At 32.2% G+C, this 243,510-nt stretch overlaps 2 protein-coding genes and 1 long non-coding RNA gene across 3 annotated transcripts in view; 1 reads left to right on the top strand and 2 right to left on the bottom strand.

Annotated features, from left to right (window-relative positions):
* The window catches only part of LOC129002402 (uncharacterized), a 4,691-nt gene extending 3,895 nt beyond the window's left edge, over nt 1-796 (top strand). Inside the window, exon 3 of the mRNA XM_054430182.1 lies at nt 509-796. Coding sequence (XP_054286157.1) covers nt 509-720 — 212 coding nt within the window. The 3' untranslated portion in view covers nt 721-796. The remainder of the gene's footprint in view (nt 1-508) is intronic.
* Nucleotides 797-4,400: 3,604 nt separating this feature from the next.
* On the bottom strand, nt 4,401-12,039 carry LOC129002403 (uncharacterized). Its single transcript, XR_008491579.1, has 4 exons — nt 11,809-12,039; nt 9,609-9,653; nt 7,091-7,247; nt 4,401-4,624 (listed from the first exon to the last, which is right to left on the bottom strand). It is a non-coding gene; the product is annotated as an uncharacterized LOC129002403 (long non-coding RNA).
* A 4,511-nt stretch (nt 12,040-16,550) lies between these two features.
* On the bottom strand, nt 16,551-240,114 carry LOC129003559 (BAI1-associated protein 3-like). The gene is made up of 10 exons (XM_054431856.1): nt 240,033-240,114; nt 155,766-155,795; nt 119,714-119,875; nt 118,714-118,915; nt 93,474-93,642; nt 74,248-74,415; nt 62,402-62,468; nt 27,583-27,760; nt 24,744-24,881; nt 16,551-16,596 (listed from the first exon to the last, which is right to left on the bottom strand). Exons 3-10 carry the CDS (start codon nt 119,841-119,843, stop codon nt 16,551-16,553), a joined length of 1,098 nt encoding a protein of 365 aa, XP_054287831.1. The 5' UTR covers nt 119,844-119,875; nt 155,766-155,795; nt 240,033-240,114.
* Nucleotides 240,115-243,510: the final 3,396 nt, after the last annotated feature.

Raw genomic sequence — 243,510 nt, forward strand, 5'->3', positions numbered from 1 at the left:
AAAAAGTAAATCAATCCCAGGTCTAGGTCTTACCATGAGACCTACGGTACAGTAAAAGGCTTATTCCCAATATGGGAGAATGGCAATAACCAAGTTGTTAGGGAATTAGTCCCTATTGTCCGCAATTGCCTGCTTTAATGATGTGTCGACAATTTTCAATGTCTGCAATCGACCGGACACCAACTGAAGGGCCAGAAAATGCCAACAATCCCCCCCTCCCACCCCACCGGTCCAAGACATTTAACGGAAGAAGAAAGATTTCCCACCGTGACTCACACACACTCAGACACACTTCAAAATCAAATTTTTGGGTTCAGGGCTACCCATAACTCAAACTCGTTGGACGAAAACAATACTTTCTCCACCATATACAATGAAAATGGGGAGAAAGTAAAAACTTGAGGGCTTACCTCGTGTGGACTTTATAAAAACACATAAATAGTGCTTGAATGTATCAGTGGAAGGGATATTGATGACATTAAATCATTATTTTGTATTTTGGTTTCAGAAGAAAAACAGGGAGTCAAGGAAGGTGCGGTAATCGTTGCGGGGTCTATCGCGACAGCGATGTTATTTCCGTACCTAGCTGTAGGGGCGGCTGGCTACTACGCGGTTAATAAAGCTACAACCGCAGTTACGGATTACGCAGTAGGAAAAGCTAAGGAGGTTGTCACATCTTCAGTCGAAAATGTCATACAAAAGTCATTAACAGGTGAATGAATAGTGCAACCTATTCAGGTTTATTAGTTAGGTTTATTGTGAAAACCTGGCATTAAATTGTGTTTATCCAATTAAATGTGTTTATTATTTCAGTTCCTGTCTTTATTGCACATGACTTTCAGGTTTTTTTTACTCATGGAGCAAGATTATGTCAAGCCCTTCCATTGTTTTCCAACTAATGTGATGTGATTGTGATGTTTAAGTAGGTGATGATCCCTTATGAGTTATGAGTTGTACCCTTATCACTCTAATTATATCCTTACTATACAGGGTGGTGCGAAGTTAGTGTAACAAATGTTTATATGTTAAGCTACAAACAAAGTATTATCAGTGAAAAAATGGCACAAATTTACGTTTTCATACCTTCACAGGTAGGCATAACAAACAAAACTTTGGTATTTGGGACAGTTGCTGAAGGTCTAAATCCCGGAAGGTCTAATTAGACCTTTGGCACACATTTTGCATTTTGTAATTGTTGCTTTAAGAGTCAAACCGGGAATTGGGCAGTCTAGTATTGTTATTTTAATTAACAACACGAGTAGCTGACCAATGAGGTTCAAGTATTGAGAGAAAAGAAGTACAATTATAATGCTTTGAACGTCAGCAAATCAGCTGTTCAGACCAATTTAATTATTGATCCGACTACTTGGACTCGTTGCATCACTATCAGCATAGCCTCCTCTAATGCAAGGCCGCAGCGAGAAAAAGTGGCAACATTGCAGTCCCGTCAAACCCATCCAGCAGCTGTTGCACTAGATCATATCAACAATGTTGCGCGTACAGGTTTTGTAGCGTAAAATTTGTAGGTTGTAAGTAACTGATTTTGCACACTAACTGGTATACAGTACTAGCTAAGCTAATGCGAGAACACTGCCACCACCATAGGTTGATTTCACCATTGATCGATTTCACCATAGGTTGATTCCATTGTATTAAAAATCTCATTTATAACTATCGACTTTCAAAAAAACAACATGTACATAAGACGAGTAAAGTTAAATTAACATGTGATTGGATTGGGATTAGATTTAAGGAATTTTGGTTTTCATTTTGTTAATAACATAATGTAGGTTAGTCGTACTGTTTTACTCTAACTCAGATTTTTGTGTGTAGGTGCTTTTGGCGTAGGTACACTTCCTTTTATATAAGATAGGCCAACTGGTTGATAAAAGAACAATGTTAAATCTAGATTATAATGAGTACCTATGTTATTATTATTCAAACATATGTTAATTTATAAACAAACATTATAAATCATAGTCTATTTACTTGATATGTTGTTACCAGAGGCTGGAGATGAGTTTTGATGTAAACTCGTAATATACTTCCACATTTTTTAGTAAATTGTATATAATTTTATTTATGTGATGATTAGCCAACAAACCAAGATTAACATTGATAATGCCATCATGAAAAATACATATCGGAATGAATTACCAATAATGAGTATGTAAAGCAAAATTTGAAAATATTGACGGTGTTTAGTTTGTATGTACTAGACTAGAATGTATCGCACATAACCAGGATGAATTTAAAAATATATTTTAAGACCCGTAAATGAAATAGCAGAAACAAAAGAAAAAAATTCTTACCAAAACACAACCTAAACATTACTGCAAGATCTAAAACAGTATCAGTGGATGAGTTTTCTACATTGACTGTACTTTTAGACCTTCCGGGATTTAGACCTTCAGCTTCGTTTAGACGCTCAGAAACAAGTCTAAAATGTAAATTGTATGCGGAATGAGACCTTCAGCAAAACTCCCCTTGCACTGCACTCTGGGGTCTACACTAGGTTGTGTCCCGACTGTACGCCAACCACCGCACTGCTGCCAACTGTAGTTCAAATATGTCTACTTGTATTGCATGCTGGTGTAAAATACTCAGGGCTGCCAACAAACAAACTGACTGAACAGGAGATGTGGACAGTTGTAACGAAGCAAAGCATAGTTAAAAGAAAACCTAGAAAATTTGTGTCAATGCAAATCAAAAAAGGAAAATATAAAAGGGAGAAATAGTAGTAGAACTCAAATTATCTGAATCAATTGACACCGTACCACATTCGATACGACAAGTGTCGTCCCATCTTAATGATTGATAATTGATAATTGAATTGAATTCAGATAAAACATTTAGGTGGTTGGATTTTTACCGAAATGAACCCGATTGTCCAAAAATACATTACAAATACTAGCCTATGTACTAATGTATGTAAGTATTAATGGACAACCCGACTGGCAAATGTAGCATAGGTCAAAATCGGCATCATTAGCCCCACGGATTTTAAGGCTATCACTCTAATCACTCGGCTTAGGCTCTTATTAGACGAGGCAGCCAAGTTGCGCAACCAGCCGGGCAGCCAGTCGCCTGTCTGGCTGCCTAGCGTAGCAACCAGTAGAGCAGCCAGTAGAGCAGCCACAGGGCAGCCACAAAATTACCAACTAGGCCAGTCTCTTGTTAACAGTGGAACAGTGTTGGTGGAACAGTTCTGTTGGGGAGAGACGCTTTTTTGGTGCAGTGGTTTTAGAGTCACCTCCCTGTTCCTTCTTTTTAGATTTATTGCAACTTCCATTCCAACCACACTCACTTCACTATTCTAGTTGTTTGCTACAACATTCACTCTCACTTTACAATCAGAAGACATTGTTCGCCAAAAGAATACTGAGGAAAACAACACACAATGATGTGACCGACATAGATGAACGCACTTCCACGAGTGATGATCTACTACTGATGTGTGGCCGTGGCAGTGGGCGACTGGCTGCCCAGTGTAATAAGATCCGTAAGCTACACAGGGGCGCGACCAGACCGTGCAGCCAGTGGTTGCCTGTGCGGTCGCCGGGCTCGGCAACCAGCCGGCAGCCAAACAGTGGCTGCGCAACTGGCTGCCCTCGTGTAATAAGCTCCATAAGAACCAATGCCCAGTGACTAACTGGCCGACTGGCTGCCCGGCTGGCTGCGCAACTTGGCTGCCTCGTCTAATAAGGGCCTTACCAGACATATAAAACTATGTCTCAATAAACTCAGGCAGAAAATGGAACTTTAACAGTATCACATACTAATTACAATATGTTCTATCTGAATTAAAATTGGAAACAGCTGAAGCACGTACTTTTATTAGTTGTAACGGTACTGGGCTCATAAGGATCATTGAGGCTCAATGAAATCAATTTGCTGGTGTGTGCGACATTCTAATGTGAATAATATAAAACCTAAATTAATTACCGAGCCAAACCACATCCCTATCACAGCCATTTCGATCTGATATTTCTAATACATCTGGTTTTAAATTTATTATAAGTTAAGAATAGTAAAATCTTACACTTGCACCATAAGAGTACGAGTGTGCTGAAATGTTCAGTTTACATATACCAAGCAGATAGAATATAGTTCCATAAACCCTTTGATCTCCCCCCCCCCTTTCCTTTCAAGAAATAGAACATTATATTAATCTTAATAACTATGGTAAAACTTATCAATCAGTAGACCGGCTTCAAGCATGGGTCCGATCGGGTAGACTCCTAACTGGTGTCTCGTGGCCCTTCCTAACCCCTCCCCTAGTTTCCAGATCTCAGCTGATTTACCGGTATGACGTGGATCAGCTGTGACGTGAGCATCACATAGCTGATTCAAATGGCTGGGATATCTACTCTCTAACTTTTGACTCACCGACATGAGGCAGGTCTCCATTCCACTGTCCCTGCGCCAGAGCCGTCTCGTGGTCAATAAACACTGCATGTAGCCGATGTGAGCTGCGCATCGCAGACCAGTTGTCTTCCTCACTAGCGCCCCGGTCCTCCCGCGTAGACAGCCATAGCTTCAACCTGATCCGGCCTTGGATATTTGACCGGTTCGTCCGCGCCTCCAACTGGTACCAGCGATCGAGTCCAGTTGATGGGATATCCTACAAGCAAAATAGAAAGTTGAATGTATTTCCCAGTTACAAGAGTTATACGATATTGCAATTATTGGTTACCTTGTCTGAGTTCTTGAGGAAGTTGAATTCTACTTGAATCCAAAAAAAATCTAATCTCGAATCTTTGAATCTCGAGTCCCAAAAATAATTACAAATGGGCTTATGGTGATTAAAAAGGCAAGAATGGAATAGGAACCATTTGGCATTTAACACTAACTAGCTGTTACCCACGGGGCTTCAACCCGTTTGACTTCATAAGTATTAATAAAACCAAGCAATATCTATTCTGCGTAGCATATGTAATCTTTGATAAAACTATTGATTGGTTGCTGAAATAAACAAAACAGATTAGGCCTACAGCATTACAAATAAATAATCACACGAGATTTTAATGAGGTAATAAAAAGAAAGGATAACATACAAATAAGAACAGCTGAGGTATTTTTAACATTAAGTAGGCTATATGGAAAGTTCCCTCTGGAAAGCAATTATGACTTTAAAGGGCAATTTATGAAAAAATTCATAGTTTTGTGCAAGGTTCCTTGTCATGACGAACATTTTAAGTATATTGTTTATGGGGGTGTGACTTGTAGTTTTTTCAAAAGTTCATGGGTACTTTTGGCTTTATATATAGATAACCACAACGACAATAACCTCAGGTTAGGCAATGTCATAGGACTGTATATTACGACATCAATAACCTCTATGATTTGGCAATGTCACAGTATAGTGCACATGCCTTCTATTGTAAAATACCCCCGCCGCAGCAAACCTGCCGACTAAGCGAATTTCCATTTCTCTGAATGATTTTCAATTGAATCTATTTAGGTTTAACGAGTACCTAGGTTTGCTGCCACAAGGAAACTGAAACTAATAAAGTGTGTTTTAGTAAAATATTAATAGCTTAGTATAAAAAAAATAAATTTGTCTAGTTTGATCAAAATATATCCATAAACAAACAAACTACAACATTTTCAATATTCTCCATAAGAATAACATGGGAATTTTTAATTTACAATTTTTTGAATTTTCTCCGTTACTAATAACCGTACAAAGACACTTTGACATACTAAATTATTTGTTTTTTTAAGCTCTTTAATATGGTCTAGAGATAAATTGGAAAATTTTGTGTTTTGGGGGTCAAAAATGAGAAAAACCAATTTTTGGCCCACAAAACCCACCGGGAAACCCCTTTCCCATGGTCCGATCATGCTGGTTCGCGAACTCATTCAAGTTTATCCCGCCTTACACCTTTAAACCAAATTTCATCAAAATCGGACAAAAATTACTAAAGTTATCGCGTTCATGGACACATATATATATAAATCTATATATATATATATATATACATATATAAAAATTTGAACGAATGGTGTTTTTGGCCTCTGGGGACATAAAAATGAAAAAGTAAATCGGTCCCGGGCTTAGGTTTTACCGTGCCACCTACGGTAATAGCTACTTCCCTTTAGGGAAATTCGCTAAATAGCTACTTCCCTTTAGGGAAATTCGCTAAAAAAGAATTTTTTAAATCCTTAAATCTTGTTAACTAATCTTGAATCTGAATCTTTTCTTAGGACCTTCTTTTCTTTCTTTACTTTTCCAGGGACCGGAAGCCATTTCTGTTGTCTCCGTGTTTCTGATTGGTCGGCCATGCTGCTTCAGTCTCATTGGTGGAGTCATTGCGAACGGTGCAATTAGTGTTCCATTGTGTGAGCTTTTTCCGTTACACCTTTTGTAGATTATAGTGTTTTGTGATTGGTTATTATTTGCATGTTGTATCATGACTTGACTGCTATACAGTGCATATTTTTTGACTGCTACCCTCTGTAGTGTATTCCAACTTAGGTTGGGTGTTGGTGTTTAGTTGTAATGTGTTAGTTCAGATTTTTTCACCTGAGGACGGGATCAGATTCCAGATCCCGAAACGTTGTGTATTGTTTTTTACATTCGTGATGAAAAATTTATACAATAAACCTTTGAACAACATCATTTCTTAGGATTCGGTAGATTAGAGATTCGGATTGGACACATCTCTAGTGAAAACAAACATATGTCCCTCTTCATTCTAAAGTGACTTGATAGGGGCCAATCAGTCAGGTGTTGTAAATAGGTATCTATAAGTGGAAACAAGACGACTCTAGAAAGAGACGTTAGAAGCTTAGAAGCTTAATTTTGGTAAATAATGTCGTAAAAGACTTTTAATGCTATTCGTTGATTTGTAAGTGTTTGTAACTAATTTGATAGGAATATTTATCAACCTTTCATAATACATCCAGTTAGTCCGGCCATTTTGTAGTCCGGCCAGTGGTCCCATCACGAGGTGGCCGAACTAGAGTGAGTCTACTGTACTTCACACCACATTTCCAAACTCTTTTGTATAGAGAGGCCTTAAGTACATAAACCTATTTGTAGCCAACCACAGACACAAAACTGACAAACTCTAACGGTACTTACTTGTACAGGCACATTAACACAGCCGAGGAAGTCATCCGTACTGCCAGTGCGAGCACTCTGAGCGATTTGTTTGAAGAATCGACCCAGACCTTTCACACCCCGTACTTCATTGAGCTTGCTCACCGCGTCTAGCACGCTAGACTCGTCATCGTGATCCCTGGAATTCCACATGATCGTTGTCATTATCATTGGCTATGGACACAATGCTGGGTAATTTAATTTGAATGAAGTTTGCTTTTAAATTAGTGGAGAACGGATTGTTATCAGTGATGTAGTCGTAAATTTTTCAGTGAGAGGACGTTCACCATGTGGTGGGAAAATGCAGGTTGATTACCAATATAGGTTCTTAGGAATAAGCACAGGGAACGCCGTTACTACGCGATCACTCCTCACTACACCAAAGAACGTAGGTATTGCACTTTGTAGTTGTTTTTTATTGTTTATGTTCTGATGTTTCTTTAGCCTAGAGAATTATTGATAAAATAAAAGGATTACCTTATCCAACCACAGTTGCTGGTATGACAACTATTTTCGTTCCTTAGAACTTGGTCAGGTCATTGTATGCAAACACATCATCAATGTATTAATACATTGTGGTATGTCAAAAGATTCTTTAAAACACTGTCACAATCACAATAGTAAAATAAAATTATTAAAATCGAATAGAAAGTGATAAAACTGGTTAAAACTGTAAAGGCTGGCCAGCACTGTCTTCTCACTGTCACTGACTAAACAAAACTGACTGAATCCATAAGGTGTCTTCTTCTCTCCAGTGCCACCTGTATTTCAGTTTGTTTTGTTTTTCTTATTTAATACTTCTTTGATTTGTAGCTTGTCAAATGTATAAAATATAATATTTGACTGGAAAGAAGTCTGATACTTTAAAATGTTAAATGGCTCGAGTTTTTTAGCTATGTAGATGGTGAATTCTTCTTTAGCATCAAGCTTAAGACTTGTTGGCAATACTTCTTCTTATCAATAGATGTGTAGTTGTGTGATTCCGATATTAAATGTTTGGCATAACTGGATTGCTGATGTTGTGATCTTTTAGGTAGGTACCATATATGTTCTTTAAATCTTTGTCTGAAAGATCTTCCAGTTTAGCCGATGTAGTACTTTGGACAGTTGTCACAGTTAATTTTATAGATGCCTGATTTTTCATAGTTGTTTGTGGCAACAGGTTTGGCGTGGAAAAACTTTTGAACTTTGTTAGTTGTCATAACAGCAACTGTGGTTGGATAAGGTAGGCCTAATCCTTTTATTTTATCAATAATATATTCCAACCAAGGGTCACAATGAATATCCTAGAGAATTGCTGCATAGTCACATTCCTAATTTAATGATAAAATCCCTAATATAAGTTTTACTCAGTACACTAATAATTATTAGGCCTATTATTTAAATAACATAGCATTTTTGGTCTTAAGGTTTGTAACTTACCAAAAGACTACACAGCCTTTGAAAATGTACAGGAGGCTCAAAAGCTAACTCATTTAAACACACGGAAAGAGATATTTTGTCCAGGTATTAATAATTGTACTTGTACGTACATGAACACATTAAACATTTAATCAATATTAATCGTTTACCAAAGTAAATGTCACAATTTATTTGAGAAAACACTAATAATTAAAAACCATAAAAGATCAGCGCAAACTCAAACTTGTTTGTTCAACGGCTCAAACAATATTGGCTGACAAAACATTGTTCATTACGGATTTGGCTGAGCAGATTGAAGTAGCCATTAAACCTCATTCAGTTGCTGCTATTATAATGAATTTATGAATAAAGTATGCAATCGCTTGTTAATTTTTTGAGCGGAAATCTCTTTGTTTGGAAACTCATTATAATCTGATTCACATCCACTTCAAAGCCTGTTAGGGGGTTTTAATTAATTTCTGAAACAGTTGATGGTCCCATTGAATCAGCAACTTATCAAAACTTGGTTAGAATAGTTTATCAACTCATTAGGAGTAAGAAAAGTTCATAAAATTGGTAGAAAAGTGTGTTGTTAAGTTTATAAGGAAACTAGGTATTAAAAGTTATATTTCAATTACAAAATTAAAGGACCATAGAGTAACCAACTTTTTTACTCATAAATCCTAGCTCATTGTTGAAAAATATTATGAAGCTTCCAAATAAAATTTATCATATAACAGTTCTGGTGAAATACAGAACAGATACTATACATCAGAAGGTATGCTAACGTAATTTGCAACACTACTATTGAAGTTTTGGTCAAAATCTACAATGTGACTCCAGACAAGCAGCAAAGTCATGGCAGGAGGTCTTTCTTCATCTTTTTTAATTTCTTGCACTAGAGAAGCGTTTAATAACCCAACCGCAATACTAGTGACGGCAGGTGCGTAAATATTTTAACAATTAATATCCACATTAAGATAGTAGCAACACCCACCTTTAAAATATTATTCAAACTTACAAATACAAACTGTTTAAGTTACCTACTTACTAAAAAAAACGGTTAACAATAATTTTTTAATAACTAGCATCAACTTACCAAATATCTAGATGGAGAATGTCTGTAGCCACATCATCAATATCGCTGAAATGAAAACAATTACATAACTTATTATGTGAGAAGATAATTCTAGAAATAAATTGGAGCCAAGATATGCAGTTTTATGATTGCATTTCTAGAATTGCATTTTCTCTGTGGCTATAAAATGTTTGCAGTAATTAAGAGTTTATTTTGTATCAAAGTGGTTACAAAACCTTTTCACTCAAGAGTATTATGTCCTAATTCAATATCATCAGTGGGTATTCAATTGATTGTATGGTTTGCTCGTCTCTCTTAACTTATTCGCTTGTTTGAGATTTCTTGAAACGTCATGAACTTTTCATAATTTCCTAGTAGATAGAAGAGAATTAGATGGACATCTATAATTACAAATTCAATGCACAAAAATGAATTTGTTGAATTTCCTGACAATAAGAAAGGCTCGTCTTTGTCTGCAAGTTTATGGATTTAACTTAAATTCCATTAAGTTAAGTTAGCTTTAAAACTGGATAAGGTTAATAATAATTTTTATGGTAAAGTAGCCTAATGTAGTTGATCACATTGTTACGGTACCAAGTTCGTCAATGAGTTAGGCCTATCTACAATTTTCACAATGGGGTTAAGTAGGCCTACTTACTGGAAATACTCATTACGGTAATTCAGAATTTGTTTGATTAGGGCAGCTATGAAGAGCTATGAGAGCAGTTTATGAAAACTTTATGAATCCAAGTAAAGAGAGTCTCACGGTAAGATATGCAGCTACAGTATAGCGCATAGATAAGTTACTGTTTGTGAGCCCATTTATATTGAGTATACTCGATTAAATTACTCGTCTTAAGTAAATATGTAATATACTCGGCATAAATTTTCTTAATAACAAATAACCAAATATGGTTATTCGTTATTAAGAAAATTTAACCAAATTACCTTGGAATAACACTGCCATAGTAAGATGAATTCCTTTAAAACCGAATATCATTCACAACCAGACAACTTTGGACCCCAATTAGACTGGTTTGATGAAGGTAAACTGTAATACTATCATCCCTGATCTAGTGAGATTATAAGAACATGGTAGGCATAATCATGGAAGGTCATATATTGTTTGCAAGTTAGCAAACAGTGAACGGTTGTTACATTGGTTAAGTTAGGCCAACATAACTTTAACACATATTTCGTTTCTGCCTTAGTTTGTCGTTCATGCTCACACATTTAACTTAACTTACTGTGTAAGCCAACCTACACCAAATCAATGTCGTTTTCAAATTGCACCATATGCCTAACCCCATCGTAGATAATTTTCTCACTTGATACAGCATTATTGAAGTATTCTATTTTGTTCTCTAACAAATTTTGTTAAGATTCTTTAATCAAAATTTACTTTTTGATCGCTTAGTGAAAACGTTCAGTAGCTTAATAGACCTAATTAATAGACATAGTCTAATTATATAGACCTAATTATACAGGAATTATAGACTACATCTTGTAATCTTCATAAATTAAGTGGCCGAGTTGACATGGCATTCAAGAACTCTTTTGTGTGTACGCAGAAGGCTTTACCTTACCTATGTTACGTGTACGGTATGTTATGTAATTTATTACCCTGAAGCCGTAGTATTCACCTAAACGATTTTGGGAAGATGTGTGATTTGAACAGCCCTCTAAGATAGTGAACATTTTGCTTAGCCTCAAACCGATAGCTGAAGTAACAGGCACTAACTTATTGGCTAAATACTATACAGGGCTACCCAGTAGTATCTCCAACTTTTGTCTAGGCCTATTTTAATAAGCTATAATGAATAGCCTAACAATATGTTAAGTTACCTATGGAGTAAGAATAGTAAGATAGTCAAGTTTGACTGGATGGAATAAAATTAGCTACCCTACCTTGGTCATAAAGGAAAAGTTAAATAAAACATAAATTCGGAAAACATATACGTGCGTCGTTTGTATAAGACCAACACTAAGCCTCTATAGAGGCCCTTATAACAATAAGCTCTATTGCCCTATTACGGAACAGACTAAGTTATGAGGATTATCAGGATGGAGAAGATGTTTAACCTGAAGATTTTGCGAAAGGTAAAGTTCAGATAAGGTAACCTAAGTAGCAGTAGGCGTACTGTTTAGTTTAACTTAACATATAAACTGTCCAGGAAAATTAGCGGTTAATGTAAAGGCAATGCTAGGTAAATCAACTTACATAATTCAGAATTCACAACCTGGTGTGCAGGAATTGTTTTTGGTCTTGAGCTAAATGGTCTAGCTAGGACTGAACTAGGCCTATTGAAGAATATGTCAAATTTCTTATTTCCATCCATGGTACGATGATAAGAGTCACACATTTACAGACCTGTCTTGTATAGAACTGTGGTTAGGCCAAATAGTCAAAACTATTAGGTTGCTTTGACAGGATAGACCTAGTAATCAAATTATTCTCTACTGCCTGAGTCAGTTGATAAATAAATAGTTAAATTTGGTTTTTTAGTAAAATAATAAATGTCTACAATTGCAAAACTCCTATCGTTATCGACCGTCGTGAAGTTAGCGGCTCTTTTCATCGGCGCTTTTTCGGTTTGTAATAGATGTGGGTTGGTACTCCTGCGGACGCCACAAACGTGTTTTGCAGGGATGTCGGAAACACAATTCAATGACAATACGGTGCGAAATGATGTTTTTATATTTATATAATGTCAATTATACATTGATAAAACGTGTATACAAGTTAAAACTAATTAATTGACGCATTTTAAAAGGCCAATTTGAGACCGTAGTGTACATTATACGTAGCAATGGCTTAACATAACGCGATCAATTAAAACTCCGAACATAAAAGTGCATAATCTTTTTTTCCCAAGCCCATCACATCAACTTTGATCTATTCTAATGGTAATATACAATGTGTAGAATACTCAGTATAAATATGATTGAGGCAGTCCAGTAAATTACGAAGTTATCTGGCAAAATGTATATGGTTGACCTAACTATTCACAATCTTTTTCCTAAGCCCATCACATCAACATTGAGGTATTCTAATGGTAATGTACAATGTGTGGAATACTCAGTATAAATATGATTGAGGCAGTCCAGTGAATTACGAAGCTATAAGGCAAAATCTATAAGTTATGGTTGATAGGAACTCGCATCAGGAAAAAGTGCACAATCTTTTTCCTTAGTCCATCACTTCAACCTTGATGTATTCTAATGGTAATATACAATGTGTAGAATACTCAGTATATATATGATTGAGGCAGTCCAGTGAATTACGAAGCTATAAGGCAAAATCTATATGGTTGATAGGAATTTGCGTCAGAAAAAGTGCACAATCTTTTTCCTAAGCCCATCACATCAACTTTGAGGTATTCTAATGGTAATATACAATGTGTAGAATAATCAGTATGAGTATGATTGCGACAGTCCAGTAAATTACGAAGTTATATGGCAAAATGTATATGGTTGATAGGAACTCGCATCAGGAAAAGTGCACAATCTTTTTCCTGAGCCCATCACATCAACTTTGAGGTATTCTAATGGTAATATACAATGTGTAGAATAATCAGTATGAGTATGATTGCGGCAGTCCAGTAAATTACGAAGTTATATGGCAAAATGTATATAGTTGATAGGAACTCGCATCAGGAAAAGTGCACAATCTTTTTCCTAAGCCCATCACATCAACTTTGAGATATTCTAATGGTAATATACAATGTGTAGAATAATCAGTATGAGTATGATTGCGGCAGTCCAGTAAATTACGAAGTTATATGGCAAAATGTATATGGTTGATAGGAACTCGCATCAGGAAAAGTGCACAATCTTTTTCCTGAGCCCATCACATCAACTTTGAGGTATTCTAATGGTAATATACAATGTGTAGAATAATCAGTATGAGTATGATTGAGGCAGTCCTGTGAATTACGAAGCTATAAGGCAAAATCTATATGGTTGATAGAAATTTGCGTCAGGAAAAGTGCACAATCTTTTTCCTAAGCCCATCACATCAACTTTGAGGTATTCTAATGGTAATATACAATGTGTAGAATAATCAGTATGAGTATGATTGCGGCAGTCCAGTAAATTACGAAGTTATATGGCAAAATGTATATAGTTGATAGGAACTCGCATCAGGAAAAGTGCATAATCTTTTTCCTGAGCCCATCACATAAACTTTGAGGTATTATAATGGTAATATACAATGTGTAGAATAATCAGTATGAGTATGATTGCGGCAGTCCAGTATATTACGAAGTTATATGGCAAAATGTATATGGTTGATAGGAACTCGCATCAGGAAAAGTGCACAATCTTTTTCCTCAGCCCATCACATCAACTTTGAGGTATTTTAATGGTAATATACAATGTGTAGAATACTCAGTATAAATATGATTGAGGCAGTCCAGTGATTTACGAAGCTATAAGGCAAAGTGTATATGGTTGATAGGAACTCGCATTAGGAAAAGTGCACAATCTTTTTCCTGAGCCCATCACATAAACTTTGAGGTATTATAATGGTAATATACAATGTGTAGAATAATCAGTATGAGTATGATTGCGGCAGTCCAGTATATTACGAAGTTATATGGCAAAATGTATATGGTTGATAGGAACTCGCATCAGGAAAAGTGCACAATCTTTTTCCTCAGCCCATCACATCAACTTTGAGGTATTTTAATGGTAATATACAATGTGTAGAATACTCAGTATAAATATGATTGAGGCAGTCCAGTGATTTACGAAGCTATAAGGCAAAGTGTATATGGTTGATAGGAACTCGCATCAGGAAAAGTGCACAATCTTTTTCCTAAGCCCATCACATCAACTTTGAGGTATTCTAATGCTAATATACAATGTATAGAATAATCAGTATGAGTATGATTGCGGCAGTCCAGTGAATTACGAAGCTATAAGGCAAAATCTATATGGTTTATAGAATTTGCGTCAGGAAAAGTTTCGGTTTGTAATAGATGTGGGTTGGTACGCCTGCGGACGCCACAAACGTGTTTTGCAGGGATGTCGGAAACACAATTCAATGACAATACGGTGCGAAATGATGTTTTTATATTTATATAATGTCAATTATACATTGATAAAACGTGTATACAAGTTAAAACTAATTAATTGACGTATTTTAAAAGGCCAATTCGAGACCGTAGTGTACATTATACGTAGCAATGGCTTAACATAACGCGATCAATTAAAACTCCGAACATAAAAGTGCATAATCTTTTTTTCCCAAGCCCATCACATCAACTTTGAGCTATTCTAATGGTAATATACAATGTGTAGAATACTCAGTATAAATATGATTGAGGCAGTCCAGTAAATTACGAAGTTATCTGGCAAAATGTATATGGTTGACCTAACTATTCAATAATCATGCTCTAACCACACGATCACAGGCGATAGGATAGATGAATACCCATACATCTATCCTCTTGCCTGTGATCGTGTGGTTCATTGAGGTAAGTAAGTGAGTTTACTTTACTCAAGGAAGCCTTAAATGTCTAATGGTAGTCCATCATAATATTATTATGGTATAACGTCTTATTCGTCTGTTGTTTATAACATATTACCATAAACTAACAAACTTAGCGTAGGGAAAAAAGATTTAATTCAACCAAGGTCAGGGGCTTCATAAGGAAGTGTTGAAATTGAAAACGGCGCCACGCCCGGCTTGGAATTTCTCCCCGAGACTACAAAAAAAGTATGAAATACATGGGCTGACGGGGCCGTCTCACAGCTTTGATCTAGCGCTGACCGACATGGTTTCGCTCCCGTCCCTACTTTCTCTCCCTATAGTGTCACCGTGCGAACACCTGTTAACAACCAACCCTTAAGGAAAACCCGAGACAGCGGCATCTCTTTGACGTTCGTTGACCTTCGTAGCTGCTAGCCAAGAATTTACAACCCCAGACATATTTCGGCGTTTTTCAAAGACGACCTCCTTAGCTCTCAGTCCATCAGAAGAGGTCGGTAACAAGGTTATAAATATAAATTCACATTGATTTATTCGTCACTACAGTTTTTGCAATCATGACAAAATAATAGAATATTTGTCGGATTTCCCAATTTGAATACATTTGTCCAGTCTCTGTACGATCAAACTCGTATTTAACTGTAATCAAATAAAAACAAAACTAATTCATTTATTTAAATTCAATCAAGTCGTTTTATTTAGGTTAGTGAACACCAACATCACTTCGTATATAAACCACGTTTAGGGCTCAGGATTCAGAATAGTAATTAATATATAAACTAACTTAAAAGGTTTTGACGAAAACAATGCCAACGTAACTTTTGCCGGTAGCAATAGGCTGCGTTTGGAAATATTGATATATATGGAATAAGTTACTGAAATATAATTCAATGTACTATGTGTAAACTTCAGTATTGATACTACTGTATATGAAAAATCAAAATCAAGTAGTTTATCAAGAATTGAACTTATCTCAAAGTAGTTCAATACATCATAAACAACACGGTGACTGACCAATTTTATGTTTAATTTTTATTTTAATATCTTTTATTGGTAAGGACATATTTTGTATCCCATATCACTGGAAACGGGATACAAAATATATCCTTACCAATCATTACAAGCAATACATGCTTTTAAGGCGACAACATACGGTTCAATAATGAAATTGTTGTCTACCATTTTTGGGTGAAGGTTGAATGTTGAATGCTGCGATAGCACCCTGGCCAACGTTAGTGATCAATTCAGTGATTCTGTTTGTTGTTTTTTACTTACAATGTATTGTAATATTGTTTTTTATTTTATGGAATAAATAATTTTGACTTTGATTCAGTCACCCACAATGGAACATTAGAACAAGAACACAACAGATCGCTCTGAAACGACCGTTGGATAATATTTTTAAATATTGCCATTGCCATGCCACTGACTGACTGATCTGGGCCGCGCTCTACTGGTTCATGTTTGAACTACTGTACGTCCACGTGGCTCGTGGCGGTTGGCATGGCAACATACCTACACAGCCATATACAGTCACAGTCACCACACACACAACGAGAAACTCGCAATCAGCCTGGACCCGGCTTCCTGTTCCTACCAAAATTCCGATATAACTCAGTTTTCTAGATACTTACTACGCCTTGTTAATGTTAACTAGTGTATCTGTTTCTTGAATTCGAGCAATTGCTAAGTATTACAGCACAGGCGTTATTTTAAAACAAATAATAGTTATAATTTATGACTTTAAAAAAAGATTCGACTTAAAGATTATGTAAATACTCAAGATGTACAAAACAGATCAATATAATCAACATTTCTTTTATATATCTTATAATTTTTTAAAAGCTGATCTTGTTTTTTAGTGTTTTCTACAAATAGCCTTACTTATAGCCGCATTAGGTCGTCCAAAACATAGATAAAACATACTCCCTTAGTTAGTTGGTTAGTCTATGTCCAAAATAACGATTATAAATTCAAAACAAAAAAATATTTCTATTTCTTCTCCTTGGTGGTGATCTATGACTTTCCTATGTTTCCATAGTTTGCAAATCGGCTCTTCCAATGATAACTTAGAAATGCAGCATAGTGTTGATTCAGTTTTCTTTTAGCGAATTTCCCATATAGGGAATAAGCTATTACCGTAGTACTCATGGTAAGACCTGGACGCGGGACCGATTTTTTTTTTTCGTTTTGAGGTCCCTAGAGGCCAAAAACACCATCAGTTCAAATTCATATATATATATATATATATATATATATATGTGTGTGTGTGTGTCCGTCAGCACGAGAACTCGAGCAAAAATGATCCGATTTTGATGAAATTTGGTACAAACGTGTAAACCTACGTTTATTCGAACGAGTTCGCGATCCAGCATGATCGGACCATGGGAACGGGTGTTTACGGGGGGTTTTATGGGGTAAAATAGGTTTTTCCCATTTTTGACCCAAAAAACATAAAATTTAGCAATTTATTTCCAAACCATTTTTTAGAGCTTCAAAAAACAAATAATTTAGTATATTGAAGCGTTATTATGCTCCTAATGGTTACGGAGAAAATTCAAAAAAATTGTAAATTTAAAATTCCCATGTTATTCTTATGGAGAATGAGTAAACTGTTGTAGTTTGCTTGTTTATGAACATATTTTGATCAAATTTGGAAAATGTTTTTATTTCTTACTAACTATTAACATTTTACAAAAAAAAACAGTTTTACCCTCCCTGATGCAGCAAACCTAAGTACTTGTTAAACTAATTCTATTTAAATCGGGAATAAATGTTATATTTTTAAGTAGACATTTCAGTGTAAATCCAAACAGTCAAATGGAAATTCGCTTAGTCTGCAGGTTTGCTGCGGCGGGGGTATTTAGTATATCAAATTATCCAGGCCCTATCGCTTTTGACCATTTTAATATTTACGCCAACCCAAATTCAAATACTTAGTAAATATTTAATTTTAACCAAGTAAGTAAATGTTTGTAGCAAACTGTCAAATTAGCAAACCTATTGACTGTTTACAATTAACATTATTATGTTCTTCTTCTCACTTTTCATATCTGACAACAGCTGGAGTTTCATAACAATGTTTGTTTCCCATGTTAATCTTATGGAGGAATACGAAACTTTAAAGGACCTCAGGGCCTCACTATCTAATTATTTTCCTAAAAAGAAAGTTTCCTGCACAACTTCACGTTACGCTCTTTCCAATGACACCAAAAACATGTCAATCGGTTTAGTAGTTTCGGAGGAGTAATTGTCACAAAAATCCTGCTTGCGTATTAAATAAGTACTAGTGTACCTGTTGCTCGAATTCGAGCAATTACAGCATTACAGGCAATTAAAACAGGCGTTATTTTAAAACGAATTACGGTCATAATTTCTGATTACTTTAAACGATTCAACTCAAAGATGATGGAAACACTCAAGATGTACATAACAGATTGATATAATCAAAATGTCTAGTAAATATATTGTTTTTCAAAAGCTGACCATATTTTTTGTGTTTTTTACAAATTCTCCTTGTTGGCGTTCTATGACTTTCCTATGTTTCCATACTATAAAAGGTATAAAATTACCTGAGTACTGCCAGAGTGATCCTCAGGTAATTTTATACCTTTTATAGTTTGTTCTGTGATCCAGAGACAAAAACAACTCAAATTATGTTTCCATAGTTTGCAAATCGGCTCTTTCAATGATTACTAAGAAATACAGAACAGTGTTAATTCTTTTTAGTATATCTAATTATCCAGGCTCTCTCATTTTTTTCCATTATAATATTTACGCCTACAAAAATTAAAATAGTAAATATTTCATTTAAACCAAGTTAGTAAATGTTTGTAGTAAACTGTTATATTAGCAAACTTATTTACTGTATACAATTAACATCTTCTTCTCACTTTTAATTTCTGACAACAGCTGGAGTTTAATAACAATTTGTGTTTCCCATGCTAATCTTATGGAGAAATACGAAACTTTATAGGGCCACAGGGCCTCACTCTCTAATCGTTTCCATAAAAAGAAGGTTTCCTGCACAACTTCACGTTACGCTCTTTCCAATGACACCAAATCATGTCAATCGGTTCAGTAGTTTCGGAGGAGTAATTGTCACAAAAAACCCGCTTGCGTATTAAATAAGTATATAGATAGATAGAAAAAGTTACTTGGCTTGGTGCTTTCATAACTGCAAACTCAAAATACACCCACAAGTAAAAAAGAATCAAGGTTTAAAAAAAAACTATGTTTGTGTAGTAAAATTATTCACATGAAGTAGACGATTTGTTTGATTTGTCGATCAGCTGTTTAGTTTCAAATGAATTAATAATGTCAAAGATTTGTGATTTAAATACATAAATTATTATAGTAAAGTTTTCTAAATCATGGTAACTTATTCTCCACTAAATTTTACTATTCCCAGCATTAAAATAAAGTAGTAAGATCCATTATGGGTAAACTTTAAGGTACACAATCCTTGATTGAAATGTAGTAGGTATACATTAAGAGTCATAATACACAGAAATTATTATGTAGTAGACTTTGACTATTTAACAAACATATGTTTCTGTAAATAAAAATTATCTCCCATGTTATCCTTATGGAGAAATACGAAACTTTAAAGGGCTCCAGGGCCTCAATCTCTCATTATTTCCCTAAAATGAAAGTTTCCTGCACAACTTCACGTTACCCTCTTTCCAATGACACCAAAAACATGTCAATCGGTTCAGTAGTTTCAGAGGAGTAATTGTCACAAAAAACCTGCTTGCGTATTAAATAAGTAATAGATAGATTGTTTTGTGTGTGCATTAGATCCATTATCATGGCTATGGAATAATCAATAATCAGTATCCTATTAACTGTTTTCCAGTAATTTATTGAGATCTTCCACTAGTATAAGGTTTGTTAGCTTGTTCAGTTAGTAGATTTTATGACCTGTTTATGTCAGTCGTAAAACTCCAAAGAACATTTCCTGTCCAATACAGTGTTCATAGTATTAGGTATTGGTTTTTCTTGAATATTTTAGTCTCCTTTTGTGTTAGTCGTGTGTTCATCAGAGCCGGCCTTAGGTACAATGCCCACACATTGGGTATAAAATACAGAATAATTTAAAAGTATTAAAATTTTACAATATTTATGTTAATTATAAAAAATTAAAAGGGGGAATTATTTTATCATCAATTTTTTTGTTTGCACCATCCAAGGCCGGCTATGGTGTTTACAGTTGAAATCTATTTAAACTTCGATATCTATCTCCACTGATTTGACAGAATTTTTTAAAAAAAGAATCGTCTTTATTACCTTATATAACGTATCTATTAAATTTTGAAGTAATACAAATTTTATATAAAATTCTTTTCAACCCATTTTTAATGTCTTAAAAACAAATCATTTATTATGTTGAATAGTTGCTAAGGCTTAAAGTTAAAAAAAAAACATTTATAAAAAACATGCAAAATTTAAATTTCCATGTTATTTATACATTACCTACATACAATAATTAAACCGTTGCAGTTTGCTTATTTATGAACACATTTGTATAAAATTTGGCAAATAAATTTATTTAGTAATAATCTATTAACATTTTACAAAAAAAATTACCCTTCGTTGTAGCAACTCGCGTGATAACTCATTAAACTTAGGTTATTATTTAACTTCGGAATAAACATGACTATTTAAGGAGATATTTTGATGAAAATCCAATCGAGCAAATAGAAATTCACTTATTCCGCTGGTTTTCTGTGGCTGGGGTATCTTGTTACTTCAGTTATACTACTTAAAACATTGATTAAGAAAAATAAAACTCACACAGAAAAATAAAATAATACATTGTCGACTTAAGCGTACAGTGACACTAACGTCTTGAAACAAACATAAAAAAATCGTTTTACAATAGGATGAAAAGTCTATAAGCTAATCGGCACAATAAATTCGGACACCTAGACTAAAATCTAAAACTACAAATGAAATTATTTGATCCAGAGGAATCATGGATCAGAGTTTCGGTAAAACATTACAGTATAATGGAACAAATTAGATATTATTCTAGTTAGTTGTTTTTTATCATTATGTTTTCCAACATGTTTTGCTTACGATTATAGTTTAAGGTTGTGTAAATAGATTATTTTCATACACGATATGTTTATAAAGTAAATAAAATAGCTTATTTAAATTTTTATCTTTTTGAAAAAGCAGTTTCATTTTGTTTCCCTTTCGTTAAGGTTACCTCTCCTCAGATTATACCTCAGATTTCTCCACAGATAATTGACTTGATTGCCTCAATCATATTCATAAATATTATATATACGATTTATTTTACAATTGGAATAGCTCAAAGTTGTTGTGATGTGCATAGAAAAAATATAATGCATTCTTATTTGTTGCAAGTTCCTATCAACCATATACATTTTGCCATATAACTTGGTAATTTAGGGGACTGCCTCAATCACACTCATACTGATTATTCTACACATTGTATATTAACATTAAAATACCTCAAAGTTGATGTGATGGACTTAGGAAAAAGGTTGTGCACTTTTTCCTGATGCGAGTTCCTATCAACCATATACATTTTGCCATATAACTTCGTAATTCACTGGACTGCCGCAATCATACTCATACTGATTATTCTAAACATTGTATATTACCATTAGAATACCTCAAAGTTGATGTGATGGGCTTAGGAAAAAGATTGTGCACTTTTCCAGACGCAAATTCCTATCAAACATATAGATTTTTCCTTATAGCTTCGTAATTCACTGGACTGCCGCAATCATACTCATACTGATTATTCTATACATTGTATATTAGCATTAGAATACCTCAAAGTTGATGTGATGGGCTTAGGAAAAAGATTGTGCACTTTTCCTGATGCGAGTTCCTATCAACCATATACATTTTGCCATATAACTTCGTAATTCACTGGACTGCCGCAATCATACTCATACTGATTATTCTAAACATTGTATATTACTATTAGAATACCTCAAAGTTGATGTGATGGGCTTAGGAAAAAGATTGTGCACTTTTCCTGACGCAAATTCTTATCAACCATATAGATTTTGCCTTATAGCTTCGTAATTCACTGGACTGCCGCAATCATACTCATACTGATTATTCTATACATTGTATATTAGCATTAGAATACATCAAAGTTGATGTGATGGGCTTAGGAAAAAGATTGTGCACTTTTCCTGATGCGAGTTCCTATCAACCATATACATTTTGCCATATAACTTCGTAATTTACGGGACTGCCGCAATCATACTCATAATGATTATTCTAAACATTGTATATTACCATTAGAATACCTCAAAGTTGATGTGATGGGCTTAGGAAAAAGATTGTGCACTTTTCCTGACGCAAATTCCTATAAACCATATAGATTTTGCCTTATATCTTCGTAATTCACAGGACTGCCGCAATTATACTCATACTGATTATTCTATACATTGTATATTAGCATTAGAATACCTCAAAGTTGATGTGATGGGCTTAGGAAAAAGATTGTGCACTTTTCCTGACGCAAATTCCTATCAACCATATAGATTTTGCCATATAACTTCATAATTGACTGGACTGCCGCATTCATACTCATACTGATTATTCTAAACATTGTATATTACCATTAGAATACCTCAAAGTTGATGTGATGGGCTTAGGAAAAAGATTGTGCACTTTTCCTGACGCAAATTTCTATCAACCATATAGATTTTGCCTTATAGCTTCGTAATTCACTGGACTGCCGCAATAATACTCATACTGATTATTCTATACATTGTATATTAGCATTAGAATACCTCAAAGTTGATGTGATGGGCTTAGGAAAAAGATTGTGCACTTTTCCTGATGCGAGTTCCTATCAACCATATACATTTTGCCATATAACTTCGTAATTCACTGGACTGCCGCAATCATACTCATACTGATTATTCTAAACATTGTATATTACCATTAGAATACCTCAAAGTTTATGTGAAGGGCTTAGGAAAAAGATTGTGCACTTTTCCTGACGCAAATTCCTATCAACCATATAGATTTTGCCTTATAGCTTCGTAATTCACTGGACTGCCGCAATCATACTCATACTGATTATTCTAAACATTGTATATTAGCATTAGAATACCTCAAAGTTGATGTGATGGGCTTAGGAAAAAGATTGTGCACTTTTCCTTACGCAAATTCCTATCAACCATATAGATTTTGCCATATAACTTCGTAATTCACTGGACTGCCGCAATCATACTCATACTCATTATTCTAAACATTGTATATTACCATTAGAATACCTCAAAGTTGATGTGATGGGCTTAGGAAAAAGATTGTGCACTTTTCCTGACGCAAATTCTTATCAACCATATAGATTTTGTCTTATAGCTTCGTAATTCACTGGACTGCCTCAATCATATTTATACTGAGTATTCTACATATTGTATATTACCAATAGAATACATCAAAGTTGATGTGATGGGCTTAGGAAAATTATTGTGCACTTTTCCTGATGCGAGTTCCTATCAACCATATACATTTTGCCATATAGCTTCGTAATTCACTGGACTGCCTCTATCATATGTATACTAAGTATTCTACACATTGTATATTACCATTAGAATACATCAAAGTTGATGTGATGGGCTTAGGAAAAAGATTGTGCACTTTTTCCTGATGCGAGTTCCTATCAACCATATAGATTTTGCCTTATAGCTTCGTAATTCACTGGACTGCCTCAATCATATTTATACTGAGTATTCTACACATTGTGTATTACCATTAGAATAGCTCAAAGTTGATGTGATGGGCTTGGGAAAAAAGATTATGCACTTTTTATGTTCGGAGTTTTAATTGTTCGCGTTATGTTAAGCCTTAGCTACGTATAATGTACAGTACGGTCTTAAATATGCCTTTTAAAATACGTCAATTAATTAGTTTTAACTTGTATACACGTTTTATCAATGTATTATTGACATTATATAAATATAAAAACATCATTTCGCATCGTATTGTCATTGATTTGTGTTTCCGACATCCCTGCAAAACACGTTTGTGGCGTCCGCAGGCGTACCAACCCACATCTATTACAAACCGAAAAAGCGCCGATGAAAAGAGCCGCTAACTTCACGACGGTTCGTTATCGTCCCGGCTTGTCGGATGTCGTCTGCTGTTAGTGCTGTTGCTGTTTAGTGTTTTTGTTTATCGTACGTCAGCTCCAGCTGTTCAAGTCATTAGGTACAGGCATAAATAAAACATAGTCCACAGGTATCAAGAATGACAAGAATCTGGATGATTAAAGAGTATCTTGGCATTGATCATGTACATCTCTCGTTGTGCTATATTATGATTTTTAAACAAATATGTAAACCTGATGATTTCACAACGGTATACCATACAGACCGTGACTATAGACTTTGGAAAATGCAAGTACAATCATAATTTTTTTTTAAACCTGAAGCCTGTTTTGATGTGTGTATTTTGATGTTTAAGTGTCCGGCTTGAGTGCGTTGGTGCATTACCAGGTAAGAAAACTTTAAAACAAATTATCATTTTGCGTCCCAATACTTTATACCAGAGATTTTTCACGCTCAAATACTACTCTGCTTATTGTAAAATTTAGCTCAGAAACACTACTTGGACGAATTCTTGATTGTAAAGTTTATAATTAGGCCTATTGAACTTACAATCTGAATTTTTCATTCCATCGTGGGTTAAGTGTCTGGGGTCGGACAGTGGTGGCTCTGATAAATTTGGCAGGCACAGCTTGCGATATGCTGTCTCGATGTTCTCTTCGCTCTTTCCTTTTAAAACTCAGACGAAAGCTGTAATAATCCGTTGCAAATCATACACTCATTTTACATGATTTTAATAATACTAGTCGTTTTAATTTATTATATTTTGTTGTAATAAGGGTGTACAGTGATATACAAGTTAAGAATGATAACAATTGGATGAATATGCTTCCCCAGACAGCACACTTTATCCCAGGGACATCCCATAGTAGTCCCATATGTCCTGAGAATGTCTTGGGATATGTGCGCTATCCTCAGGATATCCCGCAAAATCCCGGGACGAGTACGAAATCCACAGGATATCCTACAATATACCATAATGTCCCGGGATTTGTAAGTTAACCTCAGGATATCCTGTAAAGTCCCGGGATATGTACGAATGCCATAGGATATCCCAGAATGTCCCATGACATCCCGGGACATGTACAAAATCCACTGGATATCCTGTAATGTACCGTAATGTCCCGGGAACAAACTGAAGAAAAAAAATACTACCACTGATGAAATGTACAGTATATCTAAATTGAAATGTTCAACAAGGCCAATATATAATAATTTGTTTTTTTCACTGGTGCTTTCAGAAACTTGGTTTCCATCTTCAGGCTGTGCGTTTACACTAGTACAAAAAGTAAATATTTACTTAATAAATTAATTTTAAACAAAGTTAAAACAGATAATTTAAAGGATATTGGAAAAATAAAAAATAATATTAGAAAAATTAATCTTTTGAATTTTGGATATGTTACGGTGTTGTTCTTGATGTAATTATTTTCAGTAATTCCGAATTTATAATTGGGCCGTCTTCATTATTTAACAAATAATTTTGGTCTGTTTTTTTTTTTTTTTAAATAAGATTCCCACGCATTAAGATGTTGAGGTTTTATAATTTATTTTAAAAGTTTAAGGTTTCCCAGATTGAAAATATGTCTTGTTAATATTATGGCTAGCAAGGGTTGACTTTACTTTACTGACATATTACTACCACTGAGTTCAGGAAAACTAGAGTTCTATCATAGTTGTGTGAAATGTGAATTTAATTATAACTTTAAATTAATAAAACAACAAAAAACTAATTTTAATCATATAACAATCAATTATTACAGTGCTAATCTAATGGTGATTAAATAATCTATATTCAAATACCAGTATCCTCTCCAACTACCAGAAAAACAATTCAACTACTTGAGGTCTAAACAGATTAACAGAACCATATATAGCCTATACTGTAGTATCAAAAATATTTTAAGTATTGCGACCATTGCAACTGTCGGCTACTCTTTAACCACTTGAAAACACCGATAATCAACAAGCGCAGATAGCTCAGGAGGTAAGGTAAGAGGCTCACAAGGCGAAGGTACCAGGTTCAAAACCCGTCTGGGCCAAAAACTTTTTTCTCGTTTTTTTCTTCAAAATTTGTGTTTATTAACTATTTAATCAATTTACTAAACTTATAATTAAGCTTTTCATACTAAATCTATATTATTTTGTGTTTTTTATGTTCAGGCCCAGACCACACTTTATCCCAGGGACATCCCATAGTAGTCCCATATGTCCTGAGAATGTCCTGAGGACTACCCTGGGATGACCTCGGATGTCCCATGGATATGCGTGTGAGCTTATCCGTAGGACATCCCCGGGCGGGGACATTAGGCATTCCTGTGGATATCCTGTGATATCCCAAGTTGACCATAGGACCACTATGGGATATCTTGCATATCCTGTCGCAATATCCGTGGGATGTCCTGAGGAGAAAGTGTGCTGTCTGGGTCCTAAACAGGAAAAGATTTTCACCGAAACTTATTTGATATGTAGGCCCATATAATAAGAATATTGTATGAAACAATTAATTAATTAATTAATTATTTTACTGAAAAAGGGGTAAAAGTGTACAGAACTAATCTGTGTTGTATCATAAAATAATAATAATCGATGGTCAATTTTATCTTGTGAATAACACAATTTATTTTCATACTTGCAAACAGTTCATGATATTTAATCTTGATAACGAGTAAACGGTTGAAGCTCGGTTACCAAAAGTTTGGTAATGAGTGCCCTCAAACTTCCGTTAGTTCCAAAACTCACTTTTCCATTTTCATAATGAACATTGGATTACTTCTACTGTATTTAAACTTTTTTCCGAACAACTTGTACGATGCGAAATTGATGTGGTTGGTTTTAATTTCGGTTGCTCATGTGAGAAAACAAATCTATTTTAGGTTACCGTACAACAATATATCTTAACTTTTACTGTATTTTTTATCCCTGTACACATTTAGGTAGATGCATTTTATTTTTCATTGATGATACATATATTCTGTGACTTTTATATACGCTAGTTATTTTAGATACGTAATAATCAATAAATATACAGTTGAGTTAACAAAATACTTAGAACAAGCTTTTTTCAATAAAAAAGTCATACTCTTGGAGGAATTATTTAGATGAGCATATATCGAGTGATTTAGTGATTTATTTCTGGTAAAGTGTATTTCCAATTTAGGAAAGATTCTATTGATTCTGCAGACCTTGGTAGTCGTAGCGTTTTAGTGACTTAATGAAACCTAAAAATCTTAATTTTCTCAGAAACTGTAGCTTTTAATATAATATATCGAAAATTCCGAATGGAAAAGCTGTATGGACAAATTATTTGTTAAATAGTTTATGAAAAGTTGTGTCTGGCAGGGAATTATAGGACAATACACTGCATAGATTTATGGATTTTACTTCATACCTGTGATGCTTCCGTAGTTTTTCATGGTGGCCCTCATGTTTTTCCGATGGTTCCAGGCCGCTCTCCGAGAGAGCACGAGAGTTTGTTCCTCTTGGACTAGGAGAGCCGGGGGAAGACGGTTGTGGTGACGCCATCATGCCAGGCTGGATACCCAGCATGCAGTAGGGATCACTGAAACCTGTAACAAACGGTGTTAATTTTGAGTGAAGATAATTTATGATTATAGCCATAGTGTTTGGCTGTAGCAGTTACTCTACATTCTAGATGAAACTGTCTTCTAAAAGGTCCATGTCACAATATAAGTGTAGAGACTGAGTAAGGCACAGAAGAAACGCACCTAATAGGGCGACCGTGTTAGTTTAACTCTCTTATGTTGTGCCAGAAATATACTTTTGACGACTGGACGTGCAAGGAAGAGCTCGAGCGGTGAGCATTTTAGGGCAATTTCCTCGAACAGGACATGGAGTCTTCCTCCACCGTGAGCGCTGTAGTACACATGAGGGCGAAGGAGGGTGGTGCTGGACTTTGTCCTAGACACCAGTAACTATGCTAGACATCACTTAACTGTACCATTGAGTTTTTCCTCTGTCCCTAAATTTTCTTTTACGTTCATAACCTGTTCAATTGTCACGTGTTGTTGCTAATTTAAGACATACCGTTTGGCTGCACCACTGCAGTATACCAGGTGGACATCTTACCACACCTTACAAGAGAAAAGCATAGTTTTATGCCCAAAAATAATTAAGGGCCGATGCCCAATATTGGAGTTAGGTATTGAATTTAGGTATCTACTTATTAAGGACGTATTTGTGAATCCACGCGAATCCCTTGAAACCGTCTCATACCTCGTATATAAACTTAAAAAATGAGAAAAAATGCCTCGACCATGTCAAGACTGTATTTCCTTAAACGTTTGTGATTTGTAAATTATATTGACTCATGACATAATGTATAAAAAACACTGAAAATATAACGATTTTTTTAGAGTTTGGCCAAGAGGGTAAAAATGATGGAAGGATCAAAATAAATATGAGTTTATAACTTTTTTACTTAATGCAGGGTTGGCAATTTCACATAAAAGATAAACATTTACGAATACACAAATGAATAAATTTTGCTAAAAAATCTAATTAATAATTTGCTTTTTTAATGTGATGTTTCATATCTTTTGGTATGTTCATTGTGCCGATACAAGTATACAGTAAATAAAATATTTATGCAATAGTTTTTGATAACCATAATCAAGAAAAACTTGTGTTGAAATTGAATATAAACAAAAAGAACAGCTTAAACCGCATCATAAAAAATTTTTCAGTAACATTTATATCATGTGTGAAAACAATGGCAGACGACGGCCAAGCACTCTTTGAAGCTGACGAAGGTTTTAAGCCGCCAGTGACAAATCCAACCACCCTCGTTAAAGTTACAAGTACAAACCTAACCACCGACCCAACTTGTAACCAGCTTCGACAAGGCCTTCTGGATAATTAGTTTCGTTACATGTGGTGAAACTTTAATGGCTGTGAATTGACATGACGAACGAGTTTCGTTATTACCACAAGGGCGACAAGTTAAGCGAGGCATAATTAGTTATTAACAATCTTATGATATTCGAGTTGGATCTCTTATGTTTCGCAGCTTTGACTATCGACACAAAGTTCAATACCCATTTTAAAGCGGTTGAATATTTAAAAAATAAAAATCGTGGTGATCCACCAACAGATTTTGTTGATACCGATAAACACTGAATAAACGAACTTTTTGCCAAGTCAAACTGGTGAAAGGACGTTTTATTAGCTATATAAACTCAATTTAACTAAGTTATACTAATACCGCATAATACATCAATAATTTGTTTATAATTTGACCCATCAAATTGGTCAGCATAAAAAATAAGGTAGAAAATCGAGTTTTAGCGGATTCTACAGGGTGTTTCCAAATTTCCTGGACATATTTTGTGAACTTGTTCCTTGGGCTAAGACAAACATAAAATGTCATAAAAATATGGGTCTAAAATGCCTAGATTTCTGTTTGTGATTTCTAAGGATTATTTTATATCTGGGGCATTTTTCAAGATAGAAATTTCAAAATTGGTATAAATGTGTATTTTAGTAGATAAAAAGAGCTTACAAAGTTTCGTTTCAATATCTCAAGCAGTTTCAATAAGGCGGTCATTTAAAATTTGTTATGCCAAATTTAATGAAAACCATAAATATTAGGAAAATTGTTTTTTCTTTAAAATATAGAGAATTTAAATCCAAATCAAATGAGACTTTGTTTGTTAAAATCTGATAACAAATAACGGAGTTATCAGTTTTCTTCTACATTCGGTTTCGAAATTTAATAGGACTTCCATATTGTTTATTATTTGTTATTTTACAGAGCAGTATAATAGTCCTATTAAATTACGTAACCGAATGTAGAAAAAACTGATAAATAAAGTAGACAGTAGTAGTGCTATCATAAAGTAGAAACGTTTTAAAATCCTTACAAGGGTAATATATTAAATTCTGGATTAAGAATATCTTATCAGCTTATTGGGATTGGTAGCCCCCGTGGCGCGATTGGCTAGCGCGTGCGGCTGTTAACCGAAAGGATGGTGGTTCAAGCCCACCCGGGGGTGAAAATTAATTGTATACATCTGAATGTAAACTACGTATAATATATAAAATATAAGGCACAATCTATTTAATGTATTTTGTTTAACTCCTTGGAACAGTTTGAATTACTTTTGTGATTTTTAACTATAAAATATCATATTTATTCTCGTCGCTTACCCATAATAAAGGGAACAAGCTTATGGGAGAAAGTATGCGTCAGATTGCTGAAACCGTTTATTTTTAAATCCAACGTTTAATTAATTAACTAAAATTTCATTTATTACGGGACTATGTATTTGATTGTAAATCTGGACTATAGCTACACATTATTGAGCATTGTAATCTGTAACTTTGTATATTGAACATTGTATTGTAATGTGTCCTCCACCCTCAAATTAAGATATTTTCAAAAATGTGCCAAGATATTACAGAATAAAAAGCAGATTTTATACTATAATAATATCAATAAGCGCACTTTGCCACAGTTAAGAATGAATCAACAAAATAAATTGCCAAACTTTAACTCGAATGTAGCTACGACTGTCTAGACAATACCTTGTCCATTGTTGACCTGAATACCACGATGTTCAGACAATGTTGTTTCAACAACAACATCTGAAGCGACCCTTATATAATCCGATCAGCCTCCACAACATTGTTGTGACCTATGGCCCCAGTGCTGGATTAAACGCTAACAATTGTTTGTTAAATTTATTAATTTTCCCTCTACCTTGTAATGTGAAGGTTTAGCTGCATTAACTTTTTAATTTAGGAAAACTTAAATATTAATCTGATATATCAAGTGGATAAAATATCATGTGGAGAAATTATATTGAGTTTTAATTTATAATACCTTACTCCTTGGAGTTTTAAAAGGAATGTATACATCCAAAATGTTCGGATTCAACAAAACAAATTAGAATGTTTGACTCTGTAGGAAATCCATTCAATCTTACATATATAAATTTAGATAAATTTATCGCACTTTTATTGTTTTTTTTTTCATGATTCAGAACCTATGGCACATTATTTAGTTCCATTTGCTAACTAGCTTAGCTAATATTTCAAAATTATCAAATTCTCAGTCTATTTAACGTACAACTAAATCATATAAAATATGTGATTTACTCTACTACATAAGGTTATATTATTGGTACCGGTACACTCTACTCTAAGTTTAAACCCTATTTTAGCTAATAGTAGTTTCTAACCAACATAACATAACTATTCTCTGTTCAACATTTCATAAATGTACACAGCAGTTCAGAGCAATGTGTCAAATCAACGGCGAAGGTCAATGACACTAAGGTTCAATTTCGCAAATCACGCTGGGAAAACGCACCACACGCGGCTTGCGGAGATTCAATTTCGTTGATGACGTTAGCGCACACGATTGTCGACCATGTGGCTGACTCGGACCACTTTCATTACGAGGTGTATTCTAGGTTGACACAATGGTTGACATTTGTGAAATATAAAGGGTGTGGAATAAAAATATTCTATTTATGGTGGTAAGTTTCATAACGGTAAATAAAACAGGAGTTCTTTAAATAAAATGGTTTTTATAAGAAAATATAAAAAATATATTCCCGTTTTTAAACTCAACATTGTCTATGATGAATTATAAAAACTGCTTGGCTTTAAATAATAATAATAAAAATAAATAAATAAGTAGTGTATCAAGATGTGAAAATTTTATTATACGTTAGGAATACATGTAAATACTGAATATACATAATATTGGATCTTTTTTTTGTAAATTGTTATTTACCGTTGGAATGATAAATAAATAAATAGCTGTACTACACAATACACATACATGTATGCGCTCTTAAATTCAACAATAATCTATATAAATAAAATTAGAGTTTTGTCTGTACATTGCTTAGAATAATGAACTTTTTGGTTATTTTTACATTTCATAGGTCAGAGAAACCGAATCAAACCTTATCTCAATTTCTGTCTGTCTGTCTGTCTGTCTGTCTATCTGTCATTCTCTTGGTAACGCTAAAATACGCACTTTATTACAACTACTCCTCAATAACTATAGCACTGTCCCGCCTGAAACTTATTTTCCAAATACTATACATATATGAGATGGTTTTAGACGTATTTCATCGAATATGAGACAGTTAGATATTTAACAGTAAACCCTTGAAAATCAAGTTTTTGTCGATTTTTGACGTGGAATTTCTGGAAGCCCATGTTAACCTTATGAGAAATGAAATTATTGAATCTTAACAGCTGTTTCAATTAAACAAGTTGGTTCTGTTCTGTGATGTTCAATAGCATTAAAGTTACAAGGATTACCAACAGGGTGCAGCACTAGCACTATTATTTCTTTTACATTTACCGCCTGAAACTTATTTTCCAAATACTATACATATATGAGATGGTTTTAGACGTATTTCATCGAATATGAGACAGTTAGATATTTAACAGTAAACCCTTGAAAATCAAGTTTTTGTCGATTTTTGACGTGGAATTTCTGGAAGCCCATGTTAACCTTATGAGAAATGAAATTATTGAATCTTAACAGCTGTTTCAATTAAACAAGTTGGTTCTGTTCTGTGATGTTCAATAGCATTAAAGTTACAAGGATTACCAACAGGGTGCAGCACTAGCACTATTATTTCTTTTACATTTATGACAACAGCTAATTTGCAACCTGGAGGCGAGTGAGCGTAGCGAACGAGCTAACCTGAAGGCAAGTGAGCGTAGCGAACGAGCTAACCTGAAGGAAAGTGAGCGCAGCGAACGAGCTCCAACATACAGGTGAGTGAGCGTAGCGAACGAACTTCAACCAGGACGTGATTGAGCCATGCAAACGAGATCAGATAGTAAAAATAAAAGTAAGCCTACCGTTATAGGATCGACCGGCAGACACAGAGGTAATTTAACCTTTTATTGATTGTCATACCGATCCGGAACAACAAAAAACAACATAAAATGAAGCTATGTATAATAGTTTGGCCAGCATATCTTAAAATATGCAAACCAACTGCTGTTCTTTATATAAGAAGGTTTCAACTGAATATTATAAGATCCCCGTGCGTAGAACGGGTACACAGCTAGTAATGTGTATACAAAAACTTATTTAAAGTGTAATGACATTTAAATTATGGCAATACATGTAAATGATTAAACGCAAGTAATATTTTTTTAGTTTTTAACCCAAGCGTAATAACTATTTACCTATGTGTCATTTGTTTATACTATATTGTTTCTTTTAAAATTCTTTTACATTAGCACTAATAAAGTTTGAAAATAAAAGTGGGTTTTTAGTTCTAATTGAAAATATGTTTACTAAAAATAATGATGTAATTTAGTAAAATGTATACAGAAAAAAGGTAAATCGAGAGCAGACAAAAGTTTCCGATTCTTCGAATTTTCACAAGGGATCGTGTGTGCAAACTTCGGCAAATCCATAAATCCTTAGGAAACTCTTACAATTGCGTTAAAGCTGCGATAAGGCATTTGCATCAAGGATTCTTTTCAATTGTGATTCCAAAACTCATGTGCTGGATGCGTATAACATGTTGAAGAATATTTAGTTTAATACCAATAATAACCTAAATAATATAATCTATGATGATCACTATTAATCTAAAAGTGTTTAATCTTACACTAATGCCATTACATACAGAGAGTCCAGTATGTAAACACCCAAACTTCGCTCAACGGTTTTACGGAAAAAAATAAATAATAATAATAATTTGTAATGCCTCGTTTATGAGATGACCACCATTTTGTTTTTTAAGATATCTTTATGAAATTGAGCATGTGGTTTAAAGTAGCTATAAACTATTTCCGAAATAATTAACATAAGGAAATATTTTGATAGTTTCAAAATTACGGTCATTTTTATATTTTATAGCTTAAATTACTAAAAAAACTCCTAACTTTGCAGAGTTTAAATTAAATAAAAATGATAAACAGTTTAAATATTACGATTACTTAGTTTTAAGAAAGAAAAATAATGCAAAGTCAGTCAGGTTGCACCTAATTTACTTGATTTTACTAATAAAAGTCATGATTATTCAGTAGTATGCATCTTTAATGCACTGAGCATTGAATGTACAGTAGTAGTTTGATTTCCAAAGCTATTGACTCTACTTATATAAGTTGAACTTGTCTACTTGTGTACTTGCCTACGCTGTTCAACCATATACTTTATACACCCGAAGCCTAATATATATCCGAAAAAACCCTAAATATTAAAATTTTGTTAAAATTCAACAACACACAAGTAAAGTTTTTAATAAGGATAAAAAACTTACCATAAATGATTTTATCGATGAAAAAATGCCAATCGTTAAATAAACGAGGCTTCTGTAGGACACCAAACTAGCCGGAAATCAAGATTTTGATCAAAAGGCTCGAAAAGTTCGATTTATTGCAATAAATATAATTCAACTGAAAGAAGAATACAGTTTAATTATATTTAATTCATATTCGATAAATTTTCTATGCCAAACTTCAGCTTATATAGTTATTTCAAAACCTAATAAAGTTTCTAATTTTGCAGTTAAAAGCAGCAATTAATTACACTTATCATTCTTTTGGATTCGACTAAAACATTTAAATTCGTTTAGCAGATAATTAGATAAATTACAAATAATTGCTCGGAGTTATCACTTCAGATTCAATCCGTTAACAGTCCCAGTGCTGAGATGGACAGTGTAACAGGTGGTAGTCATGGCAACAGATCAATATCAAATCTGGAGCGTTAGACGCTACAGTCTGCATCTGGCAACGCAGCTGGTAGGACGAGGACCGAGCTTTGCTAGTCGAAGGTCCCATTGCTGATTTGGACAGTGTAACAGGTGGTAGTCATGGCAACAGATCAATATCAAATCTGAACTTTAGACGCTAAAATCTACATTTGGCAACGCAGCTGGTAGGACGAGGGCCGAGCTTTGCTAGTTGAAGGTCCCAATGCTGAGATAGGTGGTAGTCATAGTAGCTTTGCTAGTTAAAAAGGCCATGACTACGTTTGGATTGATCAAGTAATGAAGTGGTTATGTTGGATTCAAAACCACCACTGACATTCATCTGTATAATATTTACAATTACAGGCGTGAGCATTAAATCTACTTAAGGTTATTCATTAAAGGTCTGTATTACATTATGTATATTGCAATAAACAAGTTTATGCAAAGTTCAAACAATATCTCAACTGCAACGAGACGAAATCTAGGTACGTATTTCAACTCAGATATAAGTGAACGATGAGTGTCAAATGAAGTGAGATCTATTTGTTGCCTTGTTACTGACGAAGATCAGCTGTTTCCTAGCCATGATCATTTATAAAAAAAGGCCAAACAAACAAACTGGTGTTACTGGGTCCAGTTTCGATCCATAAAAAACCTACTATACTGACTTCCCTCGGTTTCGAACCAGCAACATTCCTATTGTAAGGCGAGCACTATAACCACTCAGCTCCCAGTAATACGAAAAATAAGAAAAACTTGAGCAGGTAAACACTATGAATAAGTATTTTGTGAGCAGATCTAGTTCGGTTTTAATGATGGAAAATACAACACACACATCTACCCATGGCTTTAAAAATAAAAACAATGTTGCATATATTCTGAGTTTACTCATATCCTAGTTTCCGTATAGTTGAAAAATTATGAAGTAATTTCTATTTTCACAATGAAGAATCCTCTTTTTAAATAAAAAAAAACAACAGAAATTGTTTATCACAATATGTAAAACAAAATTTTGTTTTAATCTTATTTAAACGTTTAAAAATCATTGTATGAAAAATAATATACTTACAATAAATCTAAACAGTTGATGTAATTACAGTATTTGGTAAAAGCCAAACAGTAATTTCAGTGTTTACAGTGTGGTAGGGGGAGATGAGTAGAGTATTCAAAATCCATTAGCGTGAAAGCAGGGTTGTTAAAACTGACTAAATATGGAGTAGCGTCGAGTCTATGTTTGTGGAGGCTTTACAACTTGATAACAACCTAAATCTACCAATAGTCTTATAGTTTCGTGAAATATACATTTACTTGGTCTAATAAAACTCTTCTTTTCAAGGCAGGAATTAATTTATCATAAAATTGGTTTGGAGAAAGATTTCACAATTAAAGTGTTTACTTAATCCTTTATCCCCTAGGAAACTTTAAGGCCGCTCTTATTATCCTTTAAAATTTTCAAAAGCTCCTCCAGCTTTGTGAGCTTAACACTGAAAGGGCTCTTTTATTTTGGGAAGGATTAATAGTAGTTTGTTTACAGAAAATGTTATAAATTATAAGTTTGAATGTTTTCCACCAATCGTTTTTTAAACACTAAATAATTCCATTATCTAATATAATTCACTCATACAGTGATCAAATGTGTTTTTAAATAATGATATCACAACCTTAAAAAAATTAAATAAATGTATATACTATATAAAATAATTTCACTACAGCTGATGTATTATAGTCTTTGACACCATCTAAGATCGTATTGCTGTTTTCCTCTAAATTATTGTAATTCGGGATGTTTTAACAAAGATTTTGTTATTCCATCCTGCATAAAAGACAACGTGTAGATACAATTAATTGACCTCACATTGTAATATTGTGCCATAATCTAGCATTGTATTTTTATAAAGTCCATTTGGTCCATAAATACCGCAAAATGTCTTTCAATAATCTATCAAATTATTTTGATAATCCTGTAATCCACTAGTATAGGAGAATACTTTGGACCACAAGGCGACAATCAGGTATTTTAACCTTTTATTATTTGTCCATCGAATTAGATTAACATTTTTTTAGCAACCAATTGACAGCAATCGTTCAACTAAAGGCAAACATTTTCAACATTTATTACCTCTACATTTATTATCTCGTCATTTAACGTTACAAAATGAGTTGGAACCAGCGATCACTGGTTGGAACTTTATTCGGTATTAGGTAAGGAAGGGAATAGTGGATGTAAAGAAGGTTGTATTACTACACAAGAATGTTCGCCGCCGCATGTTTGGCATGCCGTACAAATTGCGTTTCAGTAGTTCCAAACATCGATGTATATACATCGATGGTTCCGAATTCAACTACTTGCATGTATACTTAGGAAACCTTTATCTTCATCACTCTCCACTTCCCCGTGGATTATAACGAGAACTTAATATTTGTAAAATAAAAATATTTAACCTAATTAACTCCCTAATTAAAGCTTAGCATTTATTAAGCTGCAAGCCTCGATTTGCTATTTATAACTAAATTATTTTCATAATACAACCGAAATAAGACACATAAAATGTAAACTTCTTGCAACCGATCGTAAACCATTCGTTAAGAATACTGCAAACTATTCAATCGTAGGTAACCCATCTCCATAAACAGTTAAAGGCTGTTTTATGGTCCAAATTGACGCAATCAAGCAACAAATAAAACCGAAGGCATAGTATCACTTCTCTCCATTGCTGTGAATTTTTTAGCACATTAAATATGACAAATGTAACATTAAGATTTGCAAGTAATCCCACAACAGATGTGTCTTCGTGCTGCTAGCCAGCCGATAATTTTGATATATATGGTATTCAAATGGACAAATCTCTAGAAAGACATAATGCGTTCCAAATTCTGTTGGAATTCGTTTTGGTTGTCAATCGATCATTTTCGTGTGAGTATTTTATTAGAGAGAGATGTGCTTTAATTTACACAAATAAGTGTTAATGTACAATAAAGCTTTGTTGTTATTTTAGCGATTTTACAGAGTAGTTAATGGAAAACGCTTGTGTTTGGTGTGAGGTATTTGCATGGTTATGAATGTTGTTTTAAGTAACATGCCTCAAGTAGAATAATAATACAATTGTTTTAGGTATAGTTTGACGTTATTTTGAAACCATACGTAACTTTGACGTTACTTTGAAATGTTGTAAAAGATGAATACAATACATCCCCTTTTTTTAAAACTTTTTACACAAGTTGAATTTTCAAATCAGAAGATAAACAGGTACAAAGCATAAGTAATTTGTTGTTGTACCTTAACCCGTCACTAAAATATATTCTTTAATAAGTCCAAAGGAAAAATATCAGTTATTTGATAAAACCTACACATTTCACACGTTTAACAACCATTTTGGAAATCCTATTTGGTTGACTCATTTTATGTGTTTCGAGATAACAAAACTTGTAACGACCTAATAATAAATTTAACTACATTACTCAGGTTGTGGTAAGGTTATGGTTGTGCTCATTCTGATACGCGATTCGTCAGCGTTAGCGACAGCCACTAATCAACTGCTGATTAAAATGCTAATTAATACCAACAAATCCCCTCGCTTCATTTCTCTAATCGTAAATTAATTTGGTATACATTAATAATATTGACACATTGGTAATATAGTAAATAGAGTAACGATAGACATTTAGGATATTTCAGCAGGTCTCTCTCAAATAAGTTTTTCATACATTTGAGATTAACCATGGTATATCACTTTGAACAAGTAGCAATAGAAATTGTATACTATTTTAAAATGTATTAGGTACAATTATAATAATTTTGTCATAACCTTTATAGAGAAATTGTTATTTTTATTCCTCTAACATAGAGATTCTCCAAAAGAAAAACTGTACAAATAGGGACTTTCATTTTTCATATGAGTTTATTTTTTCTAAAGCGTATAATCTGGCAAAAAGTCGAATAGCTTGGAATTTGCCTATTGGGTCTGATGATGGAGTGTCCAGTCGAAATCGTTCACCTCTTTTATGTATTTATTATTTTATGTATTTACCGTCTTGTGAGTCAACAGTATAAGGGTAAATATATTTTTACAAGTGTTGACGTATTTTTGTGCTTTCAGGTAATTTAATAACACTTACGATGCTGATAAAGAAGTTATTTACAAGATAGGGATAGGCATATAAACCATAATTTCTTTTATTACCTATTCTTATATTTATTTATTTTTAGCCTATTCTTATATTTAATATTTAAATATATATTTTTACTCTATATACTTTAACTGAATATTTTTAATGTAAATTACTCGATGGACAAAATAACGTTGGTGAACGTTCAAGTTTTGAAGCATGTAATATCAATATGATGGATAAAGGAAGGATCCTTTCAGGCGTTTGACAGCGCTGTAGTTGGCTGTAGTAAATGACAGAGGAAGTGTTATGTATAGATAGTTTATTGAAGCATTCACTTCATTCTTGAGTGAATTTCAACATGCCGTGTGACAATCTGTATACATCACTTTTTACTTAATTTTTGTTTTTGTATATCTATGTACAATAAGGGTTTACTCTGTAACATTCTTTATGTTATGTCATAAATAAATTTGTTATGATTAATTTTTCTGTGCATTATTATGGAAAGTATCGTACGTTACTCGCCCCGTAAGTTTTACCGTACTCGCGCAAAAGTCGAACTCGGCTTCGCCTCGCACGGTAAAACTCCACTTTCCGGGCTAGTAACGTAATGTACTATTTTTCCGTCATACTTAACTAATTTATATGATAGTAGTTTTATTTTTAAGATTGTATTCTACCACAGAGACGAATTATAGGTAAAAAGGTTATTTGTTTTAGGGCTTTATCCCCCTGGGGTTTTTATTATTTGATAAGCTGATTTCTTAAGCTTCAGTACTGCCTTTGAATGGGACTGCTGAAAAAAACTTGTTTTACAACATGTTCAAACGTAAATTTAACAGAAGATTACATTCAGTTAAGTCTTTAGCAACATTCAGAACGTAAACAAGAGACAAAGCCTTTTCAAAAATACGAATTTTAAAATGTGTACTTTACTTTTATTGGTAGTTTAAACCTGATATAGTAGGAAAATCAGTATTTGTGGTATATATATGCAACTTACATATTTTAAGTTAGCAGTTGAATTAATCTAATCCATATAACTGGGTGAAATAAACGTATTATTTTTATGTGATGATGTTTTTCTTGAATCTTAATTTGCTCAGCTAAGATAAATAGTCTTTTAAAGGTAAAATACCCCCTGCCGCAGCAAACCTGCAAACCAAGGGGATTTATATTTGTCTGATGATATTAGAAAAGATTTCCTTCAACGTAATTTCTTTACTAAAATATAGAAAAATGAGACATTCTATAGTTGTTTGTTCATAGGACGCTAAGCTGTGACCGGGTTTATTTTCACATTACTTCAGGGTTGCAGCATTATTACTTAGATAGTGCTAAAACCTATTGGTGATATGGATTTCCAATATTGAACCCGGGACCTAAGTCCCGCACTCTACCATTAGACCAACTCGCTCCCTAACGAAAATTCTAAGTCAGGGGTTGGGTTGCTATCTAACACACGAGAGAAAAGAAATTTGCAGCACAAAAAATTGTTTTGCAAACTCACGAACTTTTAATGTCAGGTTAGAAATTAAATGTTCACATTTAATATGCATTCAAAGAAGTAAAAATTAAACTCATAATTCCTTTAAGGAAATCTTAGTTATTGCTTCTACGAAAAGTTCCAAAACTCATTTTTGTAATAACACTTTTTACACTACGTATTTCAAAACATCCTGGCAACCCTCTCGTTGATTATCAATATTTTCTGATAGCCAATTCCTTTTACAGCTAATTAGGAAAACTGCAACTGTAAAACTCAAACGTTTTTAAAAGATTTGTTATAATGGCAGTAACTAAGAAAATCCTCGGGCGAATAAAAGTTGAAGGAAACTGTGGTATTTATTAATTAGCTTTTAAAAGATTAACTTGTAACCTTAATTGTATTTTCAGCGTGGCGTACAGAGATTTAAGATTATCCTGAAGCACTCTTAGTTTAATGCAATATGCTTTATTATCTACCTTGTTTTTTTTACGTATTTTTTATTAATTTTTTTTTAATAGTGCAAAAAGATCTTGGATTAGGCAGTGTTTACACAAGAATATTTATGGGTTTTCTAAAATTACGTTACATGCATTTAACTAAATTCAAAATTTAAAAGATGAAAGCAAATTAAATAATTTTAGGAATTTAAAATGGGTATATTACCGGTATCGCACTGGAGGACATATGTTTCGGTACTGTAGGATTTGGTCCTGTGGGAGCCACTGTTCAAAACATATTTACATGTTTCGCACATTTTATGACGCACTTCACAGATTATAAAATTGGATTATGTTTTGTCCAGGATATAGGTATTTTCTTCCTAATTTGTACCACACTTATTTCTTATTTGGCAGTTACAATTAGTCATAAAAGAAGCTATTTTGGTTTTAGCTTAACCTCTTTGTTTATAGTAGGAAACGTATTGAAAAATGTGCGTCTTTGCGTTTAATGTTGCCTCTAGGAAGATATCATTCTTGTATTTTGGGCGAATATTCTAAATTAATATTTTGAAAAAAAAAATACTTTGTAGCCTGATTTTATGCTTTACAAACAAAAAAACATTGGAAAACTCCACTTAATTTTTAAATTTTGGTTATGTGGCATCAATATATAGGAAATATTAACGGAATATTTTCCAAAAAACTATATTGACCGATCGTTAGTTCTTATTTCTTAAATATAATTAATGTTTTAATAGTCTATAATTATACTGCTACTTGTCCAGACTGATGAATTCAAACTTGATATTTAATTTCAAATCTATGATTTTAGAAAAAACGTATTTAAGGAAGACCTAATGAGATGAATTTCCTAAATTTACATAGTTACTCTTGTAAACTAATATTTTCATATTATTAATGTATACAAAATTAATTTACGATTAGATAAATGAAGCGAGGGGATTTGTTGGTATTAATTAGCATTTTAATCAGCAGTTGATTAGTGGCTGTTGCCTAGCACTGACGAATCGCGTATCAGAATGAGCATAACAATAACCTTACCACAGCCTGAGTAACGTAGTTAAATTTATTATTAGGTCGTTAAAGGTTGAGTTAGTTACCTTGAAACACTTAAAATGAGTCAACAAAAATAGGATTTCTAATTAAGGCATCAAATCTGTAGAGGTTTAATCAAATAACTTATATTTTTCCTCTAACCTTAATAAGTCGAACCTCAACCCGCATCTAAAATATATTTTTTAATAATATTAAGAAATATATTTTAGATATGGGTTAAGGTATAACAAATAATACTCTAGCTTTGTACATGTTTATTGAAATATTTGGAAATTCCGGTTGTGTTGAATATTTAAAAAAATAATAGGGTATGCCTACAAACCTACATTTTGTTGATACATTGAAAGAATTTCACTGGTAGTTTTACCTTTTTAAAAATAAACTGCTATACTATATGCTGTGCAAAAAATTATTATAACATGAACTAACTATATTTAAGATGTTGTATGGTTTCAAAATTCTGTGAAACTATACCTAAAACAATTATATTAATATTCTACCTATAGGCCTACATGATAATTAAAACAACATTCATAAAATTGCAAATACCTTACATTAAACACAATAGTTTTCAATTAAATACTCAGATTTATTGTGGTAAATAAATCACGATAATAGGGAAGGATATACTGTGGTGCCTTTGACAGTTTTACTTGTTGCATAGCTGCGTCAATTTGGACCAAGTAGCCTTGAAGTTGATGTGATACTTATATATGAATAGTTTACAGTATCTTTATCAAAACTGTTTACTATTGGTGGCAAAAATCGTTTTCATAACAAGAGTACAAAGTGAGTCATTACATATTTGAGGTCATATGTTTGAAGTGCAAAATTTATCGATCAATTTACATGGTCGAGAATATGTATAGACCCACTTTCACTCGTGCTTTGAACGTTAGTTTGCACTACACTAGAAAGAATAATTATTTTCTTCATTACAAAAATATTAGAATTTGTTAGCATATGCCTTCAATATGAAGTTAATGTTTACTTTAGTTGTTGAAAATTGAAACAGTTGATAAAACAATAACAAATATTTGTTTACGTCGGCAAAATCCAAAAAAGATAGTAAACATTACTTTCGCATGGCAGTCATTATTTTGCCGTCGTAAACAATGTAATGATGAATTTTCGAAGGTAATAAACGTGCAACGAAAACATGTCATTTCACAGAAGTGTGCGAAAATTTAGATTTGATGTGTTTTATATCGGCTGATAAAATTTATATGGAGTAATAGGCTAAAGTTACATGTGTTTTATTTGATTATAGTCTAAAAATCAATGGAGATAAAAATATGTAAATAATTTAATTATGAATAGCAAAACAGCTTCAACATCAAGGTTTAATTATTCCAGAGAGTTAATTGGGGTTGATAACTTATATTTTACAAACATTAGGTCTCGTTTTAATTTATTTAAGACTTACAGAAAATGAAAATGACTTACAAGAAAATGGAAAGTGATAGAGAAAAGGGGTTTCTAAGTGTTGTAAGAGTATATGAAAATATAGATTTTCAAGTGTTTGAATTCGGAACTACTGGCACGCAATTTGTACGGCATGCCAAACATAGGGCAGCGAACATTCTTGTGTAGTAATGCAACCTTCTTTACATCTACTATTCCCTTCCTTTGCCTCATACCAAATAAAGGTCCAACTCATTTTGTAACGTTAAATTACGAGATAATAGAGAAGTAATAATCGCTGAAAATGTTTGCTTTTAGTTGAACATTTGCTATAAATTGATTGCTAAACAATTATTAATATTTGAGAGACTATTGAAAGTCATCCTGCAGTATTTATAGATAAAATGCATGCAATGCAATGCAATGATAATATGCAATGCAATGCAATGATAATATGCAATGCAATGCAATGATAATATGCAATGCAATGCAATGATAATACTCAATGCTAGGTTATGGCACATTATTACAATTTAAGGATTTTGTCAATTGTATTTTAATGGGGGTCTTTTGTGAAGGGAGGAAGATAAAATTCATTGTAAAAATATCCAAAATTACAATGTTTTAACATAAGACAACTGCACTGCAAGATATTATATTATGCCAAAGACTATCATACAAAATGTGGTGCAATACTTATAAATATGATGGTAAAAGAAAAGTATTTAATTATCTTAAGGTGGTGATATCATTATTCACATAAACCTTTCGTTATTACCAACCACAACCGTGTATGTATGTGTTAAATTATGTAATGAAATAATTTTGTATTTTTAAAATTGGTTTGCGGAAAACAAACTGTTAATCTTTCAGAAACTTATTATAGAATCAAAATATAACAAAATAAGTTAAGCCCTTTAAGTGTTAAACTCACAAAGCTGGGCAGGCTTTTGAAATTTGGAAAGGATAAGAAGAACGGTCTAAAAGTTTCTTAGGGGATAAAGGATTAAGTAAACACTTTAATTGTGAAATCCGCCTCCAGACCACTTTTATGGTTAATTAATTTCTGTCTTGAAAATAAGAGTTTTATTAGACCTTAGCATCTCCTAAATCATTTTTTTAATTAATACACTTGGCTTCGATTTATTACAAGAAGCGAATAATAACTTCTTTGGTTTTTACACTGTATATGTGTTTTAAAATAATGTACCTATAACATTTACAATGACAAATTCATTAATAGTGCTTAGGTAACTACTATATTGTAGCATATTTTTTTTGTAATTTGTAATGGTCATTCAGCAGTCGTTCAGCCAATAATGTATATTTTTGAATTTTTCTGCTATTCCGATTCTTAAAGTGTATATTCTAAAGTGTTATTCCATGGCAAATATTTAAGATTAATCTGAATTTCATTCAGTTTTGCTTATTTAAGTATAAAGTATGTCATCTTGTTTCTTGATTAATTAAATACTTTGGAATATTGAATTATATTTAAATGTCTTCACATTCCCTCAATTTTTCCACTTTCTAACTTTTTCCATTTCACTTTCTCGAAAAAATTTGGCTCTGCCCTCTCTGAAGTAAGCATTGACCAGACTTCACCCTGAAGTAAATAAAACATTTAGTAGTTTAAGTTAATCGTCTAAAATAAGGGTAAGGTTGTAAATTGAAAATTTTATGTAGGCCTTATAGTCATGTATCTGTGGTGGAATCCAGAATAACTTCAATGAAAATTAAAATAAAGTAAACCACTGTTTTGCAACCCATATGTGGCGGTTGGTGGTGGCCGAAGTGTTAAACGATGAATGTTTTAACGTGATGATAGCGAGAGAGATAGAATGTAAGAGAGAGATGGTGTTGGATGGTAGGAAGGGTGTAGGAGCGAGAAAATCTGGTGAAGAGCTTTGCAAATATAACTAATTCCGTAGGGAGCTTTTGCTTCTGTGGGTCGTGATATTTCCATCCGCTTACCCGTTAAAGACATTTCAATTTTATATGATAAATATACTGTGGTCTTTTTCATATATCAACCACATAGGTATGGTACGTTGTTATATAATAATTATCTTATAGTAGTTTACGCAACGATCGCGTAAAGAGTAGAAATATAAGGTACGACCCTTGGTAAATGTGTCGTTATAATAATTTAAAAACTCCTACAACTGTTGTAAAAGTTTTACTATTTACGCAAGTTTCGTACACTTCTTTACCTACGACCATTTTCAATATTACTAACAATCACTGCTCATAACGTTTAAGAGAGGTTATGTTTTCGTTTATAACCTCTCATTGCCACTGACTGTGATGACAGACGTATTGTACCAACCCTTTGCACCGATCATTAACAATTAAATTGGTAAACAGCTGATTAGTTGAAGTTTGAAGCATTACATTTTACTTCTTTCTCACAATCCTTGAACCTCATTGGTCAGTTACTCGTGTTGTTAAGTAAAAAAATGCTGTCAAGTAAGTAAACATCACTGTTAAGTGAATCTTTTCAATTCTAAGAACTGAAATGAAACGGATAGTTAAAAAAACGGACGTAGGAAAAACACCCTAGGATTGCTTTATGCTTATCGTAGCAGTTGTGTTTACTAACGAAGTGTACGTACATAGCAAGTAAAGTCTACTGAGGTCTGTAAGTATTCAACCATAAGTAGTGTAAAATGTATTAGTAGTGTAAATATATCGGTTTAGTAGAATCATTAATAGTCAAATGTACAAACATTGACTATTGGATGAATTTACAATTTTTGGAAACGTTTTTAAGTTAAATTTATCACTTACACACTTCAGTATAATTGCATATAATTACACACCAATAATTGCTCACTCGTATTTTTGAAGCTTCAGATGCAAGTGAAAGTTCATTCGCATATCGAGTCTAATGATCAGGGTGTTCAATCGAAATCGATCATACCTTACCATCTTTAATTTGTACCGTCTTGTGAGTTAACAGCACCAGTGTAAATATATGCTTCAAGTGTTGTTAGAAAAACCTTTGTTTACTTTCTGTAAATTTACAATGCTGATCAAAAATGTAATTTGTTTCTAATCATAATTTGTACATGACTCAGGCTTTCAACTTTAGGCTAACTACACATTGTTATCAGAGACATATGGCAGAGCGATGTGAAAATTAACAAGAAAGCTTCTCCGGCAGCGACGTTTAATGTCAGCTGATATACAATTTGAGGATATCAGAGGCTGTCAGCTGATACACAATTTGAGGATATCAGAGGCTGTCAGCTGATACACAATTTGAGGATATCAGAGGCTGTCAGCGATCCCGCACTACTTTGATCCTTCGCCTCAAACCAGTAAATACCTCCCTTCTCATCCCTCCCATGACGCGCTTCCGCGTCTTTACACTGTTTTGGACTTTATTAATGACGTTTTAGATTCAAAATGAAAGTACACTAGTTTTTTTTTACAATTTGTGAGAGATTCTTTGTAATGAAACATATTCCGAGTTGGTGATAAGAATTTTAGATTAATGTGAACTTACTGTAAATTACTATTGTGAATCTACGGAGATGTTCTCTTGAACTTCAAAGCTTATTCTCCACAAAATTTTATTACGGTTCAATAATTTAATAGGAGAAAAAACACTACAATTATGATTTTTGTTTGAAGCTGAAGTAAAAGTAAAATTTAAAGAGAACAACAAGTGCCAAGTCTTTCTATTCTGTTATCTCAGCTCAAGGAAATAAAAAAAGTATTTAATAAAAATATATATACGAGATGTTTGAAATTACTTTTGTTTCTTAAATTTAAAGAATCTTTTTAACGATTTGTGTTAAAGAAGGACAAGGACATTTTTATAAAATGTTAAAAGAGCTGCTACGAACATTAAAAGACCTTTTGATGCCATATTAGAGACTCTGTTTCGAGATAGAGTTTGGAAGGAATAGGTTGTAAACATAACTGGGAAAATTCAGACTTTTCTCAACGTTTATAGAAAGCTGTCGTATAATTCTATTCAATTTATTACTTAGTGTCTAATTTGTTTAATGACAGGATTTTGTTAATCATTTTCTACAAAAATTACCTGGGGTATATCTGGGGTAGATTATTACATAATCTTACAAATATTATAAATGTGAAAGTGTGTGCTGTGTTTGTTTGTTTCTATGTATTACCTGGGGTGTTACATAATTGTATATATGGGTCCCATATTACACATAGGGTTACGAATTTTTAGCTTACATATTTACTTGTGACAGTCCATGAATGTTTTCACGGCGGTCTTTAGAAGAGATAAAGTCGAACTTTAAATATAAATAAAGTTTGAAGGGTATACAAGCAACATTGTAAGTAGATCATGACACGTGACAGGCCCCGCGGGAGACATGGAGAGCTGAACATATAAAGTAAACATCCATCACGCTGCGTCACACCGCTCCAGGGAGATATACAGACTACAGACAGCTTACAAGAGGGGAGACACGGATAAGGGGAATAATATCACTTTATATGACTTGTATTACAGATTAAACTACAATCACCCGTTGTATGGAGTTAAGTGGTGCTCAAAAATAAATTACTGACCCGAGCTTTAGGGACTTTCAACGTGAAGTTTTAAGTGATAGCTGTTGTTGATGTAAGTGTGAGTGTTTCGTGAGTGGCCAGTAAAGTGAGATGCCGATAATCTGACAGATGTCTAGTGAGGCCACTTCACTTGGCTTGACATTGTCTCAGGGGACGGCTAAGTGGATAGACAACATCTCTACCATTTATACCACCAAGTGATGTTGTTGATGTAAGTGTGAGAGTTTCGTGAGTTGCCAGTAAAGTGAGATGCCGATAATCTGGCAGAGGTCTAGTGAGACCACTTCACTTGTCTTGACATTGTCTCAGGGGACGGCTAAAAGGATAGACAACATCTCTACCATTTATGCCATCAAGTGATGTTGTTGATGTAAGTGTGAGTGTTTCGTGAGTGGCCAGTAAAGTGAGATGCCGATAATCTGGCAGAGGTCTAGTGAGGCCACTTCACTTGTTTTGACATTGTCTCAGGGGACGGCTAAGTGGATATACAACATCTCTACCATTTATATCATCAAGTGATAACTGTCGATGTAAGTGTGAGTGTTTCTTGAGTGGCCAGTAAAGTGACATACCGATAATCTGGCAGAGGTCTAGTGAGGCCACTTCACTTGTATCGACGTTGTCTCAGGGGACGGCTAAAAGGATAGACAACATCTCTACCATTTATGCCATCAAGTGATGTTGTTGATGTAAGTGTGAGTGTTTCGTGAGTGGCCAGTAAAGTGTGATGTCGATAATCCGACAGAGGTCTAGTGAGGCCACTTCACTTGTCTTGACACTGTCTCAGGGGACGGCTAAGTGGATAGACAACATCTCTACCATTTATACTATCAAGTGATGTTGCTGATGTAAGTATGAGTGTTTCGTGAGTGGCCAGTAAAGTGAGACGCCGATAATCTGGCAGAGGTCTAGTGAGGCCACTTCACTTGCCTTGACATTGTCTCAGGGGACGACTAAGTGGATAGACCACAACTTGACCATTTATACCATCAAGTGATGTTGTTGGTGTAAGTGTGAGTGTTTCGTGAGTGGCCAGTAAAGTGAGATGGTGATAATCTGGCAGAGGTCTAGTGAGGACACTTCACTTGTCTCGACATTGTCTCAGGGGATGACTAAGTGGACAGACAACATCTTGACCATTTATACCATCAAGTGATGTTGTTGATGTAAGTGAGAGTGTTTCGTGAGTGGCCAGTGAAGTGAGATGCCGATAATCTGGCAGAGGTCTAGTGAGGCCACTTAACTTGTCTCTACATTGTCTCAGGGGACGACTAAGTGGATAGACAACATCTCTACCATTTATACCATCAAGTGATGTTGTTGATGTAAGTGTGAGTGTATCGTGAGTGGCCAGTAATGTGAGATGCCGATAATCTGGCAGAGGTCCAGTGAGGCCACTTCACTTGTCTCGACATTGTCTCAGGGGACGACTAAGTGGATAGACAACATCTCTACCATTTATACCATCAAGTGATGTTGTTGATGTAAGTGTGAGTGTTTCGTGAGTGGCCAGTAATGTGAGATGCCGATAATCTGACAGAGGTCCAGTGAGGCCACTTCACTTGTCTCGACATTGTCTCAGGGGACGACTAAGTGGATAGACAACATCTCTACCATTTATACCATCAAGTGATGTTGTTGATGTAAGTGTGAGTGTATCGTGAGTGGCCAGTAATGTGAGATGCCGATAATCTGACAGAGGTCTAGTGAGGCCACTTCACTTGTCTCGACATTGTCTCAGGGGACGACTAAGTGGATAGACAACATCTCTACCATTTATACCATCAAGTGATGTTGTTGATGTAAGTGTGAGTGTTTCGTGAGTGGCCAGTAAAGTGAGATGCCGATAATCTGACAGAGGTCTAGTGAGGCCACTTTACTTGTCTTAACATAGTCTCAGGGGACGGCTAAGTGGCTAGACAACATCTTGACCATTTATACCATCAAGTGATATTGTCGATGTAAGTAATAGTGTTTCGTGAGTGGCCAGTAAAGTGAGATGCCGATAATCTGGCAGAGGTCTAGTGAGGCCACTTCACTTGTCTCGACATTGTCTCTGGAGACCACTAAGTGGATAGACAACATCTCTACCATTTATACCATCAAATAATGTTATTCCCTTTACTTTTAACGGAAAATATAATGGCCATATAGTAACCACCTTCAAAAAGGTTCATCGTCCAGACTACCTTATAATTTATTTGTTTTCAGCTAAGTAGGAAAGTTCATGCTCCTAATCTCAGCTAAACGATTTGTTTGATGGCAGGATAGCTGTAAAGTTTTATACGAGTAAAAGGCAAAGAGTAATGTTTTATTGAATAAATAGCTTCTGGAAGATTTACTTTCAATCTTAATTATTTTACCTAAATCGTTTCTAGGCATAGTTAATTTATATTATTGACCTACGACCGTTTTTTGAATCTGCCGTTTCTGTTCTGTTTTTAGAATTGTAAAGTTTCACATAGCAGCATTGCTTACTTGCATAACATCACAGTTTTACTCATTACACGGGTAACGGACCAATGAGTTTCAAGTAATGAGAGATAAGTAAAATTGTTATAATTCGAACTTATCCAACGTATTCAACTTATCAGCTGTTCAGGGAAATTTAATTGTTGGAGGTTTTTAACAAATTTTAAATTGTCATTGGTACACTCGTATGAGTCTTTATGGCACTCGCCAAGGCAATTTAAGGTTTGACCTTAAATTTTCTACACGTGTCGTTAACACTATCTTTTTACAATCATTGTGTAAACTACTTAAAGATTGATACATACTATACACATGATAATAAAAAAATACAGCTTAAGTAAAGACTCAGTATTTAAATCTCCTGGCAATTAAAATCAAATAGTTTCGATTACCTTCCCGTTTTGCATTACTATATGTCAAATATATATTTAGAAATTAAAAATGTATCTTCTCAAGCTATTAAGGGCTGACGAAAATTGTGTATTCATATTAATCCGACATTTCCCACTAGGAGTAAAATACTGACTAGATAGGCTATTTTACTTCGCTAAATAGTTGCGAAATAAATCATAATGACTTATTTTAAAGAAATTATTTCAAAGTAAAGGCCAGTGAAACACAGGAAACACACGATCACAAAGCTGTTGTGGGAATACAAGCATTTGTCAGATTTAATGCGGTAAATAAATCATGACCACGATTGAGAGAGGCGAAATTCGGTTACTCCTCAACCGACTTGTTGCATGACGGCGTCAATGTGGACAATGCAGCCTTTACAACTGTTGATATGTCACTTGCGTAGAAATATTTTCAACTTTAGTTACTAGTGTAATATGTAAAACAAGGAAAATTTACTGTGGAGAGAAAGTTCTTCCTTAGTAATACAACGTTCTTTGCATCCACAATTCCAATCCCTTTTGTCAACTCATCAAATGTTTTGTCAACGTTGTATTATCTAGATATAAAAAAATTTCCATTAACTCAATGCTTCCGATTTTTAAGATATTATATTTTAACACATGACAATTTTATTTCTAGTATGTAATATAATTTCTGTAAAATTTATGAAAAACAGTTTTGTAAAACATTGGCATCCATACAACGTTACTTAGAAGTCAGTGATGAAAGGATCATACTGTACTTTACACAATAATATTCACATACTAAGTTTGACTTGGTTTAATAACATTAATTCTTGGTTACATGTGAAAAATTTGGGTTTTGAGCTGCAAGACAGCTGATACTTTCAACTTTTGACACATGTTAGTAATTTTTCGTGGATTAGAGATTCCGTTATTCCAAAAACATGAATACAAAACTAAGCTCTATTTTCGTAACAAACAGGGATTTAAGACACGGATGCAATGCCATTTCGAATAGAATAAAAGATAAATAACATAATAGTATATTGTGATGGTGGCTGACATTTGAAACGTTAAATTGAATTTGTATTGTGTATTATCTCTGATTCCAAGAGAGGAGTTGACATGTATTCCATCAAAATTGTTTATTGATTGTATTCTAGACTTGTGTAATGTATAAAGCCCATATAGGGAAACCCTGTGCCAAATGAAATCGAATCATTACTTTGTAGTTTGTATGCATTGCAAGAACAATTATCACAGTGTTATTCTGATTGTGTAAAAACAATTGGTTAACTATGTCAGTTCTAATTTTCAGTTGGTTTAAAAATAAGTCGATGGAAAAAAATTAAATATGTGAACGATTTTTGTGAAATATATTTAGTACTGAACCAAAGTCTAAGTAAGTCTGTCGTTAAAAGCACCAAGCTGGAGAATATGGTGAAATTTAAAAGGTAAATATTAACAGTCTCAAAGGTTTCTAAAACGATACATAATTAAGTAGGCATTTTAATTGTGAAATCCTACTCTACATGTATTGTACCGTTATCAAACTTATTTTCTATAAAATAACATCAAGAATCAATATAGGTAAAATATTTTTCTCAGTAGTAACTATACGGTTTCAATAAAATACTTAGAACATAGAATAAATCCTTAACGTTGTGAATGGGTTTCTATGATGCAAGCAATTCAAATAAAACAATAAATATGACTTTAAAATGTGTTTATAAAAAAAAAAATAGCTTTATGGTTAACTGTAGTTCAGTTTAAGTTTCTTAAACATTGTGAACGAATTACTTGTTATGCTATTCAATTATGTTTTTAGATTAATCTAAACACTTTTGATATTAATGTAATTTCTGATGATATTTTAACAATTATCCTCTACTCCCTTTAGGGATATGTATTTACTTCAGGTATTTCTGTATAGGCTTACAATGCACTTATGTGTATGAATCGATATAAGCGTTTTTAATGTTTTGCAATTACCGACTATTACAAAATTCAGGTTCTCCAAAATATTACTCTTGGGCCTTTTTCCCTGCACATATTCTCTATGTCACAACATTTACCTCAAAACCAGAAAAAATCCACAAAAAACTTAGAATTAAAAAAACCAGAGCGGTTTGAATCCCATATGAAGGGTTTAGCGGCAACACGGTGTTAAACAATGAATATTTAAACGTGACGATGTGGTCAGAGTGCAATAGGGGGGGAAACTGAGATAGAATATCTGGTGGAGATCTTTCCAAATATAACTAATTCTGTAGGACCTTTTATATCTGTGGGACATGATACTTTCGCTTACAAATTACTTACACTTGAATATTAAATTGAAAAATCTCTGAGTTATTCTTCTTAAATATTAGTTTTATAAGTTGTTAACATTAGATTTTTCATAGTATACATTAAAGTACACATACATAATGTGTGTTTTTCTTCCTTGTACCTTTTTTGTCCTAGGACACTAGGCACTACCCTTGTTTTTCACATTACTTCATGCGAGACCTAATTTTGTAGCATTCTCACTTAGATAAATTTCATTGGTGACTTAACAGGATTCGAACCCAGGAAACGAGGTCCTGCACTCTACCACTAGACCAGCTCGTTCCCCACGTGTACCTTGATCAGTTCAATTCTGGCAAACCGGAAAGATAATTTGACTCTGAACTGCTTAACTATTCATTTGTTTAATGTATCATTCTTCTTTGCTCATAGTTTATTGCATTGTTATGATGCATGAAAGGCAGAGTGTGATAAGTGACAAGAAAGCATCTCCGGCAGCGGCGTTTGATGTCAGCTGATACACAATTTGAGGATATCAGAGGCTGTCAGCGATCCCTCACAACTTTGATCCTTCGCCTCAAACCAGTAAATACCTCCCTTCTCATCCCTCCCATGACGCACTTCCGCGTCTTTACTCGTCATATTTTATTGATGGAGATTTAATTTCGAATTAAAATACAAGATTGGCAACTTAGACGTGTACAGGGGAAAGCTTAGGTGACATACTTTAATTTGCAGTAAGTGTAGTGGTTTTTGCGTTTATAAAATAATGGTCAACTAAATGGTTATGTTTTTGTATTTAACACTCATTGTATGTATATTTATATATCCGATCGCTAGTAGCACCTACACTTTGGAGTATAATCTTCCCAACCCAGTCCAATTTCACTCCAAGAAAGTAAGAATTTTTTCTTAAGTCATTCCTCTCCTAAAAATAGGTTCATAGTCTTGTATTTTTATAAATGTTGTCTCTGGGTGGTTTACAGTGTTAAATATCTGTAGCCAGATTGTTTTAATTTTTTTTTATTTGAGATTGCTTTAGAAGTTTCAATAGACAAAAAGATTAATGATAAATAGTGGCATATAATGTTGTTAATTGTACGTACTTCAAAAAAGTTTTTTGGAATCTTTAAATTTAACCACAATATTATTCCTTTACCTACACTTGTGTTTCAGATTTCTATTTAAGGGTATTTCCATGCAGAAAGTTAATAGATGGATTCATAATGAAATGTTTGAATGTTGAAATGTTGCTTTTTTTAAGAGGTTGGAGACCTTTTTTAACCTTGCATTTGCCCGTCCACATAGACTGCAGATCTGATCTGTGCGTGGAACGTATCCAGCAAAGGAAGGGGTGACCTGGTACAGTACGAAGGTGAACTGTCAATTTTTTAGTGAAACTGGCCAGAGACCGAACCCACGACATCGCTGCCGTGTTCCCGAAGTCCGTGACGCTACATACTGAGCCACCGACTCACCAGCCCCCATGTACCCCCCGTGTTTCCCCCCATGTGTTGGAGAAATGTAGAATTTACGTATGTTATTCTGAGAATTGTGTTCAATCAAGTAGGACAAGCGATTTAATCAATCACACAAATTCATTATGAAAAGTTGTAAGTAAACTTGTGTTATTTAAAAGATAGTTGTTGATAAAATGTTACTAAAATGAAAAGTTGTTAAAAATTTTAAAGCATTAAGTAGGAAATTCCTTGGTAAAATTCTACGTGCAATTTTAATACATGTTTTTAAATAAATCATCGAGATGTGCTTAAATCTACGCAAACCCTTATATGTATATACGTAAAATGTACTAGGTAAATATAATGTACTTGTTAATTTAACTTTTTAACCAAAACAACGGAACAGTATATATTTCACAGCAAAAAGTATAAGACATTTTTTCAAGAGGAACTCAGTTGTAATTTCTGTGCTACGGAATGTTAACTCCTCGTTTAAGGGGATGTAACTTCAGGTTAATGTGACTTGTACAGGAGGAAGTTAAAGCAACAGAGTAACTTACATTACTACGATCGTAACATGTAGATTTTAACTTAAGACTTAAATTACATTGAGTCTTAATTTAACAGAGAGGTTCTAAAAAAATTGTAGATGGTAGATTTATTAAATATATTTTTTTTTATGAATCAGAAGTTAATTCTATGATTTCATTATTTAAATTTGGTGTACGTTTACTAAAGTAGTTTTGGTTTCTGAAGTTTATGATTTACCATAAACAAATGATGTTGTTAATACATGTTAACAATTAACAACAACATCATAGCTAATTATCGATTAATCAATAAACCAACGATTAATCAAGCTAGTTAATATTTTAGATTGGCGAGACTTATATTTGGTGATAAGAATTCAAGATTAGAAACAAGAGAAAGTTGAAGAAAGTTTAAAGCTGTAATATTGTCAGCATCTGACGTCGCCTTAAATTTCAAAAGCGCGTCTGAAGATATTGTACATCCTTTTGAACTTAAGCATTTCCAAAAGTACGGTTTTAATAATGAAATAGTAAAGTTTCAATACACTGTTACTATGAATGTATTGAAGTAACAAGTAATATTTTATTGAAAGCAGTCTGAGCAGTTGACATAGACATGCATTCGTAAGGCTACATTTTTGACCTATGATTTACTTAATAACACCTAAAACCACTCAGTGAGTATATTTGCAGGCTATTCTCTGATATTATTAAATCAGATAGCCGATCCAATTAGATGTGTTTTAGATGTTTATCGATATCCTACTAATATTATAAATGAGAAAGTTTGGATGTATGGATGGATGTATGTATGTTTGTGACAAGTAAACGCGAAAAATGCTGGTCGGATTGGGCTGAAATTTGGTATGATGATAACTCACATTCCCGATTAACATATAGACGCATTCTTATCTCAAAAGTCCTTTCGGGCTTTGCCCAGTGGCTCTGAAGTTTCCCATGTTAACCTTATATTTAAAAGGAATAAAATAATTTTGTCAGCTGTTTCAACTATCCAAGTTGGTTCTATGATATTAAATAGCATTAAAAAGTTACAAGGTTTACCAACAGGGTTTAGTACTATTATTTTTTTACGTTTATGACAACATCTATTATATACTATAAAGGCCATAAAGGTTAAATTTTGTTTTTAAAAGGCTTATGCGTAACTATTTTATCAACAGATGAAAAGATATAAATGTTTCTATTTCGTGTTCTCTTCCCGTTGCAAAGCACGAGTACAACAGCTAGTCCATATATAAATCACAAAGCACCCATGAACTTTTGAGAAAACAAAAAGTCACACCCACATAAAAACATGTTGGATATGACGAGAAACCTTGCGCAAAACAATCCATTATTTCATAAATTGCCCTTTAAGGTCGTAATTCCTTTCTAAAGGGAACTTTCCATTTACCTAATGTTAAAAAAAGCTGTACTTATTTGTTTGTTATTCTTTCAATTAATTTACCCTATTTAAATTTAGGTGTGATTATTTGTTTGTATTACTGTATTCTGTTTTGTTTATTTCTGCTTAACTCAACCAATCAATAGTTTTATTAATATAGGACTTATGAAGTAAAACGGGGTGAGGCCCGTGGGTATCAGCTAGTGGTTATAATGAAAGATTAACTTTAAAAAAGTTTAGCCTATTACCATATATCGAATTACTTTTTTAGTACTGTTCTTACGTACGATACAGTAATTATAAACATGGTTATATGTCAGAGAAACTATAATCTGGAAAATTAAGGCCCACATGACTTTAATTGCTTTAGCAGTATTTTACAAATTCAAGATTCAATTTAACTACAAGTAAAATATTAAACTATCTGTGTATCTTTTGATATTTAGGTCGTCATATTGGGAATTAAAATAAACATAGAGGTCTGAGCACTCAACAGGCTCTGGGCATGACATCACATGCAAGTAGGACATGAGTTAAATGGGGTGTGAATATTTTACTGAGAGAGCGGGGAATGGACTAGAGAACATGGGTTATGCAGGTCGTCCAGTGTAGATTATACAGCAACAGCTTGAAGCTGTAGATTATAAAACATATACCCTAAGTTTAACTATTTTGGCTCTTTTTTAATTCATGTAAACGTATTACTGCCATTTATACACGATTACAATATAACACTTTTTCCTTTAAAACGTGCTACTTTTATGAGATGGCATGACGTGTTGGGTTGGTAAATATATAATTCTGGCAGAATTTGTGTCTCACTTCCTTAAACACTTTAGCAATATTGAACAACAAATGTGTCCATTGCAATAGTTTTATCATGATTCAATTCTATAGGAATATTTAGGAATACCTAACTTGTTTCGAAAGATAAGTGAACACATGTTGCACAATTTTACGTGTTAATACAAGTTAATCTTCAGACCGTTTTCAGAGTTTAACTACAACAATAGCTATTTGCTGAGTACAAGCACGTTTGCACATGTAACACCTTAGCTACATAAGTTAGTTGTCCTACAACATTAATACTGCATAAATTCTCTGCAGGAGTTATCTATGAGTGTTGGTTTTTCTTTCTTGATAATTTATTAGCATAGTAGGTGAAATAATAAATATCAGATCTAATTATAACATAACGGTTTATCTTGAAAAAAAAAAATCCTGTAGCATTTTGGGAAAAGGTTTATTTCATTAATTCTATACGTTAAAGGATTTTAATTATTGCCATAAACCTTTATGTAAACAAGATTCTGATTAATTTTATTTAATATTTTCATTTTCCTGTATGCAAAACTATAATTTTAACGCCGATAGCAAAGGAAAGAAATCCTATCAGATTATTATTGCAAAAAGACTGTAAGATTAGTCAATCTTAAGTACCTTATTATCAATTATTACAATAAAATTATATAAGAAAAATTTACAATTTATTAGAGAAAATAAGTCGGGATAAGACTGTTTGACAGAAAACGTACAATATGAATTAGGTCAATAAGAACTGGAGTAAATATAGCATTATGATTATTAGAGTATTACAGCATTATTAATTTTCAATGTTATGTATTATTTCTTGCTACACAATTTCGTACACACACAAAATTTGCTATTTTATCTCCTCCAAGAAGAAGCGAGTGAATAAGATAGTTCTAAACAGATTAAATATTCTATTCTTGAAGAACAATTTCATTCCCTGTCAATTTGTATAAAGACTAGCACGAAGATACACGAGTATATAACCTTCTAGCCAATAATGGCTCAACTTCCTCAAAGGATACTTAATTATGTCTTATGAAGACCCTTCACTCAATAACCTTTTGAGCTACGACAGTTTATTACGGTGTATGTATTTAGTGGGTTTTATTTTTTAATTTTCATATCGCAAACTTTAAACCATAGGTAACAGTGCCACCATTGTAAATCACAGTGGTTCAGTAGGTGAAGTGAATGCGCCGTCCTTTAAATGCATCTATTAATTAAGGGTTATAATCGCACACTTTGAAGCCACTTAAGTGTGAAAACGATAGTGAAATTAATATAATATGTTACTTTTCCATAGAAAATCTGCTTATTAAGTTGGTAGTTCTGTAAATTCCGGTGAACGCTATGCACTGAAAATAACTCTAGAGAAATGTTGTATACATAGCTTATATATTGTAGTTTATGAAATGCAAATTTAGTCTATAAGCAAAGAAAATATCCTGTATCTAAATTATATGTAGGCCTATATAAAATATTAAGTAAAAGCATTACTGGATTTATATTCGAAGTATTTCAGGTGAAACCATTTTTGTTGTTGAATTTTTACAATGTTGTACAATGTTAACAATTTTGTACATGTTACAATGTGTTGTTGAATGGATGTTTTAGGCTTATCTTTTAATGTCATAATATATCAATTTCGTTAATATACTTACAATAATTACAAGATAGAACCATAAATACGATTTTGGTTTATGTCTATGAATCTACAACGTCTAGGGATTGCAGTATAGTGTATAATCTACACTGGACGATTTGCATAACCCATGTCCTCTAGTCCATTCAGTAAAATATTCACACTCCATCTAACTGATGTCCTACTTGCATGTGATGTTATTGCCCAACCTGTTGACTGATTCAAATCTCTATTTTTATGGGTAATTTTAATGTTGCTACCTATGATTAAAATATCTTCAAATTAAAGAATACACAAGAACAGTTAGACACTTACCTTGCAGATTAGTTGCATCTTAATTGTATAATACGGACAATGCAAACAAATGGCTTATATTTGCTCGGAATTTATTATTTTTCATTACGTAAAAAAAGAAAGAGTACGTATTTTGTGAAGTATATGATGTTTATGACGACATAAGTAAAATCAATGTTAAATCTGGACTTCTAAAGCTGGGTTTTCCTAGACGCGGAGTCGGCCAGCGGAGAGCGGACAACGGAGAGCGGACAACGGAGAGCGGAATTGAAATTAACATGGCATTCCGCTCCGCTGCTAGGAAAACAGTAACATTAAATTACCTAAGACAAGCTGAGTCCGCTCTCCGTTGTCCGCTCTCCGCTGGCCGACTCCGCGTCTAGGAAAACCCAGCTTTAGGCAAAACTGTCTTACGTTTTCCATTGTTGCCACTGATATAGGTCTCCCAGGAGTGTACAGTTTTTTCACTGATCCCATTTCTACGAACTGTTTACTCCAAGGTTTGAAGCTATTTTATGTGGAGTAGCTTTGATAAATAATCTCCTATACGTTCTATTTTACTAAAACAGCTGTTTTTTATATTAAGAGGTTTTTAGATCAAAGTTAAATATTTTAAGGAACTGCAAACGTCAACGACAACAATGAAACAGCAGTTTCCCAATACAGTGTAACCAAACTATTTTAGTGAAGGAATTCAGTCATGCCAACCTCTTTTTAACCTTACCTGGTAATGTGTGTATGGAAAGAATTAACCATAATTCAAACACCGGTTACACTAAGCATGCTCTAAGGTATCTTTGGATATGTAACTACCAAATTCTGAAAATATTTAACAAACGATATTCAGTATATTCCAGAATCATGTGCGTCGGCATCTAAGGAGAAACAGTAAACTTGTGCTAAGAGATGAGAAGTGGGCGCAACAAAGCTATAACAGTTCAAAGACGTTTCTGTGTACTTGATCGTGATACCGAATCAAATTACATCTCATGGCTCAAACACATCTAGTCATCTTTGCTACTCACTCTATAAACTATTTATCAATTGAACTTGCAACAATTGTAGTACACGTATTACAATATAAATTGTTTAAAACAAACTTTTTGGACGGAAATTTCAGTTGTTCTGAAATTAATGTTAAGACTTAGAAAAGGATTTACTCTTAAGATTCTCGATTCAGCTAGAAAATTTGTTTTACTAATTAATTATAAGATAACTAACAAATATATGTGATTTTTTCGACATTAGCTATCGATATTTGCTTGAAATCGTCCAAACGAGGTCGTTTCCAGACAAAGATGAAATTTGTCATTGGGCTATGAATTGAGCAACGATCACATAAGACTAAGATTTGAGTGAGTCGGTAGCGTCACGGACTTCGGGCCCAAGGCAGCGATGTCGTGGGTTCGGATCCTGGTCACTGCCGAAAACATTTTATCAGTACAGTACATATCACCTTTGTACTGTACCGGCTCACTCCTTGCTTTGATGTAAACGATCCACGCACGGGCGGTTAGTCTATGTGGACGGGTATTGCAAGGTTAAAAGAGGCTGCCAACCTCTTAAAAAAGAAAATGGTGCTATCCAAAAAACCCGTAGACAGATAGTAACAAGACCAGTTTAGACCGTTCCCTTTTAAAATGTTCAAAAGTGCCATTGGCGAAAAAAGGCACAAAATGAAAATTTAAAATATTAAATGTACTTTTAAAAGACACAAAACTTCCTGTAGAAATAAATTATAAGTTATAAGTCCGTAACCTACTGAACTACAACGTATAACATTTAGAAATTGATTACAATTTTTTTTTATAATCGGTGTGTACAACCCCAGCTAAATAAAAGTACAAACAATTGTATATTATGCGACCAACACTATTGCAGGATGTTAGGGGTTGCATAATTCCTTGTTCAACATTCCACACTGTTCACTACAACACACAATACTCTGCAATATTGACCAATGATGATGTGGACAAACCTGCATACGTAAGCTACATCACGGTGGTGAGATGTTTTTAGGACTGTGACTATCCTGAATTTAAAATGCTAAGTTTTAATATAAAACTAGTAAAATTAGCCTTGAGAGTATTTCTTGTAGGTTAAAGTATTGAGTACATAAAGTAAACGGAGGTATATAAAATCCTAAGTTTATTTGTATGTATACATAACAAAAGGGTTCAACATCTCTTTAATTTGTGGAGCAAATGGATACTTAGATTTTAAAATCATTCAAAACTAATTGGAAATATTTGGTAAGGTATTAGTATTTTAAGGAATAACTCAAAAAGCTTTAGTGGATCTGCCTTTGCTTGGTTACATTTTAAAACACAATAGAATATTTAAATAATGACACATAAAAATACAAGTATATAAATACCATTATTTGCGATTTATTGTATAACTTAATCTATTATGCTAGTCTGCTATTAAAACACTTTGAAAATGAAAATAAAATAAAACAAATAAAGTACACTTAACTTTCGAAAACTTGTGTTAAATCAAATGAATATTTTAAACCTCTAAGGGATTCATCCACTTAAGATAATAGTTTATAAAAACGTGATGGCGCCAACATTGAAATCCACTTTTCTTAATTACCTTACCTTGGTTTTATTAACGTAAATTTCAAAGGTATATTTCAATGAATTCACTACGTAATTTTGACGTTAGAATATCGCTGCATACAGTTTAATCATCAGAATCCAGAAAAATGTTTTGCTAACATGATTTAAAACGTTTATAGTAATTTACAGTCATCGGTTTAAATTAAGAATAATAAGTAAAATTAATTAATTTCATTTACTATTGTGTCCTGCCTTTTTTGCTTAAGTTACATTGCAAAATCATCGGCTTAAACGGGGAAAATGAGACGGACTTATACTTCTGTTATATATAAAATATCAGAACCCCTTCTATTAAAATCTACGGTAGTGTGTGGCAACGTCGCACTGGCGGGTCTGTTCCCATGGCAACAGCAGTAATAACAAACGTGCAAACGTAAACATTGCGCAGGCACTCCACTATGACTTAGTGCAGCAGCTTCTTCAATAGGCCGGTTTTGCGGTGTTGCCACTTTTGTCTGGTGCGGCCTTATATTACAGGAGGCTATAAAAACATGCAAAAAATTTAAATAATAATAGTAAACTATAATTTTTCCACTCACCATTCGCATCTTTAGCTTCCAGGCCCTCTGCTTCCAGCACTACCACATTGAGTACCACAATAGGCGGCTGAAACAGATTTATTTCGATTAATTTTTAAATAAATTAGTATTTAATCATATGGTTACTTAATTTTATCATATCGCACACATAACTAATTTATACAGTGGTTACAATAAGTAAGCAATGTCGGCAATCATAATAGTTGGACGGAAATAAAAAATACTGTACATCAATTAAGTACATAAAGTAATTTACGTGTAAATTTAGAATAGAATTGTTCATATTCTAAAACCAATTAAGATTTACTACATTTTCCTTTTAAAACCATAAAAAGTACCATTGGAAAACGTTCTTGTGTAAATATTTCTAAATTAAATATAAATTGCTAATAAGTGTAACTATTGAAGAAGAAACAGCGATTGTTACTAATTTCAATATTATAAAAGGTAATAATATAAAACTGCTAATAGGAGCAAGGAGTAGGGTACATGGAAGACATAATTAACTTGTTTATTAACCATAATAACTCCTATATTACTTCAGTTCACAATATCAAGTAACGGTGTCAATTTAAGATGATTTTCAAACACAACGGTTTCATAATACGTTTGCAATTTTTTATGATAATGTGAAAGCAGAATATAAATTACTAATTTAGTCTCTTTTGTATTACTTTTTGTTTGATTGAAATGCGCAGAGGATCGGTATATAAAAAATAGGAATTTTGGTAAAATGTTTAATATAAAAAAATATATATGGTTTTAAATGTCTTAAATCTCTAACGTTATTTTTGTAAGACTGTAATAAGTTATAACTAGTTATAAAATCTGTTAGGGTTGCTGGATAACGAAGTGTTTCAGTGTGTATTTAATGTAAGGTTCACTTAGTTCGAAGCTAAGCCATGAAAAACTATCCACAAAATGCGTTTATAAAGTTTAAACAGTCATAGTTCTCGAAAGGAAAATACTTTTAAATAGTGGATTTTGGGTGTAATAAAGATAAACCCCAAGGAAATAAAGCTGAATGAAAGTTAAATAAATGTGAAAGGGGTTGATACCGCTTCAATAACATGCAAATGGAAAAGCAGCGGCAACAATTTGACCTCCTAGGCCTCTTAGGCCTGTGTAAGTTTGTGTTGAAAAAATAATTTTTATAGTAACTCAAACACTTATATATTGTATGATAAAACATGAGGTGAATTCGTAAATTATGTGTTAAAACAAATTATTTTTTATTTAAAAGAGGATATAAGTAACTTGTAAACAATTTCTAATGCCATATGTTCTGTGCCCATGTGGACAGGCAATCTCAAAGAAGGATATAATTTAAAGTATTTTATATCCTATATAATATAATATACTTAAGAGTAATGTATATTACACGGTTGATAAACATAGCATACATTCATAATGTAACAAGTGTAGTGTTTGTAATACTCTGTGCAATTCCTGTTTTAATATGTTTACATTTTTAGAAAAAAACACAAAAACATATTGTAACCCGCAGTGCTCAGAGAGCTTTATCAAAACACCCCAAACGTATACATTATAATTGTATGCTGTAATAGCTATTTACCTTACAAGTGTAGTAGTAAGAGCGTTTTTACATCACGCAGGTGAATGTTGTGCAACGAGCGGAAGCGAGTTGCATAATTTACCTAAGTGATGTAAACACGCTCTTGCGTAACGTGCAACGTACAAGATTTTACCTGACCCGACAATATACAGGAGGTTACGAACAATATTTTTCATTATCCATTTCACTCATCTTCTAACAGTAACGTTCATTTACAAACAAAAGCTAGGTTAGGAAAATTCTTCAAAACATAACAATAAAATTCAAGCGCACAGCTGATTTCTAGCGTTGAACGTCGTTACTCCATAGAGGTATATTTTTTAAGTTAATCACTCAATGTTATTTAAATGGGGTTCATTACATCACCGAGTGAGTTTTTGATACTTTACATCACTCGAGATGTAAGGAAGTTGTATACATCACGCTTGGGATAGGGAAGTTTAACATGGCGGGTTAGGTAAACTGTATTATATCCTTTACTCCTAAATAATCTCCTATCTAGCAATAATATGTTATGCTAATTTTATCTCATTACAGTAACACATTTATACATAGTTTCCATTTACATTTCACAAATTTGCATACAACTGTATGTGGGATATAAATGTGTGTGCCTCGCCAACTGTTTCAAACAGAGCAGGTAGTTAGATGTCACTGGAGCCGACGGCCTTTGATGTGGTCCCTTTATTGCTATTGAGCCTTGCTAGTTGAAATTAATTATGATAAATTATTTATGTAATTAAACATCAAAAGCTATACCTTGTACTCGATAACACGTTGGTATTGTTAAGCTGTTAAACTGATAAATAATTGAACAACTATACTGTAGTTTGTTTCTTTACATTTTACTATCCGGTTAATGATTTAGGGAAGGGTCGTTTTAGGAAGCACTGATCTCAATTTACTGTTATTCAAGGTCATATAAAATAATTTTAAAATATAAATCGTAACTTACTATTGACTATGATATCGATACTAAATCAATAATAAATTATTTTATGTGAAATTATCTACTCTTAGTGATGCATGTTAAATAAATACTGTTTTTTTTTTTATGAAAATGTATAATAGATTATTAATAATTTCCATTAATTAAACACCTGGGAGGAGTTTTATACTACTACTACTTTCTCCTGAAAAAGATTATTGATTCATAAATAAAAACTGTACTTCTTATAAATAATTGTTTCCCTTAAATTGAGTTACACATCGTTTACTTTTCTTTTTGATTATAACGTTTTATTTAAATAAAAAACACATTCGAAGGAAAATTATATAAAGGAAAAATAAATAGGGTGGAATACCACCACTTTAAAATCTTCTTCTTAAACCCTAAGGTAAACGATGAGGCTCAACCGAATTAGTTATTACGATTATTCTTTTCTTTTACTATTCCGCCGTAAGCTGTAAAACAAAAACTCTTTTAATGAGTTAAATAAATCCCAATATAATGAAATGATCACTGATGCAGAAATCGCATGAATATTGACTGGCTGCAGCCAATTATTTTATTAACAAATATAAACAAAAAGCCATTCACAGTGTGTTCAAAAGTCTAAAACTCTATTTCTTCCGAAGTTTTTGGTAATGAGTTAGGTTATGTGATGGGGTTATGACTGAAAATATGTGGTTTTCAGTTTGGCTTGATTGAAAAGTTTGTCTATTCAACAGAAATCAGCGCATTCTATCGGTGGTTTTATTCATGTTTATTTTCTAAAACTGAATAAAACTTGAACAAGGATTTTCTACCTCCTTCGACAGTCAAATTCAAAATTATATGAACTAATTGGGACAATGTGTTGTACGTTATTTTACTTTTTCGACACTGAACTTTTAATAGTCCTTTCACATTATGAGAAGGGTCTTTCAGCATAATAAATTAATAGATAATGTCCCGTGACTAATTATTGCCTGATGAGTTAAAAAACAGAGTTATGAAACAGAGTAAATTTAATTGACATGTTTGTATAAGTCAGAACAGACAGTTAATTACAAAGCGACGAGGAGCTTCTTATAAATGTGATTAGCAAAAGTGATGAAGCGCGTGCAGTTAATTAAGTTGCTTAGGAATCCTCAACATTAAATGTTTTGATTGCGTAAATATAGGATTGACTTTTGAAGAGGTTTCTTTTATATTACATTTAGAATAAAATGTAAAGAATAAAATGTTTATGATATCGATATTTGTAAATATAGTTATACAATTCAAGTGTGAATGAGGAACCCCATAAAATTTGTTTAACTGTAAATATCATTATTGGAAACTACTATGAAATAAAAATAAAACTTAGAAATAATAAAAAAACTAGTAAAATTACATTATTACACAAAATTAATTACAAAGCATTTAATTTTGTTTTAAATATTTTAAGGTTGAGCAATATGTATTACCACACCTTAACTAATCTTATCTTTGTTTTTAGATTTATAAAAATACATTGAGAAAAAAAACACAACATAATCTTTAGTAATAAAAAAAATACTAATTATGAAAAGAAAAAAACATTTTTGATAAAAAAAATAATAGAGGGACCGCTGAACTGAATAAAGGGCTCATTATGACTCCACCAAAGGGAGATTAGATTTGGGAATCCCTTTAACCCTCCTCTTTCATCAAAACTACACGGTGAATAAACGTTCTCAATTCCTGTTTAAGTCCGATAGTTATAATATTCTCTTATGTAAGTAAACCTAGCTACGTGTATTTTCAGTTTAACTCAAAAATCTGTACAAATAAAAAAGCGTTATACAATTCCATGTCCAGCCATGTGTTAAAGCACGGGAGGTTGAAAAACTTAAAATTGTATCTTGTATACTACATACTTGTCTTGAATAGGTCCCTATATGTTAATCACTAATACTTATATACTTGTCGCCTTTTTCTATTTTCACATTGTAACACTTATACAATGTAATAATAATCACTTCACCGACTATAATAATAACACATACATTACACATGAACAAATAACGCACTTAATTCCCTTTCCTGCAGTAGCAAACCTAAGTACTTGAGTACTTAATATTACTTAAATAGGAAATAAATCTAACAATTTTAAAGCAATATCTTATCTTAAATCTAACTAGGTACACGGAAATTCACCAAGTCTGCACGTTTGCTGCAACGGGGGTATTTTAATCAAGAGAGAATATTCCCCACATGACACCCTGTATTATTTGAAGCTCCCTATTAAGGGCAGGCTGATAAGTTCTGATACAGGATCTATTAGTGCTAAAGGGACCACATCAAAGGTATGCGAAGACTGCTTTTGGCGTCTTGCAAGTTGGTTCCATGATACCCTGGGTAATACACAGGAAATCACTCAATCTCAATAATCATGTTTCAAACACCTACGTATGTTAAAATCAGGAGTTGAATACTAGAACTAACTAGATTAACTAGATGAATTAACTAGATGAATCGTTGCTTTTATATACGTAGCTTCTTGATCAGCGTGGTATGTGTAATTAAATTACCTGACAGTATAAACATAACAACTTGTAATACAGTATTTTCACTTGTACTTCTTACTCACAAGATGGTGTATATATATATATATATAAACTTGTGGTGATCGATTTCGATTGGACACTCAAATCATCATCAGACCCAATAGGCGAATTACAAGTGAATTTTGACTCCAGTTGTACTTATAGAAACTTATTGGCCGGCACTTACGGTAGCCAATAGTATGTAAGGGACGCCATTGAGATTCTTGTCATTCATCTATTGGGTATGATGATGATTGGAGTTGGACCCACTTACCATCTTTTTTTATGTCTTTACCGTCTTGTGATTAAACAGTACAAGTGTAAATATATTACAAGAGTTGTTTTACATGTTTTTGTACTTTCATGTTTTATGAAAGTGCGAATCGACAGTAATATAAATTGGTTATTTATAGTCAACGGTTTTAACTCTTTCAGATTACTCACCCATCATTTCCAAAACTTCCTCTTTACAATATTTGACCCCTCCTACCACAAAACCCTTACATTGCCACAACTACATATAAAAAAAGTTGATAAATTATCAATCTCTTATGCATTAATATAGAAGTTAACTGTGAGATAGCCTGCCCATATTGTTTCGTAACATATAAAATCCAACAAGATGAAGGATTTAAATTTATTAAACCCTAGTTAAAAGTAATATATAAAACTACTTCACCAGTTTCGTTAAAGAAAACTGAATTGAAAATATGACAATTTTTCTTTTAAGGCTGGAAGGCAAATAATGGAAAGTTACTTTTGATTCCTTTCTCCCCTAAGCCTGTAAAGTAAATGACAAGGTGTTGAAACCAAATTAGTTTCCCAGATTCGTTCCATTCTTTAAATCATCTTCAGTAAACTGTATAATTTTCGAATCGAAATCGTAAAATTACCTTGGTTAGTCTATCAAAAAATAAAGTTGATTTTTTTGTTTAGTCGTTTGATTTCTACAAATATACTATACAAACACCTGAAAGTCATTTACAGGTATATAGTTTTTGTGGGTCGATGACTTAATATTTGTTACATCAAGAAATCTTTCGAAACAAATTTGTTAAAAAAAATATATATCATATTGGCAAAAATAGAGCTACGGTCAGTTAACTGTTTTTTTATAATTAAAACATTATCAAAACTATTACAAGTAAATATAAAAGTATTGGTTGCAGTAAATTATGCCATACAAGCCATTAATCAAATAAATCCATTATTCGTGCATATTTTCATTTCACTTATCATCATGGATTAACAGCAATTCACGAAAACGACCTGTCAAACTGAAAATTTCCATTTATACTGATAAATACAACAAACACAAAGCAGATAAAATGCAATAGACAAGATTATGTAAGACAGTAAGTTTCTGAGCGACAAGGAGATCTATCTATAAATGTAATTAGCAAAACCGATTAAGCGTGTTCCTCAGTTAATTAAGTTGTTACGGAATTCCACACGGAAAATATGTTAGTGGAATTAATCAATTTTGTAGGAATTTTTTAACTATAACTAGTAAACTATAAACTTATAGCCAGTTTAAATTCTTTAATACTCAAAATGTAGTTTACCATACAAATGTCCCAATATATTTTTCACCTATTGAAACCACTGTATAAGAAACTATTGTAGTTCATATGTCCAAACAAATTAACAAAAATATGAAGTTAGTTCAAAGACTACACGCATTTTAAAATGAAGGTATCAGTACAGTATAATACATTTTAAAAGCACATTCATCAAAGAATATTTAATTTTTTGTAAAATCAGTATTATTATAAAATAAAGAATATTAAAAGTACTGTAGGGTATGTTGACAGTGTTATTTCATATAATTCATGTACGGAAATGTATTTTTCCATCCAACCGAACAGTGTTTTGTTTAGTACTCAATTGAAAATAATAGAGTACCTTCCAATATTAAAGAGGCCGCTGAACTGAATGCAGGGCTCATTATGCCTCAACTAAAGAGGGATTAGATTTGAGAATCCCTTTAAGCCTCCTCTTTCATCAAAACTACAGTAGGGATCAACGTTTTCAAATCCTTTCTAAACATCATAGTTATGATGGAACACAAATAATCTACTTATGTGTATGCATTGTTAGTTTCCTATACAATTTCAATTACTGTTCAACATGGGTTTCATACGCATCATTTAACAATACGAATGACGTTTTATTATTTTAGTATATTTCATAACTAGTCCAGTATTTTTCGTATGTTTTTATTGTAAAGAAACCCTATTTTTTATGTTCAGATGTTTGGCCGAATTTTTATCAAAAGCCCTTTTCTCTTTTCAACAAGCAAAAACAATTTCTCTTCTACTACAGTATTAGTGCTGTTCATATCTAAAATACTGTAACTTATATAAAATAGAGATTTTAAAACAGTTTGAAGGAGAAACCCAATGCTTATGATTTATTTTGTAGCCTCACTGATAAATTGTGTATGAGTTCGTAACGACAAAGAGAACTCTCTTCAGAGTGACGTGATCTATGTGAATTACTAATTAAAGTAGTGACAATTATTTTGAAATGAAAGTGAACTCATTAGTTGTATTTTTCGTTTCTAATTCACATTGTTTAAACAGAAATAGTAATTGAAATGTCAGCCCCTTTGTTGATGACATAGTTACATAGATACGGGATCTATTACGGCTAGAGACCACAGCAAAGGTATTCGCTTAGACTGCTTGTGGCGTCTTGCAAGTTGGCTCTATGATAGCCTGGATAATAGGTAGGATATCACTCAATCCCAATAACTATGTGTCAAAGACTTATGAGTTATAGTTATGTTGTATAAGATAATATTAGGTAGATATTTAGTTGGAATCTTAAGTTGCAGCACTTAAGTATAAGATAGTTGCTAGATCAATCGATGTTTAAATTGGTAGTCAAAAATACTCATCCGAAATAATGTAGAACGAAAATTGACTTAATCTTTTAGTATTTTCTAGATAAGGGAACACAATTTTGATTAAGATTTTGTAGCAAGCGGGGAGATTAAACGCAAGTTACAAATTTCGGACGTCACTATTTTAGATTGATATCCGATAAGGAATGTTTTAGGAAACTAAATATCCTGTTACATGATGGATTGACCTCTCGATCGTTTGAAATAGCTTATGGAGTCTAAAACTACCCGGTTACTGCAAAAATGACCCTATGTAGTTTACAACGGATTCTATACATTATATGGATTCTATACATTCTATACATAGTTTAAAACAGATTTATACGGAGATTGAATTAATCTTTTAGCGTTTTTTTTTTAAGTAGGGAACATGATTTTGATTACGATTTTATAGCAAGCAATGCAACTAACAAGTTTTAAACTTAGCTATTTTAGATTGATGTCCAATAAGGAATTTTTGGGTATGTAATCCCATATGCATTTTAGGAAACCAAATATCCTTTTTCATGATGGATTGGCCTCTCGATCGTTTGAAATAACTTCTAAAACTACCCGGTTACTGCCAAAATAGCCCTATGTAGTTTACAACGACTACAGCCTGTTTCGTGTTGTCAAAAATGGAGCACATCATCAGGTTTGAATGTCTAAGTAATGGTAGATATCCCTCATACTGTTTCGTGTAAACTACCAAGGATCGTTTTGACAGCAACCAGATTTAAAACTCTATTATATCCTTTATATGACAACTCTGTACTGCATAGCTAACTTTCTCACAAACTTCTACAGTAGTTGAAAGTTTGGATGAACACAGACATCAAAAATTTAATCATTTTCTAACGATCTTTTAGTTCTAATAAAAATGTTGATTTAATCCATTTCATTTGGTCCATTGAATGTAACATAGTTTTTCATAAATTATCTCCCCTGTGTATATTTTTTTAATTAAAACGAAACCCTTTTGAGAATGTTCTGAATGGTTAAAAAATATCGTGTGTCAATGGATCGTTTGAACTCACGTAGGAAAAACACGCGCGTTTGGCTGATTTTAGTGGAAGAGACCTAAACAAACTGCTGACAAAAACTAGGGAGAGTTTTCACAAAGCCTCAAACTCCTCTGAAAAGAAGTTTATCTCTTGCAAAAATCCAATTTTTTACAAAAGGGCTTAGTTTTGAGTCACTTAAACACCCATTACATGTTCGTCAGCTTCGTTTATAAAAACAACAAAACATGTTTGTAACATAAATTCTATTAGAAGTTAGATTCAAAAGTTATACAGTATAATGACTCGTTTTGTTTGGTTTTGCAGATTAAAAAAAAAATAATGCTACTAATCTTACCTGCAAGTTTTCTAAGTGAATCGTCGGAAAAAAATACCATCCTCCTCGTAATGATTTTTTGGAGTTTGATACGAATATAAGATAATAAAAACAACTTGAAATACAGAAAAATATAAGAACATTGTATGTATATCAGCGTTAAAATATTACTGTAATCCCAAATAGGGATTGGTGGTGGGGTATGAAAATGTTTAAAAGTGTGTGACTTTACACTGGTCACGTGTACTGAAGGTTATTTGAAAATGTACAGCCAAGAAAAACATAAAAGTCAATAAATTCTTAAAAGTCAATGTGTAGTCGAGGTTGATACAAATTCAAAAACGATCACTTATGGTATCGTTGAACAAATAAAATATGCTTTTTATTTTTCACTGCCTTGTGTAAAATTTAAAATCCCAACGACAGTTCTTGGATGCATCGAAAACATAATTGATATATAGATATAATAAATCTACATATTGTTAAAATAACTAGATATAATCGATAATTTAATCAATATTTCGATCAAGTTATCGATGTTGTAGGTATCTTTTAAAATTACACTTATCGCCAAGTAATCAGACTATTTTACCCACAATCCTCCACGTTAATTACAGACACATTCCCATTGGTTCTCAGCAACAATGTGCTAGATTCCTCCTATCAGGAGCCACAATTGTCTATTGTTTCCCACCTGACAAAGCTGTCATTCGATAACCATCTGATATCAACATGCTTCTCCTTAGGGAGGTTGATACACGACGATCGTGCTTACAGACATTCTCTTTTCGGAAATATTATCTAATCATAATAACACAACATTAAATAAACCGAATATCGACCAGGTATTATTAGTCTAAAGTTATTTGTGTAACTGGTGTACTCGTGCTATGCACTATATTTTTCCTACAGTTACTATAAAACATAAACAATTGTACGTATTTACATGTTATATTTTACCATGTAGTTTCACGAACTAACAAATTATATCCTAAATTAAATTGTCTCACAAACAAATCAAAACCTAAAATGTTTCACAAATTATTAAATCAAAATCTGAATAAAACAGGTTGAAATATTGGAGTTCGGGAAAGTAAAATGAGTGTGGCAAAGTGAAATGAGTGCGGAAAATTATGTAAATGCAGCAATTGGCTACTTTGCGGGCTATAATCAGTGCAAGAAAGGTAACTGTAAGGAAAAGTGTTTTTCTATTGGTAAAGCTGCAAGGTTGAATTTAAAAGCGACCGTCAACGTAACAACGTAAAATTAACCAGGGGGGACTATTATTCGTCACCAGGTATTTGTATGGGTTAATACTGTATATGAATAATCCAAATTCAAACTGTTACAAAAAAAGTGCGTCTGGCAAAAAGACTCAATAGAATGAAAGGACTAGTATACACTAATAATTTAATTAATATATTGCACTTACAAAAGTACAGTTTATACAGTATTTATATTTTATCTCACAACTGTATACAAGCCTAATGTATGTATTGTTGTGTTATCATCAGTTGTCAGTTGAGCAGAGCAAAAGCTTTGCTTGTTGCAAACACCGCGCTTCGCTACGTATCTGTGGCATTGTTTAGGAACAATAGGGGATGATTGCGACTTGGGCCTGCTGACTGGCAAATCTCTCACTGAAATAGTGCCAACTCCTGACGTAACATTGCTGTATAGGTTAAAAGTAGATAGTGTTTCTAAACGTTATAAACTATTTGTAAACAAATTTAGGATTTGCTTCTTTAATTTGTACTAGTTGATCTGTCCGTGCAACGGGGCAAGGAAATAGAATAATTACTGTGGAGACCCACGTCTACTGTAAAAAATAGTTACACACACTCATCTTGGAAATCATACAGGAAGGTCGCAAACTTACTTTTTGCTTATTTATATGAAAGTCTTTTGTGAAGTATTGTGTGATAGAAAAAAACTTATAGTCCTGTAAACATGTATAATGAGAATAATAATAATTAACTCAGGTAAAATCAAACAAACACATTATAAATAAACACAAATATAGCAGCTGTTGCATGGTAAATATTTTAAATGTGGTAAAGTACAGCCTAAAGCTGACCTGGGGGCTTGAGGATCATGACGAAATGATGTGGAAACAAAGCTATCGGCCATTTCAAACTCACAATTCATACTTAAGGATGTCATATTTTGAATATACTACCAGGAATATAATTTATTGTGTTTGAATTATTATATGTGATAACAAAGACAACTAAAGTCTATTTAAATCAGTGTTATGTATTATTGCACGTATCGTTAATGCACAGTAGTGTATAATGTGTTTTACAAGAGTATATTAATTGTTTCTAAACTCATCCGTAAGCTGGGTTTACCCGATGCCAATTGTCAGAAGACAACCACACTCATATGAAATTTTTGGCTTTGTGTAAAAACTTTAGGCCAACTGCCCTCACAATCGCCTTGAAATTCAGTAGACTGAGGACAACGAGGAGGACATATCCGTCCAAAATGTGATGACGGTTAGCGAAGACACCATTTATAGCCACATTTATACATTTATATCCACTTCCTCACCTTCTCCTCGGTAGCGATGGCGAGGTACCTCCTGTGCTGGTCGGGTGGGATGTTGAATGCCTTCTGGGCGTAGCTGTACAACTCGTCCTGGTAGTGGGAGAACTGACCACTGGAAGCACCGACCTTGTTGGTTATCGTGTAGAGGACTTCTATATACAACTGCTCCAACTGAAACACAGTAGGGAATCACTGCAGACATTCATTTTGTAACATAAGTTTGTAATATTGCCTGAGCACCTTTTTGACATTAGGACCTGAGAACGTTTGTGACGAAAGAACATTAGAAGATTGTTGACAGGGGTGCCCAGAGGGGGGGGGACTGTGGCGCGTTTGCGCCACAGGAATTTTTGGGGAGGACTTTTTTTGGGGGCTGTTGGGGGGACATTTTTTGCTAGCTATCATAATGAATGTATAATTTTGTATAAGTAGTCTGAAAAGTTTTCTAAGTAGTTCACCATCAACACCAACAACATTTTGCCATTCGTAATTAAGATTGCTTCTAAGAATGGTAAAAAGAAAAACACACCTTGTCAGGCAATCCTTAATATTCTAGTGTCGAATTTTACTTGATATATATGTTTTGGTGGTTCTTAAACTCCATTATCGTCAGGCTTACATAAAGATCCACTTCTGGAGTTGTCAAGAATACGTTACAAACATTTAATACAAAACACGAAACGTTTACCGATATGCCTATCAATTCACGCGTGTACATTGCCGTCGGCAGGACTGGAAGTAAACTGAATCAGGTTCAGGTTATGGCGGAGACGGACTGACGTGGTCTCTAGTAGATTGTCGTCTGCGTTTTCAACAGCTGATAATGATATTGCACTATTGTAGTATTGTAATGACTGAGAAGAGTGTTGAAAATATTATGGAATTCATAGTTAATCGAGTGTTTTCACTCAAAAATTGTGTGCTGTACCTAGTTTTATGTATTTATAAATTTCAAACTCTTCAAAAGTAATTAATAAATTTCCTTTCGCGCAGTACTGTAGAATTTCGAGACCATTATTTATATCCAGCATATAAATTGGTTATTATTGTCAATAATTTTGAATGGAAAACTCAATTATGAATCCCATTATATTTTCAACACTCTCCTTCGTCACTACAATTAGTCCAATTTCAACTTAGTTCAATTAGTGGCTTTTGATAACACAGACGACAATCCAGAGACCACGTCTTTCCGTCATAACCTGATTCTGTTTTACTTCCAGTCCTGCCCGCGGCAATATACACGCGTGAATTGATAGGCCTATCTGTTATCGTTTCGTGTTTAATGTTTGTAACATATTCTGACGACACCTCCAGAAGTGGATGCTTTTGTAAGCCTCCGATGGTGGAGTTAAAGAACCGCCAGAACATGTGTAGCAAGTAAAATTCGACTCTACCTTACATATATTATTAAGGATTGTCTGACAAGATGCGTTTCTACCATTATTAGTCATAAGAGGCAATCCTGGGGCTATCAAAATGAATTTATTATAAGATTACTTCATCACAAAAACCTTTTATGCTGGTGGCAATCAAGGAATTCTGGGTATTTTGTCCGGCGATTTTTGTAGAAGGAAGCCGAGTGGCGAGCAACAAGTCTGTCCTATTTCTTGACTCTGCCTATAATTTTGAAATAAGATAGCCTACTTTTTGCCAAAGTATTAATAATGCACTTAAACCTGTTTGAATTCTTAAGCCCCGTAAAATTAACGCCACCATATATATTGTACAGTTACAGTACCTACTATGTTGGAGTAGAGTGATTCACCGAGTATATTGTTGTACGTTTTGAAGACATTTTCTATTGCAATACTGAGTAACTGTTGGCTGATAATACAGATTCTGAATTGTAAATTGAAAAACTTCTAATTCGTCCATTGGTTAGATATAATGATATATTGTTAAATGACGTTTACTATTAAATATTTAATTTTGATTATCAGAAAGTTTGTTTTTCTTTCCCTCAACTTTTACTAAATACTTTAAATGCTCGTTTTATGAAGTAAAGGGGAAATTTACAGATAAATTGGCGGGGGGAGGGTATGTTTAAATAAACGGCAGTATAAATGGGGGGGATACTCCTTTGGCTTGGGGGGGATTGCGCCTCTGGGTTTGGGGGGGATGGGCACCTCTGATTGTTGACAACATGGCCTGATAATGTTAAAACAAAACCTATCAACGTTTTTGACAGCGGAACTTTTTCTCTCTCATGACGACACCTAAGAAAGCAGACTTGACGGCAAAGGAGAAATCACCAGGTACATACCATTACGTCAACAGCTCAACAAAATGTAGTTATGCAACATGTTTGGGTAACCCTTACACTTTGTTTAACTGTTGACGTAAAAGTAGGTAGTTTTCTAATTAAACACAGCAGGAGAACATAATCAATTTCAATAATCAGAGAGATTTGTTTTTTTAGCAGGAGGAAGAAATATATAATAATATTGATCAGCCCAGGCTTGGAGCAAATTTTGCACGTACCTGTACCATATCTGATATCTGTAAGAATACTTATAATCCAATATGATGCATGGTTTTTTTTTTTTTTTTTTTTTTTTTTTTTTTTTTTTTTTTTTTTTTTTTGGCAATAGGATATCAGGTGATGTTTTAATAAGGAGCTCATGGTTATTCCCGTGATGCCACATCACGCCACCTGTTCCAACACTGCCTAAATCCCTTCTCTTCTCGTCATTCTACACCATTTCTCTGGTCAACTCTTTGCACCCTTTGTTACTACACTACTTTTGTTAAATTAATTGTCTTTGTTAGGTCCTTCTGAGTAGTTATAATGTAACTTGTGTTATTGTTGTACAGCTCACCCTTAATTCCCAAGTATAGTGGTTAAGTATAAATTATTTTTGTGCGACAAAATAAACAAAAAGATGAAAAGAGACAAATAAACATAAATAATATGAACCACAATGTATTCATACTTGGGCCACCTAACTAAGCATATTAATGAGACATTAATGTTCGAAAATCTGTTTTCATCCATTCCATCGCTGAACAGTATTGTTAAATATTCTATATAGTCCAATAAAGAAAGAAACATAATTTTTACAACATCAAAAATAACATTTAAATGTTAGTAGGAGAGTACCGTAACTACTTAGTGAAACTGTGATTGTAAGTGAGGTATATTTATGTAAAAAATTACTAACTGACTTTTGTTATGTTAATAATATATTGAAACTAAAATAAATACATACTTTGCTATACGTGTATACTTTATTAGCATAATGAAAAACATAAAAAAGACTGTACATGTACAATCTTAAAATCATAAATGCAACTAGATAAAAACACAGAGTAAAATGCTCATATTTTTTACATGGGGAGGTCTTAAAATTAATTGCAAGTATATTAAAAAATCTTTTTAATTTAGCTTTTCTTCTTTCTGTTAAGAAACGTCATCAAAAGGGTGATACGAAACTTTTAATCCAACTCTTAAATCATGTTATCAGCTTTTGAATCGGCTTCCCTGTCTGTAACTCCTTTGGGAAATTACTTCTAAAACGGTCTTATCTAAAAGTCATCTTATTTTCGATAAACTCAAGAAACATTTCATTCTATGCAAATACTACCTCTCTGGAATTGAAAAGCAACATTTACATTTATTTTATGTCATCTGACGAAAGTTTATTTGTTATTTGGTTTTAAAAAATTTTGATGAGATTCTGTATAACATTTTGAAATTTGTCACAGTGAACACGCATTAATTTTCCGTAGTAATGTATATTTTTCGAGCATATGCGTAAGAAATTACATTTATATTAAAATCCACTCCCAGCAGCCTCACAAGTGCATTTCCAAAAATAGTACGCAGGTTTACCACCACAATGTACCCTAAAATTATCATTTGGTTATATATTCATACAATAGACCTACACCGAAATCTAAAGTTTACAGGTGTATATTTGTAAACTATAAATTCACATAAATTATTCCACATAAGAAAAGTATTTCACATAAGAAAAAATATTAAAAGTGTAACATATTTGTCATTTTAATTTTCATGGATACAAGTATGGAATGAGGCTATTCCAATCCGTTTTTAATTTCACATTAGCTCACTAGCTCAAATAGCAGCTCGGAAGAATTTATCCGAATTAATTTGATCGAATAATAATAACTAATAACCCATTTTAGGTCAAGAAACAACTTAAACAAAACATATTTCCCATGGTCCAATTGAGCGGGTTTAAAAACCATATTTAAATTCTACCCAGTCCAAAGAGCCCCATTATACTCTGCATATTTATAACTCACTCTAAAGTAAACAAATGCACTGATTTTCCTTAATAAAGGATAAAGTTGATGCACTATTGTAAAAAACATGGTATAAGTTAAATATCGACAAATTATTACTATTGCAACTCGAACTTGTTACCTCTTCATACATAAGTAGAAATGTTATATATTTTTTACTAAAATGAACGCAACGAATTATGTAAAACGTTACAATGCATACATGTTTAGGTTTGTTCCCAATCTGAAGGTTATTCGGATTGGAGAGCGTGACCGGAATGTACAATCCGACCAAAATTAAACTTTGCAACAACGAAAATTGAGGTGTCAGGTTTGTAAAGGATTTAGTATTTGACTGTCTTAAAAAAAATCTATATGTTTCTTAAATTATCAAGCTACTCACATAACTTATGCAAAAGCTATAAGAAGATTCAATTTCCCAGTTGTTATTTAGAATTAAAATAATAGTATACCGTCACAACTTTTGCTTGAGATAAAACTTTCAGTTTTCATACTTTCAATACCGTTCAATTATTAAAATCTTTGAATATTAAATGACAAACATCAACTATAATATTGTACAAATCTAAAATCAAATATAATATTTTTATAGAAACCTAAATGTCGAAATACATCCACCTGTGAACAAATATAAATGTAATAAAATAAAGCTATAGTGTACATCATAATTTTCATCATTTGTCCTAGCTAAATCGAAAAATACAATTTTATACAATAAAATATAAAAAGGGTTTTTTCTTTTGGCATGAGACAATGATCTAACAGCTGTTAGACAGGCTGACCAACGCAAAGGACTTAATTAAGGCTTAAGATCGCTTTAAGACCACACGTTAACATCAAGTACCTTCCTATTGAAACTCCAAATACCTTGGTGTAATACATTAGAATGATTAACCTAATTAGTTAAGATAATCGATATTACACATTACAGTAAAAAAATTAAACTATGTGTACTTACTACCACCATCGTTAGACATTTTAAAACAAGTTAGTATATTGCAAATGAACTGTTTAAATATTCATAGCATAAATAAGTGGGAAAATGTTGTGGATATGTTTCTAGAAAAGAATTCAAGTAAATTAACTATTCAGTGACAAAAACTCCAAACTTGTATATAAGTAAATGGCTATGGTGTCACTGTATTTTAAAAGTGTTGACGATGTTTAAAGGTGCTTTACCCAGCCCAATATTTAACGGATCTCACCCAACTTAACCCATTGTATGTTGGGTCAAACGGGCAACACGACTTTGTTCTTTGACCAATTGGAGCGACCGGTTAATTTGTATATTGACATATAAGATTACGATTAAATAATTAAGAATTTATTAATTAGTTATTCGCAAGAAAACAATATTAAGACATTTTGCTGTAGAATGCTTTTCATTCTGTGGCACAATGCTTGCAGATTGTGGGAAGGACTAAGCTAAGCGATTTGTGAATAGTTATTTAATGAGAGAAATATTTTTAAGTTTCACTGTTAGATATTTACAAAACACTTTTTTGGATATCCATATTTAAAAATGCATACATAATGTACATTAAAATGTACATTTTTATGTGCATGTGTGTGATTAAAAGATAATTAAGAAAACTAGTTTTGAAATAAACATAAAAAGTATTGAAAGAAGACAGCAACGTAACTTAAAATCTAACATAATATTGCGAAATTAATTTGAGGACCAACTGAGCAAAACCTAAAGAAAAATAAGATACTTAACAGTGAAAATATATAAATCATTTTTAGAGAATCCAAGTGTTTTAGGACAAAACCGAATTTGAATTACTTCTTTTAAGTTTGATTAACAATTTTAAAATCGTAATTTATATAATAACTATTAAATTGTTTTAACTGAGTATACTTAGCATCCTAAACCCGAATACAAGCTAATTTTGCTTGTTTGTGTTAAGCTTTCGACTTCTGAAAGCATTTTGTTAAAAATTTGAATTTAAGGGCTTTTAAGCCTACTACAATTTTGCCGGTGAAAGCTAATATATTGGGAAAACTCACATGCTATACCAATTGGATATTAAATATTTATATATTGACTTTAGGGATTGCTATAATGGTTACAAAATAGCAATAAAGGAATTAATAACAAAAATAATAACATATGCATTACAAAAACCAATATACTAGAAAATTATTGTACAGTATAAAGGAAATTACGTTCGTCTGATTACAATTAAGAAACAAATACGCAGAAGGTAAAATACCAACCATTATGGAAAACTTTAACTGCTTTCATCTAAAGTAAATCTTTCTGTTAACATGCAAACTTATATTGATCTTATCAATTATTATTTTCATCGATTATTGACCAATGTTAGTTTAGCTTCATCTATACATTTACCTAAAGAAAGTTGTAAAGGCAAACAAGAGAGCGTCTTATTTTAATAATATATAATTTATAAATACTGTACTTTGGAACATTTGACTTGACTTGTGTTAACAGGTTATGATGCGTCCACACAATTTAGGTGAACTGAGGAAAATTATGAAGCGAAATAATAAAAATATCTCATGGTTTAAAACAAACAATTATTGTTGGTTGTTTTCATATGACAAACGATGCCTGTATCAAGGGAAGTTAATTGTCGTGGCTCAATTTCGTCCAAAATGAAACAGCAAAATTTAATAACTACGTCACTATACACTGTAGTAATCAGAATGGTTTTAATAAGGCCTCAATTATTATGCAACTATAGTCATATTGCAAACGATTCCTATTATTTTTTGCTAAACGAATGTGATTATGGCTATTTTGCATTTAACGTCGTATGTATTAGCTAGAAGGGAGGGCATTAGTTTCTTCTTTACACACATTGAGGGTACGCTATTCACTAGTTTGTGATATCAGGACGATTATTGCAATTAAATGCTTCGATGACAAAATCAAAGCATTTATTACAACACAACAGAACGAGCCTGTATTCTTCACAAGAAAACAACGAACTAAACTTGATTACATTCTTCCAATTAGCACACTTGGTATTTAAATTTACAATTGGTATTACAATTAATATCTCAATACTAACTAGTGTTATCACTGTGCACTTAAACTTGTGTATGATTGAATTTTCACCCTTACGATTGCTTCATTATACTATTAGACTATTAGATTCGATAGTCAACGATTTATAGTCAAACTATAGTTATAGTTTATTATAGTCATACTATTAAGTTCTAAGTAGCACCTTGTGGCCTGATGGAGACTTCATTTGAAAGTATAAGACAGACTACAAGAACTCCGGCAATAAAAGGCATTAAAACAACTATTATGTACTACAATTGGTGGGTAGGATAACAAAATTTAATCAATCCCATTTGTTATGGTAACCGATTTCTTTTGGATTATACATGTCCCTTAAGTATTTGTTAACAAAATAAAAAGATTAAACTCAACCGAGTACAGCTTGGTTCCTCGCAACTATTTTTTTTTTTTTTTTTTTTAGGTTGGCGACCTCTTTTTAACCTTGCATTCACCCGCCCACATAGACTACACATCTGTGCATGGAACGTATCCAGCAAAGCAAGGGGTGAGCCGGTACAGTACGAAGGTGAACTGTACTGACAAATTTTAGTAGCAGTGACCAGGATCCGAACCCACGACATCACTGCCTTGGCCCCGAAGTCCGCGACGCTACCGACTGAGCCACCGACTCACCAATTGAAGTTAATAAGGAGTTAGCAAACCAATTATCCTTTTGAAAAGTTACATCATTAAATGTGATAAACATTGAAACATGTTATTTTTTAACAAAACCTATTTAATAAAAGTTATTTTAAAAATGTATTTCTATAAGTTAAAAATTAATGTTTAGAATATTATTCATTTCATTCAAATGTTAAGAAAGGCATCCATATTCGCCAGCGTTAAAAAGATGAGCAAGACAAAGTTTGGTTTTTATTAAACTTCGCCAACTTCTAGACTCTTTTATTGTAGCTTGTCAAATACCAAGTCTAATTATTAGTTTTGATGTGATTAAAACTTTCTTGTATACATTTTGGTTTTTATTGCATCTTTGCTTATAATTTTCAGAGGCGCTTGTGTAGTTAGGAAAAATAATCTTATATTGTAGAGATTTATTTTTGTAAATACAAAAAGCCTTATTAAAAGACTCTCTAGTTAAAATGGGTGTTACCGAATGTTTAAAGAGTTCAATAACCTCTTGAGGTTTTTCGTTCAAAGAAACATTTTTCAACAGCAAATACTGTAAAATGAAAATACAATGCTTATTCTGCTCTCTGCAAACCGCTTCCAATGATTCTTACTGTCCAATAGCTGGGAAATGTACCTTATTTTAAAATATTACCTTTAAATTAATTATTGGTCATTCGCTACAGAGAAGTATCAAACGTCATACTGTAAAATAAAAATCATAATGTAAAAACGTCATACATGTATAAGTTTAGTAGTTCCTTAAATTCTCAAAATAACCTCTTTTCACGTATCCAAATGAAACGCACCTCTAAATATAAACAGGGTGTTTCCAAATTGTCTGGACATATTTTGTGGACTTGTTCCTTGGGCTAAGACAAACATAAAATGCCATATAAGTACGGGTATAAACAGCCTAGATTTCTGTTTGTCGGTCTGTTTGTGATTTTTAAGAATTATTTTATATATTGGGCATTTTTCAGGATAGAAATTTTAAAATTATTGGTTTAAGGTGTTTTTTTGTAGGTAAAAAGAGCTTACAAAGTTTCGTTCCAATAACTCAAGCCATTTCAATATGGCGGTCATTTAAAAATCTTTAGTGCCGAATTTCATGAAAACCGTAAATGTTAGGAAACAGTTCTTCACTCAAACAGATTGAGAATTTAAATCCAAATCAAATAAGACCATGTTTGTTAAAATCGGATGACAAACATCCAAGTTATCAGTTTTTTCTACATTCAGTTAAGTAGTTTAATAGGACTACCATTACTGCTCTGTTAAATAACAAATATTAAACGATATGGAAGTCCTATCATAGACTAAGGAACGAATTAAATGGTGTTCTATTATCTGTGGTCCTATTATAGTATATTGCGTATCCGAATGTAGAAAAAAACTAATAACTCGGTTGTTTGTCATCTGATTTTAACAAACAAGGTATTATTTGATTTGTACTTAAATCTTCTATATTTTTCATCCAAAAACAACTTTCTTAATTTTTACGGTTTTCACAAAATTTGGCATTAAAGGTTTTTAATGGCCGCCATATTGAAACGGCTTGAGATACCAAACCGAAATATACTAATTTTGAAACTTCTATCTCGAAAAATGCCCAAGATATAAAATAGTTCTTAAAAATCACAAACAGACCGACAAACAGAAATCTAGGCATTTTAGAACCAAACTTATATTGCATTTTATGTTCGTCTTAGCCCAAGGAACATGTCCAAAAAATATGTCCAGAATATTTTAAAACACCCTGTGTTTTTGGTATAGCAATAAGCTATACCAAAAAATATGTGAAACTTTGTACAGTAGGCCTAGTTTAACAGTGTAAAGTTTCCCATCCTTTTCCAGTCAATTAAACTTTATTCTTCAAACAAGATGAGCTGAGTAATTTTCAAAATATTACCTAGTAATAATGTTTACATCCAAGGATCTAGCACCAGTTAAACCAAGCAGCAAGACATAATTAAGGTTTAAAGTCAAGCTTTACTTTTGATTAAACACGTAACTACACGTGTCAGTCCAAAACAGACAAATCTAATTACAATGTAAATGAACATTCAGTCTTGCTGTGACAACTGCATAATTAAAATATCCAACGAACAATTCAATTGTTTTTACAATAATTTAAAAGTAATCAACTCCCTTTTCTAATGATATATTAAAATAATCATCAATCAGTAGGATATTCGTTTTGTTAGTGTGTTGTGTTAAAATAATTAGTGACTGTGTCGATTAATTACACATTTCATATATTTTAACTTGTTATTCCAATTTATTTAACGCATTTTTACTTCTTCATAACTCATTCATGTTTTATCTCTAAGACTTAAAAATGTAATTAGGCCTATCATGAGTATTTTACCACATCAAATATTAAGAAAAACACTTAACGACAACACTACTGGTTTCATAGTTGTAAGTTTGCCAAAGATTGACTTCGTTGTGTGGGATTTATCTTAGTAAGCCTTTAACAACGAAGTTGTTACTTATCTATGTAAATAGGCCATGCTGCAGGATCCATGACGTCACACTAGTGGACAGATTTCATTGATAAATTCATTGCCATCACAATTCCCATATGTTTTAGGTAAATAAACAAGCTGGTTGTTTGTAAGATTTTAATTGCAAGAGTTTAGTACAACTATCCTATCCACCACTGTGACGTAGCGTTGCGCTGCCCGTGCTGCAGCATGGCCTGTTTTTTTCTAGTGGGGCCTTGGTAAATAGGCAATAATGTTTCTTTAAAACCTTTGTTCTCAGCTTGTGTGTATCGCATTGAAAATCAACGCATACTGTTGGAAATATATTTTCCTGTAGATATGCAGAATCTCTTTATAAATTATAAAAATAGTCTCAAAAATTAGCACAAAAAATGAATTCATTTTTTTAATTTAACATGGCTTATGGGTTGCTATCCTGGTGACGAAATAACATCGAAATATAAACAGAAAATCCAAACAAATGTAAGAAATCCCAATCATATGTTTTATTTACAGCGTGGGGTGAAAACAGAGAAGTCTGCACATTTAATTATTTGGTCGAGTTTTCGTCCACTGGATGACCTTTAGTAATAAATAGGTCTAACTAAAACTCCTTAAGGAAAAATAATATTATATTTTATATATTATACACATACTAGAGGTCGTCCAGTGGTCGAAACTCGACCAAAAATATTTAATGTATAGACTTCTTTATTTTAATTCCACACTTTGAATAGAACATGTGATTGGAGTTTCTTCCATTTGTTTTGATTTTCTGTTTATATTTCGTTGTTATTTCGTCACCAGCATGGCAACTCATAATATCCATGTTAAATTTTTCAAAATTTTAAATTCATTTTTTGTGCTTATTTTTGAGCCTATTTTAATTTATAAAGGGATTCTGCACACCTACAGGAAAACAGCTTTCTAACAGTATGCGTAGATTTTCCCTACGATGCACACGAGCTGAGAAAAAAGGTTTTAAAGAAACATGCTTGCCTATTAATATATAGATAGATAGATGATTTTTGCCTCTTTGTAAGTATATAAAGCACTCTTTCTTTCTCTTCTAAATATGATTAACAGTATTGAAAATATAGATATTTTAGAGAAAAACAGAAGGAACTAGAAACTAATTACAGACACATTTCGTGTTCATAAAGAGGTATATGAATAAGTTAGTTATTTATTTTGTATAAGTTGCCATAAAAATTATGTTTATACTTGTGTTATTACTCAAAATTGCAATCAAAGATCACTGTTTCGGCTAGAAAATGCCTGACATGTCACCAAAAAAATAAATGAAGACAAAATCTAAAAACTTTAGAATATAATACGGATAATCCACGGATGTAAGTTTAATCAGGTATGTTTAGTGCACTGAGTCAGGTTGAAATGAAAAGCTTTGTTTCAGCTTAGTAACGATGTGTCAGACATTGTAATTATGTACATTGAAAGTCTGACTTTATGTGATTGTTCTTTACTTATTGTTAGCAGTTCAGTGGTAAATAACTTGTAGGTTTCATTTATTTAAAATATTTTTGTTGCACAAATTGTTTATTGTAAAATTATATATCTGACAAACCGGCAGAGTAAACAATAACGTATTCTATAGAATTCATGGGTAATCTATACATTGCCTGAAGTGAGTCAGATATGTTAATAAAACCATTATACAATTTGTTCCGACATTATAATATAGAAAGCCCTTTGGCATAGTGGAAAAGTATAAATATAAAATACTCTATTGCAAGAATTTTTCAGGCTTTTGTCTCCTCGTTTGGCACAATATAATCTAATCCGACTAAGTTAACCTAACCTAACCAAAAGATGGTTAAATATTGTAAAGTAAATAGTTTTCGGAATGGATTTCTTTACTCAATACTTGCCTGACACAACCGTGGAAATTCTATAGAATAGACTATGTATTGTTAAATAATTTTATACGGGTAGACTTCCGTATTTGTTGGCACAAACAACTTAATGAAAATATTGATCGATATATTGAACGAAACAATCGAATAATCGATATTTTCATTCGGTTGTTTGTGCCAACAGATATGGAAGTCTACCCTTTCATACTATTATAGCTTTATATCATATTTTACCCAAAAGATTTGAACATGCAGGATGCTCATTCGTTATATAGAACTTAATAATTTAGTTTTTTTGAAACATATCAGTCTACTTTTCAACATAAACTAAATCTGTTCTACTTAATTACTCGACATTGTACCTTACTAAAGGAGGCAAACTAAGAATGAGCTTTAACCTATAAATTGACTATTTTGATTTACAGGGCTAAATATTTGGCGGCAAATTTGCTCTGACCCGGTTGACGATGGAAGAGTATATAGATTTTGACACCGTCCGTGAAAGCCCTTATTGAAGATCAACATTGCTGGTATGTGAAAATATTTATTGAACTGGGCAGTGGAGAAAATAAATAAAATGTTCATTTAACCCTAGTGTGGTAATACCAACTGTTATTTACAACTTGTAAAATGTTGTATGTGAATTATGTGTGATTATTATTACTAGAAATGTTTTGTTTTTTATCATCAAAATGATATAAGATTTATCTAAGCTGATGTTTTTCGACACTGTTTGATAATTTTAGTGGATTTAGTAGTTTTTCATTACCGGTCAGCTAACATTTCGGCCTATTTATCTAAATTTTATTCTGTGAGAATGTTGTGTCTTACAAACTGTTTTCAAATTTCAAATTCAATAGGGGAGGGTTTTCATTTCTTATAAATGAAGATTATTTTATTGACATGAAAACCTCTTCACCATAGTGCAGGTAAAATATTTGAGTATACAATTACAATAAACTAAGTATTTGAGTATACAATAAACTAAGTTTTTTTTTTTAATTTGTAGACTAATAAAATTGGTGTTGGTTAAGAAAGCTAAACCAGTTTTTACAAGCAATCAAATTGCAAATTCATTCTCATTACCGTTTTGAAAAACACAAGTCAATAGTATATAAATTGTTATGTAATCAGAAGTAGTAATTTGAAGTAGACCATAAAAAAACTGTAAATGTAAAACGGTTTAGGTTTTCATTGCAAACCAATAATTTTTGATTATGACAATTTTATTTTAATTGCTTTCATTCATTGCAGAGTCAAAATTAATTTTAAAAGGTCGAACACGTCCTGGGTCAATGACCTCGCAGACAAATGTTGAGTTTTCAGTTAACGCTACTAACGTAACACTAACAGAGTTAATTATAAAACTTCTGTGATTCACTAAACTTGATAATGACTTCACTGGAAAAAGATCTTGGCAATTGTCAGTTATTCATAGGAGAATTATTTTTCAACCACATTTATTCTGATGGATCTCTTATTCAATTATTATTATTTTTTTAATGATTCTTAAAAAAAAGGTTCAGTACCTCACTGGTGAAACTTTTTGACCAAAGACGGATAAGTTAAAATATTTTAATTTATCATAAAAGTAGTACAAGGGCTATATGAATTGTTGTGGTTATTATTAGGTTTATAATGTGTTTTTTTTTTACTATTTGTATTAAAACTAAACAAAATGATTTATTTATTACGTTAGTATTCTCTTTTATGATCACACGTACAAATATGAAAATATTGAATATTACGTGAAGATAGCAGGTCTTAAATAAAACAATTTGAGTTTTAAAAAGTAGTCGTTTATAGGATAAATTTCGTTTCATTTTCAGATGAAATTCTACTGTTTAAAATCATCGTACATTTTAGTAAACATTGTTTTTACAAAGTAAAATACGATTTTGTCCAGTATGAAACAAATGTCATCCATTGTTGAATGTCGTATGTTTTATACACTGTCCTGATAAAAAAACCTTTCTTGTCAGATTGTAGGAAATTTTAACCAAATGTTGTCTTTAATATACAGTAAAAGATGCCTCACTTTTCATTGAAAACAAAGTAACTACGAATTTAATTATGTATTTAAATGGTTTTAGCATTCGTTTGATCATTTTAATTTTATCTTATAATTCTTAGTAGTTTTGAAATTGAAATTTTTCCGTTCATGACTCAATAAATAAATAATATTATGAAACTTAATACTTCAGTCGCGTTTCAAGAAAATTATTTCGTTGGATGAGTAATGCACTAATGATGTTATGAGTGCACAAATGTACGTCAAAGGGTGGTCTGACAACCCTTAAGAGTTGTTTTACACTAAAAGGGTACTAAAGACTCCTTAAATTGTACAAAGTAACTTTGTGGAAAACACGATCACCAGATATTCGCATATTGTCTTTCTCTCAGTCTACGCCAGGGCGACACTCATTTACCGGAAGTAACAACATCAATCGAGTTCCACCGGAAGTACACTATCCACCGGAAGTACGCTATCAGACTTGTCTTAACGTTTTCTGTGCTTAAGTGAAGCTCCGAAAAGCTATATTTTTCCAAGAAATAAGTATAGAGTTCTTTTTGCATTTTGACTGATTGATTGTATACAAATTAATGTAAATAATTACAGTTTAATACACGAAAGGCTAATTTTTCAGCCTGGGTAATCAATATTAGAAAATATTTATAAATTTAAATACTGTAATAATATTTTGTATTATGTACATGTTGAATACCTTGAATAACTGAATACCTTGAATACCTTGAATAACTTACAACTAGTTTACTATGATAAAAATATTAGTTTTTTAAATTTCAAGATATTTTGTAATTTGGTGTATTCATCGATGTTGTTTAGGGAAAAAATCTTGAAAACACCCCGTGACATAACTAAGATTTGATTAAATGGGCACTGAAATAAAACAAAATGTAATACATCTATATTTGCCCTAAATGATGCATATAAAATACATGGTACTATTTATCCTTCTCTATACAATAAACAAAATCAACCCATACTTATAATACAATTAAACATGAAAGTATTTTTCTTTTAAGATAAAAGAAACTAATACAACACTGAAAGAAAGGAATGTAGAGTATAAACTATTGGTGATGGTTTTAATATATGCCTTCAGGCCAACAGTTTCATACTTCAACCAGAAGACCAATTGTACAGTTCTACAGAAAAAAAAAAACATGGAAATATAGACAAATAGCAACGTGGCAAATTTTTGATGTATTCACAAAGATAACCTCTGTTTGATTTTTATCCAACTGAGTTTTACAAATGCGACAGAAGAGTTAATTATAAAACTTTACTTATTTCCTGTGCCAAGTAAATTAGCCTTCCTGTTCTTTGCTAAGTTCTTTCCAACGTAAATTTAAAAATTTCGCATTATGTTGACCAGAATGAGATGCTATAATGATATTATGATTTAGTACAAAAGTGTATTTTGGTTTTTATGTAGTGTTTTTTAATGCGTTGTTGATGAAAACATGTTAAAGTAGAGATATGAAAATTGTTATGTATACTGAAAATGATACGTTTTAACTACTGGAATTGTACTTAAATACGAGTAAATACCCCCACCGCAGAAAGCCTGCAAACTAAAAAAAATATATATTAAATATTAAAATTACAGTTTTTTGGGAAAGATAAAGCGCACAATAACGATTCTATTTGTCTTTAACCCATATAACATGATTTTAAGTGGCAAACATTTATGATTTGAGAGCCGAAAAAGGGAAAACAAATGTTTAGCCTATAAAATCCCCCTTAAAACTCCATTCCCATAATTTGACCATGCAGGTTTAACAATGCTTAGTAAACTTAAAGCCAAAATTAACAAATATTTCAAGGGTAAAAATATTTAGTGTTGGAGCTTCAAAGGTAAATTATATGGGGTGTACAGGTACTTAGAGGGGCAATAAGGTGAAATGACATACCGGTACATAGGAAAAAGCCTTTTTTCGATGTTAGAATTTTTTTTTACCAGCTTCTAGCCAAATACGCTTACGAGTAAACATTAAGTAGACTTTGTATCTTTGCTAAACCAAATCTATCTCTTTAATGCAAGTTTTGCCTTTTTGTGTGGATTATAGAAGGGGTTAACCAGGCAATGTTACAATGTGTAAAGGCAATAGTTTAGTATAAAGTTGTTCTTCATCTGAGTTTAGTTAACGACCTCACCATTGTGGTCAATTAAAAAAAAAAACTAAGATCTGATCATCGTTAGCAACTTTATAAACTTTTCTTCCAGAATTGTTTTGTAATTGGAAATGCAAAAACCTAAACGTGGTTCTTGCACTAAACAAAGAAAAAAACCATGTTATGTAACGGCCAATTCGCGCTAACCCTTTTTTATTTAACTGTTCCTCTTCACACAAGTCTCTGTCCATAAAAACTTCTCTGTGACATAACGAAACGTAACGAATATTGAATTTGTCAGTCTCGTTTCCTCTTTTACATATAAATTAAAAATATCTTTTACATTTCAATAAGTGACCTATACAAATTAAAACCTACAACTGAAAACTATAAAACTTCTTGATCAGTTTAAAACTAATTTTCTCTAAACAATCTACTAAAATATTTACCTTTTAGCGATTTCCGTTGGTAAAAGAAAGTCTACAAGTACAACCTAGCTACCAATAAAATTGCTATAAATAAATCCAAAAACTAGATATAAAAGGTGGGAAAATTAACTTGAAATTTTTAAATACAACACAGTACATCTTTATTGTCTAGGGACGCGTAGTGGAACATTTTTATATTTTTAACTTAATATGCAAGTGTAATAAACCATTTTACATTTGAAGCAATATCAGCAAAATTGGTTTATAGGTCATATACAATTTTATCGTCAAATCAACATTTTCATGGTTTGTTACTTTTCTTGTATTTTACTTTTAAACTAAGAACATTGTAGGATTATTTTGTTTACGTTGTATCAAACCCCATTCTTTAAAATATTAAATTAATAATATATAGTAATAATAGACAATAATATTTTAATAAATAATAATATTTAAATAATTTTAAAATATTAAAAATATTTTGTTAAAAATTGTATTTTTAATATTTGAAAATCGTTTAATATACAGTAGATACAATATATTTTCAGCTGTGAACACCAAAAAAGGGGTTACGTTGGGGATTCCAACAGAGTATTGGAGTTGGCGAGGTAAGCAACCAATTTACAAAACGAACACCTTTTGCCTCTAGAGAGTTACCCAGGGATATCCTTAAGCATGTGAAACAAACAAGTAATACCATAGGGATGTGAATAAAAGTTGGTCACAGAATTTGAGCATTGTTTTGTTTAGAAGGTATCCCACTAAAAGATTTGTATTTATGAATACGTTGCAATAGACAGTTTTTCTAACGAAGCTTATGTTAATCTAAATTTCAAAGAAAGGTTTAACAAATATTACAAATTTTATTCAATATAATTATTTTTTTTTTAATTTAAGTACATATATTTCCGGTATATATATTATATAGCCTATTTATTTACATTAGTGACATTACAATTGTAAGCTAAATACGTTGTATAACACTTAAAACAAAATATATTTACGCTTAGACTGATAAAAAGTAACCTGAGAAAACAAATGAAGAATGTACCGATTAAACCTTAAATTCCTAACCTTCTCATACTTACATTATTTCTTAATTGTATGTAATTAAGCTCAGAAAAGATTTATAATTAGAATGTATAATAATTTAAAGAAAGGTTATGAATTTGTTGTACGTGTAAAGAACATGTACGACATGAACAAGTATTAGGTTAGTCTCATTTCATATATTAAATCTGTACAACAACATAACTGTTGTCTGTTTTATTATACTATTTTATTTACTTTCCGTAAATTATATAGTACGTTTAATGATGAACAAAAAGTTTATTTTAGTACATTTCTATAATTAGTTGTTTATTGAGGCACATGGTTCCTAACTAAAAAAATCTGTTCAAAATACCCCTAAATAAAACTACTCAAGCAAAAAAATCTTATTCAAATGCTATAATATAATACCTCGCTGGCTAGGAATAATGCAACATTCTGCTCATCATTGTAAGTTTTTACTGTCCATCGATTGTAAACTATTTTGAATTCAAACTCTTCCCACATTAGACTGCATTGTTATGTTCTGCGTTAATACAATAGAACACTGTTCCTATTAAAAGTTACACAATTAGGGAGTTTTAACTAACTTTCTTTTATTTTACCACAGGGATTCCTTACTTGTGTGGTAACCGCATTGCAACAGAAACTTTAAACTAAAAAATGTAAAACTAAAGTTGATTAGACTTTTTATAGCAACAATTTTATTTATAAATTTGGGATTGATTTGCAGTATTTAAATACATTAAGCGTATTGAATGTCAATAAAATGTACACCTTCAATAAGTACAAATGAGATATCGTCAAGTTTTGCAAATGGAGTAAATTATTCTTAGGATGATTCACTTTACACAGCTTTATGTAATATGTACCGAAGTATGTGTTTGAAAACGTTTACAAAATTATTTTTTTATGTTATTCATTAATGTACAAAAATGTTATTTACAAAATGCTTACATTATTTTTGTTGTATTTCAATCAGCCATCTGCCAAATTTATCTTTTTCAAAGTTTACACTGATAAAATAAATAAAATAAAATTGAAGCATTAAGAATGTTTATCTCACTATGATCTGCGATTATTAACTTTCAAAATGCAGTTAGAACAGGGTTCTAATTAAGATTACTATAACGGCTACACTCCTATCCAAATCTTGCATAAGACGTCCCTTTGATTGCAACTGAATCAGTCCTACAAACTTAACATGATAAAACAGACAAACACTACCTAATTTTCATAATATGATAAATATAAAGTGAAATAACCGGCTCAAATTACTTATGACAAACACTACTACTTATGACAGTTCATTACCTCCTTGGGGTGTGGGCGCAGGTCCGGGGGAGGTTTTATGCCCACTACATACTCAGGGGGAGGGGGTTGGTCCTCCCTACTCTCCTGCATGGTCAACAACCTTCTATTCTCCAGTTTCCACGAGATGGCTGTGTAGCTCTCGAAAAACGACCCGTCCGTCTCCTGGACCCTGGAAAGAGTATTGGGTTTAGTTGATAGAAATGCAGAACCTCGATAAGAAGTATCGTAGGGAATGATCAAAATATGACGTATAATCAAGTTCAACGACCGCAAGCCGTCTCTTGAACTCTGAAAAGTGTATTAGTATCGTTTGTATAAATATAATAGAGCCTTGATAACAAGTCTCATGGGGATGATAAGAAAAGAGTTGTTATCAAGGTTCCTGATCGTCTCTTGTACCTTGGAAAGTGTATTAGGTTTAGTTTATAAAAATATAGTAGAACCTCGATAGCAAATCTCTTGGAATTATCAAATAAGTTATCAAGGTTAACGATTTGAAAAGTATATTAAATTTAGTTTACCTTGATAACAAGTCACTTATGGAACTATCGAATTAGACCTGTTATCAAGGTTGACCCGTCGTCTCTTGGACCCTGAAAAGTATATAAAGTTATATTGGGTTTATTTTTTATTTTATTTATTTATTTATTTTTTTTTTTATATAAAGTTATATTGGGTTTATTTGATATAAATATAGAAGAACCTCGATAACAAGTCTCATATGAATTATCAAATAAGTTATGTTATCAAGGGCAACGTCTTATCGAGGGTTTCAATAACTCTAATTATAAGGAAAAATTCAACAAATTATAGTAAAACATTTTTGTCAAAATGTCATTTGAAAAGTATTTGATACAACTACCTGTTGATGTCCAAAAACAAAAAAAATCAAAATTTTGAGATTATAACAGTTTTTTATGTTTAAAATGTCTTTATTTGGACAGCCTGAAGGGTATATAAGGTGAGAGTAATATATCAGGATTATTTTACCTAACGATGTAGTTAAGCGAGCATCAGTCATCCTTATACCTCCAGGGTTTATCTTTGTACTTAAACTAAAACATTTCTCTAACGTTTGTTACGTTTGTTTTCTCAATAATTGGGAAAAACCGATATTATATAAACACTTTGGAACAAGGTAGAGAATTGTTTTAAACTGTTTGTTCAAAATTGATTAAGCTTGTGATTATTAGTAATTTGTTATTTTAAGTTTAAATACCATACAAAAAGCGATTACAACAAAAATATATAATACATGTTGAAATTCGATTCCACAAGTATAAGGTTGATATTCTAAATTAGGTATTTCTAAATTAATGCAGGGAAAATTGTTGAAAGTTTCGAAAACCAGGTAAAATTTATGATATAAATTAATAGTTTGTGCTGTTTATTGTGTATGAACAGTATTTAAAGTTTGATTCCAACTCAATCCTATTGCTTGTATCAACTATTTTAAATCTAGCAACAAAAAATTTGAACATATTTAAAAAACAAAAGGGATGCTCATTTCCATCTTCAATCCCTATTAAAAAGGACCACACAATCAACAGTTTGCTGGAACGTTTGTCTCTTAACGACGCCATTTTTGAAATTCCTAAATGTTGTTTTCCGAGGGTCCTCCATGAGCTCTGAGCCCTAATTGCTAGTTAAGCCAGTACGGTCAACACAATGGCGATTATGTCCTCGGCTTACGTTGTGAATTAGTTTTACGAGAAACCTAAACATTCTACAGTCTCAAACCATACAAGTATGAGGAATTATTTGGAAAAATGTATGAGTAAATATGAATATTTATTTACAGTAAAAGTTTAGATACCAACAATTGCGATAAGTTACCTGTAAATACTGTAGGGAGTGAATTTCCTCCCTGATTAGATATTCACTAAACTATTTCCTTAAAAGTGTCAGGATATTTCCCTTGACTTTAGTAAGTTGTAAGGTTCGCTGCTAAAGGGAAGGTAATAAAGTGCGTGTTTTTTTTTAGATTGCTTTTTAAATTTTGTTAATTAGTTAGTATTAAAATTTTAAATTTAACAAATTTTATTTAAAATATACAACCAAACGACAAACAATAACAGAGTATTTATTCTTCATAAAAATAAAACGGGGATTTCAAATTCACAGAATCTTGGAATTTTGTATGTAGAAATAATTCGTACAAAAACGCTTCTAAATACTAAATTACTTGGTTTTAGGCTCTGTAAAATATTTTAAAAAAGGAATTGCAAAATATTATATTTTGGGGGTCGAAAATGGGAAAAACTACTTTTTTACCCTTTAAACCCCCGTTTCCATAAGCCAATCATACTAGTTCGCGAACGCAAACATTAACTAAAACTTTTAAACTGGCATTCTAGTGGTCAGAAACCCATATACACACTTCAGACTGAGCGAATGCCCATTGATTAGTAAGAGTATAAATTAAACGTATTGTAATCAAATATCCATTAAATTCAACGTTCGTTATAAATAACACTATCCGAAAGGTTAACCATGTGTGTGGACACTCGAAGCACATGAATATTGGTGTTATTATCTTAAATGTAAACAATCAAATTAATGTTTCAATAATTAATAATGTTAATTCACGATGAAATTATGATCTTTTATTTAATGAATATATACTCATAAAAACAAACTATTGCAATAATTAATATATTCAAGTACTGAGAAACAAAAGGAGTGGAACAAAAATGTTTAAAACAAGTAGGGAAATTCATTTAAAATCCCTAAATAATTACTATCACCCAAATTATATATCTGTATAGGGTATTCTTGAAATAAAAATTAATGGATGTCTACAGTTTCATTTATATCTGAAGCCCTCATACAGTTAATGTATTCTTTATTGCAGTCTAAATTTAATTAAATGAATAATACTAAATAAAATTGTTCAGGAAGTAAATAAATGCAAGCAAAGACTCTAAATATTTTTGATCCTAAATGATGTACAAATTAATGTGTTAAACTACTCAAAAAATTCATATTCTACTACGTTTTATTAATCCGATTTTAACTATGTAAACCTTTGGTTTCATTATATTGCGAGTAGGAGCTACACACAAAGACAGTGATCACTATTCCATTCACATCGTGGTAGACCTTGTGTCAGAGTGACCAATGATTCTGTGTGACGTAGCCTTTGTGATGACGTCATACATGACACAACGTTTACACAGCTGTTTAACCTTTAAAATCCCTAACGAAAACATTGCGTCATGTAGTCTTTTACATGCTCGTTACAATCTGTGATACAAGATCTTACAAACGAATTTTATTTCATTTGATTATCAAAGAATTATTTTATTCATCTTCAAATCGTTAGAGAATCATTCTGTTCATCATTTTGTTAATTTAAGATAGATTACCTTTTATTTTATTGTGGTTGTGACATATAATGTATTCAACAACAGCCATGATTCTAAATTTATATAAAACCTAAAAGAGATTCCCTAAATATTTGCTCTCGTTTGTACTTTGTAATTTTTAAGGATTTTATAATGTTTTAAAAACGTTAGAAACAAGATAATTTCCCCACCTTCATGTGGAACATGTGGTTAGAATGTAAGGTAAGGTAAGGTGGTTAATGTATTCTATGTTACTTTACATAGTCAATACTTTTCGTTTTATAATCAGCGGCAATTAATTGTAACTCTATTATTGCTTGTTATGATTTACAAACGTGTTCATTAAATCGGATCAAAAGAATATTGGATTGGGATTCGTTTGAAAAGGTTAAATAATGTTTGGACCTGTAATTACTTTGTCCTGACGGTAACGAAACTCATCCCAGGTTAAATCAGTCCAATATAAATTACCTTTTTATCGTTTTAACTTTGATAAGCTCTGCGTAGTAGTTCCTACTTTCTTTTACAGTTTGGAGGTTTATTGAAAAAAAAATGAAATAAAAAAAACCAAAACCAGCCACTCAGATAAATTTAAACACCGGCTCAGTAATGTGATTCCCGACACCACTGGTTAGTCAAAGAAAGCTATACATGATACCTGTGTTTAGTATTAAAAAGGGGGGAAAACTTGTCTAAGGTAGAGCACGCAATTTTGGTTCCTGAGGTTTAGGTTCAAATCTCACAAAATCACCAATAGATTTTATCGAAGTGGTAATTCCTTAAACTTAAAGTCGGGCTTAAAGTTATATGAAACAATTGTTCCATGCCAGAGTCCTAGGACGAAAAACCCGGAGTACAAAGATAATTTTTTAGTAAACTTTAGTATACGATACATTAGTAAGAAACTATTTTATAGCTTTTAATGTAGAAAATTTAGAGTTTGACGTCATTGAGGGGGTTTTTTAGCAGTCAATGTTTGTTTGAAAAGTAGTTATACAAATGTCCAATGGCATTAAAAGTTTATTGCTTATCGTTCAAACATCCAAGCCATTAAAGAAGATCTGTTAGCTTATGTACAGTTATGTAAATAAACAATTTATACAAAACAAGTACATTTTAATCTTACAAACCAGAATAAGGGGAAAACGACCCATTTTACCTCCTGATGCGACACTTTAGCTTGGCAGCTTTTGGAGTTTATCTCAAATACTTAAAGTTCCAACTGATAAGCTTCACTGAAGATGTCAAAAGTTAAAACGTTTTGGGAAACTAACGTTGACAACAATGGAGGTGTTTTTGTTAAGATTGGTTTGTCTGTGATAAAATGAAGTCGCTGGTACCTTTGCAGCTATAAAGTTAAATAATAATGTTGTAAGACAAATATGCTTGCTTGACATTGTTTGTCTTTGTATTCGTAAACCTCATTAAAATTATATTTTGTACGTATTACCAGCGCTGATATAATTTGAGTTTTAACACATACAATTTAAAACATTTTTCTTTGGCGTTTTCTTTTACATTTATTTAAAAGGTTTGGCTTTAACTAATGTATAAAATTATAAAATATTATTATTTTTATAGTAGAGACTTAAAACTGTATTTTTCCTTTGAATAAATTATTATTTTATATGATTTCGTAGCAGTTGAACTAAATTTTAAATCCATTTTCGTAAGCGTATTGAATCTTTAACTATTAAAGCTATTTTGTGTGAAAAATTTAGCTGGCTTACATATAGGCTACTTATAAAAATATAGAACGTTTTTTTAGGATGTACTATGAAAGTAGGATAGTTGACACCTGAAGGATTATCCTAACGGACAGATGTTCTAAAACTATTTTTAAATGTTTTTACTTTCGTCAATTGTTGACATATAAAAGAAAATACATCTATGCAGCATATACTTGATAAATACAGTAGTACCTCAGAATCTCAGTAGGTTCATTTTGCTTTTGGCTTCAGTGAGAACAGGAATAACGGAATGAACCGGATATTGCTATTGGCCAATGTCCGGAATTTCCGGTCACCCCTTTTTCTTCTTCTACTTTTCCTACTTCTATTTTTTTATTGCAGTAACCAATCAATAAAACTCTTCCTCTTATGGTCTCCTAAGTCCTAGGTCCCCGTTAAATATACTTAATGGTCAATATTGTTGGTTGACAACTTCATTTATGTGTAACTATTTACTCGTATTACTTTGGATAATATTCTGGAAACGACTGCATACTAAGATAAAATTTGTTTACATTTTTTACATTATGAGCCACCACTTCAATTTGCATAATTTACATATCATTCTACTATGACCAACATACTAAAATTTAGTAGTGTTTTAAGGTACGAATCATATTACCACATTATACATTTAGCAACATTATTAAAGTACAGTTTAAACATTTAATGACATTTTCAGTCACTCCATAGCATAATAGTTTATAACCTCTATATACCTGCACCAGAGGCATGTCACAAACTGAAACAACATTGTGGGTTCCGTTGACAGTAGATAATAACATCATTACGTCATGAGGTTTACCTACACTAGGTCTACATACTGCAAACGTCTCTCATGTGCACTCCTCGTATAGTGGATTACAGCTTAGTTAAAATATTATCTAATATATAAAATTCTCGTGTCACAGTGTTTGTCTGCAAACTCCTCCGGAACGACTTCACCGATCGTTATGAAATTTGGTGTGTAAATTCTGTAGGTATGCGAATCGGACTTAAACTATTTCCCGTTTCGAAATTCTTAAAAGGGCTCCGCCCCAGTGGCTCTGGAGTTTCCCATGTATAGTGATATCCGTGGATAAGTAAAGTTATGTTTGGTTTTCCTGCTTTAAATTAAGTTTTAAGTTAATAAATGTAGAATAAATAAAGAGTTAAAATTGTATCAACTTTCTTTCTTTCTTTAGTATTAGTTTATTTACAATCAATTATTTCCATGGAAACCAAAAATAAAAACCAGCTGTCTCAGCACACTCCCACATCATTAGTTAGTTGTTCTGGGCCCCTTTTTTCTTTCCGGAATTCACGTCAGAGACTTCAATGGGATACAACAAGTTAATAGGTCTGGTGATGTATTTCCCAGATCCTAACTTTAATTTGGCACTTCTTACGTTTCCATCAGCACTGACGTTAAGGACTTCTATTTTCCCAAGTCACCATGTCCCTCTGGGTAATGTGTCGTGAACATGAACTACATCACCAACTTGTGGATGTTGGGTTGACAGAATTCTCCCTTGTTTGATATTATGTTGAGTTCTCTCCCTTAAACTCAACAGATAGTCTTTCTTCCAAATCTTCCAAAAGCTATTTAAGTTGTTGGTTCCCTTTTTCCACATCTTTAATAAGTCCGATTCAGTCACTTTAGAAATAAACTCCATGTCGTTTTCTTGACATTCATTCAAACTATTTACAAAACCATTTTTTCCATGGAAGTTAAGGAAGTGGCCAGGAGTTATAATCAAGTCAGTCAAACTTTGATCTAAGGAAGATACATAAACTAGTGGTCTTGAGTTGACAACAGCTTCTATTTCAATCATCACAGTGTCGAGTTGTGATTTAGTCAGAGTAACTGAACCAATACTCTTTCTTAAACATCTCTTTATCAAAGATATCAACCTCTCGTACATTCCTCCCATCCAAGGTGCAAACTCTGGGATGTAAGTAAATTCGATGTGGTTTTCACTTACATAAGACAGTAATTCTGGTGTATCGAGATGTTCAACAAACATATCATTCAAGAACGAGGAAGCCTTCTTAAACTGAGTAGCGTTGTCCAAGTAAATCTTCTTCGGAGTACCTCTTCTTCCCACAAACCTCCTGAGAGATAGTAAGAATTCTTCTGACGACAAGTTATTGGTGATCTCTAAATGAACAGCTCTCGTGACTAAACAGGTGAATATGCAACCGTAAACTTTTGAAACTTCAACTCTAGAAGCTTGAAAGGATTTAATGTAGAGAGGGCCAAAGTAGTCAAGTCCTGTAAATTGGAAAGGTATACTTTCAGTCACCCGTTCTGTTGGAAGCGAGGGTATTTGGGGCAGCTTGTATGGTCCACCTTCGTATTTTAAACATTTCAAACATTTTCGCAAAACTCTGTTGACTTCAGCTCTGCCATGGATTATCCAAAAGGATTTCCGGAGTTCCGAGAGAGTTTGTTGCACTCCCATGTGAAAAATCTTACAGTGACACTCTTCTATGAGCAGTTGAGTAAATAAATCGTTCTTTGGTAGAAGTATAGGGAACTTGCAATATTCTTCAAGGTCTGCATTTGAGATCCTACCCTTACATCTGATAAGTCCATTCATATCAACGAATAGGCCAAGTTGATTCTGCAATCTATCATACCTACCATCTCTTATATTACTTAGTGTTTCACTAAAACAAGTGTTTTGAACATGTTTGATCCACGATAAACGAGCATCTTTGAGTTCTTCAGATGTAGGAATAACATGATTTGCTTGTTTATTCCGTCTGCATCCACTTATAAACCTTTTACAAAAAACTGTTGTCAAAATTAGTTTCGAAAGTAATGAAAACCTTTGTATATCTATGCCAAAAGGACTACTAGTTTCACTCACGTCTTCGGTCTTTGTAGTCAAGGTGACGACGTTTTCTTCAATAGTTTCAACCATATCGTCTTCAGTTAATGGCTTGTTAAAGTCAGAAGACCAATCCGGCCACAAGTCTTGACTACAAGACAGCCATTGTGGACCTGACCACCATTCATTGCAGTGTTTCAGATTATCCACCGTTTTACCTCGAGTCGCCATATCAGCTGGATTTTCGTCAGTAGGAACGTATCTAAATTGCGTCTCGGTGTTGGTTTTGATCTCCATTACTCTTCTCTCCACAAACTTAGGAAGCAGCTTTGTTGTGCTAATCCAACGTAACACGCATTGTGAATCAGTCCACAGTATCTTATTTACAACAGGAAATTTTAAGGATTCTTCCACAAAACGTAATGCTCTTGTTCCAATCAACACTCCTAAAAGTTCGAGTCTTGGAAGGGTAATTTTCGGCTTTGACTTTGGAGTTAAATGGCTTTTACAAAACATGAGAGTCACTTTGACAGTCTCCTTACTAATTAATTTGATATACACAGCACACGAATATACATCCTTTGATGCATCCGTAAAACAATGGAGCTCTACATGATCTGCTCGTAATCCTGCGAATCGAGGAATAGAAACTTCAGTTACTTTAATAATATCTTCACATATAATATTCCATTCCCTACATTTAGGCTCATCTAGTAATTCGTCCCAATCCAAATTGTCTTCCCACAACTGTTTGAGAAAGATTTTAGCCTTCAGTGTTACAGGGGATAATAACCCTAAGGGATCAAAAACGGATGATATAGTACTTAAAACTTGTCTTTTTGAAATAGGTTTGTTTCTGTCATTGTTAACAGGTTTTATGTGAAGATTGTCAAGATTGGTGTTCCATCTTAATCCAAGAACATTAACATCAGTAGGATTCTCAGTTGTAGTTTTTCCCATTGGTATTTGTGTCATTAGTGTCTTTGAGTTTGAAGACCAACATCTAAGGTTCATGTTAAAATCAGAGAACAAACTAGAAGCAGTTATAAATAGTGTTGTGGCCTCTTGATCTGTGTCACATCCGGTAACCACATTATCAACATAAAATGAAGACTTCAACCTTTCATTAAGATTATCAAGTTCACAATTTGACAAATGATGAAAAACAGTAGCACTGAGTAAAAATGGACTGGATATGATTCCAAACGGAACCCTACAAAATCGATACTCCTCAATATTATCCTTAGTAGGTGCTGACAAAGGATCTTTGAGCCACAGAAATCTAGTTACATCTCTATCTGGAGTTTGAAGATTTATTTGAAGGAATGCTTTCTCAATATCAGCAATAATTCCAATAGCATTCATTCTAAAACGTAAAAGTAAACTACATAGGTTTTCCAAAATTACAGGTCCACGGTAAAGACAATCATTAAGACTATTGTTGCCTTTTCTGGTTTTGGCTGACGCGTCATACACTATCCTAAGTTTAGTTGAGGTTTTCGACTCAGTGATAATAGGGTGATGAGGTATATAGTGAAGGACTCCATCGTTTCTGTCTGAAAAACTCACTCGTTCGATTATACCGTCTTTCAATTGGGTTTGAATTACCGAGTCGTATTCACATAGAAGATTATGTTTGTCTGAAAGTCTATCTGTTAAAGATTTCAAACGACCGAGAGAAAGATTGTAGTTTGTGGGTAAATTTGGAGGATAATCTTTCCAAGGCCAGGAAACTGAATAACGACCATTCTCAAATTTAACAGTCTCATTAAATTTAATCAATGCGATGTCATCATCTTTCACATGTGGGTCATCCTTAATACCAATAGTCTCTAATTGCCACAAGTTTTTGATGTCGTCACCTTCACAAATATTGATATCTGGCTTTAAAGTTTGTGGTGACCTAGGAAATAAGTTGTTGGGTTTTACTAGAGTAAGAAAAGATGACTCGTACATCAGAGGGAAATGATCATTGTTATCGTTATGCCTACCAGTTACGATCCAACCAAATTTGCTATTCACTAAGAATAAGCCTGGTGAAATTTCTATCTTCTGACCCTGAATGATATCAAAATAATAATCGTTCCCTATTAATAGATCAATATTTTGTGAAGTAAACTGGCCGTCTGCTAACTTTAATTTGGGATAGGAGGAAGCAATTGTATTTAAGTTGATATTGGTACTAGAAACTACCTTCCCAGTGATATGTGGAACAATGTTTACTATAATATCCATACATTTGTCATCGTTCAGCAGTATTCGAACATCTGTTACTTGAGTCTCAACAGTTTTAGATTCACGGTTGCCGAACGTAAATAAAGACAATGATTGACAATATTTACTATTCAAACTCAGTTTAGAAGCCAAACCTTTGGACACATAAGACCTCTGACTACCACTATCAAAAAGAACACCACAACGCGTTTCTTGTTTAGTATCAGCATTACGCAAAGTAATAGTTGCAGTTTGAAGAATAACACTCTCCGACATAGAAATTAAAGCAGACTCTTCGGTATTTATAGGTACCTTGCTCGGGTTGAAGTTACTTGCAGGCAAAGCTTTGGCATGATTAGTTGATCGGGTGTCTACTTTGATGGTGTTTCTAGAAATTTGGTCTGTAGGAAACTGTTTGGTACATAAGCTTCTATTGTGATTATTCTGCTGTTTACAGTAAACACACCTTTTATGTGATTTACAAAATTTCACAGTGTGTCCCTTACTTAAACATACGTAGCACCTACCTTGAATTGCTTTCTTACGTGCCTCAGCAGATTGATATTTTGTACATTGGTCATTCCAATGTGTTCCTTCACAAAAAATACAATTTAATTTATCGTTTCCCACGAGTGAGTGGGTAGTTGTCAACCTCTTAGTGTCCGCCTGTGGATTGGGAACAGTAACAAAACTATTAGAGTAAGATGAAGTGCTAGGTGTTGAGGTCGTCAGTTGCTCTGCTTTCTCCCGAATCGAAATTAAGTTATTTACAAATTTGCACAAAGTTTTAACATCCAATTCCCCAGAAATATTCATTTCTTCAACTTTCAAAACAATTTCATAGGGCAGCTTACTGAAAATTTGAGAAACAAAGTAGTAAGAAGTAACGTCTTCACCTAAGGCTTGAAGACAACGCATATGTTTCTCAATGTTGTCAAATCCTCGCCTTAGTGTTACCGTGTCACTGGACTTGATAGGTGGCATATCCCTCAAGGCACAGTAATGAGAATTCACTATTACCTGTTTCTTAGCAAATCTGTCTTTCAACAAGGTAATAGCAATATCATAGTTTAGATCTGTAATGGGGAGTCCAGCGATGCAACGTTTAGCGTCACCTTTTAATTGTGCAATCAAATAGTTAAATTTGTCAACGTTACTGAGTGTGGGGTGGCTATGAATGGCAGACTCAAAACTATCCCAAAACTCCTGCCACCGTAGCATGTCCCCTTGGAAGGTTGGTAATACCAACTTTGGTAGTTGAACATACTGGTGCTGTATAGTTGGTATTGGCTGAACGGTAGACGTATCAGGCACTGTTGCCTGTGACTTATTAGTTTGAGAAATATCTAGTCTTACCTAAGCTGTGCAAGCACCTCCTCACAGTCCATCATAGTATTTATGAAGTCGTCCTCTATGGTGGGTCCTTCAGTTTGCCCATCTTCAGTAATAGGCTCGGTGTCCAAACGTTTTTGAATTTCTTCCACTCTCTTTACAAAGCTTGTCAAAGTCCGTAGTCGTGTTTGAAGTTGTAGTTCTGTTAAGTCTGTAGTCTCCAAGAATGCATTTGTATCAGTAGTATAAGTCTTCAGTCGTAGTAAGGCAGATTTCAATCGAAGGTCCCATCTTGAAGTCATTCTTAGTTATTTGGGAAAGTGAAGTTCAAAGTTGGAAGTTGTAAAAATTTTGAGTAAAGAAGTTAAGTTTAGAAAGTTGTAAAAAGTTAAAGCAGGAAACCACGCTCTGCTACCATATAGTGATATCCGTGGATAAGTAAAGTTATGTTTGGTTTTCCTGCTTTAAATTAAGTTTTAAGTTAATAAATGTAGAATAAATAAAGAGTTAAAATTTTATCAACTTTCTTTCTTTCTTTAGTATTAGTTTATTTACAATCAATTATTTCCATGGAAACCAAAAATAAAAACCAGCTGTCTCAGCACACCATGTTAACCTTATGAGAAATGGAATTAATGAATCTTAACAGCTGTTTCAATTAAGCAAGTTGGTTCTGTTCTATGATGTTCAATAGCATTAAAGTTACAAGGATTACCAACAGGGTGCAGCACTATTATTTCTTTTACATTTATGACAACAGCTAATTTGCAACCAAAAGGTGAGTGAGCGTAGCGAACGAACTTCAACCTGGAGGCGAGTTAGCGTAGCAAACGAGCTAACCTGAAGGCAAGTGAGCGCAGCGAACGAGCTCCAACCTAAAGGTGAGTGAGCGTAGCGAACGAGCTCCAACCCAAAGGTGAGTGAGCGTAGCGAACGAACTTCAACCAGGACGTGATTGAGCGATGCGAACGAGATCATCTTGAAAATTAAACGTAACGGTACTTTCTTTCCATCGGTCTGTCTTAGGGGAAACCTATAACTTAGGCGATACGAAGTTCGCCGGGTCAGCTAGTTTTCTTTATAAATGTGGATATGCATGTTTTCTACTTTTATTTCTTCCAAAGTTGTTCTGCTGTGTAACCTTTTCTGGCTCTCGATTTTTCGTCTCGTCTTTTTAGCGATTTCTTCTATAGTTTTAGCTTGAAATCCGTTAGGCTGCAATATCTTCTTTATGGTATTTAATTCCTTTCTCCTACTGGCTGAAAAAATCCACTAAATGAAGCTAGTAGGAGAAAGAAATAAACGCCATATTTAATCAAGTAAAATAATGTAACTTTTAAATGAAGCAAAATTATGTTAGTCGTAAATATATTGATTTCATATAATCCAAGGGTAAGTTTAAAGGGTTTCACACACAGACTACGATAAATAAAAATAATGCTTTAAATTTCCAAATCAAAATAACCCCTTCGCAAAATAAATGGTTTATTGGATATTATCGGTTATACAAATAATTGAATATGACATAGTCAGCTTTTATAAGCCGACAACAACATGACAAGTGTTTTGTGTAGCGTTGTTGTTCATAAACAATAAGGCTTGTAAGTCTTTTGCATACCAAGCTTGTCGGATTACATTAAAACGCACTGTGATAAAACAAAACAGTATAATAACATCTGGCATAGTCGTTAATGTAACAGGCATCAAAACTATGTTAGTAATGATTTTCCGTTCAAATTAAACTGCCACCAGTGAACCAATGACAATATAATGAATTCACAATTATCTCTTGCATTTTAAACTAACTGCTGTCACGGCTCATAAAAGACTAACTTTTTAGAAAGAGTTCGTAAAATACATTTACTGCAATTTATTTCAAAATCATTATGGCTTTGTATTTATAAATATTCAATATAAGATATGAGTTGAGTTTCTACGTTGCTAATACATATTTCATCTTTTACGCCTAAAGTGTCTATTTTTTACACTAGCTTAAATTTTAAAACCAGATGCAAAGTAGATGTTTGAACAAAAACACACCAAAAATACACTTCCAGCTTGGTTATGAACCATATTTTCATTACACTGTAATATAATGTGAGAAATTAAGTCACAAAACTATGTTTTCGTCGTGTAGTTTTATTGTTTTATAAGAACAGTTATTACCTTTATTTGGAAGTAACCCGTATTTCTTCGCCACCAGGTCAGTAAAACATATTCAAATTCGTTCAATTTATCTGAGTATCCATAAAGGGTGAGCTTTAATATTATTATAGTGAAAGGGGGTTTCAGGTGCTTAAGAAATTAGGTATTTAAACAAACGAAACGCATGGTATTACTAAACTTATTCACTATGATATCAAATAGCTACATGTATGAGTCGTTTATTATTATGATACAAAAAACTCTAGTAAACGTTTATACCTTTATCCAAAATGTATTAATTTCATTTTAAATATTTTTTTTTCACTGATGTAAAAAATGAAAAAAAAATTATTTTTCATTCAAATTTTTAGAAAAAAGGGTTGATCGACCGTTATCTAGGCTACTCATCGTTAATTCTCAAATCACCCAATCAGTAGTTTTTAATAACATTTAATTGACCACTCTAGTCTCTAACAATGCCTTGTAACTCAAGAGGCGTTGACGAACTGATAATTGTATTGCGTTTCCCCAGTTAACCGCGACGACTAAATAAAGTAGTTAACTGTTTAAACTAATAATTAATCAGTTCTGATTATATTTATAACACATGTATAACAGATCTGTTCAGAACATATTTAGTGAAAATAATTCATCTACCAAAATCAAACATAAGGAAATAAGTTTTTATGAAAGGTAGATTTTACTTTCATGATCATTGTATTGTGAGAATAGGAACGTATGTAATAAATCTTACTAAGGATATAATTTGATATCTATTACAATAATTTAAATAAACACGTTTTATAATCGTTCTAATGTCATAGAGATGTATTCATAGCCATAAGGTTAGCTTTTCAACATCATGAAATAATTGTTTCAATTCCACCCTAAAAGTTTTATAAAGCGGAAAACCTGAATGAATTGTTGATTTTAATGAGTTTACTTTTCAAGCACCCATCATAAAGAAGTTTTATAAACTCACAGTTTTCATATTTGAAAATACTCGCTTTTGTGGTTTAATACAGTTTTAATGCCATTACATTAGGCAATGTAAAATTCCATGGGTGGTAGGGTGGTAATCAATAGTGTTAGTGTGAAATAACTTTTACATAAAGGAAAATTTGTTGTTACATCGCTACAACGTACCTACACAAAAGTTTGAAAAGTTCAAACTTGTAAGCCTTTGTTCAGAATATCACTATAAACTTCAGTTTCTAAGATAAGCTTCATAAAAGCCGACAAATAATTCAGCATGGTAACCAGTGTAAGTTTAAAACAAGTTTCGTACATATACTTACTGTTAGAATGTTCTGAAGTGTAGTTTGCTAGCTTTTGTGTGAGTTTGTAACAACAAAATAATTATATTTAGAATTCATTGAGCTTATTTTTTACAATTTCGGGCAGGAAACAATTATAAAGTAACAAAATAATCTCCTTCTTGATAAATATGTTGCTGCTTGACCTAGTAAATATATTGAGCATAAAATTTTAGTAATTCACTCATCAGTCATTATGGTTTATATCAAGATATTTGAATAGTAAAAAGTTTTTCATTATTCTTTTTAGCGTAAAATAAGGTTATAAACCCTATTAAAACATTTTTTTGCTGCAAACCTTTTACTTTCAAATATCTTGATCTAAACCATAATGACTGAGGAGTGAATTACTTAAATTATATGCTCAACATATTTAGTAGTTCAAGCAGAAACATACTTACAAAGAAGTAGATTATTTTGTTTCTTTATAATTGTTTCCTGTGCAATATGGTAAAACTTAAGCTGTTTTCCAAATATAATTATTTGAGTGTTTCAAACTCATACAAAAGCTTGCGCAACATAGGTTACTTCAAACATTCTTACAGTAAGTATATGTACAGTACGTAACTGGTTTTAAACTTATACTTGCTACGACGCTGAATTATCTGTCGGCTTTCATGAAGCTTATCTTAGAAACTGAAGTTTATGCTGAACAAAGGCTTACAAGTTTGAACTTTTCAAACTTTTGTGTAGGTAAGTTTTAGCGATGTAACAACAAATTTTCCTTAAGTAATAAAGGCTCGTACCTTAAATTTTCTACTCGTGTCGTTAACACTATTCACGCGAGTTGCGTACACTACTTTACCTATGACGGTGTTTTAATTAATAAAAATCACTACTCATAACTTCCAAGAGAGATGTTTTTGTTTATAACCTCTAATTGCCACTGACATTGATGCAACGAAAAATCGTATAAAATACTTATTGCACAAATCAACAATTTAATTGGCCTGAACAGCTGATTTGTTGAATTATTTTGCTTCTCCTCTCTCAATCCTTGAACCTCATTGGTCCGTTACCCGTGTTGTAATAAGTAAACCTATGCTGTTATGAAAGTAAACAATGCTGTTATGAGATATTTTTCAATTTTAAGAAACTTTACTGAAACGGCTACTTTAAAAAGAAACTGTCGTAGGTAATAGTTATTTGTGCAACTAGTGAGAAAAGTGAGCAATTGACTCACTCGAGAGAAATCTTTACTCACGAGCCGTAGGCGAGAGAGAAATCTTTACTCACGAGCCGTAGGCGAGTGAGAAATGGTTTCTCGAGTGAGGCAATTGTACTTTGAACTCGAGTTGCACATTATATTTTTCCTACAGTTACCATAAAACAAATAAATTGGTGAAGAAACATAACCTATTTTTACACAGAAGTGAACTTTTAATATAACATTTAATGTGAAGTGACAAATACAACAGTACAACAGCTGACCAGCTGATTTACAGCCAGTGCTGCCAACGTATTTCGCGCGCATACGACGTTGCCTGCATGTTACGCGCTCACTATTTCGTGCCTTCACGTTGCAAATCTGGAGTGAGACAAAGTAATTAGAGTGAGACAATGTTAACATTGTCTCACTGATGAGCGAATTGGCCACTTTGCTTTCTCAAATCAGTGAGAGAACATGTACATTGTTAGGTAACTGTAGGAAAAAGTTATTTCGTACTAACATTATCATCATCTTGCCACCCATGCAAATTTACTTTGTCAAACGTAATGGCATTAAAACAGTATTAAACCACAAAAGCGTGAATTTTCAAATATGAAAACTGTGGGTTTTTAAAACTTCTTTATGATGGGTGCTTGAAAAGTAAACTCATTAAAATCAACAATTCATTCTGGGTTTGTCCGCTTTATAAACATTTTAGGGTGGAATTGAAATAATTATTTCATGGTGTTGAAAAGCTAGCATTATGGCTATGAATACATCTCTATGCCATTATATAACAAGTATAAAACGTGTGTATTTAAATTATTGTAGTAGATATGAAATTATAACCTTAGTAAGATTCACACGTTCCTACCATTCCCACAATACAACGATAAAGAAAGTAAAATCAACCTTTCATACTAAATTTCACCTCATGTTTGAGATGAATTATTTTCACTAAATGTTAACAGTTCTGTCATACATGAGTTATAAATCTAATCAGAACTAGTTAATTATTAGTTTAAACAGTTAACTACTACATTTAGTCCTCACGGTTAATTGGGGAAACGCAATACAATTATCAGTTCGGCAACGCCTCTTGAGCCACGAGGCATTGTTAGAGACTAGAGGGGTCAATTAAATGTTATTAAAAACTAATAATTTGGCGATTTGAGAATTAATACCGAGTAGCCTAGATAACGGTTGCTCAACGTTTGTTTTTGAAAAAAGAGGAATGAAAATCATTTTTTTGCATTTTGTAACTCAGTAAAAAAATATTTAACATGAAATAAATAAATTTTGGATAAAGGTATGACCAAACATCTACTGGAGTTTTCGACACATACATGTAGCTATTTGATATATTAGTGAATAAGTTTCGTAATACCATGGTTTCGTTTGTTTAAATACCTAATTTCTTAAGCACCTAAATCCCCCTTTCACTATAATAATATTAAAGCTCACCCTATATGGATACTTTATCGATAGTCAGTTGAATCGGACAGTTTTAAATATGTATTACTAACCTGGTGGCGAATTAACGCGGGTTACTTCCAAACAACAGTAATAAATGTTCTTATCAAAAATAAAACTATACGAAATCATTGTTTTGTGTCTTGGCTTAGTCAAATTATAGAACAGTGTAATGACAATATGGTTCGTAATCAGCCAGAAGGGTTTTTGGAATTGCTAATTTTCAAACATCTGCTTTGCATCTGGTTTTAGAATTTAAGCTAGTGTCAAAAATGGTCACTTTAGGCGTAAGTGATGAAATATGTATTAGCAACGTAGAAACTCAACTCGTATCCTATATTGAATATTTATAAATACAAAGTCATAAATTTGTTTGCAATATATTGCAGTGAATGTATTTTACGCAATATCGCTATAAAGTCTTTTATGAGACGTGACAGCTGGTTTAAAATTCAAGATGTAGTTGTAAATTCATTATATTGTTATTGTTCACTGCTGGCAGTTTAATTTGAACAGATAATCACTACCATAGTTTTTTGTTTTGATGCCTGTTACATTAACGACTATGACAGCTGTTATTATACTGTTTTGTTTGATCACAGTGTGTTTTAATGTAATCTGACAAGCTTGGTACGCGAGAGGCTTACAAGCCATTATGTTTATGAACAACAACGCTAAACAAAACACTTGTCATGTTGTTGTCGGCTTATAAAAGCTAGCTAGTTCCTCTCCCGCTGATGTACATTTAGTAAGTAACTTAAATATAATTTATGTGAAAACTATGCCTTCAATTGAATTATTTTTATGACCGATAATAAATGAACCATTTGTTTTGCAAAGGGGTTATTTTTATGTAGAAATTTAAAGCATTTTAGCGAATTTCCCTATAGGGAAGTAGCTATTACCGTAGGTCTCATGGTAAGACTTAGGCCCGGGACCGATTTACTTTTTCATTTTGATGTCCCCAGAGGCCAAAAACACCATTCGTTCAAATTTTTATATATGTATATATATATATATATATATATATATATATATATATATAGATATATATATATAGATATATATATATAGATTTATATATATATGTGTCCGTGAACACGATAACTTGAGTAATTTTTTTCCGATTTTGATGAAATTTGGTTTGAAGGTGTAAGGCGGGATAAACTTGAATGAGTTCGCGATCCAGCATGATCGGACCATGGGAACAGGATTTTATGGGGGGTTTTATGGGGTAAAAATTGGTTTTTCTCACTTTTGACCCTCAAAACAAAAAATTTTCCAATTTTTCTCTAAACCTTCTTAAAGAGCTTAAAAAACAAACAATTCAGTATATCAAAGTGTTTTTGTACGGTTATTGGTTACGGAGAAAAAAAAAAATTTTAATTTAAAATTCCCATGTTATTTTTATGGAGAATATTGTAAAATGTTGTAGTTTGCTTGTTTATGGATATCTTTTGATCAAACTTGGCAAATATATTCATTTTATACTAAGCAATAATTATTTTACTTAAAACACACTATTTATTAGTTTCCTTGTAGCAGCAAACCTAGGTACTCGTTGAACCTATTGTTATTTAAATAGACCAATTGAAAATCAATTCAGCCAAATGGAAATTCGCTTAGACGGCAGGTTTGCTGCGGCGGGGGTATTTTTTATTTATCGTAGTATGTGTGAAACCTTTTAAATTTCCCCTTGGATAATATGAAATCAATATAATTAAGATTAACATCATTTTAAAATTTATTTCATAATGAGCCGACTTTTAAAATTCCATATTTACTAATAACATCTAATTTTTGAAAGATTATTAATCTTTGATAAAAAAAGTTATGATGCAAATAGTTTTGTTGTTTATTTTATACAATATTATACATAATTTTTAAGTTTCAGCTGTGTCTTTTTTAACAACTTGCTAATATTTGGACATATCCAAACTATTATAAAATGAAACCTCGGATACATGTGAACCAAACTAACAAATTAATACATAGTGCTGGGCTTATTAAATATATCTTTTAAAAATCTATTTTTTCTAAAAACATTTTTAAGGAAAACATGTTTTGCGACTACCTTTCACATTTATAACTCGACAACGAAAACAGATTTATATAGATGCTAGCCGGACATAAAGCTTGTAATATGCATATCCATATGTATAAAGAAAACAAATATTTTAACCAAGCTGTAATAATCCATCATACGAGGAGTACATATGAGAGACGTTTGCAGTATGTAGACCTAGTGTAGGTAAACCTCATGACGTAATGATGTTATTATCTACTGTCAACGGATCCCACAATGTTGTTTCAGTTTGTGACATGCCTCTGGTACAGGTTTATAGAGGTTATAAACTATTATGCCATGGAGTGACTGAAAATGTCATCCAGTTTAAAACTTTAATAATGTTACAAAATACTAAGTGTGGTAATACATGACGTAACTTAAAACACTAACAAATTTTAGTATGTTGGTCAAAGTAGAATTAAATGTAGATTATACAAATTGAAGTGGTGAATCATAATGTAAAAAATGTACACAAATTGTATCTTAGTATGCAGTCGGTTTTAGGGTATTATCCAAAGTAATAAATAGTTACAGATCAATGAAGTTTTTACCTAACAATATTGACCATTTTGGATATTTAGATCCTATACGGAGACTATAGTCTTCATGATGATTATTTCACCAGAATCTGACAAATTTTATTGATTGGTTACTACAATAAAAATAGAAGTAGGGAACAAATAGAAGAAGATAAAGGAGTGACCGGAAATTCCGGACATTGGCCAATAGCAATATCCGGTTCATTCCTTTATTCCTGTTCTCACTGAATCCAGAAGGGAAAGGATCTTACTGTGATTCAAAAGTACTAATCTTTTTTAATTCCATTCTGAGATTATGTCTTTCTTTAATATGTTTAAATTACAAAATTAAACACATTATAAGACTGTTTAAAACATTTGTTCAAGAAGAAAATCTTTCTGAAGTTACTACGTTCATAGATTATCCTAAAAAACAACAAAAAATATTTTCTATATTTTTAGAAGTACATATAAGCTCTATGTACTTCCATACATAGCGAGGGGTAAATATGTATTAACCGTATTAAGTTAAAATAACTTTATATGTTAAAATTGAAGAAAGTAAAAACATATTAAAATAGTTTTAGAATATCTGTCCGTTAATATAATCCTTTAGAAGTCAACATTTCTCCTTCCATAGTACATCCTAAAAAACCATTTTTTTAAACAGTTTTACAAGTAGCCTTTATGTAAGCCAGCTAAAGTTTTTGTACAATTCAATACGCTTACGTAAACGGATTTAACATTTCATTTAACTGCTACAAAATCATATAAAATATTACTCCCAAATTTACTGAAAGGAGAAATATATTTTTAAGTCTCTACTATAAAAAGAATAATATTTAAAAATTTTATACATTATTTAAGGCCAACACTTTTATACAAATGTAAAAAAACTCTACCGAAAAAATTATTTTTAAATGTATGTGTTAAAACTGAAATTATATCAGCGCTGGTCATACATTCAAAATATACTTTTGATAAGTTTTAAATATACAAAGATAAAACGTCAGCAATTATATCTGTCTTTTATTATTTTACTTTATAGCTGCAAAGGTACCAGCAACTTCATTTTATCACAGACACGCCAATCTTAACAAAAACACCTCCATTGTTGTCACCGATAGTTCCCAAAACGTTTTAACTTTTGACATCTTCAGTGAAGCTTATCAGTTGGAACTTTAAGTATTTGAGATAAACTCCAAAAACTGACAAGCTAAGTGTCGCATCAGAAGGTAAAATGGGTCGTTTCCCCATTTTCAGGTTTGTAAGATTAAAATTTACTTGTTTTGTAGTATGAATTATTAAGTTTATTTACATAACTGTACATAATTTAACAGGATTTCTTCACAAACATAATTAAACGTTAATTACGTTCGGCTTGGACGTTTGAACGAAAAGCAATGAACATATAATATCATTCTACATTTGTAAAACTACTTTTCAAACAAAGATATACTGCAAAAAATTCCTTAATGACGTCAAACTCTAGATTTTCAGTATTAAAAACTACAAAATAGTTCCTTACTAAAGTATCGTATACTAAAGTTGATTTAAAAAATAATCTTTGTACTTGGGGTTTTCGTCCTAGGACTCTGCCATGGAATAGTTGTTCCACATAACTTAAAGTCAGGCTTAGGGGTTGCGGAATTACCAGTTCGATAAAATCTGTTGGAGATTTAGAGAGATTTGAACCTAGGACCTCAGGAACCAAAGTTGTGCGCTCTACCCTAGACAAGCTTTTTCCCCTTGTTAATATTAAACACAGGTATCATTTATCATGTATAGCTTTCTCTGACAAACCAGTGGTGTCGGGAATCACATTACTGAGCCGGTGTTTAAATTTATCTGAGTGGCTGGTTTTGGTTTTTATTTATTTCAGTTTTTTATTTTTCAATAAACCTCCAAACTGTAAAAGAAAATAGGAATTACTACGCAGAGCTTATCAAAGTTAAAACGATGAACAGGTAATTAATATTGGACTGATTTAAACTGGGATGAGTTTCGTTACCGTCAGGGACTCAAAGTAATTACATAGGTCTAAACATTATTTAACCTTTTCAAACAAGTCCCAATCCAATATTCTTTTGATCCGATTTAATGAACACGTTTGTAAATCATAACAAGGAATAATAGAATTACAATTGCCGCTGATTATAAAACGAAACGTATTGACTTTTTTTAGTAACATAGAATACATTACCCACCTTCCCTTACCTTACATTCTAACCACATGTTCCACATGAAGGTGGGGGAATTATTTTGTTTTTGACGTTTTTAAAACATTAAAAAAAGTACACTAAACGAGAACCAATATTAAAGGCATTTCTTTTAGGTTTGGTTTAATATAAATTTAGGATCTTGACTGTTGTTAAACATATGTCACAACCACAATAAAATAAAAGGGAATCAATCAAAATAATTAACAAAACAAAATGATTCTCTAAAGATTTTAAAATGAATAAAATAATTCTTTGATAATCAAAAGAAATAATAATTTGTTTGTAAGATCTTGTATCACAGATTGTAACGAGAATGTAAAAGACTACATGACGCAATGTTTTCTTTGGGGTTTTTAAAGGTTAAACAGCTGTGTAAACGTTGTGTCATGTATGACGTCATCACAAAGGCTACGTCACACAGAATCATTGGTCACTCTGACACAAGGTCTACCACGATGTGAGTTGAATAGTGATCACTGCCTTTGTACGTAGCTTCTACTTGTAATATATTTTAACCAAAGGTTTACACAGTTTTGATCGGGTAGGTAAAATGTAGTAGAATACGCATTTATTACACATTTATTAAGTTCGCTTTGTCTTGTCTATGCAATATGGTATCCCTGACTTTTTAAAACAATAAAAGTGTAAATATATGCTTCTAGTGTTATAAGGCGTATTTTTATTTACTTTTCGTAAATTCAATAACACGTATCATGTTGGTCAAGTTATTTAAAATACCGCATACCCGAGTACTAGAATGCACAATGTAAAAACCACACATGGATACATGCATGGGTAGTATTTATACATTGAGATTAGAAATAGGTATTTACAATTCCTAACAATCTCAATATATTTGCTTTCCAATTTAAACAAAACAATAACGTTTTGATGATATTTCTAAATACTTAAGTTAAAAAACAATATAAATCTAATTACACATCATTTGTAATTATGATTAGTTTAAAGCGTATGGAATTCCACTTAAATTCATGTTGATGTGTGGAACTAATGATTTGAAGTAAAACGGATTAATAAAATCTAATTAACAATGTAATGTACTTGAGTTCGTGTAAAGAAGGGAAAATATACAATAGGTTGAATTAAATCTTCATCTTGTGTTTGAATACTGTATACATTTGCACAGCGTATAAGTACATTGAGCATACAAATAGCTATTTACCGTTCTTAGCCATCTGAATATATTTGTTTTCCAATTTCAACAGGGGGATAAAATGTGTCTTTAAGTAGGATGCTTCTGTGCTTAGGACGTAATAATCTAAATTTAATTACACACTATATGAGATTATGCAGAACTTAAAGCGTTCAAATTTCACTTAAATTCACACCCGATGTATTTAACAATGAACTTATTCCGGATGAATACTAGTTTGCCACCTCTGCCTTGCTCAGTTTGCCATGGCAAACGACATCTCGCTAAAGGTCTCGTTATTGGTAACTTGAGCTGATTTCTCCACATAACAAGCTGCGTAACTCAATAATCGTTCAGATTTTCACAGTAACTTTATATTCCTATAACAGATTTAATCTCTTTTTACACCAAATGTAGTTAAATCTTTGCGTTCGTATAAAAATGGAATAATATTTGTGTAAGAAATTTGAAATCAATATGATTTTCGCAAGAGTTTAAACCATCTAGCACTGAATGCCGTTAAATCCATCGGGTGCGAATTTAAGTGAAATTTGAACGCTTTAAGTTCTGCATAATCTTAAACAGTGTTTAATTAGATTTAGATTATTATGTCCTGTGCACAGAAGCGTGCTACTTAAACACACATTTTATCCGCCTGTTGAAATTGGAAAACAAATGTATTCAGATTGCTAAGAACGGTAAATAGCCATTTGTATGCTCAATGTACTTATACGCTGTGCTAAGGTATAAGGTATTTCAAACACAAGATAAAGATTAAATTCAACCCATCGTATTTTTCAACATTTATACGCGAAATTACACATTTTCTTACCTATATAGCATTGTCTTACTTTAATTTATTTCTAAACGTCGTTTTGTGCAGCTTGAAATCTTATACACATAGTACACTAAAATCCCAAGAGTAATAAACGCTGCAGTATTATGTGACTGTTCTATAACTGAGTTATGTTGTCTTTTAATCCTCAAGATGCCAAATACGTTTTTTGAAAGTTATAATGCACTTTTTTTATTCCCCAAAGTTATTTTATTATTTTGCTCAACAATAAAGAAACATAAGGGCTGATTTTGGTCCACATTTTGTTTATATTCTGACTTTTACCATCAAACTTTAAATTCATTCAAATCACAATATAAACCATTTGTTTTCAGAGTCCTAAAAAGAGAGTGTTTTCATGCTTAGCCTTTACTTTTACCTAAAGTAAACTTTCAAGCTTTCGACTTACAACTGACACTAAAGGCCCGTTCACACGGGGCGAGTTTACAAGCTACACGCCAGCGTGTAAGAAGCCGGCGAGTTGGCGAGTGTGCTTGTATTCGTTCACACGGAGCTTGTCCACTCGCCAACTCACAGACGTGTAGAAAGACGCCGGCGAGTCGGCGAGTGCGCTTGTAGTCGTTCACACGATGCTTTTTCCACTCGCTCAGTAGCTGGCTTGTACCAAATCCTCCAACATCTTTGAGTAACAAGCGCACAAGCACAAGCAACTGTGTTCACACTGGGCTACTTTACACGCCTACTCGCTCAAAAGCTGGCGAGTTGGCGTGTAAAGTAGCGGCAGCGTCAACTTTTTCCAGAGCTTTTTTACAAGCAGCTTTTGAGCGAGTACGTCGTTCACACTGAGCTATTTTACTAGCTGCGTGTAAAAAAGCCGGCGTGTAGCTTGTAAACTCGCCCCGTGTGAACGGGGCTTAAGATATAAAAACTTCTAAAAATCTCACTCTAATTTTGACTCACCCTGAAGTAGCGTGGAGATCAACCTCGGGCCAGCTGAGCCGACGGCGGCAGAAGGCCACTAGGGGAGGTCTCTCCCGATGGGACTGCTGACGGAACGACCCAACCCTCCTCGGACCATCCAGGGTACGACGCCTGGGGGGTGTGAGGGCTCCAGGAGGTGGGACTACCTTGGGAAATCCCGGGATCGAGGCCGACCTCGAACCTAAGACGACAATACAGGATTAGAACTTGATATAATAGAATTTCTTAGCATATGCACAGAGAAGTATAGTACAGAGGAACCACTTTGGATCTGGTATGTTGTACCGGAATTATGCTTGTGCAAGAAAAGAGCAGAATATGTAAGCACTATGTGGAAATTGTTATCGCACAGAGTCCTTTTCTACCGTGAGCGTTGTAGTGTCTACCATGAAAGCAAAGGGCGATGTTGGGCACCCAAGACACCAGCACTAGTGCAAGACACCCCAAGTGTACCATTGAGGGATTTCTCTGTACCTTACTTCTCTGTGAAGTAGCAACTACATTGATTGTTTGAAAGTTAGTCTAATTCATCTCATCAAAATGTTAACTAACATAGTCTTCCACAATTAGTGATCTTTGACACACAAAAACATCTTTTACAAATGTATCCAAGAACCTAAAAAATGTGCTTGTATTGAAATGTTGCAGTTCTCCTAATTTTAGAGAATATCTCAGCTTAACTTATAAAGGGTACAGTCCCACAGTCCGTTAAGATGTTAATACAATAATAGGTTTTACATCCTTCATATAGTCCAACGGTTAATATTGCTCATCAGCCAACATGAGCTGTAAGCAATATTGTTGGACTATTTGATAGAGGTATGTAAAACCTATTGTTGTATGAACAAAATAGTCCAGGGGCCAGAAACATTCGAGATATCCACGATATAGGTTCTCTGTGGAACTGTACCCATTTTAAAACCCAAAACATCAAATAGATTTGCAACTATATTATATACATTTTACAGCGTTCTCTCACCAGGCCCAGCAGCCTCCTCCGCCGGGGCCTCAGTGCTCGGCTCCTTACTGAGGGAGAACCTCTTCGGACTGAGGCTGAGACTCGCCACCCCACTGGTCACCATCTGCTGCAGCGAGTTGAAAAAACTCATCTTGGTCCCCTCCAGGTTACGTCATTAGGGCTCTGCAACAATGGGTCAGCTGTTAAACCTAAGGGAGAGGGGGGAACCACGCTTTACGCACACAGGTGGCCAGCCTGACACTCGATGAATCAGCCTAATTATTAAAAGAACTATGTCCTGTTGGGCACAATCTGTTACTGTTGGTACGACTGATATTCTATAACTGTACTGGGAAATATAGTGTTTAATGAAGTGGTATTGTAGAGGTCCTAGTGTGGCAAGGTAAGATGAATGAGGTGTTAAGAGACAACAACGGATATTAGAACAGAAAATAGCATAAAACATAGAATGACGTCACTGACCTGAATATTGTACACAGGGAACATCTGGCTTAGACAGTTTATGGCAGTTCCATTTAAATAATACTTCCGAAATTTTTTTATTGAATGATTTTAGAGTAATTTAAATGGGGGTATCAATTGGGATTATATGGAGATCAGGCATTATTTGTCACTACAAAATTAGAATTTTAACTTTAACTTTAGCACCACAATGTACTGTATAAGAAACCCATACTTTTCCCATTTTGCAACAATTTGAAACTGCAAAGCAGTCTACTTGTGGCAGATACGGCGGGAACGTGATGACGTACTTCCGGCGAGTGAATTCACACTTCCGATTCACTTCCGGTTCTTTTACACGACAGCGAGGTGATCAAACCGTGCTTTCATCGAATGATGGTAAAATACTCTCTTAAACGCATTACTCCTGTAAAAGTCAAGTGAACACCTAGTGCAGTCCTTTGTAAAATGTGGAATAATTATGGAAATCATGGAATTTATATCAGTTGGTATAGGTTATGACCGAAAAAGGTTTAAAAACCGTAAAACTAGTATCTTAAGTTCAATTTAAAAAAACTCCACCCAAAAAACTAGGAGTAAAAAAGTCAAATTTCAGTTATTTACCAAAGCCTACTACATTTCTTCCTAAACATTTTGATGCATGACACAAAATAAAAATATTTTTTATGCGGTGTTATTCTAGAAATTAAGTTAGTGCTACACTAGTTTCTCACATCCTATACATCGATGGTAACAGACAGCCCCGTTTTCCGAAAGTTGACTTTTTCAGTGTTTTGCAAACTATGAACAGTGATAACTCAAGTTGTGTAGTAGGTAGATTCTTAACTTTCTTTTTATTTGACAGCTTAATCATAGTTTAAATCTGTAGCATGGGTTTTATAAAAATAACACTATAGTTATTTTCAATTTTCGTACACAAAAAAACCAATTTTAAAATTTAAGTTTTTGAGAGAAAAGTTTATAATTCTTATAATAGCCTATTTATATTTTTATCCCATGCTACAGTTTGTAGGTAAAACTATAAGATTTCAAGTAAAACCAAAGTCTGTTTTGAATTCCCATTTTCAACGATCCCCTCCCAAGCAATTGGTAAATTCAAATTGGTAATTTTTTTTTTTAAGTTTTGTTTTTTGTGTTCTTTTAAACATTAGCACTAAAAAATGGTATATATGTTAAAGATGGATGATGTTAATGATGTTAGTGATGTTAAGATGTTAATGATGTGGTAAAGATGGAACATTGTTTTTTTTATTTTGTTGTAGTTTCCTCATTTTGGTGCTAGGTTTTTCAACGTTGTAAAATTATATACATACTGTAGTCTAATATGATTTTTTTTCAATTTGCAATTATAACAACTATAGTAGATGTACAATATGAATGTATTCGGTAGATAGGAGGGGTGGTTAATGAATTATCCTACACATTCCATAGTATTGTACATTATAAGCACAAAGAACTATGTTACGTCGTAGGAAGGCTAATTATAATTTGGCTGCATTGCCTGTAGGGCTTTTTCTTGATTGTCAATTCACGTTCCATTTCCTCGTTATGTGTTTTTCCTTGTTAAATCTTTTTTGCATATTTTTGCAAAATACGTGTTTTACTTTCTTATATCCGCAACACCTGGAGAGGTTAGGTTAGGGTCAAGAACATTTGTACAAAAAAAAACAATTTCACTTAAAATATTTGGTTACTATGCCTAGCCCAACATAACCTGACCTGGTGTGATCGATATAACAAAAGATTACTAACACTATTCGTATTAATACCTTGTAAAATGGTAGTAATTCTTCAACGCACACAAATCTAACTACACATAGAACGTTAAACGCAAAAAAATACTCAATGAATAGTCAAAAACTTATTTCGTAACTAGTAAATTTTGTGAGGGAATAATTTTGGTTCTGAGGAATCAAATGGACGAGACATCTCAGGAACTGTCGACGATCAAGGAGATTGGTCAGGCAATATTGCCAATCTCCGGAAACGATAAGATGGGACAGCGGGATTTGTAGAAGAGGAAAACAGTCGTACCAACTTTGTGACACTTCACAGCTGCTATATTTCGTCGTAGGGATATTTCACCTATACTTCTCTGTCCATATGCAAATTGTATATTGTGTTTTTGTTTATCTCATTTAGAATTTAAATAATAAATAATGGTTTAAATACCTTATACTGTCAAAAGTGATCCTTTGTAGTCTATGTAGGCTACTGCAGTTTCATTCCCGGGGGAACTTCATCAGGCTTGTGATGACATCAAAACTTCATTCCATAGGAAGTCGTCATGGTAAAAATCCATCAAGGTCATATATACATAAAACACGGACGAACACACGAACATAACACATAAACATTACGAAACACGGTACCGGGAAGCACGTTACGCACGGAGGGCAGGTCTAGACTCAAGGAGTCAGGGACTCAGGGAGTCTAGACCTGCCTTCCGTGCGTAACGTGCTTCCCGGTACCGTGTTTCGTAATGTTTATGTGTTATGTTCGTGTGTTCGTCCGTGTTTTATGTATATATGACCTTGATGGATTTTTACCATGACGACTTCCTATGGAATGAAGTTTTGATGTCATCACAAGCCTGATGAAGTTCCCCCGGGAATGAAACTGCAGTAGCCTACATAGACTACAAAGGATCACTTTTGACAGTATAAGGTATTTAAACCATTATTTATTACTTTACCAGTGATCCGGAGGCTAACAACATAGAATTTAAAGATTTTATGGCTTTTACTGGATAGAGGCTTTCAAAAGAAGACATTATTGAACACCTGATATAGTATTTTCCACAACGATCGCGTTAAGACTATTTAAGTGAACTGCGTACACAAGTAAATGTGTACAAGTATAATGCTATTTTAACTGGCCAATGGTGTGACATTAAATTGCCTTTATTTTATATTAGGCTGTTTGGTTAAATATTCAATACATCAGTTAGTACGGGATTTTTACCTGTTTAAAAAATAAATAATGTAGCCAACGAAAAGATACATCACTTTAATGATAAATATATATAAAAAACATTCTGAGGAAATAAAATATATAAATTAATTAAACTGCTACAAGAGTCCAGATACCCATTAACCAAGGTAAATTGTAAACCCTCATAAATTTAAGTATTGTTACTAAATTTTTATATACCATTATACCATTTGTTTATTAAATTCAACCAAATCACGCTTTAGTACAGTCAGTTATTTTTGGACGTTCTGTGTATTTTCTGCCAACGCTTGGCCAATATGGGAATAGTGGAGTGTCAGTGAAATTGGTTTTGCTAGCCACATGTTTGAGTGTCTACTCTCCTGTGTTAGTGTTTTCAGATGAAACAAATCTAATTTAAAATAAAATTGTTTAGCAGATGGTTTTGTTATAATTTGTCCCTTTTCGGTAATCACTCTGATTCGAATTAAATCTATATGAATATTTGTAGACAGTTCGGAAACCCTAACTACACTCTTGTGGTTATTTAACATTTTTGTTATTTAGGATTTTTTAGTGTGTGTATTCTGTCTTATGTCTGTCTCTCTATATGTAACTTTTTTTTATTTCTAGTGATTGTTTGTACATTGTCTGAAATCTAGCCAGAACCATCTGTATTAGTTCGGTGTATTGATAATGTTTCGCTGTACGATTTCAAGGCACGAGATTTCATTTTAAACGTAATAGAAATTATATCAAATTTCATTGAGCATTCAAAGGCCAAGTGGTTTTTATTTCATAAACAAACTACAGCATTTGCTAAATACTGTATTCATTTTAATTTAAAATTTACGCTTTTCCCTAGGTATTAACAATAGAAACTACTATAGGTACTACAAATGATACATCCCCAATAACAATAGTCCGTTGTATTACAGTTGTTATTGTTCTCAAAACAATACTCAAGGTAGAGAATCCTGAACCGCCAACTCTTGCTCTCTTGCGATTTGTTGTTTTTTTTTCAACAAATCTTTTCTTACCATAAAAGAAACAATGGATGTATAAAACATACAGTATGTCTATATTTGTTTTGTCTAAGAATTGTTTTCCAAATAATCAGTATTGTATGCATGCTAGATTTCTTTATATGTATTTAGATGCAAATCTGCGGATTAAATATTCGTAGATAATTATACCGATCAGCTGTTATCTAATTATCAGACTATTAGGTACACACATATGAGAATTGGCTTTTGTATAGAATATAAACAAATATGTATAACAATGAACAGTTCTATTAATTTAAAGTAAATTATCCCTCACAGTGGGATTATACAGTATAGCAGAAATCAAGCTTTATATAATTGGCTATAGGCCTAAGTAATAATTGAACTTACTGACTAGTCGGGCCAATGCTTTAAAAATATAAATAAAAAAAAATATAAATGACGTGAAAAACAGAGAATATGTTGTAAGAATTATATTGTTGTACAGTCTAAAAAGTAAATAATGGACCTAAATTACCTGAATAACTGAATTTACCTAATCAAACCTGCGGACTTGGTGAATTTACACCTGCCTTGTTTTATTTTCACAAACAGGTTTTCTTAAAATTTCTTCATGTCATTTCTATTTGAATAACATTAGGTTAAAGAGTACTTAGGTTTTATGCTACAGGAAATGTAATAGATTTAGATTTTTTGGAAAATGTTTAATAGCTTATTATAAAGTTTAATAGTTGCGGAATTTGATAAAAAATATTCATAAACAAGAAACCAACATGAATTTATTTGCTCCTCATACAAATCTTTTTTTTTATTTAAAGATTTTTCTTCGTAGGTTTTAGTTGTACAACGTCGTTTCAAAAAACAAAATGATTTGGTTTTTGTTAACTGACAAAATGGTACAAAGAGAAAATGCATATTTATATTGGATGATACTCATCCTATCCATCAAATTTTTACTGGTATTCGACATGTTAACAAATAGATAGCTTATATAAACTGACAGAAGCAAAACTTAATTTGTTTCGACAAACATTATTCTCTCCGTAAACAAACAAAAAGCTAATGCCAGGACGGCCAACAGTTTGATTGGTTTTTGGATGAACATGAAAGTTCGTGACTAGTATAATCCTTTCATTTAATATCTTAACTGTAAATGGTTGACCAGCAAGCATTTTATAACATAAGTCATGTTTTTTATAAACAAATTTAAATAGAATTAGAAATAATAAACTTTAAATGTTATCTTTGAAGTCTAATATGAGTAAATTTTTACCTTTTAATGGAAATTAACGTTTGGGAAGCCTTTAGTGATAAATGAAACAGAAATTTTCGGACCAAATTCAAACAATCACAGTGCTACTACAATGATTATTTAATACCTGTTTAATACAAAGTTGACTATTATTTACAATAAATATTTATAAAACAAGCATTTTATGTAATAAGAATAGTACTTTAATTTATGTAGTGAAAACAACAAAAATAAACACATACCAATTACTGTTTGTATCATAAAAACAATTTGGTTTCACAAAAGATCCAATAGAAAGCTGCCCGTCAAAAGTATATCAAATTATTTAATGATTTAAAAAACAGAAACAGAACATCCATAGTCAATTCATCAGAATTATTCAGTTACAGGAAATAGTGAGATTACCAACGCACGATTATGCTGCGTCGATCGCCTCTTTAAATATTATTATTAGCTAAAGCACAAGCCTATTTGTAAATTAAATGTTTGCTCTTCATTTGTCGTCACAGTATACATTCTGTGTGTAATTTGTGCATTCATTTTTATTTTGAATACGCGAATTAAAATCTTTCAATTTTCATTCAAGTTCTTCTATTCCGTCTGTGTCTAATTTTAACGATATTCCTGCTATGGTTCCACAAATTTGAGCTACACGGATATCCACCAACCACTAAAGTGTACACGTAAAGTTTACTCTAATGAGTAGATATTTCGAGCAAGTACTTTACTGTTCAACAAGATTTTAATCGAAACACGCCGTGATGACGTCATCACAAATTGATCCCTTTGTAAACGAACTGGAAAAATACAAATTTAACACCGAGAGCGGGTACACTTGCACCTGTGGCGAACAAAACCAATTTACTGAGGCCTACCATCCGAATATTGGCCAACCTATGTTCACCTCTGTTATTAGTGTTCAAGGGCTCTGTTTCAGACAATATGTTGTATCGTGTATGTATTTGTTATTCGTTGATTGCCTTACAATATTCAAGACTTTAGGCGAATCCTGTATTGCATACACTGAATTCTTGTTGAAAACATTTTCGTTTTATTTTACTATAATAACGAGGTCAAAGGGGTTTAGGACAAAATTATTCTTTGTATACAATTATTTAATGGTCCGAAACTGAAATCAGCTGTCCCTGGTCATTGGGCTTTAAATGAATAATTCTGACCGATGAAACAGCTGATCTTAGTGCCTTGTTGATCCTAGTGTTGAGTACTAAGATCAGCTGTTTCATAAGTGTCTGTTTTGTGTGAAAATGTGTTTATTTTTACTGAACAAAGCTACATACATCTAACAACATTCTACACTCATCCTTTACTCATATTTGGGTTAAAATACGCACATAGGTTGCGTCCCAATATATATATATATATATATATTACATGTTGCTTTGTATCAATAATATGTAACAAATATTCCCCAAAATATTGGGAAACCCCAGCAAAAATTAAACTTTCTAAAGTTTTGGTGAGGGGAACCACTCAGGACAGCAAACACATTTACAACATTACAACGTAAATAATAAATAACTGACCAAATAAAAATATACAAAATGCCTATAAACATGAAAATATAATTTCGTAAACACAATTACAAGTCAATCATGAGTCGTTACATGACTAGTGTTAATGATGTCTTTAAACTTAATTCATTTTTTTATAATCGTTCCCTTTTATAATACAAATAAATATCAAATGTTGGGAACACGAATACATTATGTTTACATTCACTTTGGAGTTGCTGATGACAATGTCGGATCCAGGTAGACATCTTTGACGTTGTTCTATTTCCGTCGTCTTTGTTTGAGAAAGTTCGTCAAGTCTTGTCTTCGATGTCAAACATTTCAAAAACAGAATTTACAGATTGATTTCACCTATGTAGCTTTTCATGGTTGCTTTTGAGTTGGAAATATTAGGAAAACTACTACACTACAATAAGTATTAGATGTTACTGATGATAAAGTTAAAATTAAAAGTTGTCTATGAATATCAAGATAACCAAGGTTGTATTTTGAGTAAAAATGTTATACCTGTTGATTGATTTACACGTTTAAAATCACAGTTATTGAATCTGTTTTTGATCAAAACATAGTTGACGGTGTTGGTAATAAAATATTTCCAAAATTACAGTTAAGTGTTCACAATATAACTATCTTTTTTACTTTATTATTTTCAACAGGGGGGGGGTTGAAACTTTAGGTTCTCCAACTGATAACTATTAAGCTATAGACTACGCTTATACATTGGTAAGTAGATAATATATTTGGTAAATTTTTAGCCATTTAAAATGAACAAATTGTTATACTTTGTTGAATTTTAAAATGTACAGATTGAAAAGACAGCTTAAAAATTACTTGAATACAATATTCCGATAGTAAAGTTATGCATTATCATAAAAAGTGTATAGCTCAATGCTCTCCGAATTTGATAATTTATTAAATAAAAAAATTTTTTTTGAAAATGTGACTAAGGCTCAAAACTTTCATGAGACTTGTTTCAAAATGTTTTACAAGTTTTTCCATTAATAAAATAATAAATTAGCTTAACAAAAAGGGAAAAACATTAATAAGGGAGAAAATGAAGGCAGGGAAAACTCTATTGAACACTGTCGAAGTCTGGGGTTCATTGTTGAACAGGGACAAAAGAACCGAAGCCATCAGTAATCATCACGCTTTCGATCGCGTTATATTACTCTCGCTGAGTTACACATTTCTTATTACTTTTTAATCAACAACCCAAAGCGCTCATATCCTAGTATTGTTTAGAAAGACTGTAAAAATCTAGATTTAATAGTAAGAATTTACGTGTATACACTTTGTTCGATGGTGATTAACTTTAAAGCATTATAGGGTTAGATTTACAATTTTGGAATAATTGAGATAAAAGATCTACAGGGTGTCCAGAAACTCTCTACCCAATCATTATAAATATATCTTAGTGCATTGTTCCTGAATAAGAAACATATCTAATTACATATTATTGTCCGGAAGTCCTTAGTTACGCAGCCGCCAGTTTTTTCACTTATTATTTTTTTTGTGGTTAAAGATACGAAATTGAACTTTGCAAAAACATTTATGACAACTAAAAAAAGCAAAAAATATACAATTTTTAAAATTTATAAAACAAAATTTGAAAAATTGTCATAATTTTTTTAGCTTAGCCTACTTTTCATAAATGTTTGCGCAATGTTTCAATTGCGCAACTTCAACTAATTTTAAGAAAAAAAGTAATAAGTTAAAAAACAAAATGGTGGCTGTGTGAGTAACGAAGGACTTCCGGAAAATTTAAATATGATATTTAGATTATGTTTCTTACTAAGGAACAATGCCCAAAAATATTGGAAGAGAGTTCTGGGACATCCTGTACTCTGTATAAGTTAGTAAAATGATTCTGTTTTAACATTACAGTTTACCACTTGCTTAAAATTCCTACTTATTTTGCCTAATTTTGTTGATCTATTAAAGTAATGATAATTAAATCTTTAGGTATAACTCAATAGTTTTTTTCAAATATTGAATTTCGCAATAAATAAACGCCATAGCAAAGAAATAGTTAAACTTTGCAAGAACAAGTACGGTATCGTAATTTATACTTAATAAAATGAAACATGCAACATGCAACATATTGTTTTGAACACCTTAGTGCATGACATAACTAACACGTAAAATCTTATAAACGATAAGAATGCAAGACCACGCAACATTAAATCGATTTATGTGATTTTCAAAGTGTACATGTTAGTAATTTTGTAATTTTGCAACTCATTTCCATACTACTCATTCCGTATTAGGAAATTTGCATCTTTTAAACACATATTTCGTTTACGTAAAGCTTAAATTCATTAAATAAATAATATAAAATTCAAAATATTAGTTAATAGTAGGCTATTTTAATTTATTTATCAACTATTAGCTTTTCCTATGCTTGAAACATGTTGAATTAAGTTTGTGTAATGTCTCCAATGATTATAGAAGATATCATACTCCTAATTACTAGTTCCAATATTTGTACGTATTTTTTCAAGCCTGTTTTACATGCAATATCGTTGGAATGTGAGAAATACAACGTTGCCGTTTTTGTTTCGTTGCCGTTTTAAATTTAAATTAAACGCATTAAAATTTATTTCCAAAAGCTCTACCGGTAAACTATGAAATCCTGTGAAAAATTCATGTCAATATGTTTTTATGATAAAAATAACCTTTGTACGACTATGACTTGTCATGGTATACTAAACCATATTTTATTTGCTATATTTCTGCGAAACTTCAGCTTAAATTGTGTAAAGATTCTTTTGTGATTAAAATACAGACAAATACTTAAGGACTTAACACTTTTTTTAATTATTTTAATAAATTTATAAACTCAAAAACATTTTAAATTTAATAATTGCTCTTCATATTCTGTTGTTGCAGTCGTTGAGTAAAATGTTTTCATTCGTTTTTATTATTGTATACACAAATTGATTTAAATTTTAAAATATTTTTGATGTTCATGGTTTCGTGTTCATTATTGATATAGACGCTAAACCGATACATGCAGGAACTAACTTCTTCATCAATTAGAGCATTATACAGTATTATAAATACTTATAGATACAAGCAATTCCATGAAAAAAATGAATTCACATTTGTGAGACGGATAGGTATTCAAAAGCTCATTCTTGCTACCAAATTGTTAAAAAATCCAATATGAAAACAAAAAAAAATAAAATTAGAGAATAAAATGTCATTAGTTAATCATTTGACACGATAAATACAGCTTAAATACCGCTATTTCACAACCTCTGGGTTTCTTTTACAACTTTCTAAATGCGTTAGGATCCGATAACGATACAACTAGCGTCCATGTCGGATGTGACGCGGAAAACGAACGGAAATTTAAGTAGATAACGTTCCCGAAGTAAATTGAATCTGCACGCCGTCTCAGTATATTAGTTCGCTTCAGTTACTGCGATATATGTTCGCACGGCGTTAATGATGGTCTTATTAAAGTTACGTGAGTCTGCGAGAAAACGAACTCCTATTACTTTTAACAGTTTATGATTTACTTAATAACTTCTTCAGCATCGTACGTGTTAAATTACCTGAAAGCCCAAAAATACCTCAAATAACAATTGTAATATGTTGTCTTACTGTTTACACAAAAGACGGTAAATAAATATAAAAGATGGTAAGTGGTGATCGATTTCGATTGGACACTACAACGATACTTACTTTCCGTGTCCGGAAATCAGACTTAGCTTTTCCAGAAATTAGCTACCGATATGGCTTTGTCATTCGCTTGTAAAAGATCATGTAAAGTGCAAGACTGGTCTAGGCGTGGACAGATCAGCGTGGCCGGGATCCTGAACAGCACCACACGCACACAAGATGTATTCTTCGTCTGGTATGAGACCCCCATGCATTTCTGCATGTTTGTCTTGTATTTTGGTACCTCGAACCTGATTCGATTTAGGGTCTTCCACACCGTGTAATGCCGGCCTCCACCAGGAGCCAGTTCCTCCCTGGCTGGTATGGGAGGGTAAGTCAACGTGGCCTCCCACCTTGCCACCCAATTGCTTGAAGGTGATCCATCCAGAACTCGTACTCCAATGATCATCATCTCTCCAATGATCATCAGACCCAATAGGTGAATGATAATGAAGACATGAAGAATGATAATGGTTTCAATATCGCTAATGATAGACATTCGCCTATTGGGTCTGATGATTGGAGTGTCCAATCGAAATCTATCACCACTTACCATCTTTTATATGTTTTTACCGTCTTGTGTGTAAGCAGTATAGGGTTTAAATAAGTGTTATTTGACGTATTTTTTGTCCCTTCAGATGACTTACTTATGATATAATTGGATGAGCCAATTTGTAGTGTCTGTATTTGAGTACTATTTGATCTTTGGTTGGGAAAGGTCTACATGTTTTAAATGACAGTACTCAATATAGCATTTTGCTGTATTTTTAGTAAGTAATTTTAACGTAAAAATCTATTAGGTTTTCAATTTTTTAATTGAGGGTTATTATAAAAAATTATGTCATGTAACTACAATATGCTACATTTGTTTTTAACATAATAAAAACACAGATATTTCGTTATATCTAATGAAATAAGTCACCAAATTTTTAACCAGTGTTAGCTACACCTTGTGTAGTGTTCAATGATGCAGATACAAAATTATATTCACAAAAAACAATCATTTAAAAATATTAATTTAGTTTAAGCAGATTTTTGTATAATAATCATAGTAAATATTTTTATTTGGCTTCATTGTCTTAGACGTTTTTTGTCAATAAAAATAAAAGTCAAAGTAAACAAAAATACATAAATAAAATAAGCAAAACCACAAAAACCAAAAAAAAAAATACCTAAAATAATTATTTTCTAGTTCAACTATATGCATCACCTCACTAATGGACAACAATAATTTCTTTTATATGACACTTACAAAACTGCAATCCCTATACACAATCAGAAAAAGTATGAAAAGAATCAAGAGCATTGATTTTCAGATTGGGAAAGATTGAGGGGAAAATTGCGTGGAAAACAAGGATAAACAATGACCCTTGCGTTTATTGTAACCCGCGTAATAACAGGGAAAACCACCTCTAAGATTCTACGAAACCTGAGTGTGGCTTTCTTTGATTCTTCACAAGTCTGTAATTTAGAAACTAAGAAATGTTCAATTGTTGTTATAAAAAATATAATAGGGCTTTCTAATTTGTATGTTTTACAATATTCAAGCCTTCATGGTGCCTTAGCCTCCATTATCGATGGATTAATATTATTTTATAAAAGCTATTGATAATAATACAAACTTAATGGTACACATAATAATGGTTTTCCACGCACTAGACGACTACTATTTTTGGCTCGATAGGGCTGACATCCATTGGCTATACTTGAAAATATTTAGTACCTAGACTCAACCTTTAAGCGATTTCACCTATCAAAATTTAAGTAACTAATTAAAAGTTTAGTAGGTTTTAAGTAAATGCAAGTGAGGTATTTACCTTATATTAATCTATCATATAGTTTTATACTAATCGATCATCTTTAATTGTTTGGATTTTATTTTACTGAGTAAATCTTTAATTTTCGACCAAAATCATTGGGGCCATGTCAGATGGAATTTATTATTTAAATCACGGTCCCATTTATTTGTTTGAATTGACAGTACACCAGTTGCATCACCATAAAATGTTTTTCAACACCTACGGGAATTGTATTTTACTACACTCCAACAAATCTTTGCAATTGACAGGTAACCCATCATGCATTGCACAGTTTTTTTGTGTTATTTATTTTCTGTGCTGAGCCTACATTCACATTCTATTTATTTTGTATTTGCACGATGCCCGAGAGATTGTTTATTTACCTTGATTACATGTGTGTATACATAGCTATGTACACTATATGCTAGAAAATACAACGGGTGGTAGCACTACTCTGTTAGAAATTTGAAACGTAATTTTGTTATGTTGGTAACAGCAAGATGAATCAGTGGCTTATTGCGTTATGTATGTTCAATACCACAATCATTGATTGTACAAGTACACTTCTCGTAGCTAACCTAACCTAACCTAACCCAACCTAGTCTGCTGATGTCAACTAAAGGGTTTCTTTTATTTTAGGAGTATTTAAGGATTTTTACTTCACCTTTTGGATATAAATCCGGAGTACGAGAAATAATTTATCGGGTATTGGGCTAAAGAAGATGCGTCATTTCGTCCCCTGTGGTCCAAGGTTCAATGCCCGCCATTCACCAATGGATTTTATCTAACTACAATGCCGTAACCCTCAATGCCTAGCCTTAAGTAATGTGTAAAACAGTTCGAGATAAAGTCTAGGTCCTAGGTTGTGATTATGGAATATAAGTAAGGATCTTGTTTATCATGATTTTTTTAAATATAAGTCAAATACAAAAAGCAAAATATTAAAGAAAACCTTTTAAAGGACGGCGAATCACATTGAGAATCACATTGAGTTCATTACATATGTTTATCAATTTAGTATTTTTAGGACCAATGTTTTTAACCCTTAAAAATAATGAAGTGTATTTTATTTTGTGTACGTCATCATAAAATAAACAAAACACTTTTTTCATTAATTTAATCGTTAGAATTTTTTTTACTATTCAAGTATAAGAATTTAATGTACAATACAATAATATTCATATCTTTCACGCAGAAAACAAACATGTTCTTAGGCAGTTGACTAAAATGCCATGAATAATTAAAAAAACTTAATAAACATACTAAATAATGTATGTACGTACAGTCCATTGAGAACACATTAATAACATCACAACATATATATTCAAATATTATTATAATTTACCACATTACGTAGCATTTAAAACTTAACACGAGTCCAAAACCGCATTATAAAGTACAGGTGATATTAAAGAGATAATCTCAGCCACTGAATCACGTTAATCCATTTGGTGTTGCGTGCTTTTGCATTCTTATCTGTATTTATGAGCTCTCAAATCTGTTTTGTGGCACGGACTGGAACGTGTATAGATGACGTTTTTCGCGTGATTATTGGCGTAATGGTTGCACTCCGACGTTTTTAAATAATTGCTAGCGAAATTAATAATCCTACTTAGCACACGTTTGGTAAAATTCATATACTATCAGGAAATATATTGAAAATAAATCAGTTTTTTTTCCTTAAAAATTTATGACACACCTGAAAAAAGTTGCTATACAGTGTAATTAAAAAGTCCCGGAACGTTGCAATACATCTTTTACCGTTATATATTGAAAATTGAAACTTGGTAAATCAATAATAGTCATTAATGTCTACTATTTTAAGCTCTGATCAATGTTTTTATCCTTTAAGGGGAATGGCCCACGAGGAGTCATACAAAATAACCGTATAGGTCGAGTTTGGTATCACGTTAAAGGTCTAAGTAGTAGAACACGTTGCCACAAACTCGATCTCAAAAAAGGACAACCGAATCAAAAATGGCAGGCATTCGAAGATTAATTTAATTTGCAAAGCTATTATACGCTAGCTCCTCAAGGGGGGCACCCGCTAGAAGCCGGGATAAAATCATAAACGTAAAGAATAGGTCAATATGCACATCAAATTAAAAGTCTTTAAATAGTAGAATACAATACTGCAAAATTTGAGCTCAATAGAACGACTAAGTAAAAAATTGCAGCCCCACAAAGATTTCAAATGGAAGATTCGAGAAACATTTGAATGGCTGCCATTTTTGACTCAATTGGTTGGGTTTGGGTTTGCGGCAATGTGTTTTACTAACTAAAACCTTTGATTTGATACCAATTTCGACCTATGCTACCATTTAAGACTTTTGTATGACTCCTTGTGTCCCACCCCCCTCAAGGAATAAAAAGTGATAATAGCAAACAAGTATAAATTTATGGCTATTAATGATATACCAAGTCTCATTGTTTAATTATAGTGGTAAAAAAATATATTACCCCTTTCCAGGACTTTTTAATCACGCTGTATATTCCTCTACAGCCAAAGGTGCATACTTCCAACATGTTAAAAATTATCTTATACATAGTTTAACAATATACATAGGGAGGACATACTAAATATTTAAAAATTAATTTAGAATATATAATAAATAAAACATTGAGATCTATTATGATCCGCAGTTTTGTATCTGCAGTAAATTTTATTAATTAAATATGTTATTTTTTGTAAGGCAAGTTTATATTTTATTTTTCGTCCGATAAATAAAAACAGCCAACAGCCGAGATTATTAGTGACAGACGAGATACGGTTCTTTTGTCTTTGATCAACAATACAATAAACCCGGTCAACAGTGATCAATTGCGTTCACTGCTTTTGTTTGTATTTTTAATTATTACAACTTTTACACTCCGCAGTGGAATAATGCCTGTTTAAATTAATCTGAAGAAACAAACAATTTCTACAAACTTTGCTGTATCAATCTACAGCAAATATGCAATTGGAAAGATTTGCTGACACTTAAATATCAAGGATTAACGAAATTACCCTACTTTAATATCATAAATGTAATTTTATTATTTTTCAACTAACACAAGATACGAAGTTGAGGACTTTTGCCACAAAGCACTGAACAACAATGATATAAGAGGCAACCAACTGTGCAGCACATGATAAAGTGGTTAAATTCTGTGAATGCTTGAAGTCAGTTAACGTTGAAATAGCATGTTCAAGTCACTTGCTATACAAATCAGAAAGTGTAGTGATTCATCAATATAATTTTATCTCTCAGAATATTTTTAACATTTAAAAAATTGATTTATATTACAATATATTCGTGAGTTTTCGTTGACAATGACACATTTTAATCTTCATACTACCTCGAGATTTCAAGTAAGTAAACATGGAACGGAACGCTATATAATTTTGTAAATATCTCTTATATCAATACGTGAGGGCTGTTTTTGTGAAACAAAAAACTCCGGTTATTTCTAGACCGATTTTAACGTTTCAGGTGTCAAATTATTCGTCTTACTTCGTAGTTTTGCATAAAGGTTTTATAATTTAAAAACTCTTACCCTTAAGGGCACGAGACGCTCTAAAAGGTCGCATTTTCCCCATAAGAATTACATTGAAAACAAATTTAAAAACAAAAACAGCTGTATATAAAAATAAACTCACCAGCTTTTGCGAGTAAATATTGATGTTTGTAATATTTAGGAGGTTATAAACAAATCCAAACAGTCAATCAGTTTTGTTGGAAGAACAGAAAATTTCTTGAGTTTAAAGGAGAAATATTGAAAACAGGAGGAGAATACAATTAATATGAAATCTTATACGTATGAGAAGAGTAGAGAAGAGGCCTGGTCTCACAGTAAGGAATCCAGGTACACAATCATTTGGGGAGATGAATAATTTTTGCCAGTTATGCTAAGCAACTTATTTTGTAAGTAAAGAAGAATATACACATCATGTTGTCACAGTGGTAAAGTAAACCTACCAAAAGTCAGGTCAAATAAATACATGCAAGAAACGTTAACTGGTGATAACAGCTTTTAAGTCGGGAAACATTTGTAGAAAACTCTGAAAAATAAAGCCAGGTCCAAAAATGCTAAAATATTTTTAGAAGAAGCGTTTATTATTTCAAAGCACTAATAAATAGCGTGAGTATTTCAATTAGTTACATAAGCGTTTAGTCGGGTCTTTTAAACTCATCTAAAATTATGACTTTTATTACTGTATTTTTAAAATAACTTCTGTATAATACCCGTACTTGACAATTGCTCGATTTCGAGCAACAGGTACACTAGTATAACATTATTAGATTATTACTATAACATAACCGAGTATTTAACAGATTGTCTATATTGCTTTCTTAATCAGCTTGCTTAACATATTGAAAACCCACCACAACAAAGCTTAACTGTATGCATATATTCTACTAACAAAACACATACAACCAATTTTTCAATTTTTTTTTAAGTTTTATCCATAAATGATGATTAATCGTAATGTACTAACATTTATTTCATTTTCCCCTTGTTTATTTGCGCCATGAGAACAGGTATATTGTTTAAGTATTTTTTTTGTTAATTAGCAGATAAAAGACATCACGTTAACAAAAGTATCACTTAGTTTACGAAGTATGATTGATTATAAACTTATGTATCATAAACATAAACAAATTACGTCACTGTCCCAAAAGAAAATATGGGAACTGCCAAAAACTCTCAAACCAGCTGTTACGGTTGTTAGTATAAGATTCCAGTGATTTCATTTGGTCATGTTTACAATCCATACAGTTTATGTTATAATATCCGTGGTTTACTTCATAATTACCAAATTGAAGATACACAAAACCTAATCTGAAGAAGAATTAAAATTAAAAATTAACTGGTTAAAATGTTTAAACCTAAAGTATTACCAAACAATCAATGCAACAAATGTCATAAGTAAGGCGTGTGTGCAACATGAAGCTGTCCACGTACACGCAAATGAAATTTCACGCAAACGACTTTTTCGGACGAAATATTTATTCCACCGATATGAATATTTAAATGGAAGAATGCTGCGGAAATGCTGACAACGTTGATTCTGGATGTAACGACGGAAAACCAATTTCTCCCAACGTTCCCGCCATTGTACAGCTGTGGATAACTCACTGTGTGGCATTGATGTATTTCACTACACTGATAGCAATCTTTTATTTTATTTTACAATTGGATTTTCACCATTTTGAAACTAAGGGTGACAGAAATTAAATTCATTTAGGGCCAAGATTACTGTCACAGAAGAAAATTGTTTACAGTGATTATCTACGAAATTTTACAAAAAAATGCAAACGATTTACTAGTATTTTTCCTTTCATCATAGATGTTTACGATAAAGGTATTATTCTTTACTCCGAAACACAGTGTAATGCAAGTATATACGAAATTTTCACTGAAAGACTTGCCTATAAATCATAATTTGGGCAAAAGTATGGACCCCTATTAACTTTTTAATGGATTATATCTCAACCCATTACAGAATGGCAGCCGTTTTTTAACACCTTGATAGACCCCAGTTAAAAATATACATCAATATATCATATTCACGTGTTTATGTGTTGTTCAAGGAAAACTAAATTCAGTATTGCCGTATCAAGAAACTAAAAACGACTCTTTGGTCACTATCAAATTTTGTCCGGCCCCCAAAATGGGATAATTTGGGGGCAGCTCAAAATTTTTTAATACAAAGCTCCATTAAGTGACACCTCATTTTGAAGGCAATTACTTTGTAAGAATATCGTTAAAAACAAGAGGCTACTAACTCAACCCAATACAAAGTTTGGCAGTTTTTAGTTTTCACATTTAAAATTGTTGAGCTGCCCCATTATGCTTCATTTTGGGTCCTCATGGGAAATTGTAATACCAACTGAACAGTACATTATTTTTCTTATGAAGGGATAGGAATTTCTGGTACAACCTGATAAAATGTTAATATTGTGTGTATGTTTTAGCGGGGTCTCTGAGAAAGGAAAAATAAAAAATGCCTGCATTTAGTATTTGGTTTAGATAGGGACTTCTATTTCTCCCTGTTATTCTTTTAAACTAGGCCTAATAGCCTTCAAAATGAGTTGTCACTTGATGGGGCTTTATATTTAAAACTTTTGAGCTGCACCCAAAATACCCCAATTTGGGGCTTCGGGCGGAATTGTCAGAGCAACAGAAAAAGTATTTTTATTTCCTGTTACTGTAATACTGAGTGTATCTTTCCTGGTACACATAAAAAAATTAAAAAAAGGGATATAGATGTTTATTTTTACATGGGGTCTCTCAAAGTGATGAAAAATGAAACCGACCGCCATTCTGTGATGGGTTGAGACCTCTAGTTGACCTCTAGTTTTCACCAGATAGCTGGATTTTGTGGTTGTTTATTTACGATTGCTTCCTCTAAGCTCTTCACTGAGGGAATTACCTTGTAATATGTGAAACAAAAATTTAAACGATTTGTCATAATTTTTCCTTACCTAGTAGTGGCGAACTACCGGTTTAAAGTCACTTGGGGCACGTTTTCCCATAAGAAATAACATGGGATCATTTTTTGGCCACTAAAACCAAAAATCCTGATCTTTGCCTAAATATCCCTATATAATTGTCAAACCTTATTTCTTACTTATTCCCCATAAATATATTTGATATTAAGCTAAAAAAGCTATTTCTTACATTTATTGACCCTTACAAGTGTAAATGTAGAGTAGAGGCAATATGATGGTTTTAAGTCACTTTAGGCACGTTTTCCCCATAAGAATAACATGGTGAGCTTTTTTTGACCACTTTTTTTAAAATCCAGCTCTCGGCCTATACAAGCCTATATAAATGTTCAATACCATTGTATAACACTATTACTATTTCAAATCCATATCTATTCACATGTATATTCTCAAAATCATCAACTTGATAGTGCGAGGTTTGTACGCGAACTCGGGCGCGCTCCCGGCTCATGGCGCGCTCCTGACTTATGGTCAGGCTTCTCGCTCCCGACTCATGGTCGGTTTTCTCGTCTCTAGTGGTAGCTCTTGATTAAGCCTTGGGTGGGTGACCTCCCGTTGAAATAATTTCTAGTTAAATTGTTTAAAAGTTTTTTAATTTCTAGCTAAAAATTTTGAAAATTTCACAATTTTTGGTTAAAAATTTTTGAAATTTTCAAAAAGTCTATAAATAGAAGTGACATTCGGGTGATATTTCATTCTGGACCATGAGGCCCACCTGTCAACACTGCTCCGTGTCGCTCTCCACCAAAAGTAACCTGATTCGCCACTACAAGGTAATTCATCAAATGAAGGTGAAACTGTGCAAGGTTTGCAATTTAATCTGTGATAATAATGTGGCTCTAAAGTCGCATATATTACAAAGACACAAGAGTTGTAATTTTTGTAAAAGAAATGTTGTTGGACATTTTAAAAGACACGCCAATTCTTGCATGAAATGTCCATACACAATGATAAAATTTGTTGGTGAATCGATTAGAGCTGACCTTGAAAGTACTCTGAAGTCTTGTCCTCTGCCAATAAAATGGACTTTAGTTAGGAGAATCAAATTTATAAAATATTCAATGGATCAAAATGGAAAATTAGTTAATGAAAAAGAATGTATTGCAGATTTTAGAAGCCTTACTACCTTAACTATTGAGAAGAGAGATTTAAAGTCTCAAATTGAAAATGCACTTTTAAAGATTGATGCTTCTATACACAAATACCAAGCCCAAGGTAGTGGATGGATATATGACTATACTAAGTATTGGCAGTTGCACGTTTACAAGTATAAGCCCTTAACTCCAAAGTCATATATTCCCACACCAAAAACTATTCAATCGAAACATGCAGTTTTAAATATAAAAAATGCTGATAATAAATGCTTCCTTTGGTCAATTTTAGCAGCTTTACATCCAAGGAATTGTATCAATGAAAATGCTGAGAGGGTCTCTCATTATCTACCCCATGAAAGTCAGTTAAATATGACAAACATAAAATATCCCGTAAAAATATCTGATATAGATCAATTTGAAAGACAAAATAATATAAGTGTTAATGTATTTGGGGTTGAAGACCAGAAATTCATATATCCATTAAGAACAACCAAACCAAATAGTGATACTCATGTAGATCTATTGTTATTACAAGATGGTCGTAAATCACATTACTGTTTAATTTGTGATTTTGATAAGTTAATGTTCCACTCTACAAAAGATGACCATAAGAAGCATTTTTGCAAGTTGTGTTTACAACATTTTTACACTAATGATATATTAGAACGTCACATAACATATTGTAAAAATTTTGATGCCCAACGAGTGGAAATGTCTAAACAAGATACATTACAATTTAAAAATTATAAATATCAACTTAAAGCTCCATTTGTGATTTATGCAGATTTTGAATGCTTTATAAACTCTAACAATCATACTCCATCTGGATTTGCATTTGTTGTAGTAAAAGATTCTACAATTATTTCTGAAGAGTTATATAGTGGTGCAAATGTTATGGACATGTTTTTCAAAAGGTTATTTGAGACTTATGACTTCATTAAAAGTCAAATGGCGATATATATTCCTCTTGTAATGACTCCTGAACAAGAGGCATCTTTCCAAAACTCAACACATTGTCACATTTGTGAAAAGCCCCTATATTTTGATAGGGTGAGAGATCATTGTCATTCAAATGGCCACTACCGTGGAGCTGCCCACAATGATTGTAATTTAAACTATAAAGTAACAAAGAAAATCCCAATATTCTTCCATAACTTAAAAAATTATGATGGACATTTAATAATGCAACATTTGGGAAAGTTTAATAAACGTAAATTAAATTGTATAGCTAAAGATATGGAAAAATATATATCATTCTCTGTAGATGATTTAGTATTTTTAGATTCATACAACTTTCTGTCCCTTCCATTATATAAATTGGCTTCCAATTTAAACACATTTAGATTCATACAAAATCCACTACTACAACGTAAAGGTGTATATCCCTATGAATATATGACGGGACCAGATAAGTTTGCAGAGTCTCTACCTCCAAAAGAAGCATTTTACAGTACTCTTACTGAAGAACATATCTCTCCCAATGAATATGAACATGCTAAAAATGTATGGTTCCATTTTAATATAAATAATTTACAAGAATATCATGATTTATATCTTAAAACAGATGTATTGCTACTGGCTGATGTGTTTGAGACATTTAGAGACCTATGTTTAAAGGATTATAAACTCGACCCCGTACATATGTATTCACTTCCAGGACTTACATGGGAGGCCTGTCTTAGAATGACTGGTATAAAATTACAATTATTTCAAGATATTGACATGCATTTGTTCATAGAAAGTGCAATCAGAGGAGGAGTCAGTATGATTTCTACACGTTACGCTAAAGCCAATAATAGATATATGGGTGAACACTATGATCCCAATCAAAAGAGTGTGTATTTAATATATTTAGATTGTAACTCGCTATACTCCACAGCTATGTGCGAGCCACTGCCTGTGGACGAATTCCGTTGGACTAATGAGATAGACTACAAATATAATCAAAATGATGAGTTTGGATACATTTTAGAAGTTGATTTAAAATATGATAAAAGCTTACATGATTTACATAATGACTATCCATTAGCACCTGAGAAAATGAATGGCAAATTAATACCTAATTTAAATGACAAAACTAAATATATTTTACATTATAAAGCATTACAAAAATATGAGGAATTAGGTTTGGTTGTTACAAAATACCATAGAATTTTAAAATTTAGACAATCAAAATGGCTTGCACCCTATATTAATTTTAATATTGAAAAACGAAAATGGGCTAAAAATGATTTTGAAAAAGACTTTTACAAATTGCTAAATAATAGTCTCTTTGGTCGAACAATTATGAATCAACGAAAGTTTCGTGATATATATCTCAAGGATGAGTCACTATTAACAAAATATGTCACTAATCCAAGGTTTGACTGTAGCAAAAAGTTCGATAACAATTTACATGCTATACATTTAAATAAATTAGTTGTAAAGTTTAATAAGCCGATATATTTGGGAATGACCATTTTGGATATTAGTAAAGTAATAATGTATGATTTCCACTATAATTATATGTCAAAATTTAAGAATAAAAGATTTCTAATGACAGATACAGATTCATTAATGTATGCTATAGTTACAGAGGACTTTTACAAGGAAATAGAATGTGACTTACACTATTTTGATACCTCTGGATATAGTAAAGACCATTTCTTATACTCTGATAAAAATAAAAAAGTCACTGGCAAGTTTAAAGATGAATTAGGTGGTCATATTATGTATGAATATTGTGGTTTAAGACCAAAGTTATATTCTTACATTCCTCTAAAATGGTTATATGAAGAAGACAAGCAAGCTTTAGAGGTGAAGAAAGCTAAAGGAGCTGATGGTGCCACTGTTAAACATCTCCTCAGACATCAACATTATTTGAACTGTCTCGCAACTGGGCAAGATTACTATGAGAATGTGACAAGAATTAAATCTACAAATCATCATCTTCAAACCTTGACCATGAACAAGAAAGTACTATCCTTTGACGATGACAAGAGGTTTATTCTTGAAGATGGCATTAATACTCTTGCGCTTGGTCATTATAAAATTGATCAAACATGAATTGTATGTGTAGATATATAATAAATGCAAATGATAAAAAACTCCAGTTTTTTATTTATTTACCCTTACCATCCTCTTGATAGAATTGGTCAAACATAAATCTATATTTACCATTATTCTTTGACCTTTCTTTGTCTATTACAAAAAAGCCATATTTAGTTTTATCCCAACATTGATGACAGAGATTTTTAAATTGGTCAAATGAAAAGTCATTACCAACATGATTGTGATATACATGTTTTAAATTTAAATCATCTTGTTTGAATAATATTAGGAAATTTACATTATCACGTAAATGTTTGTGTACTTTGCTGTAAGATTGACACAAGTAAAAACAGTTAATATTTTTGTGTCGACCCATTGAGAAAAATTGTGTAATATTTGGACTATTTATGTCATCAAATACAACAACTGACTGTGATTTTACATCATTTGGTGTGATTTCACAGTCAGTAAACATGTGTAATTTCACTTCGTCACACAAATTAAATATTTCAATTATTTTTTTATATTTTTCTTGTTCTAAAGATTTAGATATTAAATATAAGTTTGTAAATTTTAATCCTTCCTTTCTTACAATTAAATTGTAAATTACAACCGTCTTCCCACTTCCACTTGGACCACAAATAACACATCGAATATTGGTAGGAAATAGACCCAACTTCTTTGGTATATTTTCCTTAGTATGTACTATTTTAAATTTATGTTTTTGTTGAATAAAAGACATTTTTTATATAATAAAAATGGTAAAAAATGATAAGAAAACATGTAAAAAGGGCAAAGGTTTATTCCTAAAGCCTTACAGGGGTCGAGGGTTATTGAATACTCTTATAAATAACCTTCCATTCCCACTTCACATACCATCATATCAGTACTGTGGACCTGGAACGAATATACGTGGGAATCTAGCCAAAAATGTACCTCCAAAAAATAAACTAGACTCTTATTGTAAAGAGCATGACATATTCTACATGAATAATCCCGATACCGCTGCTCGGAACAAAGCAGACATGAGATTAGCAGACTTAGCTTGGACTAGAGTTACGGCCAAGGACGCAAGTCTTGCTGAAAAAGCTGCTGCTTATGCCGTGACAAATTTGATGAAGGCAAAAGCAAAAATGGGAATGGGATTAAAATTTAATAAAAAAGATGGACAACTACCAGCTGTTAGAGGCCGCAAAAGACGTGCCTCACTTCAGGGGGGTGTACCTAAAAAACGAGCTAAAAAATCTAAAACCAAGAGTAAAAGAATGCGGAATAGTTAATTTAGATAGCTCATCTGGCACACATTGGACAGCATATCGTAAAAATAAAGATATTGTAATTTATTTTGACCCATTTGGAATCCAACCTCCAAAAGAAGTAATTAAATATTTTGAGGGATATAAAATCTTCTATACAACCGATCAAATACAAGATTTAAATAGTTCTATTTGTGGAATTTTATGTTTATCATTCATAAAAAATTTTTGTTTATAAAAATGGATTCATTTACTATAACATTTTCGGGTACAGAGCCAGAGCTTAAGTCAGTGTTCTTTCCTCCCATAGAATTAAATGATGATTATGTAATTGGATTAGTAGATTTTCAAAGTTATAATTCTATATTTAATGTTAAAAAACCTCTAAATACTTTAACATATTATAAAGTAGAGAAAAAAACATTACCAAAAGGAGATATCTCAGTTGATGATTTAAACCAGTTATTAGATGGTAAACTTAAAGTTATAATAGATAAAAATGGAGACGCATTAATTAATACTAAATCCAAACTTTTATTCAAAGGGCTTATTCCAAAATTAAATCAACTTAAAGGCAACAAATTAACCATTGGAGAAGGTGATGATGTTTTCTATTATGATCACAATGCTCCAGTTACAATAGAAATTTCTGAAGGAACATATGAGGTGGTTGAGCTTGCAAAGGAAATTCAAAAGCAAATCCCAGACTTTTTCCTTACAGCTAATAATAAAACTATGAAAGCGACATTACTTTCTAGCCATGTGTTTGATTTTACAAAACCATGTTTAGGGTCTGTCTTATTGGGATTTAAAGGTGTTTCTACTCCTGGTGTTCAGTTTGAATCTACAAATAAAATAAACATTAATAATGTAAATGTGATTAGAGTAAAATGTAATATTGCAAACGGGTCCTATTTAAATGGCAACAAATCACACACCATACATAGCTTTTATCCAGAAGCTCCTCCTGGCTACAAAATTATTGAAGTTCCAAGAAATATTATATATTTTCCTGTAAATAAGAGAAGTTTAGATGTTGTCAGTATTACATTTGCCGATCAACACGACAAGGCAATTGACTTTAACGGAGAAGAAACTACAATTACTTGTCATATAAAAAAGATATGAGAATTTATAAGAATTTATCTATAAGTGTACAAAATGCTAGGTTCCTAAAGTCAATAGGACTAAAGTTAAAATTTTCTATTAATAAAAATGGAAGATTTTCTAGACGTTACAGGGAAATCCCAATTCGACGATAGTGTGGTTAAAATTACAAATCACTCCTATGTTCCCCACAACACTTTGGCAATAAATAATTCTGATGAAATTCGAATATGTATTAATGATCAAGATTTGCTAACTCTCCCATGTAGGAGTTATCTGTATATTAAGGGAGAAATTGAAAATCATGATAAAGGTCATTTTATAAATAATGCATTTGCGTTCTTATTTGATGAAATTAGATACGAAGTTGCAGGTAAAGAAATAGACATTGTAAGAAACCCAGGAATTTCTAGTCTTATGAAAATATTGAGCTCTTACAATAAAACTACTAAATTGTCAAATGTAGCATTTGATTCTGACACGAATTTAAAAGAGTTCCATAAAGGTGGCAAGTTCAGTACTTGTTTGCCATTAGAGTTGTTAATGGGTGTATTCGAGGATTTTAATAAGGTTTTAGTAAATGTCAAACAAGAATTGGTGTTGAAAAGATCCAAAAATGATTTGAATTGTATATTAACAACCACTAGTGCTCCAGCCAGTGGCACTGCTGATACAATTCCCAAAATTACACTTAACTCTATTCAATGGGTCATGCCACATGTGATACCATCAGATGGGGAGAAGTTACAATTACAAAAGATGTTATTGCAAAATAAAAATTTGCAAATTGCATTTAGAAGTTTAGAGTTGCATGAACTTCCATCATATCCCAATACCACAAGACATACATGGTCAGTAAAGACTTCTTCAAGTTTAGAGAAGCCTAGGTATATTATATTTGGTTTCCAAACAGCTAGGGATAATAGTGCACGAAAAAGAACTGACGAATTTGATCACTGTAAATTAAAAAATCTCAAAGTATTTCTAAACTCTGAATATTATCCTTATAGTGATTTAAATCTTGACTTTGAAAATGGAGATGTCTCTAAAGCTTATGAGATGTTTATGAGGTTTAGAGAGACTTACTATAATACTATCCCAGATCCTATGATTAGTAGGGCTGAGTTTATGAAGAAATATCCACTAATTATAATAGACTGTTCTAGACAGAATGAAACAGTGAAGGAAGGAATTGTTGATATTAAATTAGAGATTGAAACTGCAGACAATGTGCCAGCAAATACATCTGCATATTGTTTGATAATACATGATAAAGTGTTTGAGTACAATCCTTTGTCAAATGAGATAAATAAAATGTAAATAAAAGATGAAAAACATTCAACAAGAATTGGTTGACTCTGCAAATGAAATACGAGAGAAATATAGAGCTTTAAAACGTGGCAAGTTTCTAGAGGCTGAAGAGAGGTTCCAAACATTCCAACCTTTACTAGAGCCATTACAAGAATTAAAGAAAATCACATCAGAGAGGCCTCAAATGGAGATACTCCCAATGACTCCATCTAGAATATCAATGATACCAAGATTACAACCATTACAACCATTACAGCAATCCACTCCACAGAAATTAGATTTTGGTCTTTTAGCATCAGACTATTTAGGAAATTACCTCAGTAAAAGTAGTATGACAGACACTACATATGGTATTAGACGAGAAGCAAATAAATTTTTTATTGGAAATAAGGAAGTTGATATTGCCAATGATGATGTCACAGTTGCAAATAAAACCTACAAGGGGACAAAAGGCTTGTGGCAGTTGTTAACTTTAAAAGAACCTGAGGATTATACTCAGGTTGATTTGCAAAATTATAAAGAGATTTTGGAAGCCACAAATGGACATTTAAAGAGTTACAAAGATGGTGCACCAATTTCAAGTAATAGACATACTAAATATCTTAATATAATTAAACCTCTTTTTAAATCTGTTGGTGAAGGTTTGAGACAAGTGACTGGTAATAAAATAGACTATATTTATTGGGATGATCCTAATGAGCTTGTAGATAGGTTAAGACTTCTTTGGCTAAGTCGCCAAGCCGGTAACTCAGGAGTGGATAATGAAATAGATTCCATTATTGAGGAATTAAGAGAAAGTGGAATTATTTATTAAATAAAAATATGTTTATAGATAAATTTTATCGTTTATATAATCCATATAATAAGCCTACAGAACCCAGGGCTAGTAATGAACCTACTTTAAATTTACAAGACGATAGTTGGAATTGTTTAAACCGTAAAATTGGTAATGTTAAAGATGGGGAGTTTGTAGATGATGTATCAACTTTGGGTCAGACATTAACTAGAAAAGGTGATGTATTTTTACAAGGTAAAACTAAATATGAGTTTTTAGAATCTAAGAATAAAAATTGGAATGCTAAAAAACAGAAAATTACTAATGTGGAAAAGGGTGAAAGTTTAGATGATGTGCCCACTTTACAACAGACTTTAATACGAACAGATGGTGGTACATTTGTACAAGACAATAAAAATTATGAATTTTTAGAATCAGAGAATGGTGTTTGGAATGCTAAGAAACGGAAAATTACTAATGTAGAAAAGGGTGAAAGTTTAAATGATGTGCCCACTTTACAACAGACTTTAATACGAAAAGAAGATGGTAAATTTGTACAAGACGATAATAATTATGAATTTTTAGAATCAGAGAATGGTGTTTGGAATGCTAAGAAACAGAAACTTAGCAATTTGATAGAAGGTACAGATAGTAAGGATGCTGTGAATGTTTCACAAGTTCCAAAAATGGAAGCAGGCTATTGGGATTTTAATAATAAAAGGTTAGTACGTGTTAAACCTGCCGTTGATGACACTGACTGTGTTACAAAAGAACAGACTATAACTTTTGATAAAAAAGAAAAATGTTGGGATGCCAAAAAACAATATATAAGAAATCTGCCAATGGGGGAATATTTAGATGATATTTGTTTAATGTCACAAGCTATGTATTATGATGGATCAAAATTTGTATATGCAGGAAGAAAATTTAATTTGATGGAATACAATCCTGATTTATTAGTTGCCGACCCTACATCTTTGAGCGGATTTAAGTATATAGATAATAGACCATATATACCAGAAAACTATGTATTTAAAAGAATGGAAGATAATCTATTGATTGGGGCTAATGGTAATATATTTACAGTACAAGGAAAGAGTGATGTTATAAAAAATGAATGAAATTGCATACGAACTTCATAAGCCTGCAAGAAAGAATTTCATTAGAAGGTCTTTTAAAGTAATAGGTATAAACGAAACTGTACAAATAGATTTAATTGATATGCAAAACTATGCTAGAGAAAATTCTGGCAATAAATATATTTTAACTTTAATAGATATATTTTCTAAAAAAGCTTATGCTGCTCCGCTAAAGAATAAGACGGGTTTGGTGGTTACAGAAGCCATTAAAACCATTCTACCAAAGGGGGTTAAAAACATTCAATCTGACAATGGAAAAGAATTTTTTAATCAATATTTTAGCAAACTAATGAAACAATTAAATATTAATCACTATCACACATTTTCTACAACTAAGGCTGCAATTGTGGAGAGGTTTCAGAGAACTTTAAAGAATTGGTTATATAGGGAATTTAGTGCTCAGGGAAGTTATAAATGGTTGGATTTACTTCCAAAGTTAATTCGAAAATATAATAATAAGGTGCATAGATCTATAGGAATGAAGCCTAACCAAGTGAATATTAAGAACAGTAAATATGTGCATGAGAGGTTGACTTCTAAAGTAGTGCAAGTTAAAAAGCCAAGATATAAGGTAGGTGATAGCGTAAGGATTTCCAAGTATAAACATGTGTTTAGTAAAGGTTATACTCCGAATTGGACAGGTGAGCTATTTACAATAGCAGAAGTTAAGAATACAAAGCCTGTGACTTATATCTTGAAAGATGAAAATGGTAATATAATCAGGGGAGGCTTCTATACAGAGGAATTGTTAAAGACCAAATATAAAGACATGTATTTGATAGAAAAGGTTATTAGGAGAAATGGTGATTTATTATATGTCAAATGGCTTGGGTTCCCAAGTAGCCAGAATTCATGGATTTCCACTAAGGATGTCCAAGGGAGCACGCCATGAGCCGGGAGCGCGCACGAGTTCGCGTGCAAACCTCGCACTATCAAGTTGATGATTTTGAGAATATACATGTGAATAGATATGGATTTGAAATGGTAATGGAGTTGTACAGTGGTATTGAACATTTATATAGGCTTGTATAGGCCGAGAGCTGGATTTTAAAAAAAGTGGTCAAAAAAAGCTCACCATGTTATTCTTATGGGGAAAACGTGCCTAAAGTGACTTAAAACCATCATATTGCCTCTACTCTACATTTACACTTGTAAGGGTCAATAAATGTAAAAAATAGCTTTTTTAGCTTAATATCGAATATATTTATGGGGAATAAGTAAGAAATAAGGTTTGACAATTATATTGGGATATTTAGGTAAAGATCAGGATTTTTGGTTTTAGTGGCCAAAAAATGATCCCATGTTATTTCTTATGGGAAAACGTGCCCCAAGTGACTTTAAACCGGTAGTTCGCCACTACTTTACCTAACAAAAATAAATAGTTTTCCCATAAATATACATTATAATCTACATGCAATACCTGACTAAAGACGCACCGTTGCTGATGTTTCCTTGCCCACAGTTAGTCAAGCACTGCCCAAAGGCAAGCAGGGACGTCATACAATATCAAGTAACGAGTGAAGAAGAAGTCTATTTACATAGAAAGTACAAGACTTTGTTACGAAGCGGAAATTTGAGCACTGATTAACTCGGGGCAAACAGTTGAGTCTTTTTCATTTAGAACTTAATAAAGTTCCAAAGATACGCATCACAAAGGGGTACTACTTTTCGTTTAACTTTATGTCAAATTTGACAAAGAGTTGAGCGTACAATTAACTTTCAGACACTGAAGTAAACTTTCCATATGGAACAGTTGCAGCCATTAACAATTACGTTTTTGAATCAATCACTGACAGAGCTACTGTCCACAATTATAATTCTCCTAAGATTTTGTGACTGAAGTTTATTTGAAATAAAGATGTTTTAGTTTACAATGGCCTGTTATTTTAATTTTGCTTGGTTAAAAAACTGGCATTTTAGAAATAAAGTTGTGATCAACATCGATGAAGTTAGTCGGTAGCTCAAATTATTTCTACGTTTGTTTTATTTTTAAATATCTAAAGAATGTCTACTATATGTCTACTTTCAACTGTCTGGTGGTAAGAATATGTGTTCAGCGTAATAGAAATATGTTAGATCAGCAAACTCACCAATCTTCATTGTTCATTTACAAATATTTTATTCTAAAGTATTATTCTTCAAAAATATGAACAAACCAATTTTTTATAAGCTGCTGTGGACGTCATAGAGGATATCGGGACGTGTCGCGTCAATTCATGATACCTAGGATAAACTTCAAAACAAGGAAAATAACAGGTAAGCTGTTGAATTGTGTGTACCAAAGCATTTTCGGCATTTACATCGTCCACACATTTATAAGTGAACATTTTTTAGTGCTTCCTACTCAAATTAGCATGAGTTCGAATGCCAGAATGGTTTGGTTATTGTATTACTTACTAGGCTGATAATCTGACCGATCTTGTAAAATAGCTTCCTATAGGAGATAAGGAGCTCCTATTGCTTTTTAGGACCTCGATGGGTGAAAAATCTGTTTTATTAAAATATGAATGTCTTACTCAGTCAATCTTTGTCTAAAAAAACACCTTGCATGATGAACTTTGGTTATTTTTTCGTACATCTAACCCTCCCAAAAATAATACAAAAAATATCAATAACGATTTTTTTCACTAGAGCATGTATTCCATATAAATTGTAAATTTTCTAATTTTATCTCAAATAGGTAACATGCTGTAGTTTTATATAGTAGTGTTTCTCATATCGTATGCCTTATTTCCATGGCAAGCAGCCAATTGACAAACAAACTTTGTGAACAATGAATTATTGGTATGGTTTGTAAGTATTTACCCTAAAAGCAATCTTCTTTTTATTTAAAGCAGCGAAAAAGCTTGTGTAGCCTAAAAGGGTATCACATTTTATGGAGTGTAAAAAAACAATTAATTCAATGTTTAATATTCAAACGTAATTTCTCTAACTGTATTTAATCTGATTCTAAAATTCCATTTCCATTTCTATGATGCAGTACTGAAGTAAGCATTTGAGAATATAAACTTTTAATAATGAACATGAGCATAATCCTAAGTCATACATATTCAACTTCAAGCTTAGAGCTAATGCTAAATATTCAAAAGCTCATGTAAATAGGGAGATTCTTCGTCTTTACTGTCAAAATCCGCTTCAATCAATAATGAAGGTAATTAATTAGAATCCTTCCGAATCGTTTGAAAGAACTTATTTACCTTATCAAATACATAACGTAATAAGTGGGGATAATTTTGTCAAGTTTTTAGAATGCAAAGTAAGAAAGACTACCACAACGTGATCGATGGTGGTCTTAACTTATATTTATCGCCATTTCCCGACAGCGACAAAGTTCGGGGTTTAATAGTGCATAATACTTTACTGTCTTCAACATTTATTTATGTTCCAGACGTTTTATAGGCGGTTCGAAAATACTTTAAGAAATACGAAGGTATTGAATGTTTTAACATGTTGTTTTGGAGATATTTCAAGTTTAAATTGTGGAAAACAGTGTTTAATTTTAAGCTAGAAAGGATTGAAAATGAAAAAAATGTCCGCAAGAAAGATGTTTTTTTTTCACATGCATAATTTTTATATTTTTGGTCCTAGGACGCTAGGCACGAGCCCGGAATTGTTTTTCACATTACTTCAGGCTACATCTAGGGGTTACGGCACATCACATAGATATAATCCATTGGTGATTTGGTAGGATCTGAACCCGGGACCTCTGGAACCGAAGTCCCGTACAACCACTAGACCTGCTCCTTCCCACTTTCTCACATGCATGGTGCATAATTATTTACCGGTAAATATTTTTGTAAATCTTGTAGAACATATAAAAATATTTTTATTTCTTAAAGAATTCATGGCAGTATTTTGTTGAGGGTTGTTTATGGCAATTATAAAATATATTATCTCAACTAAAAAGTGTTTTATTATAAAAATAAGAGTAACAAAGCACTGCGCTAGACATTACAATTAATATATACATATTTCAGAACCTAAAATTACAACAAAATGAAATTGAAGTATGAGAAACAATTTTCCAGTTCTGCTCGAGCAAATTAGCTTAATAACTGGAAAACATGCTCTGGAACAGCAGCGCGGTGGCGCTTGGAAAACATGAATGTTTATAATGTAACTTAACAAGCACTTGGAAATGTTTCTTTGTAATTAAATATACTGAAAGATGTGTAAAAATAAATGAGCGTGTGCATGCGATGTAAACATAAAAATACAAACAGACACTTAATTTCTTTCTCTTAAAACTTACGTAATGTTTTGGCACAATTTATTAAACCCCGACATTGAAAATATGCCATTGACGTAAATATGATTTTGCCCATCTCCCCCCAGTACAAAAAACTATCTTCAGAATGAGGTGTGTTTGTAATTCTAATACAATCTAAAAATACGTTATCCTACTTCTTTTTTTTATTACTCTACAGAGGATTACCTATATATTTTTGTTTAGATATTGTAATATAAGAGTGTGATAAGAACTTCTAATACCTTTGTCCTGTAAGAATTTAAGGAATGGTACTAATTTGTTTTTTTCTAGTGTACATTTAGTAAAATATGTTACTTTTGAACAATATTTCCTAATAATATAATTACGATTCATGTTTTCAAATCCTACTATTATTTTGATCCCAAAAGTTCAATTTTCAACAGTTACTGTCTAATAATCAGTTGGTGAATTTAATTAAGACTTCCCGTGGAGCTTATCAAGTCCACAGGACAGGATGTAATCTATGTGCAGGTCTTGGACACAAATGACAATGACGACACCATCTCAAGGGAAATTAGCCCATCTAGGCTGCTGATTAGACGAGGGTTGCTTACACACAAAACATTCATTACCTCCTAAACGCATCGTATTTTAGTTTTACGTAATAGATTAGCTTTAAATCTTCATTTTAACATGCTGGCGGTGCATCTATGAATGTTAGGGTATTATTGTCTCCATGCAGAGGTGTCGCAAAAAAATATTTGGCGGGGGGGGGGGACTTTGACATTCCCTAATACGGATTCCTCAACTATGTTACTCGGAATCCCAACTTACTATATTACTCAAATTTACCAACTATATTACTCAAATTTCCCGACTATGTCACACGGATTTCCCAACTATATTACTCAAATTTCCCAACTATATTACTCGAATTTCTCGACTATATCACACGGATTTCTCAACTATATTACCAAGATTTTCCAACTAATTAATATTAAGTTTTAACAGTAAGTATACATATTTGACACAAATGACTAAAAATTGAAGGTTCATCACACATTATTGAGTTATGACTGTCAACACTGAACACTGTGCTGACTAAAATGTTAAGTTTACAGCATCTTAAGATTATTTTTCCAAATAAAATTTCAGTGGATACGACTCTGCCCAGTAATAAATTGCCCTTAGCCCTTAGAACCCTTAGACACTTTTTTTACTTTAATTATTTATGTTTACAGGTAGACGTCTGCTTGGTTTGAAAATAAATCGTTATCTTCGACAGTTTAAAATTTTCAACTCACAGCTTAGAATACCTGAAAATTCCCAACTTTTACACTTTTCATAGATTATTGTAATGTTGGCTCCCCCTACCCGTCCCTCTTGGGTGACGTCCATCTCTCAACATGTAAGCCTTTTATTCTAGCATGTGCGAAGAGTATATACTTACTTGTGTACATTTTCAGTTGAATTTTATCAACTCATAATCAATATTTATTTAGCTGCAACCAAAAGGTTTGTGTTGTGTTGTGTGAACCAATAATTTCTATAAATATTAAACAAGAGTAGCTCATTTTATTCATACGTGGAAACATGTTAAATCCAACAAAACTTGAACATACTTTCGTATGTTAAAGTTAGATGCAGTTGCTTTGTTCTCTTAGCCCCAAAACATATACAGTACTTTATAATTAAACTGAAACAGCGAATAAAAATGTATGTTTTTCCACGTACACGAAAATACTCAACACTTAAGTGTTAGTTTAAATTTATTTACAACCTTCTAATCATTCGTTTATGCCCATAACCTTTTCCCTTGTACGGTATATGGTTGAGTGTCTTAATTAAATCCAATTTATCATTATATTGTAAGTTTATTAAGACTATTAACACCTACGCTAATGCTAGTCGAGCTAAATAATAGACTGGACAAACTGTACTCGCTGGTTAGTCTATGATATAAGCTAAATATGGAAACTCTTATCTTGTTAACGAATTGTGTAAGTGTTTTTAGTTCAATACTTGACAGGTAACCAACCTACGCTTTATCTTATGACAAAATATTTTCAAATTTGTAAAATCCTAAAACTGAAACAAGGGAGAAAAGTCACGTCCGAGAAAATATTAACGGCCAACTATCTCTTCGTAAGTGGGTTGTAACTCTGTCTTTGCTATAAAGAGAGAATAACGTGGACCTATTTAACAGTGAATGGAGTGTATCTAGCATATTCTAGCATGTGTGTATTGTGTTTGTAACACATGGCTCCGATGTATGTTGATATGTACTATAATTGATTTCCTGGAATGAAAAAAATATGTTAAGTAACTTTTAACTTTAACTCTCTTTTATATTTCTTGAAAGTAAAAATTAGATACAAATTGAAACCTTTCTGTGAGGTTTTACTTGAAGCCAAGGCGAGAGTCTAAATACTTCGATTTCATGGGTACACTTCACAATTTGAAATATCGTATAAGGTGATATTTCCCGTTAATTAAATATTTAGTATTTGACATCTATTTTAGAGCTATGAATGGATAGACAATAGGCAATGAAGGGAGTTTTAACATTTTAAAATTTCGAATTTTACTGTTGAACTGTGTTACTCAATTTAAAAGTTTTGTTAAAAAGAAGTGAAATAGTTGTAACGGTGGAAAAGAAAGGTAATTTTTAATTAGACAGTTGTCACTGACAGAAATAACAGCTTTGTGATTTCGCTGAAGCACACTTTGACAGTTCCCTGTAATGTGATAAACATTTGTAAAAGAGTCATTTAATTGACACTGTTTTCCTGAGAATATCGTATACTCTTTTGTTAGTAATATTTGTGTAAAGGAAAATTATTTGTATTGATATATTTGATGATTTATACGTAGTTTTTAAGCAAATAGTTACGATAAATGTGTTATTAAAAGTAAATTTTCATCTATCATTGAACTAAAATGTAACTTTTACAGCTAATAGTTAACGGATAAATGTTTATACTTACAAACAAACGCAGGTTCTAAGTCATGAATATCTGAAACAAATATAAAAATATCTTTATTCTTCATTCATATGTTAAAAATATAAGTGTTTATAACAGGACGCTTAAGGCTAAATATTCAATGTCAAAGTTTTTTAATGTGCTTCTGTAAAATAAAGAGCTATAAGCACCCTTTGTATTGTTTAGCCTATGAATGTGAGGAATTCAAGCGCAATGAGCTCTGGGTTTTCCCTCACCTTCCCATCATCAGACATTACCCAGCTGTTAACCACATTGCTTAGCCCTCTTGTTTCCCTCCGGTTTTTTTTTTTTCAAACTAGTTGAGTCCAAAAGACTGAAACATTATAAAATTATGACGGAATGTGTTTATTACGATGTTACGATGAAAATGTTTTGTTGAAAATTTATTGTTATGTTATATTGTATATTAGGCTTGGCTCATATTTTTTGTGTGTATCTTTTCAAAATTTAATAACTATTTAAATAAACCAAAACGTCAATGAACGTTTATTTTCACACCGCATTCATATACTTTAAAATATTTCTATTATAAATGTAAATAGGACCGTAAGAGCAAAGACACATTACCTGCAATGAAAAAAGGAGCCAATGACGCTAGAATTTAAGAAACCTTATCTTTCGTAACGTAAAACGTTTGAGTTATTTAGAAGACAATGGCAAGGAACAGGTGGCAGATTCAGGTTTATTGGCTAACCCCTCCCAGCAATTCTTTATCGTTTTTCCTGTCGAACTTGCAGCTTTATTAACTTAGGGCTTCTTTTATTTCACGGGATGCAATATGTATTTTAATTAACACTTAAATTCATTATTTATAAAGTAAAATCAAAGGAAAAAGCATTAAGGTTATAGGTTTTATTTGTATTGCAAATATTTTTAAATGTCATTGTCATTAATGGTACAGACAAAAAATAAAAATTAAGATTTCGTTCAATATATTTAAACGTCATTGTCATTACCTTTTGTGTATTTAATAAAAATAATAAAAATGAAGTTTTTGAAATAGTGAATAACTATCTACAACAGAGCGATCAACTATTATTTCGACTATTTTACCTCATTTAATAGGGATTTACAACTCGAAGCAAGAGATTAAACTTGCCAATTTGATGTCTATTAGGTTACAAGGTGTGCACTAAGTTAGTTTTAAGTTCAGTTTCTTATTTTAAAGTATGTACAGTAATTAGTAGTAGTAAACTTACGGTCTCAATATCATGATGAGGTACTTAGAAAAAAAAAGTTGAGTATAATTTAGTTTCAAAATACGTGTTAACAATTTATCTATTCAGTACAATAACTTCCTATTTTAAAATAATTGTACTTAATGTGACTGACGATACACTAACAAACAAATTATTTCCTTTTCAATCACTTTTTATTTAGTCTTATTAAGTTTTATATCTTGAACCAACATCAAGCTACTATAGTTGTTTTTCCACAGTTTAAGACATATTAGACAGTGTAGACTTATTATTTTTTAAACTATTGGAATTTAGTAAAAAAAATACATCATGAAAATAACGTATTTCTAATTATCAAGGGATAATTTAAAACCAAATAAATGTAAAGCATTGATTGAAGAGTTCATCAAGCACCTATCCCTATTTTAAGTTAAGTTTTTGTGTAAAAAAAATGTTTTGAATCTATTTTGTAAGCGTAAGTCAATAGAACGTATACAATCATTTGTTTATGTAATCTTTAAACAATGAAACGTCTTAAAAACTACATGAAAAATACGATCAATTTTCAAAACCTTTGTTATATATTAATTAATTTCATTTATCAGAAGAAATAGTCTCCTAACCATATTAAGTTCACTCATTGGGGTTAAATATTCTCTGATTATGTAAGACCAAACAACTTGTTTCTCTAGAGGGAGAATAACTTATTACACAGTGAGGAACACTGATCATAATCACTCCCTTGACTGTATTTCGCTATTTTATTCATATATACGACAAATTTGGGTAATTTAACTGAAACTGTAATCATGTAACTGAATTTTATAATTTATTTTACTTTCATTAGATTCTATAAGCACTTTTTACGCAATAACCAAACATGACATTTCATAATAACACGTTTAAAAGTTGAAATATAGGCATATTCGACCAGAGCAATTTTCATATTTATGGTTTTCATGAAAAGAAATATTACAATGACAATTGAATTGTTATAACAGTGAACTATTAGCTTTAAACTTGGGAATTATTGTATGAAAACTAAAAAAACTATACTAAATTGAACTATTACTATGATTGAATCAAATATTTTCAAATTCATCAACATTTTAGTCACGTGCACTTCTCGTAAAGACTTGTCATCAACTGTAGATCCACATTACAAAGAACCAGGATCAAGATGACGCGGGCATGCTTTGACTACAAATTACTCTTATAAAACTGCAGCTGTGGTATTTTGTTTTCATTCCTTAAGAGTCATTCGAGCGTAAACGTTCTAACTTATAAAACAATTAAAAAACTACAAAGACAATTAATTTCTAATAGAACTTAGCACTAGATATTTTAAGTACAATCACTCTGATACTTGAAAAATATTTTGAGATGGTAGATAACTCTTCAGCGGCTGTTTGAAATTGATAAAAATTAACATTGCTCTTATGGTTGGCAAACGCAAGATAGCCGTTAGCTACCATGGTCTCCCTTGGAAAATAATTCAAAACTACAAAGACGATTTCTAATCCCACAGTGTCCTAGATTTTTAAATTATAACCACTTTGGTGTTTGAATAAATGTTTTTGTAAGGTAAATAACTATTTATCAGCTGTTTACAATTATTAACCAAGATAACCGCTTGCCTCAAAGGTCTCTTAAAATTGTTTACACAGAGTTCCCCATTAGTAAGTACAAATAATTTGAGAAGATGTTTAATGGGTAAAAAAATTAAAATCAATAATATTTTTCCCCTACGCCTTTTTAGCATGGTAGCCTATCCACAAATTCGTTATTTTGGATTTCAAATGTATATATTACTGAAACTATGTAATATAACTTTGTGAAATGTGTTGTGCTATTTAAGAAGCAATACACTATTTCCAAGAAAACAGTCATAAAATGTAGTCTTTTATAAGATAAATAATTAGAAAGAACTGATTTTATAGGAAAACTTCAATGAGATCTTTATTTAGAATTTTTAGGAGTACCCTTACACGTTGGCCTTGTTTCACCTAGCCTGTACACCTACTAATTGTAATTTTTCAGCCTTTTATCATTCGATCTTCTTAACTTTATGTAATTTCATATGAAATCTTTAATGTTAAATACAAATGTTTAATCTTTTTTCTTAAAATCAGACCCATCCACGACTGCAATTTTATAAAACGGCTAAAATCTGTTTAATCTTGTTCTAAAAACTATATCGCCGAATAATGTTCGGTCAAGGAAGTATTTGTAAACACTGTTTCGTGTTTGGCAAAAATAAAGAATAATATTAACATTGTTCATAATAAAAACATTGCAAAAACGTATTTTTGTATGGAAAAGAAATAAACATTTGTATAAGGTATGTTGTAGTGTGTATAGACAACAACTATAATGCAGGATTTGTATATGTATGAAGAAAACCCAACCCTCTTTTATTCTCAGTTTCCGTTTAATCATAAAGTTCGTTTTTAGACGCAAAGAGAACAAGGCAGCCCAATACAGCCCCAACATATGAGTTTGTGCTTCAGTTTCATTGTGATGAGTCTATATTTCTATACATGAATAAGATATGCTTTAATGAAGCTTCAGATTTAAAAATAAATTTATTAGTACGACTATTTTATACGTAGATTCGACATTTTGATACAAACCGCATACATTTTGATTATGTTTTGATACTGAGAAGATAATTTACACTAGCTGAACGATTGTTTGTTCGTTTACCATTGTTACATATTTTAAAATAGATTTTTATTATTTTAGTTTTTCATTTAAATGGACCTAAATCTTAATAAGATTCCCTAAATGACATGTGTGTGCCAATTTGGTCCGATTTCGATAAAATGTGGTACCTGCGTTAATTCGAACGAGTTATCGAACCAGCGTATTCGTACCACGGAAACGGGGTTTCATGGGGTAAAAATTAATATTTCTCCTCCAAACACCCCCCAACTAATTGGGGTTTTTGGGTCTTTTGGGTGTCAATTATCAATTATCAATTATCAATTATTTAAGATGGGGACGCCACTATGTGCGTATTTTAACCCAAATATGAGTGAAGGATGAGTGTAGGATGAGTGGCGCGATCTTGTAGTCTTGTTAGTGACTAAGGCCGACATGTTCCTTAGACACAGCTGTTAATTAATAGCCCATACAGCTAATGGCAACTATTGACGTGTTCTTTTTTGGGTTCACCCTCTAAACATTAAATTTCCCAATTTTTCTATAAACCATTTTAAACACCTTAAAACATATAATTTAGTAAATTGATTTTTTTATGGTTGTTGGTTACGGAGAAAATACAAAAAATTTTCAATTTAAAACTTTTATGTTATTTTGATGGAGAATAAGTAAACGGTTGTATTTTGCTTGTTTATGGATATATTTTGATCAAACTAGCCAAATATATTTATTTTACACTAAGCTATTGTTCTTTTACTAAAAACACTTTTACTAAAAAGTTTATTACCCTCCCTGAAGCAAAAATATCCTAGGTACTCGTTAAACCTAATGTTATTGAAATGTTTAATTGTAAATCAAATCAGGCAAATATAAATTCGCTTAGTCCGCAGGTTCGCAGCGGCGGGGGTATGTACATTACTAACCTTAGATTTTTACAAAAGGTGCTGGAAAATTCAGGTGATTTTAATTGCATTTTATCCAAAACAAATGTATTGTGAAAACTTGGAATCTGGATGAGTGAGAGAACAATTTACATTACAAAGAAATCTGGAAAACAATTTGTGTAAAGCCGCACGTCAAGCCAACGCTAAGTGAAAAATTCGTTCTAGCTTTTAACTTTCGTGGAAAACATTTCTCATAAAATATGATTGGAAAGCTGAAACCAGAAGTAATGTTGTTGAAAACATGTAAATTCCGTCAGTTTAAAATATAATAATTGCTTCCTTTAACATGGGTTAGAAATTGTTACGCCAATGTTGTATTGAATTTAAAAAAGAGGCCTAATTTGATACTATTTTGCTGTCGGGGATTAGTAAAAATATCATTTAAATGAAAAATAAATTGTATATTTACTATGGTTTTGAGTACTCATAAACTTTTAACATTGTTTTCAATGACCTCCTGATTCTACCTCCTCTTCCAGTTTTTCGAATACTATTGGCACCTCTTAACAATAAATATACACCAAAAACTTATTTTTTTATTTCTTCAGACCAGCTTGGAGGCTGGATACATCTAAAATTCATCCAAAGTTTAGTACCCTGAATAGTATCAAGGTTCATTTACTTTTTAATTCCTCAGAAATATAGATTATATGTGTGTAATTTCAATAACCTTAGTACATAAAGAGCACATACAAGGGTACATAAAGGTGGCCATGTTTGCTTATGATAGTTAAATTATTATAAGCAGTCCATTATTTTTCCTAAACCTTAAATTCATTGACAATTTCCAATAAATAAAATATTTATTGGCAACAGCAATCACAAAGAGATCCAAAAACTATTATTAAAAGGCCAAAATACCTAGATAGCCTCATTTCCCCTAGACTTGGCTTGGCTCTGGCTTGAAATCGTTTATTACATTACTTCAGACTAGTCCTAGAGGTTACAGGTTTGCCACTTCAACAAAATCCATTGGGGATTTGGCAGAACTTGAACCCAACACCTCAGGGACAGAAGTCCAATGCTCTACTTCAGACTTGACCTAGAGGTTGCGGGTTTGTCACTTCAATAAAATCCATTGGGGTTTTGGCAGGACTTGAACGTAGGACCTCAGGGACAGAAGTCTAATGCTCTACTTCAGACTTGACCTAGAGGCTGCAGGGTTGTCACTTCAATCAAATCCATTGGGGATTTGGTAGGACTTGAACGTAGGACCTCAGGGACAGAAGTCTAATGCTCTACTTCAGACTTGACCTAGAGGCTGCAGGGTTGTCACTTCAATCAAATCCATTGGGGATTTGGTAGGACTTGAACGTAGGACCTCAGGGACAGAAGTCTAATGCTCTACTTCAGACTTGACCTAGAGGCTGCAGGGTTGTCACTTCAATCAAATCCATTGGGGATTTGGTAGGACTTGAACGTAGGACCTCAGGGACAGAAGTCTAATGCTCTACTTCAGACTTGACCTAGAGGCTGCAGGGTTGTCACTTCAATCAAATCCATTGGGGATTTGGCAGGACTTGAACGTAGGACCTCAGGGACAGAAGTCTAATGCTCTACTTCAGACTTGACCTAGAGGCTGCAGGGTTGTCACTTCAATCAAATCCATTGGGGATTTGGTAGGACTTGAACCTAGGACCTAGGTACAAAAGTCCCATGCTCTAATACAGACTAGACCTAGAGGTTGCAGGTTTGTCACCTCAATAAAATCCATTGGTTATTTGGCGAGATTTGAACGTAGGACCTCAGGGACAGAAGTCTAATGCTCTACTTCAGACTTGACCTAGAGGCTGCAGGGTTGTCACTTCAATCAAATCCATTGGGGTTTTGGCAGGACTTGAACCTAGGACCTAGGTACAAAAGTCCCATGCTCTAATACAGACTAGACCTAGAGGTTGCAGGTTTGTCACCTCAATAAAATCCATTGGTTATTTGGCGAGATTTGAACCCAGGACCACAGGTACAGAAGTCCCATGCTCTACCACTAGACCAGCTCACTCTTAAATATGCTAAATACTAACAAGGTATACCAACTCAGGTGTAAAACAACTATTTTAACATCATATATCATTTAAATGAAATAATATTGAGTCACTAAATCAATTCAACTAAAATGAGAAGTAACATATTCTCTAGCTCACTCAGTGTAGTGGTACAGCAGTTGGATGGATGTTTCCCTGTAAGACTAATGTCCTCAGTTACAACCAGGTGAAGATCCGTCTTCGTTTCACAGACTTAAATGTATTGGCCAGTTAATACACGTAATGTACATACACTGTCTATTTAAAACACTGAGTAATATTTTGAATTTCATCACTATGAAGAGTTATTTTAGGCCAAAATTAGAAAAATAAATCGTTGAAGAAAAAAAGGTAAGTCAGTCGTAGTCAGTGAGGTAAGTCAGTGTTTATGTGGAAAAAACATTCTACGTATCAAAAAAATGTACGTCAATGAATTGTGATTTTAGCTGTTTATCATTCGATAGTTTTTAACTGTGTGTTCTTTTAAAGATTGAAAAAAAAAATAAAAGTACACTTTACATTTTTTCTTAATTTAACTTATACAATTTAAAACAGCCCCCATTTTTAACAAAGCAAATATTTTAAGTTAATTATTGTTTCTCAAGTAGCTTACATTTCTTTAAAACTGTACATCCAGCTTAATAAATATATCTTTAATAGATTTTAAGATATAGATTAAAAATAAAAACCAAAATGGTAATGATACCTCAACGAGACGTTTAAAAAGGCTGTACTTGATTTTAGTTTAGTTTGGTTTATAAAAGGTTACCCTAAATATTCAGTACAAACTTGCAGGACACCCTATAATTGCCTAGTATCATATTTATTCGTGAGTCTTAAAAAAAAAACACTAAATGTTTATTATCGGATAGAGATCGTCAATATTCTATACCATACTTTTGTAAAATAACTACATTTATTTGAAAGTCATTAAAAATATAATGATGTTCATAATGTCAAATAATTATCTACCATGTTAGTAATTTAAACCGAACGTACACCTGTTAATTTGAAGCTATTAAAATTCGTTTACTGGGTTTACAAATCAATAAATTTCCACCAATATTCAAACTCATATTAAATACTGAGTTAAGTTCTTGTCAAACGTTTAACGTATTAAGAATATGTTAATTTGTTATAAATTCTTTAGAGAAATATTTGAAAATTCTACAATAAAAGTATCACTAAATGATGAATTTATTAGATTTGTTTCAAGTTCTCCGTGTTACCACAGAACTTGGTGTAGCAAAGCCCTAAAGCATTATATTGGATAACATCAGGCCTCTTTATTGATATATTTATAGCCATGTACCTTCAATAGACATACACAGCCTGCAGAAAATAAAACATAAAGAGTCGCTCGTTTGTTACCAGCAGGTGGAGAACTCAATAGGGCATACATTGCATACATGCATACATGTTAGGTGTTGTGAATCTATTCAACTTAATCAAAACACAATATTTAAGTAGCTACCGTGAAAATCTCAATACAGTGTATTAAAAACAAGATAATTATTTGAGTACACCCTTTATTTCCAAAGATAACCACAATACCACTATAGTACTGAAACTGCTTTAATGTGTGTTTCTATAAGAGTTTGTGGCATTAAAAACTATTTAGGTAAAGTATATTCTTCATAGGGCTAGTATCTCAGCATTGAACGAAACTTCTCTGGCTTTCCAATTATTATTTTATTCTTTTACACGTAATAGGCTACAATTTAAGTTAGTATGCAAGTAGTTAATAGCCCCTGATGTTTAGGAATTGATTTCTTCATCAACATTTTTTTTATAAACGGACTTAAAAGGTTGAAAGCTTTCGGAACCATCGGTTAGTATAGTGGAAGAAAAGAGTACTCTTAATGCCACCATAGATAGAAAGTAAAAAATCTAGAGAACTGAAAGCTTTATGGCCACTCGCTTATAATGTATATTATTCATCTATAGCCCTAGAAGTTGAAATACCATAAGAAAATATGCACCACAGAAAGCCATTCGTGAATAGTATCTACGATACAAATTTGACCATTAATTTAAAAAAATTAGATACAATCTTACAAAGTTTAGTCATAAAATCTACTATTACTAGTGATATACAGGGTGGCTAAAAAGTAACTTGAACCCCCCCCCCTTAACTTTTCAACCATTTGAGATATTTGAAATCGGTTTGCGGCAACCTTCTTAGATATGAGGGGCTACAATAATTACGGTCAATTTTGAAAATTTTTCCCATAGGGGTAGCGGGGGTTGGGGGTAGCTCAAAATTTTCAAAGACAAGTATAGTCGGTTTGGTATCAATTTACAGGTCTTGACGAAACATAAACATTGACATAAATAAAACCAAAATCAGCTCACTAATAACAAAATGGCGCCCTAAAACGTTTCAAATCCAAATAACCATGAGGGTGGAAAAAAAATAACTTGCACCCTCTTTAACTTTTTAACTATTTTAGATATTTGAATTCGGTTTGCGGCAACTTGTTTGGATATGAAGAGCTACAATAATAATGGTCAATTTTGAAATTTTTGCCCTTAGGGGTAGCGGGGGTAGGGGGTAGCTCAAAATTTTCAAATAGCAAGTATAGTTGAGTTTGGTATCATTTTTTAGGTATTGACAAAACATAACAATTAACATAAAGAAAATAGAAATCGGAGCATTAATAACAAAATGGCAGCTAAAAATGAGTGAGACAATGGTTATTTAAAGTAATTTTGAACTGCCATTTTGTTATTAATGATCCGATTTCTACTTTCTTTATGTTAATTGTTATGTTTCGTCAATACCTACAAAATGATACCAAACTTGACTATACTTGCTATTTGAAAATTTTGAGCTACCCCCTACCCCCGCTACCCCTAAGGGAAAAATTTTCAAAATAGACCATAATTAGTGTAGCCCCTCATATCTAAGAAGGTTGCCGCAAACCGATTTCAAATATCTCAAATGGTTGAAAATAGCCACCCTGTATATCTTTCAGCTGACATAACACAGAGGATAGTGAAGTAATAGGTCAGCTTTTAGTGTAGCTATTAGCTTATCCGACCTATTAGCTAATACGTTACGGCTCATAGACACGCATAGCCACGTGTGAGCGACTTTAATTTCTCTTATAATCAAACATTTTAACCAAAGGATTCGTAAAATCTACAATTTCAATTCGCAAAATAATATACATGGGTACACGAATCTTAAAAGTTTACATGGATCACAAATGGCAATATGAAAGAAATGATAAAAGATATAATTTTACAATCGTTATTGCGATGATATCTAGCCTAAATATGATGTAAACTATACAATTTTAATTTTTTATCAGGCTAAACATTTTGAAACATTATCCAGTATTATTATTAGTTTGTTAGTTCTTATTATAATGATTCATGTGAGATCTCTGAACTGTTTTACTGTCCCTCATTTTTTTCGATGTACCTATTGAATATTTTATGGCAACTAAAAAACTATACATCCTCATAGTGTTTAACTCCTAGGATATCTATACCCATTATTGATATATTTCACTATGTAATGGACTGAAATTATCATTATTGTGAACTTTTTCATTTTGAAATTTTGTGTTTGATGAGTATCTTTCTAATATTATTTTAAAATAAAAAGATATCGTGCAAAATTTCGAAAAAAAATTTTTTAGAAGAACTAATTCCATTCAAATCGAAATGAACACCAGTAATACATTACACAAATATGCGTTGTCAAAGAGTAGTTTCTAAAATAAATGGCGTGTACATGATCATTTTGTAAATGGGCTCTTTGTACCATCAGTAATGGGAGAGCGATCATCCAGTTCACTCAATCAAACATTGGTCTGCAGTGATTATAGAAATGGATGTACGTAACATGACGACCAAACATCCTCCATTGACGTTGATACTCATGTTACTATGGACCAGATAATGTTGTCATTGGTGGTGAAATGGGATTTCTTACTAAAAGCACTCTTGCCCACTAATTATGAGTTCTTAATCAATGTGGTGAGTAATAAGTGTATAAGTCATGCAACTATAATGTTTTGAAATATATGGTTAGAATAAAATTGTTTTCAGCAATACCATAGTACACACGTCACATGTTATTTCAAAACCTGATTCTGGAGAAGCCGAATTGATTAGTCTGTTCAGAAACAGATTGGTCTTTAGTATCTGACCTTTCCGTCTAATTGAAAGCAAGATGCTTCCATGCGAATACATAGAGTTTGTAATAGAATAGTCTGTGTTAATATTACACTCTATTTCTGGGACATAGTTCTAGGACATTCGGGCACTAAAGTCAACCGTTTCGTTCCCTCAAAACCTTCAAATATTGAAATGTATTAAAAACTGTTGATATGTGAGCAATTGATAGTGAATGTCACTTTTATGTAATTAATTAGTTGGATTATCGATTACGGTTCTGGAAACAATGTTTCTGGTAAATAAAGCAATTGCTACAAAACACAAAATCTCATTATAAATCAAGTGGATACATCATTGCCAGAATACGCCCTCAGATTCAAGATTACTCAATGAAAAAAGGCTTTTAACTAAAATCTATATTTTAATTATCTTAACATGGTTATTTTTATTATATAGGCTACAGGGTGTCCAGTTTAGTCGTAATAATCGTGAACGGGTGTTTTATTGGAAAGGATTAATACAATTTCAGATTTTTTAATATGCGGTCATTTACTGGTGCAATGTTAAGTCTTAATTTTTTCCACATTCTGTTTTAACATAATATATTAGGCTTTATCGTTAGGAAGTACACGAGAATTCGTTCAATTTTAAACTATTCCCAATGCTGTAGCTAAATATCCTATTTTCATATGTTGGATACAAGTGAAAACTCAAACTTTTGAAAACTATTATTACATCACAACATCGTTCAACCAAGTGGCTAGTGGTTTTCGCTGTGGTCAGATAACCACTATAGATAGTATGCTGGTGGTAAGATAACTTCTTTAAATTATCATAGTAAATATTAAATTATAAAAGCTACGCAAAGTTGTTATTGATATGCAAAGTTTTGGTAACATTGTAATAAGTTCAACTGTATTATACTGTTCAATTTTAACTAGCTTTCTCATGTAAACAAATATAGTCTAATTAATTATAAATATCCTATAAACACATTATAAATCTATAAGAAACTAAGCAGAGTGGTACCATCATGCTAATATGATTATACAATAAAAGATCAAGTTAAGTAGTACGTATGTATGTCGTGTAGTTCTGAAATACTATCATGATTTGATTTCTTTAAGTTATACTGTAAATAACCTTTTATAATTATCACATCTTAAATAACCACTAATCACAACACGGTTGTATTTATAATTAAGACCCTCCAGAAATATGCATTATTTAGATGAACTAGTATACAAAAGCAGATAACAATATTAAGGGAACTCATTCAGGATAAATACTTCCTAAGGACTAACTTGATTCTCAAGAGGGAGAATAATTATGACGAAGTGAGAAATACTAGTCATTATCACTCCCTTGACTATTTAACGCTAGATTATCAACATATGATGGTAAAGTTAGATAACTTGCCTTAAACTAGGATACTAGAGTATATTCCTATTTTTTACATTAATATGTTCAGTAGCCTTGGCGAGTGCCTTAAAAACTTCTACGGGTGTCGTTAACACTATTTACGTGAGTTGCGTACACTACTTTACCTAAGACAGTGTTTTAATTACTAAAAATCACTACACGTAACTTCTAAGAGAGGTTATGTTTTCGTTTATAACCTCTCATTACCACAAACAGTGATACAACGAAACATTGTACCAAACACTAATTGCACCACTCAACAATTAAATTAGCCTGAACAGCTGATTAATTTAAGTTCGAATCATTACAATTTTACTTCTTCTCTCCGAATCCTTGAACCTCGTTGGTCCGTTACCCGTGCTGTTATGTAAAAAACAACGCTGTTAAGTACCGGTAAGTAGAAAATAGTTCTCAAGTGAATCTTTTCAATTCCAAGAACTGAACTAAAACGGCTAGTTTAAAAAACGGCCGTATTAAACTACTGTAACACAACTATTCAAGTTTTAACTGTGCACTACTACACTAACAATAACAATTGAATGTCAACCACATTTATGGCATATTACCATGGATGTATGTTTGTGTGCTGGGCATGTTATTGTTCTGTAAATGCTTGCTTTACCCATCGTCAGCAATTCACTATCAACAGTTGTGTGTGCAATCCATTTCAGGTGTGATCACACAATGCATTTTCATGTCCATCACTAAAACGGTACCTATAGTTCACATACATCCATTATTCTACAGAATTACAAATACAGAACTATACAGAAACGCATATAAGAAATACAAATACAGAAATACAAATAATATATATGTGCAAAATGTTTGATCCATAATACATAATATGTAAGTAACTGTTAATTTTAATGGAATGTAAGTAAATTATTTTAGCATTATCAACAATTCTAGTGTGTAGAGTATACTCTTTTTAAGTTATAATAGCTAGAAAGTATTTACCTATACCAGTGGATGAATTTAGATAGCTTTTTTAGCGTATTTCCCATGCAAGTAAATAGCTCTTACCATAGATCAAATGGCTAGACCTAGGCCCGGGACCAATTTCTTTTGCGTTTTGATGCGCGCAGAAGGGAAAATTCGTTCGGTTTTATATTTTTGTATATTTTTCTGTAAAGATTAATATTCGATCAGGTCAAAATCTTTCTTCGCTTCAGAGACTAAATATCAACCAGTATAAGAAAAAGAACGAACAGGCTGTAGTTTAGGACACTATTTAGAATGTTGGTTTTGGGAGTTTGAAACTTAAATGTTGGATTAACTCAACCTTATAAATAATAATTGTTAGACATGGATGTTAAAACGTAGGGTAAAGTAGCGTGTTCTAATAAACATTGTGTTGAGCGTGCTAAATAATTAAACCAATAGCTTATGTATGTTGATGAAATGTTTGCTTTCGTTACTCGGATGATGATTGTTTTAGTGGATGATACAATAGGAATCGCTTTTAAATACCTTATGTGTAAATTACTTTCTTTGTCACCGTTGTCAAAATTCATTTATAAATTAGTATTGGTCAAATTGACAATGCAGCACATTTTAGGTAGGGATGTTATGCGTTTTGTTCTTGTTAGAAATTATAGTTGGAACTATAAGTGAAATCTTGTTTCAGTTTTTACAATTTTATTCTATAGCAAACCAAAATTTTCGAAATCAGCCTGTATAAATTTATGGACTTTATGGTATCCCAGGTCAATATGGTAAAACCAAAAGAATAATTAATTAAGGTTCATACAATCACCAAATAATTGACCTAACTCATTTAGTCAAAAGTGTGTTAAGAAGTTTTGAAAACGCAAAAATAGTGTATGTTTGTAATTTAAATTGGAGCTAATACAACATAGACGATGTTTCACATTGGACTACACTACAGTAGGGATATCAGCCTTCCATTAGTAACATTGTGTGACCTGATGGCCCGAATAAACTAATGGAACGTATTAATGGATAAGCTACCCTCTAAGCTTCAATATTTTCATCGTATTATTCCTAAAACTATGGTAAAATAAATGAAATGACAATTTTTTCAATACAGTGAACGTTTTTTTCGGTAAATGTAGTTTTATGGTGCAAGAAAGTTATTCATAAGAGGCATGCCTCATCAAATGGATGGAAGGGTAGTCCTAGGGCTCTAACAGCCAAAAACCCGAGAAATTGACTTTATGTTAGTGCCACTAAACAGTGATTATAAGCTTAGCTAAACTGTTGGCAAATAAAATTTGATATATCTTTATGTGACAAACTTAGAAGAAGCAATACACTAGGTACAGTAAATACAAAATGATATCGCATTGGTTTTTAATACTGTCATAAGAGTTTTCACTTACTGCGTCTCGTTGGTGAAAGTTCTCTAACACTTCAATTATTTCAACACAGCTTATTTACTTATTTATTTAAATAAATTGAAAATATGCTTTTATGTTCATTAAGGGGAGGGGGGGGGGTTACAATGGATTTGATCAAGAATTTTCTAGATTCAGTTTATTTTAACAGTTTGTAATTATTGACCTTTTCGGCGGTAGCCTAAATTTTTTCAAAATTCGTACTTCGATTGATTGTTTAAGAGGTACCTGTTAAGGCGAGGAAGCCGTCTGAAAAATCCATAATAATTATTGTAACCAAATTACTACTTACTGAATTTTGAGCCTATTAGTTTCCTTATTTCTAATAATTACTCGTTCAAAGTAATAAAACCAAGTGTACAGACTATGTAAAATTTAACGTTTTATGCACTGTGATAGTATAAGTTCAGAGTAGAGAAACTTATAAGCTATAAAAGAAGTTCAACAACCCGATTTATACACGAAGTTGTGATTTTATCCCCATGTTCTCTGTGTAACTGGTAAAACTTAGTGTAGTAGTAAAGTATATTATTTGTCGACATCGGGCCTCTTTATTGGTATATTTATGGTCATGTACCTCCAATAGACATATACCAGCAGCAGTAAAATGGGCATAAAAGAGTTCCCTGTCGTATAGGTTTGCTTGCTTATTTCCATCCGTTTGAAAACTCAAGACGATTATTTTAAAGATTATACTCATATTACATAATATATCTGAATCGGTTGTGGAATTCAGTTAAGTTACTACTTTTTTAGATTGGGAGGAAAAATATTTATTCCTTATTTTTTTGAGTTAATTTTAACATTACCATGTGGATTCTTATGCTTTCTAGATAATATTACCATCAACGTTATTAAATTATGTTGAACTGTATTATCTGGCTTATTAGTTTCTGTCATTTAATATTTTAATCTTGTCAACGTCTACAGTTTGCGTTTGTTTTGTATGCTAAAAATCAATTAAATTTATGATAATTTGACATCAATTTATGATTATTTGAAATCTGGTCAAACCTCATTTCTGTTTTGTCTAAGTAAAATTATAATTAATTCTTTAAACGGGTTGGAAATATTCAATGCTTGGGTTTACAGAAAAAAAGTTAGTTATCAACATAATTTAAAGTTGTGAAAAAGGGGGAAAGAATTGCAGCACTTTTGGTGCTGATATCCAAAAAGTATTTTAAAATCATTCTTCATACATATACATACTTCTTGATATACATCTAAAATAAATTCAACATGATATTTTTTTCAAAAAAAAATCTAAATAATTTAAAGGGAATAGTTGTGAAACAATTGTAATACATCTAACAGCTGAAATACAACAGAGCATGACGAATAGGTCACCTTTTAGTGTAGCTATTAGCTTATCCGACCTCTTAGCTTATCCGACCTATTAGCTAATACGTTAAGACTCACAGACACGCATAGCCACGTGTGAGAGACTCTGTGTTCACTGATAAAGCAAAGAAAAATACGGCTACAAGTGAACCTATTCTTTCGAGAACAATGTAATTTTTAACTTTTATTTTATGAAGAAAAACTACTGTTTGCTGTTTGTTATTGTGTTTCTTATGACAATTTAAGAAACTCCGCCATTATTGTACAAGTCATTTTACGGTACACTTCACTATTTTGACGAAATTCCCACGCAAGAATTTTTACTGTTTGTTATTTTTATAATTTATTATCATATGTTGCATATTATGCATAAATTACACAATTCATGTTATCATAGTAGAATTACAGCAAAGTTATTGTGATGTTATTCAACCAGAATCAGTCAACGTTTTTGTTTCTCCTTATTTAGGGATATATTACCTTTTTGTTCTAAAAAAAACTACAAGCTGTCAATTAAGTAATTTAAATACGTTTATCAATGTTCATAATATTCGTATTAAAAGTTATACAGGGTGATTTGTACTCAGTGTGACAAAATTTTTTTGATGTAAGTACAAAGTAAATGAAGTGTGATGATGCATATCAAATGTTCCAAGTCTAAAAATTAGCGTCCCAAAAGATTATTTTATGTTTTTCAAAAATAACCATGCTTTTAAACTTAATACAGTGATTTCTCAATTACCTGTATATAGGTTTAAGTAGATAATGTCATTTTCGTGTTCTACATTAAATTTTGAACAAGAATAATGGAAAATGACGGAGGATCAGTTGTAAAAACTCCATTGTAAATAGATTCAAAGATAAAAATTAAGATATTTGATAAAAATTTTCAAAACAATGGTCTATTGCATTTTTCACACCCTGTATACAAGAAAGTGTCGGAATATATTAAAAACTGCGCCATTTTATAAGCTTTCCAACGATATGCTACACTATTGAGGTTTATGTCTGCTTATGTACGCTTAAATGATTTGAAGACTACAAAGCATGGTGTCTTTAACATTTAAAACATGGAAAGTCGGCATGTATTAAGCAAAAGTTGTATTTTTGATTCAGCTTGAACAGTAAAATCAGTAAAAAAGTTCCCTGTTTTCTGGTATTAAAACCACTAAAACAAACAAAAACATATCTAAACCTCAATAGTGTAGCATATGGTTGGAAAGCTTATGAAATGGCGCAGTTTTTAACATATTCCGACACTTTCTTGTATACAGGGTGTGAAAAAATGCAATAGACCATTGTTTTTAAAATGTTCATCAAATATCTTAATTTTGATCTTTGAATCTATTTACAATGGAGTTTTTACAACTGATCCTCCGTCATTTTCCATTATTCTTGTTCAAAATTTAATGTAGAACACGAAAATGACATTATCTACTCAAACCTATATACAGGTAATTGAGAAATCACTGTATTAAGTTTAAAAGCATGGTTATTTTTGTAAAACATAAAATAATCTTTTGGGACGCTAATTTTTAGACTTGGAACATTTGATATGCATCATCACACTTCATTTACTTTGTACTTACATCAAAAAAAATTTGTCACACTGAGTACAAATCACCCTGTATAAAGCTGTTTTACAACTGACAAATTCTACGTACAAATTCTCGTCTTGTGTTGTGTAACTAAGTTTGATTTTTATTACATGCATCATTAATTGATAGTTCGATAAAATATTAATCTAGATCCAGAAACTATTTGTTGTACATATATAAACTTTTACTAACATTTTATCAGAAATAGCCAAACAACCAGTATCATACTTACACTAATCGAACTATCAATTATTTGTTAAAATAAATGTGTTTTTTAAATGGGCTCTTTGTACCATCAGTAATGGGAGAGCGATCATTGAGTTCACTCAATCAAACATTGGTCTGTAGTGATTATAGAAATGGATGGACGTAACATGACGTCCAAACATTGCCACCATTCTGGTCGATACTCATGTTTCTATGGACCAGATAATGTTGTCATTGGTGGTAAAATGGGATTGCTCACTAAAAGCTCACTTTTACCTTATGATGAGTTCTTAATTATCTTGTATTACTTTGTAACTACGGATTGAAACCCAAAAACACATTTATTGTATTCTTGATTCCATAAATAAAATGAGAGACTGAGCCACACCCAAATACTAAAAATCTTGGTCCACGTTGCTATTTAGGTGTGTGCGTTAATGGATTACCCTAGACCTGAGACCTAACAACAGGCAATTTTATCATCCATTACGTATTTGAAAATGATACTGAAAAAAATGTTTCCAAAAAAACAAGGATGTTTTTAAGAACTAATTACTTCAGCATAGACGTAAGGTCTACCTGTGGATGAATGATGACTGATTTGAGTAAAAATCTTTTTTAATATTTTGTTTTCCTATTTGATAAATATTGTGAAAAATGCAACGCCTTACTGCCATGGTTAGTTAACCTTTAATGGTTAACCAAAGAATGCTTTCAATGCTATTTCACGAGCAGGAGGTTCAAGAGAAGCCAGATTGATTAGTTCATTTGAAACCGAATTGAAACCCGTGGCTAACCACTCGGTCTAATTAAATGCTGAATGCTTGCACGCGTAAACAGTTATTTACTATTAGAATTAATTCTCCAATTAAGTAGCCATTCGCCTATTGGATCTGGTGATGATTGGAGTGTCCAAACGAAATCGACCACCACTTACCATCTTTTATATGTATTACCGTCTTGTGAGTAAACGGTATAAGTGTTAACATCATTATTGTAAGTGTTATTTGGCGTATTTTTTGTGCTTTCAATTAAGTAGTATGTCTTATTCATGAGTATGTTGTTGAAGTTATATACAGTATTCGAATGATGTCTACACCTAAAAGATCCAACTTTTATATCCGTGATTTATGTTTATTATTTAAAAATTACAGTAAGATCAAGGACTTTATCCTATTTTCAAGTACATGTTCTTTTACAATGCAACAATTTACAATGTTCTTTTATACAATTATTATTGTAGACCCTAAATACAACGGAACCTAAAAAGAAACACCGCTTATATCAAAACCGTTGTTGTACCTCTCGATAATGATTTTACAAAGAAAATCGGCAAACAAAGGGTTCCCTGGTTCTATAACTGAAAATGATTCTCTCTAATTACCATTTCTTTCATGGTTTGACTGAAATACTTTGAATAACAGTAACTTTGAACATTTTTCTAGGAAGTCAAGTTATTGTATCCAGATTTATATGGTGTATCCAGATATATATGGTGTATCCAGACATATATGGTGTATCCAGATTTATATGGTGTATCCAGATATATATTGTGTATCCAGATAAATATGGTGTATCCAGATATATATGGTGTATCCAGATATATATGGTGTATCCAGATTTATATGGTGTATCCAGATTTGTATGGTGTATCCAGACATATATGGTGTATCCAGATATATATGGTGTATCCATACATATATGGTATATCCAGATTTATACGGTGTATCCAGATATATATGGTGTATCCAGACATATATGGTGTATCCAGATATATATGGTGTATCCAGATTTATATGGTGTATCCAGACATATATGGTGTATCCAGATATATATGGTGTATCCAGATACATGTGAAAAAACTTTTACGAATAGAGTTTTTTGGCCTCTGTGGAAAAACTAAATATTTTTCCAAAACGAAAAATTAAATCAGTTTTGGCATTAGGTATTGCCATGAGACCTATAATGGTAATAAATTCACTTAAAAGAGGAATAATAAATACTTTTAACCGTAATACTCACTCGATAAGTTATTGAACACAAAGAGTATGATAAATATTGACCATCAAGGTATCATGTAAGCTGAAATGGATTGTGTATGTGAGCACAATTTGATATGAATAGCATTATCGATCATTTAAGCTCACAACTGTTGACAGAGAATGTGCGATGGTGAGTAAAGTAAGCAGTTACAGGCCAATAACATAGTAGGATCAACACACATGAATCCATAATATTCATTCATGGGACAACAATCGAGATGTATCACGGTTCGGATGAATTCTCTCAAACTCTCATCCGTTTCTTATGTGGGTTTCCTGGAACCTTTGTTCAATCATTGGTAGCATATTTCCCCATTTCAATCAGTTTCCAAATAGATAACTATTATTGCTATAATCTTTTATCCAGCCTGTTAAACGTATCGACACGATTAAAAATATATGTTTTTTACTTGACTAAGAATTACATAACAGTTTTAAACACTTAAAATTGTAATAGATAAATAGATAAAAACAACAAGAATACATTCCTTATTTAACATACAATAATTTATCTGCTCATGGATGTATCTTCCTTAACGCCATTTTTCTTTTCAAGATGTCTTAAATCTTGCATACAGGGTCTTCTCTATTTTACCTTCCTTATCCCTTTCCATAGATCCTCCGTTTATTCCATTTGTGCTGTTATAGTTCCATAATTCCTCGCTTGTTTTAAAGAACTATTAATTTTTATCCTTGACCTATTCAAAAGTGCTGCTTGACTTTTCCCTTTTCTTTTCGCGTTCTCGGTAGCACCAAGTCTTCCCTCTTTATCTTCTGCATCCAGGAGAAGAGAATTATGGTGACCTGAGGAGCCCCATGGAAGGTGAAAGAGTCCTTATTTGCCAACTCCTTCGTTATGGCCAAAGTAACACCAAAATTGACTCCAATAACAATTGCCAGAATGAGCCTCATAGCAAAAGCTAAAACTTTACTTACAAAAGGAAACATAGACGTTTGTTAAGTTTGTACTTTTGACTCTGTGAAGAAGTCGTACTCATGGATACAAAATATACAAAGTTAGAGTAAGAATTTACAGGTAAACTATTAATATCAAGATCTGTTTCTTTAGCACCAATATCACACATGAATCTATTTTTGGAACAAATATGAGATACAGACATAGTTTGAAAGAAACTATTACTGTTCAGAAGATAAGCATATAGAGTAAATACCTTCGAAAATCTCATATCAGTGCCAAAATTTTATTCTTAATAATACTCCTTTAATATATAAATGCTAAATATTAAATATTTGCTAAAGTATTTCCGGACGCTCATATTAAACATGTCTCGACTGCTTAAACGATGTGTTGCAGAAACTCAAGTTTACAAAGATGCAATTATGTTTTACCTTAATACTTTCCCTAGCATGTTTACTACTCTCTACAGTAATAACTACATCAATCTAATGAGTTCACACTTAGTAAAAAAGTTGACAAAGCTGTTCTTTAAATACAATTTGACACATTTATATCAAGATAAAATACTATTAAGATAAACTAATTTCATCCAAGTGAACGGGCAAATGCAAGGTTAAGAATAACCACGTCGTTTTTACAACAATTAAAATAAAATATAACAAAATAGCACTGATTTTCCTAATTGAAAAACTGAAATTTTATTTTGTAATCCTTGCAATTGTTTTAACAATTTTGGTTTCGTTCTTATATACAATTCTAGGTACTCATGATATTAGTTTAATTAATTAAGCGTAAACAGTAAAGAAGTCGAATTACCCTGAATATGGTACTCTTCATTGCAGCAGAAACGTTGGCGTACAGAAATGTTGCATAGATGTTGTCACCCGAATTACGCAAATCTACAATTGTGTAAGTGTTTGTCCTCTACGATTAGACTACGTTTTAATTATGTTACGAGTAAACTAAATTACGCGTTTTACATTTTTTTATGGACCCACGATACAATTTATTGTAAATACTTAATACTTAACAATAATTAATGGCCAACCACTAGAAATTTCAGGACAAATCAGTTGTTACGAGTCTGCCTCAAGTCTATTTCAGTAAAATAAGTAATAGAAGACCCTAAGTCTGCAAAATATATTATTAAGGTAATATTGCTAAACTCATCAATAGCATTAATATTTAATTGAGCATTGAATATACTTGTTATAATGCACTGTTGTTATTATCGTAATCCGCATCAGTACCGCAACAGGAGCTTTTGTTACTAAGGTTCAAAGATAAGCCGATAAACCGATGAACACGGTGGCGCATAGTAAATTACAGGTTAGCCCTAATCTGTTCAGCTTATTTAATTTTGCTTGTGGTGGTTTTATAGATTACAAAACTTTAAACACATGAAGCTTGTAAATAAATAAAACAGTTTGATATCACAATGCGGTAATTCTTTTACTTTGAAATGGTGACCATACGAATGTAGGCCAAGTATGAATGGGTATGAGTGGCGTGATCTCGTTTGTGACTAAGGCCGATATGTTCCTTAGACATAAAACGTATGAACACTTAATTTAATCACAATAACAAATATGCCAACCCCTTTGACGATGTGCAGACAAACTTATTAACAACATTAAGAGTAATTTCTAATAAACAAAATAATTTAGGATAAAAGTTTAATTATAATTAATGTATTCTTAAAAGGCATAGAAGTGTCAACATTTCCAATACAGTAGATGTGCACTTTAGGATTTTTAGATGCTGGGAGAGTGTAATATCCTAGACTATTAAATGTTGTACTAAACGTGCATTACCAAACCATTTAACAACAGTGGAAACGGAAAGAAGATATAAAATAATTTATTCTCGTTGGTTATATTTGGCTAAAATTACTTTTAGGGTAACTGTTCAAGTTATTATGGGGAAGGTAACTTGAAGAAACGATTAAATACACTTCAATTTGAAATTTTAATCAAGAGACAAACATTTAGGAGCAAATATTCATTTTTTACAGACCTATATAGTTTTTGTATTTAAAATACTCAAGTACGCCAAACATTAACTGGGAATAAATCAAATACTTCATTTGTATCGATACAAGCATTTACTGAAGTATATTAACTGAAATTTTAAATAATTTTTTATAATGTTTTATAACTCACTCCTATTGTATAATTATTAAGAGTCAACTAGACTCGTTTAAACTAAAGCAAGTCTAACTTTATTTGTGTTTTTCAGTTAGTGGCAGAGTGCTGTCACAATCTGAGCGAACCAATAAATATGCAAATGTACCACCGTGTTTATGTAATATATTATTCCACAGTGGAAAATACCGTTGATTTTGTTGTGTTCAAACTACAATATGATTATTGACTTCAATTAACTTATCTTGATTTATTAACTTAATTGACTTATTAACTTCAATCAAGAGTTATGATATGTATATTAAAGTTAAGTATATTATTGTTTACACATTTAGTTTGTCAACTAAGTGATTAATTAAACCCTTATCAAAAATGAAATACTACTTGCCATGTTATATTTTCTTAAATAAATATATAAAGCTGAAAATACAGTCTAAGCTTATTAAAAAAACAATATTTGGAGGTTAAGCATTTGAACATGAATTACGCAAGGTAAATTTGCAATATAAATGTATTTTAACTAAAAATATTTAGGAGTGTGTACCTAAAATCTGTTTATTAGTAAATACATGTAATATCGATCCATTTTACATCCATAGTACTTACAATAATGCAGTTTTGTTAAGGGAGGTTTGCTTTCCTTTACGCAGAAAACCCTTTCATCCTGAATTTGTTTGGTTTGGACAGTCCCTGAGAGAAAGAGTTCTTTTATTAAAACTGCCTTCTCTTGGCAGTCAAAGAGTGTAAAAACAAAATGAAACCTCCTTTGGCGTTGTGTAGTGACGTTTACCATGTAAATGTCAATCAATGCTATTTTAAACGGTGACTATGTAAACCTCTGTGTAGTTTCGTAGTTTAAAATGGCAATTATTGATTTTAAAAGCTAACTTACCGTAATTTGTTTGGGAAGTAAAATATTTTTAATGTTATATCATTGACTATGAATCCTTAAGGATTCCTAGTCAATGGTTATATTCAATCATTGATCAATAGTCAAAGATTGACGCTTTTTTGCATTATATATTTTAAATGTTTACTTAGGTTGTACATTGCAATGTACTAAACGCTTTATTATATGACAATCGTTTAACATATTTCTTTTTATGGCAGATTTAAAAGAAAATTAATGAAAATTGAGCTTCACTGTGACAAAGATTAACGAAAAATAGGGAAGAATTCAACAGTATTGTACATCCTCTTTAAGTTTCAGTAAAGAAACAAATTTGGACTTGAAACTATGACTCCGATTGTCATCTTTGTAACGCCTTTGACACGACTTCCCTCAAGCCCTTATGTATGGTAAATATATTTACCAAGTCGTTTTCATTGCAATATATCAACTTATGACCTTGAAAGTACACACTTTAAGGTAGTTCCCGAGATACACCAAATATAACTAGCAGAGCTCAGAGGACCAAAGTCCGTACTACGGTATCCTAATAAAATGGAGTAGCAGGATTAAGTAATTGTATTCCCTAGAATTTTTCCCACCTAAATAAGTAAAGTCTGTGAGAGAAAATCAGAACGATTGACATTTGATCGATTGTATTCAACTTATTTTAAAGCTTAAATTCCCACTCTTATTTTTTACCATTGTTAAACACTCATACTAAGAATTTTGCTTAAGAAAATTTCGTTAGTAACGTTTGCATTTGGAACTTTTACTTTCACAAGACCCAAACATGTCACAGTTTAACCCCGAACCAAGCCAGGCGCGACGCTTAGCTCAGCAATTGAGTGATGGAAATCATTAATCAGTTTCAGCCCTAGTGAGGCGGCACTGATTACCTTTACAGCAAAACAGTCCTTGGTTACAATTTAGACTAAACTAATCCTATTTAACAGTCGTTAATACCACTAAAGTAGTGGTTATTAGGCCATTATTACACAATAAGTTGGACGTTTTTAAAAGTATTCTTACGATACGTTTACCATTACTACAAATGTTTTTGTTTTTTTTTCTAGATTATAGTATCTAATATCTAATATCTTATAATAGCAAGATTAGATCTTCATAGAAGGCCATTTGAAATTTTTTTTTTCATTAATATAGCAAAAGTGTTAAGATTGGAAGCTTTTGGTCGTATTTATTGTAAAATGTCATAGAGTTGATAAATATAAAACATAATTATTGTATTCAGTATTCAGTCAAAAAATACAAGTATGAATTATAAAACTTATGTAGCTTCTTGATCAGGAATACATCTTTTACATGTATATACCGTTTTGTGAGTTAACATTATAAGTATAAATGAATGTTTCATTAGTGTTATATGACGAATTCTAAGGGTAACATCACATATAAGGGTTTATTACAAGCTAATGGAAAAATGTATTTATCATTTTACTGTATATTTCAGCTTTTTAAACAATATAATGACATTTGAAAATTTACAACTTTATGTTTCTCAGTAGCAACTTTTTATTATATAAAATTTAGTAGCAATAACTGATACGTATACTGACTGATAATAATAACTGATTACGTAGCTACATTACCACAGTTCATTATCTGGGGACGTTTAAAATGCAAATAACTCAATAAATAACATGTGTGCTTGTTATAGACTTAGTACGACCAAAGCCTCTTATTTCATTTGCTTACGTGAGTATAACAAGTTGATTGCTTTCACTACAAATTGCAACGCTATACAATGGAATATTTAAATGCTAGTAAACTTTATCGAAATACTAAATAGTTTGTAGGTAATACGTTAAACTATATTATTCACATGGTTTGTGGAGATTAAGGACAAATAGCCAGTGAATCAACAGTTGGGTGGACACAATCAATGAGCTGTTGAATAAGCTCAACTGGTGTCAAATAATTTACAGCTCTGCTCGTATTTTACGTTGAGCAGTCAGTAAAATACACTGCAATGGTCGTAATGGACTGTGTAGTTGGGATGTGATAAAACATGTGGTTTACTAAACAATAAAAAGTGTAATGAGTTACAATATATGTGAAAGTTATTTTTTTACATTTGTAGCCTATTCATGTGAATTTATTTGACGAATTATGTTCATGAAATAGTTATTATGTGACTTTAATAACCTAGAAAGTGATGTAATTTTCTGTATATTACTTCAAATCTTAACATTATTGAAAAATCTTGTTTAACTTATCCAGTTTTATCAAGTCTTAATTGAACATGTGAATCAGAAGCAATTGATTACGTTGCCTACCATTCTATTATTATCAATTATTAATCAATAAGATGGGTCACCTAAGAGCGTATTATAACCCAAATATGAAGGGTGAGTGTAGAATTGAATGTGATGATATGTGTGGATTTGCTACTGACTAATATCAGCTGTTTTATTAGCCAGGATCATTTGTTTAAAGCCCGATGATTAGGAACAGCTGGGTCCAGTTTTGAACCATCAAAAAGCTACTGACTTCTCTCGGGATCAAACCGACCACCTCTCGAATGTTAGACGAGCATTTAATCACTCAGCTACCTAGCCAGCATCCTGATCCAACAAAGAATAGTGAACGGGTTTGAATCCTAAATATAACATTTTTTCTTGTAACGAAATCATATCTTAGAGTTAAATCTTTTTATTTGTCCTAAAACTACGGCTAAAGTCGTTCCTTCCACAAAATATCCCTCCGCAAATACATTAGGTATTAGAACGAAAAAGTCCAAATTACATATAATCACCAGTTCTTAAACTCAATAAATAAGTAGAATTGCTAATAATTCTTAAATTGACTAATTTACGATACATACTAATCGATTTACACTTTTTAGTTATACTGCATCAAACACAGACAATGCGTTGCAGGTCTAAAGTATCCCTATTTCTCTATAAGTAGTAAAAGGCGTTTTTAGTGCCTAGCGAGTAAAAAATCAGCAGCTGTCAAGTCAGTTGTAAATTTTGATTGTAAACAAAATTGCATGTGTCGAAAGAATGTATCGGTATTTTAATCTATTGTGGTTAGTTGTTGCATTATTGTAAATAGTTCGACATATCGATAGTATAAGGTACTTTAACACAATCGTAATAAACGATTTAACCACTTACTAAACAGCTTATTGTTTAGCAAAATGAAATTGAAAATAGGTTAGAAGTAATTTTGAAAGGTCATCAAATGAACAGTGTTTTAGTTTTGTAACGTGGTTTGATTAAATATTGGTGCAATATGACGAAAAAAGTGTATTTTCAACCGTTGCTCATTTATTTAACCAAGGTGATCGAAAAGAGTCAGTTACATATCAGTTAGGTTATTAATGAAATATAATATTACGTTGTGCGTATTTTGAAGGGTTATTATTTATGTTTCAGAGTTTAAGATGCTGTAAGATGCAGACGCAAATTCATATTGAATGTGCCATGAGTGTGGAGACGTCCCAGGCGAGTCTAGGTTGACAGTGATGAAATTGTGTTTTGCCTTCAACCCCCCCCCCCCCCCCCCAACCCAACCCATATCGTACTCCTTCACAACAACCCCAGGCTACAAGCGTTCTACAAGGCATTCCGGCAACACAGTTACCTTTGGAAATGTTTTGTGATGCTGATAAAATGTTGTTCTTTTACATATTGTTTACCATTAATAGATATTTTTGATATTAAGACTAATATTTTTTTTTCTTTAATTGTTGAAATAAGGTTGTTATTGCTATAAATATGGAAATAATTATGAATAATAATAATAATTGTCATATAATTTGCAATGTGAGTTAACACGATAACTCGAGTGAAAATCATACGGTTGATTTTAATGAAATTTGCTACTATCGTGTATACCAAAGTTTGCGAACCTGTATGATTTAACTGTAGCAACGGGGTTTGATGGTGTTCAAATTCTATTTTTTTATTTTCAACCTGAAAACTAAATACTTTAAGATTTCTTTCCAAACCATTTTGTAGGACTGAAAAACAAATAGTTTACAATGTTGACGTTACTATGTTGTAAACTTAACAGTTATGGACAAACTCCAAGAACCTGTAAATTTAAAACTCCCATTTTATTCTCATGGAGAACAAGTTAGTGAACTGTTTTAGCTTGCTTGTTTATGAAGATATTTTTTATGAAATTAGAAAAATCTATTATTTTATGCTGAAGAGTAACATTTTGCTAAAATGCACTTTATAAGCAAAACTAAGAACTTGTTTAACTACTGTTATTTAAATAGGGAATAAATATGACATTTTTAAGGAGATATTTGAGTGGAAATCCACTCAGTCTGCAGGTTTGTTGTGACAGGGGTATTTTTTAATGATGATGGTCCAAACCCAAAGTTCTTTTAGTACCTAACGTCATCCTTTTGTTAGATAACATTGTTAATTTATATGGTAATGAGTTTTAATTGCCACTTGATTGCCTTGAAGTTAAACATTACAAAATTATGATTTTAGGTTTTAAAATATGCATTAACAATAACTTTAAATAATAGCTCATAGAGTGGGAACGTTTTTTTAATTGCATATTTCACTTGTTTAGGTCCGTTTAGACATGCTTGAAATTTGGGTTTGTAGTAACTAGTAGAAAGAAGCGTTATTTATATTAATACAATATTTTCTTTATAAAGTATCCATGTTGGAACTCTTGTGTGCTTTATGTCCGTGATAAACTTTATGTGGCCCATAAAACAGTGTTATCGAAGGGCCAGTTATTACTCACATTTATGAGACCGCTTTGTTGTAAATGGACAGAACTTAATGCTCTAAGTGATATGTTTATATTGAATATACATGTAATGCCTATTGTATTATTTCTGAGCCTTTCTTCATTTTTCTCTATATAACTATTATAGTTATAATTTTGAGCTTTTTCATCCTGTAGGGTTAAAATGAGGTATTTTATTTCTTATTTCACTTATATGACATTTAAATTTGTGTTTTGTGTATTAATTATCTGTGATCTTGGTAGGTTATAATAGTGGCATTGGTTAAAATTTCAAAGTATTTTTATTTTTAATTATATTTGTGTGTGTCTACACCAATGGAATTGTGTAATTATTTAAAGGGAACAGTCATAACTCAAGTCTTGTTCTATCTAACGTTGAACCAGTGTCACATTATTATTAATATTTATTATTTATTTTTATGTAAGTATGGGAACAGGGTGGTGTGAAGTTTTGAAATTTAAAAAATGTATTTTTTTATCATTTTCACCCTTAAAACTCCAAAATGCTCATACTGTACGCCAACCATGGTGTTTTAGTAGCTAAAAAATAGTACATTGGAGCATTTTTTTACTTTAAAGGTTATGGAGAAAAATCCCACAAATTCCCCTAACAATCTAAAAGAATTTTAATCATGTTTGTTTCACTAGCAAAAGTATTTATAGGGTAATAATTTTAAATAACACTAGATGAACAGCGGTTATTGGTAAAATAATAATTATTAAAAACAAATACAGGTTGTCCCGGAACTCTCTACCATTACTTTAGGGTATTGTTCCTGAGTAAAAACATGTATAAATATCACACCTGTTATTAAATTGTCCTTAGTTACACCGCATCCATTTAGTTTTTTTTTTTTTTTTTTTTTTTACTTATTAACTTCTTTCTTTAAAGAGGTTAAAGAAATTGAAACTTTGAAGAAACGTTTATGACAACTAGGCAAAGCTACAAATTATCACAAATGTTTCAAATTCCTAAAACAAAATGGCGGCTATTTAAAATTGTGTTTCTTAACTAACTAAAAACCCGTCGATCTTACAAAAGTGTATATGGCCGCCATTTTCTTTTATGAGTTTGAAAAATTGTCAATATGTTTTGTAGCTTTTTCTAGTTGTCATAAATGTTTGTGCAGCGTTTCAATTTCATATCTTTAACCACTTTTTGTTTAAAAAAATTATAAGTGAAAAAAGAATTGGAGGCTGTATGAGTAACTTAGGACTTCAGGACAATTTAAATATAATATTTATGTATATGTTTCTTACTCAGGAACAATGACCTAAAATTTTATTAGAGTTCCAGGACACCCTGTATAAACTAACTATCAATGGTTAAAGTAGACATTGTATTTTGAATAACCCAATCCGAAGCTAATATTTCAATTATAAATAACAGAGTGGATAATCGTAAAGTGAAATGTCAAGCTTTTCTCAACGCAAAAGTTATTTTATTTTACGCTGCACGTTTTATGCTTCAATATCCAGTATTTCGCTGTGAATGTAAGAAAGATTCGAGATGCTGCGCTTCAGTGGGATCAGCAATGCAAATTCTGACCAAACCCGGGTTTTGCTGTATCTTATGTTTGAAACTCAAAATAAGTTTCTTCGAATTTTTGTGGCTTAAATCGTTTAACAATTTACAAAATAATTTTGTATAGGTGGAAATTCACACTTTGAAGCTTCAATTTTTATTTCATAAGGTATTTCATCAAGTAATATATTAAGTAATATTAACACTCATAGGAACTAATTTATGTTTCATTTCAGTAAAAATTTATACGGCAAAAATTATTGCTACCAATTGTTTATTTGGGTTTTAGTTATCCACAGAATAACAGAATACGTACGAGAATTAAACTGAAGGATGGGACAAATTCAATTCGAAAATCCTACCCTTGTATACCAATTGTGTTCCTTATGGTCACAAATACAAACACGTCCGTATGCATATTCATTGTAAAGTACAAACAATAATTGTAGCAATATTTTGGTGGTAAGTTTAAGTAAATTTAGTTTTGCTAGGATTTTACTCTTAAAACCCCATAACGGCATTGACTGACATCATAACCGAAATTATTCCGTTATTTTTAGGTGTTTTATAATATTTATTGAAGGGATATTTTAATAGTAATTTCATTTTTAATTATCTTAATGTATCAAAAACTAAACGAAATATTACGTACGAAATCATACTCATTTTAAAACTTTTACCTGGTTAAACGGAGCTAAGCAGGAAACTAGTAATGCTTCATCGTTGTATGTTAATCACCTGGAAAAAAATAGAGAAATTATAGAAAAAATCAAGAGTTCTGTTATACTTAACATATATTTTTATATGATACAATTATAATCTATAATATTAAAACGAAACAGTGTTTTTTTATTTCACGATTCTGAATCAACCACTCAACGGATTTTCATGATTTTTGTGTTGAAAGAAAGATAATTTTGAGAACTAGGGAATGTCGAAGCCATAATTTTAGTTTAGGGTCCCAGTTTTTTAGAAATTAAGTTTTAATTTTTAAAAAGTCTAGCAGCCGACGCTAAGATTCTAAACTAGCTTTTGGCATAAAATAATTTGCCTAACATAACAGCTGTAAATATTCAGTTTTTGTGTCACAAATTCAGCATTTGGATAAAAATGTAAAGACATACTTAGGGTTGACTTATTTATACTATGTGTAATGCTAATCATTGATACGTTCAATTCTTTTATAAGAGGATGACAGATTAATTAAATATACATAGTAAAATACTAGGATGTTCAAATTATTTTTTAAAGCGATCTTTGTAATCTTCGATTTGTTTTAGAGCAATATAATTTGTTTTAACTAACAGCTGGTTAAATATAAACTATGGAACTGTGAGGTTATTTTATTTACTCTTATTTTGTCATTGATTATAGGAAATAAGTAAGATTAGTAGAGATAATTAGACCACAGTTTAAAATAGTTTAGACCCAAATTAATTAAACCACAGTACAAATCGAGGCTCTGTACACGAGTCTTAATATAAAAGGATAAATGCAAATTATTTTACTGCTCCACTTTTCAAGGAAAGATTAGAAAAATAACAATGTTTACATGTTTTATGGTAGCTTTTTGTTTACAATTAATCTTTGTCTGCTTTAACTTTGTTTGGGAAATATTAATGTCATAAAAAGAAGATCAAGAATAATCAGGAATCACGATTTTAAATTACCACCACAATCTCAGCCGGGTTTTATTTTTATAGTAATATGTTTTCTGTGGTTTTATACAAAGATAAACAGATAAATGACATAGATTGAACACAACGTCAACATTGACCTAGGATACTGCAATTAGACAAAACCATCCTTTTATGAAATCGTGTTCAGTTGTGGTTACGTTTGGGGGTGCCTATATCAGCGCACCCAAACGTGAAAATATCACTTTTATTTCAACTATGAATATATTGTAGTTTAAATTAACTAATATGGGAAATTACGATGTACATTTATTCAATGAGGGTGGGTAATTATCAAGGATAGAACTGATAACGGTAGGGATAGTAAACATTGACAATTACGTCATTAGCTTTACTAGCGTGTTTACTTTTTATATTCCTGCTACATGTGACCAGTCCTATTTTTCAAATGAATGTTATTTGGACCAAACAACTGTTTCAAAACAAACTGTTATTGTTTTAACTTTTCTTTGTTTACACTTATTTATTTAGAAATTAATGCAGCGAAATTGATATAAAGGATAGGTGTGACGATTAGTTTTGATGTTAGGACACCAAAGTTAAATTATGTGTACTGTGAATTTTATTGGATATTATCGTTTTATTTTAGGTCGTTTCTATTCAGACCTACTGGAAATTGTGTATAGTAGTTGTATTGTGGTGATAATAATTATGGAAGAGGCAGGTATGCTATGGAAGTTGGTATCGTTGACTAGGGCTATACACTTCTCAATTGACTATTACTCTCTCTACTGTATGCTACTTATAATCAGTGTGCGTTTGTGCGAATCGGCTGCAAATCTCACTTCAACGCTTTTCACATCGTAAAAATTGCAGAATTGCTGTTTTATTGTAAAATTATCGGATTTAAAATGCATATCGTATAGGTCTATGATGGAATAAAAACATATTTGGTCACACAACATTTGTTTACAAGATGATTTTTCACATGAAAACTGCAAGAAACTTTGTCTTTATATGTGTAAACTAGCTGATCTGAATTGTACACGGTTTTAACGTGGTTTTAACTGACTACTGAATTCCCGTACGTAGGACGGGTTAACACCTCGTGTTTATTATAATTATTTTAATATAAATTTACACTATAACATAATAATCATAATAATATAAATATCACTTTCCAATATAAGTTGTAAAGGCAAACAATAGTTACGCGAGTTGCGTACACTAATTTACCTACGGCAGTGTTTTGATTACTAAAAATCACTACCATAACTTCTAAGAGAGGTTATGTTTTCGTTTATAACCTCTCATTGCCATTGACAGTGATACAACAAAACATTGTACCAAACACTAATTGCACCACTCAACAACTAAATTGGCCTGAACAGCTGATTAGTTTAAGTTCGAATCATCACAATTTTACTTCTTCTCTCTCAATCCTTGAACCTCATTGGTTCGTTGTCCGTGTTGTAATGAGTAAAACTGTTATGAAAGTAAACAATGCTGTTATTTGAAACTTTTCAACTCTAACAACTGAACTGAAACGGCTACTTAAAACAAATTGGCGTAGGTAATTATAATACTATCGTTATTACATTCAATAATGCGTCATAACAGAATATTTTTAACAGTTGAGACCATTAGTCTTTGATATTACAAATATGATTATTCAGCTGGTTGCTTTAAAACGGTTTTCAACCAGTACAATAATTTGCATGTGTAATGAGGGTTTAGTTTCCTATAACTATAACATAAAGCCAATTTTTATTCCAAATTTAACTTGGCAAACATTCTATGAAGTTTATTTCCTACGAACATTTCAACAATACGAAATCGTCTCTTTTTATAAAATTTTCCAATTGCATGAAAGCTATTCTACTGCACTATTTCGTGCCTTTTTTCAAAATAAGAATACAAAACTATCCCTACTTTAAGTATGAGTACTTGGAGATATATTATGTTTTAATTATAAAGAAAGTTGCTAAAATTCAAACAAGTGTAGTAAAAATAACAATTAATTTAGTATTGACATTTTTATGCCCATTGATTGGCTACCAAATTAATAAAATCACTAAAACGCTGAAAATGGGTCCCATGAAATATAATTTGTAACAGTTTGCTTGTTAAATTATTTAACATATGTCTGTTTACTTCATTAAATTGTTTAAAACATTGGTTTTGGCAGACCTCCGAAGAAAATAGCATACGTAATCACCAAGCCATTGTTGTATGTATTGGTAATTTCTCTAACCGTAAGTTTCTTTTAGTTATAAGAATGTTCTCGAATGCAGATTTTTGTTGACACCCTAAAACGCACCGTAATGGATCTACACATTTTTGTTTTATATTTATTTGAACTGTAAAAGCTTCATATGTAATGGCATCAGCCTATTTATACAGTGCTGCTAAATCGTAACTCGTTGGCTGCACGCGCGTGGATTCACGGAAATCTACAATGTAAATTTAAATTTACGCTTGTCAGTGTAACGAATCAACTGTTTACACTTTCATACTGTACGTAGGCCTACTTCATGCTTCTAATGGTGAAGATTTTCAAAGCTTCGTATTTTTGTTACTGGAGTTTATTGCGTAAAAATATCTTTTTATACTATTGTTGTTTTTGAACTTGTACTCAGCAGACACATAGTTGATTAACTTTTTATTTGCGCTATTTGGAGTCAGATGTCGCTTAACAGAACAAATCCAATTTAAAAAGCAAAATTGACGTAAAAGGTAAACATAAAAAAATCGTAGTTTCCAAATAGCTTGTACAAATAGTTTTCATTGCACACAAAAACAAAATAGCAATGCATTTTCTTCAAAGATAAAAGCACATAAGCGTGTACAAGTACGAAAGTGGGGCTGGAGATGACAATATCAAGATGACACTCAAGCTGTCTGCGACAATGCATTAGTCTTGCGTGGTGTAAGAATATTTATTTTAAAGTATTTAGACTTTCTGTTATGTCAATTTTGCGCAAGTTTACAGTATTAAGTATTAACGTGTGAACACGATTATATATCTGTTCATAGTTAATTTTTCCTTTTCCTAAAAATATTAATAGTATAAAATTTTAGGTTAACCGACAGTCTGTTAAAGTAACCTTTAAATTCCTCAAAGTAATATTTTGGTAGTTTGGAGATAAAAACTTTTGGTCCAAATAAAACATTGAAAATAAATTTGACGGGGAACAGTTTCCCAAAGAACCTACGATATATTACCGGATAAAAAAATCAATCAATATAAATATCGATTAAATATTGTATTCGATATAATTATTGAATATAACGATTGAGCTTCTGTAACCAATAATTTCAAGAAGAGGGTCACCCGCCACTATTTTAAAGTTTGCTGTGGCCGCGTTTAGGTCGGGTTGGTTTATCTTAATCATCTTAATTTAGGACGATAAAATATTTACCATTATAAAATAATCTTTTTTAATTTCATGAAAAGATAGGAAACGAACAAGAAATTAGCGTCGTTGTAAATTTATCTCTTTAACAAAATTCAACATCATATCGTCATTTCATATATTGTTTGTCTTGATCCAAGCAATAACTCTAATGCAGTTTTGTAGGGAGTTACAAAACACCCTGTACCTAACCAAGATTTATTTATTTATTATTTTATTATTTATTTTTTTATTTATTTTTTATTTTTTTATGTATTATTTTATTTATTATTTTATTTATAGATTTATTTATTTAGAATTTAGGAGAGATTTATTTTAAAGCTGTGAAGACAAGATGTCTTAGAGGTATGTTATATTACAGATTTTGAAGAGTCTCAAGTAGTTGGTCTCAAGTTACCCAAACACGACCATATAAGTAGGATGTCTTTCTCTTATACATAATAGTCCAATTAGATTATTTTCGCTTTCGATTTGATCAGTTGTTATATCTACAATTACTTAACAAACCATCCAGATCGCTTAAACGATAAAACTGTATTACGCCTGATAAGAGACAGAAAGTCAATAACGTTATTAAATGCACCAAACATGCCAATCTACATTACGTGCAGAGTTAATGTGATGCAGCGATATGAAAAACAATGGCTGTCGATAATGCTGAAAGGTTTTATTATTACTACGTAATTATATTTTCAATCAAAATATTCAAGCTATCTGCCTTTTGTTAACACTTTCGTGCAGTATTTTCATTTTTAACCTGTTAAATATTGTATAGCAATGAGCTTTGCAAATTAAATAATAATAGTATTGCTTTACGTGCCCTTTTTAAGTAATTTATGTATTTGCGTAAAATCCCTCTTAAATAAGGTCGTTGCAAATCAATAATCTTTAAAGTGCCAATAAATAAATCAGTACAAAGATGATTTACTCCAAAGAGAGTAAAAGAGTTGAAAACAGGTAGATGATAAAGCTACCTTCCTTGTTTCTGCCTCATGTCTATGGCCGTTAATCTTGATACAAGCGGTCAAGAAAAACAGCTGACTTTGTAACAGCTGATATAGCTCGTGTAAAAATAACCAGACATATTGTCTTAACTTGCTGTGTAAAATGTTACTGAAAAAACAATGTTGGAAATAATTTTAAATTAAGAAGAAGCTGAGAAATCAATTACAAATTTATTTGCCTAATGGGCTAAAATTCGATTTGATAGGCAAATGAAATGGAAAAAGGTCAGTGCAGGTTTCAGCTTAAAAGTGTTGAAAAACTACATTTTGCTATACACTAGTAAGAACATTATATTCAGTACCAAGCCACCATAGTTTATTTGCATTGTATACTATATCGAGTAATCTTCAATGTAATATTTGCTTAATAGGAATAATAGATTTTTCCCTTTATACTGTATTTTGTAATTTGCTAGTTTACTGTGGATGGCTTGTTATAAACTCATGTTACAAGACTTTTTTGTTCCTTGTTTTTTCTTAAACCAACATGGTTACTTTACAACCCATAAGGCCAATGTTAAAAAATTTGACTTTCAATTTCATTTTTAAGTAGTTAGATTGTTGTTTGTGGTTTTAACTGCAGTAAACACGTTTTTAGACAAGATATAAATTATTTTAAACATTTGAAGGAAATCGTCGAAGCCATTTTCGAGATTTTTGTGCACGAATATATGCATTGCATATAAGCATACAAGCATACATACAAGCAAACATTGCTCCTATAAGAGTATAGGATAATCTATACATTTGCAATTAGGCCAACAACTTTGATTTTTCTTATGGAACACCCTGAATTTTACGATGTATTCTGGTAGAAAATGTAATTTTAAGACGATTTTATTCTTTTGATTTTTTTCATAAACCTAACCGTTACAAAGCTAATAATGGTTAAAGTTTTGTAATTTCTGCATGAGAAAGAGTTACGATAAAGGCCTAAGCAAGCATGCCAGCTGTTTTATTCGAAAACCATTCAAAATTTCACAACTTAAACCATTATTATCTTTGAAACGGTTAGGTTTATGAAAAAGCCACAAGGATAAAATCGTCTTAAAATTACATTTTCTACCAGAATACATCATAAAATACAGGGTCTTCCATATGGAAAATCAAAGTTGGCGGCCATATTGGAAAAACGGCGGCTAAAATAATTTTTTAGACTTTACTACAATTGTGTTAATAAAAAGTCCAAGGCACTTACCATTTAACTTTTTAGCGAATTTCCCATATAGGGAATAAGCTATTACCGTAGTACTCATGGTAAGACCTGGACGCGGGACCGATTTTTTTTTTAGTTTTGAGGTCCATAGAGGCCTAAAACACCATCCGTTCAAATTCATATATATATATATATTTATATATTTATATATATATATTTATATATATATATATATATATTTATATATTTATATATATATATTTATATATTTATATATATATATATATATGTGTGTGTGTCCGTTAGCACGATAACTCGAGCAAAAATGATCCGATTTTGATGAAATTTGGTACAAACGTGTAAACCTACGTTTATTCGAACGAGTTCGCGATCCAGCATGATCGGACCATGGGAACGGGGGTTTACTTGTTAAACTAATTCTATTTAAATAGGGAATGAATGTTATATTTTTAAGTAGACATTTCAGTGTAAATCAAATCAGTCAAATGGAAATTCGCTTAGTCTGCAGGTTTGCTGCGGCGGGGGTATTTTGATATCTCTTATGGTTTTCGAATAAAACGGCTGGCACACTTCTATCAATCACCCTGTATAGGTATTTAGTAGTCATGCAAATGAACTTGATGTACATTATGGTACATTTAGTCGACATGAGCTGTAGAGCAAATTAAACCATTTGCTGAGGTTTTATAGTTTTCGTTTTTAAGCTTTAAACATACCATATTCACAAAATCGATCATATGGAAAACTATCGGTGACATTTTCAAACAGTTCTAATACAAGCTAATATTAGATCGTTTCCATTTTTAAGGTAACTGTAAAAAAATCAACGTAGATTCAGTGAGTGGACTGAAATAACTCAATATAAACATTATTTTTCAGAAAGGCATAACAGTAAAGTAAGGTTTGTGAGGTAGTTTGAAAGGTATAGTTGTATAATAGTATATTACAATTTTTTTAAGTTTTAAGAATATTGGAGAATTTGAATCGATAAGTATTTTATGATGAGCCCATTACAGTTTTAAAGATTCCAAAACTCAAGTGCATTACTTTGCATTGCGGATAAGCTCCAACAGCTGATGTTTCCACAACCATTAGGCTCAGAATTTAAAGCATGTTATTAGTTTATACGCTAAGATATATTTTATAACCGTATCGTCAAATACGTATTGTAAAATTTGGTTTTTCTAGAGTTCGTGTATAATAAAAATACCAAAGTTTTCTCAAAAAAATGTCCCCTATTCAAATTGAATGCTACTTTTAAATCAAACTGTATATACGTATAATATTTATTTATGTAACAACTACCTTTTTTACCTTTATGCATTGATTCTAGTCAACAATTAATATTATCCTTTTATAAATATATGTATAGCCTGTAACTAACGCGAATATTATTGTTATTGTTCTCTGGAAACTCTGAAAACACAAAGCAATGTCATCCAGTCATTTTTTGATTGGAAATGAAATTTATGTTGACATTTGTTTTACTAAATAGTAAAAATTGTGCTCTATTACTTAATCAATACAAGTTAATACGTCAAAATTGAAAACCTCAAGTGTTTTAGGCTTCATAACAACTAAGTTATTGCGAGTATTTTTAACTAACAGACCTTAAGTAGGGACTTAGAAGTTGACATCCACTTATCTGGTCTAAATTTGTTTATATGCATATATATTTATATTATAAATGAATTATTAAAAAAAAAAATTATGAATTAGAAGTTGTAAGACTTTAAAAGGTGCCATCACTTAGTTATAATGCACACTTTTACACTAATAAAAAGCTACACTTTTCATTGGTTACTTATGTAACAGCTTACCCAGGGCTACAGACAAATGTGTAATTCCACCTATGGAACTAACCCTGTACTCAACCATTGCTCAGGAATATTAACCGACCACCACCTAGGAGTAATACTACTTAGTGTTATCAACACATTACATTAGGTTGTAAAATAAATGTACTACTCGTTTGGGACAAATACCATACAGATTTAGAACGTTGGTTGCATTTTTTGTGGAGGATCTAAAATATCATGAAGGTTTTGTTGAAGGATCTTCTAGGAAATTAAAATATATACATTTGACCGAATATTTCCTTTAAGCAAGATGGCGTAGACTTTATTTCCTAAGATACTAGGATCTACCCTGGGATAGTTTTTAAAATTGCATCAGGCTAGACCAAGGGGTTGTTGCATTATCAATAAGCAAAATGGAAGTTCCCCTGAACCCCACAAAGTTGATTTAACAGGATTTTAACCTGAGACTTCAGGTACCGAAATCCCGCGCTCTTCAACTAGAAGAGCTCTGTCCATAAATACGGGTATACAGGATGTGTGCGATTCTTAAACTTATTACGACATACCACTATATTAAGAGTCCTTGGAGCCTAGACGTTCCAATTCATAAAACAAATATAAAAAACTACAAAGATATATGTTATAATCCCACAGTGTCCTAGATATTTAAATTATAATCACTGTGGTGTTTGAAAAAATGCTTTGGATAATATATAACTCCTCAGCAGCTGTTTGAAATTATCCAATATGGCCGCTAGCCTCCAAGGACTCTTTAAGTACTGTTTTACTTGTATCGCTTTGTAAAACAAGGTGGTTCCCTAGTTCAAAACTTATTTCAAACTAAATAAACACCGATAAAGCTTGAGTAAAGGAAGATTGCCTCATTAACCACTAGAGATATGACGTCACCACACCTTTAGCCATAGTCCCTCTCGTGTGCCCATCCGTTTGGCGGTGTAGTAAATATATTTTTTTAGGTTAAACATTAAATAGCCGTAATATCACATGCTTGGTCTAACATAGTATAAATTCCTTTTTATTTTGGCTTAACAGGAAACGTAAGAACAGTAAGATTGTTAACCATTTACTAGAGTAACATTTATTCAAATTAAAAATGTATTTTCGTTTTTATAGTTAGACAGAAAACGACCATGAAGGTGCATTTTATATCAAGAGGAATGTCTAAAAGTAGATTATATTGTAAACATTTATTTCACATTGTGGACAAAATTAACGTTCTGAAATAATCACATTTGCTGTAAACCTTTTAAGAACACCCATTAAAAGACACCCATTATTCCCATTATTATGGGTTCGTACACCTATTATTGAACTTCTTACAACTTCGTCATGAAAATATGAATACATTATTCGCAATACTATATATACTTTTTAGTAAATTAAATTAGCTACAGTAATCTAGGAAAAATTCTTTACTACTAATTTAAACGAATTTTGTGTAGGCTATAAAGGCAATGTCCAAATCCCTTTACCAATGATCCACCGTAATGTAGTAAGTGGTAAGTGTTACAAGTTCCAGGTAAAGTTAACCCGTTCTCTTGACAGTTATTGCGGCTATTAACTATCTGGGCTTACAGTCCGGCGAGAGGCTTTTATAAGATTGATTCTGTCATTTCGCTCCTTAAAGCTAAACTAAATTTGCTTATCAATGTACGTAAATAGTTTTCTTTTTGAAAGTGGATCAGATACGATTAATTGAAATGCAACTGCTTATATCGTTAATTAAATATCTTAACCGCAAATAACACATTAGGCACATTAGTTCAACAATAGAAAATAGATCAGTATCAGGGTAGGTTTAAAAAATAATTTACATTTATTGAGAATTGTTCACTAATTAATGTGAAAACGTTAAGTATAAATACACGAAAATAGTTGTGTAGTTTAATAACATACTAAGCCTAAGTACTAACAGTCGGATTCACTAGTTATACTGATATTACATAAAATAATATGGTAGATACTTATCCCCTTATTATTTCAAAAAATTATATTTTTGCTATATTTTATTTTCATAAAATAAAAGAATTGTATAAACTGGGGAATTTACGTAGTAACAATACACAGAAAATGTATACGCACTGGCATTTACAAGGTAATTAAACTAAAACCTTGGAAATAAATTTGAATTCCTCAATTAATTCAAATGTATTAAAACTACAGCGGTGTCAACCTAATGAGAATGGCGATGTCAACTTAATAAGGATTCCACTTAAAAAGCATAACCATGTTGTGTAAAATTAAATTTACTCAGGCAGTTAGGTGTATAATTTTTAATACCTACGTCAATTTTTTTTCAAATTTTACATTTTTTTACATTATGATGACGAAATGATGATATTTACGGTAACGATTTTCATTACCTAGATATCGTTTGTAAGACACGCTAACTTCTAAATATCTCTAGAAAACAGTTAATCATCATTTGTCTGATGGTCGGCACGCCCATCTGTCGTGTGAGCCATGTTAGCAAATGCTCACTTCTTGTTTTTGTTAGTGAAAGAACGTTATTTCAAGAACTCGCCTGAAAACTTGATTCTACTACAAAAATTCTTTAAATTTACGAATTCAATTTTTTTGGCAGTTTGTGCATATTAGCATCTATTTCATATGCATATACTGTTTTTGTGTTTGGTCAAGAACGTACGGTTTACAATAGTACATTTCGTACCTAGGGCCGAAAATGAGGTTTTGCCGGCTCAAAATCATTTTTAAAACGATCGAGCGCTGAAAACCCCTTTCAACCTGTGGTCCGAACACTATTTGGCACCACACTATACGAAACTGAGAAAATATATTGAAAAAATGCACACTAATTTATAAGCATAACTAAAAAAGGAATCAGCAGAAATAATAAAAATAGTTGCTAGGAAGCAGTAAAAATAAAACAAGTCTATTGAAGTGCATATAGTTGCTGCTTGTGTATTTAATATATATTAAAGTTGTAAGCAAGTGAATAGCTGATTTTCGGCCCTAGGGATGTAAAAACCTGTTAGGTTCCCAAATGACGATGGCAGCTGGCATTGGTGGCAAAACGTAGCTTTCAGGGTCCAATTAACGTTTGTAAAATACTAAAACATCGTAGTGGGGTAAAACTTTACTATCAACTATCTCCTTAATGTATTAAATTCACGCAATTTAAGTTATAAAAATATTTACAAAACAATGAAACTATTGTTAATGTTAGCTTTGATAAAATAGATTCACAAATACTTTTTAGACCAAGAGATGAGGATTGTAAACAAAAACTGAAAACACATTTGAAACCAATTGATTTGATTCATTATAAAACCAATTGTATCCAAAACTTGAACGGAAAAGGATTTAATTTCACAAATTCTAAACTAAAATGTTTGAAATGTATTACATTCGTGACTTTATCACTGTTTTCATAACAAAAGGCAGAGAAGTCGTGAAAGATTTTCATAATCTTTCTTCATAACGTCTGTGATGAGATTCTCGCATTCTGACGTAAAATTGTTTTGTTTCGTCTCGTAATATTGTTATTTCCCCTGAGTTGAAATAGTAATGTTTACGTAGCTTATTTAATTTTACAGGTCCTTTTAAATACTTAGCTTTTGATAATTCTAGTCTCTGTTTCAACTATTTTGTCGTGAATGTAGAGTAGAAGGTGGTGTTTTCTTCGCTGTAATATTTAGAAAGAAATGTCTATTACTTTTAAAGTTAAACATGATTATTTTATTAATTAGTTTTTACAGAAAAAGTTCTAAATGTGTAGCCATGTGTTCTATAATGTTTTGTACAAACAAACCAATGATTATTCAAACCAAATAAGTATTTTGGTTGTTTGTAGTCAATGGTTTTTTTCATTTCTCTAGCTTCCAGTGCAGACTAGCTTCCACATTATTTCACACTGGTTTAAGAGGGACACTGTCATTATCACTTAGATAGAATCTATTAGCTCGGCGGGATTTGAACCCGGGACCTCGTGGACCGAAGTCTCGCGCTCTACCAATAGACCAGCTCGCTTCACTGTCAATTGGAGGTTAATTTTTTTCTTAGCTAATTACAAGTGATACCTAGTAATTGTTTCCATTTTAGATTCATTCCCCTTTTCTACCAATGGATAAAGCAACTAGTTCAAGATAGCTATTTGGTGGTACTTTGTTGCATAAAACAAGTCAATTTATATGTTTAAAGATATTCTTGAAGTCCTTTTAAAATGTAGTAAATATAGTAATGAATGTAATAATAAATTTATTAGTTAAGGTCCTTGAGTAGTAAGTGTATGAGTAGTAAGTGTGTGAGTGGTAAGTGTTACAAGTTCCAGGTAAAGTTAACCCGTTCTCTTGACAGTTATTGCGGCTATTAACTATCTGGGCTTACAGTCCGGCGAGAGGCTTTTATAAGATTGATTCCGTCAAATTGCCGGTATTCGCTGTTTTAATCATGTATGTGCTACCAATGATTAACCTTTTCGCGCTTATGCAGGGTATTTTTAAGGCAATCCAAATACTGTAGATACTGTTCAACGACTTAACAAGCTTATGTTGGCATTCCTGCTCTCTTTTCTTCATTGCCGATCAAGTGATATGCATTGTTGAATAGTTATTTATGAGTTTTGGTATTATCACAAATCCGTTTTGAATAAAACTGAACATGGTGTTTTTCAAGCTCAAAAAGAATGTAGGTATACGTGTTTTGTTTTATACAGATTCGGTTTCTTTAAATTTTTGAAAGTCAACAAGTATTTGATTAATTTGTGACTGAAATCACAACTATAAACTGATTTTTAAACATTTCATGGAATAAAATCAATTATTTACATTTAACGAATTCGTCTACAATACATACTCTTTGAGCTTTTGAAAACACAATGTTAAGTTTTATCTAATAAATTCTCACTAAAAATAAATCTCATACTAGGTACTATGCAACAATGAATATCAGCTGATCGACAATAAAGCAAAGAGAACAGTGATACCAACATATAAGCTTGTTTTGTCGAGGGAAAGTGGATGGTATGTGTAATAAGGGTTGTGTTTTAAAAAATATAACCTAAACAATATTATGTTTAAGTGGTGTCATTTTACTTGTCAATATAACATTTATTTTTGTTTATCTATTAGTATTAGTATCGTAAATAACTTGCAGTCTGAAAAGTTCAAAAGAATGGAGTACTCAAATACGGCCAAATATGAAGTCTATTTACATTTGAACTCAAGCAATCCGATCGGAGAAATCTTGTTTTCTAAACCAAAGTTTCTCTTTCTAATATTACTTTTGGTATTGATATAATACTACACTGATCAAAAACTATTTAAGACGTCATATTTTGTAAGAATCAAGATTTTTGCGGAAGTAATACGCCCTTAATTAAATTAAATATGGCAATCTAATGTTCGAACTTCGAACCGTCCCAAACTCATCATGTTCAGGGCATCAATACAGGGTTTAAGGAGATGGCATAAAGCATAGGAAGTTCAGTCGTTTCCCACCTCGTTTCTATGGTTATTACGGTCGTTACCGTTGGTCTAAATGTTGTAAGTGTATAACTTTGGTGTACAAGTCCGTATTCGCCTTAACGAAAAGTAGTAAAGTTCTAATAGCTATTGAGCGGGCCAATTTCAAATTAATATGCAGTTAAAACTAGTGTTTTTTTTTTTAATTCACTTTTGTTAATACTTTTTTGTCAAACTTGTTATTAACTAAATAAATGGTTTTCTCAAGTTACATTAATGTTATATGCACACAAAAAAACACAACAATTAATTTAGCCTATATTTTTATTTCAGATTTTTTAGTTTTCTAAATTTTCTCGTGTTAATGATTTTTTTTATCAATTCTACTTTAAGTTACGGTATCTGTTTTATGTTTTTTAGTAATAATTATTGATAATGTTAACATATATTCGCTGTTTTTGGGGAAGTTACACTGTTAAAAATAATCCAAGAAATATATAAATTATGATAAAATTACTAAATATTATTATGGTAAATAGAGAGGAAACATTAGAAGCTAAAAACCAGGGGAAATTCACTCATTTATTTGTGACACTTGATTTAATCAACACCTGTTAACAGTGAATTTTAAAAGTTTGTTAAATATAGATCAAATGAACATACAGGTTTTTCCCTTTTAAATATTAGACCCAATTGTTTACGCTAATTAAACTGACAATACTTCTTTTTAACTGAACATTTTCTTAATTTAAGAAAGAACAAAAAAAAACATTGATTAGACATTAATAGAGGAGTGAACGAAGTGAACGAATCTATGTATCGTGTATAGCGGAGTCGGAGAAAAGTTGTCCGCTTGTCTGTGAGTCCGTGAGTCCGTGTGTTCGCGTCAAATCTCAAGAACCGTTGCACTTATAGCGTTCAAATTTTGCACACATAATTATGACACCAGTGGGGATACCCCATTAAAATTCTAGAAGATTCCGCTCAGTAGTAATTATAAAACCCTAAAAAAACATTTTTAAATTCGTCCCATAAGAATAACATTAGAAGCTACCTTCTTCTTCTTTTTATTTGTTTACGTTTTGCGACCAACAATTTTGTCGTCTACTTAAGACAGAGAGAACGACTTATCCTCTAAGCTCTTTCATTCATGGAGTAAAGAGTTTGACGTTTATGAATATATATGACATCATAATTTCACAACTTTCAGAATAATAAATTGAACTGATTTAACTTTACTATATTAGTCGGCAGTTTTGCAGTTTTATATGGTTTTATGTTCAGGTCAATTCACATTTGCACTACAAATGTATATATTTAGTACTAAGTAGCTATTTACTTAATTCAATTTAATGTTGGCATTTACTATTAAATAGTCAAAGATGTTAGTCCATTTTTATACTAAAATGCTATGCGAAGGGGGGGAAACAGGTCCACGACGTAGGAAGTGGTGAAGGAAGTAGTCGAGGTGAACAGTCTGGAGTGTGGGAACCCTTTGTGACAGTTAGAATAATGTACCTGCAATACTAAAATACTATGGGAAGGGAGGGAAACAGGTCCACGACGTAAGAAGTGGTGAAGGAAGTAGTCGAGGTGAACAGTCTGGAGAGTGGGAACCCTTTGTGACAGTTATTAATGTACCTACAATACTAAAATACTATGGGAAGGGAGGGGAACAGGTCCACGACGTAGGAAGTGATAAAGGAAGTAGTCAATGCGAGAAGTGCGGAGTGTGGGAACCCTTTGTGACAGTGGGATTTATGTATCTGCAAAACTAAAATGCTATGAAAAGGTTGGGAAACAGGTCCACTACGTAGGAAGTGATGAAGGAAGTAGTCAAGGCAAGCAGTGTGGAGTGTGGGAACCGTTGTTGGCAGTTAGATTAAAGCAACTGCAATACTAAAAGGCTCTGGAAAGAGAGGAAACCGGTCCACGTCATAGGAAGTAGGGAAGGAAGTGGTAAAGGCGAGAAGTTCTGAGTGTGGGAACAGTTTGTGGCAGTTAGATTAATGTACATGCACTACTAAAATGCAGAGGGAAGGGTGGGAAACAGGTCCACGACGTAGGTAGTGGCGATGGAAGTGGTAAAGGCAAGCAGTTCGGAGTGTGGGAACCGTTCATGGCATTTAGATTCATTAGTTAGATAAACATATATTGGATTATTAATCATTTTTAGGTTATATAATAGCGCTATCGTTAGTATGTGTTATATATCATCATTATAAGCCATACGATATTTTTAAGAAGACTCCTTTACACCGTGCTGTCGCAATTAGGTTAAGTTAGATTCGTTCAGTTTGTTTTAGTTTTGTTTATGATAGGCCTAATAACGAATAAGGAAATAGGCTTCATTTAATCAAAAGACGTTTTGTACAGGAACGGTGGATTTACCTCCTATCGATAACTGTTGGAAATCCATTAAGTATACTACCAATAACTTTGGTTAAGTAATGGACGACAAGTTAGGATTGTGTTGACTGAGATTTGGTTGATTTGCCCATACAAATAACACTGTGTTCACCAGTGACCCCGGTAAGTAGGCTAGGTGCGGATGGACTCTTCCATTGTTGCGCTCACGTTCACTCATCCCATTACGCGCAGAATAAGCGTACTACTAGTTATACCAGTTACAAACTGGTTGGCTTGGTATTGGTATATTTGATATAAGTTAGTATATTAGTTAAAAGAGTTAATACTTTTTATATACACTTATGACTACGTTTTTTTATTATAACTAAGCCAGTAACTTTTACTACGGTATTTTAAATAGTAATATTCACGAATATAGTTGGTCGATTTATATTTTGTTTGAATTTTTTTTTACATGGATCATAATTTTAAAGATTTATAAATTTATGAAAATAGGCACTATTTTACCGTCTACTGTAATTCTGACTTTTTTAACATTCCCTCTTCAAAATGTTGTTCCCTATTTTTGAAAAGTTACCTTTTTATATTTTTACAATATAATGGATATTTATTTGTTTTTATGTATAACAGAAATTAATATTCCATTGAGTATGTTTTCACCTTCGTATGTTTTTTCTTTCCTTTTATTATCGGAATAGGCTAGCTTATTTTTCCTCCTTAGACCACGACATTTTGTAAGTAGTTGAAACTCAAACATGTAGGTAGCATTCACATATTTCTGTAATATTTTATGGGTAGAAACTGATTTTTATAAATTGCATGTTAAAATAAATATGCCTACGTATAAAATAATGGCAAATTCTATCAAATGAGAAATGTTTAAAAATAGAGTGCACATTAACACATTGATTTAAACCTACAATGCAAATTTAAAAGTAATACTCTTAAGTTTAAACACTTTTCATGGAAAAAAATTAACTGTTGGAACAAACAAGAGAAAAACTTAAGATTAATCAATAAAACCACAACGATAATCTTGAATCTACTTAAACCATTCTCAAACTGATTGAGTTGACGTGTATAATCCTATCAGTAGTGGACAGTCTAGCTTCTCCTGTTATGGGCCTAACTTTGTGATCACTTGAGCAATAAACACACTCTACTTCCTTGTCAAAGCCAGTAATTACGTACGAGATTTGAGATAATAACTTTTTTACTTATTATCTATTGATAGTAAATTTAGTAAAAGAGTTTGTTAATTGAATGGATTTACTCTGTTTTACTGTTACAGTAATATATTAACAAAATAAAAGTATGAAATAATAAAACTATAGTTCGGCCGCTTAGAAAACGACCTCCTCCAGCATTGGTTTAGCATTAGCGCGCAGGTCGTTTTCTAAGCGGCCGAACTTATAGCAATAGTGCGAGATGAATCTTTAAAAAAATGTTTAACAACGTAGGCCTAACGTGTGCAAAGAAGGAAGTAATTTTTATTTGCAACAACAGCTGTTTTATAGCTAAATAAAAAGACTCCGAATGTACAAACTAGAGGCTGTCCTGTAGTTGAAAACTCGAATAAAAATAATATGTATTGTGCAAACTTCTCTATTTTCATCCCGCGCTGAAAATAAAACATATCATTGGAATTTCTTCCATTTGTTTAGATTTTTTTACATTTCATTATTTCGTCAGCAGCATGGCAACCCATAAGGCCCATGTTAATTTTTTTAAATAATTTGTTGTGCTTATTTTTAGCATATTTTATTTATAAAGGGATTCTGCACATCTATAGGCAAATATATTTCCAACAGTATGCATAAATTTCCCCTGCGATGCACAAGCGGTTTTCAAGACACATGCTTGTCTATTAACATATAGGATGTCATTAAAAGTATTATGTTTTAGAATACATGCAAGTAAAACCAGGCAATAAAACCGCCAATGTACAATGACAAAAAAGAACGAACTTAATGACAGTTGTTCCTATAAAATGTTTTATGAGTTTATCGTACAGCAAAGTTTTTGCATTGGAGTATATGAACCACTGATAAAAACTATTAAGATAAATTTTAAAAATATATATTTTATATACTTACAGTATAGAGTATGCTTTAAGATTCCAAATACCTGAAAAAAATTATAGATAAAATGTTACTGCTATATCAAAGTTAGTTTAATCATGAATTATTTCAAATTTTTAGGGTGGAGTAAACTATGAAGTGGGTTTACGCAATTTTCTTAGAATCGTCCATGAGCGTGGGTCGATGTTTTTACACCTGTCTGCCCAGGAAACGTTTCCGCTTCAGTTGTTTACTTTCACTTTATTTCTCTTGCTTCCCTTACTCAGTTAAATAAAATATTTTGACAATACAGTATATTGAACAATTTAGATGCAAATTATTGAATAACAAAAAAATGTAAATATTTTTCTAATCGTAATAGTAGTTTAAATTTAATATACATTTTGGTTGGTTGCATTCAAGTAATTAATTTTGTATCTCTTTGGAAAAAGATCTTTTAAGACTTAAGAAAATTTCATTATATATAATGCCTTATTAATAACTGTATTGACCACTAAAATACAGGGTGGCTGACTGGAAAGTAGTTTGTAACACCCCTAACATTTTAACTATTTGAGATATTTGAATTCAGTCCACTTTGAGGGGCTACGATAATTATGGTTAATTTTGAAAATGTTACTCTTATAGACAGTTGGGGTAGCACAAAATGATCATATGAGAAGTCTTTACATTTACTTTGTAGGTCTTGATAAAAAAAAAACAATTGACATAAATTAAATAAATATTGGACCACTAATAACAAGATTCAATTCAATATTGCATACAAATATTGTTCCTGGTTTTACAACTACAAATGTTACAACAAAAGAAATTGAAGAACCAGTGATTTTACTAACTTTATCAACAGCATAAAAGAAAAAGAATTAAAGTTTCTATCCTGCCAATTACTGAATGAAGTTTGCAAAAGTAATTGTAATGACGCAATTCGTGATTTACTAGCTTTGGACACCATTTTATTTGATCAATTAAAACTTTGAAACTCAACAAAAACGCACAAAGTGTCATTAGACAAAATAAATACATGATTAGAATCGATTTTCTATTCTTACTTCTCACCTCGCACAGGCAAAATGTGTTGTAAAAGGTCATTGATTCGTTTCTATTATAAATTTGTCTATCATTTTTTCCAAAATCGTTATTTCTTTCCTAACTACTGGATTGAAATTAAGTAACGTCCAACTATACTTCACATAAAATATAATAATTCGCAACACTTACTTTTTTTATTAATGAAAATACATTTTTCCGATAAAAGAAAATTTCATAAAAATAATTTGATAAGACATAAGTTGCAAGGTTAATATATTACATATCGCAAATATTGTAAATAAACAAACATAGGGAGAATATTGATTATATTTTTATTTAAATTTAAATTATCAGCAATTACTGATTTGGTGACGTTGGTATTTTTATTTACACAAAGTGAATTCCTTGAACTCGCCTCGAGCCGAGAAGCGATGATCAATTCAAATGAGATTAGAAATGCAAATGAACCAGCTCAGCACCGGCTCACTAAGTCTTTATAGATCGGTTGTCATCATCTATTTAAACAATTACTGTGTTATTTTCGAGCATTTTCATTCGATTTTAGGATATGTTGAGATATAATGTAAATTTTGCACATTTAGCTTATTACTAACTAATTTTAATTTTAGAGAAAAAAAGTAATCCAGAACGTAAAATTTTCAAAAATTGGGTGGTCTCCCTACATCGATATAACTAATACTACTATTTGGTATGTCCTGGGGAGCGAGCTGGTCTAGTAGTTAGAGCGTGGGACTTCGGTCCAAGAGGTCCCGAGTTCAAATCCCGCCAAATCACCAATGGATTTTATCTAAGTGATAATGCCGCAACCCCTAGGTATATCCTGAAGTAATGTGAAAAACAATCCCAGGCCCATGCCTAGCGTCCTAGGAAAAAATGTCCAACATAATCTTAGGTAAGTAATGCTTATTCCTTCTCTATGAATACAAAGGAAAACTTAAATGTAACAAAACTTTATTCAGTGTCAAGAAAACTGAGTAAGTTTTATTTATTGAATGTTCCTATTTCAAAAATTAAATTTAGGTCACATAAAATAAATTATGATCATGGAAAGATCCTTAGGGATTTTCATGTTTAAAGATTTATTGATACAATCCCATTTATTTTGTTATATTTGTGTAAAACTCCATATTGTTGATAATGTTTTTAAATCATTATTTGAGTTTGTAAGTTACAGCTCGAATCACTGATTGATAGGTGTCAAAGTTCAACCCCTCGCCAGTCACAAACAAGTTTTGCCTCTTGAACCCCGTAGGCTCGGCTTACATTGATCAACATACCTTACGACCACCCAGGGAGGTTTAAAACTGAATAATGAAATGTTACCAAGATTTATGTCCGTACATTAAAAATATTCTTTAAATTAATAGAATACAATATTGTCGTTGAAGGTAAAATAATTGACGGGAGCTATTAATGCGTGGATTAAATAATCAAAGATATGTTACAAATATGTTGTATGCAAAATTAAAAAACGTATTTTTACCTTAGAGACATTTATACATTGTTTGAATGGAAACTATCTTTTAAATGTCTAATGTCATTCATTGTTACATAATTTTAGCACGCTAACCCTAAATATGTCAAAAAATTAAATAAAAACGTAAATAATTGTAAGATCCATTATGTAACTTTGTCCTTAATTAGATGCTTTAAGCATACTTTTTTTATTGTTTATGAAAATGTTTCTATGAAATACACTATACGAAGCACTATACGAAAATTTTTCATGTTAAGAAAAAGAATTACTTAGTGTTAGGGAAATTAAGATTATTTTAAGTAGGGAGATTATTTACTATAATAATAATTCATACTCCTACATAACTTAACTATGTTAGACCAATAATATTTTCGATCACATATATTTCCACCTCTTATTTTGATAACCCCCCCCCCTTCCGTACCTCTCCCATCAATACTTTGAAACTGTAGCTCCGCCAGAGAGCCAGCTCCTTTGATAGGTCAACATTTGCCTAACTTACCTTGTTCCGAATTACCTTTTCTGTATCTACATCATGTAATATAAAATAAAAATATCTGTTGTTCATCATTTCTACAAAATCACACTCATGCTTAGCTATCTAAATATCTGTAATATCTGAATGTTTATTTTAAACTTGTCTCAATACCTACCAAAAATGTTAGGTTGTGTTTCGAATTACGTTTTATTCTACCTCTACAACATGTGCTCAGTAAAGTAAATTTAAAATAAAAAAATTTAAAATTATTTTTTTAGCCCATAATTTCTACCAAAATTACACTCTGACGAAACGGTATGAATAATATCTTAACGTTGTTAACTTGCCAAGCTAACATTTGTTACGTTTTTTAAGTTCAGCTTATAGTCTACAAGCTGAAAACATTAAATAGATCTGTACTGTCCAGTCCATCACTGCGTAATCCATATGGCCGTTCAAAAATGTGACCAAAAGATAATTAAATACGAGCTGGTGGCCCGTCCTACGTACGGGAATCGAGTTGTCAACTAAAACGGAATAATTCAGAACATCTAGTTTACACGCATAGACACAAATTCTGAAAGTTTTTATGGGGAAGATCACCTTAAAAACAAATGTAACGTGACCACCTATTTATTCCATTCGAATATGGAGCTATAATATAGCGATATGCATTTTAAATCCGATAATTTTACCATAAAACAGCATTTGTGTCGATTTGAAAAATCTTGAAGTGAGATTGGCGACCGATTCACACTGGTTTTGAGTAGAGTAGCTACATGCCACCTCCAATTGCATACTGTACTACTTATGTACTTACCGTACCTTATCTTACCTCCGTGACCACTGAATCTTTCATGAGGATTCTCTTCTATCATCTGCCTCTTCAAAATTTAGATCTCTGTCTGAGGATGCATTTCATAACTTGATATTTCCCGTCTATCGTGTGGTACTCCTTGGAATATACTTTTTAAAAGTTTATGCACAGCCAAGTTTATGTCCATCCAAGCTTTACCTACTTCTGGAAAGCATCCCTATATTTGGGTGTTAACACATTTCTCTTAGCTCTCTGTTCTTTTTTATTTCGACCTCCGGGCCATTATCTTGAACTGGTCTGTATATTTTCTCTGCACTTTATTATCTAACCCAGCATTAAGGTTTTTCGGTTCTTTGGTCAGTGTCCAAGTTTCTGAATCATCAGTATTACGGGGATAGTTGGTGGTATGAGTCGACTTTGGTTTCTGCTGCACCCTGCAATTTATTTGACAGTTTTATAGAGACCTACTACACCGATTGACGCTTTCATTACTAACCAAAATTTTAGTATGCCGACATACTCACATTCAAACATACAGAAAAAGAAGTATCAACACGTAAACCACTCATATCTTAAACCATTAAGCGATAAACTGCTGAAAAAATATTTCCCAAATATGAGTTGAAATTTGCAATGCATAAAGCAAGTGTTTGAGATGTTTAGTTCAAAATAACACATTTCCTGATAACGGAGATCCTTCACGGTAGGGGAAACTACCTACATTTTAAAGTGGAATAGTATGTAGGCAAACACCAACGAACAATATTTTTGTAAACAAACAACTCGTAACATAAACATTTCAATGACAGTTATAAACCAGCTGTTAGTTAAACCAGCATTGAAAATACTTTAAATTGCTAGCGTCGGCTGCTAGACTTTTTAAAATTTTAAACTTAATTTCTAAAAAACTGAAACCCTAAACTAAAATTATGGCTTCGACATTCCCTAGTTCTCAAAATGATCTTTCTTTCAACACAAAAATCATGAAAGTGGTTGGTTCAGAATCGTGAAATAAAAAAACCATGTTTCGTTTTAATATTATAGATAGATGGTTTGTTATCATCATAAAAGTGTAACTATTGATATTGATGTAATAGTGGTGAACAGCTAATATTACAGTTAACGAGTTTTAAAATATCAAACTTTACACAAAGAAACTGTTACAAACATCCATAAATAAAAACGTTTAGCTGTTTTATATTTGTTGTGAATCCTTAGTTTTTGAAAGATTTATGATAAATACCTATGTATTATGTAGTGAATAATATTTGTTTAATTAGTCTGGTTCTATGTTAGTGTCAACTATTATTTATTTGATGTTTTATGTAGCTATAATAATAAAAAAAAAACTAATGGATTTTTTTTTTCTACTAGAAAACATGAAGCGACTTTACTCTTCACTAAAATTTAATTAATGTGAGTTAATGTTTTATATATTAAAGTATTTCTGAAGACGGGACCTTAGACTTCAGATCTCTGAAACTTAAGTTTTGCAAATCAGTTATGAAAACTGTCCACAATGACCCATTTAACAAGAAGATGTCAATATAAAATAGATAAAGTACATTAAAGTGATCATTACTATACAAAGATAGTTCTTTGATTTTACACTTAACCTGAAATTTATATTTGGCATTTGCAATTTGCATCACATTTGGCTCTGTTGCACATAAGTCAAAAAGATTAATATTTCTTGCAAAGAATTTATGTAATCACTCTTCATGCCACAAACAGTGATGAAATATTACTCAACATTCTTACGAAGAACTGTTTTGTTTCCTCGAACATTCTTTTGCTCAGAAAATGGCGAATTAAATTATACCTTTTCGAGTGTTGTTTTAAATACGTGGTTTTTTTGGCAATTTGAAAAAAAGATTATTCCTTGAAATTAAAAAGGTTAGTGCATAGTACTTGACAATATTCTTTACATTCTTCAAACACATAGGCAGTTACAATATCTGCTGCTGAACTCTACTAAAACAGGATTGGACTGGATTTTTCTTTTGTTCTAGCACGCTAGGCATCAGCTCGGAATTGTTTTTCACACTAGGGGTTGCGGCATCATCCCTTAGATAAAATCCACTGGTGATTTGGCGGGATTTGAACCCGGGACCTTAGAGACCGAAGTCCCGTGCTCTACCATTAGACCAGCTCATCCCCGGACTGTATTTAAAATGCACATACACTGGTTATTTATCATTGCATTGTATATGTGGAGTATGTATAAAGTATTATTTAAAAGTCAAAATGACCCTAAAATTCGATTATGTGGTTAAATAGGCCCTCCAATGACTCTAGCACCTATCCCGCCTTTGATTAGTCACCAAAGAAATTTCAGTAAGCATTGACTTGAGTCTAGATACTATATGTTGAAACCCCAAGAATGTTTATTGAGAATGTTGTGAGAAGTTCAATAGACTATTAAGTGATACAAGTTCTAGAAACTTTGAAACCAACTTAGTCATTTCTGATAGCTTGGCTGCAAAGCAACATATTGGTGAACTGTAGCAACGTATTAGTCTCTGGAGTTATATGAGTATTTAGTTTCCTTATTTTGATGTGCTTTCGCAATTTTTCCAACTAGCATGGTAACTCGAGTAAAAATCTTGTGATTTTGATTAAATTTGGTTCAAACATGTAAAACTAAGTTGAATCAAACGTTAGCCAGCATGAAAATACTACGGGAACAAGGTCTCTATGGGGAGGGTTTTATGGGGGTAAAAGTAGGTTTCCTGATTGCTGACCCTCAAAACATAGAATTTTGCATACCATTTCTTTCCATATACCATTTTTTAGAGCTTAAACAAATAATTAGCCATATTGGAGTGCTGTTGTACGCTTAATTGTAGCGGAGAAAACTAAAAAAAATTAAATTTAAAATACTTATTCTTTAAAGAGTAAATAAAATTGTTGTAGTTTCCATATTAAAACCTAATGTTTTAATAGAGAATAAATTTTACATGTTTAAGGAAATATTTTAGTGGAAATTAAATTAGCAAAGTGGAGTGCTCTTAGTTTGCAGGTTTGCTGAAGCGGGGGTATTTATTAATGTTACCTCCCTAAACATAAGTTTGACCAGTAAAAACACAAATTACGCCTTACAAAAGTTTTACAGAGAGTGGGTAGACAAATTTTACAGGTTATAATTTTTCACCGAACTAAAAGTTTTTGAATTGCGTTCAAAGTAATATCTTTTAGGGATTGAAAAAAAATAGCTTGTGTGACATAAAAGTATTATTGACCTTTTACTTATGCAAATGACCTTTTATACAAACCTGAAGTTAACCAGGTGAAAACAAAGTTGCTACACGGTATAACAATAAAGAGTCCACGGACGCTTGAAACAATAGCAATTTTAAAATAACAAAACTCGTTCCGCCAGTTTGTTCAAGAACCGTAGCTGCAGAGTCACTCAAAGACACTATAGAGAACGGTTGGCCTTTTGAGTTCTGAGACCTAAAACGCTGGTTAATTGTTCATTTTCATTACTAGTCTACTTTTGAGTACAAAACATACTGACATTAAACATAGTTAAATACCTTGCTTACAAGGTAGAACGAAATATCCTCACCGCAGCAAACCTGCAGACTAAGCGAATTTCCATTTGCCTGATTTAATTGTCAATTATATCTATTCAAATAACATTAGGTTTGACGAGTCCCTAGGTTTGCTGCCTACAGGGAGGGTAATTAAGTGTTTTTTTTAATTTTTTTTTTGTAAAATATTAATAGCTTAATATAAAATAAATAGATTTGCCAAGTTTGATCCAAATATATACATAAACAAGCAAACTACAACATTTGACAATATTCTCCGTACGAATAACATGGGAATTTTTAATTCACAATTTTTCCCTAACCAATAATTATACAAAAACACTTCAATATACTAAATTATTTTTTTTAAGCTCCTCAAAATGGTCTAGAGAAAATTTGGGAATTTTAAGTTTTGAGGGTCAAAAACTAGAAAAAAACAATTTTTACCCCATAACTTCCCCTGTAAAAGCCCGTTCCCTTGCTGGTTTGTGAGCTCGTTCCAATAAATGTAGGTTTACACGTTTGTACCAAATTTCATCGAAATCGGGTAATTTTTGCTTGAGTTATCGTGCTATATATAAATTTAAACGGATGGTGTTTTTGGCTTTTAGGGACATCAAAATGAAAAAGTAAATCGGTCCCAGGTCCAAGTCTTACCATGAGACCTATGGTAATAGCTTATTCCCTATATGGAAAATTCACTAAAATGAAGTATATTTGCAAGACTTCTTGAACCACTTCTTGAATCGTTTTACAAAAAGTGTTAGCTTTAATTTCGCCGAAGAATTGTTATAGTCTGTATTATGGAACTTGTCTGAATCTACCTGTAACTGGCCCGGGCTGTAAATCCATTGGCCAGTCCCATGGTGGTCAGAAGACAGGTTCCATCTTACAGATTAGTTTCTTTTAATATTTTAAATATTAAAATATAATAATGAAATGAAAATATAATAATGTAAAATTTTTATTTTTAAAATTTAATTTAAATGTTAGAATATAGTTTACTATACGCAATGCGTTTAGTAGTACAAACAATATTACAATATACACATTTAATTTAAGTAGGGGCGTTTAATAAGTTAAGTAGGTTTATTGTATGATGAATTGTTCAATGATTTATCAACGTGTGGGTTTTATTATTTGTAAACGTGTGACGTTTAGGGATTCGCCACAAACAAGTGTGTACACAGAATACACAAACTTTAATATGTATATAAATAAACAAACATTTGGGTACCAAAAAATTCTTATATCTCGACTAAATCTGGGTTTACAGTCCAATGTACTATAAATTGAATAATTCAATTAGTCTAATTACATGAATTTAAAAATGAATATTCATGTTTTAGTTATTTTAATCTAACAGAATGTAATAACCTGAAAGAGTAATTTTCCACAGAAGTACTGCAATTGACGTTTGAAAATCCAACGTTGTACAATGCAGCAAACGTGTTCTTATTTTACGTATATTACCGGATTTAACTAAAGTCATAGAAGCAAATGTCATTTTCAGATTGGTGTGTATACGACACAGTAATTAAAATACTGATGTCAGAATTAAAAAATTGTATTCACCATGATGCTGTTAGATTTTGTAGCTGGATAAAGTATTGGTAAAAACACCAATTATTTTTATTGTCTACATTGGTTTTAAGCGATATGCCTACCTAATAAAGAATTGATTCAATTGGACATAGTGTAACACGATTTTTCAAAGCAGAAATCTAACATTGACAATAATACTCTATAGACCAGGACTGTGTCAATTTTATTCGCACGAAACACGTTAAGACAGACCCACGAAAACATTAAAAACATTTTAAAATATTGCGTGGTCACGATTAAAAGTAGGAATCGGTCAACGTTTGCGTGCCTAAAGAAGTTGTAGTCTAACTACAAGAACTTCGGCCACACTTCGGCGATACATAAGGTAACATAACCTACTACTTATAGCTTATATATAATAGCTTATATCCATAATCTGATAACTATTTCCGATGTAATAGCTATAAATTTATATGGATAAACTGATCAATTCAATCAATTATCAATTAGTTGGGATAGGGACGCCAACTAGGTAAGTATTTTAACCCAAATATGAGTGAAGGATGAATGTAGATTCGTTAACTTTGTTACTGACTAAGATCAGCTGTTAAACAATTCAAAAGTTTGACGAAGCAAAGAGCGGGCAAAACAGCTTCAACAATAATATTACTAATTTGTAATACAACACTTGGAAAGAACGTTTAACCTTTTGCAACAATGCAACAGCTGATCGTAGATATCAAGGTGTTTCAACAGCCTTTCACGATAATACAACACATCCATCAAAGCGGCGTGGTTTTCTTTAATATGTAAATATGTTTCTTTAATATATGTTTTCTTTAATATGTTTTATCTTGAAGGAATTTTTTTTGCCTACTTACAAGTAAAAGTTTACTTTCTACTCGTACTTTATCTGATATGTTACAGAAACTAAAGTCTACGTAAGTTAAAGTAAATAATGACATTTGTGATAGTTTTTTATAGATAATTTCCATATACTATTCAGAAGTAGGCACAACCAAAAAGTTAGTGTTATGTAATAGTAGTTTACGCAACGATTACGTTAAGTTAGTTTTTACAACACGAGTAGAAAATAAAAAAACTTCTACGAGTGTCTTAATAGTATATTACGTTACTAGTCCTGAAAATAAATGTTTACCGGACGAGTGTGGTCGTTCCCGTGCGAGACGAAGTCGAGTACGGGATTACCATACGAGTCCGGTACACACATTTTGGACGAGTTACGTACGATAGTTTACGCCATACTACTTAATTCGTACAAATCCTTATATATTTCCACCAACTAAAGGACTAAAAATCACCAGTCATAACCTCTAAGAGAGGTTATGTTTTTGTTTATAACCAATCATTGCCACGCAAATACAGTATAATCAGCTGATTGGTGTCCGGTAAAACTCATTGCAGAACAGTATTACGCAATGAAACCCTATTTGAATAAGCTGGCGGCAAACAGCTGTTTTCTGGACTAAATCCTTGCGTGGAAAGTTCGTCAAAATAATGTAGTGTGGCGTAAAGACTATTAACGCGAGTTGCGTACACTACTTTACCTACGACAGTTTTTTAATTACTAACAATCTGGTTTTTAATTACTAACAATCACTACTCATAACTTCTTAGAGAGGTTATGTTTTCGTTTATTGTCATTGCCACTGAAAGTTATGCAACGAATTATTGTATAATCAGCTGATTTCATGTAATTACGTGTTTGTAAAACTTGGTACAACTGAATAATATAGTGATACAGTTAACTTACAGTTTTATTTCAGCATCGAATATGTGGTCCACAACGAGTTGGGTGAAAAAGTTGTTAAGGGGTTTTCAAAATAAACCAGAAGCACATTTTCATCAATCAATTTAACCATATTTTGTTTCATCCATTTAATGAATTGCTAGTATATAATTCCATACCTTTGTTTCGACTTTGGTGGCAAAATATTAGCACAAACGGTGTGTGCTCTCATTTCCATCTCGTCAACTTCACATTCACTAACTGACATTTTTAAATCAGTATAATCTAACTTCCACCATCTTAGGTTAAGAATACGCGAGTATCAACAGGAACAAGTCCGATCAACAATTACAATTTTCAACTGATCAGCTGATAAGTTGACGTTCAACGCATTACAATTTTATTTCTTTTCTCTCAATCCTTGAACCTCATTGGTCCGTTACCCGTGTTGTTATGAGAAAAACTATGCTGTTATGAATGTAAACAGCTGTTAAGTGAAACTTTTCAATTCTAAGAACTAAACTGAAATGGATACTTTAAAAAACGGTCGTAGGTAAAATAATTAAAGGTTATTGTTATATTTATATTTTTTTTCTTTCTTTTGTGGCAAATATTAACATGCAATATATGAATAAACTGAATTCTAGGCATTCTACGGAAATAATATTTGTTTTGTGTGGGCCTAAGTGAGAATTTTCTTTTTTAATTACAAATAAAAATCTTTTATATTTGAAGGTTTATTTAGTATATAATGTACCACTGGAGATACTCATCGATGACCTAAGCCCGAAAATACTAGGTTTTCAAAAGCTTTATGCAGACAAAATGCAGACAGAATTTCACAATACGATATACCGGGATCCCCTAGTTACATATCTTACAAACACATATTTCTAATTAATTCAAATGAGTAACAACTAAATTAACACCCTTGCCTTCGAGGAAGGGGTGACCTAATCCTGTTTCAAGGGTTAGCTGGATTAGACTGTCCTCAGAGTTTAACAAGGCTACAATTAGTTTGCTAACTAGAGTGTTGTGCTGAAATATGATAGACTATACCTTATATAACATTAAGGAGGTCATATTATATATTTTAATACATTATTTAACCTGTGGTATTTAATACAAGATATGTATTAAATACGTGTAGTATATTTAGCTATGTAAACTAGATTTATTTATAGATAACTAGCTGGCCCGACAGACGTCGTCCTGTCCTAATGTGGTTTTATATCAAATGCTTGTTAATTTTCAAGATAAGCTTGTTCGCATGGCTTAATCACGTCCTGGTTGAAGTTTGTTCGCTACGCTCACTCACCTTTAGGTTGGAGCTCGTTCGCTGCTCTCACTTGCCTTCAGGTTAGCTCGTTCGCTACGCTAATTCGCCTCCAGGTTGACTCTAACACGCAATTAGCTGTTAGCCAACTAAGAGCTAATTTCGTTCGCTACGCTCACTCACCTTTTGGTTGCAAATTAGATGTTGTAATAAATTTAAAAAATAATAGTGCTGCACCCTGTTGGTTAACCTATTAACTTTTTAATGCTATTGTACATCACAGAATCAAATTGTTTAGTAGAACCAGCTGTTAAGATTCTTTAATTCCATTTAAATACTAGCTGGCCCGACAGACGTCGTCCTGTCCTATTGTGGTTTTATGTCACATGCTCGTTCATTTTCAAGATGAGCTCGTTCGCATGGCTTAATCACGTCCTGGTTGAAGTTCGTTCGCTACGCTCACTCACCTTTTGGTTGCAAATTAGCTGTTCTCATAAATTTAAAAAAATATAGTGCTGCACCCTGTTGGTAAACCTATTAACTTTTTAATACTATTGGACATCACAGAATCAAATTGTATAGCTGCACCAGCTGTTAAGATTCTTTAATTCCATTTAAATATGAGTACTCATAAGGTTAACATGGGGAATTACAGAGTCACTGGGGCGGAGCCCGAAAGAATTTTTGAGATAAGAATATTCCTTTATGTTAATCGGGAATGTAAGCTATCATTATGCCAAATTTCAGCCCAATCCGTCCAGTGGTTTATGCGTGATTGAGCTTCAAACACACAAACAAACAAACACACAAACTTTCACATTTATAATATTAGTAAGATAAGCTATTGCCTTAGGTCTCATGGTAAGACCCGGGATCGATTTACTTTTTCTGTTTTGATATGACCAAACACAAAAAAACATCCGATAAATTTCATATTTATATGTACAATAGTTACGGAGGAAAAACTTTTAATTTAAAATCTCTATATTATTTTTATGAAGACTAAATATATTGATGTAGTTTTCTTGTTTATGGACATTTTGATCAGATTTGGCAAACTTCTTTATTTCCTACGAAGCTACTTAAATGTTAATAAAACATACTTTATTACCCTCCATGTCACAGCAAAGCTAAATACTCGTTAAACTTGATGTTATTTAAATAGGGAATAGATCCAACAGTTTTATGGAAATATTTGTATCTAACAAGGAAAATGGAAGTTCACATGGACTGCAAGTTTGCTGCTGTGGGGATATTTAGTACTATTATAGTTATAATTATTTACTATAAATATTCTTAGTTAGAGCCAAAATATTATGTCATTTTGACGTGCCAAATGTTAAGTATTTACCAAATTTTGCACTATATACTGTATATTGATTATCACAATATAGAGTTTTAAAGTAAGTAAATTAAATTTTCAACAAATTATCGAGCCTGGTACTTCAATAGGTGTTGTAATTATTCTGCAATAATTGTATTAAATAGAGTTAAAATGTTTATAACATATTTACTTAATACCATGCATAGTATAAAGTATGTCTCAAAACATCTTACAAACAATTTTCCAAAGGAGCAAAAGGGATATGAAACATAACATAACAATATGAGATAAGAACCTGGAATATCCCTGAGCTGTATCTGTTCGGATGGATTACTGAATACTTCTGCTTTGTCGTATTTGCAATTTTGTATTTCCTTTTTGAATGCTACCGTTATTTTATCATGCAGTTACTTATATTAAATATTAAAGGATCCAAAAGTGATACAATACCATAACAGTTTTAATATTATTTTTATTCATCCAAAGAATGAAAATATTAAGTTACTCAAAGGAGTTAGCTTATATTTTTTTAATTGTTAAATTTACACAATAAATGGGGGAATTAATTCAATTTTATATGACACTCTTAGGTATTTATACTTTATATACAGGGTGTTGAAAAAGTCTTAACACGCCCAAAAATAAATTAAACGACATAAGATAAAATTTGGCAGCTTCAACATATCATTAATAATGACTTTTCTAGATTTTTTGCAAGAAATCAAAATTTTCCCCCTTCCCCTTTAAGGGCAGATAGGGGGCAACTAAAAATTTTCAAATGTTAAGACCTTTAAAATGAGGGGTCACAACATGGGACATTTGAAAAATTTTAGTTGCCCCCCATCAACCCTTAAAGGGGGAGGGGGCAAAATATTGATTTATTGCAAAAAACTAGAAAAGTCATCACTTAATTATATGTTGAAGTTGCCAAATTTTATCTTACACCGTTTAATTTATTTTTGGGTGTGTTAAGACTTTTTCAACATCCTGTATTTTGAATTAATTTAATATTGATTTGGAATTTCTATGCCTACACTGTGTCCAAAAAGATCTCCACTTACTAATTCAGTGCCTCTTTAAATCACGTTTGATGTAGGTTATTACAATACTAACAAACTAAATTACAAGATATATTGAGGAAACACCAAAGCAATCACTATTGGCCTTTTTTGTTTGGAATTAATAATAACGTTTCATATACGTTTTTGTCATATTTCAAATCCTTTCTAGTAGCCTGTATTATAACATTTATTTTCTTCTATTTTCATTCCTAATGCATACACTTCACGTTCTTCCACGTGAAATGTTACACGTTATTAGGTATTAGATGCATCCTTTTTAAAAAACTATGGAAAATATTTTACTGTGATTTTTCAATTTATTGTCCATTAAATTTACCTCGTGTCCAAAATAGACTACTTTAATCAAGATTATCATGGAGGTATAAAGCACATAAAGCTACAAGGGCTTCAGTCATTGTGCTGCTTGGTAAAGCCTTTGTTGCAAAGATTAAAGGCACGAGATCAAATCCAGGCTGCGTCTTTGTAAAAAGTATAAAACTGCCGTGAACCTGCTTTATGAACATTGAACATGTTATTACCAACTGAAGCTTCTTAAAGTAAAAAGATTGGTGGCGAATTATCGGTATATTCATAAATGCATCAATACAAAAAACCGAGTACGTATTGAGTAAGTAAATGGTAATTAATGGTAAGCAAATGGTAATTACTGGTAAGCAAATTGTATGTAATGGCAAGTAGTGGTAAGTAAATTGTAAGTATTAGTAAGTCATAGTCAGTAAATGGTAAGTAGTGGTAAGTAAATTGTAAGTATTGGTAAGTCATAGTCAGTAAATGGTAAGTAATAGTAAGTAGTGGTAAGTAAATTGTAAGTAATGGCAAGTAGTGGTAAGTAAATTTTAAGTAATGGTAAGTAAATTGTAATTTATAGTAAGTAAATGGTAGTTAATGGTAAGTAAATTGTAAGTAATGTTAAGTATTGGTCAGTAAATGGTAAGTAATGGTAAGTAATGGTAAGTAATGGTCAGTAAATGGTAAGCAATGGTAAGTAAATTAATTAATGGTAGGCAAATTGTAAGTAATAGTAAGTAGTGGTAAGTAAATTGTAAGTAATGTAAGTAATGGTCAGAAAATAGTAAGTGATGGTAAGTAAATGCTAATTAATGGTAGGCAAATTGTATTTAATAGTAAGTAGTGGTGAGTAAATTATAAGTAATTGTAAGTAAATTGTAGATTATGAGTCTGTGGACTTTGTGGGAGTCGTCTTGTTCAGTTGCAATACTGTTGAATAAATCCAATTCCCTTGGATATGATGAATAAATATTCAACAAGAATAAATATTTTATTGGGGTTGGCTACAGTAGAATTAAACCTTTATTTAATCAAATCAATTTTACCTAGCTAAAGATGTAAATCAATTGTATTAGCTAAGTCATAAAAAATGCAGTTATCTTCTTGTTCTTAAGCTAGACGTGCAGAGTAAGGTATTTACAACAGTTATTTAAAACTCGACCAAAAATATGTAATGTACAGACTTCTCTATTTTCACCCCACGCTGTAAAAAAAACATGTGATTGGAATTTCTTTCATTTGTTTTGATTTTCTGTTTACATTTCGTTATTATTTCGTCACCAGCATGGCAACCCATACGGCCCATGTTAATTTTTTTTCAAATTTTAAATTCATTTTTTGTGCTTATTGAGCATATTTTAATTTATAAAGGGATTTTGCATATCCACAGGAAAATATATTATAACATATAAAATATATTATATTATGCTTAGATTGTCCCTGCAATTCACACGAGCTGAGAAAAAAGGTTTTAAAGAAACATGCTTACCTATTAATATATAGATATAAATTTGGTTTCTGTTTAGTTTTTGAATTTTCCAGAAATCTTCGTTTGTGTGAACATTTTCTGCTACAAAAGATCAAAAAATTAAGTTTTCACAACGTTTAGGAATCTAGAGTTCTTGTTTACTAAGTACATGATCCTGTTTCGTCTTCAAATTCTCTAAGAATTATGTTCAAAGAAAGAATTAAAGCACTAAAGAGTGTATTAATGAGCAATTCACTGAAAACCTCCCCATAAATAATAGCTAATGCAGACTATTGTATTTTCTTCTGTATTTATCAAAAAAAGTTTAGATCTGAATATAATTACGAAAATCAGTGCGGTAAAGATATTTTAGTATGTAATTATCTCACTTATGCTGTATTTAGAAAACAGTGAAACTTATTGTGGTTTAATTGTGGAATTCTTGGATAATAATACTTATTTAATTGAATTACTGTTATTCCCTAACATTGATCACACGTTAGAACACTTTAAAAGTGGTAATTAATTCAAATAAATAAGCTAACCTAGCTATTTTTCTTGACTAAATTTGTAAGTCTGTTGGTGAAATAAAAGCGGTATCGGTGGCTGTCACAAATGAAAACATTTCAACCCAATTGTTTCCGCTAGATGATTGAATCTCTACCTGAAAATATCGATCTGATTCTCATCCTGTCTGTCCAACTGTCTGTGAGATTCAATACAATACAATACAATACACATTTTCAATACAATACACATTTTCAATACAGTATACATTTTCATTTCAATGCACATTTCCAATACAGTACAATAAACATACTGTATAAAATTAAGAATTTTGATAGTAGTACAATTTTATTAGATTTCTTTTACAGTTAAGGGTTTTGACGCCAATTTTTTATTATTGCAAAGTTCATTTTCTAAAGGGTGAAACCCTAGTCTGTTCCTAAAAATGCCTCGCATAAATTTACTTCAACGTGGAGATGGTAATTTGCAAAGTTTTTTTCGTATTTTCGCTATATTCAAATGGTATATATGAAAAAATGTATATATGAATTTAAACGGATGGCGTTTTTGGCCTCTGGGGACCTCGAAACGAAAAAGTAAATCGGTCCCGGGTCCAGGTCTTACCATGAAACCTACAGGAATAGCTTATTCCCTACATGAGAAATTCGCTAAAAGGTCAACTTTAGAACAAGACCAGTGGTAGGACCGTTCCTCATCAATCCAAATTTCAATCAAATTTCAAATCAAATTTCAATATCGTGGAATAGTGGTAAAGCGTGGGGCTTCGGTGCACGAGTTCCCGGGTTCAAATCCCGCGAATCACTAAAGGTTTCTATTTGATCTATGTGATAATGGAACCTCTCTAGGACTAGCCTAAAGTGTAAAACAATTCCGGGCTAGAACCTAGCGTCCTAGGATGTTGTGTCAAAAAATATCGTGAAAAGATAAATAAAAGAATAGTCAATGATTAAAGTCAGGCCTAATAAATAATCCAGCCAGGTGTCGAGTATGCGAAAGTGCACGATCAAACGAGGTGTTTTTGACTTCGGCCATGTTTGACACCTGTCATGTTAAATAATGGCCATGTTTGTCATCTGTTTTGGTGAAATTTGCAATTTTCATTCCTTGACATTCAATATTCGTTGTTCTGTTTGAAATGTTCATCATGTGTATTTTGTTTGACATTTTTAATTTTTGTCGAGAATTAATTCAACGTTTGTTGTTTGATATTTGCATTGTTCGTAACTTAGTGTGCTTGATTTGCCATGTTTACCAAATATGTCATGCAGTGTCGATGTTTGATTATCTATCATGTTTGTTTGCCATGTCATGTTCGTCGCAAATTATTTTTCAACTTGAACACCTGCCATGTCTTCTTGAAAATTTCTATGTTGACTTGTCTTAATGTGACATAATTTGCCTTGTTAAGTTTTCATTTTTTTATACATTTTTATTTATGACATTTGTTATGTTGATATTCGTTAATCTTTGATATTTAACGGGTCTAACAAATTTCACGTGTGATAAGTAATATGTTGGCTTTAATTTTTTACTGTATATTTTATTAACCTTTATTATAATTATTGATGTCGTTACCTACCATGTTTGTATTTTATTTCACATTAAGTCCATTCGATTGGTAATTCCACTCGAGTAGTCTTATAAATATACAGTATTAATAATATTTCACACAGTATATTTAGGGGTAGAAAATTAATGTTTACCCATTCATGTCATCGCTGCTTTAATCCTTTCGTTGTGCAATAGTTTCTAATATCGTTTAAGTATTATCGTACTGTACTCCGTTCACAAAATTTAGGTGGTTCTAGGGGAAGAAATATATCCCATCCACGTCTTGATCCTACCGCTGAAACATAGTGCAACAGCTGATATTTGCCAAAACGTAAATCAGCTGCAACAAACAGGAAAAAGTGGTGAGGGAACTTCCCCTCAAACCACTTAAATATTGTGAACTGAGTAAAAAGATATCACAAATGCATATCGAAGTGTTATTTGTAAGTATGGCCTATTTTTATTTGTTTCCGTAGAAAAATAAATCAACATAAAACGAGATACCATACAGATGATATTGTATTATCCACTGAAGTAGATATAATAGGACAAAGATACCCCACTTTCGGCGTTTTAGAGGCACTTTTAGGGCATTTTTTATAGGGGAAAAATGAGAAAAATGAGTGGCTCATTTTTTTGGCCACTTTTTTAAAGACCCAGCTCTCAACCTATACACCCCTATATAAATTTTCTACTTTTTTAATACTGAAAAACACGTCTGGAATATGGCTCATTTTTTTGGCCACTTTTTTAAAGACCCGGATCTCGTCCAATACAAACCCATAGAAATGTTCAAACTCCATTAAAATTTTAAATCCACATCCATTCCCATGTATATTTTCAAAACCATGTGAGGTTTGTGCGTGAACTCGGGCATGCTCCCGGCTTATGACGTGCTCCCTTGGACATCCTTAGTGGAAATCCATGAGTTCTGGCTACTTGGGAACCCAAGCCATTTGACATACAACGAATCACCCTTTTTCCTAATTATCTTCTCTACCAAATACATGTCCTTATACTTGGTCTTTAACAACTCCTCTGTATAGAAGCCTCCCCTGATTATATTGCCATTTTCATCTTTCAAGATATAAGTCACAGGCTTTGTATTCTTAACTTCTGCTATTGTAAATAGTTCCCCTGTCCAATTTGGAGTATAACCTTTACTAAAAACATGTTTATACTTGGAAATCCTTACGCTATCACCTACCTTATATCTTGGCTTTTTAACTTGCTCTACTTTAGAAGTCAACCTCTCATGCACATATTTACTATTCTTAACATTTACTTGGTTAGGCTTCATTCCTATAGATCTATGCACTTTATTATTATATTTTCGAATTAACTTTGGAAGTAAATCCAACCATTTATAACTCCCCTGAGCACTAAATTCCCTATATAACCAATTCTTTAAAGTTCTCTGAAACCTCTCCACAATTGCAGCCTTAGTTGTAGAAAATGTGTGATAGTGATTAATATTTAATTTTTTCATTAGTTTGCTAAAATATTGATTAAAAAATTCTTTTCCATTGTCAGATTGAATGTTTTTAACCCCCTTTGGTAGAATGGTTTTAATGGCTTCTGTAACCACTAACCCTGTCTTATTCTTTAGTGGAGCAGCATAAGCTTTTTTAGAAAATGTATCTATTAAAGTTAAAATATATTTATTGCCAGAATTTTCTCTAGCATAGTTTTGCATATCAATTAAATCTATTTGTATGGTTTCATTTATACCTAATACTTTGAAAGACCTTCTAATGAAATTCTTTCTTGCAGGTTTATGAAGTTCGTATGCAATTTCATTCATTTTTTATAACATCATCCTTTCCTGTAACTCTAAATACATCACCATTAGCCCCAATCAATAGATTATCTTCCATTCTTTTAAATACATAGTTTTCTGGTATATATGGTCTATTATCTATATACTTAAATCCACTCAAAGATGTGGGGTCAGCAACTAATAAATCAGGATTATATTCCATCAAATTAAATTTTTTTTCTCCATATACAAATTTTGATCCATCATAATGCATAGATTGTGACATTAGACAAATATCATCCGAATGTTCCCCCTCTGGTAGATTTCTTATGAATTGATTTTTGGCATCCCAACAATGTAGTTTTTTATTATAAGTTATAGTCTGTTCTTTTGTAACACAGTCAGTGTCATCAATGGCAGGTTTAACACGTACTAACCTTTTATTATTAAAATTCCAATAGCCTACTTCCATTTTTGGAACTTGTGAAACATTCACAGCATCTTTACTATCTGTACCTTCCATCAAATTGCTAAGTTTTTGTTTCTTAGCATTCCAAACACCATTCTCTGATTCTAAAAATTCATAATTATTATCGTCTTGTACAAATTTACCATCTTTTTTTCGTATTAAAGTCTGTTGTAAAGTGGGCACATCATCTAAACTTTCACCCTTTTCTACATTAGTAATTTTCCGTTTCTTAGCATTCCAAATACCATTCTCTGATTCTAAAAATTCATAATTATTATTGTCTTGTACAAATGTACCACCATCTGTTCGTATTAAAGTCTGTTGTAAAGTGGGCACATCATCTAAACTTTCACCCTTTTCCACATTAGTAATTTTCTGTTTTTTAGCATTCCAATTTTTATTCTTAGATTCTAAAAACTCATATTTAGTTTTACCTTGTAAGAAGACATCACCTTTTCTAGTTAATGTCTGTCCCAAAGTTGATACATCATCTACAAACTCCCCATCTTTAACATTACCAATTTTATGGTTTAAACCATTCCAACTATCGTCTTGTAAATTTAAAGTAGGTTCACTACTAGCCCTGGGTTCTGCAGGCTTATCATATGGATTATATAAACGATAAAATTTATCTATAAACATATTTTTATTTAATAAATAATACCACTTTCTCTCAATTCCTCAATAATGGAATCTATTTCATTATCCACTCCTGAGTTACCGGCTTGGCGACTTAGCCAAAGAAGTCTTAACCTATCTACAAGCTCATTAGAATCATCCCAATAAATATAGTCTATTTTATTACCAGTCACTTGTCTCAAACCTTCACCAACAGATTTAAAAAGAGGTTTAATTATATTAAGATATTTAGTATGTCTATTACTTGAAATTGGTGCACCATCTTTGTAACTCTTTAAATGTCCATTTGTAGCTTCCAAAATCTCTTTATAATTTTGCAAATCGGCCGGAGTATAATCCTCAGGTTCTTTTAAAGTTAACAATTGCCACAAACCTTTTGTCCCCTTGTAGGTTTTATTTGCAATTGTAACATCATCATTGGCAATATCAACTTCCTTATTTCCAATAAAAAATTTATTTGCTTCTCGTCTAATACCATATGTAGTGTCTGTCATACTACTTTTACTGAGGTAATTTCCTAAATAGTCTGATGCTAAAAGACCAAAATCTAATTTCTGTGGGGTGGATTGCTGTAATGGTTGCAATCTTGGTATTATTGGTATTCTAGATGGAGTCATTGGGAGAATCTCCATTCGAGGCCTCTCTGTTTTGGCGATTTTTTTTAATTCTTGTAATGGCTCTATTAAAGGTTGGAATGTTTGAAACCTCTCTTCAGCCTCTAGAAACTTGCCACGTTTTAAAGCTCTATATTTCTCTCGTATTTGATTTGCAGAGTCAACCAATTCTTGTTGAATGTTTTTCATCTTTTATTTACATTTTATTTATCTCATTTGACAAAGGATTGTACTCAAACACTTTATCATGTATTATCAAACAATATGCAGATGTATTTGCTGGCACATTTTCTGCAGTTTCAATCTCTAATTTAATATCAACAATTCCTTCCTTCACTGTTTCGTTCTGTCTAGAACAGTCTATTACAATTAGTGGATATTTCTTCATAAACTCAGCCCTACTAATCATAGGATCTGGGATAGTATTATAGTAAGTCTCTCTAAACCTCATAAACATCTCATAAGCTTTAGAGACATCTCCATTTTCAAAGTCGAGATTTAAATCACTATAAGGATAATATTCAGAGTTTAGAAATACTTTGAGATTTTTTAACTTACAGTGATCAAATTCATCAGTTCTTTTTCGTGCACTATTATCCCTAGCTGTTTGGAAACCAAATATAATATACCTAGGCTTCTCCAAACTTGAAGATGTCTTTACTGACCATGTATGTCTTGTAGTATTGGGATATGATGGAAGTTCATGCAACTCTAAGCTTCTAAATGCAATTTGCAAATTTTTATTTTGCAGTAACATCTTTTGTAATTGTAACTTCTCCCCATCTGATGGTATCACATGTGGCATCACCCATTGAATTGAGTTAAGTGTAATTTTGGGAATTGTATCAGCAGTACCACTGGCTGGAGCACTAGTGGTTGTTAATATACAATTCAAATCATTTTTGGATCTTTTCAACACCAATTCTTGTTTGACATTTACTAATACCTTATTAAAATCCTCAAATACACCCATTAACAGTTCTAATGGCAAACAAGTACTAAACTTGCCACTTTTATGGAACTCTTTTAAATTCGTGTCAGAATCAAATGCCACATTTGACAATTTAGTTGTTTTATTGTAAGAGCTCAATATTTTCATAAGACTAGAAATTCCTGGGTTTCTTACAATGTCTATTTCTTTACCTGCGACTTCATATCTAATTTCATCAAATAAGAATGCAAATGCATTATTTATAAAATGACCTTTATCATGATTTTCAATTTCTCCCTTAATATACAGATAACTCCTACATGGGAGAGTTAGCAAATCTTGATTATTAATACATATTCGAATTTCATCAGAATTATTTATTGCCAAAGTGTTATGGGGAACATAGGAGTGATTTGTAATTTTAACCACACTATCGTCGAATTGGGATTTCCCTGTAACGTCTAGAAAATCTTCCATTTTTATTAATAGAAAATTTTAACTTTAGTCCTATTGATCGTAGGAACCTAGCATTTTGTATACTTATAGATAAATTCTTATAAATTCTCATATCTTTTTTATATGACAAGTAATTGTAGTTTCTTCTCCATTAAAGTCAATTGCCTTGTCATGCTGATCGGCAAATGTAATACTGACAACATCTAAACTTCTCTTATTTACAGGAAAATATATAATATTTCTTGGAACTTCAATAATTTTGTAGCCAGGAGGAGCTTCTGGATAAAAGCTATGTATGGTGTGTGATTTGTTTCCATTTAAATAGGACCCGTTTGCAATATTACATTTTACTCTAATCACATTTACATTATTAATGTTTATTTTATTTGTAGATTCAAACTGTACACCAGGAGTAGAAACACCTTTAAATCCCAATAAAACAGACCCTAAACATGGTTTTGTAAAATCAAACACGTGGCTAGAAAGTAATGTCGCTTTCATAGTTTTATTATTAGCTGTAAGGAAAAAGTCTGGGATTTGCTTTTGAATTTCCTTTGCAAGCTCAACCACCTCATATGTTCCTTCAGAAATTTCTATTGTAACTGGAGCTTTGTGGTCATAATAGAAAACATCATCACCTTCTCCAATGGTTAATTTGTTGCCTTTAAGTTTATTTAATTTTGGAATAAGCCCTTTGAATAAAAGTTTGACTTTAGTATTAATTAATGCTTCTCCATTTTTATGTATTATAACTTTAAGTTTACCATCTAATAACTGGTTTAAATCATCAACTAAGATCTCTCCCTTTGGTAATGTTTTTTTCTCTACTTTGTAATATGTTAAAGTATTTAGAGGTTTTTTCACATTAAATATAGAATTATAACTTTGAAAATCAACTAATCCAATTACATAATCATCATTTAATTCTATGGGAGGAAAGAACACTGACTTTAGCTCTGGCTCTGTACCCGAAAATGTTATAGTAAATGAATCCATTTTTATAAACAAAAATTTTTTATGAATGATAAACATAAAATTCCACAAATAGAACTATTTAAATCTTGTATTTGATCGGTTGTATAGAATATTTTATGTCCCTCAAAATATTTAATTACTTCTTTTGGAGGTTGGATTCCAAATGGGTCAAAATAAATTACAATATCTTTATTTTTACGATATGCTGTCCAATGTGTGCCAGATGAACTGTCTAAATTAACTATTCCGCACTCTTTTACTTTTGGTGTTAGATTTTTTAGCTCGTTTTTTAGGTACACCCCCCGGAAGTGAGGCACGTCTTTTGCGGCCTCTAACAGCTGGTAGTTGTCCATCTTTTTTATTAAATTTTAATCCCATTCCCATTTTTGCTTTTGCCTTCATCAAATTTGTCACCGCATAAGCTGCAGCTCTTTCAGCAAGATTTGCGTCATTCGCCGTTACTCTAGTCCAAGCTAAGTCTGCTAATCTCATGTCTGCTTTGTTCCGAGCAGTGGTATCGGGATTATTCATGTAGAATATGTCATGCTCTTTACAATAAGAGTCTAACTTATTTTTTGGAGGTACATTTTTGGCTAGATTTTGACGTATATTCGTTCCAGGTCCACAGTACCGATATGATGGTATGTGAAGTGGAAATGGAAGGTTATTTATAAGAGTATTCAATAACCCTCGACCCCTGTAAGGCTTTAAGAATAAACCTTTGCCCTTTTTACATGTTTTCTTATTAACATTTTTTACCATTTTTATTATATAAAAAATGTCTTTTATTCAACAAAAACACAAATTTAAAATAGTACATACTAAGGAAAATATACCCAAGAAGTTGGGTCTATTTCCTACCAATATTCGATGTGTTATTTGTGGTCCAAGTGGAAGTGGGAAGACGGTTGTAATTTATAATTTAATTGTAAGAAAGGAAGGATTAAAATTTACAAATTTATATTTAATATCAAAATCTTTAGAACAAGAAAAATATAAAAAAATAATTGAAATATTTAGTTTGTGTGACGAAGTGAAATTACACACGTTTACTGACTGTGAAATCACACCAAATGATGTAAAATCACAGTCAGTTGTTGTATTTGATGACATAAATAGTCAAAATATTACACAATTTTTTTCAATGGGTCGACATAAAAATATTAACTGTTTTTACTTGTGTCAATCTTACAGCAAAGTACACAAACATTTACGTGATAATGTAAATTTCCTAATATTATTTAAACAAGATGATTTAAATTTAAAACATGTATATAACAATCATGTTGGTAATGACTTTTCATTTAACCAATTTAGAAATCTCTGCCACCAATGCTGGGATAAAACTAAATATGGCTTTTTTGTAATAGACAAAGAAAGGTCAAAGAATAATGGCAAATATAGATTTATGTTTGATCAATTTTATAGTGACCAAGCGCAAGCGTATTGATGCCATCTTCTAGAATAAACCTCTTGTCATCGTCAAATGATAGTACTTTCTTGTTCATGGTTAAGGTTTGAAGATGATGATTTGTAGATTTAATTCTTGTCACATTCTCATAGTAATCTTGCCCAGTTGCAAGACAGTTCAAATAATGTTGATGTCTAAGGAGATGTTTAACTGTAGCACCATCAGCTCCTTTAGCTTTCTTCACCTCTAAAGCTTGCTTGTCTTCTTCATATAACCATTTTAGAGGAATATAAGAATATAACTTTGGTCTTAAACCACAATATTCATACATAATATGACCATCTAATTCGTCTTTGAACTTGCCTGTGACTTTTTTATTTTTATCAGAGTATAAGAAATGGTCTTTACTATATCCAGAGGTATCAAAATAGTGCAAGTCACTTTCTATTTCCTTGTAAAAGTCCTCTGTAACTATAGAATACATTAAAGAATCTGTATCAGTCATAAGAAATCTTTTGTTCTTAAATTTTGACATATAATTATAGTGGAAATCATACATTATTACTTTACTAATATCCAAAATGGTCATTCCCAAATATATCGGCTTATTAAACTTTACAACTAATTTATTTAAATGTATAGCATGTAAATTGTTATCGAACTTTTTGCTACAGTCAAACCTTGGATTAGTGACATATTTTGTTAATAGTGACTCATCCTTGAGATATATATCACGAAACTTGCGTTGGTTCATAATTGTTCGACCAAAGAGACTATTATTTAACAATTTGTAAAAGTCTTTTTCAAAATCATTTTTAGCACATTTGCGTTTTTCAATATTAAAATTAATATAGGGTGCAAGCCATTTTGATTGTCTAAATTTTAAAATTCTATAGTATTTTGTAGCAACCAAACCTAATTCCTCATATTTTTGTAATGCTTTATAATGTAAAATATATTTAGTTTTGTCATTTAAATTAGGTATTAATTTGCCATTCATTTTCTCAGGTGCTAATGGATAGTCATTATGTAAATCATGTAAGCTTTTATCGTATTTTAAATCAACTTCTAAGATATATCCAAACTCATCATTTTGATTGTTTTTGTAGTCTATCTCATTCGTCCAACGAAATCCATCCACGGGTAGTGTCTCACACATAGCTGTGGAGTATAGCGAGTTACAATCTAAATATATTAAATACACACTTTCTTGATTGGGATCATAATGTTTGCCCATATATCTATTATTGGCTTTAGCGTAACGTGTAGAAATCATACTGACTCCTCCTCTGATTGCACTTTCTATGAACAAATGCATGTCAATATCTTGAAATAATTGTAATTTTATACCAGTCATTCTAAGACAAGCTTCCCATGTTAGTCCTGGAAGTGAATACATATGTACGGGGTCAAGTTTGTAATCCTTTAAACACAGGTCTCTAAATGTCTCAAACACATCAGCCAGTAGCAATACATCTGTTTTAAGATATAAATCATGATATTCTTGTAAATTATGTATATTGAAATGGGTCCAGACATTTTTAGCATGTTCATATTCGATGGGAGAGATATGTTCTTTAGTTAAAGTACTGTAAAATTTTTCAATTGGAGGTAGAGACTCTGCAAACTTATCTGGCCCTGTCATATATTCATAGGGAAATACGCCTTTGCGTTGTAGTAGTGGATTGTCTATGAATCTAAATGTATTTAAATTGGAAGCTAATTTGTATAATGGAAGGGACAGAAAGTTATAGGAATCTAAAAATACTAAATCATCAACAGAGAATGAAATGTACTTTTCCATATCTTTGGCTATACAATTTAATTTACGATTAAACTTTCCCAAGTGTTGCATAATTAAATGTCCATCGTAATTTTTCAAGTTATGGAAGAATACTGGTATTTTCTTTGTTACTTTATAGTTTAAATTACAATCATTGTGGGCAGCTCCATGGTATTGGCCATTTGAATGACAATGTTCTCGTACCCTATCAAAATATAGAGGCTTTTCGCAAATGTGACAATGTGTTGAGTTTTGGAAAGATGCCTCTTGCTCAGGAGTCATTACAAGGGGAATATATATCACCATTTGACTTTTAATGAAGTCATAAGTCTCAAATAATCTTTCGAAAAACACATCCATAACATTTTCGCCACTATATAACTCTTCAGAAATAATCTTAGAATCTTTTACTACGACAAATGCAAATCCAGATGGAGTATGGTTGTTAGAGTTTATAAAACATTCAAAATCTGCATAAATTACAAATGGGGCTTTAAGTTGATATTTATAATTTTTAAATTGTAATGTATTTTGTTTAGACATTTCCACTCTTTGTGCATCAAAGTTCTTACAATATGTTATATGACGTTCTAATTTATCTTTAGTGTAAAAATGTTGTAAACAAAACTTGCAAAAATGCTTCTTGTGGTCTTGTTTTGTAGACCGTAGCATTAACCTATCAAAATCACGAATTAAACAGTAATGTGATTTACGACCTTGTTGTAATAATAATAGATCTATATGAGTGTTACTATTCAGTTTGGTTCTTCTTAATGGATATATAAATTTTCGGTCTTCAACTCCAAATACATTAACACTTATATTATTTTGTCTTTCAAATTTATCTATATCAGATATTTTAACAGGATACTTTATGTTTGTCATATTTAACTGATTTTCATAGGGTGCATAGCTAGAGACTCTATTAGCATGTTTAGCATTCCTTGGATGTAAAGCTGCTAAAATTGACCAAAGGAAGCATTTATTATCTGAATTTTTTATATTTAAAACAGCATGTTTTGATTGAATACTTTTTGGTGTGGGGATATATGACTTTGGAGTTAGAGGCTTATACTTGTAAACGTGCAACTGCCAATATTTAGTATGGTCATAAATCCATCCACTGCCTTCGGCTTGATATTTGTGCGTGGAAGCGTCAATCTTTAAAAGAGCATTTTCAATTTGAGGCTTTAAATCTCTCTTCTCAATGGTTAGGATAGTAAGGCTTCTGAAATCTGCAATACATTCTTTCTCATTAACTAATTTTCCATTTTGATCTATTGTATATTTTATAAATTTGATTCTCCTTACTAAAGTCCATTTTATCGGTAGAGGACAAGACTGAAGAGTACTTTTAAGTTCAGTTTTAATCGATTCACCAACAAATTTAATCATTGTATATGGACATTTGTTACAAGAATTTACGTGTCTTTTAAAATGGCCAACAACATTTCTTTTACAGAAATTACAAGTCTTGTGACTTTGTAATATATGAGATTTTAGAGCCACATTATTATCACAGATTAAATCACACAGTTTACATACCTTCATTTGATGTTTTAAATTGTAGTGGCGAATAAGGTTGCTTTTTTTGGAGAGCGATGCGAAACAATGTTGACATGTAGTCTTCATTTTTATATATGTAACTAAAAAACTAGGTTGGCATCTTCTATATAGTAGAAATTACATTTTGACAATTTCAATTAATGAGAAATAATAATTTGAATCAGAATTTTATATTTTAATATTCAAAACAATTTCATACAATAGGATTTGGCAATTGAAATTTTCTAAATCAAAACAAAATCCTAAATCTTAAATAAAAACTCTTTTTAGCAGAATGCTGAGTCTACATATATACAGAGTGAGTGTTACCTATGTTAAAAGGGACTTGACAAAATTATATAGTGAGTATAATTTGGCTAAGTTTTTAAATAATAACTTGTGCACACTTTTGACTCAAAGTCCCCTGGTGCATGAAATTTGGCTAAGTTTTTAAATAATAACTTGTGCACACTTTTGACTCAAAGTCCCCCGGTGCATGGAATTTGGCTAAGTTTTTAAATAATAACTTGTGCACACTTTTGACTCAAAGTGGCCTGGTGCGTGAATTTGGCTAAGTTTTTAAATGATAACTTGAACACACTTTTAACTCAAAGTCCCCCGGTGCATGAAGTTTGGCTAAGTTTTTAAATAATAACTTGTATATATTTTTGACTCACTTAAAAATAGTAATAACAAAATAAGTTACTTTTTTGGATAGAGAAGCAGCACACAGTTGACATGTAACTAAAAAACAAAGTTAGCATCTTCTATATGGTGGAAATTACATTTTAGACAATTTCAATTAATGGGAAATAATAATTTAAATCAGAATTTTAAATTTTAATATTTAAAACAATTTCATACAATAAAATTTGGCAATTGTAATTTTTTAAATCAAAACTAAATCCAAAATCTTAAATAAAAATACTTTTTAGCAATTCAGATTGCTGAGTTTACATATATACAGAGTGAGTGTTAGTTATAGAGAAGACTATGTTACCTATGTTAAAAGGAACTCGACAAAATTATATAGTGAGTATAATTCGGCTAAGTTTTTAAATAATAACTTGTGCACACTTTTGACTCAAAGTCCCCCAGTGCGTGAAGTTTGGCTAAGTTTTTAAATAATAACTTGTGCAAACTTTTGACTCAAAGTCCCCCTCATGAGTGAATTTGGCTAAGTTTTTTAAAATAGACTTATATACATTTTAAGTTCCTTAGTGACTGTTCAAAATACTCTAAGTGTTTAAAAATAGATTTATATACATTTTAAGTTCCTTGGTGACTGTTCAAAATACTCTAAGTATTTAAAAATAGACTTATATACATTTTTTACATGTTCCTTAGTGACTCAATTCGGCTAAGTTTTTAAAAATGGACTCGGGAAATTAGCTACACTCCTAAGTTAAAAGAAATACAGAGTATGACTACAAGCATCAATTACGTCACCAATTGATCCCATGACCCGACACGCGACAACATATTACAATAGTCTAGCTTAGATGTCAAAGACTTACCAAAACAAGAAGATCCAGGTGGAAGAGTTAGTGATGATTCCGTAGAATGCCCCCCTTATATACCACAAAATTGTCTAAATTAATTTAGAACTTAACAATGGAAATTGAACAAACTGAAATTGAACAATTGAATAATTGAGGTCAATCAATCAAACATATTTGGTAATTGTCTAAACCTGCGCCAGACAGTCTGGCACCAGACAGTCTGGCGCCAGACAGGCAGAGAATGTTGACAATTGATTTTGATTGGGGTCATTAGGTTACACTCACAGTCATTCATTTGAGTCAGGCATAGTTTACGCATAGCCATAAGCGTGCCCGAGTTCGCGCGCAAACCTCACATGATTTTGAAAATATACATGGGAATGGATGTGGATTTAAAATTTTAATGGAGTTTGAACATTTCTATGGGTTTGTATTGGACGAGATCCGGGTCTTTAAAAAAGTGGCCAAAAAAATGAGCCATATTCCAGACGTGTTTTTCAGTATTAAAAAAGTAGAAAATTTATATAGGGGTGTATAGGTTGAGAGCTGGGTCTTTAAAAAAGTGGCCAAAAAAATGAGCCACTCATTTTTCTCATTTTTCCCCTATAAAAAATGCCCTAAAAGTGCCTCTAAAACGCCGAAAGTGGGGTATCTTTGTCCTATTATATCTACTCACTGAAGAGTCCCCGTCTCTATAACACAAGAGTTGTAAGAGTTGTCTCTCCGCTTTAAACGTTCAAAACAATGGCCTGTGGTTGCTCTTTTGAGGCCTTTGACATTAAACATCATTGAAAATATACTCAAGGAGACTGTTTTTTATAGATATATCTTATGTAGTGTATAATGGTATAGAAATGTATTTAAGTCTTTAAGACTGGTTGGTATTTTGTATACTTTACGAGACAGGGGATATTTCGTATCAATTGGGATAAATGTAAAGTAGAAAATTCCAATCAAACAATCTCTCCATTTAGTTTTTTAGCGTTGGTTCCTTATACTTTTATTCATTGACCTGCATATTTACACGTTTATTTGCAGCGTATGAACAGGTATACACGTACAATCACATACTCTTATATAACCATATTAAAAAAATTAGCTATTTCTTTTCCGAGTTCGTTTGGGTCTTCTACCCTACCGATTTTCATGATTGAGGTCTCAAATTGAAGGTAGCACGCACATATTTCACAACAAGCATCGGCGTATAATTATCTACGCTCCCACTCGGCTTATACGTCAACGAAATTTGCCCCCGTGTATTACTTATGGGAGTTAAAATGGTTTTTCTTTTCCGAGTTAGTTTGGCTCTTCTACCTGACCGATTTTCATGTTTAGGCCTCTCGCCCACTATACGATTTCGGTCGTACGACACTGTGTCGTACGATATTCTTATCATATGTGTGGTCCTCGCCCACTTTACGACACTTTGTCGGATAAATGGCCAGTTGCTCGGTAGCCCTGGAAGAGTGAGGTGTGGGTGTGTTGCGCAATATCTTAAAACAGTGGTTCTGTATCAAATAGTAAAACAATGATTCCGTACCTGTTGTTGCAATGTGGCTGCTGTGGCGTAGATTAAGCGATAGTGGCCAATGTAGGCCTACATCATTAAAGAAACATTTATTTTTATGTGTAAATTATTTTTTAGTTAATGTATTGAAAGAAATTTTCAAATTATATTAGTCCATGCATTTTACAAGTTTTTAAATATACCATAACTATCATAGGGTTTTGGGATAGTCTGGTAAAAAGTATGTATGTTAATTGTTTTTGGATTAGTTTTTAAATAGATTTAATTTTATCAATATAATCTACAAAAATATATATTTATATGTTTTAGTGAAACTTTTTTACACAATATAATTAATAATTAAGATTATACAATAATAATAGCCAAACTCGAATTTTTCAATAATTATTTTGTTATATTTACTCATAAGTGATGCAGTATTTAAACATAACTAGTGTCCCTGTTGCTCGAATTCGAGCAATTGCTAAGTATTACAGGCGTTAGTTATTTTAAAACGAATAACAGTCATAATGTATGATGACTTTAAAAGATTCGACTCAAAGATTATGGAAATACTCAAGATGTACCTAACAGATCGATATAATCAACAGTTCTTGCAAATATATTATCATTTTTCAAAAGCTGATCTTTTTTTTAGTGTTTTCTACAAATAGCCTTACCCTTAGCCACATTAGGTTGTCCATAATAACGATTATAAATTCTAAAAAACATGATTTCCATTTCTTCTTCTTGGTGGTGTTCTATGACTTTCCTATGTTACCATAGTTTGCAAATCGGCTCTTTCAATGATTACTAAGAAATGCAGCACAGTGTTAATTGAGTTTTCTTTTTAGTATATCAATCCATCCAGGCTCTCTAGCTTTCTTCCATTGTAATATTTACGCCAACCCAAATTCAAATAGTGAATATTTCATTTCTACCAAGTCAGTAAATGTTTGTAGTAAACTGTTAAATTAGCAAACTTATTGACTGTTTACAATTTACATATGTTCTTCTTCTCACTTTTAATTTCTAACAACAGCTGGGGTTTTATAATAATTTTTGTTTCCCTTGTTAATCTTATGGAGAAATACAAAACTTTAAAGGGCCCCAGGGCCTCACTCTCTAATTATTTCCCTAAAGTGAAAGTTTCCTGCACAACTTCACGTTACGCTTTTTCCAACGACACCAAAAACATGTCAATCGGTTCAGTAGTTTCTGAGGAGTAATTGTCACAAAAAACCTGCTTGCGTATTAAATAAGTACGAGTAATATCCAGTGGTCGAAACTCGACCAAAAATATGTAATGTACTAACTTATGTTAATGTTTCACCCCACACTGTAAATAAAACATGTGATTGGAGTTTCTTCCATTTGTTTTGATTTTCTGTTTATATTTCGTTGTTATTTCGTCACCAGCATGGCAACGCATAAGATCCATGTAAATTTTTTCAAATTTTTAAACTCATTTTTTGCGCTTATCTTTGAGCCTATTTAAATTTATAAAGGGATTCTGCACACCTACAGGAAAATAGCTTTCTAACGGTATGCGTAGATTTTCCCTACGATGCACACGAGCTGAGAAAAAAGGTTTTAAAGAAACATGCTTGCCTATTAATATATAGATAGATAGATATAAGGAAAAATATAAACAAATTGTAAAAAATAAATAGGAAGATCAAAATTACGCAAAATAATGGTTGGAAAATAAGACCAAGTGATATATCAAACATTATAATAAAAAAGTATGAATGAATTGTAAAAAAATATTTATTCACGATAAGAAATACGCAAAGTGATTTAACAACTATAATAATGACTAAGTATGAGTTAATTGCAAAAAGTATATATAAGACTACTGGGGAGAACGCACGACATACGATAAAAATCGCATAGTGGGCGAGCGCCCATTTGATTGTGTACGCCACTGCGAGTGAAACAGTCGTACGACAGTCGTGTATCACAGTGGCAGTGGACGACTGCTTCACGACAGTTTGTCGTAGTCGTGAGATTATCGTACAGTGGGCGAGCTCTCATAAGATCCAATGGTTCACTGTGGAAATGTTGTCGTTCCGACACAGTGTCGTACGACCGAAATTGTATAGTGGGCGAGGGGCCTTGAGGTTTCAAATTGAAGGTATGCACGCACAGTTTTCACATCAAGCATCGGCATACATTTATCTACTGTATTACTCGACCAAGAACATAAATTCGATTCATATTTAATTCTTACTTCAATGTAACATATATTTCACCAGTTGTAATTATACAATCCTATTTATGTTGGTCTAAGAACCTTTAATGAAATACGGGCTTTTATAAAAGCTATTAGTTATTCAAATCGGACGTGTTTCAAGCAAACGCAAGGTGAATAACCAACATAAAGATTATTTTTATAAGGTTTTGTTGTGATTAAAAATCAATAGCTCCAGTATTGTTCATGTTTTTTATATATTTTAGACTCAAAATTATCATTAAATTATAGGCTTTAATTTGAGCTATTAACTGTTTAAATCAGTTAAGTTCAAGATAGTGTATTATTCATTAAAAAATCATAAATTTGTTTATTTCTCGGGTATGATATGTATTTCAACGCTACGGAGCAGCAAGAGTTCTCAGTATTATAAGATTCGGACTAGTGACGTAATTTGTGTATGTTTTATATCCATGCCCGGGTATTAATAACAATTGACACAAACCAAAACATGATAAACGGATCGATTTGTTCATTTCCCTCAAGTACGATTTTGATCTTAGATTTGACTAATTAATTATAAACCACGGCATTCAATCTCGAATCTTTATATCGACAGGTGAAACTTCTTCCATCCAGTACTATACGTTTTAAAACCCTTTTAATTGTTTCCTTAAAATATAAACTGTTATTATTTTCCACTAAATTGGCTCTGAGTATTCCTGTATAATTTCCTTGGGTCTATCCGAAAAAAAAGTTATTTCAAATATTTTCATGAGTTCCCTGTTAGCTGAGACTTTTGAGTATAAAATATGACACAAATCGAAATGTTGACAGTTAAAACTCACAATAATCCCAGCGAGAAAATGAGTTATTACAATTTTAACTTAATTATAATTCAAAGAAATGTATAGATTTTTGAAAACATTATTGAATTTTCATCGTGTCATCAATTTCGGACTTAGAGCAAGACCTCCATACTCACGACAAAACTTGGTTTTTAACTTTCGAACGTATATCATCTGTTTAAGAATGCATTTTTCTGTAATCTTAACGAAATAGTATACAATGGAATAGGTGGAAAGCTGCATCTAAAATCGAATAAATCATTCGCAGCGTTTACGTTTACAACCAATACAAATTGCCTTCATGTATCATCTTCTAATATTTAATTTTAAACAACTTATCAAACCACAATCAGTAGTGCCCTTGTAAATGCACGATTTGAATTATACCTTGCAAATAACAGCCAGGGAACGGTAAAGTTAGCACAGAGTTGTGCTATCAACAGGTCCCAAGCAGCTGCAGAGTACGTCCACACTCTACGACTCTCGCGCACACACTGAGCTCTTACAGCAGTTTGGCTTTCCGCGCATGCGCACCAGCTCGCCCGCACGCACACTCACGCTCTTATCAGTAATATTGACTGATGGTTTGCCTACCGCCCAGCCCGGGCGCCGACACTACGTTATCACTTGAAAAACTGTCCTCTGCAAAGTTTTGTAATTTGTCAATTTATAAATCATTGGATCATTTAAGTCCTGAGTTGATATTTATATGATTTTAATATTTACACTATTAGTTATTGTCGTGTGATTTTTTCCTGGGGAGGCACCCTTCCAATCCAGAGTTAGTTCTCACGTAAAAGACCTATCTGTTTCGTTTACTAGATACGTAGATGGATTTGTAGCTAAATAATATGGACTGCGAACTACTTGGTCACGGCTTTACCACTAAAGTAAAAGCAACTGTAACGTATGTTGTTGTTTATGTCGTAAATTTACTACTAACACTAGGATCTTTCAACCAGCTGAGCTGTGTACGTGGTTCACACTTACAAGTGACAAAATTGTCACGATTTATTTCTAACACATTTTGTAGAGCTTAAAAACAAATAATTTTGTAATTTCGCTACAAGATGTACGCCGTTGATATGTGTCTCTGACGGTTGCGAAAAAAATAAAATACCCCTGCTGCAGCAAACCTGCAGACTAAGCGAATGTCTATTTGCTTGATTGGATTTGCATTAAAATATCTCCTTTAAAATATCACAAAATTATTCCCTTATAGCATTAGTTTAACAAGTAGGGCTTACTTAGGTTTGCTGCAACAGGGTGGGTTTAAAAGTGTTTGATTGTAAATGTTAATACAGTAACTATGTAGTTTAGTACCTGTATGAAATAAATTCATTTTCCAAATTTGATCAAAATATGTTCATTAGCAAGCAAACTACAATAGTTATTTGTTCTCCATAAGAATAACGTAGGGATTTTAAATCTAATTCTTTTTGTAATTTTTTCCGTAGCCATTAGGTGCATAATAATGCTTCAATGTACTAAATAATTTGTATTTAAGCTCTACAAAATGGTTTGGAAAGAAATTGCAACATTTCTTGTTTTAGGGTCAAAATGGGGAAAACCAGTTTTTACCCCATAATTCAATTCATAGTTCAATTACGGCTGTGGCCCACAAACAAAAACTGAGCCACAGCAGCAGCAGCAGTTTCCATCACCCCCCCCCCCTTCTAGTTTAGATATGTGAAGCCCCCCCCCTTGACATAATCCTGGCTACGATACTGCCGGCCGGCGTAATAACATTAATAAGAGACGAGTATTCCTAAACATTGGTCAGCAGACGCTGATTTATAAATTAGTGGAAAAGTTGTTTTAGTATACCGGGTCTGCGGCGTTGCCATTTTTGTCTCACCTTGGATCACGGGCAAGGCTAATGAAAAGGTGGTTTGCCTTTCCTAGTATTTTTCAGATTTCTATACCTTAACATTAGTTATGATCCTTAGCTTACATTACCACTTTGTTTAAAAGCGAGGTTGGCCGATAGAAATACACCTCATCTCAAGTCTAGATCTCAGAAAGGTACTCTCATCTCTGGACTAAATTAAACAGTCCAGTTTTTAAAATATCGTTAGTAATCATCGACAGTAAAATTGTTCAAAATAATCACGTAATTTTACACGGTCCATTGTCTGCATGGTTCTTCGTCCTTACCTCAGGGAATCTTCGATAAAATATATTCTAAGCCTGTAACCATGTGTAGTTAATGAGTTTTTATCTGGCTATTGATACAGATTGTATTAGAACACCACTCACGAGGCATTTTAGTCACTTTTATTGCCTTTCTTCGACTAAAACAAAATTAAACAGGAAAGGTTTACTTCATCGCACAGAACTTACACAAAAACAAACAACAATATTAACATATTTGACAGGTGTCAGCTGCGTGAATTAAAACAGGACGTCAGGCGGTGACGACATACACGCGTCTTTAGGCAACCTCTTTGTCTAGTTAGGCAAGCTGAAGATGATTCTGAAAATTAATAGGTAAATGGGCAGAATGTTTTTAGCACTGCTGTTTAGTTTACTTTCCATTTCTTGTTATTTTACTTTCTTTGCCTAAGGTGTAAAAAAATACCAAGAAAGGTAAAAAAATTATATCCGATTGGATCAATTATTTTTTTCACCCATGTGCTAATGGTTCATCTATCTATCTATCTATATATCTAATTCCGTAAGCCCAAAATTTTACAATGAAATTGTGAGTGAACGGCAGGCCGTAGAAAGCTGGGAGAGGTCTCATTTTAAAGGTCTGGGCATGAAATTTTGGGGAAAATTATTCATTTTTCTTAATTATGCACCAAAAGGTTATTACGGAATAAAACAATTCACATTTAAATAGCATGGGAATCTAATTTTATGTCTTTTTATTTAGTGCAAACACAGCTGTGATTATATAAATTGAAAAATATAACCACACCTGAATGTGCATTATTTTGTTATTAAAGTTGTTAGTGAAGTAGTAAACAACACAAAGTGAAAATTAGATCAAATCTTTTGAACAAACAATTTGATACTTTTACACTTAATACTTTACAATGGCTTGCACAGTAATAATGTATAATGTCGGAAGACTACCACTCAGAGGTATTGTTCCTCGAAATGAGAACTACAGGCGCCAGATTTGGCACGATATTAATGGAAGAAGAATAAATGAGCATCGGATGAACATGAAGTTATTCCTGTGTATAGATTACCAATTTTAAATGAGATTGCATTACACAGCATAGGGCCAATGAACGATGGATGCATTCATTGTGGTGCATTGCACAATTTGATTTGGTGAAATTGTGGCGCAAGGCCGAACCTTCACAAAAGATGGCATTTATTTGAAAATCCCAGTGTTTACCCATGGTCAACTTTATATTGCTTTTAGATGGGTAAAGAGGGTAGATGATGTTAATAGCACTAGAACCAAATAAAGGCCAAGGAATAGACCAAAATGGATACTAAACAACAAATGTTGTTTCAGAGAGATTTTGTTATAGAATTAATTAGCATTTTACAATTTGGATGATGACATTATCTCTATATGTGTTTTTCTAAGTGAATTTGTCTATATTTAAAGAAATCTATATATATTTAATTAATAGTCATGAAGATTGTTATTGGAAAATGTTCCTTAGTTGTATTATGATTTGAAAGTTTATATTATAAACACACCGCATATCCTTTGGAATTTGTATTTTAAATAGAGCAGACATCAAAACACATTATGCAGGTATGTAATAACTATTATACATATCATAATAAAAAAGTTAAATGATAATTCAAGGTAGGGTAACCCATGAGACCAATAATTTGTACAAAATAATTACTATAATCTCAGAGTAAATAAAACAAATTTTGTTTTATTTACTCT

The sequence above is a fragment of the Macrosteles quadrilineatus genome, unplaced genomic scaffold (genome assembly GCF_028750875.1).
Source record: "Macrosteles quadrilineatus isolate MER2022 unplaced genomic scaffold, UCM_ALF_1.0 Scaffold_9__3_contigs__length_116548681, whole genome shotgun sequence".
In the NCBI taxonomy this organism is placed as follows: Eukaryota; Metazoa; Arthropoda; class Insecta; order Hemiptera; family Cicadellidae; genus Macrosteles; species Macrosteles quadrilineatus.

Bases quoted from the DNA above. Each gene is read 5' to 3' on its own strand.
- LOC129003559 (XM_054431856.1), bottom strand. From the start codon at position 119,843: ATGAGTTTTTTCAACTCGCTGCAGCAGATGGTGACCAGTGGGGTGGCG. The intron at 93,643-118,713 runs GTGAGTCAAAAT...TACTCTTTCCAG, and splicing joins GATCTCCACGCTACTTCAGG to GGTCCAGGAGACGGACGGGT. The intron at 24,882-27,582 runs GTATGAAGTAAA...GGATTATTACAG, and splicing joins AAACTACGGAAGCATCACAG to CTTTCGTCTGAGTTTTAAAA.